This window comes from Dunckerocampus dactyliophorus, chromosome 21 (assembly GCF_027744805.1).
Source record: "Dunckerocampus dactyliophorus isolate RoL2022-P2 chromosome 21, RoL_Ddac_1.1, whole genome shotgun sequence".
NCBI classification, from domain to species: Eukaryota; Metazoa; Chordata; class Actinopteri; order Syngnathiformes; family Syngnathidae; genus Dunckerocampus; species Dunckerocampus dactyliophorus.
In genome coordinates, this window is record NC_072839.1 from 9,882,519 (window position 1) to 10,148,206 (window position 265,688).

Consider the following 265,688-nt stretch of genomic DNA (forward strand, 5'->3'; position numbering starts at 1 on the left):
CGCCTTCCCCTCCAACACACTCGATTACTGAGATAATGGGGAGAAAAATGAAACAGCAATGCACATGACAGAGAATCACGAAAAACCAAATACCCCCTTCCCCCCAAAACACACACACATATTAGGGGAGAGTTTACTCCATGTTCACACTGTAGCAATCACACACATGGCTGAGAGGAACAGCAACAAATTGGATTTGCCAAGGATGATGGTGTGATGAAAGATTGCGTCTTTATTTTTTTCCCCCCCTTCATCTACCGCCAGTGCTGTTAGAGCGCGGTGTGATTAAATAAAAACCTTGCCCAAGTTTCAATAAATGCATTATAACAATTGCATTTCCTTGACAAAGATTTAGGGACTGGTGTGATGCGATTGGATTAGTGGGGCACATTGAGCTTTTTTTGTCGTCGTTGTTGTTGCCTCAAGTTGAACGTACCACCTCTGCTTTAACACTCCAACATGTGGTTAGCGCTACACAACCACGACGGGACTCACAAAGAAAAAAAAACCCAGACATAGATGAGTTCACACATTTTTGTGTCAAGAAGGTGTAGTGTAGTGTGATTTAAGGTAAAACTGTCAGTCCTATCGTTGATTTAAAACACACACTGTCAGATTAAGCACACAAACTCGCGCGCACACACGCACAAGCACAGGTATGGCACAACACAACCCATGTATGATTCTGGCAGGTGGCGACAAGCCCCTTAATAACAGTCATATTTTCCCCGTCTTTGATCTACTCACACACACACACACACACACACACACACACAGCTATGTGTCAATCAGTGCAGATATTAATTTCTATTTAGACTTGAGATCCAATCAGAACGGAATTAAAAACAAAACTCCCTGTAGCAGAAAGGGAGGGTCAGCGGCAACCAAAACATATCCCACCCGGCATCAATCTTTCAACCTTTACGGCGGTCTACCATTCTAGTTACAAACAGTTACTGTCTTGCATGCCAGCATGCACTCATTTCCTGCCTATTAGACTGTAGTTATGACTGTTGGCTTCAATTCAGAATGTCACGGCAGCGCAGAGGTTCAGCGTTGTCATCCATAAGGTGCCTAAAGCAAGTCAGGGCCTCCCTGCATTGCAATTTTTAACATTTATTTTGGAATCGTTGACACTTTAGAGTCAGAAGCGGCACAAAGGAAACGCGGCGATGTGAAAGCAGATGCAGTGAATATGTCTTGCGATTGTTTCAACAGGTAAAAAAATAGGGCTGGTTGTATTTTTTTTAATCAGATTAATCAGTTTGCAATTCTATGTAATTTTCATCTCTTCATCAGGTCATTAAATTAGCATATATATTTTTATATTTAGTTATTTGTCCATTAATACATAAAATTATTATTCTTTTACATGCTATTTTTTTCTAATACAGAAGAGACTTTATTTCTATTATTATTGAATTTATTGAATTTATTATTAATTAATGATTTAATTAATTTTAAAATTACTATTCTCTTACATGCTATTTTTTTCTAATACAGAAGAGACTTTATTTCTATTATTATTGAATTTATTGAATTTCTTATTATTAATTATTTATTTAATTAATTTTAAAATTATTATTCTCTTACATGCAATTTTTTTCTAATACAGAAGAGACTTTATTTCTATTATTATTGAATTTATTGAATTTCTTATTATTATTTATTTAATTAATTTTAAAATTATTATTCTCTTACATGCTATTTTTTTCTAATACAGAAGAGACTTTATTTCTATTATTATTGAATTTATTGAATTTCTTATTAGTTATTAATTATTTAATTAATTTTAAAATTATTATTCTCTTACATGCTATTTTTTTTCTAATACAGAAGAGACTTTATTTCTATTATTATTGAATTTATTGAATTTGTTATTATTAATTAATTATTTCATTAATTTTAAAATTATTATTCTCTTACATGCTATTTTTTTCTAATACAGAAGAGACTTTATTTCTATTATTATTGAATTTATTGAATTTCTTCTTATTAATTAATTATTTAATTAATTTTAAAGTTATTTCTGCACCATTGAAATGTATCAAATTAATCAGTTATTTTAGGCATATAAACATACAGCGTCACCTCTGAGACGCTAATGTGAATTTGTTTCTTTGGTAGGGGTGTCACGAGACACTCGAGACAAGATTTTGACTTTACTTTTAAGAAAAGTGCAATGAAAACATTTATGACAAATCGCAATCTACCAAAATAATTTCTACTACGTTTCTGTCTTTTGCACTCTGTGTGTACACCAGCGGCCCCGCCTCCACCCACCGAGACAAAGAGGCTGTATGACTGACAAAAGGGCTCACGCTGTTCATGCCGTTGTTCTACGGAACAAGTGAGGAAAAGGCGAGGAAAGGAAAACAGACAGGCATGCACATGGCAATGTATGTATTGAGGCCGGCAAAATGATGGAGTTCATTTTCATTTATTGTGTGACTAATGAATGAATGTATGATCACCCCAGGCCTAGTGCCCATGAAACGAGAAATCTTGTCACTTTTTAATCTCGCGAGATCTTGTGACACCCCTACTATTATTTGATAGTTTTCTTGTATTATAATTATATTTTATTATTTATTATTAATAATTAATTTTTAATTAATATATTATGATTAAAATCTAAATTAAAATAAGTAAATTTTTAATAATTAAATAGGATTTTTGTGTGATTTTATTTGATTTATTTTCTATCCATACAGAGGAGGCATAGTTTGAATGTAGCAAAACATTTGACTCACACTTGAACGGTGTAATGGTGAGCAATGAGGGCTTGTGGTCAAAGAGCTCACAAAATGGAAGGTGAATAAATGCGTTGTGTATTTTCTGGGATTTCCGAGCACACTTGAATGCAGCAACTTATACTTCCTCATGAAGAGTTGCGAGTGAGTGATAAGAATATTCACTTGTTGTTTATTTGGACTGCAAACACACACAGCCTTCTGCTGGCTCCCAACAAAGGCGGTGGCCTCTTTTCTCTCTCCTCTCCCTTATTTTCCCTGCTTTGCTATGACATCTCATTTTTGTCCCGTCTCATACTTTTAAGAGCCTCTCTCGACGCACCGCTCTCCAAATTTAAATCATGGAATTGATCAGTCGGTCTCGCCACGCAATTGACAAAATCTTCTCGACGAGAAGCTGGGGTTCGGCGGAACCTGTCTGCCCTGACGGGACGTTCACTGCCGGTTACGTGATGGAGAGTTGGGGGAAATGCAGGATCATGTCCCTGAGGAGTCTTTCCACAGAATTCAGAAGATGGAGACAGCAGTCCAGTGTGCCCAGCAGCTGCCCGTCAGGATTGGTGGATCGATCGAGAGACCAGAGTGGACAAACAGAATAAACTCGCACTAACCCAAACAATCTAATCTGCATTTCGGCCTCCCCCTCAGGCCTTGGCCAAGGTCTTTGCTAGAACAACTCCTCCAGTGAGGCGCTCTGGATCCTCCAATCCTTCTTCACGGACACCTGTCGATTGTTGACTCTGTCTGGGGCTCGTTCACAACCGTCTCCATGGCAACTGCTGTGTTATTGCGATGACATCCTGCGGACCGAGGCACCAAGATTGTGCGACTTCTCCAGGCCTACACACACACGCATCCAAGGACACTCCTGCACATGCACGTATGCACACACACCCGCTTCATCCCCCCAGTGTGGACAGGCGGGGTCCGCGGCAGGTGGTGTGGCTTGCCACATAGATATATTAGCTACCGCCGTTATTTTTGACAGCCTTAGTTTAGTAAAGACACATTAAAATATGAGTGTTAGTGCCACATGTGTGTGTGTAGAGTGAACAGGTGTACCTAATGAAGTGCCCCGTGAGCGTATCTTACAGTTTTCGACTGACAAATGAAAAACACACCCTAACTAAACTGACAGGCCGCCCTCTTAACTTTCAAATCTAGAATCAAAATAGAGCGCATCTGAATGGCAAGAAAATGTTTTATTAATCCTTTCCCCGCCCCTCTTTTTTAATTTTTTTTAAATTTTTTTTGCAGTTTCAGACATCCTAGCAAAGTTTGCAGTTATTCCCGCCTTGCATGACTCTCCTTGGAGGAGAAGGGGGTAAGTCAAAAGGTTTTTCATTTATCTCAGACCCGAAGACGAAGCACAAACTCCCCTGAGAGACCCACGAGGGAACTAGCAACACCTTGCCCCAAATATCTGATCTTGGGAGGAGCAGAAAATAGCATACACGTATTTGTTTGCTTCCGTTGTTCCCCAGACGCCGCATTGTCATTGAACATTTTGCCGCTGTGCGTGAGGCGTATAAAAATACATTTTTATTGAGAAGGGGAGAGAGAGCGCACCCTGAGAACAAAGGATAATTGTATTGATTTGTCGAGCAGGCTGCACTGTTTGGTAACGTTTTTGAGCTCTGACAGTGCTTTGTTTGGCGGGGATTCACCATTTTGGAGCATTTAGATGCACCGTTACGCTTTTAAACTTTAGTTTGAGAGCGCAATGAGAAGTGCCGTTTCTCCTTTAACGGCTGTTTGTTCAACAATGCAACACCGTGATGCAGTATGCATCATTTGCCTCGTATCCGTTCAAATGAAACACTGTAACCATCGTTCCTATTTAGCGTCGTAACATTTGCAATAAAAAAAATAAAGGTTTTTATTGCAGTGTTTCACGCATGCATCGAAAGTGACAGCAGTTCATCAGAGTCACTAAGGAACCGGTAATGTCAGTTATGGCTGATGGCCATATTTCTTCATTTATAGGCCAGCTATACTCACTCTCTCTCTCTCTCTCTCTCACTTTTAATCTCTCTGTGGTTTCAAGCTATGCTAAATCACACACATTTGGGCATTGATAAATGCAACTGCTGAATTCTCTCAGTGTGCACACAGGAGAAATGGGCGGTGTAAGCGAGAAATAGGAGAAACTGGCATAGCATCGTGGCAAGTTGGCATTTGACCTGATGCATTTGAATGTGTCTTTAAAATACGACAACGTTGGAGACGCCCTAAAGCATGCGCACTGGAAACTGGAGCTGTGTCATTTACAAAGATAATCTTGGTTTTTAACAATATGCTCATGTAGAACTGCACTGCATTATAGTGAGATGTGTTTTTGCCACATGTATACCTTGATATAAATCACGGGGGTCCAAAGTGTGGCCCAGGGGCCATTTGCAGCTCACGGTTGTTTTTTTATTGGCCCGCAGCACACAACAAGAAAACTAAAAAAAAAAAAAAAAAGAAAACAACAAGAGCAAACGTGGAAACACCAGCAGTAATTTGACAAGAATAAAGCCAAAATATTAAGAGAAAAAAATAATGTAATTTTAGTAGCATAAAGTAGAAATATTACAGAAAGACGTTTTTTATTTAAAGTCATAATATTATGAAAAACAAAACAAAAAATAAAGTTGGAATTTATAGGAAAATTAGGTTGAGAAAACTGTTATAACATCACAAGAATGAAGTCCGCATGTTATGGGAATTAAGTCAGAATTACGAGAGGAAACAGAAGAAAGTTGAATCGTATTCTAACAAAAAAAAGCACAATTTTAGAAGTATAAACTTGAGGAAAATTAATGTCTCTAATTACTAGCTTAGAGTTGAAATACTAAAGAAAAATGCACAATATTTTGAGAAAAACAACAGAAAAATAAAGTCATAATATTATGAGAAGAAATGACATAATTTTAATATCATAAAGTTTAAGTGTTAAAGAAAGAAGTTTTTTATTTAAAGTCATAATATTATGAAAAACAAAACAACAAATAAAGTTGTAATTTATGGAAAATTAGGTTGAGAAAACTGTTATAACATCACAAGAATGAAGTCAGCATGTTATGGGAATTAAGTCAGAATTACGAGAGGAAAAAGAAGAAAGTTGAATCGTATTCTAACAAAAAAAAGCGCAATTTTACAAGTAACTCAGAATATAATGAGGAAAAGTAACATCTCAAATTAGTAGCTTAGAGTTGAAATATTAAAGAAAAATGCATAATATTTTGAGAAAAACTAAAGAAAAAGAAAGTCATAATATTATGAGGAAAAACAACAGCAAACATGGAAACACCAGCAGTAATTTTACAAGAATAAAGTCAAAATATTAAGAGAAAAAATGTCATTTCAGTAGCATAAAGTAGAAACATTAAAGAAAGACGTTTTTTATTTAAAGTCATAATATTATGGAAAAACAAACAAAACAACAAATAAAGTCGTCATTTTTGGAAAATTAGGTGAGGGAAAAAGTTTAATGGGCGTAATGTCGTATTACGAGAAGAAAATTTATGACGATGATTTGAGAAGAAAGCTAAAATATTTGAAAAAAAACAAAAAAAAAACAAAGTTCAGTCTAATAATACACTTTTTCACCTGAATCACAAAGCTGAGATGCAGTTTTTTCAACTTTCTTATAGTGCCATTACTATTTATTATGTTTATTATGGGAATATTATAACGTTAACACAGCCTAATTGTCCTAAAATTGCAACGTATCCTTTGTTTTGCTTGCATCTCATAATATCACGACTTTTTAAAAACAAATTACATATTTTAGTCATTAATATTTCAACTTTATGCTGCTTTTTTCCTAACATTATGACTTTATTCTCGTACTATCTTTATTCTCGTAAAAATTACCGCTCTTTTCTCCATTTTGGCTGTTTTTTTTTTCTTATTTCATTGCATTTTGGAATATTCTGAGGGCCGATTACAATCCTTTCTATACATGTCGAACCGTGATATTCCTTAATGTAACTTGCATGTTTGAAACAAATAAACCATACCACACCACCGTGAGCCCAAATCAAAAAGACGGTAAGAAATGAAAATGATAATGAGTCAAAAATCCTCTGCAGGTGGTTTTCAAAGAGGCTCCCACACAAACAAGCCTCGGGGGGACCACCTCTTGTGATTTTGGGTCACTATCAGAGGAAAAGAGTCTGCTATCAACACACAAACATTGAAAGATCAAAGGCAATGTGAGCTATATAATGGGTAGAAAATACAGTAGTAATAAAAGCTCTGCAGTCACCCGTACCTGCACGCCCACACATGCAAGGAATATAAAGATGCATTCAAGAGTAGTCTCCATTTCCTCGGCTTTCACCCACAGACAGGCACAAAGTTTCAATCTGGTGCCTTGGTCTCTTGGCTACAGGGCTTGTGGGATACCCCCGTTTCTTGGCAGCCATTTCTACCTCCAGCAGGAAAAACAGGCTTTTCTTTCAATGTGTCTGCATGGGCTTCGTTCTGACTCATTCTACATGCGAGTCTGTTGTGTTTTGGGAGGAGTGCGCTTCTGAAGCCTACATTGCATGTACATTTTCGCATTTTATGTGGGCTTCGGCTTGTTATATAGCGTGCTTGTGCATGCCGGTGCGTGAACGCATACTTGGTTTTATGAATTCTGAGTAAGTGTGTGTGTGGGGGGGGGGGGAACACAAAAAAAAAAACAGATTAATAAAGAGTGAGCCTCGGCACACATGAGGGAAAGTCAAAAAAGAGAAGTTTGTAGCTCACTTTTCAAGAGGTTTGGGGGTTTGGGGGGGGGTCTGAACTCACCCTCTTTTCACTTTTTGTGCAACAAAAGGATTTATGCAGGAGTTTCTCATTCTGGTATTTCATTTTTAATCAAAGTGAAAAGGAAATTTTAGTATTGTATGTGAATGTATAAATGACAGAATGGCGGAATAATAATAATATAAAAAAAACCCTTTCATTATATTTGGGCTAAACCGCCAGAGGGATGTAAAAGAAAGTTTTAACATTTTATATCATGTCACCCTCACACTCTCCTCAGATTGCACTGAGACGTCTCCTATATAAATTATTCACTATCAGTCTTTAAATATTGGCTGCTTTTAGGTATATAAGCGAGGGTAGCTAAAAATAGAAAAGCCTTGGCGTTCTGCAGTACAACTGGAATATCAGGAGGTATTGTATGTGATTTAATGCAATAGCTGCCTTTGACTGTCTTTTGGTGGCACCCTGCCATTATTTACATGATGTATCGAAAGGGTGGAGTCGCTGGACAGCCAAGATGTCCGTTTGTGAAAGATCTAGAGCAGGGCTCACTAACTAGCCACCCGCGATCCGAGTCCAGATCCATATACGGACCTGGACCTACAGTATAATCAATAAATGATTTAAGTACCGTGGAACCCTGGTTAGCGTCCGCCCTGTTTAGCGTTTTTTTTTCGGTTAACATACTGTTGTTTGTTGTCTCTGTCACGGGCTCGTTCGGGGATGTCTCCATGGCAACTGCTGTGTTATGGCTATGACGCCCTGCGAACTGAGGCTCCAAGATTGGGCACCTGTCTGGGGAACTTCTGCAGGCCTACACACTCATGCATCCAAGGACACACACATCCCTTCCCTCATCCAACGCCTTCGCCGCTATATCCACCCGGTGCTGGCGAGACAGGGACCACAGCCGGCAATGGGGCGTAAACAAAGAATAATAAGAGTGTAAAGGTGACTATAGGGGTGTTATTTCATGTCTACAGGGCTCTAATAATGGGAAAGGATGCATTTTGAAAGTCATAAACAGGTTTTTCTATGCTGTAACTACAAATATATTCCAGCCATCCATTTTCTATGCTGCTTGTCCTCACCAGGGTCGCAGAGGTATGCTGGAGCCAATCCCAGCTGATTTTGGGCGAGAGGCGGGGTATATTATTAATATTGAATCCTGCTTTGCAGAAATTCACTTATTGGGGTTGTAACCGCCATAAACAAGAGGTGACTGTAGATGTAAAGATTCATCATTAATATAATTAATTGACAGAATGATTAATAAATGTTTTAGTTAATAAGTTAATACATTCAATTAAATACTAGTAATATTTTATATAGTTGCATTTTGCTCCCGTACTGTGCCAAAAATGAACCCAACAGTCACCTTAAAACCGAGGTAAAGTAGTAAATCGTGATTACGGCCTACCGTTACACTCCCAACACAAACCACTACAAAACACATACAGTACTTCACAGGTGTGTACTACAACCTAGGTTCCCAAAGTACCTCCTGAATACCTCTGGGGAGGCCAATTGTAAATGGGGATACGTGAATAAAACTTAAAATCAATTAGCGCCTAGCGCTCTCAATTACGAGTGCACCTGAACGCCTCACGGTGCAATGGCGAACGAGCAGAAAGCAGGAAGGAGACCGCACACGATGTTGTACATTGCTGTGTGTGCATCATATGAACGAATAAGTAAGTTTGACGATTATTTTGTGGTTTAAGAGTGTTTAATCTCAAATATTTAAGTTCCAGTCCCCGCACGGTGCACCGGTGAAAACCTGTCACTGTGAGTTGGTTGTATGTATTGTTGTACTTCAGATACTGCTTTATCGTGATTGTGAAACGTTCCCCTTAATTATTATGCTAATTTAAACCCTAAGCCATCGTCAGTGGACAAAAAAAAAAGCGATGGTCAAATTCAAGCCATTCAAACGAAAGAATGCCAACATCAAACTGGAATAAAAGATGTGTAGGATGATTACTTATCTGTTTATCAGTGCTCATGTGGAACCTTATCAAAATATAGCCATGCAAAATACACCTTTTGACGCAGAATTACTTTAAAATGAATACCAATCAATTGTGTTCAATATTTCACGTTAATTGATGTGTGCAGGAGTGGGGGGGTATGCCACTGTAAAACGTTTCGGAACCACTGTACTAGAATATTGCTAAATGTTGGCTCAGCAACTACTCCGGGCCGTAAAATGACATCACTTCCTACTTGTTCTTTCAAAAAGAAATGCAGAACTGGATGAACAAATATGAGAAACACTTCAAAGCTGTTAAAGGAAGTCCAGCACAAGCCTGTGAATATACAACATGTAATGACTTCCTCTCTGTTGGAAACCATGTTCCTGCATGTTTGTATAAGAACATTTATTATTTTTGGTGCATGCGCGAAACCAGGTTCTGTGTGCAAATTTCATGGACTCAAGTTGTTTAACGACCGTCGCTAATATCCATGTGCTCCCCTCGCTCTTTGTCTTGTCTGCGGAGTCGACCTAATCGCGGCTGACAGTCAGCTTTGCTCTTTTCTTAGCGCTGTGTCGCTTGCAATCAGTGACAGTGAAGTCAGGCAGCAGGAAGGGCTTGTGTGAATTCAACACCGACACACACACACACACACACACGCACACACGCATGTGTATACACAGAAACTTGCACCCATGAGCTAATACAAAGCCTCTTGTGTGTACACACAAATGTATATTAAGTTCGCAAATGTACACACGGGCATGATAATAGGCACATGCACACGTTTGCAAACACGCACACTTGCTTTCAAAATAATGAAACCGGCTCAACTGGGGAGCCACTGGCCTCCTTGTATGTGGGTCAGGCCCATGCAAAGCGGTATTGATTTTTTTTGGCTGCGTGTCTGACCGCGCGCACCACGCTGAAAAAGTTTGACAGCAGCAAACATGGCAGCGAGCAGCGATATCTAACACGCGCTCATTCGCAGATGAGGTTCTGCGGCTCGCTCGCCTTTCCTTGTCAGCGCCCCGGCAATTGGCAGACAATGGACTTGTTTGATAAAGAGGAGGGCTGACATTCGAACGGGCAATTTGTGAGTGACAGGCCAGGAGAAAGGGATGAAGAGAATGAAGGGGGAGGCGGCCACCGCGGTAACGGAGGGGTCAGGAATTTGCCTCTTTAAAGAATGTAGCGTCACCCATATGTCCGTCTGCCCTAGTGCATGCTCGATGGAGTGGAAGGGCAGGGATGCGAGAGTGCTCTCTTCTTCCTCTCTCTCTATTTCCAGTCCAGTTTGCAGGCCTCTGTAGCCTACTGTGGTGCACAGCAAAAGCTTAATGCTCTTTTGCCTATTGGATTAAAGCACGGAGTGGACATTTAGGACAGCAGAGAGAGATGCTTTCAAAAGCAATGCCATCCATAGAGGAAGTCCTATCATCAATACTGTACAAGAACCAGACAGTACATCTGGCCGCGGTCAATTCTTGTTAAATTTTGTCCATAGTCGACTAATGGTCAAATGTTGTTGTTGCTGTTTAGCAACCTTTTGGAGAAACTCGTGATGTTGCAGTCCGAAAGTCTCTTACTGTGGGTGACATGGAGTCGTAACACGTCCATTTTATTCACCAAAGACCGCACAGTAGCTAGCATAACTCTCGGTATGGAGAGTTTGTGCGGTGTTAGCTTGAGCTTAGCTTGTATTCCTCCGTACCTCCCTTGCCGCTGTTTACGTTCCCGATGCCGTCTTCGAGCACTTCCGCCCGGCTGCGGGGTGTGAGTAGATTCCGGTACTCTGGAGAGCTCAAGGATGAGTCGAAGATCGGTGATGAAATCCACTGTCCAAAGCTCTTTACGGGTATAAGATGTTAAACCAAAGCTGCTCTGTAGAGACCCAATATTAGCAAAACAATAACTACAAAACTGCAAATCTGGAAGAGACGATGGGCTTTGCTGTCTGTACGCGCCAACGTCTTGCAGAAGTATAGGTCTTCTGTTCAACACCCACGTCATTTTCCATTCCTATTAACACAAATGAGGCTGATTTTGTATCAAAATAGTGTAGTTGTAACCAAAACATAGACATTCTATTGTTTCATTCTATTTGTATTCAAATTTAAAGAAAAATAAGCAGGAAACTGTTGTGAACGTGCATAATTCCACCAGTGTTCATTCAAATTTTTGAGAATCTACAATGTAAATAGTCATGAAATAAATAAAACGCATTGAATCAGAAGGTGTGGCCAAACTATTGGCCTATATTGTAATTATGAAAGTGACTATGAACACTACAAAGTATTGCAGTAGTCAGTTTACGAAATAAACTTAGGAAAACCGAAAAAAAAATCCCCCTCCGGAGTGAAGGCAGTGATATCAACGCGACATGAGCCGTTTTCAACTCTGTCTTGTCAAAATGCGCCGCGTCCTCCCCCCTCTGGCTGAAGGGAGTCTGTCTATGGAGGGGCGGTCGCTGTGTGGGACTGCCCAATTACAGAGCGTGACGCTTGAATACATAAGTAGTTACCCAATGCGGATTTTCCTTCATCATGGTTACGGATAATGATGAACTGTACTCGTTTCATGCTCGTACTCGGCAAAAATGCATTATCCGGTTCATCCCGAGATGTGACGTAGCTGAACGAGCTGAAAAGAGCATAATCGCCACCTTGTGGTGCGGAGGTGCACATAGACACAACGCATACAAACTAGAACTATGTGTGAACTTGTCAGACAAGCTCAACTTCTCCATTCACGTGCTTTGCAGTGACCTCTTATTAATCCCATTAAGAGCAAATGCGCTCCTCATATTTACTACAGTGTGACCGTTTGACCCTTGCCACTGGCTAACATCTCGTGTTGAAAATGGGCTCATTTGCAAAAATGGTGGAATTTTGGAGGTGAAGACCACTTAGAGTTAATGGCTGGCTCATTTGAATATATATGCAGTGTGCTCGGGGGGTGGGCGAGCACGGGGCAGCCAGTGATGGTGGGGTGGATTTGCAAGATCACCACGCTGATCAATGTGAATAGTTACCACTTTTCGTCCCCATGGCGTCATTAATTTGCCATTTGTTTCCCCGTGTAGGCTGTAGGCTTTTTCCTCAATTACAGTCGTTTATGGCTTCTGCAGTCACTTACCTTTAAGGTGTGTTGTACTGTAAATTAATTTGGAACTTTCTGTCTTACTTCCTTTTTCATTAGGCTAGTAATAGTCTGCTCATGTTCTCAACTAAGACAACCAGAGGGCAAGAAAGTGACCTCATGAAGGAAGGGGGGTGGCAGACAGAATCGCAAGAGTTCACAGTAATTTCCATTTAAGCCGCGAGAGAGAGAGAGAGAGAGAACATGATATGTGACAAACGATGCCACACTGGCATATTGTGTCAAGCTGGTACGTGTAGACTTGATTGCCCCTCGGTCGTGTCATCTGCTGGATATCTTATTTCGTGAAGTACATTTCAGATTTTATACCATGGTGATTTAATTACACGCAGTATATTCATTGTAAGAATGAATTGAAGCACATTAGAGCAGTATGGTGCCATCTTGTGTTTTATGCGATTGTCAGAACATGAATTTTGTAGTCTTTTTTTTTTTTTTTTTTTGAACGAAATATACTCATCTCGCTAAAACATCTAACCATCAGGTACACTTGCACATCTTAATGAGATCCAATCCCAAAAAAATCTGCCTCTCATACAGTAATCCCTCATTTATCGTGCCTAATTGGTTCCAGACCCTACCGGGATAAGTGAATTTCCTTGAAGTAGGATTCCTCATATATAAATGGAATCATAGAAAACCTGTTTTAAAACTTCTAAATACGTTTTTTTAAGATTAGAGCCCTGAAGACATGAACTAACGTCCCTATAGTCACCTTTACACTTGTATTACCCAATATAGTAGACATAATAAGAATGAATAAGCCATTTTAAGACATTAATAACACTTGTGTTTGTTTGTGTTGCTATAATACGAAGGTTCAGAGTTGAGTTTTAGCTTGCAAACCTGCAATAAAAGTCTGTTTCCATGGCGATCAAGTCTGGTGCTCATTGAATATTCCAGTAACATTACTGACCAGTGTAAATATATATCTTTCACAGCGATTTTGAATGGATCTTCTGAATGCCTTATATTTGTATTTTAGTTCATGTAGCCATTTTTATGGTTGAAAATGATTTAATTTAGGCAAAATGTAAAATTTGCTTCAGTATACATATTTTTGTTCCTATTAATAGGCCAAATTCAACTACGAAACAGCATAATTTATTCATTTAAAGACATTCAGAGTGAAAATCAAATCGCGAAGTGGCGAAGGACGACAGTACAGTCATGCTAAGTTTTGATTTTTATTGCAATGTTATACATCTACACTGCATTATAAGGAGTACATAAGCTCTGCTTATTCCTACTCCTTTTCGGACAGGCTGACTTGGAACCTCAGTTACTGTATGTCTTGGTTAGCATATTTTTCAATTTACCCTGGAAATTTAGGCAAAAAATTTGCCGTGGTTAATGTAAAATACGGTGCGCGTCTTGTCATGTTGTCCATCCACCGCGTGAGTCCAACTGAGTTCAAAACGTATTTTTATCACAAAACGTCACTGTTAGCAGCCTGTTACTGTTAGCAAGTAATCAGCTCCATCGCCCGTTTGTGGTTGGTTCTGTAGTTCTTTGCCAACTAACACAGCTACGCCACGACTCTCTGATTTTCTTATTGATCACGGCTGCAAAATAACCTACAGTGGAGCCAAAGAAAGTTGCAAGTGCCGGCATTTTGATACTACACTACTGAATTCAAGAAATAACTCATGGCAAAACACAAAATGGGTAAAAGTGATGTTAAATGTTCGTTCATCCCTTTCGTGTGTCATTTTGAATTGTTTTCTGCATATAAAACAAAAAAAAAAGTGTTTTGTGTTCACATTTTTGGGCATCCGGAATGGATTATTTGGATTTGCATTATTTCTTATGGGAAAAATAGATTTGGTTAGAGTACGTTCCTGTTTGAGTCGGACCATCTGGAAAGAATTAATGAGGCTAACCAATTCATGCAGCAAACTACAGTAACATATTCAAACAATACAAGACTCTCCTCACTATTGTTGTTTGTTTCCTTCAGCATATTTAGCCAGTCCTTCATTTTCACTCGTAATTTAGGCTAACAGCTCATTCAGCCTGTTTACAGACGGCCCCTTAGAGCTAAATTAATAGAAGAGGCTTTGGGGACTGCAGAGCAAAGTCATAAGCAAGACTACAATGTTCATTTGCGAGCTCGTCGGATAATTACCAATTTGCCACTCTCCAATCTTGTTTCATAATATACGTTCATGACTCAACGTCTATTGTGTTCTTGATGCCTGCGAGCGATGTGTGACTTTTATACAACAGAGGATGCCTCCTCGTGCTTCTGTCTTCCATATACAACTTCATACTGAGTTCTTAGACTTGCCCAACATGGGCCCAGACATGAGAAGGGTGCTGTGATCGCCTTGGGCTCTGACGGTGTTCTTTTTGGCTGCCAGTTTTGACTCAAAGAGTAGCGATGACAAAATACAGCCGAGGGAAAGTGATGAGTTAGACGTCTTTCTAAATCACTCTCTTAAAAAAAAACAAAACATACTGTATATCATGCTTTCCATTTTTGAATACGTTGCCCAGGAAGGGAAATATTAAAATACATATATTACATATGCCAACACCTCAGACAGGCTGACATTTAAAATAAATATCTGCACAAAAGGCACTTGATAAAATATGTAGAATATTAGGTAATTATTGGACCATTCATTTTATCACTTTTAATCATAATGTTTTACCTTGTTGCCTTTAATTAAAAAGTTGTCAAAAACAGCATTATTTTTATTCACTGGCCAAGAGAAATGATCACGCAAGTGACGTGCATTTTGAATACCGTCGTCATGCCAAATATGTTTGTTTTAAAGTGTGGGGCCTTCCCAACTTCCCAAAAAAGTGGAACATATTTTGTCCAGTTTTCCATTTTCATGGCTGAAAAATGTTTATAAATATGTTTTTCTTAATTTTTTTCAAGCTGCTGCACCTCACATGGCAGACACTGTCAGAAAAGGTGTCAGTGCCGTTGTCTGTTCCTCAAATAAATAGCCATATTAATGTACCACAGAAAGCTTATTATTGGCCCACTGTGTGTCTTTTCCAGTAGAAAACTACAATTACAAAATATAGCAGTGGGGCAAACAGGCTGTAATGACGGCAGCTCGAACTGCTACTGCTAATCATTTCTGTTGATGTGTAGTTATGTAAATGACATATAAAATAGATGGCAGTAGATTAGGTAAAAGAACTACAGTTCCCATGATGCTTAGAGCGCCAGAAGTCGTGAATTTCCGAAGTAGACATGTTTTGATAGGAGTCATATGCAGCAATCGTGTTTTGATCCAACAAATCTTAAATAAGTTTGATCGAATGTAGATTGACTACAGGTCCTGTGTGGACATTAACATCGCGGCTGCTGAAGTGTAATGGAAAAAAAATCTGCGTGGATCACTGCACTTTCTTATTTGTGTGTAAAAATGTTGCTAAGCTAGTACCTGTTGTGTCACTGTCTTAATTACACACAATCCAACAACGGCACAGTTAGCACATTCTGTACTTGACCTCACTTGTGTGCATTTCCAAATGTAGCCATATTGAAAGCAAACCGTACCAGTTAATTATAACTTAAGGGACTTCTGTTGTTGGCGTTGTTTCTTTGCCTCCATTAACCCTGAAATAAGACGAAGACATCCCAGGCAACAATCATGTGTGATTCACATACTGTACAGATCCTTTGTTTAAAAAGGTATTTGCTCGGCCCAGCCACATCACACTGCGTCAATGGGAACGTCTGCTCTTCGAGGGGACTGAGACATCATCGGCCAAGAAACCAATTAAGTGTCGATCAACATGCATCGACTGCATTCAAGTTGACGCCAGCCTTTTATGCGCTTTTAATCGACGGTTTGAACAAGACACGCTAAGTATACTTTATGCTGTTGATCTCTTGGCAAATCAACAAAGCGTGGGGATTATCAGGCTTATGGAGCAGCATTCTTAAGAGTTCACAACACTAAAGTAGGTTTGCATAACACAAATGTGTGTTTGTGTAACATAAAACCACTCATTTGAATGCTGCGTGTTGCTTGATTGGTTCATTCAAGTATCGGCAGAGCTGTAGATATTTAACTCATTAAACAATTTATTAAACCCTTTCATAGTCAAGACACGGTTTTGTTTGAAGCTACAGATGAGGTCAAAGTTGAGGTGTAGTCGGATGAAGGCACTAGGGTAGGTCCGATCCGATAATTAATATTGGTATCAGTCCGATATGGGCTAATTTACTGGATCAGATATTGGAAAAACTCATAGGAGCCCATACTTTGTTGTGACCAAGCCCACCTAACATATTGTGATGGTCGCGCATCGGCCAAGAGATGTTCAGAGGCGCTTCAACTGCTTGAAAGGAAGTTGCTTCTTATTTGGGCAGACAATAGTCAGGACGGATGACAGAATGATCTTGGCACTGACTAGGAATGAAAGGGGGTAGCTACAAAGAACACTAACCGTGGCCGTGGTGTCGGACAAAGATGAAAGAGATAAGCACGGACAGGTAAGCAGACACACACACACACACAGGGAAACTACTAACGCTACGGGAAACAACAACTTAGACCAACTTGCATAATATTAAACAGGTTATATTTACTACTATTTACAAAGCAGTCCAGCAAAGCATGCTGGGAAGCAGGAAGTGCTCCCGGTGATGCTGCAATATGCTAGCCGGTGGTGATGTTCTGATACTTTTTGTTTGGGGGAAAAAGTAGTTGCATCCAGGCCGTTTTTGTAAAATCAGTAATTGTAACACTCTCTCTTCCACCATTGGCTTAGCTTTAATACAATTCATCTTTAGATCCATTTAGATTTAGCTAGCTAGCTTCAGTTAGCTCTTTGTTTTATTTATTGTTGGCTATGAGTAACAACTGACACGTATCACCTTTTAGATTGGGGTAAATGGTGTAGAGATAGCGGGGGGAAAAAAGTATATGCTATGTCACTCACCATGCATTCTAATTAGCTGTTGGTGAGGTGCTACAGCAAGCCGGCTATCCCACACTGTGCCACATTGTAAAACGACCATCCAGACTCCTTATTGCAAGGTAATATGCCTTCTGTTGGATGTAAAACGTCATGTTTGGAAAACTGATTGAGGTGGTGTAAATGCCAAAAGGAAATGTACAAGAGTGAGGTGACGAAAGAGAGAAATAACAGCGTAACCTTGGTTACCTTCCGCATCATTGCCCGTGTTTTAATATGTCAGTGCACACACGGCAGTAAAGCCTGCGTTGAATCATTAACTGTAGGAAATAGATCATTAAAAGTTCAAAAGAGATCTAGGTTAAACTCACAGAGTGAACACTATACCCTTTAAAAAACTTAAAAGGCAAAAAAAAAGAAGCGAGAGGACATAGTCTATGAATAGTCCAATGAGCTCACTGCTACCCTAAGGGTCAGCGTTGCATGTCCGCGGACGACAAGCGGTGAGTTTGTCATTGAGGACATTTGCATTTCAAACATTTTCCCACATGTTTAGACGTGATGTGATGTGGGGGTGACTGTTCAACCAGGAGGTCAGGTGATCTACAGGAGGAGTCAAAACACTTGCAGCCTTTGTTTACAAAACAATATGTAAACATAAAAATGTTTGCAGTCAGTAAACAAGCTGTGACTTTCCTATTGCCAGTTTATTTCATAGCCTGTCAAAGGAATATCCAGTGTACAATGCAAATATACTCTCTATGGGCTGTAAGCTGCAATTTAATACCCATTTATAGCATTTAGGGCACAGCCATGGTGTTTCTATTATCACTATCCTTACTATTGAGTTGCATTTGATTGCAGCCTCATATTTAATTAATGGTTAGTGCTGACAAAAAAGGATTAGTTTCAGTGCACATCACCAAGGAGTCAGTCGCACGTGAGAGGCCTCCTGACGGTCACCGAGATGCTTCTTAGACCCCCCACGCCGCTCGCAACTTCTCTGAGATTATGCCCTAATGATGACCCAAGGCCCACTTTTAATCACCATTTGTCTTGCCCCCTTTAACATATCATTCCACTCCCCTGCACAGGTTTAATTCTTGCGGAGATATGACCGTTAACTGCCCTTCAGACACAATCTTTGAGGGCCAATTTATATTTCCTTTAATGGATGTCCTTGTATTTCTGCATTATGTTCTATCATGCAGCAGGAACTCAGCCCTGAAACTTTTTTGCCTTCGAATTTGACCAAAGCCCCGTTTCGACGCGTACTACTCAAGCCAACACATGGACTCAGCAAAGACTAAAAAAGTAACTGAGTGAAAAATAGCATACATTACAAAAAACTAACTGATAGATAAGCCAGACCCCCAGTAACTAAATAGCCTCAGTGATTCTCACTTATTTTCTGCCATCTCCCCCCCCCCGGTATATGTATTTTTTCATGCCCCCCCATGATTGGAAGTACCATTGAGAACCTTAAGCATTCATTATTATTATTATATTTTATATTTATTTCTATTGTCAGTATATTTAGCAATATATTTATTATTTATTTATTTGTACAAACCACTGTATGAGTTGCTGGCACCAGCATCGTTCAAGCATGAATAAAGACACGAACAGAAGTGTTATAATTAGAATCCCTGCCTCGCGTACCCTCCTAATTTGAGAAGCCAATGAAACAAAAATGCACAGCTGGGTAGGACAAGAGGGAAGGGAAGAAGCCGATTGGTTGGGCACAAAAGAGGGCGGTGCCAATGAGACCAGGCGGAACACATAACCAGAGTTGAAGCAAAGAAAAACATAGTTTACATTGTCAAATGTAGATATCTGAACTTTGCAAAGAATGATAGAAGTATTTTTAGTTAAGTATAAGAATAAATAGAACATATGTTGCATTTTACTGTCACTTTGGACTGAAAGTCCACCGAAATATCGGTTTTAATGGGTTTATGAGTTTGTTGCGGACTTGACTATTCTATTTAGCTGTGACTCACCTTGAGTCTGAATATCTGGCAGTGTCTCTGCATGTCACATCTGCATCTATTTAGGGAAAATCTTTATAATGAAAAAAAAAATCATATTTTTTTTTTTTTCCCTTTTAGCTATGAAGGACAAATCTCCTGTGTTTTCTTTTAACCTTGTGAACAAACTACAAAAAGTAGCGCAATCGATAGCGAGCCTCTGAAGATCCCGATTGTATTGTATTTTGGAATGAAGGGTGAAAAAAGGAGAATTGCAGCCAGATGAACAGCTGTATTGAAATAAACCATCATCTCCATATGCTGAGGGAAAACAATCTCTTCACATTATGGAGTCTGAAGATGGGTGGGGGGGGAAACACTTAATCAACTAACATTGATATTACTTCTGGCAATTAGGAGCATGCTGGTAATGATATGAGTTTTCAGCTGTAAATAATTATGCTGCCTGCGGGCCATACTTTAATTCTCGGCTGTATCTATAAACAATAATCAAACCAACAGCGTCAGGGTAAAAGTTGGAGATTTGCACTTGCAGAGTAGCGGTTTAAGAGCAGCTTATTGGAGCCCCATGGTGATGCAGCTCGTCGGGGTCACCTTCAGGTGCTCTTGCATATAACATACACTGAGCTATTGATCAGCAAAGTGGGGAAACGTATAGAATGCAGGGCTCACTGACTGCTTTGGCGATGTGAATGTTATAATTCAATACAACATCATTATGTATTTATTCTATAAAACAAACAGCCAATAATAAAGTAGGTCATTCATATCCAAAGACACTTTTTGATTCATGTTTGTGATCATAAATTAGTTCATGTACTGTATATGATATGCCACCCTTATGGCAATAGTCATCCAGGTCATGTTAATCTGCGGGGCTTGAATAGAGGCAACTGGACTGGCCTTTTTGGGAGAGCTGTTTCACTTTTAAACCAAAAGGCTTCGTCGGTTCTAAATTTGAAGTGTGAAGTCTCCCAATTGAAAAAAGTATTTGCCCCCTTCCTGATTCATTCTTTTTTCGCACAGATTTTGTTTGTCACAGTTAAATGTTTCAGATCATCAAACTAATTTAAATGTTAGTCAGTGACAACAAAGCTGAACACAAAATGCAGTTTGGAAATGAAACTCTTTATTATTAAGGGATGAAAAAAATCCAAACCTACATGGCCCTGTGTGGAAAAGTGATTGCCCCCTAAACCTAATAAGTGGTTGGGTCACCCTTAGCAGCAACAACTGCAATCAAGCGTTTGTGATAACTTGCAATGAGTCTCTTCCAGCGCTGTGGAGGAATTTTGGCCCACTCATCTTTGCAGAATTGTTGTAATTCAGCCACATTGGAGGGTTTTCCAGCATGAAGCGTCTTTTTAAGGTCATGCCACAGCATCTCAATAGGATTCAGGTCAGGACTTTGACTAGGCCACTCCAAAGTCTTCATTTTGTTTTTCTTCAGCCATTCAGAGGTGGACTTGCTGGTGTGTTTTGGATCATTGTCCTGCTGCAGCACCCAAGTTGGTTTCAGCTTGAGGTCACCAACAGATGGCCGGACATTTTCCTTCAGGACTTTTTGGTAGACAGCAGAATTCATGGTTCCATTTATCACAGCAAGTCTTCCAGGTCCCGAAGCAGCAAAACAGCCCCAGACCATCACACTACCACCACCATATTTTACTGTTGATATGATGTTCTTTTTGTGAAATGTGGCGTTACTTTTACGCCAGATGTAATGGGACACACACCTTCCAAAAAGTTCAACTTTTGTCTCGTCAGACCACAGAGTATTTTCCCAAAGGTCTTGGGGATCATCAAGATGTTTTCTGCCAAAATTGAGACGAGCCTTAATGTTCTTTTTGTTCAAGGATGGTTTTGGTCTTGGAACTCTACCATGCAGGCAGTTTTTGCCCACAGTCTTTCTTATGGTGAAGTCATGAACACTGACCTGAGGCAAGTGAGGCCTGCAGTTCTTTGGATGTTGTTGTGGGGTCTTTTGTGACCTCTTGGATGAATCATCGCTGTGCTCATCGGGCCATTTTGGTTGGCCGGCCACTCCTGGGAAGGTTCACCACTATTCCATGTTTTCGCCATTTGTGGATAATTGCTCTCACCGTGGTTTGCTAGAGTCCCAAAACTTTAGAATGGCTTATGACCTTTTCTACACTGATCTCAATTAACTACTTTCTGGGGGAGGGTAATCACTTTTTCACACAGGGTCGTGTAGGTTTGGATTTTTTTTTTTCTCCCTTAATAATAAAACATTTCACTTATAAACTGCATTTTGTGTGCAGTTGTGTTGTCATTGACTAATATTTAAATTTGTTTGATGATCTGAAACATTTAAGTGTGACAATCATGCAAAAAAAAAATAAATCAGGCAGGGGGAAAACACTTTTTCACTCCACTGTATGTTGTTTTTGAATTATACCATAACCTGTGTGTCTTGATGCGTATTGAATCGTCTATCACAAAGACATTTGCAACCCTAGAGGTAACTTGGTCCTGGAGAGTGCTGCTGACACTCTTGTGCACAACAGCAACCCTATTGTGACACCCCCACCAGAGACATAAATAGGGAGACTCCACACTTCAAATTGAGAACTGAAGAAGCCTTTCGTTGAAACGTCTTCAACAAACATGAAGAGTACCCATCCATCCGTTTTGTACACCGCCAATCCCAGCTGACTGCGGGTGAGACTCCGGGGTACACCTTGGACTGGTAGCCAGCCAATCGCAGGACAGGCTGCGAAATTCCAGAAACGACATGCATAGACTTTATCGCTTATGTAATATTAATTCTAAGATGCAGGAGACTGCATGCATAAAGTCACTTACTATGCAGTCCACAGCAACACTCGCATTTGCTGCACTCTGCTGCTGCAGTGTTGCTGCTGCACGACGAGGTTCATTGATGAAGAGAAAATACAAGAAAAATACGTGAGAATGCAAGAGTGATTCTTGACAGCAAACTTTTCCTCACTGTCAAGCAGCAAATGGCAGCCTCCTGATGTGTACGGACTAAGATGAAGAGCATAATTAAGGAAACATATGAAAGCCGACACCGAGTGTGAGATTAATTAGGTGCGTGTCAATAGCTCATCAATAGCCGATTAACTAATGACACATGGCCCAATGAGGGCTATTGATCTGCTCCTCGTCTGCCGCGTTAATAGGTTGTAGCCGACATTTCGAATGAAAGCTGACAGAAAGTGAAGGGGCTAGTGTGCACTAAACTGCAAAAATCACAAATGTAGTCAAAGCACATTGATGTAATGTGCTCTCGTGGGATGCCGGTGATTACTGTGACCACAACTGATCTTATTTGAGTTTGCCGGAATTCCCATCCTTTCAGTGATAATTAAAAATGACCCCAAAGGAGCTCGCCCCTCCCCAGAAATGAAAAAGGACTCAATCTAGATTAATGGCATTGGAATGGCCAACATCGTAAGTTAGCCACTCTATGATAATGATTGTAATGATAATAATGAACACTTGGATGAGGGATGAAGAATCCCTTGTCCTGGAGTTGGATCCCTATACAGGTTAATTAGGTAAGATAACATCATTAGCCACTCTCATGCCTGCACTGAGAATTAATTGGAGAAGATGGCGATTTAGGTCTATATTAAATCGCATAAACGATCAATGACAGCTTAGCCAAGACTTTGGAGGTCCAAATTGGTGCACATCTTATTTACGCTGCTTAATGACGAAAGAAACTGCAGTGTTTTGTGATAGAGGCATAACAATACAGTGGAACCTTGGTTAGCGTTATTAATCCGTTCCAGAAGGACCAAGTTCAACGGAAATGTACTCTACCCAAATGCAAATCCAATGAATCCGTTCCAGTCACTCAAAAAAATGAACACAAAACACTTTGTTTCTGGTTTTACATGCAGTACACAATTAAAAACTGTTTTCTTGATTGAAGACTTTGTGTTTTGCGATGAGTTATTTCTTGAAATCAGCAGCGTTTCTCACCTCATTTATCAAAATGCTGGCACTTGCCAACTTTCTTTGGCTCCACTGTGGGTTATTTTGCAGCTGTGACCGAAAGAAAAGCAGAGACTTTTGGCATAACTGTGTTAGTTTGCAAGAGTACTGATGTGTCGGTCCCGAAATTTGAAGTGAACTCTGAAATGAGCTCTTTGAAATGAACGACGTTGTTGGGAGCCAGTTGGACCCGATTAGTTTTTTCCTGGTCTTTTTTTCTGTTCAAGGCGAATGTCCTTGGTCAAGATGTGTGGCGGCGTCTCTGCCGGGGGAGGGGCGGGGTTAAACACACGCTGTGGTGCTCTCAGAGTCGATTTGTTCATGAGAAATTTGCATGAAGAGATTTGACCTATTTTGACTTAATTTGTCTTTAGAGATGGGTCTTTGTATTTTAGTTATAATATCAAATTGTATATAATTTTGTAGCTGCTCCTTGAGGTTTAAATAAATCCATTTAAACAATAAACATTTGATATCATGTATTTACAGTAGTAATACATTTTACACAATACGCATAATTTGATAATAAATTAATTCAAGACGACAAAAAAATCTGAGCAGATACCTGGGAGCCGAACCAAAAGAACCGGCTCTCTAAAATGAGCCGAAATTTCCATCACTACTACAGAGTCAACCGCTGGTGATGTCGGACAGGCAACGCAGCCTGGAGACAATGACTTCTGGCTCCAGTTTCCATGGTAACGTGTTGCTAGCAGGGACGTTTTGTGATAAATATATGCTACGAAGACAGCTGGAAAAAGACGCGCAGCATATTGTTCTGTTTGCATGCTAACATTTTAGCTGTTGTGCTCACGTCAAAATGCAAATGCATACATGGTGTGATGTAGGGACACTATAGGACTGTCTTGACATTTTCGGGACTTAGCGCTATCTTGCTCGATGCTAGCATGCTAACTGCCAGAATGTTAGCATTTTTGCTATTTTACTTATGTCAAAATACAAATACATCATGTCACGATGTATGTACAAATAAGTGTAGCAAACCGAGGAAAAATTGGCATACATTTTCAATGTAAACCGAAAAAACACACCAAATGTACGCAAACCGAGGTTACACCGCATTGAAAAAGATTACATACAGAATGCAAGTAATTAAATCATCTCCTTCCTGTTGTGTTGAAAGCGATTGTTCCATTGACACATGCCGTGTCGCTGCGTGGAAGCTCAACGATAGCTAACGAACATTTCCAACCTTTTCCCTAGAGTGCACGCTGGGTTCTCTCTATCCGCTTGAGAAATGCATTTTTCTGCAGCTTCCTCTTAATAATGTATAATCCAATAGTCATATACTACATAATGTATGTTGACAAAGCAGTGTGAGTCCTTCACCTTCACTTTGGGGGAGTGCATTGTCACCGCTGAAAGGTGATGAAGTGGCCATCTTTACCGGTAATGCCTCCCTCTGCGTGTCCCAGTGCAAACAACAGGGTGGAACGGCGGCAGTTTCGTTCTTATTAATAATGAAATGCATTGACAAGACAACAAACAGCGATGCCATCTGTGAGGCGAGGCTGTCATAAAGATGGAACTTTCTTTATCTTGGCAGTTAGAATTTTAACAATGTTTTAATGTACATGTAAACCAAAGACGATTATACTGATGCTATATTTTCACTTGCGCTTCTTGTTGCTGTGCGTGAAAGACAACACGAGGAGGGTTACATGAGACGTGAGACTGTGTTGATGACGTCCCCATGGCAACTGCTGTGGCGCTGACCATGAAGACGGGCCGTTTGGACGTCGAAAGGTAACGTCCCTAAATATTAATATTAGAAATGTGTTGTTCCAGCAAGTCAACTGCAGCAAGCTTGTGCACTGCCATGCTGTGTTTAAGTATGCATTGTGTTTGTAGTAAAGAAGAAAGCAAGTGTGCGCTGCCCTTTTCTGTCAGCTGTATGTTTAGAGACGGAGGGCTTGTTGTTTTGAAACACTGAAAACAAATACAATATTCTCTGGTGCCCTGTCCCTTGGTGACGATTGAATTACATCCTTTATCCGTGTTCGCGGAAAAAAAGAATGTAAAGCGAAGATTTTTAGCATCGCAGTGGCGTCTGCGGCGCAAACATAGACCCATGCTGTGTCACTCTGGGTTATGGCTTGATTGTGACAGAGGAGACGGTCAGTCTCAGGGAAGGTCAGCTCTTGTATCAAGCAGTTTGGGGTTTTTGGGATGTTATGGAAAACGGGCTTTTTAATGTCTTTATATAGTGGTACCTTGCTTTTCATTAATGGAGGTGTCACGAGACACACAAGACGAGACGATGCACGATATTGGGTCCACGAGGACGAGACAAGATTATATAATATTATAATAATACAGCTCACTTTCGCTAGTCTACTTGTATTTGTCTATTTACGTCAGGGATGCCCAGTTGTTCTTTGATAGTTATCATTAAAAAAAAAAACAATTTACAATAAAAATACATGATACATATATTTAAAGACAAATCTTTATGTTTTTATTAGTTATTAGTATTAAAATTTTAGCTTTTACTAGTTACAATATATGCCTTTTTGCTCTATTTTTCCACTTTTGCTAGGTTTTTGTTTATTTTGTTCCACAGATGGCCTCTGCATTACACTTTGGACACCCTTGTGTGTTTTGCCAGGAAGGGGAGTGTGTCCAAGCTCTGCCTTCTTGGTGATGTTGGTCAAGGGCTGGGTTGCATTGTGGAGGGCTTTTTTTTTTTTTTTTCCCCATGTGCGTTTTTGCATTTCAGCATAAGTACAATTGCAAAAATGCTAAGAGTTAGCATGTTAGCACCTAGCAAGATAACACCAAGTACCGACAGTGCCAGGACAGTTGTATAGTGTCCCTACATCATGCCATGTATGTGTTTCCAGAGCTAAAATGCTAACATGCTAACATAATTAATTCTCAGCACTATCATTTGGCATTCGGAAATATTGGACTTTATTCACAAGTGGGTACAAAAGGACAGAAAAGGCCAGAAGAGCTAAACTTACTAACTATACTGTAATTTCTAATATGCTTCTAATAGCCTCATCTGAATGTATCATGTGATTTATGTCATGTGATGAATAGACAGATACAGTACCTGTTTGTCCATTTGTTTAAAAATGTTTTTTAATCTTATTTTTAATGTTAGCCCTGATAAGGTGCACGGATATCCTGTGGCCCTTGCCTCGTTAACGTGCACGGACCGCACACCGGCTCGGATTTCACTGACTTATTACGCCACGCGTAATTTGAAACAATTACAAAAACACTGGCCCACTTGTTACAACACTCATTTTCCCTCCACATATACAAAGCACAGATTCAATAGCTTTACATGTTTTTCAATCACACCCAGCGGAGCACAAGTGTTCCGTTCAAGAAAAAAAAAAAAAAGTGTAGCATTTCATCCTAGCTCGCATGGTATGGGATAATCTTTCACATTTTGCCCGGGGTTTATTTTGCTAATTCAACAGAAACTTGTGCTGGCCATGTGAATTACCATTGGGGGGGGGATTGAAAAAAATAAAATGTCCTTGTAAATGAATAAACTAGTTGAAAAAATGTTATCTCTCATAATAAAAAGGTGCTCATTGTCCTGTACTTCCAGGATACATAAGACAGGCAGTATTATATGCGCCTTAATGATATTTTTTATTCAATTTCAGTTGCATGTCTGCAGTTCTCTTCTATTTGTGTCTTTGCGTGCATTTTTTTTTATTAGCAAGACTTTGCTGTGAAGCAGTGATGGACACCTTCGGGAGTGTGAGTACAGTTTCAGTGCTAACCTTCATAGTTGAACACACAGAGGTCAGGTCTTGTACCCCCATCTAGTTCTGCATGTGTATGCGTGCACGCGTGCGTGTGCGCGCGTGAAGGTGCTGGTGCATTGTGACCATTGACATTTAGCATTCCTCTGTGTTGCCTCTTGCTTCTCAATAGGGGATTGAAGGGTCCAGAGGCCAGCGCCTGGTTCTCAAGGGGAAAAACAAAAAGGCTCTTGAAAATCTCAAGGAGTTCCCATGATCCCAGGAAAGACCTTGATCCAGCTCCATTGCACAGATTAGGGCACATAAAAAGTACATATTTATTTTATCTTTCGGCCTGGATTTGACTGAGCGAATTGGCGCTGAGGTATGTAGTACATGACAGTAATGAGAATTTGTACAAGTTTGCAGCTGATTCTGTCTGGTGAGGTTCATGGCTGGTGAGGCACTGACTCCTTTGGAGTTTTATTTTTTCAATGTTAATACAGGTTGCTCATTAACTCCTTCAATAACAAAGATGTATTCATATGTTTTTATAAACCCCAACGCCCGATCCCAAAGACATATTTATATGTTTTTTTGCGCGAGATTTAAAAAAAAGGTGGTGATGCAACTGCACACTAATAGGTGTCACTTTTAGAGCAGTTTTATGCCATAAAAACGACCACAAGGTGGCAGAAGTGCATTTGATAAGAGCTCCGCATGGATCATTCGCATGTAAAAATACACTCGACAGCAAGGAGGAAGTGGTAGAGCATGGAGGAGTGTAGCTTGCAGACGCATTGTCGGGACAATTTAACGCACTCACACGTGCACACGTGTGCACACACATGCGCGCACACACAGTTTAATTCCAAATGTGAAAATTGTAAATAGTTCATGGTGTTATATTTGTAAATCAATTATTTTCATGTCAAAATTTTTTTTGTGTTGTTTATGTTGTGGTATAGATATTTAGATATTTGAGCTGTCACAAAAGAAAAGTATTTGTGTCAAAATTAAAGTTATGCTTGAAATGTATCTTTTCACAAAAAGCTGGTTTTCTCCCTTTTCTAATCGGCAACTGATATTTCCCTGACACTTACCTATGTTCGACTGCTGATTACTAAAGAACGGAAAAAGGGAGAAACAAACTTTTTTCTGATGAAAGACGAGAGTCTAATCTTTTTGTTTTTGGTAGGTTCCATGTTTATATCGACATAGAACACAATATTCTGTGTGCCTTGGAAAATCAGTCGTACTTTTTTTCTGTATATGAAGTACATGCATGCACCCTAGCCTTCTCCAGGAAAAGTTCTGCTACTTTGTTGTAAAAGTCTGATCACCTCCTGGTGAGCTTGGATCCGTCATCCTCCATCTTGGCCGTTAGATTCATTCAGCAGAGCATAAAAATATCTTTCATGCATTTGACATGCTGCTCTCCAGCTGGTGCTGCTGCTGTCAAACAAACGATGGCTTTTCCTGTCTATGGAAGGGCAGCAGTGACGAGCACCTTCCAGCTCACGCATGCCCCCGTCCCTTTCAGGATGAGACGAGTACCGCAGTGCCTCCGCATATGACATTTCTGTGTATTTTGTTGTCCGATTAGCAAGAATAATGACGTCACACTTACATTAAAGACATAACACAGGCTGTGGAAAGTCATTATACAGTATTATTGACATGCTGACAGACCTAAACTGGCAGGCACCAGGACCCAACTCAGACAGTAGTTGATAATAAGAAATAATAAGAAAATCTGTACAAAAATGATTGGTATCATACAGAAAATCCATTTACAATACGGTTCAGTGGACAAATATTTGTACGTCACTGCTTATTTCCTCCTCATTTCTACGTCAATCTTTTTTTTTTTTAACAGTGGAAAGTTTTCAAAGTCATTTTCCAAGGTTCCCCCTTCCCCTTCTCTTTCAGGAACATACATAATCTGTTAGCATCAGAGGAGCACACATGCATAAATAATTGACTAATTCACTTTAAGGGGGCCAGCGTAGATTAATTAAGCCTGAATACTAATTATGTTTTCTGTCTACACCAACTGACGCGGTTGTTGTGTTAATAAGGAACTGTTGGGTGGGTCACAATTACTGCGCACACATGAAAAGGATCACATTTTGAGGGTAAAATTGGCTGTATGCTAGATGCCTTGGATTAGCGGATTCATTTTCATTATTTGAAAATGGCTTTTTGAAAACAACGTGCCCTCAAATTGTGTCGCATATAGTCGCACACGCAAATAAGGGGTGGTTTTGTTTACTATATTATGGTCATAAAAGTGTTTTTATTTGTTTGGGATATATGCACGCACAATGTCTGAAAAGAATTTTGCAAATGACTAACTTTGTTCACTTCCTGTGTTTAAATTTGACCATTTTTATAAACGCAAGAGAAAATAATCAAGAATCGATCAGGGTGTCCAAAGTGCGGCCTGAGGGCCATTTACGGCCGGCAGCTGTTTTTTTTTTTTTTTTTTTTTTTTTTTTTTTTTTTTTTTGGGGCCCACACTAGATTCTAAAAATATAATTTTACAAAAAAACCCAGCAAAAATTTAGCAATAAGTAGGAATTTTACAAGAATAAAGTAAAAATACTACAAGAAAAAAGTTGCAATCTGATGAGGAAACATAATTTTACATTGTAATATTAAGAGGAAAAATAACATAATTTTTAGTAGCATAAATTTGAAATATTAAAGAAATACACAATATTAAACAAAATAAGAAATAAAGCTGCAATTTTTTGGAAAATGTTATGGGGAATAAAGTCATAATTGAAGTCGAAATAGTTGGAAAACCAAAAAAAACAGTAGAAATGAAAATAAAAAAACAGCTGTAATATTGAAAAAATAAAAGCAAAATTTTAGGAGAAAAAAGTTGGATTATAACGACAAAAAAGGTGCAGTTTTGCAAGCATTTCACTCAGTTGCATATCGTGAAATATTGAAAAAAAAATACGTAAAAAAATCTGAATAGTATGAGAAACAAACAAAACAAATGACGTAATTTCTGGAAAATTAGGTTGGGGAAAAAGTTATATTATGGGAATAAAGTCATCATAGTAACAGAAGAAAATGTACAAAGATTATTTAAGAAGAACCTTCAAGTATTTGGAAAATAATTAAAAAAAAAACAACCGCAAAAATGGGGGAAAAAAAATACCAAAGTTCATACTAATAATACACTTTTTCTACTATATCACAAAGCTGAGATGCATTTTTTTCTTGAAATATATATATAACTTCTTAGCATATCTACATGTGTTGCTTTACAAAATATGAACGTGGCCCCTTGCATCCTTTTATTTTTCAGCATGTGGCCCTCGCTGGAAAATGTTCGGACACCCCTGGAATAGACAAAAGAGTGTTAAAATAAAATAAATCAAATATATCGTAAAAAGAAAATGATACAATTAAATATTTTAACATTAAAAGTAACAAACTCATAGAAAATAAATAAAAATGAAAAATAGATTGAGAGATGGACAAAATAAATAAATACAGGAGTAAAGAAATGACAGAAACCTTGTCGAGTGTGTAAATAAATGCAGGATATCGATTAAGCAATAACAAATCAATCACATTATGCCACTATAAGGACCCTGCATGCTGAACAGAGGCAACATACACGAATCTGATATGTATATATATAATATATGTGTATATCCATATATGGACAAGGCATTTTTAAGTGAATTACATCCTCATGTAAGCCCTGTCATTTCTACAAGCACCCATGTCCTTGACTCATGCATGGGGTGGCTGTCTGCAAATGGTAGCTTGAGCTCTGTGAAGATGATTTTTTGTTGTCTATGCTCCCCTGGCAAGTAGCACACACTGGGACGGAGGAAGACAGCTCAAAGCCCGGGCCTTGTTTACAGCTGCGTGGGGAAGAAAACAGGCAGACGTAAATGAGGGTTGACGGTTTCATGAAGCACAATTGCTTGACGGCAGATTCAATGTGACTGGGCTGAACTGGGCGATGATCCGTACAGTATGCAAAATTCACTTTCTAGCTGGTCTGTGCCCACCAGCCCCCAGCAGCGAGCGGTCTTCCCCAAACCCTTCTAGCTATGCCTTTGAATGCAACAAGAACTGAACGAGGCATTGTTGTGCTCAATTCCTTTTGACAACAATTGCATTTACGGAGAAAGAAAGGGGCGAAAAAGTTGGTTTCGCCACCAGTTTCTTTCATCCTCCCGTGGTCACATTTTGTAAGCTCCAAATGAAATTGGGAAAGAGGTAGAATAAGACAAGGGAATGATGAATAATCTACTCAATATGCATGTTGCAATCGACCCAAATGTCTTGGCATAGGGTTCCAGAGCAGCACCACATATTTAACATGCCTTTTATATGCCAAATCTGAGCATGCGCGCCACGTTGTTGACGCTGCACATATCAGTATCTTTCTTTTTTTTTTTTTTGCTCCCCGAGGATTAAAATTGTTGTTTATCGTTTTGGAAATGCAACATCTGCACGTTCCATCCGGTTATGGCACATTAAACAACAGGCCTTGTACTTGCAAGGAGCATGCTGTCAATGTCAGTGGGATAAAGGAAAGCAGGATGAGAAGCAGACATTTTTTCTTAGCTCTCTCGAGGCTCACGTGGTGTCGCTTGGATTAGATTTTTACTGACAATGACCCAAAGCCTTCGGCCTGGGGTGCATGTACTGTACTCCTCATGTGGACTTTCCCATGTGTTTTCGAGGCGTTTTTTCCCCCCCACTTTAACTGGCAAAAATACATTCGTAGTCATCAGATGGCTTACTAACATTTGGAGGACAGTGAGCTCATTTACTGTACGTGTCACTGTGAGACACATGGAGGAGAACCAATAAACACACAAGCAACATGAATTGAAAAAATGTGAGTAAAATTAGTTGGCATATCAATCAATCCTTTATACGGCCTTTGGTCGATATGGATGCAGTAGAATCATGGGATTTCCCCCAAACAATCACACAAGACGGTCACGGAAACTGTTATAATTAAATATAAAGAAACGCATGTACAGTAATCACTCGTTTATGGCGATTAATTGGTTCCAGACCCGAGTGTGATAAGTGAATTTCCGCAAAGTAGGGTTCTTTATTTATAAATGGAGTATTTTCATAGTTAGAGCATAGAAAACAGTGTTCTAAATACAGTGTTTAATATTATTAGAGCCCTCTAGACATAAAATAACACCCCTACAGTCACCTTTACACTTGTATCACCCAATATAGTCGACATAATAAGAGAAAATAAGCCATGTAAGACATAAATAAATGTGTCCCGGTGCGAGACGAGCTGAGTGGGGGTGGGACAGGAAGTGACGCCAGGGGTTCAGAGTTGAGTTTTAGCTTGCATTTGGTTACAGCTGCAAGAGTAGCTTGTGTTAGGGTTCATGTGCCTTTTGTGAGATGCAGTGTTCCCTCATTTATTACGGGGGATAGGTTCCCAAAATAGCCCGCAATAAGTGAAACGGTGAATGGTCTTTCACTTGTATAACCAAGGCACTCAAAGCGCTTTGACACCGCTAGCACATTTACCTACTGATGTAGCAGCATCAGGAGCAATTGGGGGTTCAGAATCTTGCCCAAGGACACTTCGACATGATCACGGGACGACGGAGGATCGATTTCGCAACCTTCAGGTTGGGAGATGACCACCTGAGCCATACCATATCTAATTTGTTTACAATTATTATATACACTTTATACACAGGCACGAACATTTTCTCACATTTGTCTCTTGTTTAAACTCTTGTTTAAAGTGAGATTATTTTTGTAAAACCTGTTTACAACCTTCTAGATACAGTTTTTAATATTATTAGAGCCCATTACTAGAGGACAGGAAGTGACATGAGGGTTCAGAGACCGTGGAGGACTGTGGCGTGCAGAAGGTTACGCATTACACAAAGTAGGGCAATTTTAACACATGCGCACAAGCACGCACACACACATGCACACACAGTTCAGTTCCAAATGTGACGATTGTAAACAGTGTTATATTTGTAAAAACATTTTTATTTTGAGGTAAAACAACCCTTTTTTGTGTTGTTTATGCTACGGTGTAGTTGTTTCGATATTCGAGCTGTCACAAAAGCAAAAAATATTGGTGCCAAAGTGAAAGTTATGCTTGTGTCTTTTCACGAAAAGCTGTTTTTTTCTCCCGTTTTCCAGTCAGGAACTGATATTTTCCTGAAACTTACCTATGTTCTACTGATGATTACTAAAGAACGGAAAAAGATGGATACAAACTATTTTTCTGATGAAAGACGGGAATCTTTCTTTGGCAGGTTCCATGTTTATATAGCCATAGAACACAGTATTCTGTGTGCCTTGCAAAATCAGTCAAAATGATCTAAAATGGCCGGTACTGAAGGGGTTGTCTTTTGAAAAATGGCTGGGATTGAATGAGTTAAGAGGATTGGTCGTACCTTTTTTCAGTATATGAAGTAGATGCCCCCTAGCCTTCTCGAGGAAAAGTTCTGCTACTTTGTGTTAAAAGTCTGATCTCTTTAATAATACATTATACAAGATTTTGAATTTTTATTAAATAAAACATGAACATGAATTGTATCTTAGTTTATAACATGAATGACGATACATTTAGGAGGTGTTCATCCTAATAGTTTGCCTTTCTACTTTAAACACATCTGTGGTTGTAAACAAAATCGTTTGGTTTAGTTTAAGGTAAAACGTTATAGGGTTTTCCTTTTTGTCTTTTTGTTAAAGTGGTGCTTTTAGCCCCGAGGGTAACAATAACGATTTAAAGAGATAAGAGGTCTGTCCTCCTGTTGTTCTAATTTGATGATTAATTACAAGCAAAATATGTACCTGGGGAATAGCGTCTTTAGTGTCAATGACTAAACAAGGACAGAATTAGCTAAGTTTGGATATACTGTACCGTTTTTTTAATTTATTTTGCTTCCGATGAAGTTTGGGATTTTAATATCATGCAACAGATTACAATGAGCACTTCCATTTTCACCATTACATTGTTAACTGGTTTTGCGTGAGCTCTTGGTGATGTTGTGCAATTTTTTTTCCTGAGCAAAAATGACCTGATTCATTTTCCCATAATAGTTCCTTCTTAGCCAAACACCATCAGTCTTGCAGTGAAGGCGCATCTACTGTACGGGATGGGAATGGGAACCTAATAGAAAGCACATGAAGACCGCCAGTCTTGTACTCCCCCAGTCTTTGTACATGTAATTCAGAAAACTGATTGGTACCCAGTCGAAAGGAAAATGGTTTTTAAATAAGTTACAATTAGATAAGCATTAATCTCAGTGGTATAAATGAATGTCTCGCTGTAGGGCTTGTTGAATGTAAAAACAGATTTACAAAAACTCCTCTTACCAGATTGGTTTGGAAGTAGTACCCCCTGCCCCCCCCAATTTAATTGCACTGTCATTTAGAGTTGAAATAACCTCCCTAGCCATCCACTGTACCCCTTGATTTTCTCCTTTGAAATGAAATATTGTATACAAATACATGCCGTTCCTGGGTAGGAGCGCGGCTCATCACTGAAATCTGCATAAAATGATGCTTTGAGGCAGAAGAGCCCTTTTTATATATGGCGCATCCTTGTGTAAACATATCCATAACCGAAACAACAACAACTTATGGGATTTACCTCAGCGCTCGTATTGTTCCGGGCTCGGCAGAAATGAGAGAAATGTGGGACTGCTGAGTTTGTTCCACAGACTGCTGATTTCAAAGGGAACTTGCTTGAGACATTCCGTCTTGTTTCCATGTGACGCGAGTGTACAGTAGACCACCTACAGTTCTGGAAGAGCTGTGGATCCCACTCGCATGAATGCTGGGTGCTTGGATTATACCGCATAGGAATTATGGAGGTGTTATGCCCGTATGTGAATGTTTTTGTACTTCGACAAAATAGACGAAGACAGTTGATTCCGACTGTATAAAAAAAAAAAAGCAACATTCCATCGTTGTTAACGCCGTTATTGTTTTCCAGTAAAGGGTAATCTAATTCATTATAATTTCAAACATTACAATGAAACGTGTGGCATTATTATGCACTGATATTTATATGAACAATCATCATTCAGGAAGCTAAATTGTAGTCAACAAGAGTTGTGGTTACCTACAATTACAACTTAAATGATATTATTTGTTCCATCCATCCATTTTCTATGGCGCTTATCCTCACTATGGGGTATGCTGGTGCCTATCCCGAGAGGTGGGGTACAGGCACATAAAGACAAACAACCATTCACACTCACATTCATACCCATGGGCAATGAACCCAACATGACCATGTTTGGAATGCGGGAGGAAACCAAAGTACTCGGAGAAAACCCAAGCCCAAACGGACATTCAAACCCAGATCTTCCCGATTTCCTGACTGCGTAGCCAACATGTTAACCACTAGGCCACCGTTCGGCCCTACTTGTTCCATGAAATTGTATTGCATCAGATTTCAGCTTGTATGCGTTGCCATGTTAATGTAATCTGCCCAGGGCCTTCAAAATCAGGAGTGCAGGCCCATGTCACTTAAATACTATTGGCAATTGTGATTTTTTTTTTTTTTTTTTTTTTACCAATCAGATTTCAGATTCACATAACAGGGCCAGCAAGGCAGGCGTACAGTAAGATCAGTATTTTTCCATCCCCTGATTGGTTGGTGTCTAAAAGATGACTGGTAACTCGGTTACGAGCGCGCTTGAACGCATCATCAGATGAACAACGCAGCTGTTAATTGATCCTGTTCTGACACGGCGTTGTGCATTATCTGAACAAATAAGTGAGTTTATATACTTTATACGGTAAGTAAGCCTAGGAAAGTGTTTGTTCACCTCTTCCACTGGATGTCTTCGAGATTAGTGCTTACAAGTGAGTGGATAGTGTGGTGTATTTTCTTACATTTTTTGTGTTTTTGTCATGTCATTAGAGAAATATTGACTCTGAACTGCTTCAGGTTGAAGAGTTTGAAGCTGTTTAAAGATGACGTCTTCAAAGATTAATGGTTAAATGGGTTTCCTGCTTTACTAATAAGGGTATTCATCCTCAATTCTGTAATGCCACACATTAGTATATCGCATTTTTGTATATTATTGCTAGTTTGTATAATTGTGAGGTGTTTGTGGTGGTATGAAGAGGTGGATTGGGTCGCTTCAGTGTCCACTGAAGGCTCAGGTACCTAATGCAACCCCCACAACTGGTGTTGACAATTCCTTGTCGAGGAGTAGAATGCCATCCCGCAGCAGTGTGTGGCCGGCATGAGGCTGTTGTGACTGTATATTGTTCTTCCAGGCTTTACATTAATGTTCTAAAGGAGTGTCTTCACACAAGTCAACTGCAGAATAAGTTGTTTGGCGCAGACGGTAAAAATGTGCCTTATGTTTCGCACTTTCTCATTTCATTTGACAAAATAGCAGCTCTTAATGGACACTGTGCAGTCTCATGCTTGTGTGGATGCACGTGATTTTCCAGGAGTGTGTTCATAAAAATAAATAAATAAATAAATAAAACAGGAAACAAGGAGGATGTATTTTAATGTGACCTTCATTACACATTCATGTCAACTTTTCTTATCTATTTATGATGAAATTCTTTTCCACTCCTGTTGTTCAATTAGCGCTTGACCCCTTTAGCGGCGATGTAAATTAAATGACATTTCGGTGTCGTCCCATATTTAAAATACTGCGTTAGTTGCGGATCATAAATGATGATCTTCATTCTGCAGCTAATTTATTCATTTAACAATTTCCCTCCAGAAGTTACAGCAGAAGGCTCTGCAGCAACCTAAGCAGAAGAAATCCAAGTCGGCTGAATTTCTGATGGGTGAGTCCTGCTTGATGAGTTATTGCTCATAATTTGTGTAAGGATTAATTAACTAATTACAGACAAATGGCTTTGGGCTAAATTTTGCTCTTGCTTGTCAGGGCGCAATTTGTAATTATTTTAATCATTTCTTCTTCTCCTGTTCCCTCCCCCCACTCCTCTTCCTGCAAGATTTAATTTTAACCTAATTGTGTTTTAGTGTCATTCGAGGAGGATGCATGCGAACATTCTGGAGCAGACAGCTAACCAAATCTGGGTGTTTTGCTTTATTTTGCAACGAGGCAGTTTGACCCGACGCTTGCATCTCTCCTCTGTGTCACCGTGTGTAGCTGCATTTACGTTTCCGCTTATTTTGTCAGCGAGAGAAGGATGAGGTGGGCATAGAAAACCCAGCTTTCGACGGAGGAGGAAGCACCGAGTATTCCCTTCTTCCGGGCTGCCGAGAGAAATTCGAGGTGACAGGCCAGATAGCGCCCTTGCAGCTCACCAAAAAAAAAAAAAAATGGAGCTGCAAGCCCCTGCCAAAGAAAGAGGTGAAGCTTCATTTTTCATTAGCCTCAAATTTGTTGGCAGTAGATGTGTTCCTGATCTAACCTTTACTCCTGCTTTCTTTGCTTCCATTCAGGGGCCCCTCGGTCCCTGCATTCCAAAGCAAGCATGTCCTAACAAGCCTCTCCTATAACTTCTTCCTCCACTGGAGAACGCTACACTTGTGGGTGTTCTATCGCTATCTAGAAGCACCCTGGACACAATCAGCCTTGACTCCCACTCTCAGCTGCATGCCTTGTGGTGGGCTGGAGTCATAGGAGAGTGCATTTACATACACTACTATGATACCGAGCCCAGTCTGTGGCGCTGTACTCGCAACGCCCCCGAAACACGGCTTAGGGCCAATCAGGCATACAAATATGCCCCCTTATAATTCACTATGTCAGGGAGAACTCTTGAGGAATGGGATGGCAAATTAGGATGCGTTCAAGGTTGCGAGTGTGCCAGTTTTCTCAGGGATGAGTCACATGTCAGTTTCTTGATTTGATTTGTGTGGTTTATTTTGCTTTCACGCCGCATAGTAAGTAATTACAGTTGGTAATAACAGCGTTTAATGGTAAAGAGGTAGGTTTTGCAGTTTTTAAAATATCGTCTCAAAAGGCACAGAATGTGAGCAAAACTGAAGAAAAAGTCAGAGGCTAAACATACATAATATACAGAATAAGAATTTAGTGTATTAATATATAAAGGCTGATATTAGCAATACAACTATTGTAATGGTTGTTTTTTCATTATTTAAGTTTTTAATTTATTAATTGGACCTTAAGAAATAAAGAGGAAAAAACAAATTATGTTGTTTTTTACAAAGGCTGGCAAAAGATTACAAATTTGAATCAGATTAATCACAGTTTCCTAATTAATTAACCATGATTAATCACAATTTGCTATTATATCTGAAATATGCCCATTTTTCTGTATTACTGATGCCAATTACCTGGATTTAACATACTGTATCTTAATTAACAGCTGCAAATGAAATGAAAAAATTGAATCAGGCTAAAATATACGACACACTAATATACAGTAATTGTCTCTTTGCAATGTCTCTTGTATGTCTGCAATTTGTCTGAGCTAGGTTATCGGCATTAGCTTTAGCTTTAGACGAGATTTAGCTTTAGGGAGCGACATGGTGGTAGAGGCGTCTCCCAACCTGAAGGTTGCTGGTTCGATCCTCCGTCCTCCTTTAACCACGTCGAAGCATCCTTGAGTGACTCCTGATGCTGCGTCATCAGACGGTAAATGTGGTAACGGTGTCAAAGCGCTTTGAGAACCTAGGATGTGGAAAAGTGCTATCCAAGTGAAAGTCCATTTATCATTTTGATGTTTACACTTGCATTATTCAACACGTCCGAAAGGAGAAGGGAGATGAAAAGCTTATTTAAACGTGTTTCTTTCTCCATGTTTCACCAATTGCAGTCAGCTATGTCGCTCGTCTATGATGTCAGCAGTGGGTGACTCACAAAAATGTTCACACAAAACGTGTTTTTATAGTTTTACATGCATAAGACAATTCAAAAGCCGTATAAAGGATGAATGAAAGGGATGAATTAACATTTAAGGTCAATTTGACCTTTCAATGAAGCCCATACCTTTCCCGTCTTTTAACAAAACTTCTGGCCAATTTTCTTTAGGTCCATTTTGGCTTATTGAGGTGAGAAACACTGTTGAATTCAAGAAGTAACTCATGGCAAAACAGGAAGGTGGTGCTGAAGAGGAAGGTGTTGATCTGACTGGCACATCGTGTCTTTGGGAACAGTCAGGTCAAGAATCACGTCTTCAAGTTAAAATGTAACCTTAAATGTTCATTTATCCCTTTCATTCATCAATTCTTTGTATTTATATACATTTCAAGTTGTTTAATGCATGTACAACTATAATTGTAAAACTAAAAACATGCATTTTTGGCTTTCTGGAACAGATTAATTTGATTTACATTGTTTCTTATGGGAAAAATTGATTCGGTTAGCATTCATTTAATTTTTCGGACTCTCTGAAACGAATTAATGGCGCCAACCAAGATTCCACAGTAATAATAAATGAATTAACTGAGTATGAATGATAGACACTAGTTCCTCCACTTACCTTGTAACACCATTTTATTTTTAGAATCGATATGCTAAGTTTTAATGTTGTGCGAGCATACCGTTGTTTTATTAGGAATCAGAAAGAAATAATCCGGGTAAATATTTGCATGTCATTGAAGAGTCACATGGCTAATGTACTTTTCATTTTGGCCGTTTGTTGTGGTCTTCAACAGCACCTCTCCTGGTTCTCCAGTACATTTCATATGACAGCCCAAAACTTCTAAAACGGAGCCCCTTGCATGGAATGTCGAGTATAACATGATTTAATGCATATTTTTTTGCTCCAGCACCTGAGAAATACATGCAAAACTATTTAGATGGGAGTGAAATATTCAAGGGCCGTAATGAGAATGATTTGGGGTTAAGAAAGCTGCTCGGCGGGGTGCACCCTTAATAGAGCGTGCCCCCGAGCAGTCGGATTCCCATAAATTCTGTGCAGCAGACTTGATACCCATAGGTCAGTGATTGCTAATAAGAAGTCAATGAGACATGGGCCCAGGTTATTTTTCTTTTGGATCTACTTTTCCACACTTGCCCGCTCCTCTAGGCCGCTGACCTCCCAGTATTTAGACGGTATTGTCTTTGAAATTCCAGGTACTTTTGAGCTTGTCGACTTTCTCATTAGTCCCTTTTGAACACAGAAACATATGGCAGTCGTATTTAAGAGATTGCCTGCCGTGACCTTTTGCAGCATGCTAATTAGGCCCCAGAGCACTGCAGGCCGTGGAGGGGTGCACACACAAACCCTGCACACTCGCTCTTTTGCTCTCTCTCTCGCTCTCTCTCAGTTCTGCCTCTCTGCTCGGGTCTCATCCCGACTCTGCCTTATCAGGAAGCAGCCGTTGGCCCTGCACCTTCCACAGTCAAAATTAACATTTCGCTTCATGTGTTTCTAATAACCACTAACCTGAACCTGTACCGCCCCGCGATCGCCCGCCCCGCCACCACCAGCAAACCTCTCATTCTCCCACTTTTCACAGGAAATGAATGTGCGAGAAATTACTTTGACCCGGCGTCGGCGGAGAAGACGGACCCAAGGCTGAGCAGCGGCGCGTCCGGGGTCGACGGCAAAGATGAGCTTGAATTAAGTACGCCACTCGCCATCATAATAGTTCTCCTCGGTTCATTAAAGTGAGGTGAGAGAGATCACCATTGCTGACGACAGGTACGGTCTATGTAAATACACCAAATGATGGCGTCGCTAGATTGGCTCCCCCCACTTCACTGTCATTGATGAAGGTCACGTATCATTGGTCAGTTTTCCATTCCCTTCCCGTCCAACTCAATAGTTCGCAGCCCCCTCCTAAAGTAGGCCTATTAAAAGCAAGCTCCTGGGAGCCAAGTAATATGCATGTTATAATGAAACATGGCTATTAATGGAGAAGCCATTTCACCTGTATCTTTTTGGATATCACTGCCGTGTAATGTCAAAGGATTCACTAAAGCAAATCTCATCACATGATGACAGGCCGGCTAACAGGCATGTTAATGCGCCCACTTCATTACCCGGCCGCTTGCACTCCATTTTCACCCTCTCTTGTCCCAGTAGTTTGCATGTTAATATGTGCGATACATTTTTAAAGCATACTTTTGAAGGTAGTCTCATTTAGATTTTATACTAATTGTTTTGTTTTTTTCCCAGCCACATTAAATGCAACTGAAAATGGGCAAAGGAGGGCTGTGTCTTTGTATGAAGATGACACCTTCATCGACATACCCGGTATGTAATTGCCATCATTTTAGAATAAATACTTTAAAAGTGAGCATACACTAAGAGTACATTGGTTTGAAAATAATACAAATACGTACACTGCATTTGATACGCCTGCACATTTAATGCAATGGTTGCCTAAATCACACTTTTTTCATAGTTTAGCTGGTTCTACCACCTACAGACCGCTGCGACTTATGTATCCAAATATTAGGGGTGCAACGAAACCGAACATTCGCGGTTTGGTTTGATTCAACACTCGAGTGTCACGGTTCGATAGTTTTGATGCAAAACGTAAAATATTATGACTTTGTTCAATTGCATTTTGTTGAAGTTACCAACATTTGTTTTAACCCAGGGCCGCACGGTGGGGTAGTGGTTAGTATGTTGCCCACACAGTCAGGAGATCTGGGTTTGAATCTTCATGTGGGTATATCTGCATGGAGTTTGCATGTTCTCCCTGTGCGTGTGTGGCTTTTCATTCCAAAAACATGCATGTTAGGTTAATTGGAGGCTCAAAATTGCCCATAGGTGTGAATGTGAGTGTGAATGGTTGTTTGTCTATATGTGCCCTGCGATTGGCTGGCGACCAGTCCATGGTGTACCCCGTCTCTCGCCCAAAGTCTCCGTCTCCGGCATATCCCTGCAAGCCTAACGAGGAGTGCGTGGCATAGAAAATGAATGTGTTTCAACTCAAAAGTACAGTTTTCAAATGAAAGGTGTTTGGTGCAGCTGTGCCTATCTCACTTTCGACATTTTTACATAGTTACGACCATATAAAACAAAAACTGCACCTTGTAAAAATAATAGTAAAATAAATAATAAAAAATACAATAATTCACAATTCGATTCAGCACGCGAATAAAGATAATTACACATAAATACTGTAGTTCTGTTCATAGATTCATTCATATTTCAATCAAACTAGGTGGCGTTCATTATTTCCACAGTTCATGGACACATCCAGTTTGCTGTTAAAATTTACAATTATATAAAAAAATACAAATGACAATAAAGCCGAAGTCAAGGCAACGCATAAAAAAACATGAACCATCAGAAGAGGTTTTCAAGTAACAGCAATAATAATAAGTGGAAAAAACCACATTTCTGGAGCACACATGGGCAAACAATAGACTTCTTTTGCATATAACTAGCCGCTACAAACGCAATTTATTGGTCATATTGACTGACATGAACCAAGGAGTGAACATCACCGTTGTTCACAGCTGTAAGAGAGTGCTCTACTGTAGGCTAGCAACGCAGAGGATGAAGAATGCATTGGATTCATTGAAGTGGGTTGCGATTGGGAGCTTGGTGAACTTGCTTACCTGTAACTTGTTTGTTGGACTTGCTGGCCTGTTGTGTTAATTTAGCCTAATCAGCCTCCCGGGTATGCTACCGTGTAGCTGAATAACTGTGCATGTGTTACGTTAACATACCGGACACTAGCGGTGCAACAATACATACTGCATATCTGTATCGAACTGTTTGATAGAATGGTCTCAGTTCGATGAATGATTGATACTGTAACCCAGATGTAGATGTCAGCTGACATCAAAATCACCGCAGGAGGAAGCAATCAGCGCCTTCCGTTGTGCCTAGCGGCGTACTAACTTAATTCTGAGTTGAAAAAGATGTTGGTAATTTAAGTAGACGGTAAAAAATTAAGGAAAATGTATTTTTTGTACCGTCACACTCCAAGTATCGAATGGAATCGAACCGAACCGTAAGTTTTCGTTGCACCCCTACTGGACACCGGTTGAGCCTGTCATTCCGTGTGCTGAAAAACTTGCCTCTTCAGATTAAATGGCTGTTCTTGGTCTTGGAATTTGTGAAATAAATTTCAAAATAAATGTGTCTTAAACCTCGGAGCGACTTATAGTACATATAAGTCATATAATACAGATCATTAGAAAGTTTTTTTTAATGGCTTATGGGCAATTAGTTGCTTGATGGCGGCCATGTTTTTCAACCAAACGTCCTCAAATTTTCCACACACGTGTATGTCCGTCCCCCAAAGGTGTGTACCAAATTTTGTGATGATTCGGCTAAACACCATAAAGTTACAGTGGGGTGTTTTGCAGATGGGTGTTAGAAATTTCAAGTCAGTCGGGCATATGGGGTTTAATAACTGCGGTACCGTGTGGTATATTTGTCCGAAAAATAAAAGCACACACAACACAACAGGGGTGCGTGTTTCGACAAATGTTCACCTTTTTGTGTGCAACTGTTCAGGAGTAGAAGAGTTAGCTTCCCCAAACATATCATCAGGACCGCATTGACTATAAAAATAAACGTGCTCAATTTTGTTCGGCTTTTATTAGCAGGTTTTATATTAATGAAGGAGCAGAATATTAGAAACATCTCTCAGTGTGTCGCACTGCGGTTGTGCCGCTGTATTATGATGTCATGTTTCAAATCTATTTTGTGAATATTTGTCATAATGGCCCCGGTGATGATTGCGCTATCAGTGTTGACCAATGAGTGACGACCGGAAAGTCTCCAACGTTGAGTCGTCTTTGTATTCGTATATAAGACGTGCAGTCCAGAACAAAGCCCATGACCAGAGCTCACTGGTAGCGAGTGCTTTCCAAGCAGGGATTGCTCATTAGCACACTTTCATTGAAATACGTGGCAGAGCAGGGCCACATTGAGGTGCTTTAAGCTCAGCATTGTTCCGGATGAAGACACTCGCACCAGATCCTGTTGACATGACGCACGTCTACCTTGTAATTCCCGCACACAAGTGATGGGTTTAGGGCCGCTTCAACGCGGTAGAATTTAGTCGGGCTTGTATTATTTGCCTTTGTCTTGGATTTAGCTGTACCGCAGAGATTAGCAGCCCCGTCGCCATTGTTTGGAAATGTTCATGAAATCCCACAGCAAAAAAAAAAAAAAAAGTAAAGAGGATCTTGGATTAAGAGTTCCTGCATGCAATACAGACTAGGAAGCAGGCGAGGAAAGACTTCACCAAGCTACAATAGTCTACCAGACAATCACCTTACGTTGTTGTGTGGATGCCTCCCACCGGTGTATCGGCCACACGTCTTCAATGCAGCGGCACACGTGGACATTTTGACACTGCTTCTCTGGCTTTTGTTCCGCCACAAATATGTATTAATACAAGGGATAGTGGACAGTTTTTCAGGAAAAAGAAATCCTGGAAAATCCTTTTATTCCGATGTTTCTTTTCTAGCTAGACAAATTCTCTTACTGGAAAAACCCCCCCCACAGAACTGGCATCTTATATATCCTAGTTCTGTGTTATGCATTGATATCAGCTTGTACGTGAAAAGCATTAAATGGGCGATAACAGCTTTGGCGCTTGCACATATGGGACTGCACACGTCGCATATACTGTACACAGAGACGCTTAAAGAATAGATTCCGCTTTCTACCAACGAGGCGGCTGATGTTTTAGCTCCAATTTTAGGGTCTAATTCCTGGTTGGTAAAGAAAATGTGTTGTGGAGGTGTCGGGTAGCTGATGAGGATGAGGATTTTCAGGAACATGAAAGCAGGCTTGCATCATATAAGCACGTGATAACAACCTATACCGTATTTGTATGTTAGGTTAATTGAGCACTCGAAATGGCCTGGATGTTACCTGGGGTGGGCTCCAGCTCCCCCGCGTTATAGGATAACCGGTATAAAGAATAGGTTTTTGAGAATGAATATTTGTTTCTGGCAAACGCAAATGGGCATCCATCAGTACGTGTATGCATGTGATAATGTTTATGCGTGCCGATTTATTCATGTGTGTGAGTGCATGCCCACTGATGTTATCTCTCCAGGTGCAGTGGTCGCCTCCGGGGATGGGGAGGTGTTAGAGGTGAAGGCGGGTAATCCAGTGCTGCTCCACAGTGGTGGTGGTGGTGGTGGTGCCTCAGGCGCCGAGCCCTCCCAGGCCAGTACCACTACCAAAACAGAAGATGGGCCCGGTACTGGGCATGGAGGGGATGGAGTGAGGGGCGTAATGAGCAGAGAAAGCGCTGTAAAAAGTAATGCTGTTCTTTTCAATTTCATTTCATGCACAAAAAAAAGACAAATGATGTTATTTATAAATAAATAAATAGGAATTCTTCTTATTATACTGTATATACTGTAATACTACTACTAACAATTATTATTATAATAAAAGCTATATAATAAGAATGATTTTAAATGATTAAAAATGCGTAATTATATTTTTATAATTAAATGTATAATTATTTATTATGGTAATATCATAATATATACATTAAATATCATAGTAATAATTTAATTAATAATTGTAAACAATACTATAATTAATAATTAAAAAAATAATTACATAAATTTAAAAAAAAATCTTTTACTGATGTAAAACCAATTATTCCAATTATTCTGAGGTACTTTCATTTATATAGAACCTTTCACTGAGCATAATTCCATGTGTAGTCATAAAAATAAAGAAAAAGCAAACATATTCATACAAGTGTCCCGTACTTGCATGAATATGTCTGCTTCAAAGTCCAAACAGCCAGCGGAGGCTCGCTTAAAAGTCGCCATTTTCAGATGCTTTTATTAAAAAAAGTATTTTATGAAGAAATTGTTTTCGATTTAACAAAATAGATTCTTCCTCATTGGATGCAAAAATAAAATAAAAAAAAACTAAATATATATAAATACAAATAAAATATTGAAGTAATAAAATGTAATAAATATAATAATAATAATATAAGTAATAAAAATAATGTATAAAAATAAACAAAGATACATAAATATGATCAAATAAAATGTATAAAAAATAAGTTATGAAATAAATTATCTGAATTATAAAATCAATATATAGTCATAATGAAAAATATAAAAATTATAAAATAACATATAAAAATTATAAAATCGTTAAATAAACTATAGGAATTTTAAAAATAAAATATATAGATTATTAAATAATGCAAATTTGTGTACTGCTATGCCAAATAAGTAGCCTACAGGCTAATACGCGGCATGCTGCAATGGTCTACAAGGCGAGCTAATGTCACCACTTTGGGAAGACAAATTGTAATTTCCCCTGCATTGGAAATATTGTATTTTTATGTTTTTGAATCATATCCAGTAGTACTCAACCTCTCCACTGGTTGTTTATTTTTTATAATTTGTCTTTTTATTAATTGTATTCTGCATTTTACTTGTTGCATTTGTATTATTTTCATCAAACAATATGTTGTAAAAGGCATGCCCACGACCCTAGCGAGGACAAGTGGATAGAAAATGGACGGATGGATGGATGGATGCTGTAAGAGAATGATCTGATGCCTCGGTGGTCGTCGTCTTGTTGCAGCAAAGACAACTGAGGAGGTGGTCCCCCGCCATGCTCTGCTGCTGAGGGAGCGTGCGCGACCTGACATGATCACGCTTGGCAGCCTTTCACTGCAGCAGGTCAGCGCTACAAAGAGGAATATCTGTGTCATCCTCCCATATTCACCAGCACATCAGCCACGTCCATTATGTTGCATGCGTATGGGTGCAGCTCGAGCTAATGGACAAAGGATATGTGTGTGTGTGTATGTTTATATGTGTGCACATGTAACTTTTTCCCCTTACTTGTGTCTTTGGCCCACTTTTTTGCCTTTTTTCCCCCAGTGCAACTATTTTGATATTGCTACGTCTCATTCACGGAATGTCTCCTGAATGCACTCAAGTAAAAAGCTTTTAGAAAATCAAGCATTTAAGATGGTGAAAGAGGTTGCAGGATGGCTACAAAATTAGTTCCAGGTATTTTCTTTTGGATGTGTGCTAGCTTACTTTATAACCACTTGGACAAGAGGATGCAAATGTGAGCAACACTAGCGCAGCTACGTGCGCTACAGTGCGAACATTACTGTCATATTTTAACAGCAACGTCAGGCTAGGTTAGCCTATTCGCTGAAGAAAAGCAAAATGGTCAAACTTCCAGCTCCCGCGTTTTCAACTGACCGACGGATAGTTGGCAGAGCTCTGGGTTTTATTTTAAGATGTGTAGCGAAGCCTCTTTATTTTTTTTTTTAAGCTGTACTCTGAAGCGCTGGGAGTATAGTTGGGGTGGGTCTTAATTAATGTCTGTTGTTTCATTGATAGGTTTAACAATAACCATCTTATTTTCCTTCTAAAGCAAACTAGAGCATGACTTGCATTCCCATTGGTCACAGCATAAACGAGTCAATGCAAGAACGTGGCTTCTACTGTGAGGAAATGCAGATCAACATTTACATGCCTGTGTAAACAGATTGCAGAACTTATATCCACTGTATATTTAGTCATAATCTCCCTTGAAAGGAGAGTAGGAGTACGGTATTGTCGGAATAGAAAGGGAGTGTAATTGGCGAAAAATGGTCCAACAATGTCTCAGCGTCACTGCGAAGTCAAAGACGAAGTTGACTCATCCCTCCGTACTGGATAATCAGTGTTGTGATATTTATGCAGAGTTTCCACACCCACGACCCCATTCAAACTCCATGATCCACGAGAGATTTCACATCTATTTCAAAGAAAATAACTGTGCTTTTCTTCTCGAGCTATTCTTTCATGGGAAGCCTATACATGAAGTATTGTCACTGAGCTGTGTCAATGTGTCGTGTGGATGTGCTGACTGGGATGTAAACTCTCACTCTTGAAACGCAACATATCTTCAGGGTTTGGCCCGGTATCGATTCACTGCAGATTGCGCTGGAGTTTGTTTATTGTTGCTCTTCCGTTGTGCAATGACAGCATGCATGTACATTTACAGCAGGCTGCTGAGAAGACGCCGCGGAATTGGAGTCAATGGGCAAAGATGAAGAGGAGACTGATGGCGGTCTTCAGTGGGAATGTTGTAGTAAGTGATGATCTTCTCCAGGGGCAACGCTATAAAAATTAAACTACAAAAAAAAAAGTGAAAAAGTGTTCGACCCTTTCCTGATTTCTTACTTTTTTGCATGTTTGTCACTTAAATTTTTCTGATCATCAAACAAATTTAAATATTAGTCAATGACAACACAACTGCAACAACACAAAATGCAGGTTTTAAATTCAACTATTTTTATTAAGGGAGAAAAAAAATCCGGCCGGACATTCTCCTTCAGGATTTTTTGGTAGATGGCATTCATGGTTGCATTTATGACAGCAAGTCTTCCGGGTCCTGAAGCAGCAAAAACAGTCCCAGACCATCACACTACCACCACCATATTTTACTGTTGGTATGGTGTTCTTTTTCTGAAATGCAGCATTTTTACAAGAAGTTAAACTTTTGTCTTGTCATACCACAAAGTGTTCTTTTTGTTCAGCAGTGGTTTTGGTCTTGGAACTCTGCTATGCAGGCCGTTTTTGCCCAGTGTCTTTCTTATGGTGGAGTCATGAACAGACCTTAACTGAGGCAACTGAGGCCTGCAGTTCTTTGGATGTTGTTGTGGGGGTCTTTTGTGACCTCTTGGATGAGTCATTGCTGCGCTCTTGGGGTCATTTTGGTTGGCCAGCCACTCCTGGGTAGGTTCACCACTGTTCTGTTTTCGCCATTTGTGGATAATTGCTCTCACTGTGGTTTGCAGGAGTCCCAAAGCTTTAGAAATGCCTTTATAACCATTGACTAACATTAAAATATGTTTGAAGATCTGAAACATTTAAGTGTGACACACATGCAAGAAAATAAATCAGGAACATTTGTAGATTGTAGATCTTGTAGTAGCAGTACCAATTGGGGAAAAAAGTACATCGCAGAAAAATAACACAAAAACAGGACGAAGCCACACAATACAAAAATACAACTACGGGAGCTGCTGAAAAAACTAAGCAGAGCCTGCGCATGAACTCAAGACAGACAACAATAAGAAAACAGCCAATGAGCAGGGTGGCACAACAAGAGGAGAAGGTTGGGCTTGAAGCGAGCGTAGATGTTGCAACGATCTGGCGTGCAAGCATGGCTTAAGAAGGATGATTGGAATTACTCCCAGGTGCGTGTACGTGGCTCCGCCCTGGCAGGACCAGCAGCACACTGCAACAGAGAGCAGACAGGAGGCAGCAGAACATAACACAGGGAACTCTTCAATCATCTTTATTATGTCTGTGTGTGTGTATGGTGGGTTATGTGTTCATAGAACACATGCAGAATGATGAACAACTCTGTTTCTGTCTCATTTCTTCCTCTTCTTAAGCACTGTGCCCCTTGCGCTGATGAGATGTGTATTTCTGAGTGTCCATTATATTTTTTTACAGCTGCATAATAACCCACCATGACACCTGAACTTAGTTAAACAAAAAAGGTGACAAACACTAATGAACTGACGAAAGAACTCGTAGGAAAGTACGAAGATTGCATCTGTTCACTATTTAACGCACGTTGCAGGGGGAACGTTTTAAGGGAGACACATAACAAAGTGAGCCGGGCCAGTGTGTGTAATGATTGCACCTGCTTCTGAAGTTGACAATTATTTTCAAGTGAGCAAGCTTTACAGCTCTAATCGTCCACTTTTTAAAGTTAAGTTTGTAAGGGACGAGGATGAAACAGCGTCTGCGTGGCTCTTCCGTTCCCCCCCTTCCTCCATCCCTCTACTGTTCACCAACAAGGGTCTTCAATAAAGGTAAACGTGATGATAAATCTTAATTTATCCCTTTCATTCGTCATTTTTGCATGTAAAACTCTAATTATTCTCGATAAAAAAATGTTTTCGTGCATATTTCTGAGTGTGGATGGGATTACTGATATTATTTCAGATGTTGTACTGTAATTGTGTCTTGTCTGCTAGTGATGTGCAATACCACTGATTTGGTTTCCGATCCGATACTGGGTAAAATCAGGGTGGCTTTGGCGATATTGATCCGATACCAATACTGCAACTACACCTAATGTGTCTGGTAAATATTACTAAGTAGTGTATTTCAAACCATAGTATAAAGAATACGAGGAAACGTCAGAGTAATTTATTAATTTGCAGTATAGCCAAGCTGATATTCAACAACAGAAAAAACACAGGACAAAATCATGCAAAGTATGTGAACATGGTATTTTAAACAGTGAAAAAAGAAAATAATTAAAACAATAAAACCATTCAATTGAATGATGATTAAGAACTACTGTAAGAATGAAAACTTTATTCACAATTCACACACGGCTTCATTAGGTATCGACTTGAGATTGACTGACAGTGCAGTGTGACGCCGCGCTTACACATTACGCACTTACTCAGGCGCAAGAAAAAGTAGTTCTCACCAAACGTCTCATTTAGACGTGTTTCTGTTAATGATATACGTTCCCTCAAATGACTGAAGTATCAATATTTTCATTTGAGAGTCGATTTTAGAGCAGGAAGAGCTGGTAGCTGCATATCACTATTTCTGACAGTCAAGCCTGGCAGCGGTGGGTTGTGGTCTGGGGCTGCACGAGTGCAGCTGGCATTGCGGCGCTGCGGTTCATTGAAGGGAAACACAAATTCCAACATGTTCGGTGACATTCTGAAGCAGAGCATGATTCCCACTCCCTTGGGAAACCACGTGCTGTGCAGCAATCCCTCGTTTATTGCGGTTAATTGGTTCCAGACCCGACCGTGATCAGTGAATTTCTGCAAAGGATTCCTTCTTTATAAATCAAATCAGTTAGCGCATGGAAAACCTGCTTACAACCTTCGAAAGGTAACAGGTTTTAACATTATTAGAGCCCTCTAGATATGAAATAACACCCCTATAGTTACCTTTACACTCATATTACCCAATAAAGTAGACATAATAAGATAAAATAAGATATATTTTACATAAATAAGACAACACAGACTCATATGTTAGCATTGGGGGGAGTTCCTTGTTTTTATACTTCCAGTTCTGTACAGTACTTCCTGCAGTGGCTGTTGTCTAATCAATGGAGCATGACTGACACCTAGTGACCAGTGTAGAATATTACATATAATCACAAAGTATTTGTATTTTACTTCATTTAGCCATTTTTATGCTTGAAATGTGCTGAAACATGCATATTTTTGACTAATAATGGACCCTATTCGACCACCTATGGAAGTGTTTTCTTCCTGGTCGATCATTCATGTACAGTAGATATATTGTGTTTCATTGAGTCCGCTATATATTGTTAATGTTAATTGTTGTCCTTTGAACTGGTAGAACTCAATTGCATCACACTGAGAGGTGGTTGGCGTAGAATGTGCAGGTATATCTAACATTGCAATTGGTGATGGGTGAGTGCCCATAGTGTTTGATAAACTTGGATCATTTCTGAATTAGTGCTCTAAATTGTGTTCCTAAAAAAGAAAGAGACTCCTCATTAAATAGATGATGTTCATTATTGTTATAGTTAATATAGATTGTTGTGTTTAAAGGCCCCTCACCCACAGAGCCGTGAGGCAGCAAGAGAAGCAACTCGACGCAGACACAACACACTTCCCCGCTGGTGAGTCCAGCCCATTTCGTTTTCATATTTCTCCCCATACGTACATCTGATGGCACATCATCGCTACCCGCGTGAAAAGCATCCCCACTGACATTTGAGAAAGCATGTAATCATATAAGTCCTCCGCGCGCATTGCATTGTGGGTAGGATGGCTCGGGGCCATGAAAATCTGTCCATGTCATTGGGCTCGGAGGCGCATCAGTTCTCGCTGCGTCCACTTGAAGCCAGAGATCACACGTCACATCTCGCAAAGCGAGCACCCCCCCCCCCCCTCCCCCCCAAGGGCACGCGGCTCAGCATGTTTGGGTTTTTAAGTAATTATGGGCCAGCATGGCGGCTGACATGATAGAATCAAGAAACTACTGCGCCCATCAGGATCTTCTGTTGTGTTTGCCTGCTTTATGGGTGGGTGGTAGTTGGACACCAGCCCTGTCAGATGAATGTAGTTGGGAGTTTAGCGCTATGACCTCCTCTCGACAGCTTTGAACCCTGTAAATTCCTTCTGATATCAATGGTGGGTGGCTATTAGACACGGGAGACTTTGTATGCATCACCTAGGGCTACATCTGCCTGGAATTGAATGAGAAATTATTTCACGTTTGCTCTCGCTGTGCCCATGAAAGGAAAAAGAGGGGAGACATGGAGCTGACTTGTGGTTTTTGGAACAAATGTAATTCATTTGTCTCCACTGTTTCTGATTTAATGGAGGTTGAGTAATTGCATTAGGAGGCACATTGTGCCTTGTTGTGAACTGATGAAAGCACACGTAATACTTTTGATAGGCAAACAGAGACGGCGGGGAAAGGAAGAAAAGAAAGAGCCGGCGCCTGCCTTTGATGCCGAGCATTTATTTGCCGAATTATCCTTCTTTTTACTTGCATCTTATCCCCAGTCACAGGCAGGCCAGGGCCCCTGTGATATTGCTTTATTTTGAGGAATTAAGAGACGTAGCGAGAAGACAGAGGGAAGCAGCCGCTTATTACGTTACCTCTGATAAGATTGAAAGGCTGAGGAAGGGAGCGAAAGGAGGAGAGGAGAAGTGTTTTGTTCTGGTGTTATTAGATTGCGCTGCTGTTGGCGAGTCTAAAATGTAGCCTGCTAACAGGGTTAGCTTCTTGGGTGTCTTTGTGCTTGCTTCCTGCCTGGGCTCGAACCCCGCTAAATGAACGTTGAGCAGCGCGAGCCAATGAGCTAAAAGCCCGAGCTGTCAACTCGCTGTCCAGCGCGGCTCTTAAGGTGTCAGGGAGTGAGGTTTACCTCCCTGCCAACTGGCATCGGTTACACTTGCGTGTGTGTTTGTGTGTGTAGCAGCAGTACCGCCGACAGCCCGTCGCACCGAGCGCTGGGGGAAGGCCAGGAAGCGATCTCCAAATATGGACAGATGACAGAGCTCTCAGAATCCTCCTCGTCGGTGTCCCAATCTCTTTGGCAGGTAAAGCTATGGCGTTAGTTGTCTCTGCAAACATCTCTGCAGCTGACACCCCTACAGAAGGGTGCCAAAATGTTTTTCACACTGCAAATGCCGACATTTACGGTGCTACTTGCGGGGAAGATGGCTCCCGAATGTACAAGAATACAGTAGAACATCCAAAGCTACGCAATGGTTACAAACCTGGAAAATATAACTGAAAAGTCTAAAAAAAAAAACAAAAACAAAAAAAACAAATCTGTAAGGTCAGGAAAATCTTATGAGACCTTCATCTAAGCAGGCATCGTAGTATGTCTTGCTTTTTCTTTGGTCGTCCAAACCTGCTGAGCAAAAACCCGACAAGGCAGTCAAAATGTAAAGTTGAGGTGTTCAACCACAGACATATTATAAAAACATAACTGTTCAATCTTAAGTTCATGAAAACTAGTGGCAAATAAAATATGATAACATTCGTGATGATTGGACACCACATGATTTTTAGGTATCAGTGCAAAATTAACGGAATGTTTTATTATTTGGACTAATTAGCCTAGCTTCTTGCTTTGCTGCCGGTGCAGGAGGCGTTCAAGGCCCCACCCTAATTAATGTGCTTGATGGCGGGGGACGCACAAGGTAGCGATTGCGACTGGATTTCCGAAGAACAAATTTTACCCATGATTAATTTCATCATCACTCATTGTACCTCAATAATGGAACAATTACAACTATGGACTTTCCATTTCCCCCTCCAACTAACAATTTCAAAATATGCACAGAATAAAAGGTCCTTGTAAAGATCTCTGCATGTTTGGAGAACGTGTCATTTAGAAGTTAATCTGACCATACAGCATGCTAATGAAAATAGCATGTAGCTGAAATCTTAATGGCTAATGAAGGTGATGGTGAGTAGTTTTGCTTGATTTGTGTTTTATTATACAGAGGTTAACTTTTGTTTATACTTGTATGACAACACGTTATTTTCACTTTACATTGCAGTCAAACCTTCATTTTTGTATGCCTCAATTTTTCCGATGATTTGGGTTTTGTTGAAGAGTTTCGCTAAAATTTTCCCTTGTCCTGGTTTTTGTACAACATTGCGTGTAACCAACTAGTGCGTTTTCCCCGTGCCTTTATCGTTCTGCAAAATCAAGTGCCCGAACAAAACACCCTACACGTTGCTGGCTCACTGTCTCTGTATTTTTTTATTGCGTGTGACTGCTAAATAACCCTCCATGGGGCACGCAAGGATACATAGGAAGTTTGCATGAACAATAACTTTAACCCATTTGTCATTTATAATTATTTTGCATTTTTTCTGCATGTAAAAATATAATTATTCTTTATAAAATGTTTTTCCAAAATCAATTAATTAATAAATGCTGTTTCGCGGTTAACTATATGGCCTATTAGTAAAAAAAATATTGAGACACAAGTTATATGTGGTATTCTGGCCACTAGGCGTCAGTAATGACACAACACACTGACGTTACATCGCATCACCTTAACACTGCATGTAGTCAGCCATGGCATGTCCGACATGATAGAGTTAAAAAAGCGTTCTCCTTCTATTTGGAGTGGAAGTGGTACGTTTTTGGCTTCTTATTTTTTTCGACTGTATTTTTGGGTGTCTGGAATGATTTAATTGGATTAGAATTTAAAAAATTAATTGCCTCTGTTTTTAGACTTAGACAGACTTTATTGATCCACAAGGGAAATTGCTTGGTTATAGTAACTCAATTGCAGGAGAAAAAAAAAAACACTATTAAATAAAATGCAGTGCAATATGAATAAAATATAATAAAGTAAAAAGAATATAAGATAAACAATATGTCAAAATTTAAAAATAGTGTGTAAATATACAAGTAAATACAAGTACATTTACACTTTATTCGGGGGGGGGGGCAGACGGCACAGAGCAATAATGTTGTTAATTATCTTTTACAGACAGGTGAGGTATTGTAGAGCTGGAATGAATGAAGTCCTGTAGTGTTCACTGTGGGAACGGAACTGGAGGAGTCTGTTGGAGAATGAGCTCCGCTGTCCCTCTATTGTCCGATGAAATGGGTGGGTGGGGTTGTCCATGATGGAGAGCAGATTGTCCACTGTCCTCCTGTCTCTCACTGTTACAGACGCCTCCAACCAAGTGCCGATAACTTGTTCGCCTTTCTGGATCAGTTTGTCAAAAGTCAGTTTTTGTCAGTTGGATTTCCTTGGACCTTTTAGAATTAATTAATGATGAAAATCGCGAAAATCTATAAACCCAACACAAATTCCAAAGGAAGAACGTTTAAAAATCTTTTTTAAAAAAAAAACAACACAAAAATTATTCCAAAAACCGTTTACTTGTTAAATTTTGGAATGTAACCATTTTTTTGGAAAAATGTGCCCTCTAAAGCCACAAGGAGTTGCGAATTTGAACCACTCTTGTGCACGACGTCCACAATCTTACAAGCCTTCAAATCAGAAAGCGTCAAACGATTAACTTTGTGCATATGTTTTGCTTTGTCTTTGGCTTTTTGCGGCTTTTCAGCAATTTAAAATTCTCGGCAGCAACAGAATGCCAGTCAGTTCATGGTTCAATGGAAAAACAAGCCATTTTCATCATTTAAAAAAAACAAAACAAAACAAAACAAGAAGGCCAGGACAGGATGTGAAAACAGGAGATGCCCTGGGAAAGCAGGGCAGTTTGGTCACCCTATCCAATGGGGAAAAATTGCCTCGTTTTTCGTCTGACCTTTTTGGAACAAATTAATGACTAAAATTGAAGCTCCCTTGTATTTCGTATGGAAAAAAAATGCATTGAAATCATGGAATGGATTGTATTCAACCTTGGAGGTTCCAGCGTGTATTGGTTTTGAAATATTTAGCAATTGCCAAGATGGGGCTGGATTATTCCTTCAGAAACCATCAACTGATGTAATTGCGTGAAATCACGTGATGAATTGGACGCAGACAGGTATGTTCCCCCCCCATTTGGTAAGGCAAAGATGCCACACAACACAGAATGACCTCCCCTATAGAGAAATGCTTTGCAGCTTTGTGGTTCGAGTTATCTAAGTAGGAGGAAAAAGGAGATGAAAAGTAGGAGAGCGGAGTGAGAAGGAAGCTCTTCAGCAGCTGTGGGAGGAGTGCGCTGTTGTGTTGCATGCGGGGATGAGGCTGCCATGCCACCATGCTGGCTTAAAGATGTAATGAATCTTCAGTCAGGGGCTTTCCTTCCAGGGTGACAACTGGCTTTGAGGAAGGTTGTAAATGCAGGGGAGATTGTGGTATAATTCCTCAGACTGGCGTTTGTGCCCCCCAGTCACCATTCGATTATCTCCCAAATTGCTGTGTTTCACTGAGATAAAGATTTTTTATGGCTTGCTGACTTGAAACAACCAGCACAGGCAGAAGAGGGAGCGGGGAAGAGAGAAAGCAATGGCCAAACCTGCTACGCATAGTAATTTCCTTTGGTAAATGACAAAATCTTTGTTTAGGTGACATTTCCCGAAAATGACTGCGGCGAGATGAATCTGAAATATGAAATGCCGCATTTGGCATGCAAAACTATGAAAATGTATTTCTGTGCAAAATTCATGGAGGCATTTAATTTAGAACGTGTTTAATAACTATGGCAGCCTGCATCAGTAATCCTGCCCGGAGGTCCCAAAAAGATTGTCATATTTATTCTCTCCTTTCTTCACCCCCCCCCTCCTTCATTCCGAAGCCAAACATTTTTAAGGGTAAATGTTCATTGTTAATTAAGATTTACTAATTAAAATGAAAATAATTAACGAGAAAGCTTAATCTCTGAATATTAGCCCGTACTTAGAAAGAAAGGAAGTTTTTGTATGTGGCATTTCCTGTCTCCATTAAGAGTGCATTTTGTGCGATCAGTCAACGTGTGCAAAGCCTTGAGAAGATATGTCAGCGACAGGACGGCGGCTTGCCAGCCAAAGCATGGAGGATCCCTCTGTGGAGCCTTTGATCTCATCTGTAGGAGTGCTGTAATGTTACGCCACTTAAGGCACGACTCAGGCTCGGGGCGAACAAACCACCTCTGATATGGAAAAATTGGCCCACTTCACCTTTTGCCTTCACCTTGCTGTCTCGTGCAAACAATACCTCTTAAATACACACATGTGCAAATTGGAGTGCCGTGCTATTATATTTTTATTCCTTTGCTCCTTTATTCTCTTTCTCCCCATCCTCCTCCTGTGCACTCTTTTTCCGGTGTGGGGGTTTGGAGGCCTCCGTCACCTCCTCCCAAAACCTGAGATGTGCGGGCTAAACCGCTTTGCCACCAATTATACTAATTTCACTTCGGCCCAAATTGTTTTTTTGTTTGTGGTGATGGTGTTGTTTTGGTATGCAAAGACGGTCACAGGGAGCAGCTCGAGCAGTAATACATATTGGCGGAGCATGTCGAGAGTTTTGAATTTGGGAAACTAAAACAATGTTTGTGTCCAGTATCTCATACAAGTAAATACACCCCTCACATTTCAGCAGCCATTTTTATTATATCTCCTCAAAGGACAATACTACAGACTTTATCGTCTAAGTCGCGAGTATGTGTAACGAACTGGTGCAGCTGTGCAAGAAGTATGTGAGTAAACCACACCCCGAACATTAAAAGACGCGCTGGACGTTGAGTTGACAGTCCAGGCTTTTAGTGTGACGGCTAGTGCTCTCAGAGAGAAGAGCGGCAACGGTTAATCTGTGATTAATGGAGAATCCAATTAATGGACAACTATTTTGGTATTCGATTAATCATTTTGTGATTTAAAAATGTAAGTGTTTTCTGGTTTTAGCTTCTCAAATGTGAATATTTAACATTTCCTTTGTCGTCCATGAAAGAAAACCTACTATCTTTGTGTTTGTCACACACATCGGCTTTGTGTTTGGGGTGGGGGGGAAAGTGATTGACCTTTTTGCCTCTTTTTTTTGGTATGTTGCAGAGAAAACCACGAAACGCTTGTGTTTGGTTCTTATTGATTTGGTCTAGGTTCCCAAAGTGGGGTACGGCAATTGTCATCTGGGGTACGTGAATAAAAATGAGAACCAGTTGGCGCCTGACACTCACAATTACGAAGCAGGAAGAAGGAATGAGACACGACATGAAGTTCCTCATTGCTCTGTGTGAGTCATATGGATAAGTACGTTTCTTGAAGGTTTTAACTTATACTGGTGTTCCAATCCCACACGTGAAAACCTGTCAATGTATGTGCGTGTCAGGATGAGAGAATTGGGATTCCCCTGAAAATGAGATTTTATCGCTGCCTGTATGTATTTTTGTTTTTCGGATACTGCTTTATCATGTTTGTTCGACTTTCCCTTTCGATTCGGTATCAAATGAATATGCAGATTCAATCATAGCGATTGCAAGTGGACAAAAGTGAAGCTCAACTTCAACCCATTCAAAGGAAAGGATCCCCCGGCCGAAATAAAATATATGTAGGACCGATACTTAGTTACTTGACTCATCTCCAAGAGGAATCCAAATCTTATCTGTTTATCAGTGCTCATGTAAAGCTTTTATCAAAATTTGACCATGCACAATACAAATTGTTGAACCAGAATTACTTACTATACATTTAATTCACCAATTAATCATGTGTAATATTTCAATTTAATGTAAAAATGCTCTTTTTTTCTAGTGCGCAGCAGTAGGGGGTACATGGCTTCAAGTCAAATGTCTGAAGGGGTAAGGGACTGTAAAAAGTTTGGGAACCACTGGTTTAGGGCCTAACATCACGCGATTAATCGGAACAACAGGCTTCAGATTAATCGACTAAGAAAATAATCTTTAGTTGCAGCCCTTGACGGGCCTTTAGCCGACGGCTAGCGCTATCAACGCTCGGTTCGAGCCCAGGGAAGAACACAGGGCTGGCTGAACCAGAGGGGTTATATACTGTATGTTGTCCAAAGTATATGAGAGCACCATTGTTATCTAGCACTGCCCTTGATCCTCTTGGACATGGAATTCACCAGAGTTGCACAGATGGTTACTGGAATCAGTGGTGGAGCTGGTTACGCACCTTGCGTTTGGCTTCCACCTTCTTTTCTTCTGCTTGAGGATGCCTCACAAGTGCTCAGTGGGGTCATCACCTTCATCTTCAGCTTCCTCAGCAAGGCGTGGGGTGTTTGGGCTCATTTTTTGGGACAGTTTCCCTAGGGAGGGGTGTCATGCTCTGCTTCAGAATGCTGGAATTTGTCTTCCAAGCGCATGAACTGCACTCACGCAGCCCCAGACCTTAACTGTGGGTGGCAAGACACAATTATCTTGTTACTTGCGTTCCCAGTTATTTAAACAACAATGGCTCCACTCTAATATATATCAGCGTTGAATTTCTATCGTGTTGTCACATGAGAAGATATACTGTGGTGGTACCGGTAATGCTTGCTGAAACGTGAGGGGTGTACTCTGTTTTTTAAAAATAATGTCATTGATCCGAATGGGAAGGACACAAAGGGTGCATTTTGTGAAACAAAAGCTGGTTTCAACCACCCGCGCAGTGTTGGTATGATGTCACACTTGTTACGTAGCTGATGCAACACCCCCCATCCTGCCTAAACATGTTATGGTGGTAATACATGGGCTAAAGATGTGTGGCATAAAAATATCTGTGTGTGTGTGTGTTATGCTGTAGGTGCACCACAATACAACTCCCCAGCCTGTGGATGTGTGTGTGCGTTGTCTAAGGGCCACCAGAGACAAGCTTCCCAGGGGCCTCTACAGCATCAGCGTGGCCCTTCACAGCCGTCTTGGAGGCCCAGCTCTAGCCTGGAACAACACGAAAGCGCAACAAGAATGGATGGTATCCACTGACCCGGTTGAACACCAGGGCCACTCCTACGACATTGACCTGCACATCAACCAGAATGTGGCCATGGTGAGGCTATTTCAGAAACGTTTTTTAAGGGTATATTTTTAACATGATTCTAATCTTGATGCATGCCAGATATGATTGAGTGATTCCTAACCGCCGTGTTTTTTTAGCTGTGTGTAAACAGTGGAGCGTGTTTGGTTTGCAACTACGCATTGCGATTCACAGATAAGACTTGCATGGCTCAATGACAACGGAAAGATCTTCATTGGCAGGTAACAGTGACATGTTGCCTCCATTTCCTCTGTTGACACTAATATGTTTTTATTCAAGCAGGCAAAGACAGAATGGAGCGGGGCCCCCCCTTTATTTACATTATGCTCGGGGAAGTGTCTTTCCCTCAGATGTGCGTATGATGAAAAAGAGGCACAAATGCAAAACATGTGCTGCCTCTGCAACTCTGACACTGTATGAGAAACTTGCATTGATGGGAAATTCGGTGAAACGCCGCACGAGATGCAATCCTCGCAACAAGCCCGGCATTCTGCGCAGACGGCACACTACGCAATTTCTGAAATCCTCCCCCTATTTCTCAGTGTGAGGACGGCATATGAAAATATGCCACATACGCCAGCCTCCGGGTTTTTTGTTTTTTGTTGTTTCTTACCCCGGGAATCTTTGCATGAATAAAACAACAACTTTTCAACATGACATTTAACCCGCGCATGTAAATCAAACCCAAAATCAATTATTCATTCAAATAAGGGAAGTCATGTTTTATTGGAAGGAAAACGGAGTCCAAATGCAGTGAGAAATGGAAGTGTTTCTGCTGTCTGTAGGCACATTTGGAAAACAGTGGAGCAGAGGTTTTGCGGTACTGACTGAAGCTGGGCATACACGGTTTACTTACGTGCAGTCGGGAGGTATGTTTCTAACCGTTTTTTTAACATTTTCTTCAGTAAACGTAGCTTATTTTGCACATTTCCTGATCAAACGCAGGACTGAAACGTGAGATGCGTCTCCTCCCGGCTTAAGTGCACGAGCTGAGCCTACCGTCTGAGTGCGCTCCATTCAGTGCACTGAATTGGCTTTCGTGTGACATGATTATTCTTGCGAATGAGACCATAAAATACGGAGAAATGTCATAAACGGAGGCGCTGCAGTACTTCACCTCACCGTGAAGGGACGGGGGCGTGCGTGAGACGTCGCTGCCGTCCTTCCATAGAGAGGAAAAGCCAACTTACCGCTACTTTGTCAAGTCCGATTTTCGCCTTTGAGCTAAGTGCACGTTGACATAAAGGGGGGTCATGTTGTTCTACTTCCGCTGTAAAGTGAAGCGATCCCAGCCAGTGTATTTTACAAAAAAATGAGTACGTAATTATGATGGAGCGTTATGAGGAGTTCCCAAAAGACGATGACTGCTCAAAGCAACACTGTTATTATAAAAACTATACCCTAGTAGTCTTTTCGTGCATTAGCGCTCAACATTGCACAACTTTGAGATATTCACACATTAACCCTGGTCCTTACGAGGTTATGAGTTTAGCCTAAGTTGCCATGGTGACAGAGCTGCTTTAAAAGAGAGCTACCTTCTCTGAGTTAGGCTTTCAACTCAACACAGCTCGCTAGCCCACTAAACTCGTTTCGCCATATACCCCCTGAATTTGACCGCCAGAATGGAGGATTGTATATCCAAACTCAACCCAAGGTGATCAGATTTCTCTCATATGCAAATGAAAAGGTCCTCGTAAGACCACAACTGTTTTTCAGCTGATAAAACAATACTATATGTGACTAAGAAGTATTCGAAAACCAAATTATGTTTGTTTCTTGTTGTCCTCTCAATGAGCAACATGTATTAACAATAAACAAAAAAACCCTCCAAAATTGTAAGGACTTATTTGGGCAGCTTTCTTGACATATTACGTGAATTAACACAAATATTCCAAACCAAAACATCATCTGCTGGGTCGATTACATTGGTTGTTTTTGTATTTTGCCTTATTTACCAGCTCGGATTTCATGAAAAGCTTCTAAAATATACTAAACACTGTTGTCTCACACACACAGGAGGAGAGCAGAGCAGAGAGACAGCCTTTTCAATGCGTTTTCTCTTACATATTAGTCATTTCTGCATGCTTTTTGCTGTCCTTTCCACACTCGTCCGTGTCTTTGGTCTGTGTAGTGTTCACATTTGGCTTCAAATGATCTGAACGGCACCAGCGTGTGATTGTTGGGTGCACACCAGGCTTCACATCAACACACATTCACACTTGACCAGGTGTGAAGTCCCCCTAAACCTACTCTCATGTATCCAAGTTTCATTGATGGTATTGTTTCTTGAGAAGGTGTACTGCAATAAAAACGGTTGATTTTAGCCAGCTCTTTATCCATTTAGTGCAGGGATAGAAAAGGGCTCAGGGTGTGGAAAATCACGGTGTAATTCTGCAAGATCGGAGCCAGAAATTCATTGAATTGTCCTACGATCCGCTTCTAGTTCTCAGTCCTCATTTCTCATTCCCTACTGTATACTGCTGAATCAGGGATAAATTGCACAGTGCATGCCCGGCTTAAAGTGTTATATTTCTGGGGGAGGAGTGAACTCTTTAAATTGGTCTTTTTTGGTAAAGCAATTCATGCGATTGCATGGAATCCATACAGATTTAGGAGAAAAACATCTACGGTTGCTGCCAAATAAACGGAAATCAGTTTTGGATGGTCAATAGTGACAGCTGGATCTTTGTTTGGGTTTATCCTGTGATCTTCACACTGAAGTTGAAGGGTTTCTTCTCTCTATTATGCTATCCACACTAAAGGCCTCAGCTTCAGCTGGAGCATTCAGCTGATGTGGACACTGTCGGTGTATTTGTGGGCGTATTCACGGAGCTCCAGCATCCAGATGAGATTGTCTCTTGCTCCCATCAAACATAAAGAACGGGCTAGAAGCTGGCATGAAGTGAATGCAGACCTGGGATCTGATTCAGAAGTTAAACCTTTTTTTTTTTCTTTTTTTTTTTTTTTAAGTACAGCATGGTAAATGGCTCATGACACTCACCCCCGTTCCTCCTCATCTCCCCAAAAAGCTATTGACAAACTGTTGTTGTCGTTGCAGTTGAAGCGGTTGATCAGATTTGTCTGACTATCAGGGCTGGCTTGGTTGTTTTCTTTCTCCCGTCTGGCCCACACTATATGGCGTGCAATCTTCCCCAGCCTTCACTTAGAGGAAATGAGGAATTAGTGATAGTAGGAGGAAGCCAGGAGCTTATTTTTCTTTCCTCCCTCTCCCTCCGACTCTTTTTCATGCAGCCCTTCGCTTTGGGTTTTGAATTTAGAGAGAGTCACTTCAGCTGGCGAGTGGGAGCGAAAGAGTCAGGCCTGCTGTCTTTGTTGTTGTTTTATCCCTGACGCACTAAATAAGAAGCAGCACAGACGTTTTAGGGTGAAGAGGATTTCAGAATTTTTGGGATCCCCTTTCCTCTTCCGATGTGTTTGCATGGTCAGTGAGGAAGTATTGAAGCGGACTGCAGAGTGATAATCACATGATGGGAGGTTTTTTTGTGTGTGTTTCTATTAGCTGGTGGGAAATTACAACACAATAAGGCCACAATTCTCAAAAAATTTGCAGGAAAATCTTTGGTTTTTTTTGTTTTTTTTTGTAGAACCAAACCATTCCGAGCCATTTTCATTGGCATCATTCTGTTGCAATAGTGAATAACTTGCACATAAAGCAAGTGTAGCAATATGTTAACCACTGTTAACCTGTTAAACTCACATACTCCAGGGGGCGCGGCTGTGTTGTTGCTATGGTAATTGCTACACTTGGATCAATAAACACAGGAGACGAACATCAGCTAAAAGCTAAACCAAAACAATTTTAAGCACATATACTCGACAAATGTATCAATGTAACACTTTTGTTTTTGCTCCCATTTTTCATGAACTTTAAAAGATGTACAACTTTTTTTAATGTACACAAGAGGCCTGATCTGCAACACAGGTGCATTTTATTGATAGCCTTTTGAATGCACACGGATGCTGTGGATTGCTTTGGATTGGTTTACACCATTTGAGGTAAATGGTGGTTACACCAGATAATGACTGGTTTTTGGAAAAATGCAGTTAAACTGCATATTTTGGGGTGGCCTTTTCATTTTGGCCAATTTAAGTCACACCTGTGCAATAATCAGGCGTCTAATCAACATCTTGACATGCCACACCTGAGGTGGATGAATTATGAATGCTCACTAAAACAGATTTGGGAATGTTTTATTATTAAGGGGAAAAAAAATCCAAACCTACATGGCCCTGTGTGAAAAAGGGATTGAGATCTATCAGTCATTATCCACAAATGGCGAAAACATGGAACAGTGTTGAACCTTCCCAGGAGTGGGAATGAGCCCAAGAGTGCAGCGACGACTCATCCAAGAGGTCACAAAAGACCGCACAACAACATCCAAAGAACTGCAGGCCTCACTTGCCTCAGTTAAGGTCAGTGTTCATGACTCCACCAGAAGAAAGACACTGGGCAAAAACAGCCTGCATGGCAGAGTTCCAAGATGAAAACTGCTGCTGAACAAAAACAACATTAAGGCTCGTCTCAGTTTTGCCAGAAAACATCTTCATGATACACAAGACCTCTGTGGTTGGACGAGACAAAAGTTTAACTTTTTGGAAGGTGTGTGTCCCGTTACATCTGGCGTAAAAGTAACGCCGCATTTCAGAAAAAGAACATCACACCAACAGTAAAATAAGGTGGTGGTAGTGTGATGGTCTGGGGCTGTTTTTCAGCTACAGGACCTGTAAGACTTGCTGTGATAAATGGAACCATGAATTCTGCTGTCTACCAAAAAATCCTGAAGAAGAATGTCCGGCCATCTGTTCGTGACCTCAAGCTGAAACCAACTTGGGTTCTGCAGCAGGACAATGATCCAAAACACACCAGCAAGTCCACCTCTGATTGGCTGAAGAAACAAAATGAAGACTTTGGAGTGGCCTAGTCAAAGTCCTGACCTGAATCCTATTGAGATGCTGTGGCATGACCTTAAAAAGGTGCTTCATGCTGGAAAACCCTCCAATGTGGCTGAATTACAACAATTCTGCAAAGATGAGTGGGCCAAAATTCCTCCACAGCGCTGTAAGAGACTCATTGCAAGTTATCACAAACGTTTGATTGCAGTTGTTGCTGCTAAGGGTGGCCCAACCAGTTATTAGGTTTAGGGGGCAATCACTTTTCCACACAGGGCCTTGTAGGTTTGGATTTTTTTTCCATTAAAAATCAAAACTTTCATTTAAAAACTGCATTTTGTGTCCAGTTGTGTTGTCATTGACTCATATTTAAATTAGTTTGGTGATCTGACACATTTAAGTGTGACAACCATGCCAAAAAAATAAGAACTCAGGAAGGGGGCAAACACTTTTCCACACCACTGTGTGTTGAGTACAATGGATTCTCAGAAGAAACACAGCCTTTATGTAAAAATATATATTCAAAAAGCAGCCGACATGCATTATATAAACATTGCCTTGAAAACGTATTTCATACATGAAAAGAGTGATATAAAATATGATTTGAAGTCATAACCTAGTGTCCTACATCACAGTCATACCTTCTTTTTTTTTTTTTCTCTAGATTCACGCTAAAAGCAAATCAAATCTCTGTGCTTTCCATTCCGACTAATAAAGAGATTAAATATTTCCACCTGGTGATGGATGAAGTGGCCCACTCCTCACTGTCAGTTCATTTTTTACACAATTCTCCGGGTAAATAAGAATGCATGTGTTTGGCATGGAGGGCGATAAGCACTAACGCTATTTGCCTCATGCAAGATCGCCTTAATAATACCATCAGTCTGATTGATGGCTGCCTCCATGCGTGGCCAATTCAGTAACCGTCAGCTCGTCCTGTTCCTTACACTTTGCTTGGATGCTTTATCACTCTCGCATCTCACTTTTCTGGACGGGTGGGAATGACAGTTAAGGAGGTTCGCACCAAAAAAAAAAAAAAAACATGGAAATGAGTTAAAGAGGATTCAAGTCTAGGATGCACGAGATTAAATTGACCCCTGAGGGCTCCTTTTCCTGTTGTTACCTTCTGTCTGTCATTGGCTTTGTGGTTGAGAGCAAGTCTGTGCATGTTTACTTCATTAGTGCTGCATTAATAAATGTGCTGTGTCCATACAGTATGTGTGCTTACGTTGCGGGATGCACCTGCAGGCATCATCTGCATAAAATGAGGAGTTAGGTGGCGCCTGCTTTGTGTCTGCAGATCTTGCCTCCGACCTGCAAGCTTCTCCCCTCCATGGTCCTGGTGTTCCAACTGATTGCAGCACCTGGGCAGAGCAGCTACATGAAGTCAGTGCTGGCTTGGGGAGCGTTTCCGGTTTGTGGACCAAGGCTTGGCCTGGTCCAAGGCAGGTATGCTATATACAGTAGAGAATCTAACACAGTGGTTGTATCCATCCATCCATTTTCTATACCGCTTCATCCTCATTAGGGTCGCGGGGGCATGCTGGAGCCTATCCCAGCTGACACAAAATCAAAACAATTTGTTTTGTTTGGTCTCTACTTGCTTGCTCAGCAGACAGATAACAGGTTCTCAGGAAAGACTTAAAACAAATGTCCTAGCTCGATGCTAATTTACATTGAAAATCCCATGCACGTGCTAGCGATTAGCATTAGTGATTTAACATTCTGATTTTGAACACCTCCAAAAATGACAGTTAAGTAGACTAACAGCACACACCGCTTAAACAGCTGATATATGACAAGCACAAAGTATCTCCAGGTAAGAACTTTCTAAGGCTCAACAAGAGACGGCACGACACATTCAACATCATAATGGCAGTAGACTTTGCATACGTTGTTAGTCTTCTTCTATGACAAGGTAGCAACAGCGTTGTCCCGCTGCAATCCCCCTCAGAATTAAAACGCAAGATTGGGACCGCGACCCAGCAGTTGGCCGTCACTGTTTTGGTTTACCGTGTGCATAAACCACCAAAACATACGTCTATACTTTACTTGCACTGTTTTATTGAACCAGGTACAAAACTCCCCTGCTTAGAGGAGAGCCCAACTGTCAAGTGGACCAGTTTCGGAAAATCGAAGCCCTCATGTCCTCTGATCTGGATCACTGGCTGTGCAACATGTACTTTCAGGTAGGCTATTCAAAATGATGATGCTGGAATTCAAAAAATAAAAAATTGCTCTTATAAAGCCCTACTGGGGACGTGCGGTTTTGCGCGTCTGTAGCTTTAATGCAAATGAGCTGTGTTTGTCCCCAAAGCTCTATCGTGCACATTTCCTTCCTTTGTCTACCAACAAAAAAGATGCCATACAGTATATCAAACAAAAGGAAGGCGGGATGACACAAATGCTAGCAGCACCAGTATCGCTATGTGAGCTAAAACGCTCACATTACAGTCCCCTTTTTAACAGCCGCATCATGCGAAATGAAAAACACGATACATGATCAAACATAAAGCTCATCATCTGTAGCTGACTGAGGGGTTGTTGGCAGATGTGAGCGCCAAGCTTCATTTAAATATGTGTAGCGAAGCCTGCTTTTTTTTTTTTTTTTACAAAGCTGTCCTACGTGAAGTGGTCGGCCTCATCTCGTTAGAGGCTCAGGGGGATGGCGGTTTACGTCATGAAAACTCTTGAGCGCCTCTTCTGTCGAAAGTGGAGTATAACCAGGTGAAGGAGATGATGGATTGCGTTAACGCCACATACTGTAGTGTATTGTGCATTTTCTATTAGTAACAAGCATGGTCTTTATTGAATCAAACTGTTGTTATTTCATGCGGTGACATACTCATTGCGGCTGTTTGATCACTCTTACCTGTAGTGTAATTACACACACGGGGCTCTCCCACGAATAATGGCTGTAACTATCGTGCACCTGCAGAAAACAATAAAATCAGTATTTGAACTAAAAAATATTGACGCTTTTTTTTCCTATTCAAGATAAAGGCACGCCCAGCTGGAGCATCCAGGGCACCCGAGTGCTCCATCCCCCTGCAGACACCACCTTTAAACGCTTCTGTCATGCTCCAGCCTGTGGTCAGGCACAGCCAACCGCGATGTCAACACGATCCGCAGGCCAGCCATCCTCAGTCCCAGTTGAACCCGCTCCATGCCGGCACCGGTAGTGGAGCAGGAGAGCCCGCCGTGATTCACTCTCCCCAGGGCTCTCCCTTTCACCTGTCAGCTGACTCCACTTGTTCTTCGTCTCTGCCAGGTAGGGGTTCAATCAAATCTTCAGTCCCTCGCCCCCCCAATGGACTATGCCACAGTGGGTAGAAAATGTCACCCGAATGTCACTAGAAGAGGGATTGGAAGAATGGCAGCTTTCAGGGCTTTTCTCTACTGGTGCACGAGCGCTGGAGGGCAGGGATGGGTTAAGACAGTGGGCACAGCTTGGAAGGTGAAGTATGTTTTACCAGACTCTATGCCAAATAAATCAACAGAAGCATAGAAGAAGTAATCTAACCAAATATTTGAACAGCAGCTTATTACGGGTGAGGTGTCTAACCATAACACCTCTAAGTGCCTAAAGATCTGCTTGGTAGAAACGGGGAACTCCATATGAATGGCCACAAGTCATAGACCATTTGGATAAAGCTTCTTAAAATTTGAAGATATCTGTGTTACATGCACACAAACATGTCCCCCAGATCAGTTTTGAGCACGACCCAGAGGGGGTGCCACAAATACAACCCTGAATCAAATGGCTTTTGCCAACCCTACTCTACAGCTTCCAAATTTGAACATGTTTTCATTCAGTCAATTTTGTTGATTTTAAAGCAGATCCACCGCAGACTCTAGTAATCATTTCCATTTGAGGAGATAAACGTGGCAGTTTTATCCGGAACCGTATCACAATTGTACCCGTGAGTATTCTCATCCATCCAAGTCATTGTGCTCTCAGGGCGTTGAATTGATAGCAACTGCACTGTTTGTGTTGTCTAAGAAGACGCTTGGCCTCTCATCCGTTCATGCTCAAACACTAGATAGGACAGCTCTAGTCTGACCAGATAAGGACGGGTCTGATCTCCATGTACAACAATTAGGGGCGTTCCCATCAATCGGCCACCGATCAGCACATATCCAGAAAAAGAACTGAATTCATCGGACTTTCTCATCGGTGGAAGACACCAGGTTCCGCTGACTGTTCGCTCACTTGGATCCCCACTTCTACTACCTGGAAGGGAAGATTTTTTTTACCCAGCAGGGGGGTTGGGGGCCTACCCTGGCCAGCTGTGAGACATGGTCACTCCAGGATGTCCGAGGTCCGCCCCCAAGGCCTCCGTCAGGTTGCCTCCCATCTGAAGTAGAAGCCCGAGTCAACTGGTAGATTTGTCCACGGTTTTCCCTGACATTATCTGTCAGCTCTGATCCAACTTCTTAAAGCACGGCCTTCTTGGTCCTCACTTCAAACACTCATTCGGTATCGATCCCCGTGCTGTTAATCCAGCCTCACGCCTCATCTTTATTTAACAGTCCTCAAAAGTTTCCGCTTTAAACATCACACGGGCTTTTTAATTACAAATGAGTTGTGACAGGTCTGCTGGGTAGCACCCTGGCCCATTTTAAACGTGATGCCGACTGACAGCTCGGCGGTGTTCTCCCAGCGCTGCAACATGTGGAAGAAATTGGTCCTTTACATTTCACAGCTTGTCGCTTCCTCCGCCAACTGACCTGTGACCCCCCCACGGAGAGCCTAACGCCCACGAGGGAGGTGTCCCCAGCGAGCTGAGTGGCTTTCGAGGGAGCGAGAGAAGCGGTGGGGAGGGAGGGCGAGATTTATGTTCTGCCAACGCGGGGCTCGAGGTGCACGGTCCCCTCGGAGCACATGGCCTCCGTACAAACCCAGATGTCAGCACACACATCATCACCAAAGGTGAGGAGGTTGCTTTGGAAGTGAACCTGATCCGTAAGTGAAATAACGGATCAAAAGGTGTCCCAGCAAGCCCCTCACAGCCGCCGCTGCCTAAGCCGAAGTGACGTTTTTGCCTCTTTTGCATGCAGATCCGTTCATGTTGCATTATGTCTGGAGCACATGCTGCTGTTTATATGGAGGGATTACCATTGGGCGGACAGCTTTAACCGATCTCGAAAATGCAAATCCAACTCAATAGGGAAACGGGGAAGGAATTACTCCCCTCCCTCCCGCAGTTTTTATGTCAAGCATTCAGGTTTGAGACGTTTCCTTCCCATTTCGCCGGATGTTCCTCATCACTCGTTTGTCTCAGAACCGGGACGAGCACACGGAGGCCTCCTGGCGTGCGACGTAACGTAAAGCCGAGCATGACAGTCGGGCTGGAAGTTTGGCTTCCCGAGGCTAAAATTTAATTAATCCCCCTCGAAAAAAAAAAAAGTGTGAGGTGTCTGTTTGGGAACAAAACCTGACATCCCAATCGAAGAGAATAACTGACGTGTTTCAACCCCGAAAAAAAAAAAAAAAGAAAAAGTCATTGTGTAATGATATAGCTTATTTTTGGATGAAATGTCTCAGTTGACTCATCCAAGCGTGATGGAGAGTATTTGGCTTTTTAACTCGGAGATTGGCCGGAGGCACGTTGGGTTAAGTGACCTTTCCCGTTAAATGAATGATCCAGTTTCATCGGGTTTGTTTGAACCGACATGACTAATTAGATCAGCGTCTTGTTTCGTGATCGCCATTAGCGGATGGATCACCACGAGCATGCAGATTCTTCATTTCGCCGCCTCCGTGAAGACATCCGGCGCCCCCGAGCGGTTCTGCGGGATTTCAGGGGTTTTCCTTATCGAATGTCCGCTTCGAAGCGTCACCCCTTCAGTTTCAGGATGTGGTCTCCTCAGGGCCCCCCTCCCCCGGTCCCTGTTATCGTGGTTTTGAACCGGCAGCATGCGGTCCCAATCATCCCAACGCTGCATCCTCCTGATGGATTCAATATTGCGCTTCACCAGGCATGCGTGGTCAAACGCTTGCTGAAATGCGATACTGTAAAAATGCATTTTTAGAGTAGTCGGCGTGCAGCTTGTGTACATTTGCTATCCGCTGAAAAGAAGTCAGCACGCAGTCATTGTTGTCAAAATCAGGGATGTCCAGACATTTTCCACCGGGGGCCGCATGCTGAAAAATCATAGGATGCAGGATGTCAGGACATTTTGTTTATTAAAATTAAAAAAAAAAACAGCCCGCATCTCAGTTTTGTGTTATCAGTGACAAAGCGTATTATTAACATGAACCATTTCTCCTGACGTTACACTTTTTTTTGCTCATTTTTCATTTATTTTTACAAATATTTTTACTTTCTTCTTCTTCATGTGTTTATTTTCATCATATTTTGACTTTATTATTTTAATATAACTTTTACCCAACCTAATTTGCCTAAAATTGCAACTGTATTTTTTATTTGTTTCTCATAATATTTCAACGTTTTTTTTTAAATTACATATTTTAGTCGTTAATATTTTTTCTGTTAATATTCCGACTTTATTGTCCTAATACTTTGTCTTTTATTCTTGTGAAATGACTGCGCTTTTTTTTCTATTTTTGTTGTTTTTGTTTTAGTTATCTTGTTAAAGGAAAACTGGAATTTGGGGGGGGGGGACCATCTTGCCCACCATCCAAAATCCTTATGTGAAACATGAGCCCATATTTCTTTCCCCTTTTTGGTGCGTCCTAACGAGAGAAAACGAGCCGGCGTGAGCCAGCTAGCATTGCACGTCACGGGAGGCGCCTATTTGGACAAATAGCCCTCTAAAATAAAAGTTTTTATCGTTTTATATACAGTATGTGCTGTCATAATGCTGTTAACAGGCGCATTGATGATAACTCACAATAATAATAATAAGAATAATAATATATCACTCAAAACAATATCATATCACTCAGGTCAGTTTTTTAAGTGGAGCACTTGGTGTTCTGTCGTAGGGCTATGTGTATTATGCTATGTGTTAGCATGCTAACGTTAGCATTGCTAGCATGCTAACATGAGCTTACTGGCATTTTTAGCCATTTTCACTGCTAGACACAAACAGTATATAAACACTTAGCGCTATCATGCTATGTGTTCTCATGCTAACGTTAGCATTGCTAGCATGCTAACATCACCTTACTAGCATTTTTTTTGTGATTTTCACAAATATGAATTTAAGCCGACACTTAGCACTGTAATGCTAGGTGTTAGCACTGCCAGCATGTTAAAATTAACATGATATGATTTTAAGGAAAAGGACACTTATTTTAATATTTAAAAAAAAATTATATATATATATATTGTAATTTTGTTATTAATATTCATTTTGTCTATACTTTTTAAGCTTTGTTTTTCATTATTTTACTTTTATACTATTGCAAAATTATATTTACATTATCGTGTTTTTACATGTATGCTGTAAAAATAGCATACGTTACCATGAAAAAAAAAATTGCTTAATATAAATATATTTAAATAAGTACAAATTTGAATACATAAATATTTTTACAACAATATGAAAATTGTAATATTTAAAACATATTTTTACAATAATTCAGTAAACATTTACCGGTACGTTTACAATAAATAATAAAATAATACATTCAAGTAAAAACTAAATTAATATCACCAACAAAAACAACTTAATTTTTGTTTTGTTTTTTATTAAAAAGACCATCTTTGTATTTGTTGTCCGTATTGACAAAAAACCTTATGTTTTTCTTTTGTCAAATCCAATTTAAAATGACTATTTTTATGACTTATTAATAAAACATTAATGTAATAATAGAATAGATAGAATTCTGAAAAGCGGCCCTCTGAGGATAACCACAACTGTGATGTGGCCCACGGTGAAAACCAGTTTGACGCCCCTGCCCGACATCCTCTACTTGCTGGCCACGGCCAACAAAGTTCCCAAAAATTGCGGAGCCCACACGTTCGTGGGGATGGAAGTCCCACTTCAAGTCCATCCAAGTTTCATTGATGTCGTGTTGCCCCTTGAGAAGATATCATTAAAAAAAAATTGAGGGGTGTACTCACTTTTGTGATGCTCGATGTTCATTTTTGTGGATTAAAGTCCGTGTCCCGGCGCACAGACTCCAGGGTGAGTCGCCCAACTTCGGAGCAGTCGTCAGGCAATTTGGGGCCCAGGTGAGCAGCAACTGCCGGCTCAGCGGTCAGCGCGAACACGCTGATGGGGTCCCGGCGGTGTTGTGGCCCTCGGGCCACTTCTGTCTCCTTGGCCTGTTTGGCGAGTGAGGTGTGCAAGAAGGTAGCGCTCCTCCCACTGTGGGGGAAAACACAGAGAATCAGTGTAAAATGTTATTAATGGTGGTGCGCGCGTGCGCGCTTGCATTGGTCTTCACGCGTGCTCGTAGCACCGGGGGATCGTCGCCGGCCTTGAGTGCTCGAAGAGGCTGGAGCCGTGGCTCGGAGTTCACGGACGTAGCCCTGGAGCGCCGCACGATGCGCGATGTCGAGGCCTCGCGAAAAAGGCGAGCGAACGCGTCGGAATTCACGGCGGGCCAAACGGTTGGCGCTTGTGTTTGCTTTCGTCCTTGAATGCATAATGAGACATCGCCTGGTCCGCTTGTGCGCATTCATTGCCGACTTGCTGCTTAGACAGATCTATGGACCCATGGCGTCTTCATGTAATGCAGTACATTTCGGTATAACACATACGTACTGCAGTACTGCAGTACTGCAGTACTCTCTACTCCTGTTTTTCAGCAATTAGGGAACTAACTATAACAATATAAGTGAATGTGAAGTGTATTATTAGCATGAACTAAGTCTTTGCCCTTTTTTACCCATTTTTACTGTTGTTTTTTTGTCCTTTTCCAAATATTTCAGCTTTCTTCGTCATTCATTTTAAGATGAAAGTGAATTTTCCTAATAATTACTAAAATTATGACCCACATCATAAGTTATTCCCAAACCTCATTTTGCAAAAATTCCAATTTTATTTTGCTCTGTTTGCGTCTCATGATATTACAACTCCAAAAATGTTTTCTTCGTTTCATATTTCAACCCAAAAAACATAATTTTTCTCATAAGAGTTCCCGTTCTCGTAATTAGGACTTTTTTTTCTTGTAATATTTTGACTCTATTCTTGTAACGTTGTACGTTTTTCCGCGACCTAATTTGGCTAAAAAGGACTTAAAACTTTATTTGTTGATTTTTTTTGCATATTTCAGCTTCATGCGACTAAAATGGCGTCGTTTTTCCTCATAAAATGACGACTTTTTGTCAGTACGTTACAACTTTTACTCGTAATGTTTCGGCTTTATTCTTGTAATTACTGCTGATTTTTTCATTTTTGCAGGGGGGTTTTTTAGGTTTTTTTGTTAAATTCTATTTTTAGAATGTGCTACGTGTCACAAAATGTGTGTATTAAAGTAAATAGAGTTTCAGTAATTAAAAAAAAAAATAAAGAAAACATTAAAATGAGCACAAACAAAGGTAATTGCCTCCGCCAAGCCAGCGTTTTGTCGGTCTGTTTGTCTTCAAAATAACAAAAATTTTCAGGAATTGACGGAAATGGGATATTGGAAGAACTGGTTAAATTTTGGGGCTGATCCGGAAATTTTTTAAAGGATTCTTTGACATTGCGAGATAGGACCGTTTTGGCCATTTGTACATGTAACTTTACGAAAAAAAAAGTCAGAGCGCTTGTTCAGTATATTGCGCTATCATGCTAGGTGTTAGCATGCTAACATTTTTTGCTATTTTTATGGGTAGGCACATACAGTATACCGTTTCAACCCCACTATCATGCTAGGTGTTAACTTGCTAACATTAGCATGTTAGCATTACTAGCATGCTAACATTACCATAGTAGCATTTTTAGCCATTTTCACAGATGGACACTATTATGCTAGGTATTATACATGGTAACGTTAGCATTGCAAGCATGCTAACATGAGCTTACTAGCATTTTTTTTGTGATTTTTTTATGAATATAAATTTAAGCAGACACTTAGCACTGTAATGCTAGGTGTTAGCACTGCTAGCATGTTAACATTAACATGATATCATTTTTAGCCATTTTCATTGCTCGACACATACAGTATATAAACACTTAGCGTTTTTATGCTAGGTGTTAGCATGCTAACGTTAGCTTTGCTAGCATGCTAACATGAGCTTACTAGCATTTTTTTTGTGATTTTCATGAGTATGAATTTAAGCAGACACTTAGCACTGTAATGCTAGGTGTTAGCACTGCTAGCATGTTAACATTAACATGATATCATTTTTAGCCATTTTCACTGCTAGACACAAACAGTATATAAACACTTAGCACTATTATGCTATGTGTTAGCATGCTAACGTTAGCTTTGCTAGCATGCTAACATGAGCTTACTAGCATTTTTTGTGATTTTCATGAGTATGAATTTAAGCAGACACTTAGCACTGTAATGTTAGGTGTTAGCACTGCTAGCATGTTAACATTAACATATCATTTTTAGCCATTTTCATTGCTCGACATATACAGTATATAAACACTTAGCAGTATTATGCGGAACTCATGTCCCCCTCAGCAGAGAACCAGCATGACCAGGAAGCCAGACACCCACTAAAAATGACAATGTTGTAAATGAATCGCTGCTCTGTATTAAATATAAAAATCCACCTGGTGGTGCTTTATATTCCTCACCTCTCATGCAAAACCCCCAGCAGCATTACTCCGTGTTATCTCTTTTAATGTTGGAAATATTAAACTATAGTATGCGTGTCTTGTTTTTAAAAATTTGACTCATGTCTGATGCAAAATGTAGCTCAGTTATGTAATGACATGAAAGTGTCGTAATTAGCGCTAGCTAGTGTTGAGATGAAACCAGATTTCAGACCCCCTAAAAAATGGATCTCACCGCTCTCGTCCTGCCATTTAAAAACTATTTAGCTGTCAGGGAATTCTGATGGGTCGCCTATTTTTAGAGGTTTACGACTGATAGGAGGGGGGGTGGGGGGACGAGGGGGTGTTTGGTATGTATTATATCGATGTGACCGCTTCCACTGGGGCGCCGAGTTTCACATAGTGAGATTTTTGCATGTATAAAAGCTAAGGTTTACTTAATTACAACCTTCAGGCAATGCAGGAACCCCGTTTTAAAATTCTGTGAATGTTAATATGCTAAATAATGCAGATCTCTGACTCTTCAAGCATGAGACACACATCTGGCGGCTTACCATTTAAATTACAGGAAAAAGGGATGGGGGGGGGGGAGAGAACACTTCAAAAAGTAATTTTCCAAAGAAGAGACAAATGGGAAACATGTATTATTTCATTTATTTTTTATACCTTTTTATTGCATACATTAGAGTCTGCTAGATGACTGTGCACTTCAAATTTGTGCAATTTTAACTGTGTGCACTGCATCGTTGTTTGCTTCGGTGATCTCTGTAATTTTGTAAACCAATCAAGGTAGTGATAATCCAGAATGTAGAATATTGTTGTTATTGTCTTGTCTTGTCTTGTGTTTAACATGCACTAGCTTAATAGTTGCATTTAGGGAATCATAGCTTATTACCTTCGTCCGCCAAAGCGCAGTCTGTTAGCGTGTTAGCACTGATAGCACGCTAACATTAACATAGTAGCATTTTTTTTTTGCCATTTTCATTGCGAGTCACATACAGTATATAAACACTTACCACTATTATACTATGTGTTAGCGTGCTAGCACTGCTAGCACTGCTAACGTTAACATAGTAGCATTTTTTGACATTTTCATTGCTAGACACATACAGCGTATAAACACTTATCACTATTATTCTATGTGTTAGCACTGCTAATATTAACATAGTAGCATTTTTTCCATTTTCATTGCTAGACACATACAGCATATAAACACTTACCACTATTATTCTATGTGTTAGCACTGCTAATATTAACATAGTAGCATTTTTTCCATTTTCATTGCTAGTCACATACAGTATATAAACACTTACCACTATTATGCTATTTGTTAGCGTGCTAACGTTAGCGTGTTAGAACTGCTAGCACGCTAACATTAACATAGTAGCATTTTTTTTGCCATTTTTTATTGCTAGTCACATACAGTATATAAACACTTAGCGCTTTTATGTTATGTGTTAGCATGCTAATGTTAGCGTGTTAGCACTGCCAGCATGCTAACATTAACATAGTAGCATTTTTTGCCATTTTCATTGCTAGTCACATACAGAATATAAACACTTAGCACTATTATGCTCAGTGTTAGCATGCTAACATTAATATAGTAGCATTTTTTTGCCATTTTCATTGCTAGACATATACAGTATATAAACACTTAGCACTGTTATGCTATGTGTTACGTGCTAACGTTAGTGTGTTAGCACTGCTAGCATACTAACATTAACATAGTAGCATTTTCTGCCATTTTCATTGCTAGACACATACAGCATATAAACACTTAGCACTATTATTCTATGTGTTAGCACTGCTAACATTAACATAGCAGCATTTTTTGCCATTTTCATTGCTCGTTACATACAGTATATAAACACTTAGCACTATTATGCTATGTGTTAGTGTGGTAACGTTAGCATGTTAGCACTGCAAGCATGGCTAACATTAACATAGTAGCATTTTTTTTCCATTTTCATTGCTGGTCACATACAGTGGAAACACTTAGCACTATTATGCTATGTGTTAGTGTGCTAACGTTAGCGTGTTAGCACTGCTAGCATGCTAACACTAACATAGTAGCATTTTTACCCATTTTCATTGCTAGTCACATACAGTATATAAACACTTAGCGCTATTATGCTATGTGTTAGCATGCTAACGTTAGCATGTTAGCACTGATAGCATGCTAACATTAACAATATCCTTTTTAGCCATTTTCATTGCTAGTCACATGCAGTATATCAACACTTAGCACTATTATGCTATGTGTTAGTGTGCTAATGTTAGCATGTTAGCACTGCTAGCATGCTAACATTAACATAGTAGCATTTTTACCCATTTTCATTGCTAGTCACATTCAGTATATAAACGCTTAGCGCTATTATGCTATGTGTTAGCATGCTAACGTTAGCATGCTAGCACTGATAGCATGCTAACATTAACATAATATCCTTTTTAGCCATTTTCATTGCTAGTCACATACAGTATATCAACACTTAGCACTATTATGCTATGTGTTACCGTGCTAACGTTAGCGTGTTAGCACTGCTAGCACGCTAACATTAACATAGTAGCATTTTTACCCATTTTCGTAACTCGACATTCACATAAACACTTACCACGATTATGCTAGGTGTCAGCATGTTAACTTTGCTAGCCTGCTAACATTAGTAATCTAAATATATCGATAAAATAAATGTAGGACTAACATTTACAGTGTAAATCACAATATGGTTGGAACTATCAACTATTTTTTTTCCCCTCTCTCTCTCTTTTTAGGGAAGGGTTCTTCTCCACGAGCCATTTGTGGCAACGCCGGAGCAAAGAGTCATCCTCGCAGGGAGAAAGAGGAGCTTGGGCTTCACTGCAAGGTAGCAACACATGAACATGTATTAGACAAGAAGGTGTCAGTGAAGCTAAAGGTGTCCCAAGCATCAACGGTGTCCAAAGTGTGGCCCGGGGGCCATTTTGTGGCCACGGCTGTTTTTTATTGGCCCACGGCACATTGTAAAAATATACTAAACAAGAAAACTTAAAAAAAAAAAAAAAAAACAACAACAATGACAGCAAAAATGAAAAATCGGCAGTAATTTGACCAAAAAATACTTTCAAAATATTAAGAGGAAAAAAAGCTGCAATCTGACGAGAAAGGGTTGGATTTTTATGAGAAAATTTTCATTTTATGAGGAAAAAATTGTGTTTTTTGAAGTTGGAATATTATGGGACGCAATTCCGTGACGGAAAATTCACAAAAAGAAAAATAAAACATGAAAAACAACAGCAGAAATGGAAAAAAAAACTAAAAAAATTGTAATTTTAGGAGAATAAACTGTAATAAAATGTATTTTAGTCGCGTGAAGTGGAAATGTTCAAGAAAAAATTTTTGTTTATGAGAAACAAACGTTTTTAGAAGAATTAGGTTCGTTGGGGGGGTTATAACATGGGAATAAAGTCAGGACATCACAAAAAAGAACGTTTACGGGGATTATTTGAGACAAATGTGGAAATATTTGGAAAATTTGAGCCAAAACAACAGCAAAAGTTCGTACTAATAATACGTTTTTTCACCAAAATCACAAAAGTGAGATGCAGTGTTTTTTTTTTTTTTAATATATCAAACTTCTTAGCACATCTACGAGGCGTGTATGGAACGTTTTAAGCATCAGAAAAACGAAAAGGGATGAGGCATTTTTGACACTTTATTTTTCAACAAGCGCTGAACGAACGTCTGCTCATGTTGTCAACGGCAAAAGTGGCCTCTATAGACAGGTTGGCGGCCATTTTGAATTTGTGCCCGCACATGTTAACACGTTCACCAAAATTGAAAAATGCAGTGTTTAAAAATTTTAAAACATTAAATCAAAGAAGGTAATAAAATGATAAAAATATACGTAGCGGAGAAATATTTTTAAAAATTTATTTCCATCTTTGATTTTTTTTTCAAACACGATTTTAAAAGCAAGAAATAAAATGTTCGTGACCTGAGGAATGGGATCGAACAGGATACGTGAGGAGGTGCGAAGATCGTCGTAAGCTAACGACACCATCGCTCCTTTCTTATTGGATGGGCTTCTAATGTCTAATTAGTCGGCAATTAAGTGATATTTTAGATGTTTTATTCAGATCTTTTGGCTATTTTAGAATCTATTCACGGCATTGCAAAGTGGAAACACGTGTTTCGTTCGTGAGCCGGCTCCAAGTGCCGCTTTGTTCACAAACAGCCCACCTGTTACGTCCCACCTCTCTCGCGTTTTATCTGAGATTTGTCGAAAAGCAGTTTCACGCCGACGGGTATTTTGGAGCCTTCGAAGCCAGTTCGGACTTGCGTGACAAGCTAAAAGCAGATCAAATTCGGTTCAAATTCAGTTCAAATTCAGTTCCACTTTGCTCTTCCGGTCTGCGTCTTTTGTCTTTGTGGTTGTTGGCGACATTTAAGCACACGCTGCCTGGCCGCACCCCATGCAGGTCTTTAACCTCCCGCCGCTGACGCACAAGCGACCCCCGCAGCCCGCCCGTTAATCCGCGACGACCCGCTCTGTAAATCGGTTTTAGTTTGCCGCATCCTCTGAAGGCTCGAGCGTTTTCCGCTTCTCTCCCCCGTGCTCTTTAAAGCCACGCTACGTCTGTCAAACGTCGGCGGCGGCGGAACCCAGTTGTCTCATGATTAAGTGGAGTGATCTCCAGCTTGCCCCAGCCTGGAAGCACGAGGGATCAAATTTCAACCGTTCGACCTGCAGCGCAGGCCTAATTAAAATGAATTTTCTCCAGGCGACCACTTCGCCCCACAGGGCAGGAATCCGGCTATATACCAGATCTGCTTTTAAGGTATTGCATTAAATTTATTGCGGGGGGGACGCCGGAGAACATTGTGGTTCATATACCCGCGCTCTCTCCCTCGCTTTCTGCTTTCCTTCCACCTTTTTTATTGTGATCATCACTCTGGAATCCGAGCTTTCTTTGGCAAAGATTGCCCTATGAAAACGAATGGGGCTTTTATTGGGCCCCGCTCGTTTACTACTTCCTGGGTTTGTCTCAGGAGGGACGGAGGAGGAGGGCGACGGAGGAGAGGCGCAGGTTGAAAAGAAGGAACGGGAGAGCGTGGGGCTCATTAGCATACATCAGTGTGAGTATTTCGCAACTTCAAGCAGAAAGGCACTAAGCCCACCCAAGGGCGACGCAGGCAGGGGCTGACGGGGGGTGGGGGGGGGCGGGAAAGCGAGCCGTTAACGTGTTGGCGGCTTAACAAATAATATCTGCTCCCAAGTACCTTGGCGGAATATTTAAAGCCCCGCTTCCTAACTCCGTTTGACTGTTTATGACGGTGACGGTCGACGGCTTGTGTGTGATATCGGATGTTTAACACTGCACACCCCCCCCCCAAAAAAAAAAAAAAATAAATAAAAACAGACGGCGAGTGAGTGATGGCGTGCCGTATGCGATTTCGCCGCCGCGCTCGTCTCGTGTCAGCGCCGCTGCGTTTTGGAGACGCTCGGAAAAGCGCCACCGCTGTCACCGTCACCGCGTGCATCCCCCAAGATAAATTCCGGGGCCTGCTTCCTGCTTTGCTTACAAACGACGTCCGCGTGTGTTCTCCCCGATTCCTGTTCCTCACAGAAGGAGCCAATCAAGAAGACAAATAGCCGCGGTCCCAGCGTGAGCGGCAGGAGCAGAAGCGGCGGCGGCGGCAAACACACGATGCACAAACTCTCTGTGGAGGAGATGGAGGAGTACACCTTCTCCCTGCTGTAAGTCACATTGCCACTCATGATGAAATACACGGTATCTCACAGAACCGCAGCTTTACTTATTTAGACAATAAAGTCACTCAATGAACCACAGCTCCACTGCACTGGCAGCACTCGTGCATGGTAAATCTATATGCTTACACAAGATACTATAGGGGACACCAGGGGTGTCCAAAGTGCGGCCCGGGGGCCATTTGCAGTGCGCGGCTGTGATGCGTAGTCTAAAAATGTCATTTAACAAGAAAAAAAACAACAAAAAAAGAACAATACCAGCAGCAAAAAATGCAAAAGTCAAAATATTTATTTAAGAGAAGAGTTGGAATCTTGCAAGGGGAAAAAAAAAAGCCATAATTTTCAGGAAAAATGTCATTTTAGTCACATGAAGTTGAAATATTAAAGTATTAAATCATATTTATATTAAAGTATTGAATAATATTTATATTAAAGTATTAAATAATATTTTTTAAGTCAAAAACAATGAATAACGTTGTAATTTTTGGAAACTTAGGTCGGGGGAAAATTTGTAACATGGGAATAAAGTCAAAATATTAGATATTTGACATATTTGGAAAATGAAATGAAAAAATCAACAGCAAAAACGGGACAACAGCAGACATTTTACCAGCGTGAAGCCAAAATATTAAGAGAAAAAAAATATTTTTATAATGACAGAAAAGTTTCAATTTTAGGAGAGTGAACTTGTGAGAAAAAAATTTTGTCACAATGTTGAAATAAAGAAAAAAAAATTATCATTATGAGAAGAAAATTGACAAGAGGGAAGCTGGAATGAAATAGTTGGGAAATAATTTAAAAAACTGCAGAAATGGAAAAAAAACAGCTGTCGTTTTACAGGAATAAAGTCAAAATATGAAGAAAAAAAAGTCATAATTAAATGAAGAACAAAAGTCGCAGTTTTATAAGAATAAACTCACATTATTATGGAAAAAATGTAATTTTTAGTAGCATTTCACCCATATGACAATGCTGAAATGCAGTTTTTTCCTGGGCTAAATATACTGTAGCTTCTTAGCATATCTCTATGTGTTGGTTGACACGTTCATTTTTCAGAATGTGGTCCTCTGTGGAAAAAGTTAGGACACCCCCGATGTACACTGACTACGCTAAAGCAGTGGTTTGGCTGCAGGACCCCGCTATCACCTTATTGATGAGCGGCAGCCCAAATTAGCCCAAACATTTTTCAACTCAGATACAAAATAATTTCAACATAAATAAAATGCATTCAAGCAAATGTGCTAGCGCAATGCTAACTTACAGTGAAAATCCCACATACACGCTAGCAGTTAGCATCAGTGATTTTACGTGGTGATTTCAAACACCTCCAGATATGACAATTAAATAGATAACTAAGGTGCACATTCCATGAAAACAGCTGATATATAATAAGTCGGGGTGTTGATATCAGACCTCGGGCTGATATCAGCCTGCATCTCAAATCTCTAATATTGACACTCTGATACGGGCAATCAATTCTGACGATGCTGCCATCGTGCTAACAAAGTAGCAAGGAGTCGGACTGATGTCAGCCGTGTGGGAGTATTTTTTGGTTCAGGGTCTGGAAAAAGACGTTGCGGCTGAGTGCAAAACTTGTCATGCACAAATTCCCCGTGGTGGCACCTCAAACCTTGCTGTATTATGCCTCGCTGCCCCCGCATTGTCGATAAAACTACACCCCAGGTGCATAAAGAAGTAATTGGGCCGGTTTGTCTCATCAGTATCACTTGGTCGAGAGACAGGCGTGGCACATTCAAACCGACTTGGTCTTCTGTGATGGCGGCACATTTCGCATCGTACGACAGAACGTTGTGTTAATAAATGCAACCCCTCATGTTTCATTCAATGAACCACAGCTCCCCAATGTCGGCAGCACTCATGCAGCCCGGCCCAACTGCTCGACACTGCATGACTGTTGGCAAGACAGTTATCTTGCTACTAACTTGTGTTGCCAGCTGTTTACACAATAATGGCTGTGCCGTGGACTCATTTTCAGCGGCTACTACTAGTATACAGTAATTGGTTCCAGACCCGACCGCTCATATTTTCACAGTTAGAGCATAAAAAACCTGTTTATGACATCTTTTTTAACATTAGTAGAGCCCTCTAGACATGAAATAACACCCCTACAGTCACCTTTACACTCGTATTAGCGAGTATAGCAGACATAATAAAAGTAAATAAGCCATCTAAGGCATAAATAGGACTCATGCTTGTTTGTGTTCCCTCGAGGAGCTGAGTGGATGGATCGGAAGTGACGTTGGGGGTTCAGAGTTGAATTTTAGCTTGGAGTGAGTTACTACAGCAACAGTAGCCTGTGTTTTTATTAGGCTTCTTTGTGCAAACCTGCAATAAAAGCCTGTTGTTCCGGCGATTTGTGAGTCTCACAAAACATTGCTGACACCTAGTGACCAGTGCAGAATACTACATATAATTCAGCGTCTTTGAATGCATCTTCTGAATGCCCAATATTTGTATTTTAGTTCATTTAGCCATTTTTATGCTTCATTTAGACCAAAAATACTTAGAATTTTCTTCAATGTGCATATTTTTAGAGTAATAATAGGCTGTATTCAACCACAAACAGCATGATTTACTAATTAACATGTAACGTGATGGAGTGAAGACAGTTTGGGGGAGGCCATTTTCTTGATTAGAGTGCACCAAGCATCCAAAATCGTGTGGAAAGTCTTCCCAAAAGAGCGCAAGCTGCAAAATATGAACCACATTTTCTTCCATTTGCTGCGAACGACCAGGTGTCCCAATATTTTAGTCCATATTGTGAACTCCTTGTGCGAATATTGAAAAGTCCTGCAAGCACAACTCATAATTTTGGGGGGGGGGGGGTAAGCAAAAAGGAGACAATGCCCTTTTATTCCTTCATGAAATTTCAACTGTTTTGTATGCAAATGAATATGGACTCCATATTGCTCATGTGTTCAGCTTAAGTTTTTGGCTGCAATCATTTCTTTTCCCGGACCCCATTTTGGGATCAAAATGAAGTGACTGAAGTTTTTCCTTTTCATCATAGCTTTCGGCATTTGATTTTAATGAGAAAAAGGAGAATGCGCGGCAAACAAACAAGGAGCGGGCACCGCAGCATTTCAAACTGAGTTAAAAGCAACAAGGTGCAGAACTCGCCCACGGTGCATCAAAAACTGGCTGAAAGCGACGTTTCTTATTTCAAAGTACACACGCAGGTGTTTGTTGTATTTGAAAGCCAGCTAAATTAAGGGGAGGGGACAACCGAACACTACTGAAGACATGTTTCTTCATTGTTGGTGATTCGTAGCTGCTGGTCACATATTAAACAAGATCAGAGACGACTCGCTGACATCTTGTGAACACACCGAGGGAATTCAAATGATTAGCAGCGTGTCCCGCCAACAAATGTCGACTTTCTTGAGGCAGCGTGAACGCGGCGGCCAGGCCAGGCAAGGCTTGCACACACAAAAAGAGACACAATTAAATATTATCCACGATTACTTATTGTGCGGCTTTTTTTGTTTTTTTTAAAGCCGTGAGCAGTTGCAGACGTTTGCCTTTCGTTGCGTTCCGTGGATGCAGAGGGACGGAGGCCTGGCTCCATCCAAGTGTTGCTATTGATTTCATCTTCACAGGAGAAGGCGTTACACCATCTTTTTGAGCTAAAGGCTGTTTTATGACCTCACCTAATCAGAACATTAGAGAGACACAGTGCCGCTGTCGGCTTTCACGGGAGATATAAAAGACACCGCAAAGCTCAAAGTCATCGCCTCACGCATATCCCTCCCACTGTGATGTTTGACTTTGCCAAGGCTTCTCCACATTACCTGAGGACTAGGAGACATGCAGGAGGGAGGGATTGTTTATTTGTGTGTGTTCTTTTTACGATGCTTGCATAATAATGCCTCCATATTGGATGCTTCCATGCGTGGTAAAAATCCCATCAAATCAATAGATAGTTGCACCTGTACAGTACGAGCACACGTGACGCCCCTGCTGCGGTGATTGAGGGATATTACTGCCATCTATTGAGCCACGAGAGACTGAGCTCATTGAGGTTTTTCTAGGGTGTCCTAATAGTCATGCATTATTAAGCAAACATTCCCAAACTGTGCATGGGGGATTGATTGGGGATATTCAGATGAATCACACAATGCGTTCATTCCCAGTAACGCGCATCAGTGTGGCGTGCACCTTTAAGCGGAAAAGACTGTGATGTGTCTTAAGAGGCTCCGCGGGCTCCGTCTAAAGCAAACGCAAGAGTACATATTTGGGATGTTTTCTGGCTGCAGGTGCAACGTCAACACATGGAACAAGTCGGCTGTCTGTTGTGCGCGTGACAAGCGGCAGGTTGGTGGAATTAATCAGGCAAAGATGTCGGTCGTGCTGAAGTGTGTGTATCACACACAAAATCGGCAGCAGAGGAACATGCGCTTATTTTCGGTCGCAGTAAAGCACAATTCAAAACAACAACGAATGCTAGTAATTACTTTGGGAACTTTATCCGTCTGTTAAATCCATTTTTCTGAGAAAAAAATCTTAGAAAACATCCAGGCTGGCCTCGTTTCTAGAATGTACAGTAATCCCTCATTTATCACGGTCAATTTGTTCCAGACTCGACGAAGTAAGACTCCTATTTATAATTGGGATATTTTCATAGTTAGACTTTAGAAAACTGTTGACAACCTTCTACGTCGGGTTTTTAATATTATTAGAGCCCTCTCGACACAAAATAATACCCCCATAGTCACCTTTACACTTGTATTACCCAATATAGACATAATAAGAGAAAATAAGACAGATAAGACATAATATAGACACGTGTTAGCATTGGGAGAATTCCTTCTTCCATTCATCCATCCATCCTGGCCGATCCTGAGGCGTTCCCAGGCCAGTTAAGAGACATAGTCTCTCCAACGTGTCCTGGGTCTTTCCCGAGGCCTCAGACGCGCCCTGAACACCTCCCCATGGGGGCGTCCGGGAGGCATCCTGATCAGATGGCCAAGACACCTCATCTGGATCCTCTCAATGCGAAGGAGCAGTAGTATTACTCAGAGTTTCTCCCGGATAACAGTGCTTCTCACCTTATCTCTCAGGGAGAGCCCAGCCACCCTACAGACAAAAATAATTTCCGCCGCTTGTACCCGCGATCTTGTCCTGTCGGTCACTACCCAAAGCTCATGACTATACAAGTAGGTGAGGGGAGGAACGTAGATCGACAGATAAATTAAGAACTCTGCCTTTCGACTCAGCTCCCTCTTCACGACAACGGACCGATGCAGAGTTCGCATCACTGCAGACGCTTATTTGTATATTAGTTAATTCAACCAATATTATGCTTGAAAATGCTTAATTTGGGCAAAACATATGTAAAATTGGCTAAAATATGAATATTTTTGGACTAACAACAGGTGGTATTTAAACACAAAACAGTGATGGTTTATTCAGGAATATATTTTTAAAAAATCGTGATAGTGAACCTGCAAAATTTGAAGCAAAAAGTGGCTCGAGACAACTCTAGTACTTTTCTTTTTAAGGCCGTCAAATACGACGGTATCTAAACGCACGCGCATCACGGCAAGCCACACCTCTCCGTTATGAAGACAGACGGAGGCACAGTGTAGCGTTCTCGCAGAGTCCGATGCACTTTTCTAACTTTATTCAGACCTGAGCACATCAACAGCAGTGCAATTCCAGACACGTCTCTCCGTCCACCCTCGGAACGACACTTCCTCATTCTCACCACACACACGCGTGAGGTGCATTCACAGACAATCCAAACATCACAACTTTATTCTTCATCTTTATTATGAGCGTATGTGTGGTCTAAATAAACAGGAAGACCAATAAAAACAATGAGTGGATATTCTTATCACTAACACCCAAAGTAACTCACTCCTGATCCATCAGCAGTCTCGGTAAGAAAGTACAGACATTAAAGCATTCCCAGGTGTGAGACATAATCCCTCCAGCGTGTCCTAGGTCTACCCCGGGGCCTCCTCCCAGCTGGGCATGCCCGCAGCACCTCACCAGGTAGGCGTATGGACTCGATGCCATGCCACCTCAATAGCTCCTCTCAATGTGAAGGAGAAGCGGCTCTACTCTGATGACTGAGCTCCTCACCTCATCTCTTAGGGTGAGTCCAGGCACACTACTGTATGGAGGAAGCTCATTTGGGCTGCGTGTATCCACATTTTACAGCAACACTGGCTAATAATACTCAGCTGCTTGGCATAAATAACTTCCGCATCATATCGTGATGTCGCTGTCACACAACATTTGTGTGAAAACCGCGGTTGTAGGTGAGGAACCTGTTTTAATCAAAGTCATTCTCACATTGCAATTAGATCTAATTAGTCCAATTATCAAGATTCTAATTACATTGAAATATATCCCCATATTCTCATATCAATTATGTGACTTGTCCTGATCAGGAGAGAGAGGGAGCGAGAGAGCGAGACGGCGTCAGGACAGAGCTGGGAGGTAAAAGAGAGGCGCATCCCCAGCCTCAGGAGGCCGCACGACTTCACTTGCCTCCAGAGGTTCAATTCCAAAAGAGTCAGACGTGAAGAGATTTTGTTCCTGATGTAAAAAAAACTATCAAGTAGTCAGTGTACAAGCTTGTGTAACAGGATAAGAGCTACCGAGTTGCCTACAGTAAAGCACGGTGGTGGTAGTGTCACGGTCTGGGGCTGCATGAGTGCTGCCGGCATGGGGGAGCTGCGGTTCATTGTAGGGAAGCATGAATTCCCACATGTACCGTGCCATTCTGTACATGTGAGAATTTGAATACTGTATTTGTGGGCTAATAACATCATAACGCCACATTAAAATTGTCCCAAATATAATGGTGGGAATGCAGATAATTGCATTAAAATCAAGCATGCCCGCAGTATTAGCAGTGTTGCATTACTGTAGGTGCAAATGACACACACACACAGCTTGTTCTTGTTGTAGAGTCAAAGTGAACACCATGACCTAATTTCCCCCAGTTAGCTCGCCTCGTTGGGGACCAACGTTCCCCTCCGCAGCCTGTCGGCGCTCAGTGACGCCGCTTCTCGCAGTCTGCATGCGTCCTCCATCTGTTTACGTGTTCAAATGCAGTAGGAAAAGGGACGTTCTCGACACTTCGGGAATCCATCTGTTTTAGCTTCTTGTCACTAATTACGCAGGCAGAGCTCCCAACCTCACTGCCCCCCCCCCCCCCCCCCCCCCCTCAATACTTTTTAAGGCTACAAAAATGTCATTCTTCAAGACAAACTGAATATTTAAGGACAAATATTTGTGTTATTGCTCGTTATTAATATCAACATTTCAGCTTTTTCTTGTCACATTATGGGGGACACTGAAATACTTTAATGTATTTTTTTATATTTTGCTACAAAAACATCATTTTAAAAGACACGTTAAGTATTTAAAGAAAAAAAAGGTGTTATTAATTACTCATATCAATATTTCAGCCTTGTTTCATTCCATTATGGGTGGCATGGAAATACTTTCAGCAATGTTTTCTTTTTTATCTTGTAAAAAAACAAAAAAAAGTATATTTAAAGACAAATTAAATATTTAATTGTGTTATTATTAGTTATTAATGTCAACATTTCAGCTTTTTCTTGTTGTATTATGGGAAATACTGTTAGGGATTTTGAACATTTTCGTAAAAAGGCTCCAAAAACGTGGCAAAGATTTGTGTTATTAGTTATTAACATCAACATTTCAACTTTTTCCTCATTACATTGTGCCTTTTGTGATATTTTTTGCCTGCTTTTATAGCTCTTCAAGCTAATGGATGTGTGACAGCAGTACATTTGATTACTGATGTTGATGACAAGGTGACTGAATAACAGGAAATAATGTACTACAAGCCTTTACGGCCTGCATTTCCGCAACTTGAGGAGTTTTTTGGAGGTGCCCGCAGAGGCTAAACTTGAAACTGAAACCGCTGAATTACAACAGAATTTATACCTGGAGAACAGCAAAGTGTACAAGCGTGTTCAAGGGTCAAAGTGTGGGCCGTGTATGGAAAAACGTGCACGTTGGCAGGTCTGCACAGGATCTTGTGTGGAAGACATCACTCCCCTGTTGGGTTGGGGTCAGTCAATTCTGCTGCAAGGAGAGGTGGGTGGATGGCAACGGCGGTCACTTCTAGGTCGCTTTCCTGTGCCGAAGGGGCAGTGATGTTTATGAGAGGCCCCCGTGGCGTTAGGGATTTCTGTGTCGAGCCGTGCTGTCAGCTTAGCAGCAAAGCCCGACTGTGGGTCACTTCATATCTCACATCATCTCGCTTCCTCCTTTTACGGAAATGAGATCTGTCACGTTCCTGACAGGCGAAGGCCGCGAAGTGATTGGCTAATCTGCAGTGATGTGGCTGTCAGTCGGTGCTGACTGGGATCCCATTGGTGCTCTGGGTCACATGCACGAGCTTTCCCACACATGCAGAGAGGAGGGGTTTCATACATAGGACAAGTGACGGGAACGATATGTGTGAGTGTATGAGTGATTGCGTGTGATCTGTTCATGTGTGTGTGTTTAGGCCAGAGCTCTGCAATCACTCGTTCCTCAGTCTGACACAAACATCTTTGCAAAAGTCAACAAACTAGAGCTTAAAAGCAGGTTGGAATGGCTTTTAGCATGCAGGTGTGTACAGCACTGCAAATAAATACCTCTGACAGGCACTTTGGGTCATAAAACTGGCATATTAAGGATGCTATCCAAGTATAGACACGGTGTTCTGTTTGTGTTACATCGCCAGTTTGCACGAGTATTCAGGACACTTTTTAATCAGGGGCCATTCATATTTTTAGAAAATGTTTGTTAACATTTTTAAATACATTATCAATACTTTTTTATAATGTTATAATGATATTGTTTTGAAAATTTCTGAATATTTACTGGCGATACTAATAATTTTATGATATTATTAGTATTTATTTGTTTTAGTGTTTATTTAGTTTTTACTTTCAGATTTGAATGTCGGGCCAGATCAAATGCGGGAAAACATCAGGAAAATATCCGTTCCCAACAAGAAAAGGGAGAAAACCAGCTTTTAGTGAGAAGATACATTTCAAGCATAACTTTTTTTTTGCTTTTGTGACAGCTCAAATATCTAAACAACTGTCCCACAACATAAACAACAGAAATTACATTAAAATAACAATTTATTTACAAATAATTTGACCCTTAACTATTTACAATATTCCCATTTGGAACTAATCTGTGTGTGTGTGTGTGTGTGTGTGCGCATGTGTGTGCACGCGTGTGCGTTAAAACTTCCCGACAATGCGTAACCTTCTGCACTCCTCCATGCTCTTCCACTTCCTCCTTGCTGCCGAGTGTGTTAATACATGCAAATGATCCATGCCGAGCTCTTATCCAATGCACTTCTGCCACTTTGTGGTGATTTTTATGGCATAAAACTGCTCTAAAAGTGACACCTATTAGTGTGCGGTTGCATCATCACCTATTTTTGCCGTATAAATACGCCTCTGGTAATGAATGAGTTAATCAGTTTCTTATTGTTATTATTAAATTATTATTTAGGTTTGCATGGTGGACTGGATAAAATGCTCTCAAGGGCCATATATGGTCGATGAGCCATAGGTTGCCCACTCGTGTCAATGTAAACATACAGTTATAGTACTGTTTAGAAAAATGCCACAATAACAACCTCACAGAAAAATATATTGCTCTAGAATTTCAGAAACAACTGTAGTGTGTCCTTCCCTAATGAAGCGGCTGGTGTGTTCCTTATAGCTTCACTGTGGCTCACTCAATTTTCTACCGAGATCTCTCTAGTGACCATGTCCTGCAGTTTGGGAGACAAGGTCAGAAACCAGTTAAATACTGATGCGGTTCTCCGGAGGCCTCGATTCTGCAGCAGTCCTGGAAACGGATAATAATGCAATGCATATCGTAGCTAATTATAGATTGAAGTGGTAAAAAATACTGTGATTTATGCGAGTAGTTTGCGAGATTAGGTTGTTGTAGATGTTTCATTGACATGTCTTATGCCACAATCTAGGCAAAATTATTTTGCTTTTATTTCTAATTAGTTGGAATAATCACTGTTAGCTGTTACTGCAAAATATTTTGCGCCTCAAAGAGCGTTTTGTAATTAAATGAACCACAATAAGGTCATCATCAGAGTTTAAAATGTAAATTTTAATTGATAGATAAACCTTAATCACATTTTAACGTCTTATTTTTTTATTAGAAAAATGCTTGATGGCGTTATTATGACTTTTTTATGAATGAAAATGAAATATATCTGAAAATAATCTTTCATCTTTTAGTTGAAAGCTCGTGTTGACTTTCACTGTTACATATTTGCCCGTGCATGAGAACCTCCCGTTGTAAAAAGGAGCCGGTGACTATAAGTCAAACAAGGATTCCTAATTAAGTGTACCATATTTTTTCATTGCTTCTGATTATGCACTCCTTCCTGTCCCTGTCAGCGGCAAATAATTCCGATAATTCACCGGTGCATCGTTACACTGTTTTTTAATTACATGGTGATGTACAGCGGCTGAGTCACTCTTCCATAATTCACATTTTAGTACTGCAGACTATAATTCCTTGCGCGCTGTGGTCTATGAGGTACTCTTTGAGTAGTTCTGGTTAGTTCTATTATACAAGGTGGTGGTTATCATTAATAACTGGCAGAAGGAGCGATCACATGTCCATGTTTGGTCCCCGTGCTGGGCTCGTGCATGGGCAAGCGTGCTGTTGTGTTTGACTTTGTGGCTTATTTCAAGTTGTTCTGTTTGGTTATGTTATGCAAGGTGGTGATTAGTATTAATAACTGGCAGGAGGAACGATGTCGTTGATTGCAACACATCCAGGTCAGGTCCCCGCGCTGTGCTCCCGCGTGAGCAACCATGCTGTCGTCTTTGACTTTGTGGTTTATTGCATGAGTCTCTGGTTAGTTCTATTATGTAAGATGGTGATTCTTTTTAATAACTGGCAGCAGGAGCGATGACACGTCCAGGTTTGGTCCTCATGCTGGGCTCCTGCATGGGCAAGTGTTCCACTTTGTGGCTTATTTCCAGTTGTTCTGGTTAGATCTGTTATGCAAGGTGGTGATTATTCTCAATAACTGGTGTGAGGAGCGATCACATTGACGGCATGTCCATGTCTGGTTCCTTTCCTGGGCTCCTGCATTAGCAACCACACTGCCGTCTTTGAGTTTGCCGTTCATGTTATGAGTCGTGCCCTGCGATTGGCTGGTGACCAGTCCAGGGTGTACCCCGCCTCTCGCCCGAAGTCTGCATACCCTCGCAACCCCAGTGAGGATAAGCAGCACAGAAAATGGACGGATGGATGGGTTATGAGCGGTTCTGGTTGTTTCTGTCATGCGAGGTAGTGATTCATCTTAACTGGTGTGACGAGCAGTCAACAAATGCAGGTTCGGTCCTGGTGTGCTTCTGCATAGATAAGCGTACTATGGTGTTTAACGTTGTGGCTTATTTCAAGTTGTTCTGGTTAGGTATGTTATGCAAAGTGGCGAGTGGTATTCATAACTGGCAAGAGGTACGACGTCATTGAGTCACGTACAGGTTGGCGCTTGTGCTTGATCAAGCGTACTTTGGTCTCTGTGGGTTGTTTTTTTGGATGGACCGGGTTTGTGTGATGGAAGGTTGCGTTATTAAGTGGCAGGATGACAGATCACATTGATTAACCAACATGATGCAAGGTTGGATGCCGCTGCATGTGCTGATTAGCGAGCAATCATGCGGAGGCCAGCGCCCACACTGGTCAAACAAGCCAGACCTCGGGTGTCCAAACACAATATGATTTGTCGAGCGTGCACGCACCCTTAAATATCTTAAAAAGCATTCCACAAATGGCTGGCGAGACTGCCAAAGACAAATATCATCAAATCCTAAAACAGATGCATAATCAAGAAGATGAGATGTAAGCAAAGATAAGGTATCACCCATCCTATCTCTTTGACACCTTAGATAATCACGCTTCTGTAATCAGCGCAGCAGTCATGCATGTGGGCCACGAAGAGCACAATCACATTATCTGTCAATCTTTTAAGTCTATTTTCACACTCTCAATCTGTAGCTTTCTCCCTTTGCCCGACAGCAAGCCATTCCTCGACGATGTGTGAAAAGATGGCTGGTTTTAGTGGCATTTATAAACAATGCCAGTGGCCCAAATAAGAAAGTGACAGGAAATAACTTTAATCCTCAAAATGAAAGGATAAGTCCGATACTTTGAGTGGCCCTCCACTGGAGGGTTTAAGCCAGCGGGGCCGTTGCAGAAGGATTCGGAGGGTTACCTTCTGTGTTCTCAGCCCTGGAGACTTCTTCCCATTAATCTGCTATTTAAAATGAAACACCCTACTGTAATCCCCCCCTCACGCTGCCCATTCTCATTACCTATGCATTTAAAAACATTTAATTCTTGTTTGGACTGGCTTTTATTTCGCTATTTTTAAGAGGGAACCCCTCCAAGAGATGGTTCTTGCACAGATGATTGGCAGGTTATTTGCATACCTTTGCACCATCTGGCAAGGTTCGGAGAAACTGACGAGTCCGTTTTTGCAGTGGAAAAAATGGGAACACAAACATATCCAAAGTAAGCTAATTAGGGAACAGCTTTTGACCCAGATTTGACAGAATCCTTTAAAGTGCAATTAAAATGTAGTAATGTGTGCCAATGCATGGTTCATTTCAATTCTGGGCCTTTGCCACATGCTATCAGTCGTTCAAGGGACAAGCTGGAAGACTGGAATGGAACCACATTCAAATCCAAGTCTGCAGTCCCTGTATGTTTCTGCATTATGAATTAGTATTTGGAGGTGCTATAATGACATCGATTCAGTGGTGAGAAGAGATTTCACATCGAGTTACCAGCTTGCTTTGGAAAAGGCGCAAGGCCGCCGCTCAAGTGTCTAAAAATATTCTTCTTTCATCCACCATCAATATCTTCATTATATGAAGGATGTGCATCAGGTTCTGTTTGCTGTTTTCACTTAATGCCACTTGACAGGGGAGCATCTTGCCTGTGTCTGTGGCACACTCGTTTTTTGCCACAGTTGCACGATTCATTCAAAAGGTTGGAAGCTAGAATCAATGGAAAGAGGTAAAGACATCATTTTTTAGGTTATGTTTTCATTGGCATTCGTGAAAGGTGTTGTTGCCATCCTTGGGTACAGCAGTAGTGAGGGGAGTTTCATCTCTCTGAAGGGAACCGGTTCTTTTGGCTCGGCTCCCTGAAAAGAACCGGCTCTTTCACAGGCTGTCCACACGGAAACGTTTTCAGGTCAAAACGACAAAAGTATTTTCCACACGGAAATGGCGTTAGCATGTTGTGGTTAGCATGATGGCCACATAGTCGGAAGATCGGGAAGACCTGGGTTCGAATCTTGGGCATCTCTGTGTGGAGTTTGCATGTTCTTCCAGTGCATGAGTGGCTTTTTTCCGGGTACTCCGGGTTCCTCACGGCATTATAAAGCCATTTCTAAAGTTTTGGGACTCCAGCGAACCACAGTGAGAGGCATTATCCACAAATAGCGAAAACATGGAACAGTGGTGAACCTTCCCAGGAGTGTCAGGCCAACCAAAATTACCCCAAGAGCACAGCACAAAAGACCCCACAACAATATCGAAAGAACTGCAGTCCTCACTTGCCTCAGTTAAGGTGAGAGTTCATGACTTCACCATAAGAAAGACACTGGGCAAAAACGGCCTGCATGGCATGAAGTTCTAAGACCAAAACCACTGCTGATCAAAAAGAACATTAAGGCTTCTCTCAATTTTGCCAGAAAACATCTTGATGATCCCCAAGACCTTTGGGGAAAACACTCTGTGGTCTGACGACACAAAAGTTGAACTTTTTGGAAGGTGTGTCCCATTACAGCTGGCCTAAAAGTAATCATACAGTCAAATGTGGTGGTGGTAGTGTGATGGTCTGGGGCTGTTGTGCTGCTTCAGGACGTGGAAGACTTGCTGTGATAAATGAAACAATGAATTCTGCTGTCTACCAAAAAATCCTGAAGGAGAATGTCCGGCCATCTGTTGGTGATCTCAAGCTGAAACCAACTTGGGTTCTGCAGCAGGACAATGATCCAAAACACACCAGCAAGTCCACCTCTGAATGGCTGAAGAAAAACAAAATGAAGACTTTGGAGTGGCCTAGTCAAAGTCCTGACCTTAATCCTATTGAGATGCTGTGGCATGACCTTAAAAAGGCGCTTCATGCTGGAAAACCCTCCAATGTGGCTGAATTACAACAATTCTGCAAAGATGAGTGGGCCAAAATTCCTCCACAGCGCTGTAAGAGACTCATTGCAAGTTATCACAAACGCTTGATTGCAGTTGTTGCTGCTAAGGGTGGCCCAACCACTTATTAGGTTTAGGGGGCAATCACTTTTTCACACAGGGCCATGTAGGTTTTTTGTTTTTTTTCTCCATTAATAAGAAAAAGTTTCATTTAAAAAGTGCATTTTGTGTTCAGTTGTGTTGTCATTGACTAATATTTAATTTGTTTGATGATCTGAAACATTTAAGTGTGACAAACATGCAAAACAATAAGAAATCAGGAAGGGGGGCAAACACTTTTTTCACACCCCTGCATGCAATATGTGACTAAATACTTTGATAAGTAATGCAACTGACTGTAGTCGTGTTAATTAACACATTGCTGAGCACACACGCTACATCAGTGCAGTCGTCTGCCATTACTGTTTTGACCGTGACATTTTCTGTTGTCATTTTAGACTCCACATGGCTCTTGTCATGTAAATGAACCAAAACAACACCATGTTTATTAGTTTTTAAGCATCCATGCTATATTTGTGCACAAGTGTGGCATCACACGAGCAGATAGCAATCCCTTCCAGCAGTGTTCAGGATCCCTCAGCACCTCTGCCTCCTCTGTGCCGCCCTTTGTTGGTCTGCTCAGCTATTCCCTTTCATATACAGGGCACAGATGGAGCAGCAGAGGAGACAAACTCAAAATATGTCAGAGTGGGCGAGCATACTCGCTTCGCGTGACAAACTAAAACTGATGCACGGGCGCATATAGCATATAGGAGTATTCTATACTGTACGCTGTAATTTGTACATGGAAACACAACGAGCAATGCTTGACCTCTATCATCTGGCTGACATTAATTAAACCATTCTCAAAGTAGCCCAGCTATGGTTATAGTCAAAGATTTGATCATGAGACTTTAGGCCTTTGCCTGTGGATATCCCAGTGTCTCACTACGCTGTCCCAGAGCACGGTAGGAATTCACTTTGTAGTGTCTATCTAGGGAAAATGGTACAGTGCCTAAGGACAGAAAACAGAATCAATTGTGTTGCCCTACACCTCCACCCAATAAATTAGTCTAGACTTGCATCTCACATTACTTTAATGGACTCCAAGCAAGCGCAGTGCATTTCCTCCCACCTTGTATCCTTGCCTGAATATGCAGAGTTTGTCCGCGTACAGCAAAGCAGATTCTTTTTGTGGGCTTGGCATTCTCTCTGAGGTGTAGAATTGTTTCAAGTTCCTCCGTGGATGCGCACATGGGCTGAGGGATTCATTGAGAAAACACTTAGCCAGCAATTTTGGGCTGATAAATATTAATAGGGTTCCTGAAACAACAGCAAGCCAACATCTGTCATGAAAGTTGGCCACTGGTGAGTTGAGATTAAGTGCAGACTGTGGCTGTAATTTGTGGAAGAGCTGGATGCCTTTTTAAATGCATTTATAGAGGGTGACCATATTTTGGTTACTGAAAACCAGGACACTGAGAGAGTCCTTTTGTATGGATGGATAATACCTGCATAATGTTTTAAATAATGCTATCAATAACAAAATTCAAAAGGATAAATGTTCAGAAATGTTTAATAAACTGGCCTAAAAATATTTTCAGGAAAAATGTGCCTTCTAAAGCCCCAAGAAAGGGAACTATCTTCATATGTTTTGCTTTTTCTTTGGATTTTTCCGGCTTTTTGGCCACATTAATTCCAAAAAACACCCTCACGGGTGACGCCGTCGGACTACGATCACTCTGGTAAACAAACATAGAGGTGTATGAGGTAGAGGATGTTTGCAGTGATGGTAGCGGAGATTTGAGCGATGTGTCAATAGTTTTCGAGGAGAAAAGAAGGAAGAAACATTTGGAGGTGAAATAGAGAACTTGCAGAAGATGGACTTAAGCCTTAAGACATGGAGATGAAGGTTGCTGTGGCCTTCAAAACACAGAATGGTAAGTGTAAATGACATACTCTGTTCTGTGGCAATTGACGTAGTGGTCATTCTTGTCTTGTTTTTCCTGTGTTCCGGCCGGTATTCTTCTGCCGGCGGAATAGCATTCCTTTTAAAAATTGCGTTTATACTGTGCTTTCAAGCCAAAGATGTTCCTTCAAAGCAGTCATCAGTGAAATGAACACTGCAAAAAAAAATACTCCAGGCGGGCTTCCATCTGTCTCTCGTTCTCTGCACATGCTTCGTCCACTTTTGTCTCAAACCTTCCTCTTTTGGAAAAGAAAACAAACTTACAGCATCACTCGGATACTGTGAACATCCAGCAGCAACACAACATTTTGGCACGACTTACTATTCTGACAAAAAAATATACTGAACCAAGTTGACAATCTACCACAAGAAGCATTTGTTTACTCTGCTTTAGCTGAGAGGTGTCAACCCGATGACGTCACTTCCGAAATGAGCCTGAACTGTGAGAGCTAGCTCCTCCTGGGTGGCGCCATGAACTATAAATGATTGTGGCTAATTCACTGTTTGCTTTCAAAAATCTAACAACGTAGAACCTAATTGCAAACAATATATAACGTATTGAAGCAAAGTTGATGAATCATGTCAGGGACCCTTTAATGGCCCAATGAAAACCACAACATTTCCGTCACTTTCTGGAAAAAAAACCCCAAAAACGGCCAGATCAGAATGTGGAAAACAGAACGTTTAGTTACCCTATATGATAACATTCATCATTTTCTATTAAACTTATCCTGTTCAGGTTGATCTATACTGCCTGTTTGCAGTGGTCGAGAGTTGCATCAACATCTAAAAATCTGTAATTTCGGTGTCAGAATTAATGCAATTCTGAGCTGAAAATGAAGGGAAATACGGAAAAACGCAACTGCGACCACATTTGTCAAAGCATGGACTTCACCTGTGTTGCCCGTGCTATTATTTTTTCAGACAAATGCACCACACAGGGGTGCTGTTTTAAAACCAAAACTTGAAGCCCCATCGGCTTGAAATTTCTCACAGTTCAGTGCGTTCTTCGAAACACACACTGTTGCCGAGTCACCATATTCCAATCCCAGTTTTGTGTTATGTTTTTTTTTCCCCACTTGTGCCCTTTTAGGATGCAACTTAATATTGTCATGTGTTTTTTTTTTTTTTTTTTTTAAAGTGGGCCGGGTCCCTCTCAGCTGTCCGATCCAACCCACTTGGCCCTCCGCATGCTGCCGTCCGAGCTGGGCCTACCGTTGCCCCGGCAACAACAACATCAACAACAACAACAAATGCTCGGTAGATGGATGGGCTCTGTTTGGCAGCTCGGCCTCATTATGCTGCTGCTGACTTTGATGTGGTTTGTGAGGCTCTACCTGCATTACTGCAGCCAGTGGCTCTACCTGCAGGCCATAGCAGTTCCTGTCAACAAGTGAGTTGCCTTCCCTTTGATACCGCCATTCACACTCACACACACACACTGTAAGGATGGGGAGGGGATTGCACTGATAGGGAGACAACAGAGCTATAGATGATTTTGGAGCACATTGTGCTGTAACACACATGGATATTGCTGAAGCAGACCTATTGCATCTTTGTACTAAATTCCTATAAAAACTCTATACATGCAGATCATGTGTTTGGAATCCTCTGTTAACATTTTAACAAGTTTCGATTAATATTAGCAAAGCCTTGCTGGGGGAGTTTGTTGATTTTATCAGATATTTTTAATTCCCAAAAGGCTGTATTATTTGGAAAGAATTTATAGTGTCTTTATAGGGCGGTGTATGCAGAATTGCGATACCACAACATAACATTGTTAAATAACACCTGACTGGCACATGGTGCCGGTTTAATTCAGTACAATAAAATAGACTGTTAACATGCGTTAACGTGCATACCGGAAAGTTTTTATTACGTTAACGCTGCAAGACAGCGTTCGCATTTTTCAACATTTGCCTTAATTTGTCAGAAGATTTGGATTAATCTTAATAATTGCTAAATTCAGACATAGGCAGACGTTCATTTACCCGAATTTTTCATCTTGTTGTTGCATTAAGTTTAATAATGTGTGTATATAAGCAATTTGGTGTTGGTCTGAATTAGGAATGATCAGACTTGGACTCTATTAGTCCATTTGCATCCAACTTCTGACACCAAAACATGTCACTTTTTTTTTTACATTCTCCCTAATTTCTCATCTTATTGTTGCATTCGTCTTAATAACTACAAAATCTAAAAACAATGTGGTGTTGATCTGAATTAGGAATTGGACTTGGCAGAGGTCTGCACTTATTATATTTGGATCCAACTTCTGACACCAAAAAAGTACAACAGAAAATGTTGTCCCCAAAACTGCAGATTTTTAGTTGTTGCTCCAATCCTTTGAACACAACATAAAACAGTTAAATAATGTGTTGAAAATGCTTCTTTTTAAACTACACCAGACTGTTGTCTTACAGTAAATGTTGTATAGCGTCACATTTGGTCCAATCAATGATAATTTGTTAGGGGGGGGGGGTCTGTTTGGGTATATTGTTTTGAGTGAGGGTGAGTTCACATTGATGCCAACATTGCAGATTTTTACTTATTTTCTTAACACTATTAATAAAATGTTATGTTTTGTGCTTTAGAAAAATAGTATGTAGGCTTCACTTTTGTTAACTTGCAAGGTTGCAAGGTTTTTGGTTGTTTGGTTGTTGTTGTTTTTTAATTTTTCCTAATTTCTAATCTTATTGTTGCATTAATGTTAATAATTACAAAATTCAGACACAGACAGGAGCTATGTACCTATGAACAATTTGGTGGTGATCTAAATTATTTGCATCCCACTTCTGACACCAAAAAAGAAAAACATAAAATTATGAAGTGATTCTGAATTAGATCCTACTTGCACTCTATTCCATTTACATCCAACTTCTGACACCAAAATACACCACTAATTTTTACATTTTCCCTAATTTATCATCTTATTGTTGCATTAATCTTAATAATTACCAAATTCAGACACAGTACACAGGAGCTGTGTATCTATGAACAATTTGGTGTTGATCTGAATTATTTGCATCCCACTTCTGACACCATAAAGAAAAACATAAAATTATGAAGCAACCCTGAATTAAGAATGATCATACTTGCACTCTACTATTGAATTTACATCCAACTTCTGACACCAAAATACACCACTATTTTTTCCATTTTCCCTAATTTATCATCTTATTGTTGCATGAATCTTAATAATTACAAAATTCAGACATAGACAGGAGCTGTGTATCTATGAACAATTTGGTGTTGATCTGAATTATTTGCATCCCACTTCTGACACCAAAAAAGAAAAACATAAAATTATGAAGCAATTCTGAATTAAGAACGATCCTACTTGCACTCTACTATTCCATTTACATCCAACTTCTGACACCAAAATACACCACTATTTTTTACATTTTCCCTGATTTTTCATCTTAGTTGTGTATCTATGAACAATGCGGTTTTCATCTGAATTAGGATTTGGACTTTGTAGAGGTCTGCAATCTATATTTGCATCCAACTTCTGACACCAGAAAAGGAAAAGAGAAAATTTTGTCAACACAACACAAAACAACTCAATGATGTGTTCAAAATCCTTCTTTTCAAACTATGCCATTATATTTAATCATAAATATTGTAAGAGTCACACTTGGTCCAATCAGTGGTGCTTTTTTTGGTCGTTTAATGTATTGTTTTGATCCAAGCTAAGAGTTAAAATTGTAATATCACCTAGCACACTTTTCACACAACTTCTTTAGACCTTCAAAACTTTTCAGTCTTAAAAATCCCACAAATATAAAACATACCCCAAAGCATCCACATCAAAAAAGGCTTCAAAAGTTCAGATTCATGTCAAAAGAACCCATATACAAAATCAGTGAGTTTAAAATGCATAATTTATCATGTTTGGGACACCTTGACAATACAAATCCTGCTTTAAAACAATGATGCTGCTTAGTTTTGGCTTCAGAATAGGAATACGGCTTCTACAGAACAATATTGTAACAAAGGTGCAGTCTGCATTGGTGTGTTTTGCTTCACATGAAACACCAAAGCACGTTGTCAGCAAGATTAATGAACAGAATCAGGTACGCTTCGGACTTTTAGAGAGAGTCAGGTGGGACTTAATGAGCATAAAGAGGACTCACGACTGCTTTGCCCCCTCCTGACTGATGGGAAGATTAAGGAGCTCATGAGGCTTGCTGTAAATGTGGAGTCGAGCTTACAGAAGGGTGAACTCGATGCAGGTGCAAATGCTGATTTTACTGCCATTTCTTCCCTTAAATAACGATAGTCATACAACTAATTAAATGTGCACGCATTAGGCCCAAGTATTATGATACAGTGTGTGAATGGCTGACTCCAAAGCAGCATCACATCACCAACACATGCATATTGACACATGCACATAATAACCCCCCCCCCTTCGCCTCCCCAGATTCCAGTTCCACGCACACACGGTGGACCTCGTGTACCAGAGTTCTTTGCTCCACACCCGCGAGGAGCTGGCGATGGTGGTGCTGGGTCCCCTGACCTTGAACGCAGTAACGTTCCTGCTGGTTCTGATCAGATGGGGCTGTCAACAGATATTTGGCTCACTCCCTTCCTTCACGTCAAAGTTTATCATGGCTCAGGGAGTGTGGACAGTCCTGCACCCCCTGGCAGTCCTTGCAGTGGACGCCGTCCTCGGGGTAAGTCACTTAAAAATAACTTGGACACTTGTGCACTTTAAATAGGAGTTCACTTTATCTTGGCAAAGTGACTTTAGATTACAAAAAAAAAAAATGAGGAGGAGAGAGAGGATGAGAGAGGAAAAAAAATGCAAGGTTAGCTCGGTGTCTTTTTTTTTTTTTTTTTCCTGTCGCGGGGACATATTGTGTTTTGATTGTAACTTTTTTTTACACTTTTTTTGTACAAATACAAGATTGCCCTGTTGGTGATATTTAATTAGATCCAATATAAATCCCATTTTAAAGCATAATTCCTAATATGTGGATTGGAAAACAAACTGTAAAGTGGCGTACACCCCGATTAGTCGGAAATTTATGGCAAAATTTTGCCTCTTTTAGCGTACATTTCAATATGGCACCTGTTGTTAAAACACTGCGTGAGTCCAACTGTGTTCTTAATGTATTTTTTATCAGAAAACATTCTTGTTCCCAGCCTATTAGCTTGCGAACACAGTAATCCCTCAGCACTTTGCGCTTTCAGTTACGCGGCTTCAATCTATCACGGTTCTTCCAATGTACATTAATAAATCATGGTTGAATACAGCTTATTAGTCAAAAATATGCATATTTAAGCAAATTTCACTTTTTTTTCTTGCCTGAATTGCATTTTTAAGCATAAATGAACTAAAATATATCAAATACATTCACAAAAGGCATTCAAAGTATCCTACACTGGTCACTAGGTGTCAGTAATGTTCGGTAAGACACATAAGCAGCGGATTTGCGCTGAAACGCATTTTCACCCCTTGCCCCTTATCTTAGTCCTTTGGTTTAGCACATGAATCAAGTGGTGTCCCAATTCTCCTTAAATGAAGGGTAAGGGGTAAGTACTACGGGGTGTACAACCCTAGAAACCAAGTGTGGTCGGGGACCAGACTTGAAAGGTAGAGGAAAGCGGCGTGTACTCAGATACCATATATACCGGAAGAAGCATGTATCCATACATCCATCCATCATTTTCTATGCCGCTTGCAGCCTATCCCAGCTGACTTCGGGCGAGAGGCGGGCTACACCCTGGACTGGTCGCCAGCCAATCACAGGGCACATACAGTATATACAAACAACCATTCACACTCACATTCATACCTATGGACGCCAATTAACCTAACATGCATGTTTTTGGAAACCGGAGTACCCGGAGAGAGATGCCCAAGCGGAGATTCGAACCCAGCTCTTCCCGATCTCCTGACTGTGTGGCTAACATGCTAACCACTCAGCCACCGTGCCCACCCAGAAGCATATAAATGTAAGTAATTACTCACAGTAACTTCAGTCATATTTTATTAGATAATCAATCATTTTCTAATCTAATTTCTTATGTAATGCAGCACATTGTAGTCCCATCTATTTTTTTTTACCATTATTCTGTATTTGTTTTCAGCGCACTACTACTATATACTAGTATTACTATTACTATTGTATTTACAATGCGTTAATGAAGTCAGCCCTCTGCTACACCACACAGCACTCCAGGACCATTCAAAAGCTGCAGTCCCAGGATGGAAAAGTCACATGCAACGAAACGCCAGCCTGGACTTTCTTACAAAAGAGTCTTGAGAGAGAACATCAACGACAGGAGGCCAAAACAGGGACGGTTTTTAAGCCTTGAACTATCGGTTGATAAGGTTTATACATTTGTTGATGTTCATACGGTTTGTTATATTGTTATTTCTATTTCATATGTAGATTTGATACGATTTCTGTTGTTGCAGTGCTGGTTGTAAGCTGTTATTTTTTGGAAATAAATGTCACAGTTTGTAAAAATGTGTTTATTTTGACATCTTTGACATCACTTCCTGTAGGCCCCCCACAAACATTGACACCAGCACACACAAGCACAAGTCGTTTTTATGTTTTATTTGTTTTTAATTTGTTGTTGTCACTTGTCTTTGCAGCGTCTCACCTACAGCCCAGACAGACCAGTAGGGGACGCCGCCAAACTTTTCTGGCACTTCCGAAGAGTGGACCAGTCGGGGGCAGCCGGGGTGATTATCACCGTCTTCCTTTACGCTGTCATTTTCCTTCTGTCCATCACCATCGTCTGCATTTACCTGCTCAGGTGAGACTCCTTATATTACGCTAACTCCCATTTAAATGGCAACTTTTTGAGCTCCATCTTACACCTCCCCCGTGGCAGAGAGGCCAGAAATTGTGCGAGCAATGAAAGTCATGGCTATTTCTGAACCGAAGCAACCTGTAGGGACAGTCTGACAATGAAGATGAATACCCCTCCTGGAACACACTGCCCCTCACCAGCAGACTATACTTAAAACGTGCATTCCGAAATAACTCTGTCTTCCACCCCCGCAGCCTCATCCGGCGTGGAAAAGCAGAAATACCTTGTACCGGTCCGAATGTGTTTTGAAATAACGCCACCATTTAACCTGCTTAGGGTGAATGCATGATACAGCTGGCATCGCTGAACCTTCATGCATGCATGTTGTATGTAGTTTGAGGTTGAGGTGACCCGTGCTGACTCATTGTGCTGTTGATTTAGCAGCTAAGCTCGCCGTATGAAAATCAGAAAACGCGCCATGAAGTCATAAAATCTCGGACGATTTGAGGGAGATGTGTCGAAGTGGAAAATTCGAAGGTGGCTTTATAAATGACTGAGTCGTCGAACACAGCGCTCATTCAAGGTGCGTTCTCACAGCCTTGCATCTGGCCAAATTCCATTAACGGGCCCAAATGTAAGAAAAGCCTTATTGAATTAATCAGTTTGGGATTGGCGGCCAAGGAGAGGGTGCCATCTAATTTCAGTAAGCGGGACGCTTATCGGGCTGCGGCTAAATGGACAATATTAAAACAGCAGCCGGGAATAATGACTTCTGCCACTCAAGCGCCACGTGGGTTTGTATTGAATGTAGGCCACAAGGCTGAAGCAAGGCTGATAATTTTATGGGTTACGGTTTTCCTATTGGCTGCAAGGAAGGGGCTCTGACATGGAGCATGACCCATTTCGGGGGGAAAAAGAAGGCCTTGGGCTATATGTATAGATAGAATGGACCGTTATCCTTTTTAATTACATTTTAGGCAGCCTTTATTCACTGGTTGCAAATATGCTTATCAATGATTTACACCTCGATCCTTTGTCAACACCTCCAAACAGCATAGAGGGTCATGTGACATCGAAGGTGATGCTAGCACCAAATCATTACTTGGTTAAACGCTTTATATACCCAATGGGTTAATAGATTTGCAACAACTTGGATCAATAAATCATAGAACAGATTTTTTTTTAACAATGGACATTTTTGGGGGTGTTTTGGTATAAATTTGCCCCCCCCCCCCCCATCCACGATGAACATCATTTCCTCGACCAAAGCACAGCACAGAGGTTATGTTTTTGTTGATCTGTTTGTTTGTTTGTTTGTCTGTTTGTGTTCAAAAGTTCTGAATGGATTTGGACGAAATTTTCAGGAATTGTCGGAAGTGGGATATGGTAGAACTGATTAAATTTTGGGGGTGATCCGGCTCACCGTCTGGATGCAGCAGTGTTTTAAAGGATTCTTTAACATTGCGAGATAGGACCATTTTCGGCATTTGTGCATATAACGCCGCAAAAAAAATGGTCAGACCACTTGTTCGGGACTTTAGCCTTCCCAATACATTGCACTATCATGCTAGGTGTTAGCATGCTAGCATTAGCATGTTAGAATTGATAGCATGTTAGCATACTAGGATTTTTTTTTATTTTCATGGGTAGACACGTATGTAAACACCACTATCATGCTAGGTGTTAGCATGCTAGCATTAGCATGTTAGAATTGATAGCATTTTAGCATACTAGGATTTTTTTTCTATTTTCATGGGTAGACACATATGTAAACACCACTATCATGCTAGGTGTTAACATGTTAGCATTGCTAGCATGTTAATAGGAAAATAAGATGGAAAAGTAACATATAAAAGAGGGGGGAAAAAGTGTGCACAAGCCGTATTCAAACCCGTGACACAAAGTACGAAAGTTGAACCTATACATGCAAATATTTCTCGAAATAAACCTCCATTCTGGCTGATCGATACAATCTAGTAGCAAATATGGACCGTTCATGTCAAGCCGAAAGGCAAAAGGCCGAAAGGCAAAGCTCTCAATTTACCGGTTGTTCTACGTTCCTACACTCACCTATGGTCATGAGGTTTAGGTAGTGACCGAAAGGACAGGGTCGTGGGTCCAAGCAGCCGAAATGAATTTTCTCCGTAGGGTGTGGCTGGCCTCTCCCTTAGAGATAAGGTGAGAAGCACTGTCATCTGGGAGAGATTCGGAGTAGAACCACTACTAGGAGCCAGAAGAGGTGGCTTGGGCATCTGGTCAGGATGCTGGGGAGGTCTTCAGGGCACGTCCGACCGGTAGAAGGCTTCGGGGAAGACCCAGGACACATTGGAGAGAACATGTCTCCCAACTGTCTTGGGAACCCCTCGGGATCCGCCGGGAGGAGCTGGACGAAGTGTCCGGGGAGAGAAAAATCCGGGTCTCCCTGCTCAGACTGCTGCCCCCGCGACCTGATCTCGGATAAGCGGTAGAAGATGGATGGATAATGTTCATACACCACAACACCATGGAAAAACAGCGCAGCAAAACAACGAAGGACACTTCATTCAGTGTCTTCATGCAGACTGACTTGGTGTAGGAACGCAGGTAGACATTCTAGGAGCACTATTTTTATCTGCTACATTCATCGTGTGTGTCGCCTTGTGTTTTCATCTATTTCATGTCTTTAGGCAACACACCATGCACACTCACACAATTGGAGCAACTACATTCAACGACATGCTCCGCTATTCCCATTAATCTGCCGACCGTTGTACAAAGATAGTGAGCGTGTTTGTGGCCGTATTGAAATGCTCCCATTCCGAACATCGGGAGTGGTCACATGGTTACAACCCCGCAATAGCATAACATGCATGAGTAACAGACTCATTGAGAAATGCTGTATTCTATCAAATACCTGTTTGCATACAGCATAACAACCTGCTTTTAATGTAGCTACCGCACATCTTTACGCGTGTCTAGTTAAATATATTCCTAACACCAACAAATGTCTTTTCATTGACCCTTTATATTGAAGAGGAACGGGTGGATCACTCCCACATTTCAATAACGCAGGGCCAGTCCAACACCAAAGCCTGTGTTTTGAAGCTCAAAGATGCAAAGATATGGACGTCTTCTTTGCGAGAGACCGCATAAATGAATGAGAAGCGTGATTCAAGTGTAGCATGAAAATAGATGCATGCTGTTTGCAGTGTGTGAGGTCAAGATACTACAAACGTCTCCATCCCAAGAGGGACGGGGCATGATGCTGGGTTCAAAGCTGTGCACCACTTCCATGCATAAATCCCCGTTTCCTTGATGTTGGGCGTATTTGAGAGTTGATTACCCTCTGACAGACTACAATCTCTCTGGAAGGGCGGAAGGTCGGTTGGTTTTGATGGTCAGCCAATGCGTTTTTTTTGTATACAGACATGGTGATTCCTTTTTCAAGGTTGGCCGCATGCATCCATGTGTGGCTAAAAGAAACATAACACTTTGTGTTGTGGATCAATATGCCGTCTGCTTTGGCCGAGTCTTTCCATGTGACTCAGTGCGGGTTCTCCATACTGAACCAGGAAGATCTCAGGATTGGACTCCCACACATTAGCAGTTGCATCAAACAAACATGCACAGACGGAGTGCTGAAGTCAGTGTGAGAACAAAGTGCTTCCTACACACGGGCCAATGCATTTGATTCCGTTTGCACTTTGAATCATTTTCATTGTGTATCAGCCATTGCGTTGTGTGATCAATAGTTGTCTCCGTCGTTCCTAAAAAAAAAAAAGCAGCGGTGACAGTAAAATAACACAACATGCTACTATTGCATTCACAGCTCGCTCGGCTTGTTTTGTCTGGCTTAGGTATTTGACCCCACGTGACCCCCGAGAGAGCGGAGACAGTGATTCAGGCTGGCATCCCTCCTGCTTCCACTCCCACATCTTCGACTTCTTTTCCACTCCTTCTAGATTTCACAACGACGGCCGCATGCTGGACGTCTACCAGAGGCTCACAGCCAAGGAGGGGACTTACTTCCTACCTCAGGACCTGGAGCTGTCCAATCAGGAGCTCAGCTACATCGTCAAGAAGGCGGAGCAATGGAGGGGCTTTAACGGAGAGAGACGCAAGGTAGGCAAGTCTCTTCTTGTGGCTTCCCATCAAATCTTCTTCTTTTAACCCTTCCTTGATGAATTGGGCTAATGGTCACTTTTTATATCACATAACAAAGGAGGGTATTAGTCAATTAGAAAACAACCTACTGTCTATGTGGCGACTTTTACTTCTTATTTTATGGTGTGTGCACCTTGATTTGAACCATATTTAATACTATATTTACTCGTTTAATGTGGTGTGTTGTTTGGGTGTCTAATTTGCCTGTTTAGACTGCAGTCGCACTGGTGGCAATTATTCTGAGACTATTACATTACAAATGTAATCTAAATTGTGTCCCTTCAATCATGTGGGGTAAATCTACATGTGCTACATCTACAGACTGAAAAGTAACTCCCTATTTTAAAACACTTATATTTCAAATTCCATAAGGGCACCAGAATTCGCAACCAGCTTCTCAAAGCACCCAGGAAGCGTGCAGAATGGAAGACTAAACCTTATTTGTAAAGCATATTTGGAAAGTTTCCAAAATTTCAAGCAAAATTAAAAAAAAAAAAAAAAAAAGGGAAAAAAAAATACAATAAATAAAATTGACAAAAATTACTTTGGAAAAAATGAATTAAAATAGGGAATCGCTTTTCAGTCACCTTGTACATGAAAATGGCATTAGTGGCGCTCCCTATGGGTTGGACTAGAAATGCTTTGGGAAATTTGTAGATTTATCGGATTTCACTCAACAACAACTCGTTCAGTACCGGCCATTTTAGACGAGTTTGGCTGATTTTCAAGGCACACCGATTATTGTGTTCTTTGGCTATATAAACATGGAACCTACCAAAAAAGAGATTAGACTCCCGTCTTTCATTAGAAGAAAAAGTTTGTTTCTACCTTTTTCCGTTCTTTAGTAATCAGCAGTAGAACACAGGTAAGTTTCAGGAAAATATCAGTTCCCGACTAAAACAAGGAGGAAAAACCGCTATTATACCAGCTATACCAACATAAACAACACAAAAAAGGGGGTTGTTTTACATCAAAATGACAATTTATTCATTTAACACCTTGAACTATTTACAATTTTCACATTTGGAACTGAACCCTTTGTGTGCACCCGTGTGCGCGCATATGTGTGCGTGTGCGTGTGCGTGCGTTGAAATTTCCCTACAATGCGGAACCGTCTGCACGCCACACTCCTCCACGCTCTCTCACTTCCTCCTTCCTGTCATGTGTGATTCTTTGTTGAAATGATCCCTGCCGAGTTCTTACCCAACGCACTTCTGCCACCTCGTGGCCGTTTTCGTGGCTTAAAAGTGCTCTGAAATGTTAGTGCAGAGTTGCATCATCACCTCTTTTTCCTTCTGGCACAAAAAAACCGTGAGAGACGTATAAATACGTTGTTGGGCGTCCGGGATTATAAAGACATATCAATACGTCTTTGGTGTTGAAAGAGTTAAGAAACACACAGACAGTGCATATTAATCAGCATTTTCATGAAAATATGCAAAATTATAGCCAGTGGCTAATTTTAATATTTATTCCCTGATGGCAGGTTGATGTTAAGTTTGTGTTAAGAAAGAATCAAAAAATGAAAACAGGAATCAGACAGACAAACAATAAGCACAAAGTCATGAGTTCGGGGAGACGTACAGTAAAATGCTTGAGTGCTAAAGTGTACAGGTGTTAAAGTACTTCGATGCTAAAGTGCCCGCGACATGCTAGCATCCATTTAATGCAGATATCCTCCAAACTGTATAATAATCAGACAAATGGTCAATGACTTTTAGTAGTCGCAGAGTCCCGCCCGTGCCCCTGCAAAGACATTTAGCTTGATGGCAGCCATGTTTTTCCGTCAATCCTATTCAAATTCTGCACACATTTGATTGCATGTCACCACAAGGTGTGTACCAAATGTCACGGAGATGTGGGTAAACGTGCTAAAATGACAGTTGGACACATTTCCACCCTTTTGTGTGCAGCAGTTCAGAATTAGAAGAGTTGGCTTACCCCAACAAATAAAGTACAGAGTCTAAAATAATGCACAGACTCGGCTCATTTTATATGGTTACATTTTCTTTAGTTACATTTCAGAAAGCTGCAAACTCATCTCAGAGGTATTTCGCTTCATTCTAATTAGAAGAGGATAATTACCAAAACAGAAGCCCAACTAGGAAGCTGCCTGATTAGTCTGTGGAAACTATATTCCAAAGATATTTCAATAATAATATAAAAAAAAAAGTTTAAAGACTGCTCAATCAAAATGCCAACACCGGGCTGTGTCGTAACGTGCGCTGGACAACTCAATGTCACGAGTTTTCGTATTCCTCTTTGCATAAATGTCTGTCCCCATGAAATGAGGAGGGCGGCTCCCGCGTGTTTGACAGCCAGGCATACTGTAGGTCAACGGCGACGACACAGACGCGAGGACTGTATTAGCATCAGGCCGGCACTGCCGATGTCAAATCTTTGCACGGGGAGTGAAAATGTGACTTGTTGAGATAAGGGAAATAGAACGTGGCCATCAAACTGCAGGCCCCCTCTTTAATTTAGCCTGGTGGATTTGTAGCGCCACGCATCGCTCTGTGTTCTCCATCTTCATTAACTCCATTTGCTCTTTGCACATAGCCCTACAAAAAAAAAAAAAAAAATCTAATTTCGGCATTTTTTTTCCCCCCAGACTAGTGTCTAGTGTCAAACAAACGATGCACCATTTTGACTTGACGGGGGAAAATGCAGTTTTCTCCATTCCTATACTCTGTTTCCTCTAATTTACTAACCTTTTTCAATCCACACATTTAGTTCCCAATACAGATAAAGTAAATACAAGACACAACTACCACATACATTATACTAACACGTACTGTGTGTCATTTAACGGTGGGTTATTGCGCTTTTTCAAAATATATCTTTATTGCAGTCATTTTCCAACGTGCAATTATTTTTGTCACTTTTCCCCTTATTAACTATTCATCACGTATGGTGGGGGGAAAAAAAAAATATATAAATATAAAAATTCATGAAGGCAACCAAAGGAGCCGCCCGACAAGAGCTGAAACTAATATTTTGCAACTCTAATGATTTTTTGCATCCCTAATTAGATAGAATAGGGTTGATATGATTAGGTCAGGATGTAGTGTTTTTCATTAAAAATACATTTCAGAAACTGTATTCCAAATGTGCCCCTGCAATTAAATAATGAATCCGCCGCATTTCTTATTATGAACCCAATTAATATGAGAGGCAAGGGCGAAATTTTTAATAAGAGTAGGCCACAAGGCCTTCATTAGCTGGCTGAGAGAAAGGAGGGATGAGGGAACAGGGAAAACAGGGGACTGTGTCTAATTTTCTCATACTGAGATCATTTTTGAAAGGTATTGAACAGGATATGACGTTTTAAGCATGGGACAACCTAATGCCCCTTACACTTTAGTGTGGTAACAGGTGGGGTTTCGCTGTCAGATTCCGACAATTCCGATTTTTTCAAAAGCAACTCAGGATTCGTTAGATATAAATCCGATATGTACCCGATCTACTGCAATCTGAACGATGGTATACATCATGTACGTCATCGAAAGGTGGAGTTTACCGTGTGCGACTTGGGTAAAGGTACTCTCACCGATGTAGGCATCTGAAAATTATTTTTAAAAAGTGACACTGTATGTTCATCTAACATCGTTTAAAAATGTAATCAATGGATTTAATCAATACTAGGAAACGGTTTGGTCTCATCCTTATCAAAACGTATTATCACAAACCCTCCACATCACGGTATCCTGTTCAGTGTCTCTATTAAGACGGAGAACGCATCCCGACCCTCTCAGCGGCAAAAGGTACAAGGAGGCCACTTTACTTGCTAAGTTGCGGCACCGTTCTTTCGAATGGCTGCGCTTATCGGGAGCAATGATTCGTCAAGGCAAGCCATACCACCCTCTGTTCATCCTGATTTTGTATTACATTTTTAACGCATTTTTTTTTAAGTCATTGAGAATCTATTCTTAAGTATGTCAGCATTATTAATCATTTACAAAAAACAACGGGAATCTAGGAAACTTCACCTGCACTCTCCGGTATCACACCGGTTGAATTTTTGGCTAAAAACTTACTGGATCGTATCGTTCCAAATGAACCAAAACTGTTCTTGAATCGCATTGGCAACCACGAATTGTGATACAAATGGAAACGTTATTTCAAATGAATCGTTACACCCCTGTAAAATAACCTTTTCGTTTTTGATTGGCATGATGAGCTCAGTGGTGCGATAGGTTGAATTCCACCCAACAAGACAAAATGCCCCCCGCCCCCCCAAAAAAAATCTGCAATGCCTGCGCGCTAATGTTCTGAGTTATGGAGGGTTCTATCGAGCTACTCCTGCTTCAGTAATGAGCCCCATTAATTATGTAAAGGGAGTGATGCAGGCGGACCTTATTAATTGTCTCCTGTCACCCTCCCTTGGATCTCCGTAGCGAGAAGGGAGGTGTTAAATTCTGTAATACTTAAACAGGTACGCAAACTGTTTAGTCAGAGGCACCGCTATGACAATGACAGAGTAGAGCAGCAGCTTACCTGCTGCAAAGCTCGTTTGCTGCTAATTCATCCAAAAGCAAAGTTTCCCGGTGGTGCTGGTGGTGACATTGGGGTAATTGAAGGAGAGGCCAGATTAAAAAGAAAGCAGAAGGATGGCTAAGAGGTGGTTTGCGCGGTGGCCCCGGAGATGTTTTCGCAACCTGATTGCATCAACACTCCTCCGCGCCGTTTGTCTTCGTGTGTCTAGGTAATGGATTGCCTCGGCAGGCAAATTTGGGAACACCCAAGGTGCTTTGCAACAGGGAGGAATCCTGCAGTGCACATCGCAGCTGTTATGATAGCTCGACTGTGGCAGGTAAACTGTTAGGTCATTCATGGAGCTCAGTGACGGTGAGGGTAGAACTGGTTTTAAAAACTATATTCATCTCGTAACAAGATTTATTCACCGGGTGAAAATCGACACATACCGAACATTATGTCCGTGCACATAGGAGTGTGAATTGAATGCGATCCAATAGAGTTGCATTTGTAGCTGCTACTACTGATCAATGTTGATGGGTAGTTGTAAAATAGATAGCAGATTGCAGTAGATTAGTCTTATGTCTACGCTAAAAGAACTACATTACAATTTCCATGATGCTTAGAGTGCATTACCACGAAGTATCGAATCAGTCCAAAGTAGTCCGAAATACATTGTGTTTGGATCAGACAAATCTTAAGTAAGTTTGATCAAATGTAGAATGACTACAGCTTCTGCTTGGACATTAACACCGGTGCAAGTTTTGAACTCCACTGAGTGACGAGTGACCCCGGGAACATCAAGGTAGGGTGGATTGCAAGCTTTATAGTGTGCGTAAAGCATTTAAATGATCATTTATAGCATTCATAGTAGTTATGCCCGAGTTCACAGTATAGCTGCAATGATTAATCGATTAATTGATGATGAATCGATGATCCAGTTAATCGACAACTATTTTGGTCATCGATTAATCGTTTCATTTAAGAATGAACTGTAAATATCCTGGTTTCAGCTTCTCAATTGTGACAATTTTTGGATTTCCTTAGTCATCCATGAAAGCAGAGCTTTTATCTTTGGGTTTCAGGCAGAACAAGATAGATAGATCGGTTATTAAAATAATCGTTAGTTACAGCCCCAGTTCACAGTCTGATAGACTTCTGGATGACCTGTTCCGGCAAGACAGCCGGAACAGGTCACGTCACGTTTTGATCTCACCCCGAATGTTGCAGTTTGAATTGGTGCCGATTGAGTGTGTTTGTGTTTCTAATACGCTTGTATCATATTGACTGCTAGATTCCAAGATTAGGCAAGTTTGCTCATTTTAAGCGAGGTCATCATGCAACTATGTAGCAGCTTTTTCACTGCAATCCACCAAATGTTTACAAACAAAGATTAATACCGGGTTTCTTTTTCTTTCTTCGAAAAATATCTATTTTTTTGAATTGTTATTGTAAAAGACGGGTCGTTTTATACTGTATATTCGAGTCAATAGTGTTTGCTCTTTATAAGCGCTTGCATTTTTCATCACATCTGCTGTGGTCATCGTCCAGTGACGGGAGTCCAAAGCCACCTGAGACGCGAATGTTGACCTTAAGTAGCGGGGGAGGAAGCTGAAGGGGGGGTTAGTCAGACAGAGGGGGCGGCAGACCACGACGGAATACACAGGAACCGCTGTCACGTAACAATACAACCCACAGCTCCCGAAACAGGAACCCATAACAGCAGCGCAGGAACACCAAGGGAGACGAGAACCAGCTGAGTGCTTTTGGTGGCATAGGTCAAACCAGAGGGGCCAACCTGTGGTCAATGGTGTGTGTGTGTGTGTGTGTGTGTGTGTGTGTGTGCGCCCCTTGTGCACTGTGAGTGTGTGTTTGTATGCTCCACTGCATTGCAAGAATCCAATTGGGTGTTCATTTGAATGACATTGGTGCATGTGCACATGCAGTCTTACACGCATGCAAACCTTTTTGCGTGCCTGCATGTGCATGTCACATTAAAGCAGCTCCTTCTATTTCAGAGGATGTTTTTTTCTTTTCTTTTTTTTTTTTTTTTATTAGTGGACAGCGCTTTGGGCCCCGATGGCCCGAGGCGATAGCAGGCAGGCAAGGGCAGGAAGCACAGCATCCACACAGTCTGAGCATTAGGGAGCTCAATATGAGAAATGACTGCAAATGCTGCACGCGGCCACGTTCCTGAAAAGGTCACAGACTTTGCTGAGCACTAACGTGTGAAAGCAGCGGTCAACTCAAACTAACGCGCAAAAGATAAGAAGACGAAACACACATTGCACACAATTCTTCTTCTCCGAGTCGAATGTGCAAAATTTTATGGACATAAGTACAAAGCGCATTAGAGGTAACTGAGCACTGACTATACGTGACCGTTGGAGCTAGAATGCAAGGATTACTGTGGAGTAAATGTTGTCTCTATAATGGGGTCATTGGATGCTGGAATGCTTAACATAAATAATAATACCATGAAACAGGGGTGAAATCAACATGCAATCTGGGTATAAAATGCTCCATTCAAGAGAACGAGGATTCTACTTGTGGAGTCAGGAAAAGCAATTTCGGGGAGAAAAAATACATATTTAAATATTATGTATTATTTGTTTAGTAATTATAATGACTAAATCCATGGTTTTATTATGGCTGTCAATAATAACACATTAAAGGCAACTAAATTGCTGAGTCATTCCATTCCCTTTCAGATGAATGGTGATTAATCATGATTAATTCATTTGAAAACGGTGATTAATCTGGTTAAAAAATTACAATCATTTGACAGTAACACTGTTTATGTTATGTTATTACATAATTATTGTTATTATTCATATCTTGCCCAACCAAAATGTCCATTCAGCATATTGAAAATGTACCTCGAATGCTCGACGGCATGCGTATTGAGACGTGTTTTTTTTTTTGCTTACTTTTAACCCAACCTTGTAAGCTTTAAGTTGCATATTTCCTATTCCCGGGTCCCATTTTTATTGACTGCACCATTCTCTTTTTTCCGTGTCATTCGCTATTATTTTTAAAGCGCCGCTATGAATTCCCCAGACAGGCCAATAGTTTCCGCCGTAAGAGAGGAGAAAGTGTTCCAGTATGAACTTGTCGGTGTGAACGCTTTAATTACAGGGAGTGTCAACGCCATTGCTTAATGTGTCCCTCACAATTAATCCAGGGAGAGGATGTCATTATCTATGGGCAGGCTTTGGTGGGAGAGTGAAAACAAGGGAGGAGACAAGAGAGAGAGAGTAAAAGCCTGTGCAGTAATGGGGATCGCAAACAAGCAATAAGAGAATCGGTAGAAACCATATTGTGTTGAACAAACATGCATAGATGGACACTAACTCCTGAGGTTAAACTTGGCAGATTCTGATTCTTTGTGACGCTTTGGTGGTAGTCACTTGGTTTCCTCCTCGCCTGCCTTTAAAGACTTTGACCTTGGCTGCTTCCTGCGCCCCCGAGGGGATGAGGGAGGGACGGTTCTGGTGATGGTGACAGGTGTCGCGTCTTAACAGCGCCGCATGACATCCCGAGGAGACTTTTTTTTTTCCCCCCCTCCGCTCATAACCTTAAAGAGACAGCGGTGCATGTCCGCAATCCACATGTGAACGCGTCTCATCACTGATTCCCAGCTCGCATTTTGGTTATTGGCTCAGACGCTTATGACCTCTGAGCCTCCAAGGCCTGATTAGTTTGAAGCATGCTCCAAAGTCCAATGCGTGATATCAAAGGCAACTTTGGCATCAGTCGGCTGCATCTTAATGCAAAGATGACCTGGTGAACTGTTTAAATGTGCTCCATGCACTTTAAAAAGTGAGTGGTAAAATGAGTACCAATGTGGTATTAGTTTATACCTTATGGGGTAGCTTTAACTTTAAGTACAAGTTTCTGGGTACAGCCTTCCATTTGCTATAGTATAAGGTCTCAGTGGAATTATTTACCAGGATATTACCAGGAAAAAGTGGGAAAAAAAGTTGTAATGTTACAAGAAAACACACCAAAATATGAACGACTTCAGTGTTTGTGGAACATTAGTCCAAAGTCAAGTATACAGCACTCACGGTGTCATCTTACAAACAACACTAAACTCAGCACACAGCAACTTAACACTCAAAGGGATACCTGAGAAATATACAAACATGTATCAATGTGACTTTAAATTGAAAAAAAAAAAAACATTTTAAAGTTTTCCCGTAATGCATTTCATTTGAGCAAAGCATTTCACTGAGACAAACAGCATAGAAAACGGATGGATGGCGCTGCAATGCTGCCTCTGTCCACCAGAGGGGGCCAGAGGAGGCCAGAGCTCAGAGGGAGGCTGATGTCATTGCAGCGCCCCAATGAATGCGTTGCTCAGAGTGGTTTTTTCATGTTAAACTCGTATTGGCACATGTTTGTATATTTCTCAGCTATATCTTTTTAGTGTTAAGTTGATGTTTGGTGAGTTTAGTGTTCTTAGTATGATGACACCGTGAGTTAGACTTATATTTTTATACTGTTATATATAATGACCTCCTGTGATTTCCAATGGGTTGACAAGGTCGTCGTGAGTCAGTTCGTCAGTTCGTGATTGGCTCCTGCCAAAAAAAGAGCTACTGTTTCCTGACTGACTCGGGAGAGGCACAGTATTTAAACAATCAGCAGTAGTTGTGAGGTAAAGGAGATGTCGCGAGATTAGAATTTAGCCATAAATTAGCCACACCGCTGTATAAGCCACATGGTTCAAAGTCTATGAATTTACGGTAATTATCAAATTATTGTTTCAGTAATATTCTGACATATCCGCATAATATTATGACTTGCAAAATAACAACTTTATCCTTGTAACACTACGACTATGACATATTTTTCTCCTAAAATGACCAGTTATTTCTTGTAAAATTGTATTTTTTTTTTCTTCACTCTATCACAGTATTAATAAATCATGCTATTTTGTGGTTGAATACAGCCTATCAGTATAAAATACATATTTAAGTAAATTGTGCATAGTTTTTCCTTATATTCATCATTTTCAAGCATAAAAATGGCTAAATGAACTAAAATAGGCATTCACAAGACGCATTCAAACACTGTGTAATGATGAAGTAGTATTCTACACTGGTCAGTAAAGTTACTGTAATGTTCCATGAGGCACACAAACATCAGACTTGATCGCTGGAACAACAGTTTGTTATTGCAGGTTTGAATTATCTTACAACAGGCGTAATAATAGTAACATAATAATAATAATAACACAGGCTGCTATTGCGGCCGCAATCTTTGAAACCCCAACATCCATTTCTTGGCCACAGGTTTGCAATACACACGAGCACGAGGGTTATACATGTCATATTATCTATTATTGTTATACATAAGTGACGATAGGGTTCTTTTTCGTGTCGAGAGGGCTCTAATAATGTTAAAAAACGTATTTAGATGGTCGTCAACAGGTTTTCTATGCTCTAACTGCGAAAGTATTTGATTTATAAATAAGGAATCTTACTTTGCAGAATTTCACTTATCACGGTTGGCTCTGGAACCAGTTAATCGTGATAAAAGAGTTCGCTGTACTTTTATGACTATTCTGATAAAAACAACACCTTTTTTATTTCCCTGTGAGGGACTCTAATCGCTATGATAAAAATATATACAATATTTCTTTCATAATGTTTAATTTTTACTCAATTTAAAGTATTTTTCTTGTAATATTTTGTATTAGAATCAAATTATAATTTATACAAAATGACAACTTTTTTCTTATAATATTAGGATTTAATTCCTATAAATTGTTCTCTTAGTGTCATAAAAAAAAAAAAAATTATAGTCCATGATTTTTAGTTACTGTAATATTTAGCAAAATATAATCCCGTATTATTTTGACTTTTTCTCTCCAAATTGTGACTTTTCTTGTATGTATCACTCTCTATACAGGGTACTGGATGCTGTATCTAGGTTATTCTTCTCTGTGTTAATTTGATTAACTGAATATTTTGATACACAATTGTGTGTTTGGATTTTAGCAGCATGTGTCTGCTGTGAGAGAGCAGGTAAACTTAAGTATAAAAGGGAAAGTGATGTCCTGAGGGCCCGGTGTGAGTCAGACACGGTGTAAAAGTAAGTGATGGCCTTCCATGTGACTTGTTTACTGTAGGCTGGCAATAGGCTTTATTTCCCATAAAGGAGATTAGTAACAGTAAATTATGCATATCTTATTTTTTGGATTATCTCAGCCACTCAGCGATATTATCTCGCTGGATAATCTTCTTTTAAAAGTCGCACAGTTTATTCTGACTGTTTATAGCCATCGCTGCTTGTTTATCTTTTCTCGAAGTCAAATTTGGTTCGCGCTAGTTTATGATGGAGGACGTGTGCACTACTTTAGCTGTGATTATTCCAGTTGAGATGCTCACAGGCAGTGGTTTTGCTGCACAGGCACAGTAATGAGGCCGGCGAGGGTGTAGTGTTTGCTGTTTTGTGACTATTTGTGTGCATATGTGTGTGTTTCCAGCATGCAAATGTGAATGGGTGGCCTGTCTTGTCCAGTGGTGCGTTTAACAAGACATAGACCTTTGCTTCGGCCAAATCAGACAGTGTGCATCCATGCCATTTTCAAGCTGCTCCAATTATATCCGTCGACCATCCACATATTGGCCAGATTTAGAATAATAGCATATCTATTTCCATTCTAATGGCTGACATTGCTTGGCTTATCCATGCATGTGTGTCCATGCTCTTTTATGCCTTGTGCAGCCACACTTGTGTATTTCACCGTGTGTTTGTGTGCGGATGAGCATTTGTGCAGCGTGAACTTTGACATATGAGGCTTGTTCATGTGTGTTACAGAACACCGTGTGCACTTGTTATGTCAAAATTGTGAATGAGTCCAATTCATCTGTGTTGGCATGTTTTTGTATGCACGGTGTCTGTGAAGCTGCAGCATGTAGGCCTTGAACCTGGGTCAGCTCCATGGCGGTGGCGGGAGAGCATCCTGCTAGGGGACGAGGTTGCGGGGCGGGGGGGTTGACCCTCAATAGCTTAGATAGCCTCTGCACGGTGCGTACTCCTCTCACCCCTCCTCCCTTCTCCTGCCCATCTCCTCCCCCACCTCATCCTGCATGCTGCCTGGCCCTGAGTGCCCGCAGGCACTGGAGATGCACGCATGCTCACCGTGCGAGGCTTTGTTCATGAGCAGGGATGTGTGTGTGTGTGTGTGTGTGTGTGTGCGTGTTGTAGATGGGTGTTACTGTTTCTACGCGTGTGCAGCTGGGGTAATATCCGTGGACAAAAGAAGCAACCATTTCTCCTCTTTTCTCACAGTCCTGCAAGAACGTCAACGCCAGAATCATTTACTACTTCTGGTTGTCTCAAAAATACTGAAAGAACGACCCCTTATCACTAAACTCTCGGACATTTAATGTTTTAAAGTCTCAAGTCACATTTCAGCAACCATTTTTCTTGCAGTGTATCCTTTCAAGGCACAATACTGCAGTAATTAAACTTGGATGCAGCTTGAAAAAGCAGTATAGATGTACTATCCACTGAAAATGACACAACACAGCCATTAGTGTGTAAAGGTAGCATCCTCTGGGGCTGCATGAGCGCTGCTGACACTGGGGAGCTGTGGTTCATTGTGGGGATCATGAATTCCAACATGTACAGTGACATTCTGAAGCATTCCCTGAGCTTTTCATGTTCTCCCCAACAAAGTACATATGATAGCATATAATTGCCATTGCTGATAATTGAAATCTGCAAAATGTATTGTTTAACTCATTCAATCCAAGCCATTTTTCAAAAGACAACCCCTTCAGTAGCGGCCATTTTAAAGACCATTTTGACTGATCTTTCAAGGCACACAGAATATTGTGTTCTATGGCTAATTAAACATGTAGCCTACCGAAAGAAAGATTAGAAAAAGTGTGTTTGTTTCTACATTTTTCCGTTCTTTAGTAATCAGCAGTAGAACATAGGTAAGTTTCAGGAAAATATCAGTTCCTGACTAAAAAAGGGAGAACACCAACTTTTTGTGAAAAGATACATTTCAAGCATAACTTTCAGTTTGACGCAATTATTTTTTGCTTTTGTGACAGCTCAAATATCTAAACAACTATACCACAACATAAACAACACCAAAAATGGTTGTTTTACGTCAAAATATTTATCTATTTACAAATATAACACCATGAACTATTTACAGTTTTCGCACTTGGAACTGAACTGTGTACGAGTACACGTATGAGTGTGTGTACGTGTGCATGCGTTAAAACTTCCCAACAATTTGCAACCTTCAGATGCTAATACAAATTAAAGATAATAATAAAAACAATGCCATTCGATATGATGTAAATTGCTTGGAGATCTCGCAAGATCAATTTTACTTCAAGATTTGTCAGATCAACTCACGTAGATGTTCGGACTTGTCTGCACCTTTAATCACTGAGTGGTACTATTGACACTCATGGGATTCAGCTAATTGCACTAACTTTGAAGCAACCGCGATCACCGATTTAGTTTCTTAACACACTTCATACATAGAAGAGACCCGTGTTGACAGTGTAGTGACATGGTTGATATATTTAGCCAGTCTCGGTGCGTATATAAGTGTTTCTTGCGCCATGCATTTATTCGGTAATTAAATACAAACCATCAAGTATCCGCCGAACAGGCGCGCCGGAGAGAGCTCCACATCCGTACCGCCTTGCAATGCACGCCTGAAAGCTGTAAAAACCCCTCCACGATGCAACCCACCCCTTGACCAGCATAGCAAAGAAGGTAGAGCTTGGACTAACTTCTCCGTCACCACGCCTTCCTGGTGAAACATGCATGGGTGTCCAATGTATGGCGCAGGAGCCATATATGGACCGTGGGTCATTGCAGAAATAAAATAAACAATAAAATAAACAAAAACCCAGCAAAAGTGGATGTAACTAGAATGTAACTAGAGTGTTGATACCAATAACAAATAAAAACACAAAGATTTGTCTTTAAATATATGTATAATGTAAATATATGTATAATTTATTGTAAATTGTTGTTCTTTTAAATTATAATTATCAAAGGATAGCTGGACAGCCCTGACATAAATAAACAAAGACAAGTAGATAAGACAAAAACAGTGAGCTGTATTATTATTCTAATTGTCAAATATTATCATAACGGTGGTTGATTTGGTTGCCCAAAAAATGTTGACAATAATATCTTTGAGCGTCAATTTGTGGGATAATAAACATTTCAAAATGCACCAGCATTGTTTTGTTTGTGCAGTCCTATTTTTTCATTGTAATTGTGTTAACATTCATGTTAAAATATCATCTCGTCTCGTTCTCGTGGACCCAATCCCGTGCATCGTCTCGTCTCGTGAGTTGGGTGTCTTGTGACACCCGTATAAATTGCCGATGGAGGGGAGCGCTATATAAAATCTCACCTGGGGCACCACTTTGGGGAGGAAGTACGTGTTTTGGAAACCAATGGAGATACTTGTTAAAAACAAGGTATAACTCATTTATAATAATGAGTGGTTTGGTTTTAACATCACACACAGGAAAGGTGTCATCAGACCTTTTCTACTCTTGCGTCCTCCATCCTTATTTCGAGGACTGGTTCAAGCATCACCAATCGGTAATATTCATGCACTTTAACTGCAGTGCCAAAAAGTGGTACAGTGCAGTTATTTGACTTAAAAGCTTGAATGGACATGCAAAAAAGTGCGTATAGTGCCAGACGTTTCCAACCTCTCCAACTCCACCACGCTCCAATCTCCAGCCTTGCCTATTCCGTGGTCCCATAGCCACATCTTCGCCTTCCAATGTGCGAATGATACATAAATAACCAAGCCTGTCCGCCACCCAGGCAAATTCAAATGCACCTGTCAAAGTGATGAAGCACCCGCCCGCAGGGAAGCATTGTTTACATTTTCACTCCACTCTTTGCAAAAGTGAGATTCTAATTATTTTCTCCCACTGTAAATTAAAGCCAAGTGGGACAGAACCAGAAACCGAAGATATCTGGACTGGTGGTCTGTGTGAAGGAGAAACTTGCCGGTCTTCTTGACAAGAACGACGCTGAGAACGAAGCTTTGTGGCTTTTTGTCTGGTTGCGGGGATAGGGGACTTCCACCAACTGGAATACAATATTCAGTTCAACTTCATCCGCAAATTGGCATGAAAATTGAGAAACCTGAGATTGACTCAGCTTAAATTATTACTATTTGAAAGAAACACTCGATTTCATGTACGAGTCTTAATATCTGCTCCCCAAAACACTGCACGAGCCTCATTTTGTGCATTTACAAAAATGTTTTTTCTCATAACAATCAAGTCTAGACACTGTGTTTACATGCATGCCACTAAAAATTAGGGAAAATGTCAGCCAGTGATATTTGTCACTGTCATTTTGTGACACATTCTCATGAGATCCAGTGCAAAAAAACCCTGCAAAAAACAAGAGAATGCTTATGCTTGTACCTGCATCTCTCCAACTCACTGGTCTGTGTGAGTGACAGAAAGAAAAGCTCCGACTCACTTGGTGAGAAGTCGTGTATGAATCTCTAGACCTCGAAAACAAGATAGCCTTCAAAATACTGTCTTAATACTGTCTCAATACACAAGTTAAAGCAGAAAATATTACTTAAATTCCAAATCCTGCTCTGGGCAGGATTTATATTTACCGACACTTGAACGAAAATGATTGGCAGCTTTGTTTCTTCTTGTGTCCTGCAACAAAACACCTGTACCTCGACGTAACTACTTTAATTGTGCATTTACATGAGGCCTGCTTTAATATGGTGTGTGTAAAATCACATTTACCCTGAGAAAAACAGGCAGGCTCTCTTTGTGAACCATCCCTGCACACTTCCTGTGCTCCTGTCCCTGCTCGCCCATTCTCCATTTGCCGTAATGTCCACAAATCTTGAAATTTATGTCCCTGCTGGAAAACATGGTTTGCCATTTATAGTCCCGAGCCAAAAGACATAAGGTCTGTCTCTCATGATGCCAGTCAAGGGACTCTATCAGATTTCTAAATACAGACCCCGACAATAAATCCCAGCTTGATTGGCTTTGAATTGGGTTAGCTCACTTGAATGCTATCTGCTTAAACCACAGCTGGCCTGCCTGCTCTATGCAGGCATTGAACCTAAATCAGTCACTTAGTGCTATCAAATGGGACAATGGTGGAGTGGAAAAAGCACTCCAACTCTTGTTAGAAAGCAAGAAGCCAGGCGAGCTGCACAATGGAACAAAACCAGACCAGAAGAGGAGTAGTGTGGAGCCTCTAATGCTTCTTTCCAGTTGTTTTGTCTGAAGCGTGATGCGCCCTGAGAGCCATGGCACATTGCATGAAATGGCATCACCCAAACCCGATGCGCAAACACCTTTTCAGGCTTTTGTTGGGCCTTGTCAACTGGATTTCACATGCTAATTGGCATAGGACCGTAGCATGGCGAACGGCGGGGGGGGGGGGGGGGGTGGATCATACATGCACCACAAGGAGACAGCCAAGCAGGTGCCTTTATCCAAAATAACTTCCTGCCACATTGTGCTTCTATTAATATCGTGCAGCTTGGTATTTCATTCTTGGACTGGAACCGAAACAGGTTGAGGCTTTGTCCATCCATATTTGTGATGACAAACTTTCTATTTTTTCAACAGAACGCTGAAGTCAGTGTCAAGTCAGTTCTTGTGTGGACGACCCAAAATATGTTTGAAGCTCGTGCAGTGTCTCTCATTACAAGTAGTGAGGCAACAGGGCCGCTAAATGAAACCTCTCCTTCAGCTTGACACACACAAGCCTGTTGAATGAGCCTTTTAAGACGAAGAATAATTACGCCGCCAATTATGGGGTCACCTTGAATTCTCCAAACTGCTTGAAAAGCTTCCCTCTCGTGTCATTTAGAGAGTTTTACGGTGTTGCCGCTTTACATTCTCTCATAGCTTGAGCAAAAACGGTGCGTTCAGGACACATCGGAGCCTTCACCAGCACACGCTCGCGGAGTGGGAGCGAGAGCGTCCATGATCTTCACACATGGGTGACTTCGAGTTACATGACCTATATAACATGTTACACGCTCTGCTTGCTGCTTGTGTCTCACCCTAATAGGGAAGGGCAGAGCATTACAGGTGTGTGAGCTCCAAATACACACACACACACACACACACACACGTGCGATGAACACGTCTGCTTTGGGGTTGTGTATGCATGATTGCATACACAACCAGCGTGTTTACCTGCTGCTGATTGGGCCCCATAGGACTCACGCACTTGTCACAATTAGCATCACAGACAGCGAGCGCCAGCCGTGCTCATCTATGTTAAAATATTAAAAACAGTACTTAATGACAGTTTTCGCAACTCATTTTAAAGGTCACTTCGTAAGGTACACAAGAGCAATTTTGCATAATCTTTATGACATCTGTTTGTTGGTTTTGTTGGCTTTTCAACCGTTTTTCTTCCCAACACAACCGTGCTTTTTTTCATATTACACTATAAACAAGACCTCGGGCAACATATTATAAATAATTTTCTCCAAAAACTATAAATAAATAGACAGTAGAATGGACAAAATAATGACAAAACTCCCAAATAGATCAAAAATAGCTCTGCAGTTTTTGGGTTAATAAACAAAAGAATATGTTACAAATTATTTTCTCAAAAAAATATTTAAAAAAAAAAATAGACAATAGGTAGTACTTTGTCAGAATGCACAATATAATTACAAAATACTTGACGACACTACACTGCACGGAAGGATCACTGCGTGCTGCAATAGTGCTAGCCACGAGTATCCGCTTTTGTGATGGCCATTTAACGGCAAATGCAGATCTCGTGATTTTTCATGCAAATCGACCGATACTGACTCATGGTCGGTGGCCGATCGATTGGTGCAGTTAATCTTCTGACGCTTCCCGACTCATGCACAACGGCGATTCAAGTTCTTGTGACTTTGGAGGGCACTTTTTCCCCCAAATATTGGCTACGTTCCAAAGCGTAACTGATTTTGGAATTAATTTCATGGCGGGTTTTGAACAGTCTTCCTTTGGGATTTGTCTCTTTGGTTCCACAGGGGAACCTAATTTTTCTGTCATTACAGTAATCCCTCGTTTATCGTGGTTAATTGGTTCCAGACTCGACCGCGATATACGAGTCAATGTTAATAAATTGAATATTTTGGTAGCTAGAGCATACAAAACCTGTTTATGACTTTCTAAATGCGGGTTTTAACATTATCAGAGCCCTTTAGACATGAAATAACACCCCTATAGTCACTTTTAGACTTCTATTGTTCTTTGTTTACACCACATTGGTCAGGCTACAGTATCACTGCAGGGACATAACAGATGACCGGCGCTAGCATGGCAAGCTAGCGAGCTAACTATTCAAATTACTTAAAGTGTTTCAAATGGGGTGGGGAAGGACAAATGAGACAGAAATTTACCACTTCCAGACGGACGTTTATTGTGGTTAATGTTCTTTTTAATTTGTAGGATTCCTTATTTATGAGTGCAATATTTTTGTAGTTGGAGCATAGAAAACATGTTTCCAACCTTCTAAATACGGTTTTTAACATTATTAGAGCCCTCTAGACATGAACAAGTCGCCTTTACACTTGTATTACCCAATATAGCAGACATAATGCAATTAAATATGCCATTTAAGACATACAAAAGACTGGTGCTAGTGTGTGTTGCTGTCAGTGTGTTTGCTAGGGGAGCGGAGTGAGTGACAGACAGGAAGTGGCATCAGGGGTTCAGAGTTGAAGGCGATCTTGCCGCGACTAACGGCCTCAACAGTAGCCTGTGTTTTTATTCGTGATTATTGTGCCTGTTGGGAGATGATTCGAACCTGCATTCTGGTCTGGTGCTTGTGTATCTCGCTGAACATTAATGACACCTTGTGGCCAGTGTAGAATACTACATCAGTGTCTTGGAATGCGTCTTGTGAAAGCCTTATATTTGTAGTTTAGTTCATTTAGCCATTTTTGTGCTTGGAAATACTTAATTTAGGCAAACGTATGGAACGTTAGCTTAAATATGCACATGTTTCGGCTAATAACAGGACATATTCAACCACAAAACAGCATGAAAATGACTCTTTTTTTTTTTTTGGTAAATGCATAAAGATGGAACTGATGTATTCATGGAATAATACAACCATTTTAAACCAATTAAACGTATAAAAAATACACAATTAAACATTTTTTGTTGGAGTACACAGTAATATTACTCAGTTTGACTGACACATTCATTTTGTGTGTGTTTGTCAAGGTGGCGGTGTATGACTACATCTGGACGGCAGAGGACCCTCTGGCTGGTTCCGCCACGGCCATAGATGACCCACGTACCTCACCCCCTCCAGAGGGAGAGACCAGCACCCACGTGGCCGTTTACACGCTCTACGTAAGCGGGCTCAAGCAACGATACCGTCATTTCCTGCGACAACCAGACGGGGCCATCATTGAGGTACGGCTGCCGCGCAGCATGAAGTACACCTGCAGCGCCTCATAACATGATCAGTATGGAATGACGAAGGCTTCATAAAGGGTGGGAAGGTGGGCGGGATGCTGACTCCCAGCCACTCCCTCTTTTTCCGCCCTCTCCCGGTGGGGAGGGAGGGCGGCGCTTCGTCACTGAGCGCAATCCACAGACAACAGTACAGCGATGTGGCGTGAGGGGGTGAACAGCTACAAAACAACAACTAGAAGAACTAGAATCAAAAGGTTTTCCTTGGGCAAAAACAAATGTAAAATTGTGTTTCCTTCTCAAACATGAGAGAAAAGATTTGCCCTCAGAAACAAATCCTAAGTTCATTCAAAACACGTTGTAGTCACTGCTTACCAAATAGTGTTCCGTCCAGCACCGCATTACCTTATTGAGACAACAGTCTCAGCGTTAACACACATTGCACACGGGGAGGTGAATGACTTGCAACTTTTTGGTGCGAGGCGTTGCTTCATTAGCGCCTCCTGTGTTCCTCCATCATCCCTGGCGGTCCCCTGAGAGCGACCTGCGGCATCTCAACAAAATGAATATTTGGAAGTTTGACTTGTCAGATAAAATGAGGACTGAAGGAAGACGCTATCGGCGCTCACAATTAGCCGCGGTACGTCCTAATAGTCCTCTGTCGTTGTTTGACTGATGAGGAGCGTAAACATGCAACATGCGTCTCTCTGTGGTGTGCAGCCTGCAGAGCTGATCAGACATCTGGGCAAAGCACACACACACACACACACACACACACACGACGTACAGTACACCCACCGACATCAGCGAGCTGGTAAAGGCCACGTTAAGTGAAGGGATGCATGGGTCCCTTGGGTGCCGCTGTCTTCTCTTTGCATCTTCACCACAAGAGACGCTGATGGCATTTCACCCGCTGGTAGAAGGGGGGAGCGATAACACCAAAAAGAACGAACGCCTCTTTGCATATTCCGGAACTAATCCTCCCCTTACTATATGGAGACTGCGTTTTATGTTGATATGAGCATCCAGGAATCACCAAAGGGCATTCCCTGCACTCCAAGCTTATTTTTATTGGGTGTTTATACAATTGTGGCATTAAGATACATGCTCACTGTGTACAAATTGTCCTCCAGATGTACAGTGATAGCTCCTTGGAGATAAATAGCCATAAAAACATGAATACATAGAAGATGGAATAATACAAGGCAAAATGGCTTGATTGGTGAATCAGTGGCAGGCGGTGCACTTGGCACTTGGGCCTTCAGTGAGGCATCATTTTTCTCCGCACACCCTCTGAGGGCCAGTATTGTTTAAAACAATAATAATAATAATAATAATGATAATTGCCGGATGTCACCCTGACTGGAATTGGTCATTACCTGGAAATATCATTTTGAGTTGTGTTCGAAATGCTTACGGAGGCAAACCTGCTCAAAGTTATATAACTATTAAAGAAATGTTTGCAACAACAAAAAAAAAAACGCTTTGCTTGATGGCAGCCATGTTTTTCAACCAATCTCGCTCAAATTTTACACACTTGTGCCCGTCAGTCCCCTAAAGGTGTGTACCGAATTTCGTGGTGATTCAGATAAACACCCTTGAGTTACAGTGGCTCCTTTGTCGGGAAGGTGTTCGCTTGTGCAAGCAAATGCATCACACCGAGCACGATCGCGCAGCGAAATGGGTCATCAGTTCATGAAATGTTTCCGCGGGTTTCATTACATTGAGTAAAACGTAAAAACGTCCATTTTTCCATCCAAAAAGAGTCATTTTCATTCTTCAAAATGCACTTTTTCCCTCTCTTCAAATCTTTGGTAGGACTTGCCCTCCGAGCTCCACACTGATACAAATATTTAACCTCATTTAAATGCATAATAACGTGACTGCGCTCTCCTCCCAAGCTTAGTTAACAAGGCTAATCATGCTCTTTAAGAAGGCTGCTGAGGAAATATTGACGGATGGCTCATTTCCTTTAAAGTGCTCTGTTGTCACAGGCAGCGTCCTGGATGCCAATGCCCCAGAGGAGCAGCTCCTCCCTTAGACTAACATGACCAAGGCTCCGGGGGCCAGCGGCTTTGCATATTACTCACACTTTTTACAGCCCAAATTTGTCTAAACGAACACCTTAACAAGTAAAGTCCTGGAGCGATGGCCCTGAGCTGTAGACATTGTTAGACACTGTTTGGAAGGAACCCAACAGTCAGGTGTATCCTGTTTGGAGAGAAACAGTCGTGCAAAAACTCAACATTCTGCCTGTTTATCCAAGCGAGTTACTGAATGTGGTTTGAACCTGAAACAAGAATATTTGGGGTGAACTAATGCTACAAATAGTCCCAATAATGAGATATTCATTGACTTTCACTCAAAGAAGTTAATATTAATGGTGTATATAATATGCTCAGCCTGCATAAGGCCCAGGGCGCAGTGACCGGACTGGCGGATTCTTTTTTTTTCCTCTTTTGGAGTGGAATCACAACAATACAAAACATTGTTATCCGTACGCTAATAAAAAGACACTGAAGGTAAAGTGAGGTGTAGCTTTGCAAACACTCATTACCTATAAACAGATGTTCCCCAGCTGCCAGCTCACAAAATGCGCCGCTGACAACAACATTTAGGGCCGAAATGACGCAGGGAAGTGCATCTGTATAACGCGGGACCTTCAATGAAGGCCTCATAACCGCTCTGTCTGCAGAAACAAGATGGCTGATGAAGAAATTAATGCAGGCAAAGTCATTATCTCCCCTCCTAAAACCACAGTGGGTTTATGTCCCCCCGTGTCGTCTTTTTTCCTCGCGGGCTAGCGCTTAAGTGTCGACGGACAACTGTGCTCTCGTCTTTTCGCTCCATATGGGAGGCGGCGGCATATGCAAAAACTGGCTCGGCTTCTGTAAAACTTCCATTAAAGATGCACAACTAAGGCTCCGCCAGCTTGACTATTACCTCTCCCCGCAAATTATTTATGGCTCCCCCGAAAAAAAGAGCTGATGAGGAGTATCTCCAGCGACGTGGATAAATAAAAAGAAAAGGGAAAAAAAAACTTGAAATTTCTGCTGTGTTGCCTCTCTCGTTCTTTGAGAGAGGGTTTGCAGTTTATCCGCACGCTGCTGTTTTATTCTGCCGCTGCTTTGTTGCATGTCACGCTTTCTGAATTTCAAGTCTTCTGCTTTTGAATACACTCCACGGCCAAAAGTATAGGGACACCCGGCCGTAACGCTGTAGTCCAGACCGCCGGGAGGTTGGAATGGTCATAAAAAACCACGGCCGACAATCACGATCCACTTGTATAATGATCATTTCCCGTAGAGAACCAGGTTCCAGAGGATGACACGCCTCCTTTAAGGAGACTTTGGATGGACATTGGTGGAACTTCCAGGTACGCGAGAAAGCACTCGGCGATGAATTCAATGATTTTTCGGGTTATTCGCTTCGCCTTCTGACTGTTACTGTGTTAGCCACGTGGCTACATTAGCTGCCGTATGACGGATGACCACACCGTGAGCCTCGAAAACTCACCATACATCAGTTTTTACGTTTTTTAACGCGCTCACCCCCGTAAGATAGTTTCCGCGGCATGTGTTGGTCAAGACACTCCACTGCACGAAAGGATCGCCGCGGGCTGCAATCGTGCTAGCCACGGGTATCCGGTTTTGTGATCGGTATTTAACAGCATGTGCGACTCTCGTGATTTTTCACGGGAATCGACCGATACTGTTCCGGGGTTGATTAATCGGGGCAGTTAATCCCCTGACGCGTCAGAATTGAAGTGTTGTAAAATTGGAGACGTCACTGACGCGCAACGCCGATTCAAACTCCCAAGCTCAAGTATTATTGGCTACGCTCCAAAACTGAACTGATTTTGGAATTATTTTCATGGCGGTTTTTGAACAGTCTTCCTTTGGAATTATAACAGATAACAGATGACCGTCGCTAGACTATTCAGCTTACTTAAGAAAGTGTTTCAAATGGTGTGGGGAAGGAGGACAAATGAGACAAAAATGTACCACTTCCAGACGGAATCCGTCTCAACCATGGCATGGCTAGCTCAATAGCCTCGCAGTGTGTAAGGTAATGTCATCTAACCTCATGTGAAAAACAGGAAGATAGTGAGGGAGTGATATTCGAACCGCGATATAGCGAGGGATTACTGTAATTCGTTCCAAATGAAAACCGAAACGTACAAAAACCAAGGTGATCCTTCCTGTAGGAAATAGTGTAAATTGAATTAATTCGTCCCGGACACCTGAACACATCAACGAAACATCCAGTAAACATATTATTGTTGACACAGGCGTTTTTTTAGTGAAACTTTTCAACAAAAAACAAATCATGCGGAAACTGGGATCTTCCGGATCACCTGACTGTGTGGCCAACATGCTAACCACTAGGCCACAGTGCGGCTAAACGTTGAGTATCATTTGAGTATTTCGTTGCCAGGTCGAGTGTCCTGGTTTTCGGTAATCGAAATATGTTCACCCTACCTTATCTGGAAAAACTTTCTGCCCCCTGGAAGAGATGCAAGGGGCAAACGTCTCTCCTTGCTAGCTCAGCAGACAGATAACAGGTTCTCAGTAAAGACTACAGGTGAGTTCCATTTCGGAGCTTTTACTTGGAAACATTCTACATCTGAACATACAGAAATTAAGCATGCCAATTACGACTTACAATAAAATACAAATCACTTCTCTGTGACATTCAACACAAATGAAATGCATTTCAAGGAATGCATTAGCTCGGCGCTAAGTTACATTGGAAATCCCATAAATGTGCTAGCGATTAGCATTAGTGAGATACAACGCCGAACACCTCCGAATACGACCACTAACAGGAACAGGCAACAACTTTTTACAGCTCAACAAGAGACAAGAGCGGCACACCGGATGCAAAAAGCCCCCACCAGGTGAAAGGTCACTTCAAATTCACCCCAAAAGTGACAGTAAAGAATTCACAGAAAGGTAAACAGGACCCATTCATGAGCGACACCTCATGATCTTGCTTCCTTTTGTCTTGGTCCGTTTGGGGTCTTCGCCGGACCAATATCGACCTAATTTAACATGCAGGCGTTATGAAGGAGGTTAACCTTTTGGAAAAACACCTTGCAGCAGCATTAATTGACAAAACGCGTCCATTCTCCCCCCCCCGCCACTCTTTTGTAATTACTCAGCCCGCGCCGTTTTGATTGCCGCTTTGGAGCTGGAGGAGCCACGCTTCATTTGCCGTGAGGTCATCGTCAGCCCTCAGAAATATGAATCTGATTTAGAAAGGAAGGGCCGTGCGGGGGGGTGATACAAGACAGGAGAACGTCCTTGGCTATGTACTGTATGTTGCATGAAGAGATTAATGCCTCCCTGGCAGCCATATCTGCTTAGCAGGAGGACTTCTCCAAAGTACGCCGCATGTAATTATCTGGCAAGTTAGTGCAAGTCTCAGATAAAGAAACACTCGGCGGCACATTTTTCGAGTCGGCTGCTCAATCTCCTGCAATGTGCAACTCTAGAAAAGTGCCTGCCGACATTGTGGAAGGAAAGGGTTGAGAAATGACCTTCGCCAAACTTTGTGGAGGGATGGACCGAGCACGGACCCTCTCATTTTTATGAGGATGCATTAAAATTGATAATGCGTGAATGTTAAATGACAAAATTGAAGCATGTACAGGAGCTGGGTGTCCATATTAAAGCGGGACTTACAGTACATCCCAACGCGCACAAATTTTGGGGAAAAACTTGTTGGCGGTGGCCAGCTCAATTGGCTATTTTTAGACAATTTTTAATTCAGGCATTGGAGGTAAGTATGTCTGGCAAGAACTAAAAATAAAAACACACAATCGTAATCATCAACCAAGGAAAATGCGATTACATTTTGGTAAATCCATAAAATGCTGAGCCATGATTTTCAGTTGTTCTGATTTTTGTAGGCTAAGCTGTTTTTAGACGTCTTCTTAGTAGGCAAGTATCGCTGTCAAAAAAAAAATAATAATAATAATAATAAATGCAAAAAATAACAACGCAGAATGGATCATCAGCTGAGGAAATTTCTATTACATTTTTGTAAATTCACATAAAAATGCATACCCATGATTTTCAATACTTTTCACTTTTGTTAACATCATCAAACATAAGGTGTTTGTTTTGTTTTGTACACGTTTTCTTTAATCCATGCATATGTAGGAGGTAATAGAAATGCAAAAGATTTAAAAAAATAAAAAAAAAACCTGCAAAAAATGCAGAATGGACCATCAGTTCATTGGAAGACGCAGATCCATGATTTTCAATTGTTTGGACTTTTGTTAACATTGTAGGATACGGTGTTTTTAGACATTTCCTTTAATTCAGGCATGTTTAGGAGGTAAAGAAAAATGCAAAACATCCAAAATGCACCATCAACCAAGGAAAAAGAAAGTACATCATTGTATGGACCCATACAAGGATGCAAGATGTTTAATTTCCACTGGTTGTTTTGTGTTTTTAGACATTTCCTTTCATTCAGACATTCTGTATCTATGCAGGTGGTGGTGCCAATCCCAGTTAGGGTTTGTCTTGAGTGATTAGGCACATTCTAGTTAGCGCCACCATGGCGGTCATGGCGGTTTTCCTGTTAGTTGGCTGGTTTAGCGAAACGTATTTAAATGACTCAAATTTGGTATGTATCGGCAGACTCCTCCAGTCGGGTTCCCACAGTGAACGCTACAGGACTTCATTCATTCCACACGCTATTTGTAAATATGCAAATCTTATTTGTCTTATGTTGTTTTTACTTGATTATATTTTATTCATATCGCATTGCATTTTATTTCTTGCAATTGAGCAACTGTAACCAATCAATTTCCCTTGTGGATCAGTAAGTCTAAAAATGCAGATCCAGGCCTTAAAATTTGTTTCCACCACTAGCAAGACATTTTGGTAGGACTATTTCTTTATTTCCATGCTTTATTTTGGGAATATGTAATATTTTGCAGGGTTTGAACTGCACGTACAGTGTATCAAGTCAGCCAAACCACACTTGCGAGAGCGATTTTTAGACTGTACATGACAACACTACACAAGTGCCTGCAGGAGACTAATGGTACTTGTATTTTGAGATGCCCGATACGTCCTGTATGACTCCAGGCTTTCTGCTCGGTGCTCAAACTAGTTGCTCAATTCATGCATTCTATTTGAGTGCGAGAGAGAGCGACTCACTGATTGTGAGCTTTTTGCTGAAGGTGATTGGCGACCTGGACGGGTTCGACAACGTAACCAGGATGGCGCCCATCCCGGCTCAGGTGGCGGACCAGGAGGGAGCGGGCATCACCCACCACCAGCTCAGGAAGCGAAAGAAGCTCTTCGGACGTGAGTGCTGTTACGGTATTGAAATTCCCACGCGATGATAACACATTATAAGACACCATTGACTCATCTCAAATATGTGTCCCTCCTTACCCGTGCAAACATTTCCTTCCCGCTGTTTGTTCAACGAAATGTACACAGTTGTATTATGGGTGCTCTGTCCCCTCAGGGTGCCCCCGTGTCGAGCCAGTAGGAGGAAGCAGGTGCGACTCTGGTTTAGCACGAGACCTTAACCAATGAGAACCGAGCGGAGGACTAAGAGGTTTGACCCGAAACTGATAACAAGTCACCTTCACGACTGCCGTTTTTGCACGTATCCATATAACACAAACAATAATAATACGCGACAGAGGTAAAAGATGAAAAGTAGTTAACTCGTTAATGCAAGTCGTTGGAGGATGTAAAAGTTCCTCATCTCAAATTGAGTGCTAAAATACCAATATTGGCTTGTCGTTAGGCAGGATGATATCCCGGTCAGCTTGATTTGTATTGAATATGTGTCTGCGAGTCAGTGCTTAGCGGAATGAAGTAGCTCACAAATCAGACCGTAATGGCCACCTACTTACGCATATTGCTTCATTAAAGGTTGTGAGCTTATTAGCATGTGTCCTCGGTGTCGGGCACCGGGTGATGGGGGCGGGATCGGGGGGGGGGGGGCGGCTTTAAAGGTTTTATAGATAGCTAATGCTAAGCTTAATAACGTGTCATTTCTATTAATGAGGCGTCTCCTTTATGGGCAGGCGTTTACACAGCAACTGCTTGGCTGCTCTCAGCCACAAGGGGGCATAGTTGCATGGTAGCCGGGGATTGCTATGATATGCTGTGATGCTTTCACCTTATTTAAATGTCATTGAGAATCACAGACATCCCAGAGTTTCGTGTCTACACTAATTGCATTGTACGCTGATGATTGTATTATTATTTTTCGCCTTGTTTTAAGTGCACATAATAATGGCACCGTTCCAATTCAAACTGCAACCAAGACAAATATGTGCAGTTTTGTGTGTTTTGGGTTTTCTTTGGCTTTTTTTGGCAGATATAAGAGTGTATATTTAAAAAAAAAACCACCATTCTTTGAGAATATCAATTTGTTCTCCATTTCAGGCATATTCAAAGGAGTGATTTTACTTTATTTTAGTTGTGTTTAGCTTTATTTTGTTCAAATGTTGCTTCAAACGTTTCTTGTGTAATTAATAAAGGTAGAAATGACCTCATTCAATCCCAGCCATTTTTCTAAAGACAACCCCTTCAGCACCGTCCATTTTAGACGATTTTGACTCCATCTTTCAAGGCACGCAGAATATTCTGTTCTATGTCCGTATAAGCATGGAACCTAGCAAAACAAAGACTAGACTCCTGTCTTTCATGAGAAAAAAAAAGTTGGTTTCTACCTTTTTCCGTTCTTCAGCAATCAGCAGTAGAACATCGGTAAGTTTCAGGAAAATATCAGTTCCTGACTAAAAAAAAAAAAAAAAAAAAAAGGAGAAAATCAGATTTGCGAGCATAACTTTCACTTTGACACAATTTTTTTTTTTGCTTTTGTGACAGCTGAAATATCTAAACAACTACACCATAACATAAACAACACAAAAATTAGTTTTTTTACATCAAAATTTCATTTATTTACCAATATAACACCATGAACTATTTACAATTTTTACATTTGGAATTGAACTGTGTGTGTGTGTGTGTGTGTGCACGCTTGTGTGTGTCCCTGCAATGCGTAACCTTTCTGCGCGCTTCACTCCTCCACGCTCTCTCACTTCCTCCTCCCTGTCAAGTGTGATTCTTCCATTGAAATGACCCCGCCGAGCTCTTATCAAATGCAATTCTGCCACCTTGTGGCCGTTTTTGTGGCGTAAAAGTGCGCTGAAATGTCAGTGCATTAGTGCAGAATTGCATCATCACCTCTTTTTACCTCTGGCACAAAAAAAAAATGTTGGAATCAGGCGTTTGGGATTATAAAAACATAAATACGTCTTTGGTATTGAATGAGTTCATTAGAATAACTTCAGCCAGCGTCACACGACGACTTCCACTGTCATGTATTCATTACTGATAGCATTGTACAGGATGTGCTAGGTGGAGTAACACTGTTATGTGTCCATCTGCCTTCTGACACACGCCAGAGCCCAAAGAGCTTCATGCTCTCCAATTAGGGACCACTCCATTAACAGTGACAGTGCTACACCCCCCAATTCAATCAGTCCCATAAGGAACATGAAGCAGAGACGAGAGTCGGAGAGATGATACGATGCTCTTGTCTGTCGCTATATCTCATTTTTATGCCGATATAGGCCAATAATATCAGTCGACCGATACCGTTGGACTTTCTTGCGCTCATGTAAATGCAGTGAGTGGCGTCCAACCAAGGAAGCAGACAAACGGGAGGGGCTCCAGGTACTGCACTGGTTCAAATATTTGATTGCTGAGGACAAACAGCATTTCACCACAATTTAAATTTCAAAATGATGCCCGGGAGAAGAAAACATTACTGGGAGAAAGAGAGAGCGACATGCCGCTGGGTCTCAGCGCCGCGCATTTGCTGATTTATGTTGAAAGGGGGCGGGAAGCATTTTTGCAGAGCTTTCATAAGGGGAAGTGCAACTTTTTGAAGTGTGCGCGCACCTGCTTCAAGCCAAGCCAACCTGGGGATGCAGGCTGAGCACGAGGGGCTGAAATATATGAACTAAAGCACTTTGTCCAATTCTATATTTATGGGGGCCTCAGCTGGGGGTGCTCACAGTTTGGATTCAGAAGTGGGTCGGCGATTCTTCAGGCAAATTCCTTTGAATTCAAATTACTCAACTAAATGAAAGGGATTCAAACTGCACACACTTGGCTGCTTTGTGTTGATTTTCGTGTCATTTCAAGTCTTTCCTGGTTGACTAATAAATTCAGGTTGTTTCTGAGAAACCACCAGCTGCAGTCATTATCATTATTACAGCTAATTTCATGTAATAAATCTATAATTATGCATTGATGCTCCCTAGAGTCTTGTTTATTTTGCACTCTTATTATGAAGGGGCAAATTGTTAAAGTTAATCAAAGTTTTTTTTTAATTTATTTTTCGGATTTTCAGCCCAACAGCCCAAAAATGCATGGCTCTATATTAACATTAACTCATTCAATCCCAGCCGTTTTTCAAAAGACAATACCGGCCATTTGAGGCAATTTCGACTGATCTTTCAAGGCACACAGAATATTGTGTTCCATTGTGTTCTATGAAAAAAAATCATGCTGTTTTGCGGTTTAATGTGGCCTATTCGTCACAAAATGTGCATGTTTAAGCAAATTATACATATTTGTTGCCTAAATTAAGCATTTTTAAGAATAAAAATTGCCAAATGAACTATAATACAAACATAAGGCATTCAGAAGATGCATTTGAAGACGTTGCGATGCTATGTAGTATTCTACACTCGTCACTATGTCAGTAATGTTCCACTGATGAGACCATAAACATGTGTGAGGCTATATTATGTCTTATTTTCTCTTATTATATCTACTATATTAGGTTATATGAGTGTAAATGTGACTATAGGGGTGTTATTTCATGTCCAGAGGGCTCTAATAATGTTTTAAAAAACGCATTTAGAAGGCTTCCATGCTCTCGTTACGAAAATAGTTCATTTATCAGTAAGGAATCCTACTTGTGGACATTCATTGATCACAGTCGGGTCTGGAAGCAAGGATTACTGCACAACCGTTGTACCAACTAAAGAAATAAAGTAGTTTCTGCGGGGATTTGTGTGGAACCTTTTTCGACGAAACAGAAAAGAGCCTTTACCAAAGTGTTCCGGCACATTTGGAAGTCGAGTGTTGTCCCAAATGTTCGGTTCTTGAGTTATTCACCCATGAAGGGGCGTGTCTCAGTATGCGATGTTGAACCTGACGCAACAAGTGTAACAGCGGCTTTTGTATGCAGTGGTGCTAATATGCTAATTAGATATACATTCCAGACCCCTGTCAGGGTTTTTTTCTCCATCCGAGCTGTATTCTTCTCTGCTGACCCTGAACGTGATTTCCTGGTGCTTAAGCTGTGCAAAAACACAGGAAAAGACGGGGGTGCTGGCGCTGCAGGACGTCAACGTTACGCCATATTTCAGTGGCATCTGGATGGGTCGTGTGCCTCCCTGCACACATATTTATTTGTTTGCTTCCCTTCCACGGCGAAGTCAGGAAGGCAGATGTCCTGCTCACAGGAGAAATCATTTGCAGTGGGGGTTAAGAAAAAGCGAAAAGGGAGGCGGAGGGAAGAAAAAATGTATGAATATGCAAATCTAGTCACAGTGTGGAACCTTGTAATGAGTGGGAAATGTAGGCGCTAGCTTTCATTATGCAGAGGTCATTGCTTAATGCCAGGCAGCTGGGCCTAGCTTCCCTTCTCAGCCGCCCTCCCTCCCTTCCTCGCCACAACCTCCCTTGTCATCTCACAGCAACTTGAAGCAGCCTGGCACAAAGAAACCCGGGGCACACCTACACATGCATATGCACAGAGTGGGCACCCCACACCAAAACCACCTGCAGATGACGCTTGAGCTGTTAACGCTTCACTTTTAATGCTCACTTTAATACTCTTCCTAAATTGAGAACAAATAAATATGAGTTGTATTATTATATTTTTATTTGTATGTCATTTATTGTAGTTTTATTATCATTTTAAGCATTATTTTATTTATTTACTTTATTATAATTTTATTTTAATTGTAACAATAAAGGTATAATTTCATTTGAATTGAATAATTACATACAAATCTATGATTATTTTTTTACTAACTTTATAATTAAGCATTATTTTTATTTTGTTATGTATTTATTATTATTATTATTTTATGTATTATTTAAATGGAAATAATAATTGTAGAATTTACGAGAATTAAATAATGTAATTATCACATTTTTACTAACTTTTAAAAATGTTTTTCATTTTTATTTTGTTTATTTATTATTATTATAATTGTTATTATTATTATTATTATTATTAGAAATAATAGAATGTGACAATGATAATAAATATAGAATTTAATTATAATTGAATAATTAAATGCAACTTTTATGATTACATTTTTATTAACTTAATTTTTTGTCATTACTATTATAATAATAATAATAATAATAATAATAACAATAACAATAATAATAATCATTATTAGTATAATAATTAATAATAAGAATAAGAATAATAATTAATAATAATTGATTATTATTATTATTATTATTATTATTATTATTATTTAATTGGTATTATTAGTATTGGTCCATCCAGGGTGCTGTCAAGCTAATTATTTTATGCTGCCAAAGGGAAAATACCATCTTATTATTATAAATTCAATATAATTATTGTTTAATTACACATTGAGGCACCTTATAATTCCTTTCGTCAGCACAACATGTCCGCCACGTTTGTGTATGTGTGCACAGGGTCTCTTGTATTTCCTTCTAAGAGAGAAGTAGATCAAACTTTACCCAAGAGGAGCACTGCAGCAAAGTGGAGACTGTGGAGTACGAGTCCGGTGTTGTCGTGGCCTAGCTATCATGACAAGCTAACGTTAGCAGCTACCAGAAACAGTAGCAATGGGGTATGCACGCTAATAGCTTTTCATGATTAGAGTTTCAAACCATCCGCTATCGGTTGAACCTGTCTCCTGCTTTCTCGTGCACTCGTTCAAATCATCCCGGCTCTGAATGCTAAAAATGTAATGAACTTCACGCTTCATTGGCTCTGACATTGCTTAATTAATGGGTGCATTTAAAGTACATAAGGCCCCCGTAATTGATTTATATGCATGATTTGCACATACAGCTGTTGGCTCCTGTAGGAGGCTCATCACTCAAAAAGTGGCGGCGCTGGTGATGGTGTCGCAAGGTAGTGCGCAGAGGTCCTCGGGAGAAATTTAGGGAGGATCAAGGAAATTTGTCCTCGCCTGCTCATTTTTCGATCACGAGTCACCTTTTTTTGCAGCGTCAGCATCGCAGCCTTCATTGAGCGAGGCCTTCATGCGTCGTCCTGCATGCACTACACTTCTAATTAATGTTTTTCCATGTGAAGATCAGGAGGTCGCTGGCCCCTGACTATTACTTTTTTTTTTTTTTGGACAGGGCCTCTGAGGAGCCGGGATCAATCCCCCCACCTATAGAGAACAATCTAGCACGTTCCTTCCGCTGGCATATTGATTTTTCCATCAGCAGGCGTCATGTTGTGTGCAAGGTGTTTCACTTCGTATCCGAAACATGCGCAGACGAGCCTCGGATTGTCATTCGGCGTATTCTTGAGTCGTACAAAGGCTAATAAATGAGTTAGGGAGCAGCACACCGCATGTAAATTGCACTACTTATTTCTTTTAAAGACGGATTTACTCAAATTGTATTCATGCTGTTGTTTAGCAATAAAGAACATGCAGCCAATAAGGGAATGTTGGGCTCTGGAGAAAGATCCAAAGCCAGAATTTGTCAAAAGCCAATAATCATTGCGGTGTAGGGAGGGAGTACTATATCAGAGCGCCAAATCAATATCACATTACTTTGAGTATGAGAGTATATACAAGACTCATCAAATTGATTATTTTTGATGCTACAATGGCAGTTTCATTCACTGACGACTGTTCAATTACCACTGCTGCGTCGTGTTCGTGTGTGCGGACAGAAAGGGGAGGAAGAAAAATAGAAAGACGCCAAGACAAATGGCTGTTGATTTGACTAACTGCTGTAAAGCCGTGGCCGGGATGGAAGTGAGGGATCGCGTGTCACAGGCGAGCTCTGCTTAAAAGATGACGTGCTTCGCCTGACATTGAAATTTTCATGAATATATTTTCCGAGGGGGGTGCCGGCAAAACAGAATTTGTCATGAAGTTTGTCGCGGGCCGTAATGTCACGGCAACGATTAGTCAATTTCCTAATGGATTGTGTGTGGAAATGTTAAGCATTATGCCTCCCTGGCTTGCATGCAGACTCCAATGATTCTTTGTTTTGCAAAAATAAACCCAAAATAAGTACATTTTAATACTCATAGTATTACCCAAAAAATGTTTATAGTATAACAGATAATTAATCAAATAATGTACCATTTATTGTGAGTATCAAGTCATAAAATACTATTAAAAATAAATCATAAATACAAAAAATGTATCTGATGATATTTTCCCCTTGGAAAAAGTCAGAAATTCCCGGAGCTTTTCCTCCCGTCACTCAAACACCAGCAACCTGTCGAGATGCAGCCGTCAGATGTGCCTCACTTTAACAGCTTTAAAGTGTAAAAAGAAGTGAACTACTGTAAAACAATCAAAACATCTGGACTTAATTTAAAATATTATTTAAAATGTATAAATTTTACTTATATGCGATACGAGTAGAATCGTGGCGGTGTATAACGAAATATTTGGGGTTTATTACCGTAATGGTCCAAATATAAGACAATATTTTTCGGAAATTCCCAGGCGAGTCAGAGCTTCTCTTCCCGTCGCTCCCAAACAGCAGTAACCTGTAGAGATGCAGCTATCGCAAGTGCCCCAAGCTTAACAGTTTTAAAGTGTAAAAAGAAGATAACTACCGTAGAACGTGGGAAAAAAAAATATTCCGCCTTCACTTAAAATATGATGGAAAATATAAAATAAAGACAAAATATACATATATTGTACTTATATGCAATACAGGTGTAATCGTAGTAGTGTATGATGAAATATGTGGGGTTTATTACTGTATTGACCGAAATATAAAGCAGTTTTTTCCCTTTAAAAAAAATCTGAAATTCCCAGTTGAATCAGAGCTTTTCTTACCGTCACTCACAAATATATTTCAACATGGGGTTTATTACGGTATTGACCCAAATATAAGACAATATTTTTTTCCCTATGAGCTTTTCTTCCCATCACTCACAAACACCAGCAACCTGTAGAGATCCAGCTCACAGATGTGCCTCAGTTTAACAGTTTTAAAGTGTAAAAAGAAGTTAACTACTGTAAAATGTGAACAAAAAAAAACAATATATATTGTTAATCAAATAATGTACCATTTATTGTTAGTATCAAGTCATAAAATAATGTTAAAAAATAAATAATAAATACAAAAAAATGTATCTGATGATATTTTTCTCTTGGGAAAAAGTCAATATATTTGGAGCTTTTCTTCCCGTCACTCACAAACACCAGTAAGCTTGAGAGATGTGCCTCATTTGTGTAAAAAGAAGTTAAATACTGTAAAACGTAAAAAAAAAAAAAAGAAACATTTGGTCTGAACTAAAAATGTGATTTAAAATGCGTGATAAAAACAAAATATACATTTCAGAAACGTGTCAGAAATTCACAAGTTTTTCTTCTCGTCATTTCCAAACAAAGAGATGCAGCTCATCGTGTCATCGTTTATTATGTCGGCGGCTTTCCATCAAAAGGCGAGTCCGAGCTTTTCCTCCCATCACTCCCAGCAACCTGTTGCGATGCAGCAGGCGCGGCGGGTCGTGAGCGAGTTAGCAAACAACAGAGAAGTGCTCATTTGAAGTTAATGGTGATCAGTGAATCAATACAGTATTTGATGTGAACAATAATGCACGATTAACTATTTCAACAGTATAAATGGTGGCTCCAACTCTAAAGCGCCCCTTAAGGAGCATCATCAGTCCAACTGTTGCTTTATGAACAGCCGCCCCCTTAATAGCTCTAAGTCTTCAATATGGGGCCATCAGGAGAAACAAAGTGCGCTGGCTTCTTGGATGATTAAAAAGTCATTTTCTTAACTGTCCTCCCAGGATTTGTGAGTGTTTTGGAAAGAAAACATTAAATTGCTCCAATCAAGCATAAACGTCTCCTGCTTGTGGTATAATTTGTGCTGCTGTTCACATGGTGGGCGCTTATTTGTCATCCTTTTCCTTTGGCGCTTTTCCCAACCGCCTTGATCAACAATTAATAGTTGGAATTGCTTCCTCGTTACTTGTGGCTGTGCATGAGACAGATGCTGAAAAGAGAGTTTGCACACAGTTCCCCCCCCCCCCCCCCCCCCCCCCCCATAAAATAGTCTTTTCTGTAGCTCCTTGCTCTTCTTTCTCCCCCCACTCCGTTCGTTCCCCACGATGACCTTTAGTGCTCGTTTCTTCATTGTGGGGACAGGCCGCGGCCTGGCATCTGATAGAATCAATATTCTATTATGATAGTGCGTGGAGCGTGTGGGGCTTTACAACGCCACGGTAATAGTCTCGCTATTTCATCCCGTGGCAGCAATGGCCTGAGGGATCGGTTCCGGCTTCTCCGGGCTCTACGCTCCCAGCGTCGCCCCCTTTCCATTAAGTCCTCTCTGCCTACCAGGGGACAATCTGTGTGAGCGATGGATGGGGTCCAGCCCAGGTGCATTGTAGTGTATGTCAATAGAGGTTGCAGTGACTCTCTTTCTATCAGCGCACATATTTCACTATTAAATCCTCCAAAGCAAATAAAGGAATAGCTGGAATTTATTGGGTGATTGTCTTCGGTTTGGAATCAAACATCAATCCCGTATGTTAATTACTCTGGCCGTAGAGTGCATACGTAGTGTGAAGGTGATTTGTGTCGCAGATTTGCCTCATTTTAGGTGTAAAAAGAAGTTAACCGCTGTAAACCAAAACTTTGTAGCAGCGTTAGAGGTGTATTTTCCCGAATCATCCTAAATTGGATGACCTCTGGGGGCGTTGGACCGTCGAAGTTTCACCACAGAAACATTGACGTTATCATGATATTCATTTTTTTATATATTAAATGACATTATATAATGTGTTTGTTGAGTTATTTGTCTTAGATCCTGCGCTTGTTCTGCCTCATAGTGACACATACAAGCTCCATTTTTAAAAAATGAACTTGATAAAGTCTTACTGTGCTGCTATTAGCAATGATATATTCTCCGCTCCTACAAAAGTGAAACTTTCCATAGGAACAAACAAGTCCCATGCATGGAAGCAGACGTTTTCAGCCGCATTTCACGCAGAAATGTCACAAAATCGGGGCGTCATCCGACAACTGTTTGCCTGTGCGCCTTTCACACAGTTCTGTAACTGTGTTAGTGAGCCCCGGAATGCGGTCAATAATTGCGATAGTTGCATGACGACCTCTGGTGTCATCAGATCTCTTTTTGCATGCAGAACATGCGCTGTCCGTGATCCACGGGAGGCCCCGTTTTGCGCAAGGGGGCGCATCCATGGCAAATGCGCAAAGGACGCCGGTTACTGCTGTGAGGCAAAAATTCTGTCACTTAAAAGTATTTGTATTACTCCAAAACATATATCTAATTAAATTCCACATAAAATTCCACTTAAAGCCCCGATTTGGCCAATGGCAGCCCCGGGTGTGATGTACTATCTATTGAGCGACAACTGTTTTCAACACAACAGGGTAGGAGAAATGAGCACGGAGTGTGCACAGGAGTGCCCGGTCGACTTTCATGCAGGTGTCACTCACACAGAACTGCACCGCAGGGCAGTGTGAAAGAGGCTTTTATGACAGGAGTGCCACCTTGTGCTCTAAACCCCTGCATGCTAGGCAGCTGTTGGTACCAATGGGCCCCGTGTTGCACTGTACTAGTGTGGAGGGAGTGCTAAAGTGAAATGTTAAGCTATTAGAGATCATTGCACCTGGCAGACCTCCTATAAAAGATTAATACCATTGCCGCTGCCTTTCTCAAATAATTAACTTAGGTGAGTATTTTACACTGCCAAATGCAGTTAAGGCTTTCAAAATCCTCGCATTCAAATGTCACTTGGGTGTGGAGTTTTGATGGGAATTTTTTAATCTCGGGCAATAAACATTATGAGGTTACCAGGGCATGCAGGAAGAAGAAGAAAAAAAAAAAGACTGTTATGATATCATTCTGTGATTTTCATCAAAGCTGTGAATTCTTTGCATTGTAAAATGTCAACTTTTATTGTAAATTAATTAATGCATAATATTTAGTCACAGATGCCTTTAAAGCTGCAATTCACAAGTGGCGAGATTTAGCCACTGAGCTGTTAAACGTGTTTTCTGTATGATTCCGATCATTTGGAACATTTACTTCAGTAAAAATCGCTCAATTTGCACGTTTCCTGATTAAATACAGGGCAGATTGGCTGCCGTCCTTCTATAGAGAGGAAAAGTCATCACCAGACTTGTTTTTAATATCATTAAAATGCACAACAACAGTAGCGTCAGCCAGAGTTAGCAACAAGTGCAATAAAAAATGCGTGAAAATATTTGTTTTTATGCTCTGTTAAATGAATAAATGAATTTGACTGTCAAGATGGTGGATTACCGTAATTGTTGGTGTATAAGCTGCTACCTTTTTTTTAGACTTTGAACCCTGCGACTTATACAGCAGCGTGATCGTCTAAATACTGTGCCACTGGCTAATCAGTGAGCTCTTTCTTTAGCAGGAGCCAATCACGAGCTATCAGTGAACTCACAACTCACGAGCTTGTCAACCCATCGCTCACTATAACAGTCTGACTCACGGTGTCATCATACAAAGAACGCTAAACTCATCACACAGCAACTTACCAATACGAGTTTGAAATAAAACTATTTCAACGTTTTCCTATCATTTATTTGATCCAAGCAAAGCATTTGATTGGTGCCTGCCGTGGAGCTGCATTGATGTCAGCCTCCCTCTGGGCTCTGGTCTCCACTGGCTCCCTCTGGTGGACAGAGGCTGCATTGCTTGTTATGCTCTTAATGAACAATCTGTATTAACATTTAAAAAAAGCTCTCTGCACATCACTGGTGTTCACATTTGTGGTTCGGTACTCTGGTATGGGAAAAATAAATAAAAAATAGATATGTAGGTTATTTTTATCTTCTTAGATTTTATGAAAAGCTTCTGAAGTGTACTTTTTAGGAGTGTCGTCACAGAGGGAGACAGTAGAGCAGAGGCACAGCACTTCCAAACATTTCCTCCATACTAATATTTTTATTTCTGCACAGCGTTCACATTTGAGCGCGTGTGAACCGAACCGCACCAGTCTTCACTTGCAAGCGGACCAAACCCACCTGTCAGGTGGTGCTGGTCGGCCGTGCTCCTCACTTGATTGAGAGTGGAGGTGCGTGATGAAGCCCCGCTCATCCCCTATTCATCATGATGTAACCGTGAGCAACCTCATCTAAATTACCTTCGTCTGGCATCATTCCAGCACATGCTATAAATGAGGTAATCGTCCTTGACTATAAAATTTGCATTTTCCAGACTTAATTGCTATCATTACATTTTTTTGCGTGCTTCTATTAATTTAACAGAATGGGCTGGATCAGAGGCCTTTTTTATGGTTATAATTTGCAGTAAAAGAATGCATTTGCAAAATAGGAGTAGCATCAGGTCCACTTCCATTATCTGTTCCCATGTCATTTAACAAATAGTCAGGATGCATGTTTGTGTAGCGCTGTATAAAAAGCCGGCATATCTTTGTGTGGGTTAACTGAAGCTTGTGTCTTGATTCTATTTTTGCCACCCTTGCTCCCCCCGCCCCCGTGCACGGCCTGCCTCTTTTGTGTGAATATGTACACCGTGTCAGCTGCACTCAGCGGCGCTGTGGAGGAGAGCACGGCGGATGACATGGAACAACAGAGCCATCAACTCCCATTTATGCCTCCCGCCGTGACCTTGCCACAGACGTCGAGCGAGGTTCGGCGGCGCGCCGAGCCGAGTGATGCCGCAGAAACATTCTGCAAGCCGCTGCACTTCCTCGGCACTCTGCTGACCTTAAAAGTGTGTCCTCAATTTGGGGGAAGGCTGAAAATGTTCGTAGGCGTCCTTGTGTTGTGTTGCGTTGTGTTTGTTTGCACTGCCCTACTTCTTTTCACACAGAAGACGGTCTACAGCAGGGGTGTCCAAACCTTTTCCACCGAGGGCCACATATTGAAAAATGAAAGGATGCAATTGTGCCGCTTTGATATATATTGTAAAGCAACACATGTAGATATGCTAAGAACTTATATTCTGTATATTTCAAGACAAAAATGCTGTGATATACCTTAAATTCCGGTGTCATCTTTCAAAGAACACATTGCTAACACTAAATTCATCACACAGCAACTTAACACTCAAATGGTGGATATACGAATATACAAACATGTCCTAGTATGAGTTTAAAATAAAAAAAATTTAAAAACATGTTTAAGTTTTCCCTAAAGGCATTCATTAGGGCGCTGCAATGACGTCAGCTTCCCTCTGGGTTTTGGGCTCCGAGTCCTCTGACTCCCACTGGTAGACAGAAACAGCATTGCAGCGTGATTTTTTTTATGCTCTTCCAATGAATGTTTTTCTAAAACGAAATGCATTCTGGGAAAACCGAAATGAAAAAACGGCTGTAATTTTATGAGACTAAAGTCAAAATATTAAGAGAAAAACATCGTAATGTAACTGGAAAAAAAGTTGTAGTTTTATGAAAAATTAATTTGTAAATCATTTTTTCGCAAACCTGCAACTTTTTATCTGAGAAAACAACCAAAAAGTCATATTCTAATGAGAAAATAGTTGCAACTTTATGAAATATACATTTGTAAAAATAAAAAAAGCAAAATTACAACTTTTTGTCTCGTTAAAATACTGCTTTTTTTTCTATTAATATTTTTGACTTTATTCTCATTAAATTACAGTGTTTTTTTCGATTCCTGCTGATTTTTATTTTACAACTGTTTCAGTTTTCTTCTGATGATTATGACTTTATTCACATCATATTTTGACTTTATTCACGTAACATCACAACATTTCTTTATTAGTTGTTTTGCTTGTTTCTCATAATATAACTAAAAAAAACAACCTATTTTTTCTATACCATTTAAACTTTATGCAACTAAAATGACATTCTTCTCATAATATTACAACGTTGCCCTAAAACCACGACTTTTTCGCATTAGGTCACAACTTTTTGATCTCCATATTTTGACTTTATTCTTGTAAAATTTGTGCCGATTTTTCCATTTTTATGCGGTTCGGGCCAATAAAATAACAGCTATTGACCGCAAATGGCCCCCAGGCCTCACTTTGGACACCTCTGGTCCTGCAGTATCTCACAAAACTGAATACACTCCTCATGCTGTATATAAGGAGCCATTTTTATGACAGTAGTCCTATAATAAAAGTAATATATATTAGAATACTCATCTACAGCTTGTGTAGATGTTCTAAAAATGACAACACATTGCCATCATATCCAGTAAATAGCTAGCAACACAAGTCAGTCCTAAACGATTTTTGTCTTGTCTACAGTCAAGCATAGTGGTGGTAGTGTCACAGTCTGGGGCTGCATGAGTGCTGCTGGCGCTGGGGTGCTGTGGTTCATGAACAAAATGAATTCCCACAGGTATTGTGACGTTCTGGAGCAGAAACTGTAAAATTTCAACAGGATAATGAGCCCAAACGGCTCCGAAATGACAAGTGCTTTGCTAAGGGAGCAGACGGAGGTAGGTCTTCAGACATGAAGCCAATATACTGTACTTGTATACAAGCTGTACACTGACTACTCTACTGTAAGTTATATCCGATTTGTTTGTGTGGTATTGGAAAACAGCAGGAAATAAATAAAAAGACTACTGAGAGGGCTTCCAGAGGCTTCCTCGCTTCTCCAACCCTCATGCTGACTTCTGCTGACACTGACCAGGTGCTCGTCACAGCCGCTTTCCACGGAGCCTTCAAACAGGAAGCAGGTACGGACCGCCTGGTGCCCGACGTAGCAGCGATGAAGGCACAATGTTGTGACCGTGTCAGGCGGCATCAGCTCAAAAGCTCCTGCGCCGAGGTCTTTGCTTTCCGGGTCTTTGTTTCAAGCATCTGTGGTGTGACTCGCGTGTTGTGGCTCCGTTGCACACGTTGCGAGGGGGAAGCTGTCAGGTGTTTACGCAGCGAGAGAGTGCTGCTGACAGCGGCGTTTTGGCGAGGGTGTCCATGGAGGTGTGTGCAGGCCTGACTCACCTCCGTGCATCCTGAGTGCACACGCACAAATCACCCAGCCTTGTAAGCATTTGTGATGTATCGTGCCCGTTTTTGCATTTCCGTGGTAGCCGCACAGACTGTAAATAACGCCAGCGTTTATCTGTTTGTTTTCAAAATCACTTGGAAAGTTCTGAATGGATTTGGATGGAATTTTCAGTAGTTGGCAGGAATGGGATATGGAAGAACTGCTAACGTTTTGGGGGTGATCCGGATCACTCTCTGGATCCAGGAATGTTTTTAACCATTCTTTAACATTGTGAGATAGGACCATTTTCGGCATTTGTGCATAAAAGTCCACACAAACCACTTGTTCGGGACATTTAGCCTTCCCAGTACATTGCACTACCATGCTAAATGTTGGCATTGGCAACATGCTAACATTAACCTACTAGCATTTTTTTTGTGCTGTTTTCATGGGTTGACACATAATAAACACCACTATCATGTTAGGTGTTAGCATGCTAATGTTAGCATTGCTAGCCTGCTAATATTAGCATTGTAGCATTTTTAGCCGTTTTCATGGGTAGACACTTATATAAACGCTTAGCACTATCACGCTAGTTGTTAACATGCTAACATTAGCATGTTACTTCCTCTTGTATGCTAACATTTGCATAATAACATTTCTATCCATTTTCATAGGTAGACATTATTATGCTAGGTGTTAGCATACTAGTGTTAGCATTGCTAGCATGCTAACATGAGCATACTAGCATTTTTAGCAATTTTCATGAATATAAATTTAAGCAGACACTTAGTGCTATCATGCTAAGTGTTACATGCAAATGTTAGCATGTTATCATTGTTACCATTTTTTAAAGTCATTCAGACCCTTCCATGGTATGTTTTCATGGTCAAGGAATGTAAATTTGTTGATAAAATAAATGTAGGACTAATATTTATAGTGTAAATCACAATATGGAGGAACTATTGCGCTTGGCGGAGGTCTGCTCTCACCGAGTGCTTTTCTAGTTGTAGTAATTTATTTATTTTATTATGTATTTATATAATTTTTAGTTGATCAATTGTTTAGTGTGATTATTTTGTGACTTTTGTATTTATTTTATTTAGCTTTCTAATTCATTTATTAAGTTAATTGTATTATTTATTAATTATTTTTTCTTCTTCATTTATTTATTGAGTACATTATTTCGTGTCTATTTATTTTTTATGATTTATTTATTTTTATTGTTATTTAGGAAAGGATTTCTTCACCTAACCTGCACAGAGGGACAGGCCGCTGAAACATAAGCGTGTTGCGCAACACAGCAGCAACAGAACCAATGTTGTAGCAGTGGTTAGGAGCAAACTGCTGCAGTCAGCATTAATACTGATGAGTCAAGTGTAAAAAAAAAAAAAAACCACACACAAAAGAGTGCAGCAAGTGTAACACACGAGTTTCACACCGACATCTGCAACTAATATTTTAAAGCGCATGCAGAGGTAGATCATGCAGCTACTGCCATCTTGTGAATTCTTTTTTTTTCTGAGAAACGAAATGAAGAGGTTCTGTCCGTATACTGTATTAATAGGCTACTTCCTGTTTCGGAGAGCATGACGCACACTTGTCATGTTGTGTATCAAATGAAACAAATTCACGTTCGAGCAAAGGAGTCCCGCGTGCTTCCGTCGCAGGACTACCTTCGAAAACTAAACTTTAAAAAGACCAAGCAGACACGTTTGTGAGTTCCGTGCTTTGTTTGGACTTACTGGTGTTGAAAGCTGCAACTGAGTGCGAGCGCCGCGCTAATCCCCATCTATCAACACACTGAGCTGACTGCATTCAATCATACTACATCTGCTGTGATTGTATTTATAGTGTCGAGAGCGCGCTCCCCGCTTCATGTGCCGCCTTCATGTACCGCAAAACAAAAAAAGAAAGTGTACATTTGGAGAGTTGCATTAATGCCAAAATCAAGAGGTCGTTTAGCAACAGAGGGAGATTTTGTTGATGAAGCGCTGTACTTGGCATGCATCTGTTGTGCAAATTAACATTTAATAGCCACGCACATTTGAATATGTTCTTTTCACAACACAGTGTGGAGCACACAGACACACACACACACACACACACATGCACGCTGAGGGGGACGAGAGAGACGGCTCTGTGGCCGCGAGCGCTTTTGCCCACCGCTAGCAACATCCATTGTTACCACAAAAAAAAAAAAAAAAAATGCACCACCATGGCCATTTTTTGTATGTTGTTTCCTCTTGTAAACAACTTTTGCCTCAACTTGTTGTTGATAGCGTAACACTGCATGGACGAGGGAACATTTGGGCACACAAAAAAAATACATCTACAAAATATATACATATATAAATAAATATAATCATAAATGTCATATTTAAAATTTTAAAATGTATGCCAAAAATTGGCATATTTAGTTTTTATGTTGGTTTTTATTTGACTTTCAAAAACATTCTCAAGCTTTGCATAAATGTTATATTATTTTATGATATTATATTATTAATATTTTATATTAATTGTATTTTTGATGATTATTACGATGTGACATTGTTATTATTCACCTCACACAGTTTCGTTCAGTTTTTAAAAAAGTCCTAAACTGCTAATAAAAGTCATGATCTAAGTCATTTTATATGTTTTTTGGGGGGGATAAAAAGTAATTTTGTGAGAAAAAAAAAAAATCAAGAACAGTCAAGAAATAAAATGATGTTGTCTTGTTTAAAAGTAATAAACCAAAGTCATATTTTGTCGTTAAAAAGTACTATGAGTCATAATAATTGATTCAATTAGAAGGGATATAAAATACCATCCTTAAGCGGGGCGACCAAATGACAACACCTTCCTCTGTTCTCCATTAATTAGCAGATTGAAGGCAATTTCGTGTCCCGTATTAACCTTCCAAGCATTTTTCGGACCGTGGGAGGAAACAGCAGAGAGTGCTGTGCTCGTTCACCCTCAGGTGTGATTTCTAAGGTGACAACGTGTGGTCTGAACCACAACGTTTAGCACCTGGAGGCCGCCGATCCTCCCAGCCAGGATCAGGTGCTCTCCCTGGGGATGAGCGGCGCGGAAACCCTGATAGCTACCTTGACCCTGAATTAAACACTATCAGTCCACTGTGCGTGTGTTTGTGTGTGTGCGTCTGATTGAGACTGATGCGTGCCGATCGGTCGCCAGGCCGTGCTCAGCGGCGGCTCGGCAGTGTCAGGTGAAATTAGCGGCCGCCGATGAAGGACCATCAGAACCTGAGGGATTCATTAGGGACACACCCCCACTGCTCTCACACAAGCCTGCAGCCCATCACAGCACGCTGACAGCACTTCACACTTCCAGAGCCCTGCCACACCGTGCATGCAAAGACGCACAGTGGACATGCCAATCCTGTACGCAAAGCGACACTTTGTTAGGTACCGCAACTCCTACAATGTCCAATGGTGAGCTAGAAGGGGAAATATTGGAAAAAAAAACATTGCAGTTTGAATTTTGCAACTTCACTGTATTGCGTTTTTTTTTTTTAAACATTAATAAGCCTAGCCTAGCCTAAAAATGGCTAAATGAACTAAAACACAAATTTAAGGCATTCATGAGACGCATTCAAACACGTGATTCTATGTAGTATCCCACACTGGTCACTAGGTGTCAGTAACGTTGCTGTAATGTTTGGTGAGACACACAAGCACCAGACTCCATCGCCGGAACAACATGCTTTTATTGCAGGTTTGAATGATCTCCCAACAGGCATAATAATAATAATAACATAATAATCATCACAATAACACAGACTACTGTTGCGGCCGTGATCCATTTCAAGCTAAAACTCAACTCTGCGCCCTTAAGTGGCGAATTTTCTCTTATTATGTCGACTCTATTGGATAATACGAGTGTAAAGGTGACTATAGGGGTGCTATTTAATTGCTACAGGGCTCTGACGAGGTCGTAAACAAGTATGAAACGATTCTATTCAGAAATAAGGACTCCTACTTGCGGGAAATTCACTTATCGCGGTCAGTTCTGGAGGAAATTAGCTGTGATAAACAAGGGATTACTATAAATATATATGATTTTTAAAAAGAACTATAACAAAATGGTTATACCATGCTATAATCACACAACGAGACACATATGGAGGCAGGAGCTGATTGGCCGATTGGCTAATAAGGGATGGGGCGGGGCTGTCGGGAGCAGGCAACAATATGGCACCAAAAAACCCAACTAAAAATACAAACAAATATTGAGAACGTCAAAGAGAAAATGGCACCTGACAGATGGATGACTTCACCTGACAAACACGCGTGTGTTTATCACAAATGCGAACATGTCGTCGTCTGTTCGAAGAAGACGGCTCCATTTACTCTCCCGGGAGTCTGTTAATCCGATGTTTACCACTTTAGGAGCTTGTGGCAGCGCCGCTCATTAGAAATCAGAGACATTAGTTACGAGCAAAGGAACTCTATTTCACGCACGTCTCCCCGACTGACTAAATGAAGCTTTGCCAATCCTCGCGCCGGTTTTGTAATAGCCGCCGCTAATATTACAGGTCACAAGCGATCGCTCCCTCTGATGTCTGCCTGATCCAACACAGGCGGAGATTATCGCTGTTATTTACGCTTGTGTATCGCTCTGGCGTAAACACTCGTTTATGGAAATGGGATCGCTCGACGGTAATGCACTTTATAATGATTTATGCTAGAGTGATTTGTGGAAAATAAGGCGGCAGCATCCCCGGCGCATTTTTTTTTTACACGGAGAAACACTGAGGGAGAATTATTACTGATACTTGTGCAGTATGACATCATTAAAATCATATTACAGGTCATACCTGGGGAATTTATACTAGAGCTGTCTTTTTTTTAGAAAAAATGTTGGAATAAAACAAATAAAAATATTTTTTGTGTTATTTTTTAGAATTTATTTAATTTTGTTTTATTTTATTTATTTTTTGTATTTTATTTATAAATCTTATTGTACTTTTTTTTTTACATTATTCAAGAAAAACAGTATAAAGTCATAAATTGTCAAGTAAAAAAAATGCAATGTATTTTTTGAGGAAAAAAACATTTTTTTTGACAAAAGCTACCATAATCTTATGAGCATGAACTCATCTTTTTTAATGTGGATTTTATTTTAATTTTTTAAGTTATTCGTGATTTGTTTGGGGGGTTTTGTGGCAAAATGTTGCAGTCTTCACAAAAAAGAAGTCACATTTTTTGAAGGAAAAGCTACCGTATTTTTAAGCCCCCGTCTGACTACGCACTAAACAGCACGAGTCGAGCAGAACCAGCCGGAATGAAAAGGTTTCAAAATTCGTGCCACATTTTGGGAGAAGATTTGAAATTTGTAAGCTGGGCTCCTTTTTTCCTTGGCGGCACGACGTGATGTGACTTGGCGATGCTTTGATGTTGGGTGCCATTTCAGCGGGCTTCTTGGGTTTCACCACCTCTGCACTGTCCCCGCCGGCAGCCGCTGGTGGTGCTACCTTTGCTCCGTTTTTCCTTGGCGTATGAAGTGATGTGAATAAGGCGACGCTTCACGGAATGCTGTTGGAATACCGTAAGAAGGTTCGGACAGCCGTCACAGAGCAGTTTGAATCCCTTTCGAATGCCGTTCAATATTTTTCCACTGTGAATCCACCAAAAACATTCGGGCCGGCCACAAGAACGGTCCCTAATATTTGGAATGCAGTCAGAATATTTGGAATGCACTTCGAATATCCAGGAATGAGCAACAAATTGTCATTCCGGCGGCATTCTGGCTCATTCTGCCGTTAGTGACCTCGAGTGTGACTCGGGTATTACCAGCAATAACGCTATAAAAAGTTGCCACCTTTCAAGAATACATTTTTTATTAAACTTTCATTAAAAACAGTTGCATAAAGTGACATAAAAATCTCGTAAAAGTCGTAAGAAAAAAAGTTATTTATTAAATTACAAAAAAAATGTTGGAATATTGTGAAGATTTTGATTTTTTTTTTTTTTGAAATTTTAATAAAAAATAAAAAAAATAAATACATTGAATGAAAAAAGTTCTTTTTTAACAAGCAATTAAAAAAATAATAAAAACCAGAAAAAACTGACAAAAAAATTAAAATCTTGCAACAATAAAGTCATATTTTGCTCCACTAAAAACAGTCACAATCATCAACTAAATTGAATGACAAAAAGTTCTTTTTTTAACAAGCTATTAAAAAATAATAAAAACCAGAAAAATCTGACAAAAAAATTAAAATCTTGCAACAATAAAGTCATATTTTGCTCCACTAAAAACAGTCTCAATCATCCAAAAAAAGAGTCATATTTGAATGTCTAAAAAGTTCGAAACTCATCAGAAATCTTTTTAGAGGACAAGAAGTTGACCTTTTATATAATATATTTTATATAAGGGAAAACATTGACTACAAAGCACTTATTTTGGGGAAAAAACAAGAGCAAAATTCTGAGAAAAAGAGAAATTACGTCTTTTAAAAAGGCTATTTTTTTTGGTCAAATATATGACTTTTTCTAAACAACGCACAAAACACAAGACAATTCCAATAAAATTAACATTTTTTTCCTCAAGAAAATACTACTCAATTCTTGTAGCATTACAATTTTTTTTTACTTTATTATCAAACTTTGTGCACGAGCATTTTTGAAGGGGGGCGGGGGTTGCCAAGCCTAAATGTAAACTAAACATGTCCACCTAAAGATCGTACATGCGGTCACAGGTGCTCAGTGTATTATTAACCAGTTCAACAGAGGGATTACTATGATGACTGTGTGGTGTCGTGGTAGTGGGGTGGCTGGGGGGGTTGGAGGGCGTCCACTGGTGCCACAAACACAGCAAGGCAGACAGGCGTGCCTCCCATTGCTCACAGCTACTCGCTAAGGATTCCTGATAAGGCGAATTAGTCAAAACTTGGGAGCTGCCAGTCAGCGCCAATTAAACTTTAATCTTAGGCTGAAACAGGCACAAATAAATTAAACCCTCGTGAGCGGCAATGTGCGCTCTCCTGATAATAGGGGATTGGAGTCGTCTCGGAGCAAAAGCGCCACGTTACCCAGCTCCGCCATGCAGGGGGAGCGAACCGAAAAGAACTCTGCGAGTTGGCGAATTGTGTAGACACCAAAACATTCGCACACAAAGTGAAACACAATCAATTGCTTGGAGTGCAGATGCTGGACTGCAGGGGGGGGATTTGTTTTTGCTACCAAGGTTACGTTTTTTTAAAATATGCCCTCTCGTGTAAATGACCAGCATATACGTCAAATGAAATTAGCAACACAAACCAATTTCATTAAAAAAAAACAAAAAACTTTTACGTACAGGATTTTGCAAGAAAAAATGTTTATTATGTTATTTTTTTATTTTTTATTTATTTATGTTTTTTTAATTATTATGTTAAAAAAAAATTAAAAAAAATAAAAAGTAAAAAAAAAAAGTAAAAAAAAAAGAAAAAATGTTAATTAAAATGAGTCACAATCTTACAACAAAAAAGTGCGATAGCATCATAACGTGCTGATGCTATTACATAAGAAGTTATTGCACTCTTTAACTGGACACCGAATGGGGAAAAGTAGACATATTTTTTCATAAAAGACAAAAGATAAAATGCCCAAAAAAACGGCAAATTTTTTCCTCGAAATTCCTCGAATTTTTTTCCACTCGAGAATTTTTATTAAAAAAAATGTTTTTAACATTTTATTTATTTTTACATGTTCAAAATGAACACAATACATCACATTGTTGCAGACAGAGAAAAAGTGGAAATTTTGCACGATGAAGTGTGACCATCGTCCGCAATCCTCATGGGGAACACTTTGCTTTCTAACGAGAGAAAACGCGTTAGTATGAGCCAGCTAACTGTGCACGTCATGGGAGGTACCGATTTCAACTATGGAGCCCTCTGAAAAAAACCCTCTAACAACATTTTAGCGCTTATCTTGCTGCATTTTGATGATTTAAAACATTACCGAAACTTCTTTCCTAGGCGCATTGGTTTGACATAGCCCATAGGAGCTAACGCTAGCAGCGTAGAAACAGCGACGACACTTACAATGTCCGCTCTCATTGGGGTGGCTGTGTTTTCCAGTATAAGACTTGTGCTCCAGTCCTCTCGTAAAAAATGCTCTTGTTGAGTCTTCGTAGCAAAACTGAGAACCAGTAGTATCCACTCTTCTGTCTGTCTCATTGCAGTGGCTTGAGGCCTTGTGTTGCTCCGCCAGATTAATATAGTTTTTTGTGCTAGCTGCTACAATAACAATATCACTGTAGCGTGGTTTATATACAGGTCAGTTATGTAAATGGAACACTTTTGGTGTTTTTTGAGGGTTTTTTGTTCGGGCTTAGCGTCAAAATAGGTACCTCCCATGACGTGCATTGTTAGCTGGCTCATACTAACTCGTTTTCTCTCGCGAGAACGCACAGAAAAGGGAAAGAAATATGTGTTCGACGGGCAGAAAAATTGTACATTTATGCAATAAGGTGCTGCTCTGCTGCCCTCTAACTGTCATGTGTTGCAGCACACCTACCGACCCCTGGGAGGAGCTCATGCGCACCTGTTGGCAATCAGCGTCTGGACTATTTCATCCCTGTCTTGTTCCTCACCTGTTGCCAGATTGTCTTCCCGTGCACGCATGTTCTCTGCTCTTGCCTACCTCGCTCTGCCCTGCATTTTGTAAGTACTGGTATTTTCCTGCTTGCGGGGTTACGGCAGTGATTTTCTGTTGTACTTTGTATTTTTGCTCTGCTAGCTTGTCGTACTCTTCCCCCCCCAACATTTTGCCGTGTTTGTCAAATTCTGCTTGATTGCAAAATATGTTGAGGAGGTCGTCAGAGAAGTAAACAAGGAGGAGTGAACATCCTCCTGATGTCCGATGCTTTGTTGTTCATAGTTCATATTGTTGTTCCAGCTGGACTACCCAGCATGCCTTGCGGGCACTTGCAAATAACAGTTTTAAGTTACGTGTTTTGTTTAGTGCTCAGTTGTTGTTTATCCCCCACGTAGTAGTAGTAGTAGTTGATTTATATGATGCATTAACTTGCTGTGGATGTGTTTTGTTTTTCTTTTGTTGAGCGAGTACGTCGTTCTGTTTGACGCCACCTGTATAGAGACGGCCCCTCCGCCAAGTTTTTTAACCCAATCTGGCCCGTGAGTCAAAAAGTTTGCCCACCCTGTACTAAAACCTTCATTAGTACGGTGCAGGTGATGTTTAAAGTAACATAGTCATCATAGCAGTACGGTATATACTGTAAAAACATCAATCGTAGTACTGATGATGAGTGACGGACGTGGTGACAAATGTGCGATTATTGCTTGTGTCTGGGAGGTGAGTCTCTTCACATGAAGACCGGACCCTGTACGTTGTCCTTATTGCTTTTTTTGTTGACTGGTTGTCACCATGTGGTATTATGCAGCCAGGACAGAAACACACGCACATGTGTACTTTCCTACGTCACAAGCCTTTAATCTCAGTTCTCAAGTAAAGACGTACAAGTCCAAGTCACGTCTCAAGACAAGACAGAGGTCAAATCCGAAGTCGTAGGCTTGAAATGTTTGAATCCTTACAAGTCATAAGGACTGTTTAGTGTTTGCCAATTGGTGTCTACCCATGAAAACGGCTAAAAATGTTACTACGCTAACATTAACATGCTCACATTTGCATGCTAACAACCTAGCATGATAGTGGTAAATGTTTATATATGTATCTACCCATGAAAATAGCAAAAAAAAAAAAATAGTAGTATGCTAACATTAGCATGCAAAATTTAGCCTGCTAACACCTCGCATGATAGTGCAATTTACCGGGAATGCAAAATATCTCGAACAACCATTTTTTTTGTGGAGTTACATGCACAAATGCTAAAAATGGTCCTATCTTGCAACGTGAAAGAATCCTTTGCAAAATTTCTGCATCCAGACGGTGATCGGGGTCAACCCAAAAATGTTATCAGTTCTTCCATATCCCATTTCCGGCAAAATCCACTCCGAAGTTTTCAAGTTATTTTGAACACAGACAAACAAACAGATAAACGCCAGCTGCGCTTGGCGGAGGTAATAAGCCCTTTCAAGTAACCGGCCGATCGACTAAATTCTGGTGATTAAAAACATTACCAGGCCATTGATGTCCAAATTCTTTGCATACTCGCCAATCATCATTCTATGGTGCGTTATTCTATTTTCAGTCGTGCGCAGGCATTCATAACAAGTATCCATCAATATCCAAATGCCTTCATATGCGCCAAAAGGAAATACATTTTACATTGCAATGCTCCAAAATCTAGCTTGTACACTATAGAGAGAGAATATTTCATTAGTATTTTTAATGAATTAGCGCTCTTATCTCTCGTGGCTCGACCTGTGCTAGCCTGCTGTTTAATTTCAAAGTCATTTCCTTGCTATATGAGCGTGCCGTTTACGTGCTAATGTGGCGGGCCTCGTCAAGCAACGCCGTGATTCACGGAGGACTTGGAGGCCGCGTGCATCCCGATGTTTTGCAATTAAGCCCCAGAGAAAACAATAATATTAGCGCCAATGATGGAAATAATTGCCGGTGAAGCCAACAACGGTAATCACACATGGAGAAATACCTCTGTTTGACCGAATCATACACAATTATCATGCATGTGTATATAATATAATTAATTCTACGTCTGAGCCTCCTCGCCCCGAGGCCATCGGCATCGAATCACTTTTGTATGTATAATAGATCAGAGAGCAGTTCATGAATAAAACAAGCGTGTGCGGCACTGACTGTGAATGTTTGTCTATGGACGGCGCAATCAAAGTGAACATGTAATATTGGGATAATCCATACTTGATGAATTCAAGGGGCTGACTTGCCTTGGCTAAGTTCAGCTAATTTCCAGACACGGCTTGCCTCCGTAATTGAGTTTCCAATAACATTAGGATTATTTCAGCCCCGGCGTGATAATTGAATTCAAGGTATTTTTGTAATATTGTAGACGTGTGATTATTATCGCGCATTTGCATGGAGATACCGCTGCCTTCCCGAAACTCATCACTTTCCTGCATAACTGGATTTCTGATATTGTAGCATACATTTGGCTTCATAACAAATGACGGGATCCCCTGCGCGTAATAAGAGTCAATGAGCGCAGAAAAGTTCATTTCTATATTACCCAAAATACGACCTCGGGGGGGGGGAATTGAATTTAAAACATCGGTGTACTCGCGCGGCACGAAAAACTTTTAGCATAACAGTATGGGGGGTAAAACCATGAAACGCACTCGGTCAAGAACTGAGGTGTAGTACCTGGGCCTTCAGTGGGGGCCCGTTCCACCATGATCATGTCGCACGTATACGAACCATCAATAACCCTAGCGACCCGAGTGAGGATAAACGGCATAGAAAATGAATGAATGAATGATTTAGTTTTTTTCAGTTTGTATTTGTATGTCTTCTCGATTGTTTTGTGTCAATTTCGATCTTTCTAAGTGTTGTAAAGCAGACTTGGGTAGGAGTTGGGGTTGCTTTCCTTCCTTTTGTTGATTGAATAAAAAATAAATAAGTAAATAACATCAGCAAAACCCGTACCCACCGGACTCAGCCTGTCACGTTCACAGACGGTCAGAAATCACAAACTCTAACACTAAACATAACGGCCAGATTGCTATAATTCCATTGCTAACAACACAAGAAACCAGTTATCTTTGAATCAATAATCACCGATACGCCTGATTTACATTTTTGCCTGGAACTTTGAGCATTAGTGACTTGTACCTGCGATTTACGGTGCTCGTAAATTTGACGCTCGGCCAAAAACTACTGCCTCTATGATGAAAGGTTCAGACAAATGCAGACCTCTACACGACAACATCATCTGGAGCTGTTCAGAATCAGTATTTCTCTAGAGTTGTTCATTTCTCCTCCTCCATCGGTCATTTTGGGCGTAACCTGCCTTGTCGAACAGTTTTGCTCTGATCAACCAATCAGAGGATGGGAAAAATGCTGATGTTATTTCTGTGAAGCGAATCTGATTGGGTAAAAAAAATACCACAATTGCTAATAGTGTTGTATAGGCCCTCACTACTGATTCTGAAGGCCCTGGGCAGATTACATTGACTTGGCAACACATAGAAGCTGAAATCTGATTGGATAAAAATGATCTAACATGCACATTCACTACTGGAAGCAGTGAAAAGTATTGACAATTGCTGAGACATGGAGAAGGGGAAGCGTTAAATAAACTCTGCTTCTGCCTACTCCTTTTCGGACATGAATTGCGGTCCGTAATGTGACAAACAAACCCCTATCATGACCGTTACACAATGTAGTCGTATTACAAGAAGAACGCCAGCCTGTCTGCGGTCATATGATGTGAAAAGTGAACATTTCTACTGTTCAACTCATCAAATTCGCATCACTTCAGAGTTTGATCCTGCTAGCAAGAAGAAATGCTAGCAAGCTTAGACATGGTGGCCCCAATGCTCATCTGGTGCATAATGGAGGCTGTATAAGCAGCATCGCTAAATGCAATTTTCATTACCTCGCGCACCGAGATACAATAGACGCTCTCTGCATTATTCTTTTCAAAGACATTTCCTCCCAGCTCGAGGTGAACTCGCTGGCACCGTCTGTGCCCCTGCACAAAATGAATTTTTGACAAGTTGCGCATTCACGCATGCAAAAATGGGGAATTATTGGGCGTTAGCTTTAGCCTGCCCGTGCTAGCTGTCACATTTGGGCCACGACTGGGCAAGCCCATGAACGGAGGCGCCCAACACACACACACGCACACACACTCACACACACACACACGGGTGGCTGTGAATAGACGCTCTATCCATTGTCATGATTAGGAGTAGCCACAGGGCCTGCACAGTTGCACTAGCATGGCACCAGCCAAGACGTCATGCCAGACTTTCCACTGTTGTTTTGCATAAATGTTGAATCATGCCAGCGTCCTTTTTTAGTGTGTAACAACAGGCCGCATTGATATTGATTTAATGCTCACTAATATTTAAACTGCCCTGAGGGATCGATGCGCTTCGGCATGATTTAATATGGCCTACAAGTACACAAATACAGCAGCAAAACACAAAATCGATACTGCAAACAAAAAAAAGGATACAAATCATATTGTTTTAGTTCAAGAAAATATACCAAGGATGAACATTTCACTAAATTAACCCTCAAGACGTCCTTTTAAATATCCTACTAATATTTTTTTAAAATAAACACCTTGAACCGACCATCAATGGAGACACACACATCATTTCAATAGCAAGGCACTATTGCAACCTTAAAAGTTTGCTGCATGCTTTGAATGGGAAAAAGTAGTGCCATCTGGTGGACAAATTAAAAAAAAAGAAAGTTGCATGTATTCTCTCCCATAAATTAATTTAAAACATAATTTTTTAATTAATTACTTTTTATTATATGTAATTACAGTTTTTTTTTGCAGTTGAATTCCTTTATTTAGTGTTTTAATGCTGGATTTTACGTTTTTCGTGTGATCCGTGTGAGTGACGTGGGAGTTAATGTAGGTCTAATTTAGGCATAAAATGTGACTTGCACCAAAACTCGGAACTTTCGTGACAGTGTCGGAACGGAACGCGTATGTAACCAAAGTTACGTTAAGTTTTGTTTATCGGAAATTAATTAATTAAATAGAAATTATATGAATAATATTTTATAAAATTAAATTAGGACTCTAAATTGTCCATAGGTATCAATGTGAGTGTGATTGGTTGTTTGTCTATATGCGCCCTGCGATTGGCTGGCGACCAGTCCAGGGTATACCCCGCCTTTTGCCAGAAATTCAGCTGGGATAGGCTCCAGCATACCCCCGCGAACCTAATGAGGAGAAGCGGAGAAGTATAAAAAAAAACAGCGATTAGTGCGACACTTCCCATGCGAGCTCCCCGCACCATTACAGAGCAGTCCGGGCACCGTGGGGGGGGGGGACTGCCGCTTTTGAATATCCAACCACCAAGTTGAAATTAACAGCGATGGAGACGAATATCCAACGTGAAACTAACTTCACCACGGTAAACAACCACGGTGAGTGGACTAACACTTAACACGGGGTCTGGTCAACTTCCTGGCTAAAGCTAGCGCTAACGTCAGGTGGTGTGTCTTATGACAAAGCACACAGCCTTACATTAGCTTGATGTTTCAGTTGGCTAGCGTATACACAGTATCATTAGTTTGCTGCTTCAATGTTGGCATAAGATTGACGTAATTTATGGTTTTACTTACCTGACTGGTTGGAAGGAGTCCGGCATAGCGCCTCAAAGACAGGGCACCGAACGTAGGCATCGAAATAAAAATAAAAAAAAAAAGATTCCTGGGTTGTTAGCTCAGTTTGCCATCGCTGAGCATAGCTGGGCTGGACTGAACAGTGCCTCCTCTGGTTGCAGCCAAGTACTGCACTCTATTTAGCCTGAGACAATGAAGCTAATGTTCCGAATAAAGTGGCTGACAGAGTAATGATGAGGGATGATCATTAGTATAAAATACAATATACATTTCAAGGAAATCACGCATCTCTCGTTTTGTTTTCCAGGCGGATAAACGTCATTCCGGAAGGTGACGAGGAAGCGCGTGGGGCGGAAAGGCGAGCCAGACGTGAGTCGCAAAGAAAGGTTGCAACAACTTTTAACAAAACATGACACCCGAGTGAGGGCTGCGTCCTCATTTACATACGCTGACATTTTGCTGAGAATATTTCAACGTTAGGCTGAGCTGTAATGAACTCCTGCCAGGGAGCAGTCAAGGAATAATGTTTCCATAAAGGTAACCTGTCCACATCTCCTCATGGAGAAAGATGTGGAGGAGGAAAAGGCCTTTTTTTCTCTCCTTTCCGCAATGTTGGCTGCTTGATAACAAAGGAGCATTTTTCTTTCAACGGCCTTCATCCGTCTTTAGTGATTTAGTGAATTTTTCCAGCCTCTTTACAGGCTAATTGCACTCCGAGTCGTGTGAATTTGTTAGTGGTGACACCTTGCCTACCCAGTGGGAATGCATCTCATTACTGGACGGCGTGTCCAGGAACATCAGATATTATTAGCTGTCATTAATCTGCCACGTACGGGGAAAGGATGGGGAGGCGGCGGCAACAAAGAGACACATATGTTGGCTGCTCTGTGGCAAGGTCAAAAGTCAGAAAGGTTAAAAACCACCAATAGGGACGAGGAGAGGTAAAAACGATGACAATGACATTTGAATAATCGCCACATAATAGAAGAGCTCGATAAAATATGAATGCTGGTTTTGATGAAAATTGCCACTTGTCATAAAAATGTGATTATTAAACATGTAATGGGTGGTGAACGTCACTCCGCTGGCGTCCAGTTGGCAGCTCTAGCTTTTAGCTCGATGGCTAGTGCTGTTGGCTTTCATTCTGGGGACCCGGGTTTGACTTCAGTTAACAAAACTACGTGCCTTGTGATTGGCTGGCCACCAGTGGGGGGTTTTAGTCCACCTTTCGCAAAAAAAAAAAAAAAAATTCAGCTGTGGGAGGCTCCAACTCACCGCAAGAAAATGGATGTTTTTAAGTACGGGCTCAAAACTACATTTGCAATGAGCTGGAAATGTCACAGTCCCGTTTGGACTATTTTTTTTGTGCTCCGAGTGCAGGGGTGTCCAAAGTGCAGCCTGGGGGCCATTTGCAACCAGAGGCTGTTTTTTTTTTTTTTTTTTTTGATTGGCCCACAGCACATTTTTTAAAAAAATGTTTCGAAAATGGTTAAGTTAGAAGTAATTCTAAAAGAATTACGTGAAAATATTAAGAGGAAAAAGTTCCAATCGAACGAGGAAAAGTTGTCATTTTATGAGAATAACGTAATTTAAGGAAACGTAACGTCTTTTTAGTAGCATAAACTTGAAATAGTTAAGAAAAAAGATGTTATTGTTTTTTAAAGTCGTAATATTGTGCGACACACACAAATAAAGTTGTAATTTTTGCAAAATTAGGTTGCGAAAAAGTTCATAATAGAATGGAATAAAGTCAAAATATTAGCTGGAATAGAAAACTGGAATAGTGGGGGGAAAAACAACAGCAGAAAATGGAGAAACGGCTGTAATTTTACGAGGGTAAAGTCAAAATATTAAGCGAAAGTAAGATTCTGACAAGAAAAAAATAGCGTGACATTATGAGGAAAAATACCATCATTTTAGTTGGTTTTTTTTAAGCCATAATATGAAACAAAACAACGAATAAAGTTGTATTTTTGGGGAAGATTAGGTTGCAGAAAAAGTTACAATGTTACAAGAATAAAGTAAAAAAATATTACGGAAATTAGTAAAAAAAAAAAAAAAAAAAAAAGAAGAGACGAAAAGAAAATTTACAAGAAGAAAGTTGAAAAATAGTTGTGAATTCAACATTTTTTTAAAAAATGGAAAAAAAACAGCTGTAATTTTACAAGAATAAAGTAAAAAAATATTATGGAAATTAGTAAAAAAAAAAAAAAAAAGAAGAGACGAAAAAACAAGAAAAGAAAATTTACAAGAAGAAAGTTGAAAAATAGTTGTGAATTTAACATAAAAAAAAAATGGAAAAAAAAAACAGCTGTAATTTTACAAGAATAAAGTAAAAAAATATTATGGAAATTAGTAAAAAAAAAAAAAAAAAGAAGAGACAAAAAAACAAGAAAAGAAAATTTACAAGAAGAAAGTTGAAAAATAGTTGTGATTTGAACATTTAAAAAAAATGGAAATAACAGCAGAAATGGAAAAAAACAGCTGTAATTTTACAAGAATAAAGTAAAAATATTATGAGGAAAAAAGGTGTATTCTAACTCGTGATATTATGACGAAAAATGATGTTTTAGTAGCATAGAGTTTATTTTTTTGCAAATATGAGTAAAAATTTTATTTTTGGGAAAATGAGGTTGGGGAAACATTATAATATTATGGGAATAAACTCAAAATATTTCAGGAATAAAGTTATAATATTGGGAGAAGAAAATGCATGAAGGTTATATATGAAGAGAGTTGAAAAATAAAAAAAAATGGGGAAAAAAGAGCAAAGACTGAAGTTCATCCTAATAATACCCTTTTTCACTTGTATCGCAGTTTTTGTGTAACTTCTTAGCACATCTGCATGTGTTGCTTGACAAAATATCAAAGCGTCCCTTGCTATTATTCTTTTCCTTTTTCAAAAACATGCTGAGCATGATCTCAAACTGTTGTTGTGACTGTCGAAATTCAAATGAATCTTGACTTCAAGACAAAAAAACGTTTGCGGCATTAATACAGTAAAGAAAACCCCCACTAAATATGTTAGTGTGTATTTTTCTGTGTCAATAACGAGTGCTTGATGCAAGTCCACAGTACATTGAATGTTCTAGTAAATATACCAACTATTGGTGCGTTTCTGCCATCTTTCAAACTGTTTTGTTCTCAAATCCTGTTTGACTTAAAACGAGTATGACAACCCTAAAGACGATTTTCAGACAATCCATTCCCTTTCAATTCAACCTGATTGCCGACTGGTTTTGTACACGTATGTTTAATTTGATACAGCATCTTTGGCATTTTCCTTCGCTTGCACAGCCCCGCCTGGAGACTACTACACGCATACTAGATAGGATTACACCTTCTAAGCAGATTTGGTTGCGGAAGGGTTAACACAGATCCCCGTGCTTTGCTGAACAAACAGGACATCATTTGAAGACACAGGAACTAAGCGGGCCCTCATTAAGAGGAGAGAGGGGGTTTCTGTCCCGCTTTCTACGTTGCGGCCTCCTGCCGCGCCGCCTGGCTCTGTGAGCGACATTCTGCATGTGGCCTAATGACTAAAAGTTCCTCTATAAAAAGTATACAACACAGCTCCCTGCAAATTGAGTTTCCTCTTTGTGCCAATTGAGGGTGGTTTATGTAGGCTGCAGGGAGTTCCTTTGAACTCGCCTCCCCAAAAAAACGCCAAATTCCTGGGTCAACCCCCTCCAAGCCTCCCTTCCTTTCCTCTTCTTGAGAAAGCGGAGGATGATGGCTCAGACGCCCAAATTCATGCCACATTGCACAGAAACCAGACAGAAGTGAAAGGTAAAATCACTTATTAAGAATAAGATTAAGATGACATAAAGCAGGTGTTTCTCTTCTTCTTCATTGCTTAGAAATTTGTGTGTAAATCAGCTTTTACTGAATTCAAGTGTTGGCATAGGTAAGGTATCATACAGTGGTGCGCAAAAGTCTCAGTTTTCGCAACGCTGTAATGCTATACATTTTTTGGCATGTTTGTCACACTTAAATGTTTCAGATCATCAAACAAATTTAAATATTAGTCAATGACAACACAGCTGAACACAAAATGCAGTTTTTAAATGAAACGTTTTATTATTCAGGGAGCAAAAAATCCAAACCTACATGGCCCTGTGTGGAAAAAGTGAGATTAATTGAGAGCAATCAGTCTGGAAAAGGTTATAAAGTCATTTCTAAAGTTTTGGGACTCCAGCGAACCACAGTGAGAGCCATTATCCACAAATGGGGAAACATGGAACAGTTGTGAACCTTCCCAGGCCAACCAAAATGACCCCAAGAGTATAGCGACGATTCATCCAAGGGGTCACAAAAGACCCCACAACAACATCCAAAGAACTGCAGGCCTCACTTGCCTCAGTTAAGGTCAGTGTTCATGACTCCACCATAAGAAAGACACCGGGCAAAAACAGCCTGCATGGCAGAGTTCCAAAACCAAAACCACTGCTGAACAAAATGAAAATTAAGGCTCGTCTCAATTTTGCCAGAAAACATCTTGATGATCCCCAAGACCTTTGGGAAAATACTCTGTGGTCTGACGAAACAAAAGTTTTGGAAGGAGTGTGTCCCATTACATCTGGCGTAAAAGTAACGCCACATTTCAGAAAAAGAACATTATACAGTACCCACAGTAAAATATGGTGGTGGGAGTGTGATGGTCTGGAACTGTTTTGCTGCTTCAGAACCTGGAAGACTTGCTGTGATAAATGGAACCATGAATTCTGCTGTCTACCAAAAAGTCCTGAAGGAGAATGTCCGGCTATCTGTTGGTGACCTCAAGCTGAAACCAACTTGGGTTCTGCAGCAGGACAATGATCCAAAACACACCAGCAAGTCCACCTCTGAATGACTGAAGAAAAACAAAATGAAGACTTTGGAGTGGCCTAGTCAAAGTCCTGACCTGAATCCTATTGAGATGCTGTGGCATGACCTTAAAAAGACGCTTCATGCTGGAAAACCCTCCAATGTGGCTGAATTACAACAATTCTGCAAAGATGAGTGGGCCAAAATTCCTCCACAGCGCTGTAAGAGACTCATTGCAAGTTATCACAAACGCTTGATTGCAGTTGTTGCTGCTAAGGGTGGCCCAACCACTTATTAGGTTTAGGGGGCATTCACTCTTTCACACAGGGACATGTAGGTTTGGATAGTTTTCCTCCCTTAACAATAAAAAGTTTCATTTAAAAACTGCATTTTGTGTTCAGTTGTGTTCATGTTTATTTTTGGCACCGACCAGAGTACCAAATCACAAGGGTAAAAATCTATTTATTTTGACTTTAAACCTTACTAAAATCATCTTAGCAGGCTTGAAAAAGATGTTTGCTTTTATTTTTCCTAAGCTGCTGCGCCTTTCCAGAGGTCTTCTTATAACTGCTGCCTTAGAAGCATTCCTACGACTCGTACTTGCAGAGAAATACACACAATTACGGCAACAATGTGAATGGAAGTCAAATCACTGCCATTGCTAGTGCCTGTATTTCTTAATGACTGTCAAAATAAAGGCACAGACTATAATTGAATGTCAATGATTTTGCACAAAACTATCTTTAATAGTAGTACAACCAGAGTTACATATGTTGTGTTTTTACAGCCTGTATTTTAGTGTCTCCAAATATCACTTTTCTTCCAAATGCTCCTCACCATACATATTAAAAACAACAATCTGCCAACACTTTGCCGTCTTTTGTTCCCCACTATCTTTATTGCCAAAAGCCAATGTTGGCGGCATCCCATGTGGAAGCAACGGGGGCCTCGATGCCCACGACTCAGCCAAGTGGCACCAATTGTCTTCCGTGTCGGGGGGCAAGAAAGCCGGGCTCATTCGACACTCATCAAAACCCTCAAAAAGGTCTGAGTGTAAATCCCGACACTACTTCTTTTGCCTCCCTGGTTCCCCCCCTGCACACACCCTGCCCTCCTCGCAATTATCCACACACACTGCCATAAATCTAATGCGCTTTCATGATCTCTGCAAGTACATAAAACGTGTTTGGCGGATTTGCATACAAACATACTTATTCTAAATCCCCCTCAGAAGTTGTAAATGATTGTCTTCTCCTGAAATACATCTCCGCAAATTGTATTTGGGCATGTTTATGAATCCTATTACGGCGCGAGGTTTATCATATTTTGTGGACAGCGATGGCTTCTCAGCGTAGCTGTTAGGAAGAGGGAGAGCGGGGCCTTGGGCGATTGTCATTTGTTTTAGATAGGCACTGGATTCCCCTTCATTGCTCCGTGACAGCTTCACAGTACCAAGATGGATCTCTTAAGTCCCTGCATTAGGCCTAATTCAGTAACTGTCTACTGAGGCGACGAGGCTGCGGCCACACTTTTCAATGTGTTATTTACGACATACATGTATCATAGTCTTGGGACACACCACTTACATCCATAATTACACTTAAAATAACACAGTGTGCTTCCAACTGTGGGAACAATTTGAGGAGGGACATTTTCTGTTGAAGTGCACATGAGTTGCTGCATTTATCTACCTCTGCATGCGCTTTAAAGTGTCACTAGTCATCTGTCGGTGTGTTATTTCCAATGAATGCATCACCAGTGCTAACCCCGGCTGAGCAGTTTGCTCCCCACCGCTATTACAGCATTGGTTCTGTTGCTGCCGTGTTGTGCAGTGCACTTGTTGAATCAATTTTAGCAGACGTTGCGTGTGACTGCTGAAGTTGAGCTGGAATGTACGATGAATTTTGAAATATCCAAGAAATGGGTTGAAATTCACCGACGGGGGATTGAACCAGCAACCATTAGGTCCGGCAATGACCATTTTACAACCTGAGCCATGTCGCTGTGTACAGAATAAGCTGTGTCACGTGTGAAATTACAATCTGAGCATTTACGACATGTTCATTTCATGTTGGGCTGTTTTGAGATGTCACCAAAATATTCGCAGAAGCATCGACACATTATATTTATATTTATGATTTTTAATGCCTTTTACTGTTTTGTTATGCTAGTTTTGGTCTCCCTACCCATTTAAGAGTCTGACTCATGATGGTAGCAGACTAAAAGGCCTCCGAGTTCGAAAACTTGGCACATTTTGTTCTTCTTTTGGTTCATTTCTACACTGCCAACCAAGCTACAACTATGGCGGTCCTAAAAGGTCAAAAAGGCTTAGTAGTGTACCACCTTAAGCGGCTATCAAAAAGCATTCTATCGTTTCAGCCTCTCTTCCGCACGGAAACGGCTTTCCGGGTGACCTGAAGCAGTATTTTTATTTAAAACGGCTTCCAGAGTGACAAAATCCGTTGCCGTGTCGACAGGCAATACGGGAACGATGACGTCACCGACCCACCGCCGCCTCGTCGCCGTCACGTGACCAGAAGTGAGCTTTGATGACAACCCAATTTCATATCTGAATATTTTTGACAGACATGACTCACCTCAGTCGACATTCTCCTGATATTTTGTTATTCCGCTTCTCGTAAGCGAGAGACGACGGACTTATGCGCATCCGTTCTTTCTTCTTCTATGGTTGGAGTGTCACGTGGGTCCGTCTGCATGCCTGTTCACAGCGCCACACGTAGGTGCGCCTCGTGTATTACATCGTTTTCACTAAGTGATGCGTTCCCGTCTGGATGCAACTGTATACTAATCCGGCAGTGTGGACGCGATCCTAAGAACGTACGTGAGCGGACAGGGTCTCAGTCAGTGGTTCTCAGTTATTTTTCTGTCATGCCCCCCCTCTCGGGAACAGACATTTTTTTCACGCCCCCCTGATTTGAAATACTATCGAGAAGCTGTAGTATTTATCTGCACAAACCTGTATGAGTTGCTGGCACCAGCATCATTCAAACATGAATAAAGACACTAACAGACCCGCCAATCTTGAAGAAATACAAGTACAGGACAGTATATAGCATTGGTCACCTTTTTTAGACCAAGATCCCTGGTCTTGGCCGTGAAACTGCAACTATCTATGTATTTGGAGGTGCACGTCTATGGAGTGATATTTGTGGCATAACTTTGAGGTAGCAAAGGCAGACTTTGAACCCTATTGACGTGCAATAATTACTGTTGTGCGCACAAGCACATCGCTGCAGCGCTCTGTCACTCCCTCTCCCTCTCAAGCTCGACCTTTTTGGATCGGTGTGCAAGGCGAGCCAGTGTATTAGTGTACCTCCGGCCGGGTTTTGGGGACCGGGCTCCTTGCTGGGGCTTGCGGGGTTGCTGCCTGGACAGCGGCGAGGCGTACGGGCGTGTTCAGTGGACAAAATACGTGCCTGTTGGTCACTCGCCAGGAGGCGAGGGCACTGATATGCTAATAAATAAGTCTCAAAGATCGACTAGCTTCTGTGCCACCTACGGCATCCATGCCTCATGGATGAATGGACAAAAATTGCCAAATACACGACAGAATAATGTCAAACATCTTCTCAGAAGAGTTGACGTCACTAAAACTGCAACTCTGTGTTTTATGTCCACCCCAAAAAAAAAGACCTAATGAAGTGCTGCATAATAGAGCAGTCTTTAGTAAGGTTTTGTTAGCAGATGGCAATAATAAGGGCTCACTCTACCTGCTTGCAGCCATAAATCAAAGCCACTTCAACATTGTCACATATTTTCTGCTTGTTTCCTCTGGGGGGGTGGCACTGGGGTCTCATGCACTCATCAAGCATTAATTGGTGCTGAGTGGGGAAGGTCATAAACATTTCAAGAGTTATAAAACTTTCATTAAGTTCTCGCGATAGCGCGCGAGTGAGTGACCCTCTTGCTCTCTCCCTCGCTTTTTTTTTCCTTTTTTTTTGAAGAGGGGATAGATTGGGGAACAAGCGGCCTCTTTGTGGCGCAGGGAGCCTTTTTCAAACTGTCTCGGCCTCTTGACTCGTCCTAAGCCAGAGATCAGAGCTTGGAAAGTGGCAAAACAAAGGGCCGATTTAATGAGATTGTAAAACAGGCTGAGTGGAAAGGAGGGGGGTTACCAAATAGCCAGACTGCCAGCTTTGGTCCGTTTCAAAAGGTCTTTTCAGGATCTCCTCGAAGCTGTCTCAATATGAGGGGAAGGGGGGGGACAAAATCAAAGGGAACCAAATGCTCTGACAGCTTTTGACATGAGGAAGATGTGAATTTTTGTCTCTCCATCGCACAATGGAGTCACATTCCTCACATGGAATCTGTCTTCTCCATTTCGCATAAAATCGGTGTTTTTTTGAGCTACAGTGTGAAACCTTTCATCAACGGTTGCGATCATGTTTAATGGAACATTTTAACTGCCATACGAGTGTAAAAACAAGTTGTCTTGAAATGTAAAAAGCATCATTTAGGAACACTGATGACCAGTGAGTTTAAGTAACGTTTTCTTGAAGTAACATTTTTACACTTTCAACTGTCATAAAAAAGTGTCAAAATAAGGTCTAAAACGGTCTAAAAACACTCAAATTGTCTTAACCGTAACAAAGGCATGATGTGGATATGCTTCAACCATCAGTCCGTTCCATAATTTTACTCTACGTACTGATATGTTCAAGGCTGTCGGTGAAATTGCATATTCGGGAGTGGAAAAAGTAAAAATAGATTCCACCACTGTTAATGGATTATGATACTACACTTTTTTTCATAGTTTGGCTGAAAAAGTACTGTAAAATCCGGTATATAAGCCGCACCGGTGTATAAGCCGCAGGAGTACATACATGTCATAAAGTGATATATTGTGGCACGCACAAGTCCGTGAGGACCAGGCAGCTCTTTATTTGACAGGAGCCGGTCATGACTATGAATAAACTCACAACGAGCTTGTCAACACGTTGAAAATTGCAGGAGGTCATCACTCAGTAAAACAGTCTGACTCACGGTTTCATCTTACCGACATTAAACTCATCACACAGCGACTTAACACCCAAACGGTGTACATGTACCAATACGAGCTTTAAATAACAAACGGCAGCTATTTTAACATCCACCCGTAATGCATTGCTGCCAGAAGAGCAATTCACTGGAGGACAGGGAGGGAGCCAGAGGAGCTGATGTCATCGCAGCGCCCCAATTAATGCAATGCCTTTGGGAGAACTTTAAAATGTTGGGGTTTTTTTCATTTTAAACACATTTTGTATATTTCTGAGGTATGCTTTTGGAGTGTTAAGTTCCTGTGTGGTGAATTTAGTGTCGTTCTCACTAAGATCATGCCGTGAGTCAGACTGCTATGTTGTTATACTGTTATATTTCCAGTGAGTTGACAAGCTTGTTGTGAGTGCACTGATAGCTCGTGATTGGCTCCTGCCAAAGAAAGGGCTACCGTTTCCTCACTGACACAAGAGCGGCACAGTATTTAAACAACCAGTAGTAGTTCCTGAAGTAAAGGCGATGTCACAAAATGAGAATTTAGCCATAGATTAGCTACACCGCTGTATAAACTGCAGGGTTCCACCTTTTAAGAAAAAATTTGCGGCTTATACACCAGAATTTAGGGTATATAGAAAATATATAATATAGAAAAATGAAATAAAAAAGCAAAATATCCGCTCAGAATGAATGCTTGGATGCTCTGAGGTCTAGGAACACCTGGCGGGATAACATTTTGTAACTTTTGAGGTATTTATTTTGAAATTTGTGGTTGAAGTAGGGAGGGGAAGAGCCTGGAAAAGGTTGGAACTTCAGTCCACTTAGCAGAGGAATAACATGAGTGAAGAAGAAATGAGATGTGATCTCATCAGAATGCAGGAAAAACATCCAATTATGATAGTAGGAGGGCGGGGCTTCATGTCGTTCACCCATTCGTGCTATAAATAGCTGCGTCGCACATCACAAAGGAAACAAGGCTGCCATTCATGTCGCTGCCTTGCTCTGTCCAAGACATGCCAGCATCTGATTTATCTCCTTGCATCTGTCACGTATCTACACTCCCAAAAATCTCAGAGGAATTGGACCATTTAACCCCTCCTCTGTTGTCATTAGACGGCGGGCGGTTAGACGGGCTCGGTGGACGCGGCGGACGCAGGAAGGGGAGGGTGGGAGAAGAATGAAAACAAGTCAAAGTTGAGGAGATAACCATCAGGCTCCTAAAGCCATTATGTGGCCCCGCTCCAGTGTGGAGTGTCAGGAGTCACACCCAGGTCCAACTTAGCCTGGAGCTGTTGACCCCACGCTCTCCGCTGACATTTCCATTCAGATGAATGGCTCTTCGCTGCATGCTAGGAAGTGTCCAGTTTGACCCTTACCTGCCCCGAGATTCCCTCCATTATTAACCGGGCTGGAGCCCCGCTGTCTGTCCTGTATTCTTTCGCCTGCCCTTCTCTGGGTAATAACGGTGGACAAATGAAGGCAGACGCGACTAATGGTGCTGGTTTTTAATGACACTTGACTTTTTTGTGTGCGTGCTCTCATTGTGAAGCGGTGGGAGACGAGCAGGGAAATTGTAGCATACCATGTAGGCTGGCTGGTTTCATCAACATCTTCGATCACTCCCCCAACACCAAATCTCACAATACTTCTCGCAAAAACGCTGGGTTGCGTGTGGAATGAATGAAGTCCTGTAGCGTTCACTGTGGGAACGGAATTGGAGGAGTCTGCTGGAGAATGAGCTCCGCTGCTCCTCTATTGTCCAAAGGAGTGGGTGGGTGGGGTTGTCCATGATGGAGAGCAGTTTGTCCAGTGTCCTCCTGTCTCACACTGTTACAAACGCCTCCAAATGAGTGGCTTTCCGGATCAGTTTGTCCATCCGGTTTACAGCATGTCCTCGATCGGGCAACGGTTGAAGATGTCGAGAAGTTGCTGTTGGTGTGGCTGCCCTCTCTCTCCACTCCGCTTATTCTTCATAAAATGTTTTTTTGAACGTCTGGAACGGAATAATTGGATTTACATTATTTCCAATGGGAGAAATGGCTTCGGTTTTTGTTCGTTTCAGTTTTTTAATGAAAACCAAGGGATGACTGGGTGTAGCACTTGCATTGATTGCCACAGGTCCATTTGTGATGATTCTAAAAATGGTTTGTTCGGGACATATCAAATCAAAAGACATTATGTATTCAAATGAAAAACAACTGAAAAGCTGACCAATGTTGGCGCACAGGAAGGCGGGACTTAAACCGAAACACAGTTCACAGCAGAGTGGAGGACCGCATCCCGACTGACGTAATGAGATAACATGTCTAGCTAAAGAACGGACATTTAAAAGCTAAATTATCTTCGCTTTATTTGATCATGTAGAGGAAATGTGTGTCTTTCAAAGTAAAATACCAAAAGGACCTTCATAGGTGTACTGTAGTTAACCGGTGTAATTAGCAAGAACACAAGTAATCAGTCCAGGGAAGTGTGTCATTAAATAGCACCCCCTCCCTCCCCCCTGCCCCTCCGTGATTAATTTGCCGCTCTTAACGACAAAATGAACCTTCCCGATGTCCTTAATGACCCTGGTTAATCTTTGAAGGAAACGGAGGAGGAGGCAGCCAGCCAGTTAGAGATGCATGAGGAGACAGTGGAGTGTCTGGGCGAGGCCTGCTACGTTACCGGACAACTGGAATACTCCACAGTGGAGTGGTGCAGCAGCAATGCAAACACTCCACTATAATGTGTGTGTGTGTGTGTGTGGATAATCCCCTTTTAGCGCTATTAAAGAACAGACGAGCACATGGCAGCCAGCATCTGACACCAAGTAGAGCTGGTGAGGAGATTAGCGCAAAAAGAAAAGAGGCCCTATTATACGCCCTGTTGCATTATTAAACACACCTATTTTATTCAGTACATATTTGTCTTGGTAATTTTTCTTAAGCCATGATAAAGCAGAATTAACCACTTGAATTAATCATGGGAACTAATGCTTTGATAGCAGGCGTGGGCCCTCACATGCAGCCAGCTGCACGGGGCCGGGGCCCTCACTGCTTAACACCAGAAGTGCCAGGCATATGCTAGTTGGGAGGAGGAGGGCCCCATAGGGTGGCCTGGGTGGGCAGGGAGGAGGTCCCCGTGGAGCCCTTCACAATGAAACACAATATCCTCCTCCTCAGACGCGTGCAATGACTTAAACACTCCATTGTGTGAAATATGAATGAGCTTCCCCATTGTCCGGGCGCAAGACAGTGTTGTCGATTAGCCACATGATTAAGCAGACGACACGGTAGGGGCCGGCGAGGTAAATAAAGGCCGCCTTCTGTCATTTCCTCGTCCCCAAGGGTCCCCCTCGCAAAGTTACGTTGGTTAAAGCCGATTGACGGGGAAAAAGTGATAATGTATGAGCGTGAAAACAGCTGAGCGGAGGGGAGATTAGTCCACGAGGAAGTGGCTGCGACGGGAAAAAGAAACATTTTAAAAAGTGTGTTTTGATGAAGCGCGCGGGGTGATTCAGTCATGCCCCGTGTCAGGTGTTTATTATCACATTGTTTCATTTGCATATGAAAAAAGACACGTCCAGGCCCTCCTGCTTCCCTGCTTGGCGATTGGCTGACCGAGCATCTGTGCAACACTGTTACAAACCCCCCACCCCCTTTTTTCACCTTGTAAGTCGAGTGCATGAACCCAGTCACGGCTATTCACGCGAGGCCCCGGCGTGTCAAACGGTTATTACGGGCGGCGTTAGCCGAGAATACAAATAGAGGCAGAGAAGCTAATAAGGAAAGGGAATACGTTGATTTAATCACTTCTCCTAATGAATCCATTTGGAGCAATATGTCACACACGCAGCACCGCATGCTATAACCGACAAGCCACTTAAATATTTACGAGGGTTTCTAATATTTTGGCTTTCTTATTTAGCAAATATGAATAGAAATGTTGTCATTAATATTATCAGTTATATGTGGGCCGTAATGTTAAGTTAGCATTCGGAAAAGTTGAATTTTTGTGTACCGCCGACGACTATGTATTATTTATGGTAAGTCAATTCATTTGCTTCATCTTGAATTTCCTGTACCCTCTGAAAATTAAAAGATATATATTATAACTCAAGAAAAACAAATATTTACAATTTGCTTTTCCCATTTTTTTTAAATAAAAAAAGCACCACCAAACAAAACATTCATTTTAAAAGTACATTACACATTTTAATGATTACTGATGCTGACATGATATGTACAGTATGCCTTTTAAAAATTCCATGAAAATATAAATATTCTAATAAAAATTTATAAAAAAAAAAAATTCAATATTGTACTACTACTACTACTACAAAATAATAATAATAATAATAAATAATAATTGTATGAAATTAAAAATATGCCATATTTTAACATGCATTTTTTAATCTGTACAAATATTCAAATAAAATGTGTCTTAATCGCACATAAATATTCTTCTTCCAAAATGTGACGACGTATTGACATGAAAAATATGCCATATATTTACATTTATTTTTATTTCAATTTAACATGAACAATAATATTATAAATAATCGCAAATGAATAATAATAACGATAATGGATTTGAAATAAAAATGCCATATTTTAACATGATTTTAAATCAATACACATATTTAAATAATTAATTGCATATAATTATTCTTCTAAAATGTGATAATAATGCTAATACATGTATTGAAATAAAAAAGCCATATTTTTACATTTATTTGTATTTATTTCAATTTACTGAAATACTAAAAATACTATAAATAATACAAAATAAGTCAATAATAATACCCTACTAAAATAACAAATATTTTAACATTTATTTTTTTTTTAATCAATACAAAAATTGAAATGAAACGTGTCTTAATTGCACATAACGCTTCTTACAAAAATGTGATCATATAAAATCATCAAATTTCACAATTTAGGTTGAACCATTTGCGTCCCGTCACTGCGCACATGAAATCCTCATGTGGTTGAGGACGTGCCTTTTGGGGAGCTCCATCACTTCACTGTTAACTATGATTTCCCCCTCTTTAATGATACCGAGCAGCTAACCTTAGCCCAATCTCCTGCCAGCATCACCCCCCCCCCCCCCGCACCCCCTCCTACATCCCGATGCGGGACATTCAGGTAACTAATCTGCCTTTAAATATGTCTCGAAGGAAGCGCGGCTAATTAGTATCGGAATTTACTGCCTTCACTTTTATTGACTTGTCCTACTTCTCCGATAATTAACTAATGAGCAAAGTAATGAGCTATGTCGTTCAGTCGTGCTGTTCAATTAGAGTGCGGAATCAATTATTGAAAATAGTTTCTGATGCCGGCGTGCGCTGCGTGCATGAAGAGAGGAGGACGCCAGCGAAGTGTCAAGGCCCTTGACCGAAAAGTCAGGAGAACCAGTCTGGCAGAGTAATTAAGGTGGAATATAAGCACCTTACGAGCGACTTGTTGTTTTTTGCTCTCCTGTTACATGCTGTTGACTACATAAAAACAACAAATGCTATTATTAATTTGCAAGAAGCTGATGAAACACGAGTGGAGCTTACAGCGGCAGACGCCGTTGATACATAACAAGAAAGCTTTGCAAAGCAGAAATCCCGTCGGAGCCTTAAATGAGCTCTCACAGTAAACAAACGTGTCATTGAGGCATTTCGGAGCTTTACAAAAAAACACCGGGTTCATTATAGAAAATTAATTAGAGTAACGCACTCCCAAGTGTTTTGGCTGATAATGAACGCGATTTCGTCAGGCCCGTTTAGTCTGACTCTCTTTGATAATTATGTTTACGTCCAAATCAATGCCCCTTGTAATGAATTATGTTCGGATGCATCGTGTGCTTCCGCTTTAACACTGCGAGAAAGTTTTGGTTCTCTTGGAAAATCATTTTTTTCCCCCACATTCTTATCAGTAACGTCTTAGCTTCACAACCGAAATTGATGAACACATGTGACGAAAAGTTTGACTCTCTTTTGGCTCGGCTCACTAAAAGAGCCGGATCTTTCGGCTCCCAAACGGCTCCTCAGATTTTTTTTGTTGCTTCAATTGATTTATGACGAAAATAGGCTATTGTATGTATTTGTCGGTGTCCGACTGTTTACAGTAAAACAACACAACACAATAAAATGTAAATGAAAATCTGCAAAACTAAAAGAAAAAGCAGCATTCAGGTAAAATTTTGAGTGTTTAACTCATTCAGTCTCAGCCATTTGTCAAAAGACAGCCCCTTCAGTACCGACAATCCTGACTGATCTTTCAAGGCACACTGAATATTCTGTTCTATGGCTATATAAACATGGAACCTACCAAAAGAAAGATTAGACGCCCGTCCTTCATCAGAAAAAAAAAGTTTGTTTCTACCTTTTTCCGTTCTTTAGTAATCAGCAGTAGAACATTGGTAAGTTTCAGGGAAATATCAGTTCCTGACTACAAAAGGGAGAAAACCGGCTTTTTGTTCTTACACACTGGGATTTACATTTCCACATCAGCAACCACCAAAGTCCCTTCACTTTCATACCAAGATCAACCAGGTTGACCTTGTCCTTTGTCTTTAGCAAGTCTACCAAACCCCCCAAAAAATGCTTCCTTGTCTTGTAAAGCGCTACAAGAAAGAGAGCAAAATAAGGGAGGCACTTAGACGTGGTCGTGTTTTGGCGGAATCAATATTCTATTAATATTCACAAAGCCAGGGGTCTGAGGCTGGTGTACGCCATTCAGTGCTGAGCCGATGTGACAGGCTCCCAGAAAGACGCTAAAGCGAAGGACGTTAAATTCCCCATGACAGCAACCTTGGAGGCCGTCCCAGGCACGCGTGGCTAAATCACAGAAATCAACTCAAAACACCATAATGGCGTCGCGTCTCATCATTATGTTTAGTGCACACTTCCCCTCTGCTTGGAAGGGCTTTACCCTTCCTGGTCGCTCTCCACGGTCAACGTGTAAGCCCACTGTACTGCGCAGGAGGATTACACTCACAGCGCATTAACCCACAGCATTATACATCCTCGATGCAGGTGCACAACCTTGGCGGGCTCACAACATGCATGCATTTGTATGGGCGCAGTATATAATATACAGTATCTGCGCAGTATAGATCCAAGATGACACATTGCTTTGTAATCTCCCGCGTCGCATACAAAATGTCGAGCTATATGATTTGAGAGATGGAGATAACACGCCTCCCTGTCAACTGTATTTGTTCCTCTGATTACATCCGCAAAAAAAGAGGAAATAAAACAGATTATGACACCACGGAAAGCCTGAAGCAAGGCCCAATGTCTTCTATTCCCCCCTTTTTATTGAAGCCTTGGCCCAACCTTATCACCATTGCTCCCATTTGAATAGCATTACACACACGCTGGCCAAGAGAGATGGAGATGTCATAAAAAATTGTATTGATTTTTTTGTTTTTTTGCGCTCGTCCTCATGCGTTAATATCATCAAACAACTCCCGTTTTAAGTGTGGTCTTGTGTGTGTATATGCATACCCCCCCCCCCTCCCCCACTCCCTTCAATATGTCGTAACTGATTCGTATGACGTTATCTTTTCAGAGCAGCATGACTGATCCTTCTGCATCTTGTCAGGCTTGCCCGACAAAAACAAGAAGAAGAAAAAAATGTAAAAAAAAAAAAAAAACGGGCTGTTTGACATGCACAGTGATGCTGTGCCAGGACTTGACATGCAAACGTGAACAGCGGCTCCTCACACTGGCTGGCCACAACAAGCAGGGTGCTACTGTCCGCATGTCAGTGTCAATTTCGCTCGGAGGTTCATAAAGCATCTATCGATGTCTGGAATCCAACGCGTCGGCGTTTTATGGATTCTGGATTCCAATCCCAGGTAAACCTTAAAGGGATTCTCTAATGCAGTGGTGTGCCGTCAGGGCCTGCAAAGCCTTCTCTGCTGGCCTAAACACGATCCGAAGCACTGACCAATTTGTTTGATGTTTTTGTCCGATCAGATTTCAGCTGGCCCAGGGCCTTCAGAATCAGGAGTGCTGGTCTGTGTCACTGAAACATGATTACAATGGGGCTGTTTCTTGAACCAGTCAGATTTCATACTTGCTTCACAGGGCCAGCTAGCAGGCGTACAGCAAAGTCGGCCTTATTCCGCATGATTATCATGTTCCGCCGCAGTTGTGCTTTGAAATCAACTTTGCGATCATACAGATTTTGTGCGGGCGACATTTTGGCCCTGCAACAGATTTATATTTCTATTATTTGATCCATTATTCTACTGTACTTTTTCCCAGGTTAAAACCCCAGTTTGGAATCGGCTCTAAATAAAACATGCAGCATAATATTTACTTGCAGTAACAAATAACCAATTGCAGGAGTGCCTTTGCACCCCCTTTAACACCACTCAGCACAATGCCCTGACACAAAGAGGCACCAACAAGGAAGTCAGCACAAAAAAAAATCCACAAAAAAATCCGAGGGGGTCAGCATATGTCCAGTCAGTGTACGACACCTTGCAAGACAACTGTCCCGAGCAAGCAGATTGGCCCAGGCCTGCGTGGTGCAGTTGTGTGCACGTAATGCGTAACGCCGCGTGTGTGTAAATGTGTGTTTGCTCACGTCAAGTGCAATACCACGCAAGTGAAGAAGGGGCAGGATAGCAGGAGAGCTGCATGGGCACATTTGGGTGTTGCCCCCAGGGGGTGTACACTGGGTACCGTAAGTAGCAACGTGACAGGGCTCAGACGCATTCTATTTTTTCAGGGGAGGGGGGGAGACGGGCGGGGGGGGGACCTCAACACAATAGAAGTTCACGAAATGAAGTATGAAAGATGGTTCACAGATTTCTCTCCTAAAAGTGTCATGTTTAAGACTTTTTAGCTTGTTTGTTGACTTGATGTGACAGTTGTGCATGTGCATGCTGGATAGGTACAAGGGGATGTCAGAAAATGTGAAAAAGGAACAAAAAAACGATACAAAAAAGACAGTAGTGGAATGCTGTGTGACATACTGCCATTCAATGGCTTTAGACTACAGCCGAGTGCAGGGGTGGGCAAACTGTGGCTCACGGGCCACGTTTCTTAATCTGGCCCAACGGGTTTTAAACCTTTAACATCGCCATACAACATAACCTACCTACTGCACCATGTGGGCATACAAATAAACCTCTGCTCACAACACTCATGCCAAAATGACACCCATGTATTCCCGCCACAAGGTATGCTGGGTAGCCCGTGGTACTCCCTCTCCCAACATGTCGCATTTTTGCTCGATTGCAAAATATGTTGAGGAGGACGTCAGGCAAGCGAACACGGAGGGACGTTAACATATTCTTGGAATCCAATGTTTAATTGTTCATACTTGTTCAACACGTTTAGTTGTTGTTCACCGCCCACGTCGTCGTCGTAGCTGATTCATGTGATGCGCTAACTTGCTGTGGGTGTGTTGTGTCGTTGCTTCGTTGCGCCGCGAGTAAGCGTGTCTTCCCGTTTGGCGACCACCCATATATAGACGGCCTCCGGTCAAATTTTTTTTAACCCAATGCAATAAATAAATATAGACTATGTAACGTAATGACTTGTTCATTAAGAATTAGGAATGTCTGTTATCGGCTTTTTTGCCGATAACCAATACGCCGATATTGTCCAACTCTCAATTTCTGATTCTAATATCAACCAATGCCGATATGTTTCACATCACATACTGTATCTCCTGTCATGGAAGGACTGGACTGAACGGGACAGGAAGTATTATGATTATTATTATTATTTATTGTGTATATTTATCTACAAATTTGACATGACACATTTTTACGTGCCATGAGAGCGATGTCCGGCATCGGTGTGATTCGCTGTCTAGCCAGCGATATCGAGGCGGCCACGCCGGCGCTAAGGTGAAAGTCAAGCGGCTTGCGAGGAAGTGGAGATTCAAGTTTTCGTTACCTTCTGTTATCATGGGAAACGTGAATTCACTACCGAGCAAGATTCACGAGCTAGCAAGAATCTTCAAATTTGTGCTTCGCTGAATGGCTAAGAGCTAGCATCCCAGAGGCTAACGTGAGGAGCTAGCCTACTTCAGTACAGTCAGAGCAGCCAGGAACAAAAGCCTGTGAAAAGCGTAAAGGAGGTGGGCTTGGACTACATGTGAACTGTGGTGTCATCCTGGCTATGTGAACACTAAAATGCCCATCTATACAGCATTTTTTAATATCGTTTTTCATTATTGGGCAAACATTTGATACCGATGTCGACCGTAATCACATTTTTATGCAATATTGGGCCGATGTTGTCAGTGGGCCGATATTATCGGACATCTCCGATAAAAAATGAATAAATGATGCGGGATAAAGCATATCAGACACTATAGTTCTTCAGTATTCTGCTTCCACCTTATACAGTGGAATTTAGCTTTTTGTCAGACTATGGAAAAAAACTGTCTATAGTGTCGCAACTCTAAAATAACCACAATTCATTCTTAACAGAGACTGAGTCACCAACGTGTAGATGCTTTGCTTTGGCACTCAGTTCTTCACTGTAACCGAGATGGTACTACATCTGCCGAAAACAGGGACATACGAAAACCGAGGTTCCACTGTACCTTGTGTCTTAAATTGGCTTGTTTTTGTCGTTGGCTACTCGATTTTCCCTGAGGTCGTGTTGCGCATTCTCAAGGATCAGGTTGTTTGCTTTGTTGTGACGACAATAATAATAATAAGAAGAATAATAATAATTAGTATTAGAGTGATACAACAATCATTCAGCCAATGCCAGTGTCTTACTGAGTGTTCCACCTCCTGCACCAGTCGCTGATCCATCCAAAGTTAATCACTCCAAACAGTGTCACAATTAGTGCTGTGTGGAGACAAACATCCATCTCCGGGTCTATCTATCACTGTTTTTCTTTTTTTTTTTCCCCTGTGTGGTAATATTCCCCAATTAAAGCATTATTGTAGCCTACTTCATCAAGGGCTAAAGTAATCAAGATTAATCTCAGTGAGCTGACACGCGCTGTTTGCTAAGGAACACACAGAACAATCGCTCTGGGCAAGCATCATTAGGAAATGCAATAAAATTGGGCAAACTGATTATATTTCCAGAAGTGGGGAGCAAAATAAAAACACAATTTGGGGAGGGCTTGCAATTATTGCAGCGGCAGCAGCCATTAAGCCCAAGCAACATGTTGTGTATGAGTGTGTTTGTATATAAAGGTGGATATGTTTGCAGGAAAACCAAAAAAAGCTTTGTTGGATCCTCTTTTTTTTTTTTTACCCCCCCATTAATAGCCACTTGGATAAACAAATGTCACACCTCAAACAGATGCCGCTAAAAAATAATTAAATAAAATGAGCTCAATTAATTACGTAATGACTATCACTGTGACTGATAGCACCGTGTGTCGCATCTTTAGCGTAATGCAGGGTGGGCGTGGCATCTGGAAAGCGGAAGTTTAGCGAGAAAGTTTAACAAATGCAGTGAAACTTTTTTCCTGAATGTTTTTTTTTTTTTTTTTTTAACGTTTCCACCTTTTTATTGGGGCGGAAACTCACCGGTTCGTAGACTTTCATGGCTGTTGGGCAGGCGGAAGTGCAAGCGTAGTGCAAAACAATAGTATTCCTAGGTAATAGTGATCCAGATATACTTTGGCGCTTTGGCGCAGTCGCAGTTTGACTGAGCAGAAGTTGATTAGTCATGCCTGTAGTGTGAGGCGCAAGGATGATGTCATGAAAAGGTGTAAGAACGACAAAAGAGTCAAGAGTTTTTGTCAAAGAGTGATTAGTCATGCTGTACTGTCTGTCTGTCTCATGGTTGGTGAGGCACTGACTCCAATAACCCATTCAACACCAAAGACGTAGTTACACGTTTTTATAATCCCAAACACCCGATCCCAACAACGTATTTATACGTCTTTTACGTTTTTTTTATTTTGCAAGAGAAGCCAAAAGAGTGGATGACGCAACTTTCCACTACTGGATTTCACTTCAGAGCAATTTTAAGCCATAAAAACGGCCACAAGGTGGCAGAAGTGAATTTGATAAGAGCTTGGAAGAGGTCACGTGGATGGAAAAATCACACATGGCAGGAAGGAGGAGGAAGGAGGAGTGTAGCGTTCAGAAGGTTCCGCATTGTAGGGAAATTTTAAATCATGCGCGCACACGCGTGCACACACATAGTTCCTAATGTGAAAAATATAAACATTTCATGGTGTTATATTTGTAAATAAATTGTTATTTTGATGTGAAACAACCCCTTTTTTGTGTTGTTTATGTTGGTGTAGTTGTTTAGATATTTGATCCGTCACAAAAGCAAAAATGATTTTGAGTGACAGTTATGCTTGGAATGTATCTTTTTATGGTATCTTTTTACGTCTAAAATGGCCGGTACTGAAGGGGTTTTCTTTGGAAAAATGGCTGGGATCGAATGACTTAAAACAATAACAAGATACTTCTTAGTCCCATTCATTGATTTTATTCACTGAAAAACATTTGTGTTCTTATCTTTATTTGTACGTGAAGTACAACATTTTCCAGTAAATGTTACTGACGATACTTTGTTGTAAAAGTCTGATCACCTTCTGTTGAGCGTGGGTACACTGACCTGCTACTCTATATGGGAATACGGCACAATAACATGTTTGTGTTTATGTTACATGTATGTGTGTGTGAATAACTAACAAAATACACACAAAAGCACATATTAAATATGTTTTATTTTAGTAGTATTTGTTGTTGGATGATTCACACCTGCCACTCTGGATTTCTGCATAAATCCACACGGAGGATGCATGCTTGCCTACGTATGTGTGCCTGAACTCAATAGCTTTAGCCGCCTGTGCAATCTGTTTATGTCATTCATGGCCACTCAGTAGTGAACAATACTGTGAAACACACACTGTGATCTGCCGCTTAGCACTGAAACCGTTTTAAATGCTTATTAATCTTGCCTGGGGCCAAACTCTTCTTCTTTTTTTTTTTTTTTTATCCCCCACGCCCACCCCACCCCCGAACCCCTCGCCAAAATAGGATGAAATGAATGAAAACACATTGAAATATGAGAAATACCTTATCTTATCACCTCGTGGAGGTAATAATATTGCATGATTCTTTGTGGAACATTCCATGAATATATTTGGAATATTCCCTCGCCTGCGTGGATGCACGGCAGAATTCCGGCATCACAACAGTCTCCCAATCAACTCTGACATGGAGAGCTACATTCCATTCCTTTAGATTGGATGAAGGAAGAATAATGAAATGGTCTACTGGACTTTTCCCCCATCGCAACATGCATTACTGTTGCTGACAATAGATAGAGGCTACAATTGAACATATGTGATAACTCCTACAATGCATCCCACCCGGGTATTCTACTTGTGTACTTCCAAGCGAGCACCTGCAATTTGCATGCTATCTACAAAGTGCAAAATCAATGGAAAACATGCATGTTGCAAAATTATAATCAATATCCTAAACAAAAGAAGGTGACCTTTTTGATGCACCGTGCCCTTCTTGCTTCTGATTAACCTTAGCACCCCGTCACAGCCTGTAGACCTCATGAATTATAAATGCATTTTTATTATCACGATGCAGTTATTGAAGGACGTCGCATAATGCGTGGACTCGGTGCTGTCCGTTAAGTGTTGAAAACCCACGTTTGCAGACAAAAGGTACAGAAGATCTGAGTATACGCAGTTTAAGATTAAATACCTGTAATAGCGAGGAGCTGTCAAATGATTCAACATTTTAATCAGATTAATCGTTTTTTAAATTAATCATGATTAATCACCATTACCAACTATGTCTGAAATATGCCCATTTTTACTGTATTTAATGAACAGAAAGATAAATGACAGGACAGGCTTATGTATATTTGTATGTATTAACAGCCCCAAAGGAACTGAATATGTCAATCAAGCTAAAAGATAGCCCACAAGTCTCGAAATCTATTTGTCTAAAGAGGCAAGCATCAGGCAGAAGTGGTTGGAGTTGCTGACTACATTAACTACCGCCATTAACGCGTTATTTTTTGACAGCCCTCCAAAAAAGATGGACCGGTGGTCCTCGGAACACTTGAAATAAAACTGGAGTTTTGTGTTTACGGCCCAAAATGAAGTTTTTCATTTATGGCAGCATGTGCGTTACCACAAAATGAAACAAATAAGTATTTTTCTCCTTTATTTTGGATATTTCATCTTGCTTGGAGTTCTGTTTTCACCCGCAACTGGCCTGGCATGCTTTTTAAAGCATTTTCAGGAATTATATTGCAACTCTGTTCCTTTCCCGGAGGTGATGTCCATGAGATAAACATATTGTTTTCACCAAATGACGGAAAGAACAGCGAAACTCGCCGAGAAAATTGTGCGAAAATTCCAAACCAGAGTGTTGCCATTAGTGTGTGGAAGTTATAAAGACCCTATAGTTTGATTTTGTTGGCAGTTATTTAAGATAATTTAGTAAATATACCGTCTACTACTTGGCTTTATGAAAATGTTGGCAATAGAAGTGAATTATTTGCATTTGTTGGGTTTTTGTGGCAGGGAAATCACAGAATTAGCCTTAAAAATGAAGCCATGGCCAACACCGTATTAGCATCATTATCATCACTTGCACAAACATGTCACCTTAAAGTTATGCAGGATTACTTGTGTACTGCTTCCTGGTGTGAGTCAACATCGCTTTTTTTTTTTGCTCCAGCTCCTCCATGATGAATGTGTTATGAGTCCTGTCACTCTCTGATTTGCTTGGCCAAGGACAGAGGTTGCTTTTGTACTTTTATCTCCCAGCAGCTTATTGTGCGTATGTAGCCGCATCAAAACAGCAGTCATGTCTTGTTACCTGGCAACCGTCCCACTAGCCGGCTAAGGCTCCTGTTCCGGCACGGAGAGCCAGTTTTAATCACCTAGCGAATATCCAGCGCTGAAAACAGACAGGGCCTCAGCTTAATCTTGTTAGCACGACGAGGCCGTTTTCAGATATCATTGCTAATCAAATCATCCCAAAGGCTTTAAGCCTGTGGGTTATTGTTGGTGGTAGCAGTAATGTTGGATGCAGCTAATGTGTGTGTGTGGGGGGGGAGGGGGGGTGTTGAGGCTAGTGTCCATGTTTGTTTGCTGGATGCACGCATGTGTGCGTTCACTGCATTTCTCTGCAAAGGTGTTGCTCAAAGCTCATGCACCCCTCCCAGCCTAAACACCTATATACATTGTATATATAGCATATGCACACACACACGTCTTCTCAAAAACCTCATCTTTTGCTTCAATTTAAAAGGCTCCCCCACTTCTCCCAGTAGATAACCTGCATTTTTTTTTTTTTTTTTTTTTTTTTTTTTTTATAGCCCAGAGCCACTCGTCTGCACCCACAGAGACTCCCCAACCCAGGGCCCAAGAGAGCCCGCACAACAGAGAGAAAAGGAGAACAAAGACAACCTGCAAAGTCTTAAAAAGTTAAAACATGTACTTTGATAGCCTCGGCCTACCTATTGCGGCGGCGCTGATGCCACCCCAGGGAGGCTGACAGCACCGCAGAGAAAGAAGGAAGAGAGGGGAAGAAGTGGGCCACGCCAAACTCTTCTTTTTCGCATACAGTGCCTACACTACGCTTACATGTGCAAAGATGAGGGGTTCGTTGCTGTTTTTTTCCCGCGTACTTTGAGCATTAGCATATCTGTCACTGAACGCTGCACTGTGAGTGGAAGCCAGCACTACTCTACACTGATCCAAACCCTCATACAAGTAGTACTTCTGCGTACGTACTGTTACAGTGGAACCTCAATCATCAAAGGCTTCTGGAAGTAATGTACATAGTTTGGAATTTGACCAAAATTAGTGGAAAATATGCCTATAAAGTTGGAATAACTGCCTAGTAGGATGTCACATTTTAGCCAGTTGAGCCATTCATTGTGTGGGTACACTTGGCAACACGTATCCCAAATATAAAAGTAACTTTTTCCGCGTAGACAATCGAAGTAAATATTGCAAGTGTCGTTCTCATGTAAACTACACATCATTCTCAAGTCGGCTCTACTTGATTTTTAAGAACGATTTTTAAAAAACATCCTAAGTAACATTTATTAGCATATTGCTTTACCTCATAAAACTTCACTTAAAAATGTGTCGCTATTTTTACTCAGACTGTGCTTGCAAGCTATTTCACTTTTGTGTGTATTTTTGCTTTTGCTTTCAACCTCGCGGTGCAGGTGGTTTATGACCGTCTCTCATCTTGTGACGTCTCTTGTACGATCAACTGTGCCAGTCGATCGCTCGTTCTTTAGCACAAGTTTTAAGTGAGCTCACGAGTTGCTCAAAGAAATCGCAGGAGGTCATTTCTCAGTATAACAATCTGACGCACGGTGTCATTTTACAAAGAACACTAAAATCGTCGCACAGCAAATTAACACTCAATAATAATAATAATAATATAGGCTACAAGACAAGTACCAAATACAAGTTTAAAATAACAGTTATTTTAACTTTTACCCACAATGCATTGCTCCCAGCAGAGCAGGTCATTGGCCGACGGCAGCCATGAGTGCCCAGCAGCCATGCCTTGCGGGCCACCAGAGGGAGCGTGTGAGTGCCTCTAACTTCGCCATATGAACTTTTGTAGTAGATTTCACTTCTAGTCTCAAAATGTGATCTGCTGATCCTACTTAAGTAAATGTTACTGAAGTATCATTATTCTAATGTGCATAACAAAAACAATATACAACATTTACTACCTGATACTAAGTAAGCACATTAATATTCTTTAAATAAATGCATGAACTACGGTTTTCTCACATGGTTTACATGTATAACTAAATTAGCATTTACTGTGGGAAAAAAAAACATTTTTTCCAGTGTGCTTGCTACTAATATTAAATATTATTATTATTATTATTAGAAAATATATTTGAATTAGTCGTTCTCAGATGATATTGAATTATTAGTATTTTAGACTTATGTATTATATGTACACAGTATATCTGTCTATCTGTTACTATTTTTATAGGAATGGTGTGCAGCCAAGGCCAGCAAGGCCTTCTCTGCTGGCCTTAACGCTATTAGAAGCACTGGACTGTATTTACAACTTCAATTCTCGTGTTTGCTCCGTGAAATTGGATGAATTTATTCCCGGCAGTCTATTATCGTCATTTCATAACTCTCTTGGCTGCACTGCTTCCAGTACCTATGTGTGTATGTTGGATTTTTTTCGTCCAATCATATTTCAGCTTCTGTGTGTTGCCATATTAATGTCTTCTGCCCAGGGCCTTCAGAATCAGGAGTGCTGGCCCATGTCACTTTAGTACTTTTAGCTATGGAGCTTTTTGAAAAATTAAGTTGATTATTATGCCAATTGAGGCCCCACTGAAGGCCCAGGTACATGATACAATATTGCTATTGTATTGTTATTTTCTTCTATGGGAATTTTGCTTCATATCAAAACAAATCAGGTTAACCAGCAGACCTTAATGAATGTGTCTCTCACCGTTTGGATTGGAAAAGTATATTTTAGTGCTAGTAATAGTAAATTTGCCAAATATGTTCCATAAGTCTGTGCATCCAGCGAGTTTTTTCCCCCTCCAAAACCTGCCTTTATAGCAGATATATCACTTTACCTATAGAATGACTGGGTTGGGAAAATGTCCACGTCAAGGTTTTATTACATCAAACCTGATGATGCGTCCTAAAAGCCTGCTTGGTAAGTATTGGGCATGACCACAGGTTTGCCTCCTGCAATGTGCAAAGTAGCACAAGTGTGCACGACACATAAGCAGACACTCCAAACCCGCCTCCTCCGCCTCCTCCTCCTGCTCGTGTTATTAGATTTGCCGGCTAATTTTCTCTAAGGGTTCGGTGTAATTAATGGACCAGTTTAGAAAGGCCAGTGAGACCACAAGCCGCCGTCTCTGTGCCTCTTCCTGCAGTCACTCATGAAGGGCCCCTCCAAAGACCCCACTGGGCTCCTCGCACGCACAGGAGCCAGGGTCCTGTCAGTCACATGCCCACCCGGAGACTGAGCCCTGTCCATCAGGGAGGGAGGACTAAGCCTGGCTGTGACCGCATCCCCCTCCCCTGGAGTGATTTCGGGCCGTGCTCATTACTGCCCATTTACATTTCATCAGAGGGCTAGCTAGCCTTGTGCTGTTAGCACCACTAACTCATTAGCACTAAGGAGGGTAGGGAGTGTGAGGTGTGCAGTTAAGGCCCGAGGCGTCCACTATCTAAAATACACCAGAGGGAGGTTGCAGGAAAAGAGCACAGTGGCAAAGCTGCAAGACAGAAAGATTTAGAAGTGTTTCTCGTCTGAAAGGGGGGGGAAAAAAGGCTTTGTGCGGTGCTTTGATAATCCTGTGCTTTCCTCTTGTTGCTGTGTGACTAATTCTTATGCTAAATGGACTTTCACTATCTTCAAGGTACTCAAAACGCTTTGACACATTCACACGACTGATGACGCAGCATCAGGACCAGTTTGGGGGTTCAGTGCCTTGGCCGAGGATCGAACCAGCAACCTTCCGTTTGGAAAGCCCACCGCTCTACCACAGTCCAAGGTAGCCATCGAGGATGTGCATCAATCCCCATGTGCAGACCCCGGTGAGTGCGACAGTGTGAGAGGGGAGGAGTCAGAATTCCTCTTAACTTCCACAGGAAAAGACAGCAGAATGGAAATGGAGAGGCCGCGTCAAGCAATCCGAGAGCGAACACGGTATGCCTGCCCTCTTCTGGTCACCACCTCACCTTCCATGTAGTTTTCCCACAGGTGTGGTTGAGTGAGGTCGTTGACTCGTCAGGTGGAGGTGGCAAATAAATAAATAATGTATTCTTTTTTTTTTTTTAAATGAATGATTGCTCCACCCCTAGCACCAAGCAGACCTGCACACGCAAAAAGCAAGACGAATAGCACAACTGTATTATTGCCGCCTGTTATCACGCGGGAGCTTAATCATTCCAATTAAAATTGTTTGTGCGGCGCTTATTGTCCAATTCCCTTGTCAGAAAAATATAATTTCATATTAGGCACCTCATTTTCCACGTGAATATTAATCCAATATCACTCGAAATTACATTTTATAGATATTCAAAAATGTGATTAAACAATGCTGCGAGTTCCATTATTAATAAAGCGGGGAGTTGATGATGAGGGAAGTAAAAATGTTTGCTGCTGTTTCTTGACAGGCTGGGTTTCTTATCTCGTTAGAGGACGGGAATTGGCTGCAAATGAGTGAGTGCATATTGATAATATTCCGCATTTACTGGGGTGTTTTTATGTGTTTATTCCAGATTGTGGATATATTAGACTTCTTTTATGATGCATGCTTGGCTTGTGTGTGAGTGTGTGTGTGTGTGTGTGTTCTCCCGGGGCCCACCTCTGCCTTCAGGTGTTGCAGGGGGCAGGTGTGTAGCCAACAGGCAGCAGTGATGATGGCTAGTTATCACTAACTCTTGAGGTTAGAGGTTTAATCTTAGAAGTGCTAGTTAGTGGTGGGCAGGATTAGGGTCTTTATGTCAATAGTAGAATCATTTGAGCTGTTTTTATTGTTTGAGAGGGGGAAGTACATATAAAAAAAAATTGGTCCCACTGTGGCGCACACGTTTGAGGTTATTCGTAGGCCTCGGGCAACAATTCCAGCCAAGTATATGAATGGGAAATTGTGTCAACACGGGAGAAGATGTCCATCCGCATATGAATTAAGGCAAAATGATGGAACCTTGGTTTTTGTCATTAATCTGTTCCAAAAGCGAAGGTAAGTTGTGTTTTTCAAAGTTTTTGTTTATCAAAGTTCGACATTGAATTAAAAACAAAAAACAAACACAGATTCCACTAACATTCAGAAATACGCAGTGCTTTTGAACACCTCATCAGTGCGGCCGCACAGTGCTTAAGAGGAAGAAAGGAGTCTGATACAGAGTTTTTCATCATTCTGTGTTTGTTCTATGGGCCATCATCCCCACACTGACTACCAAGACATATTTTTAGCAATTTTTGTCAAAAATTGAACCCTATGAAAACTGGGGTGTGCAAAAACTATATAAAACAATGATAAATACTAGTGGGAGTACACGTTAACATTATCACCACAACACAATGGGATCCCGATCCATAACAACAGCTGCACAAAAATAATTTAACCCTCTGGGATCCTTTTAATTCACTACCCTTTGAGGTCCCGAAAAGACAAAAAAGTCCTCTCGCAAAACTACTCTAGTATTTTTTGTATTTTTTTGCTCAGGGCTATTTCAATGAACTTCAGCCCTCATCAAAAAAATACCAAATGTGTCATTATTTTGGATTATTTTCACCCTTAAATTGTCCATTTCAATCTGTTCAAATGTCTGTTTTTATTTAGAAATATGCACATGCAATGACTTAATTTTGACATAAGACATTTTAGGGGTGGATTGCGGTTTGAATTTTTAGATTTTTTTTTTTCATTTTAAAAAATTGGGGGAAAATGATTGCATATGGACTAACACAACCAAAGTTTTGAGCAAAAATTTACCCAGAAGGACAAATTCCCGCGGGATCAGAAAGTGACATTCAGTGCTATTTATGGAATTTATGACACACCTGGGCAACATAACACGCGTGTTTAACTACTTTTGCTCACGTGGAAAATGTGGTGGGCGCTCCGATCGATCGGCCACCAATCAGTATCGGCCGATTTCTGTGAAAAATCACGAGATCAGAAAATCCGGTCACCTGTGGCTGGCACTGTTGCAGCCCGCAGCGATCCTTTCGTGCACTGTAGTGTCTTGACCTACGAAACGTCTTTCGCGGCGTCGTCCTCCCGCTTTTCCCACGATAACAATCATGTCTGCCGTGTGGAACCTTACCAACGCATGCCACGGAAACTATCCTGCGGGGCTAGCGCGTTAAAAACGGCCTTTGAAGAACAAACAACTGATGGAGGATGGTGAGTTTTCGAGGCTCACGGTGTGATCATCAGTCAAACGGCATGTGGCTAACACTTGTGTTTGAGAGTCAGAAAGCTAAGCTAATAACCGGAAAAATAATTGATTTCATCGGCCGAAATGACCAGCCGTTCTCAGCAGTGGAAGACATCGAGTTCACAGAGTCTCTGTCACTTACCTGGAAGTTCCATCCAAAGTTGAATATAATATAATAATCCATGTGATCGGTATCGGACGATTTCAGTCCTGGATGATCGGAATCAGGAGCATTAAACCCCGATCAAAACACCCCTAATTCGAACAAAAGGTGCTATCTTTTAAGATGTGCGTCTGATCCCGATGTAAATACCTGGAAATAAAAGCTAAAATGCTGCTTTCTTGTTTCGTATTTATCTTTTGAGGTCAAACCCAAATGCTTTCAGTCTACAGCAAAAATGAAGGCATTGAACTCACTGTTCCAATACAATAAGGATGCTGTATATTTATAAAAATAGACTTGGCACCGAACTACGTCTAGAAATCACATCTGTAGTTTACATGTAATGTTTATATTTAAGGTGTATTATGTTCACAGCAATCATGAAACAAAACCATCCAACAAGTAGCTTTTTGTGCAAAAACAGCTTCATTGCAGAGCATCCTTAGCCGTGCTTAAAAGCAATGTCAGAGATTACAGTTAAATAAAGATTCAAATATGTTTTTTTTTCCTGACAACTCCATGTTTGATATCACTGAGTTGTCGTGCCAGAGAGTCCAAGCAGGCAGGTCGGTGTGTGTGTTGCTGTGCTTTTGATAGCCAGCCAGACTAAGTGTGTGTTATGTGTGTGTGCCAACGGCTGAGTGCATCCACCTGCTCTGCTGTTTATGGGGATGCATGTGTGTTTGCATGTGCACTGTGTTGTTAGTGACATGCCACCTTTATCGTGAGGACATTTGTCTTTGTGGCTGGAAAAATGCCAGAATGAGCTCCTTTCACCGTGTTCGACTGCGTGTGTGTGTGTGTGTGTGTGTGTGTGTGTTCCCTTGGGTTCTCAGGGTAAGCCTCATCAGACTGTGTGTATCTGGGGGCATGGCTGAAGGGTGGGCGTCCACATTGGGGGCGCTGGGACCAACAGGGGACAATCACTGCTGCCTCATAGCTGCGAGGAAGGAGACAGACAGACCCTGCATGCATGAAAAGATCTTAAAAAATAGCACACATTCCTATTATGTCCTCCTTGTTCCATTTCCTTAATCCCTCCTTCCTCTTTCCAAGACGAGATATCACCTTCCAGATTTGTGTGTCTTATTAGGAGTAGATTTTGTTTGGGAAAGGAATCTTCTGTCAACGCTTCCTCATCGGCCCAGTCACATGATCTGGGCCTCAAACACCACAAGGCGGGCCTTTTCCTGTCACCTGTTCCAGGTGGACAGCCTTAAACAGCATGGATGGACAGGATGGTTACCTCCGCCAAGGAGTTTGAGGATGTTGTGTGTGTATTCGTCTTTATTTGGATGCGTACAGGTGATTATATTTTTGGGATTGATTGCAATCATTATTTACAAACATGATTTTGTCCACCATGCTTCCAGTTTTTAAGCACCCCCCCCACATTATATATTTTTTTAATTGTATTTATTTATTTTATTTCAATATTTGGCACTTGTCATGAAATGAAAATGAAAAAAAATAAAGAAAAATACTGAAAGAACGTGAAAATAAAAATGAATAAAAAAAGAAATTTTAAAAATGATGAAAATAATACAAAATAAATAAATAAAAATGTTTGCCTGCATTATTTTATTATTATATTTTATTGAAATATTTGGCACTTGTCATGAAACAAAAGTGGAAAAAAATCAAGAAAGAAAAGGAAAATAACGGACAATGAAAATAAAATGATTTAAAAACAGTGAAAAATGAATGACAGTTAAGGTAATACAAAAAAATAAAAATGTCTTCCCACATTATATTTTATTTTATTTAAATATCTGTCACTTGTCATGACATGAAAATGAAAAAAATAAAGATAAAAACAAAGAAAATGAAATAAAAATAGATAATGGAAAACAAAGAAAATAATCAATGAAAGTCAAAGTAAACCAAAAATATTTCCCATTTTTAATTTTATTTCATTGGCAATTGTCATGGAATGAAAATGAAAATAACAAAAAAGTAAAATAAAAATCCTAAAAACATGAAAAGGAAAATAATGCAAATTAAAATAAATAAAATGCATTTAAGCGCCTCTTTTCAAGGCCCATTTGTAGACAACAAAATTATCTATTTAAAAAAAAAGGGAAATTGCAATAATAAAAAAAAAGGATTGTTTGATCACCATTTTAAAATCAAATCATCAAAACATATGGCACATAAGCTCTCCTCTGTTATGTCTACGACTTGCTATAAACCTCTGAGACGCTGTTTTTCCAGTGGGTCTCTGCGTCTCTTCAGGTCACTGATGTGTGTGAGTGATGGGAAGAAAAGCTCGCTTGGCATCACCCGTTGGTTTACATGTAAAAATCTCTAGACTCCAGGCTGCTCAAGTATGTTTATTGTGATTACACTGCATGCGGAACACAACAAGTGGTAATGTTCATGTCGTTCATGTACACAAAATATGATTGTAGTGCGCTGCAGTAGCTGTCACATGACTATGAGGGGTACGGGTGTTCATACCGTGACCTCATTTAATGACCTGCCTTCGGAGTGTATCCGTGGAGCTTTTGTTCGGAGCGGTCTGCTGTGTTCCTCGTTGCAAAGTGTTTCCAGCGTAACACAATTACATAGCGGGCGCTCGCTGACACACGGGACAGATTCAACCGCGCACTCGACAGTTATTCTTTTTCACGCCCTGCCACTGTCACAATGGAGTCTGAGCCGGGGTGACTTCACCTTAGATTGGATTACCTGCCCTCCACCCTGAAAATGGGACGAAAGAGTAGATTTCACCTTTGACCGCTGCATGGCTCCTCTTGACAGGTGTCGCACTCATTTGTCCAGTTTGGTGGAAACAGTTTAGAAGGCCCTTTTTGCGCACAAAACAAAGTCCCTTACCATGTGGCTGGTCAGGTGACCTCACAAATGTGCTTCTGGTTGAGAGGATTCCCACAAAAACTCCAAAGTCTTGTGGGGAATCAATGCAGAGTCAGTGGAGAACCCCTATTGTGCAAAATGTATGTTTTAATGATGTTCTAACTGGAGTATGTGTCTCTCGAGCAGGGGTCACCAACACGGGCACCGTGTCGCCCCTTCGGACCACATGAGTTGCCTGCCACTTACCAGTGAGCTACATCTATTTTTTTTATTTTTTGGTTGCTATTCTTGTTTAAATCAGACTTCCATGTAAACTGGAAATAACAATATATTTTAAAAAACACTTTAAAAATTATACAAAAGACTGTTTTAGGAGTGCTCATTCTTTTTTCTTCCTTTAAGTTAACGTGTGATTAAACGTCACTCCCAATTACGACGCTAGATGGGCACCTGAATGCACCACGGTAGCCACTCGGTAGCTGTCAACACAGACGGTGCGAGACCTTGTTTTTGATGTCCAACTAACAGCGTGCGTCTATAAACGTGAGTAACCTGTTTATTTCTTATTCGTTCTGTTGCACCGTGTTGTGATATAGTATTTGTTGTGAACCTTAAGCTGGTCGCTAACTGCTGAGCTAAGTTAGCCTCGTTAGCATTGCCACTAATGTCTATCAGCTTTGTTGATATTGTTAGCATGCTATTTCACTGTGCTTGGCGCACTGCTGATAGCTGAGATGTTATGTTGCCGTGCATTTCTGTTTATGTCGCTGGTAGCTTTAATGTACTTGTATAAGCATTGCAGTAGGCCACGTGCTTATGCTTCCATTACATTGTACTCACTTTATGCTTATGCTCACCAGCATTGTATTTGTATGTTTCACACACGCCCACCTGTACACAGCTACGCAGTGTGTCACGTGCTACTGCAAATAAATATTGCGCAAGAAGAAAGGCATAAATCTGTGTGTGGACATTCCCATCGTTAGATTGCATTCACCTGGACAAAATTGCTGTGTTGACCCGACACCCTTAAGTTATTATCGCTCAGTTTTAAACCCAACTACAGCCCTCATTACAAAGATGTTTAATATAAACTGACTCTGACCTAGTATAGTTCAGAGGTCAGTATTGTGCGCATGACCAAAACGCAGCGTTTGTGGAGATCGTACTGCACAAACATGGTGGAAACAAGATGACTGATCCCCAAAAAGATGGCAGAAAAAAGAAAGAAAGCATGCAGTATAATTTCCACCATCAATGGGCACAATGTGGAGCGACGTGTCACGCAAGCCACCATGCTAACTACCCACAGGAGCCCGCAAGTTTTTTTTCACGAGATCGGTTAAAAACTCCCCAAAACCAACCGAAGTCTCATTTAGAGCTATGCACTTCTTGAGTAAGAAAAATAAGGCCTTTCCAGATGAGGAGGTTGTTAAAGAAGCAATGATGCTAATTTCTATAACTGTACTTGATGACGAGAATGGAACCCAGGGTTTCCGCTACATGGAATTCATCGTGGCGGTGCGCCACTACAAAATAAAAGACGCCACATCTTAAAAAAATGTATATTGTGTGTATACTATATGTAGCCGGGCTGCCAGTGTATCCGCAGGTCCCGGCTATACTGCGTTGTGTTCTGGTGCACGATGAAGGGACACAGAGATGGCTTTGGAACAGGAGTTTATTCCTGCAGTATGGTGGAATCTGCAGTGTGGTGGAATATACAATGAGGACATGCACGTGAGCTCCTCAACAGCAACGGGCCTGTCAGCCAGCACAAACATGGACTCAAAATGTAAAGAAAGTAAAGTAAATAACAAAGGTCATGAAATGACATGAAATAAATACAATACATAACAATAATGGAATTCCATTAACTTAAATGCACATAACTGAAGCACAAGAAACGGAATAAAAGAAATAAATCATTCAATGTAAAACAATATACCTGCAGTGTGGTGGAATATACAATGAGGACATGCACGTGAGCTCCTCAACAGCAACGGGCCTATACAAGAACAAGGCACATTCAGCACAATGCACGCTCACGCACACCCCACCCCCAATAAGAGAGAAAAACGTGGCTGATAGCTAATTAGTTAGCTTGCTCTCCCACAGTCAAAAACACCCCCAAAACCACACTACACGACATATTATTAAAGAAACATAAATAAGTAACAACAGGGGTCCCATTAGGTTAATGTAAAGCAATATTTTAACCACTGAAATGTTATTACAAAACTTAGTTGCTCCCACACCAACGTACCTGTCAGCCAGCACAAACATGGACTGACTGACGACGTGAGCAACAGTATGACATCCCCTGAGCCTTCAAAATAAAAGCTCATACCATGGCAAAGGAAATACGAAAATAAAGTTACAGATGTTAAATTATAACTTAAGAAGAAACCAAAACAAATCACAAAGTAGGGATTTTGGAGAAATTAACCCATAAACAAAAACATTACAGAGATGATAATACATGTTTTTTTCCGCATCTGTTACATATATACAGTATTTGCTATGTAGATACATATACAGTATACCAAATTATTCACGAAAATATTGACCACAGTTAGTTTGAAAACAATTTAAAATATATAAAAATGCTTTACTGAGCTTTATTTTGATAAGCTCGCCCCGGAAGTGCCTGTCTGTCTTGCTGGCACTTGACCAGTGACCAGAAACCCGACACGTCTTGTGTTGACTTTCACTTTGTTTCTTATTATCAGGAGAACGAACAATAGCCTGTAAAATGTTTGGTCGTTTGGCAACTTGTCCCATGCTGAGCCGATCTATGCCAGGCTGTGTGATCGCTTACGTTTCAATCTCATTCCACTTTCTGCCATTTTTGTTTACATGTCTGGCTGGCGGCATCTAGTTAGCTCGGAGCTACTAGTGGCTGTTGTGTTTGTGGGATTCATCGATTATCATCACAACTTTTTTTAAAGTGTCACTTAAGAATCTTGCGCTCTTGTTATCATTATAATACTTATGGCTTGTCTTCAAAACACTACTTTGTTTGTTGAAATGGTGCGACAGAAACGTTGTGTGTACAGCTATATACAATGATGCTATCACAGGGGTCCGTATTTTCTCTTTCAGCAACTTTGCCATTAAATTAACAGTTTTGCAATGTTCTTGGTCTTGCAAGTCATACAAAAATTGCTATTTGTCATTTAAAAAAAATAGCAGACGCAGCAGCGGGATGACACAGCAGCAGCAGTTCGCCCTCCCATGTCGCCCACCACCACAGCTTCAAAAAATCCCACGGGAAACCCTGGAACCGATGTAATCTCCACTCTCCCTGGCGTTCAACTGTGGGCAACTACAATGGTAAGAAGAATGTCATGGATGTTTTACATGATTTATTATTTGTACAAACATACTGCAAAGTAATTCATGATTTGAGAAAAAATGTTAGCGGCTTGTAAAAATGGGACATTGTGATTTCCTATAACAGTTGTAGAAGTGATCATTTGAAAAACGCTTGCACTTAGAGAAAATATAGAATATTTATGTTTGTTTGTTGATATTTATCGTGAGAAATCATTAAAATGATCAGGGTCTTCCCATAGATGAATATCAACTCATACAATCCCAGCCATTTTTCAAAATTCGACCCCTTCAGTCCAGGCCATTTTAGACAATTTTGACTGACTTTTTCGAGGCACACAAAATATTGTGTTCTGTGGCTATATAAACATGGACCCTACCAAAAGAAAGATTAGACTCTCGTCTGTCATCAGAAAAAAAAAAAAAAGTTTGTTTCTGCCTTTTTTCGTTTGTTAGTTATCAGTAGAACTTAGGTAGGTTTCAGGAAAATATCAGTTGCCAACTAAAAATTGGGAGACACTCCTGAGCTCTTATCGAATGCACTCCTGCCTCCTTGTGGCCGTTTTATGGCTTAAAACCGCTTGAAAAGTGACCTCTTTTATCGTGCATCGTGCTTTTATTTGTGCCTCTTGTGCAAAAAAACTTAAAATACGTCTTTGGGATCGGGTGTTTGGGTTTATAAAAACGTATAAGTATGTCTGTGGTGTTGAATGAGCTAATTATTACATTGAAGTACACATCTAGTTAAAGGTAAATTGAGCAAACTGGTTATTCCTGAAGTGTGTACCTAACTGGTAGCCCTTGGCATGAATCAGTACCCAAAAAGGTTGGTGACCCCTGCCCTACAGGCTGTTTATGAGCACCAAAAAAAAAATCTATCACCTCACTTGTTTGCTCCACTTTGAAGAGAAGAGGCACTCAGGGTGAAGTTTTATGACATCATGAAGGCACAGCATCCTTCCTCATGGACATGATGACACCTCTGAGTCGCCCCTATAGCTAGATGAGGCATGCGCCTGCTTCACAGGGGACACAAAATAAACCAGGCTTCGCTACAGTTCTTAAAACGAAGCCTGGAGCTCTGCCAACTATGAGTCAGCCGCAGATGTGGGAGCTGTCGTAGCATTTTGTTTGTCTTAAGCAAATAGGCGAAGCTAGCAAGAAGCTTGCCTGTCTGGGAGAGGAGGAAGGGTGTATCTGTGTCAAAAGGTGTGTGTGTGTGTGTGTGTGTGTGTGTGTGTGTGTGCGGAGTAATGGGGATGCGGGTGATGAAAAAAACGGGATGTGTGTCATGTGCCATAACGCCGGCCACTCATCTGCTTTCGCCTGGTAAAGAGACAGACGGACAGATGGAGAGACGGAGGTGATGATCAAAAGGATTGCAGTCATCATGATGATGATGATGATGATGATGATGTCGATGTCGCTGGCTGGACGGACGCCGCCTCCATCCAGTTTGCTCTCATCAATGTTAATGCCTCCTTGACAGACGCTGCATGGCCAGCTAAGGACGGATGTCTTGCACTTACTCATTCCTGTCTACGCACGCACACACACACACACACACACACACGTTTTGACATCACACCAGTGATTGCAAAGCCAACACAATCCTAACTAAAATGGCACTTGGTGTTGTCTATTGCAGCAGTTGAGCTAAAAAGGAGTGCACTACTTGTTTGCGACCAGCAGAGGCGCTGTTGATGCAGTCTAAACAGCTGTGGTCAATCCTTATTGAAGGAGTTAAGCAACTAATTGTTAATTAGGAAAAGCACATTTCTTGAAAAACTCATCCCAAGCACATTTTCTTTTGTGTCCGTCAGTAACCGAATCCTGCGTTTTTTGGGAATGACAACACAGTATCACGCTTCACCCTTTTCACCTGATCCTCAGGTCCGTGTCAATAGAAGTGTGGTGTGGAAATCCCCGTCACAGATCTCTGCCATAGTGTCATGGATACCCTGCAAAGCCTCCACCTTATTGACATCTATACAAACGTCACGCAAATAACAGCTGATACGATGTGCTTATTTAGTGCGAGTGTATTTTCAGGGAATCATTTTTCAGTAGAATTTAAAATCTAGGAGTTGTATTTAAATAAACAACAATACTGCAATGCAACGACCAACTCAGCAATTTATCTCTTGACATTATGGTAAATATAAAGTTTGGTTTAAAAATGTGATTTTCAGCACATTTTTGGAGGATGTTGTGTTTTTTGCTCAGGGATGGTCAATGCCTGTAAAGACAGCCTAGGTTCCCAAAGTTGGGTACGCGTACCAACAGGGTTATGGATAAAAAATTAAAAACATTTAGAGCCTACCACTCACAATAAGGAGAATGGAGCAGAAAGGAGACACAACGCGAAGTTGGTAATTGCTCTGTGTGCGTCATATGAACAAATAAGTAAATTTGATGATTATTTTGTACATTAAGAGTGTTTAATTTTGAAAATATATATTGGTGTTTGAATCCCCGCACGACACAGCAGTGGAAACCTGTCACAGTGAGTGGGGATTGTCCCCAAAAATGAGGCTGTGTCGTTGGTTGTATGTATTTTTGTACTTCAGATACTGCTTTATGATGATTATATAAACTTTCCCCTTCAGTTTGGTATTAAATGACAATGCAGACTTAAACCATAAGCCGTCGTGAGTGGACAAAAAAGGTTATGCTCAAATTCAACCCATTCAAACAGAAGCTTGCCAACATTAAGCTGGGATAAAAGATATGTAGGATGATTTATAACTGCTCATTTGAAACTTTATCAAAATGTGACCATGCAAAATACACATTTTTCACCCGGAATTACTATAAAATAATTAACCAATTAATGATGTTCAATATTTCAAGTTAATAAAGATAAAGTGTATGTTGTTTTTCAGTGTGTAGGAGCAGGGGGCACATGGCTTCGGGTCAAATGTCTGCAGGGGTATGCGGCTGTAAAAGGTTTGGGAACCACCGGTTTACAGTCACGTAACTTTTTGGATTTGGTCTTAAACATATTTCATGAGTGCACGCACTGAAATTTATTGAAGCTGTAGTATTGTTTTGTTTTTTAGCTTTTTGGACTTTAATGGGATTTTTGTATGAAAAACTTCAAAAGCGCTTAAAAAAAATATATGAACACCACTTTGCCCTTCAAAATTATGGTAAAGGTAATATTTTTGATTGTGTTTTATGGAATATTTTTTTGGCTAAGTGACACTAGTAGCTAAGAGACAATTAACGTTTACTTCCGTGTGAAAACATTCTTTTTTTTTAAACATATTTCATCACCGGGACTCTTATATAAGTGAATGAAGCAAACTTGAAAAAATACAGTGGCACCTCGGTTAGCATCATCAATCCGTTACAGAAAGTCAGACTCAAAGCGAAACTTATGCTGACCGAATGTTTCCCATAAGTAATAATCCAAATCCGATTCATCCGTTCCAGACAACCAAAAATGTTTTGTTTTCCAATTATATTTTCACATGCAGAAAACAATTGAAATGCATATAAATGACAAATGGAAAGGATAAAGCAACATTTAACATGACATTTACCTTGATTGATGGATTGATTGTTTACAAAGACCACGATGAGGCAGCAAAACCAACACAGACACCAACTGGCTATTTCTTAAATTCAATATTTTCTCGCCTTCTTTCTCAAAATGTTGACACTTGCAACTTTCTTTGTCTCCATTGTGGGATTTTTTTCAGCTGTGTTAAGTGAGAAAAGAAAGAGACTTGTGGCGTAACTGCAAGCTAGCAAAGAACTATGGAGTCAATCACTGATGACATCATAGATGATCGACTTAGCTGGGGAACAATGGGGACTCCCGGTTTCCGTGCTAACAGGGACAATTTTTCATCCACTCACCATTTTAACTCTTGAAATTACAGTAAATACAACATTTTTGTGTAAAAATTGAGCATTTAGAACATTTTTTTGAGTATAGAGTACTTATTTTCTCAAGGTTGTGAGAAGATAGTTTTGTTTTCCCATTCAAGTTTCTAAGTGTCTTAACGTTTTTCATAAATGCACCTGACGAAACAGACAATTTCCAAACGAGCCTCACAGCGTCGGGCTATCTTGGATTCGCAACGCTGAACTCCTTTCAACGGGAGGTTTTGCGGGCCTGACAGACACTGTCAATGGAGCGTGCCGCCATCATGAAGTGATCTTCAGCATTTGCCATTCAGGGCTTTCAAGTGGGGAGCACAATATCACCACAGCTTGCTTTCACTCTTCAACAACAATAATGGCACTCCCGTTTAACCCCTTAATATATGTTAATCCAGGAATGTCAATGGGTTCTCTTAACACTCCTGCAGACGGGGGCCGAGGGGCCACTGAGGGAGGGAGTCGAGTAGACAAGACAAGAGCTTTTATATTTTATATGATTAAACAAAACGGTGCGTTGTTGCTTCTAGACAGAGAGGGCCAGTGTGTTTCATCCACCCACTCACTGCACTATCTCCTGTTTGTGTCACTTTAGAAACCTCCATTGGCCGAGCAGCCAGCGGAAGGGTTCAAAGAAAGGGTGGGGAGAGGAGAAAGTGATGAATATTTAGGGCCAATCTTAGCCTACCCCCGCAACACCACAGATCATGGCTTAGACGTCATAGCCGAAGGGGTCTCCATCTGTTTATACCGTTTGCCTTCTTGGTTAGTGTATGTATCGATGTATCTTTGTATGCATCTGTCAATATAGAGCTGCACTGCGGCTTTATTTACATGTTTCCGCACAGATACAAAAAGTCGTACCTGCAAAATGCATGCACCTCAACACATCCAGGCTATTTGTGTCCATGTCCAGGCTGCGCTTTCTCGTCTGGAGGCCCCAGTGGTGCCTCACTTTGACAGAGGCAGCCAACAGATCAGGAGTGAATCAGGACCCGGGGGCACGCCGGCTTCACTGATGGGGAAATGAGACATATTCAGTGAGACCGAATCGGCCTCGATCTGAGACCAAGCGCCTTCCACCAACACTGGGTTTGTCAGTTGTTGGACAATCATCAGTCTGCATGGAGACAACGTGAACAGTTTGTGCTGTAAAGTACAGTAGATGCCAGCTTTCCACTGACGTTACGGTCCAGGCCAACCAGCGAATGCTGAAAATTTGCAAGTCATTGATACCCTTGGTTATTTTTAACACACTGCTCGCTACAGACTTCAGGTGAATGAGATTTGTTTTGTGCAAAAAAAAATGGCCTATTTTTTATAGAACAAAATGATCTGTATACATTTTTTTGAAACCAAAAATCTTAAAATTTGTAGGATTGTGAATGCTGAATTGCAAATGTGTGAAAATTCACTGTAATTGAGACATGAGACAACATAGGAGGCTTAGCTGTCCTCAATATGGAATATTCCTAAACACCTGCTTTCTCTAACCAGTGTGGAGGTGGACTGATATCTTTGTGAAAAAGCATGGCACAGTTTTGAAGGAGACGACGCGCACACACACACACACACACGCACGCACACACACAGGGCTTACAGATTGAACTGGAAAGGGAATAGTTTGCTTTCAAAAGGAAAGTGGAGAGCGAGAGATGGGTGGTTATGGAGGACGTCTGATTGTACAGCTCGGTGCTACGTGTTTCACTGCCAAACCGAGCAGGGTGTGCAGTCTCCATCCAGCTACTTTTGGAGTTTTCTTGGCACTTGGTTATCTGAACAATAACAACCTGCATCCTTTGAGGTTCTTTTAAATATCTTTTTGGCAAATTGTGGTGTTTGCTTTCGAAGATCTTGTCAGTCTTGCATGGAATGAGGACACCGTAAATAGGGAATGCAGATACTGTAGTATTCTACTGTATAGCTATGAAGTGATGAGCATTTGTTGTGTATGTGAGGGTTGTCCAAATCGGGACTTTTCTCGCTCGATCCGACAACTTTCCAGACCTTCCTAGCAAAGGTAAAGAACGACTCCCTTTTTCTAGTCCTTTGGGTACATTAATGTGACATGAACGCAAGCTGTTGAACCCAACCCTTCAAAAAATGAAATCAATGAATAGCTTCATAAATAAATACAGTTTCTTAGTTGTGTGACACACCACAAGTCCTGATCAACCCTGAGAGGTGGATGGCCGAAACACATTATGACTCCAAAGTTGACTACTGTACAGTTCACATACAGTACAATCCCTTTTATATGAATGAGGGGGGTATTTCACTTGCTGCTTGTACACTAGGTTGGCAAGAGGATGGTTGGAATTTAGATATGTTTTCACAGAGCTATGATTTTCAGGTTGCGGACCTATCTGGACCCAAAAGGGAACAATCATTGTATGTTTATCTCAACCCCTAACTCTGATGTGGATCATCCGATCCTGGCCTCTAACCCTTACCATAACCCAACCCCTAACAACCTATTTTATTTTGGAAGTGCAGCAGTTCTCCCCAAGTGGAGGAGTCTGTTGTCTTAAAATTAGCATCAAAACTCCTCCTGTGATGTTTGCTAACTTTCCCAACCTTTGAGACACTTTTTTTCCAGCGTTGTCTCTACATTTGTCTTTTGCACCGGTGTGCAAACGCGCTGACGTGCTTGGAGAGATGTTTGGTGCCACCTGGGTGTGCATGGCTAATTTTTTACACCCCGAATAGAAGACGGGTCGAGCCCTCCCTCTGCTATTATTATTGGGGACTCTTTTTTTCTCCACATCAGTTTCTCCACTCTGTGAAAATGGCAGAGCATAACTTGTGGAGTTTGTTTCACTCGGTTGTTGGTCGGTTCCCAGCAAGCCAGGGGGCATGTGGTAAAATTGAAGGGCCTTCCTTGTGTTTCTCTGCTACCTCGCTGCTAGACACGGGTCATCTCAGGTCACCGCCACTCCACAACCAATCTGTGTCATCACCAGCAGATTCTCCTACTTTCCTGACAATGTGTTACATGGCCCACCCATCCCTTGCTTCTCCAAATTCCCTCTATTTCCATTCTCTTTCTTTTTGCAGGCAATCTCCAGTGCATTAGCCTTTTTCCTTCTTCCTGTTCTCATTATGCTACCCTTCCTCTCTCTCTCTCCCTCACTCTCCTCACATCAGAGAGTGGTGGATTTTGACATCTGCCTGCAGGAGCAATGACCCATGAAGTAATTAGAGGAGGAATCTCGCCTTCTCTTCCTCCTATGCCTCCCGCCCTCCATCTCCATCTTCCCTCTCTCTCTCTGTCCTTCCGAGTCGGAGATCATATAAAAAGCTATGGTTATGTTTACTTCTTGATCCATCTAATTTCTGTAACGAGGGCCAAGTCAGGCCTCATCTCCTTACCGTGCTTAAGCCAAGACGTTTGGTGTGAAAGAGAGAGAGAGAGGCGCCCCGGACCCCCTCGGGGTACTGTTGAGCTTCAACCAGATCGCCGGGCTGCTGAGACGAGACAGGGACCTAACAGGATTAACTCCAGCGGCACAGGTGGAGGATCCCTACTTCAAACACACACATACATACATGCCGGCATGCGAGCACAGTATTAGATGCACAATTTAATGCATCATCTAAAAAGTGCTGGTGTGTGTGTGTGTGTGTTTGTGCAAGAGTTCTGTGCATGCTGTGGAAGATAAATAAATGTGTGAGAGAACATGAAAATGAGCTGTCGGCCACATATATGAGGTCTTGTAGTAGCATAGAACTCAACCTTCCACTCCCCTTCAAGTGAACGTATCGCCCTGAATCACAAATCTGACATTCAATGGAACAAAGTGAAGTCCGAGGCAATTCTTGAGTAATGTTTTGCAAGTTGTTAGATCACCATGCGCTGTAATGGAAGCGTTTCGGTGTGATTGATCTCGCGGTGCAATGCATTGCATGTGCTCGTCAATTAACCAAAAATAAACGTCACATTACAGTTGGAAAAGCAAAAATTGCCATATGCTCGAAACAAAAAAAAATCTATTTGATTTTGGGGAAAAAAGTTTCATGTAAATTTTGCATAAAATCACAAGCCAATGAAGCTCAAGCAATATATTTTTTAATAATATACAATAATAATGAAAAACATCACCATAGACAGTCCTGCTTCATAGGAGGTCATTGTGATGATATATCGCTTAGTTGATATCAGTAGCTGATACAATACAGTATGTAAAGCAGTGTCTCAGTATGACTATTGTATCATTTACATACTTTATTTACATAACTCATTATTAATCACACTTAATCACAGATAGAAATACATTTTTATCTTTAATAAGTAGGGGTGCATATCTCTTTGTGGTAAACTATTTGATACGCAACTACGATAACTACATGTTTTATGAAAAGGGATATCAATTTTGGAAATATGGGCCATTATTTTATTAAAAAAATAATATACCTTTAGAAATCCCCCAGTTTTTGCATGATTAATGTAACCGCCGTTCGGTCCCACTTTGTTTTGACGTTCCTTGAACGCACCATGTAACTTTCTCCCACGCTGCACAGATAGACTACTATACTGTATTTTCCCCCTTTTTCTTCCACCTCATATTTAGTCCCAAATGCTGATGATATGTGGGACTGCATGAAGGTAAGATTTGATGACCTTATTTAGTGCTAATATGTACATTTGTGTGGTGAACTTTCTGAAAAACAAACTCCAGGCTCGTACTGGTGGATGGGGGCTCTGTATTCATTTTTTGCTTTTAATTTGATGATGATCCTGTCATAGTTTTACATCCATTGTCGTCTTCAGCTATGGTCACATTGATACAAGCCCCCAAATAGCTGTCCTCGGCTATGCCTGCCAGTAACATATATACAGTATGTATGTATATGTGTATATAAAGAAGTGGACCCAAGGGAAGAAACAGGGTATCAAGTGAAACAGCACTGGAAAACAAAAAAAAAAAGTACTAACAATAAATAAAATAATACATTTGCAAGAACTACAAAAAAGAGGTCAAGAAACAAATACAAAAACAACCAAGAGCATGCTTTAAATAAAGTACAGTGACAGCAGCGCGTATAATCCTGAAACAATGCACAGTTGAGCAGAATACAAGCGTAGGGAAAAGCGGATGAGATGATTGGCCAACACATGAGGGGGCGGGGCAAGCCAGCAAACCAGGTGAAACCAATGAGCACCACACATGTTTAGCGAACCAACTAGATAGAGTACATATCACATTGTTTATATTTACCTAAATGAGAGAGCTGGGAGGCTTCCCAGGAGAATGTATCAGTCAAGCCTGCAGTGTTGGTGATTTGTTGTATGCAAGCGTGGCACAGTATGCTCGTGTGCATGTGTGCTCGTGCACTCTGTCAGCGTTTTGATAGTCACGTCACACGCTGGGGATCGGTCTCATGGGAACTCCTGATTGCATCTCCGTGTACATGATTCCTAAATTTAATCCAGGCAAAGTGTTTTTAAATATGTCACAGAGTCAGAATTTTTTTTTTTTCAGCAGGTGCATGTACTATGAAAAAAAAGTTTACTGTTAGAGTAAAATATATGTAATACAACACAAATATTTTTTTATTCATTTAATAAAATTGTATATGTACTACTTAAGCCGATCAAGGAATCATCCTTGATTCCTTATTTGATAAATACTTGAATCTGACTGCATTTTTTTTTTTATGTGTTAACTAAGATATCAATTAAATGGAAAGTTTTATATAATAATTTTTTAAACTTAACTATAAACACAATTTTTTTAATGTAATTTGGGATGTTTAATTTTACATAATTTATAGTTCATCATACATTTGAGTTATTTTGGCTTTGTTGCTCCTTTTTTTGTATTTTATTTAATTTTTACAATATTATACTGATTGCACATGTTATCCGATTGTTCAGGAACAAAACTGTTTGCAGCGTTTGTATTTTACCTTGTCGAGGTCAGTTGCCTTTCTCCAAGGGAATCTCATTGATAACTGTTGAATAAAGTGATATTTAATATACAAAGTACCAACTAAAAGGGGTCAAGACTTATTTTCTTGCTCCTACATGATATTTATGTAGGGAGTATCAATGTCTAAAATCATGAAAATGATCCTGATGTCGTGTATTAATTGTTCTTTACCAGGGGAAGCACACCGTAACATAAGACCAGTTTGCTGCTGTGTCCTAATGGTGGGGGCGAGGTGACATAACTCTTGATTTATAAGGCTAGTTGAAATGCCATCGCTTGAAGGGTTTGTACCCGTAGTGCAGAAACGGAGGATCACTGACAGCTCGTTGGCAACGGCGTGGCGTGGTGAGACACAAACGCCTGGTGTGCCTGTCTTCTGAGCTGCGTCTTTTGTTGTCTTATCTGTTTTGTACGGTCTTGGCAACGTGAGACTTTCATACTTCCAACGACACCTCAACATCAGGTTCAATGCAGGAGAAAACTGGACTCTGAAATGTCAAATCTCTGCAGCTAAGACAAAAGATCAGGTGAGGTCATCCGTAAGCACTGTAGCTACATTTATGTGATACCTGTTTGTAAAGCATGTTTGCATGGCCAGAAGACATTCTGAAGACTAACTGCTGTAACACGAGCACTGACAAATAGACAGCAACACAATATAAGACACAGGCAGGTTAGACATGTGGGTGGGAACCAAAGCAGCATCATCACACACAGTCGGGGGAATTCCTGGGTGAAAACAAATCCCTGCACTGACAACACATGTTGCCAAAAAATGGGTTCAAAATAAACTGCACAAGGTGTACAATACTTATTTTATACAGTAGAATTGTGGCTTGTTGGTTGGATCTTGCAAGATAAATGACATTTGTGGCGCCCCCAATGTGTTGTGCTTGAAATACTGAGGAAGACTTAGCAAAGTTTCATGTCTAAATTGCTGAGAAATGCTACAAACTACTGCACAATCTTGCATTCTTAACTCATTCAATACCAAAGACCTAGTTATACGTTTTCATAAACCCAAAGGCCCGATCCCAACAATGTATTTATCTTTTGTTTCAAGTTTTTTTTGCACGAGGCAAAAAGAGGTGAAGGCATTCCACTTCAGAGCAATTTTAAGCCATAAAAACGGCCACAAGGTGGCAGAAGTGCATTTGATGAGAGCTCGCCAGAGATGGGAAAATCACAGATGACAGGAAGAAGGGAGTGAGTGAGTGTTGCGTGCGGAAGGTTACGCATTGTAGGGAAATTTAAAGGCATGAAAATGTACGCGCATGCGCGCGTGCATACACATGCACAGACACAGCTTAATCCTTCTTTTGGTAGGTTCCATGTTTGTATATCCATAGAACACAATATTATGTGTGCCTTGAAAGCTCAGTCAAAATCGTTTGAAATGGCCGCCACCGAAGGGGTTGTCTTTCAAAAAACGTCTGGGATTGAATGAGTTAAAATGCAAAGCACCCATGTAGGACAGTTGTATACAAACGCGAATAGGAAACCCAGTCCCAAGTCTTGTTGGAAGACGCAACCTGTGGGAACGGGCTGGTTTCCTGTAAAGCGTGACTCATGCAGTCTGCTGTTTTTGTGGTGAGGCTAAACGCTCTGATCCCAACATCAGTCACCATCAGACTGGAGTGGGCCGCCCGCTCCTATGATGTTGTAAAACCAAACGGTAGATACCTTCCTCGTTTGAAAAGCTTAACGTTTTAAAACGATTTGTCTTAGTGAGAACACTGTAAGTGGACAGGGAACAAAAACGCGTTAGCTAATTGTGGCAAATGTGTACCAGTTGCTTGCAAAATGAGTCAGCGCTGTGTGGGAGGTCACGTTACAGGAGTCACCTCTAGAGTATGTGAATCCTCCATGATTAATGCCTCGTACACAGGTAATGAAACATCTCTGGACAACAACACAACCAAGGACCTAACTTGGATCCAAATCATCTCATATCCAAACATCTCCCCCGTCCTTTAAACACACCAGCCCTGTTATCACCCGTGTTTCCTCTTTTTCCCCCTTCTTCTCACTCCTTCTTTCCCTCCCTTCTTTTTTTTTAAAGCATGAGAACGAAGCTGAGGCGATTAAGGGATCCTAGCCCGGGCTAATCACCCCGGACTGGAGCACTTCCGCTGCACTGATTACCAAGGAAACCATTAAGGAGAAGAAAGTGGCTGGATCTTTCATCCTAGTCGGCCAGGCTCAGGGGAGGTCAGAGAGGGGTGTGTTTGATAGGCCATTTACCCTTCCTGTTCTTATTATTCCAGCATTTCCTCTATCTGGACTCAACACGACGGACCCTGGGCCCGTCTTTGCCCTCCCAATGGGCTGTAATCATTGCCATACTGGTGTCCTGGTCCCACTGTTACATATACAGTGAGTGCAGGATCTTATACATGTACTTGCCTAAAAAAAACTCATCAAAAGAAGTAAAAAATACAGCTTTTTTTGCATGTTTTGCTGGCACAACACATTAAAAGTAGATGGGTGACATATGCACAGTCGCAGAGTAGCCCCCAGTGGCCTTAGACACCCCCCTTAATCCCGGTGCCACAATGACAGCGACAAGCCCTAAACAAACAGAGTGCCGCTCGCCCGCTTTCTTTCTCAGTATGCTCTCAGTCACTCCCTTTCATTGTCTTCTCCTGTTCATCCCTCCTCTGCCATTCCCACTAATGTCTCCACTGAGGCCCAGCTTGATAGATGACCCTTTGTGTTAGCCATTAGGGCCCCCAAGAGGGCCCTCGCCCTTTTCGAGTGGAATCTGGGTACAGTGGAGTGACAGAGTTAGAGTACCAGAGGTAGATGAAGATCATATGCATTCTGGTGCAAGGGGAACAGTTCATTGGGGTTCAAATGGAAAAATACAACATTTATTCCTCCCTTATTTCAAAAGTCTTTTAGAAAAATTTTACAAGAGGTTTCATGGGAATTGACTATGTAGTTGGCAGAGGTCAAAATGGAAGGAGTTAATGAAAGCGAGGACGATGATTGGGAATGGTTACCAAAAATGTCTTTTTGACTTCATTCTTCATTACTAAAGTCATCCAATCATATCTTCATAGACCTGGCTTAGTGAATTCTGGCACAAAAAAAGCCTTCCCTAAACTTCAGGTAGTCCTTGGGTTCCTTACGAGTCCCGTTCCTAGACTAGACTGTTGTGTAAGTCAAATTTTATGTAACTTGGATCTTATACTTCATTTGGCAGTGCGCACGTTAACATAAAATGAAATAGTCGTCCCTCGCCACATCGTCTTTTGAATTTCGTAGCTTCATTCTATCAGTTTTTCAAAAATATTAATATATCATGCTGTTTCTTGGTTGAATACGGTCCATTATTAGTCAAAAATATGTATATTTAAGCAAATTTTACCTAGTTTTGCCTAAACTAAGCATTTAAGCATACAAAGAGCTAAATGAACAAAAATACAAATAAAAGGCATTCAGAAGATGCATTTAAAAACGTGAAGCAGTGTAGTATTCTACGCTGGTCACTAGTTGAGTGATTGCGTGTGAGGCACACAAGCATCAGACTTGATCGCCAGAACAAGACGCTTTTACTGTACAACTGGTACACTAATGATAACATAATGATCACAATAAAAATCATCATAATAGTAACGCGGCCGTAATCGACTCCAAGCTAAAACTCAACTCTCCCTTCCTGTCCTCCACATGTCCGGAACACATTTATTGCAACACACACGAGCATGAGTCTTGTTTATGTTTTAGATGGCTTATTTTCTCTGATATTGTCTACTATATTGAGTAATCGGAGTATGAAGGTGACTATAGGGTTGTATTTCCTGTCAAGAGGGCTCTAATAATGTTAAAAAGTTTATTTAAAAAGTATATGTTCTTTTCCATAACTACACATATTATAATTATAAAGGGCGGAAATTCACTTATCACTTATTTAGACTTTAGGTTGTAAACAGGTTTTCTAGGCATATTTGATTTATAAATAAGGAATCCTACTTTTTAAAAATTCACTTATCACTGTCGGATCTGGAACCATTTAACCGTGATAAAAGAGGGATTTCTGTAACTCAGAACCTAGGACCACCTGTATGTGTCCTATTTACCTGTCTTCTACCTACCATATATTTATTTTTATTAACCTTTCCCCATAGTTTTCCAGCTAGGTCTCACTCATTCAATACCGTAAGTACTGTAGCTCCAGTGTCACTTGAATAAAATTACCACAAGAGGGGAATTCCTTGGACATGGTGGCAACCAACAAAGACTATTGGCTGTCATTATCCCTGTAAACCAACCTGCCCTGTATCACTGTAACTCCACAATCCACTGTAGATATGAATAAACCCCCAGAGAGTGTTTTTTGTACTGTATAGCAGCCTATTGTATCACTGCATTCCTTCAAAAACTTGTAAAAAATGCTAAAAGGCAACTGTGGACAAATTACCAAATTACACTGGAACCCCTCCAGGGAACACAATCTGGAATGAGAGGAAAGTGTTGGGAGTAAAAACACTGTGTCATGTTTCTGTAACCAAGACGGTGTAACAATAGCTCGCTTTTGTTCAATGAGAAGCCAAGAGACAGTTGCTGGACGGAGTGTCAAGAGGGGATGTTTGCTTGATGAGCTCATGCCAAAGTTGGATCTGCAAAAAGAACGACGTTTTGTTTCTCAAAGTAACCTTGTCTTGTCAAGAGCGTCAAGGTCGATTTTGGATTCAATTGAGTAGTTTTTGTTTTTTTTTAATTGATGCTCATTAGTCCCACAAAAAATATCACCAATTTGTTGACAAAAAGGAGGCTTAAACTCTCCTGGCAGTACCAAAAAAACAGCGCTGGTGGTCTTAGGCAGTCATCATTTTCTTACTTAATGATAATGGACACCATGTGAGGAAGTCCTGGTCTCGCAGAAGAAAAGCTGAATGGGGTAAAAAAAAAAAAAAAAAAAAAAAAGAATATTTATGTTTCCCGAAAGAGCTCACATCCGGAGATAATCTGCTGTATCCTTAGACAATCTTTAGTAGTTTATACACACCAGCTGACGTGTAATTAATGGCAGAAAAGCTGACATGATGACCCAAGGATGTTTGTCCTATCACACTACATTGTCTGTTCATTAGCACGAGCCAATCAAATCCTTTGTTCAATAGAGCCAACAGAGCTTAATGCGACTGGGAGGTAGTTGTAGCTTGTTTATGTTCCTCTTAATGATGGTTCTTAGTGACTTTAATCATTAGCCGATCTGGGCTGTAACTCCTCTGTTGAATACTGTACAACCACATGGAACCAGAGCACGTGTCCAGCATTCGTTGGCAAGCGACGTTCGCGTCAATCTAATATCCAAAACGAGGTAACGCGATCAGAGATCGTTGTTTTGTCTCAATGTATTTTCAGGGGCACAAACGGGACTTAGTGACTGATTTTCCATATGTCATCATTTTGACCCTTAAGTCCGTTTTTGTTGTATTGTTGTAAGGACACTTGTGCTGCATTTCACGTTTCCGGTTTAGTCTCTGGGGGTAGCGTGACGTGCACCTCCAAGAAAATCTGTCCAAGCTGACCATTTAAGGCTGAGATTGGTTGGCTTGTAGTACATTTCCTGTCTGTATACGCCTTGCTCAGAGGGTGTACAACCCACCTCCAAGATTGCCTTCTCCTCCGATTTTGGGTCGACTGACTACCCCGTTACGCATCAATTCCAGCTGCAATAACACTCCAAAAAAACATATTCACCTGCTGTTATACGTATTTTGGCCAGCCTTGGCCTTGTTCCTCAGATGATGATATATTAAATACACAATCACATTATCTTTCAATCAGTGCTTTCCTACATGGAACCCAGGAACCATCATGAACTGAAGGAAATGAAACTACCACCACACCCATGCGTCAATAACTTCATGTTCTGTTGTTAATAAGGTGTAAAAATATCAGATAATGTCATACCACCCTGAACTGGTCGCCAGCCAATCAAAGGGCACATATTGACAAACAACCGTTCACACTCACGTTCATACCTATGGGCAATTTAGAGTCTCCGGTTAACCTAAGATCTGGGTTCCAATCTCCGTTTGGACATGTCTGCGTGGAGCTTGCATGTTCTCCCATGCGTGCGTGGGTTTTCTCCGAGTTCTCCGGTTTCCTCCCACATTCCATCGACATGCATGTTAGGTTAGGTTACGTATAATGTCACACACATACAACCCAAAACGCTCTGTTGCTATAAAAGCTGGGGTGTCCACAGTGCGGCACAGCGGCCATTTGCGGCCTGTGGCTCTTTCATCTTTGGCCCGCTGCACATTGTAAAACTAACATGAAACCAAAAAATGGGAAGTAGAGCTTGAGGCGTAATTTTACAAGAAAAATATGTATCACATTTTTTTTTACACTGATTTTCAAACATTTTACATAACGTATTTTGCACAATAGTCACATTTCATTTTGAAATGTATTTCACAAAATTCAAGACCAAGAATAGACATTTAACCTTGCCTATAAGTCACAGGACCAGCCAACATTTAGCGATGATTCAGCAAAACGCCCTAAAGTTACAGTGGGTGTTTGGTAGAGCGCATTTTAAGGTGAAATTTTAAGTCAACCCCACTTATGGGGTCAATAAAAAGCCACCGTGTGGTGTATTTTCCAGACAAGTCATGGCACAGGCAACACAGTAGGGGTGCATGTGTTGACAAATGTTCACTCTTTGTGTGCAGTGGTTCAGGAATAGAAGACAAACAAATACTGTTCTGATCAACATTCACACGACTTGGATTATAAATGGCTATCAATGCAGGATGAGATGTGTGGGAATCTCTGCACATCCTTGTCATGCCGTCTCCAGTGTCTGTCATTTTTCACCTCAAACTGATGAAGGCGAGAGGTGGTGTGTGTGTGTGTGTGTGTGTGTGTGTGTGTGAGAAAAGCACACCTGGCAGAGGAGACCTATAACCCCCCCTCCGCCAAACGACCTCTCCACCTCCTATCTCTCCGCCCTCCATTCCACCTTCCTCCCTGCAGCCCGAGGGCAGAGATTGATCTGTGCGTCTGCTGGCGGTGATGTCACTGAGGTTTAAGAAGCTAACTTTGTTTATGTGCGAGCTCATGGGAAAGTTGAAATCCTGTATACAGCTTTGAAATGTGCTTAATTGAATTCTATTGTTATTTTGCGGAGGATGTCTTGTCTTCATTTATTTGAACAATGGGGGGAGAGGAATCCCAAAGAAGATGCTTTGTGGTTCTCCTAAAGCAGGGGTGCCCAAACTATTTCCAGGTTTCAAGGACCACTTTGATATTTTGTAAATATCAAAATAGATTATACTGTACAGTATATATTTCAAGAAAAAAACTGCATCTCAGCTTTGTGATATACAGTAGGTGAAAAAGCATATTCGTATGCCCTTTTTTCCCATTTTTGCTGTTTTTTTTTATTTTCTAAATATTTCTTCTTAAATAAACTTTGTAAATTTTCTCTTCGTAATATTATGACTTTGTCCCATAATATTTTGATTTTATTCCCATAATATTATAACTTTTTCCCAAACAAATTTTGCAAAAATTCTGACTTTTTGTTTTGATTCTCATATCACGAGTTAAAAAAAACAAACATCTTTCTACTTTAATATTTCAACACTATGCCACTAAAGTGACATTATTTTCCCCCATATTACGAGTTTATTCTCGTCAAATTTTGACCACGTTCAAATGCAACTTTTTTCTGTTAAATTCTCGTAAAATTGCAGCTGTTATTTTTCATTCTGCTGTGTTGTTTTACATTTTTCCAACTATTTCAACTTTCTTCGTAAATAATCTTCATAAATGTCCTTTTCATAATATTATGACTTTATTGCCATAATATTGTAACTTTGTGTCCAACGTAATTTTCCAAAAATGACAACTTTATTTAGTTTTGGTGCTCATTTTCTTATTTTTTTCTTTAATAGTTCACCTCTGTGCTACTAAAATGACATTTTTCTTGTGAAATTGCAACTCTTTTCTGGTTAGTTAATAGTTTGACATTAGTCTTGTAAAATCTGTAGTTTTTATTTCAACTTTCTTCGTGTAAAGTTTCTTCTCATAATTCTGACTTTATTCCCACTATTATTTATTTTGACTTTATTCACGTCACAAGTCCTTTTCTGCAACCTAATTATCCAAAAATGACAACTGTATTTGCTGTTTGTTCGTCATAGTATGTTGCCTTTAATATTTTAACTTTGTCACTGAAATAATTTTTCCTCAATATTACGATATTATTCATATAAAATTAGCAACTTTTTCTTGTAAGATTCGTTTTTTCTCATAATATTTTGGCTTTATTCTCGTAAAATTACTGCAGATTTGTCCTTTTCTGCTGTTTTTTTGTTTTTGAGTTGTTGTTTTTTTAGTTTTCTTGGTAATTTATATTTTTAGAAAGTGCCACGGGCCAAAAAATAACAACAAAAACCAGCCATGGGCCACAAAGGGGACCTCGGCCCCTACTTTAGGACTCCTTTCCCAAAGTGTAAGCAGACCAAAATGATGCAGCTTGATTTATATATATTTTTTATTTTTGCAGCACATGACGGTTTGTATGAGGAGACGTGTCTCTCACTCGTTCCTCAATCCAGATTTTAAAAGGCAAGACATTGTCCCATCAATTAGATAGCGCCGATGTCACGGGCCTCTCAGGGAATACTTTGAATCAAGATCAGAACGGTCCTGATGTCCTCGCTTCTTCCAGAGACGTGTCAGTAGGCTGAGTATCGGCGTTCCTGCGTCTGTGCTCATGCGGTGATTAACACTCCCTTCTCCGTGTCAGATAAAAGCATGACAAATGACACAGAGTAAGAAAAGGGCGTGTCTCTCGCCAGTTACCTGATCAATATCATGCAATTACACAGATTTATGTCGCTCAACATTCCAGGGCGAGTTCGCCACAGCCACCTGTGGAAATCTGATCTGTTTTCAACACTGGGAGAGGAGAAAACAGGAGGCGCGTAGAAGCCATCCCCACCTGATGTTATGCTATAAATACGTCAAACCAAGCGACTGGCATCTCAAAACACACTTGTCCATATGAGTGAAGTGAAACATTAGCTGCATGTTTTAAATCATTTTACATCCTGACGAGACCCAAAGTGCACTTAAAGAGGCCCTCTGTGGTGTCCTGTCATCACCAGCATGATCGCAAATAAGAACAGCATGTCATTTCTAACAGTATGGCTGGTATATAAGACAAGATAATTGGATTAACCACGCAGGAAGTGCTCCGATTTGGGGTCAAAACCGTATTTACCATACTGACCCGGAAATAAGATATTCGGATAAAATACTTTTTAAGAGGAAAACACTAATTTGTTTTGAATAATGCTTTAATATTGGTGAAACTGGTAGATTGCAATAAAAAAAAGGAAGTCCTATTTCTTAGCAGCTCGCCAGTTTTAGGCTGTTTGCGAATTTTTCAGTCAAAAATGCCCGCAAAAATTTTGCCCCAGTTCGCATACATTTCCTGGTTAGCGTACAATATAGCATGCGTCTTGTCGTGTTAGTCTAACTGTGTCCGTAACGTATCATTGTCTCAAAACGTCGCTGTTAGCATCGTGTTATCGGTACCGGAGGCCATTGTCCCCAGCTCCGTCACCGTCAGTTAGTGACTTCGTAGCTCTTTGCTAGCTTTTCTTATTGATCACGGCTGCAAAATAACCCACAACCGAGCCGAAGAAAGTTGCAAGTGCCAGAACCTTGATAAAGAAGGTGAAAAACACTACTGAAATCAAGAAATAACTCGTTCCAAAACACAAAAGTTGGTGTCTGTGTGGTTATCGCTGCCTCATAGCTGTCTTTGTCTTCAGTCAAGGTAACGTTACCTTAAATGTCACATCAAATGTTTATATTTGTATTTATATTTATGTTTATATTTTTTTATTTCGGCATTTAACTGTCTTTTGTTAACATTTGTTGGTTTTGCATTATTTCTAATTGGAAAACTAATCACACGAACCAACGTTCCACTGTATTTTAAAATGAGCATCATAAATCCTCTTCTGCTTGCGAACTACCTTTGAGACACTTTGCTGTTTGTGTGGTGGGTGCAACTCTCCAGAGCACAGGTATGTGTGAGTGACAGGAAGAAAATCTCTGACCTCACTCACCTGAGGAGAAGTCGTTTGACAGCGCCTGCCGCTTTGCATGAGTTAATGAGGGGAGGTTGCAGACTACAGTATGAGCGTTTCGTCAAGGGGACAAATGTCCATTCCCAGCCCTGATGTTCCCCACGGGCAGCAGGTCATGCGTTAATGATGATGGTCTTGTGTTTTAAGGCTTATTCACTGAAGCACTACCTTAACTGTATGTGGTAGCAGAGGTTCCTGTTCTGCTCCATGGCATCTGCAAGCTGTGAGGACACATATTTCCACTGCAGGACAGACTGTCGAGTACATTTACATTGTTTTTTCCTTTTTCGCACATTTTCTGCTTTCTCAACTTCAAGCCTTTTTGAAAATTTTGTAAAATGGGCCAAAAAAAACCCTCAATTAGGTATGTAATTGTATTTAATTCATTAATTTTCTATGCTGCTTGTCCTCGTTAGGGTCGCGGGGGTATGCTGGAAGGAATTGAGCTGCAGGCTCATTCTAAAGAAGAATACAGCAAATCATATTTAAAAATATGCAACCGACCCTGTATGTCATGGGGGCGTCAAGCACTGTCATAGGTTAGCCCCCCAGTATGCGGTATAACTCATATTGACTTAGATGTGAACATTGCCGTCGACAGTGCGAGAATTCAGTGGGAGCTTGGTGAACTTGCTTGCCGTTAAATTGCTTGTTAGACTTACTGGCTTTTTATGTTAATGTAGGCCAGTCAGTCTCCCAGGTATGTTATTTATGCTATTATATGGCTAAATAACTGTTAATGCGTTATGTCGTGGAGTACTGAGAAGACTCGTTTATTCAACCACAGTTAAATACAGCTCTAAACGATAACAATGGCGTGGAAGTACCATAACTTTCTTCTTCTTTGGAATTTAGACATCCTTCCATCTATGGGAATCAGGGACACACTTCACGCTGAAGAAATTTACCAAAACTGTTATACAACCTCAGGTCAAGTTGTCGTCTTCTTTAGTGCAGTTGGAGTTCACAGAAAGATGCAATCTTCAATTTAATTCCCACCTTTTGGGGGTCCCAAAACCCCCAAAACAAATGAAAATGTCCCCTGTTTATATCTATGTGTCCCAGTGTCAGTTCAATTTGGTCTTTTTTTTTTAAATCGAGTTCACAGACACCTTTTCAGCCTGTTGTTCTGTGTGCTGTTTTGTAGTTGAATAACTTGCCTTTCCACATTAAATGTCTGTTCTTGGGATTCAAATTTATGAATTTATTTTATAATTAAATGCAACTTACAGTCCATTGCGACTTGTATATGTTACTTTCCTCTTTATGACGCATTTTTTGACTGAAGAGACAATACTCAGGAGCAACATGTAGTCCAATAAATACTGTGATCTCTATTTAACATGCTAAAAGGGAACCTTTTGCAGGTTTGTTTTTGGGACTATTAGTGATATCATGTTATCTGTACCATACAACACGTAGAATAGTAAGTTTAGCTCAATGGCACTTTTAAATGCAGTTGAATCGGTGAAGAAAAATGCCATAATTTGATCAGATTTTAAGATAGTGATACCTTTTTTAACCCACTAAATCTGTGTTTTTGGCAGCATGAACTAAAAATTGACGTTGCTTTGCTGTGATTTACCTGGAAAGGCAGGTGTGCTTTGTAAATACAGTAGCTGCACTGATCAAGTTTGGCGGAAAATTAGGTTGGGGGTAAAAGTTATAATGTTACGAGAATAAAATTAACAATAAATATTATGGGAATAGAGTCATAATTATGAGAAGAAAATTTACAAGAAGAAAGAAACGGCCAAAATGAGAAGAACAGCTGTAATTTTACGAAAATAAAGTCAAAGTATTAAAAGAAAAAAGTCACAAGTTTATGACAATAAACTCATAAAATCATGAGGAAAAATAATGTCATTTTAGTAGCATAGAGCTGAAATTAAATTAAAAATTTTTGAAAGAAAATATATTTTTTAAAGTAGGAATATTATGAGGGAAAAAAAACAAAAGCTACATGTTTTGGAAAATTAGGTTGGGGAAAAAAATATAATATTATAGGAATAAAGTCAAAATATTTGAATAAAAATTACAAATGTTATTTAAGAAGAAATTTGTAATATTTGGGGAAAAAAAAACCCAGCAAAAATGGGGGGAAAAAATGAGCAAAGAGCGAAGATGATACTAATCAAAGGCTTTTTCACTTATATCACAAAACTGAGATGCAGTTTTACCTTCAAATGTACACAACTTCTTAGCATATGTACATATTGCTTTACAAATATCAAAGTGGCCCTTGCATCCTTTCATTTTTGGCGCTTTTTGTGTATCAGGTAATTTTTTTTCCACATTTAAATCTTTTGTTTCATCAAGGATATTTAGGATAAAGGTCTTGCAAATGGCAAATTCTTACCACTGCTGTACTAAAAGGCTTTGCGTATCTGTCATATTCAAACATTTCATCAGGCAACAATAGCATTAGTACGCAATGACACAGCTTAGGTCAAACCATTCCAGACTTGGTAACTGTATCTCCTATTTTTCCACCCCACAGAGCTCCTTAACTAGATTTACTGCAATGTGATACAGCGGCAAGACGTGAGTGCGGAGCGTGTAGCTGTGTGTGTGTGTGTGAATATAGTGACACATCAGTGTGTTTAGGTAGGAGATCAGATGTTTGCTCGGTCCATCTGTGGGCTGCTGGATGCTGGGATATGCTCGGCCCAAGGGGATGTTCTTGTGTGCTTAATGGAGTTGAGGAATGCCACCATAGACAAACATGCTGCAAGCCATACAATTGAAATCTACACTGTGCGTCCGACACAAAAGGGGAGTCAATGCAATGCCAAAAAAAAGAGAAGAAAAACATTGCATGTGGCTTGCTGTAGTAGCCTAGAGGTGTTTTTATGTAATACCCCAACAATGCTACAAGCTAGGAAGATCATGTAATGAGTCGGTGTCATAAAAAATGCATGCATTGATATTAATAATATTTTACAAATCTATCATTGCTCTAAAAGGACATTTCTATTTCTATTGAGTTGATAACACCATATTAAATCCCGCTTTTCAATAGTCAAACCTGGGTTTTTGTACACACCAGTTTTTATATGATTTGATCCCAATTGTTAACATTTTCTTCAGGAAAAATCACTGAATTTGCGCATTTCCTGATTCAGTACAGGGTGCAAGCTCAGCGTACCTTGGAGTTAGATCATGGCACCTGCCAGTTTCTGTTTGGCCGCATGTCACCGATAATTTGTTGCAGAAACCTTAATAGCACACCGTGACTTTCTACAGCTCATGTAATGTCTTTAATGTAAGTCTGGCATCATTGTTTTTGCCAATCGGACAATAAAATATATAAAAATGTCTTACAGGAGGTGCTTGCAGTACTCGCTTCATCCTGAAGGGGTGGGGGTGCGCGTGTGAGCTGGAAGGTTCTTGTCACGGCATCCTTCCATAGAGAGGAAAAGCCAGCTTCTTTTTGTGTTTGCACCAGCACCAGCTGTTTAGCAGAAATCAAATACACTAAACATATATATATGCTCTGCTGAATGAATGAATGAATTTGACTGCCAGAATGGAGTATTATAAATCCAGCTCACCAGAAGATGATCCAACTTTTTTACAACAAAGTATCAGAACTTTTCCTGGACAAGCATAGGGTGCATGTACTTCATATACAGATAAAAGATGAGAACAGAAATGCGCTTCAGTTAATACGAAACAAATGGGATTAAGAAGGATTTGAAAACAATTTGGAAACAATTTTAACCAAGTTGAATTATTCTTCGCTTTTTCTTTTTATCCTCTTCACTCATTCAATCCCAGCCACAAGTAATAACTCACCAAAAAGAAAGTTGCGACTGCCAGCACTTTGATAAAGAAGGCAAAAAACACTAGTGAGTTTGATCTCACCAGGATGGACGCATTCATTTTCACCAATATTTCACATTATTCCACCGATTAATTGGACTTACATTACTTCGTATGGGAAACATTTCCAGTGTGTTTATGAATTCCAGTTTTTGTCAAACCTTTTGGAACGAATTAATGAGTTTTTTCACAACAAAATATGGTCAAATTTTTATATTACATGTTGAGTTTTTTTTCTCCATTTACTACCATATTTTATTGATGCTAGTTAAAATTCTTTGTGAGATTTTTATTGTTTTTTTTTTTTTTAAATAAATTCAAATAATTTTTGGGGGGGGTCCCAAAACCCCCAAAATGAAAATGTCCCCTCTGCTGAGAATGGGCTCTAGGGTTCCAATGCAGTACAGGTATTTTAGTTGTTTAATGTAATTTATGTAGGTTGTTCTCCATGGGGCAGTTTGCAGTATCATGTTGCTTTACTTCCAATGTGGAACTTGCAACTATTCTCCATTTAAGCAGGTTTTTTGAGGCAAAAAATTGAATTATGGGGAAAAGTCGGAATGGTTGGAACGTGAAAGTGAATGGGTACCGTCCTGAATGAGCTGAACTTTTTGGTTTGAATCATTTGGGAAATGTAGTAGTAGTGTAGGGACTGTAGAAGGAATGCTTAACTCTTAAGGATGCAAAAGGCATCTAAAGCTGCATTGCAAACTGAACAAGAATGTGTTTGTCTGATATTTGGCGGGTCCTTTTCAACCTTCCAAGACCGCTGATAAGCTGATCCTTGACTTCAAACCATGCAGCCGTGCCTTTAATGTCCACTAAAAGGCTACACTTCTATGAACATCCGCCGTTCTATTTTCACGTTAGCCTAATGGAAACAAGGGAAAGCATATTAAGACATTTGTTGGTGTTAGATTAGCAAGACCTGCTGCAGAATACAAAAACGCGGTCAAAGCATCCAACAACAACTGGGAAGAAAAGGCTCTGAAGGCCTTTGCCAGCATAACCTCTTTTCTATCCTGCCCCTGTCATGGAAAAAAAATCAATCTGTGCACCCCGCCGACTGCTAGCTAATTGGTACTAGAGGCTTGTGAGTTGCCAAGGATGCTTACGGTAGCCTCATAACAGTTGGGCCCAAAAGTGTCAGCATGGGTTTCAGAGGTTCATTTTCTCCATGCTGAGTGCAGCCTGCTCCAGCTTTCTCAACCCTTTTTCCCCAGCCAAAAATCACCCAACGGTGCGTTAACTAGCAATAGGAGCGACATAATCTTGTCATATGGATCCATTTCAGGGGTTTTACACAAAGTTGTACGTAATTGGCTATATCTACTAAACTCCCCATTAATCTCCTGCTTTTGCTTTGGTGAGTCGGAAGGCTGGAGCATCCTGCCAACACTCATAACCTCAGCACAACTGATCATTTGTGGGATTGAGATCGAATGACTCCTGGTTGAAGTGCTGCATGCCATCCCACAGCGGTTGTGGCTGACTGTAAAACTGGCAGTATGTCTTGATTGTTTTCTTGTCTTTTCAGACTTTTTGGTGTATCTTTATAGTTGTGACGTTATTAGCCAACAAAAACACTCATCTATACCCCCATTGGGTGTCCTTATCATAGACCAGTACAAAATTCAAGGTCAGCATTTTTTGTATGGACGACATTTTAGTGTCCTATGCTAGGGCAAGAGATGCAGAAGCCTAAAAAAAAAAAAAAAAAATTTCAAATCTGCTACTGGAAAAGGTTGCATGTACTTTCAGGTCCCTCTAGAGAACACATTGATAGCAACTCACCTGAGCACAGGTCTTATTTATGTCTTAAATGGCTTATTTACTCTTAATATATCTACTATATTAGGTATTACGAGTGAAATGGTGACTATAGGGGTGTTATTTTATGTCAAGAGGGCTCTAATAGTGTTCCAAAACATATTTATTAAACAGGTTTTCCATGCTCTCACTAAGAATATATTCCATTAATAAATAAAGAGTTCTACGTCGCAGAACTTCACTCATCATGGTTGGGTTTGGAACCAATTAACTGCGATAAATGAGGGATTACTTTATATATGTAATATATATTTATTTATGTACCAAAATGAAAAAAAACAGGTATGTCCAAATATTTATTTATTTCATTTTACTTCAGAAAAACAACACCTTTTTGTGTTCTGGATAAAAAGGTGAAGAAAAATGGAGATGCATGCTTTTCCTTGCTAATCTGTGAGTACATTTTTTTGTTGATATTGGCATAAAAATGATCGTTATGTTTTTTTTCTCCCAACATTGCTACCAGCTCGCGAGCGAGACCTCATTAAACTGCACCGTGCTCGAAATTATTTCGCAGTTTTGCCTTTGAATTGTAAATATACAACTCGCACTAAAGCGCTCTTTTTGCGAGTCCTCCTTCATACTTAACCTAATATCACACCTCAGGAAGAATCACTTGGAGTCACGCAGCGTGCGTGCAGCAAAATAATAAGCAACCGCAGTTTATGCTTTCACTGACAGTCCGAAAGAAGCACGTGTTCATTAAGGGAAGAGCTGCTGCCAATATCTGTGTTTGTTGGTATCAGTCAGAAAAGCCATTATCAAGCATGTCTAGTCATTTTCAATGTGCACAAGTAAAGTGCGCAAAGTAGGTCAATAAATAAAGTCAAAAGTCGTGTGCAGCATGATATTTGTAACTGAAGTGGTAAGTCTATTGAATTAAAAGCGTGCCCACAAAAGTTTTCTCTCTGCTCAAGTCGGACGTGCATGGAAGTTGTGGTGTACAAAGGCTCATGCAGCAGTCGCCTTACTATGGCATTAAGGACGGGGTTTATTAGTCCCCCGATGGCTTAGCCTTGTCTGTGAATTCAAGGCAAAAAAAAAAAAAAAAAACTTGCTCTGAGGCAGCTTTTTAACTGGTGTTATGCTGCAAAGAAAATTGCCATTAGACAGTGGAACAAATAACCTCGAAATGTCATGGGTGTCTTCGCTGGGGACCTAAAACAACAACAAAGAATTAATCAAATTAAAAGGAGCCCCCTTGTTATGAGATTTTAATTTAATTTCCACAACCAAGCCCTTTATTTGGTGTTTGTTTTTCCCCAAAATGGGCAAGTCACACTTTAAGGGCTCAGTAACAGTTTTATATTAGCGAAGAATTATCAATCCTTTAAGCTAATTTGGATAAGTTGGGGAGCCATAAAGTGGGGTATTAAAATGGAGTCCCACCCGTTTCCACACTGTTTTTATGCCATTGGGAGCACTAAATCACTTTTGTTTTCCCTTGTTGATCATCTGACTTTGAATGCCTAATAAATCCTGCAAATTAATATAAATCCATGAATGCTGTGAGTGCGATCCTGCACCCATAAATACACCCAAATACTCAAAGCCGAACAAATTTAACACTAACATTTTAGAACAGCCATTGAATTAGCCTAACATGGCAAAGCTCGACTAAATTATATAATAAATAAATAAAAAATAACCATTGAAAAACAGCAAAACATGATATAATTCTTTATGTCAACACATGTTTTTTCTTTTAGTGTTTGTCCACCAGACGGCGCTACTATTTCCCATTCAAAGCATGCAGCAAAATATAGCATTTCTTGTTATTCTACTGAAATAAATATGTGTTGCGATTGATGTTGGATAACGGCGTGCATGTTAAAAGGTGTCTGAAAAAGAGTAGGAATTTAATCGCGGTTCACTTCCTGTGTTTAAAATGTAGCGCTCGGGGGGAAAAAGTTTTGTTCAAGTTTTACATCACAACAGTGAGGGTTTTGTGTTGTTTCTCGATCACAGGAGAGTCCATCGTGAATGGTTTGTTGGTTGCACTGCTGCATGTCTCACTTTCATCCCAAAGACAGTCCCAATAACATGTCTTTTTAAAACGTCCCCTCTCCTGTTCCTCATAGCCAAGCAGTTTAGGCAAGTGCCATATGCCCTGATTAAAGCTACCGGCAGGCCAAAGAGCACAGGGAGGCTGTTTTGTCATTAGCCCCTCACGAGGCTGAGGTGGAAACTCATTTAGCCCCATGCTGGACCTTCATTATGATAGACTTGTATCAGATGGCATCTCTGGCTGGGATCTCTGGCTCCTGGCTAACGGCTGGGGAGATGCTGCGGCCTCGGCCCCTCTCCAGCCTCAGCAGGGGAAGAAAATGAAGGAATAGTGGGTAGAAACGAGTAGAAAAGAGCAGCCTGTGGTATCTGGTAGGGGCGTAACGGTTTGCCGTAATCATGGTTTGGTTGTTACCTCAGTATTAAGGTTACAGTTTGTGTAATTGATGGTAGTGTATAATATGTATATTTACACTACACGTTGTAGTGCATTAAATGACAAAATACACTTACCGTATTATATGGACCTTCACGTGGAGGACGGAGGATCAAACCAGCAAGCTACAGGTTGGGAGACGACCGCTCTATCATGCTGCCACCTAATTATAGTATTATTTAGTTGAACGATTCTACTCACATACACATTTAGAAGGTTTACAACAGGTTTCTTACATGCACAGGGTGACCATATTTTCATTACCGAAAACCAGGACACTCACTGCCTGGCAGTGACATACTCGAATGATACGTTTCTTCAAAAATGCCGTATAATTCAAAACATTTAAAGTATACCTCCTCTGTACGGATGGAAAATTGTTATATTACAAAATATGATCTGTAACCACAGACGCACCATTTAGTTAGATTTTAGTACAGGAGAATTACTTCGGTAATGGTCTAACACAATAAGAAAGAATATCTTGTTAGAAACAAAAAAAAAAGGGTTTTGTACCTTAGATTCCCGACATTTAATCTTTTGTACATTCAGTTTTTGCAGTGCAGATTGCCCTAATGCCAGTCAATTTAATGACAATTAATTTAAATAATTATTTCAATTGATTTAATTATTTTTAAACGACTGACTTTTTATTATTAATAATTTTGTTAATTTAATAATTGAATTTATTGGTCTTGTTCTGTTGGCACGTTATTTTTTGTTATTTTAAGAAGCATATCTCAGATTTTAGCAAGACAAGTAAATTTGGTCTAGCACAATAAGAAAAATTGTTATTGTTGAATACATTTAAGTTTAATGGACCAATGAAAAAACAACACATTTTCATCACTTTAAAAAAAAAAAAACAGGACACAATGTGAAAACTGGACATGCCCTGGGAAAACAGGACGTTTGGTCACCATCTGGTAGCGCTGGGTAGCACAACTCGATGAGCTTGCATGGCTGGACAGGACCCCGGCACATTGCTTTTGTCTTATCCACTTGTCTTAGTGGAACCTCGGTTAGCGTCCGCCCCATGTAGCGTCTTTTTCAGTTAACAAGGAAAATTTACACCAAAATTTTCTGGTTAGCGTATAATAAAATGTGCGTCTTGTCCTGTTATTATTACACTGCGTGAGTCCAACTGTGTTCTTAATGTATTTTTATCACAAAACGTTCTTAGCTTCTAACAAAGAAGCTAGCTTGCTAAGTTACAAAATGGCAACCGGAACCGGAAGTCAGCTGTGTAACCCGTCTATGTTGCCTCTCAAAACGTTCTCTCTTTCTGTGGCTCCATCTTGTGTAATTGAGGGGAGAAACACCTGAACTGAAAACATAACTCATGGCAAAACAGGAAGGTGGTGTCCGTGTGGTGTCTCGCTGCCACATCGTGTCTTTGGGAGCAGTCACATGAAGAATCACATCATCAATGAAAGTAAAAGTAACCTTAAATGTTCATTTATCCCTTTCATTCATCAGATTTTTGGCTTTCTAGAGCAGATTACCGTAGTTAGATTTACATTATTTTTCATGGGAAAAATGGTCTGGTCTGTTTTAGTTGGAGTCGCAGCTTGTGGTAGAAATTAACTCATTCAATCTCAGCCATTTTTCAGAAGACTACCCCTTCAGTACCGGGCCATTTTAGACAATTTTGACTGATCTTTCAAGGCACACAGAGAATATTGTGTTCTATGTCCATATAAACATGGAACCTACCAAAAGAAAGATTAGACTCATCTTTCATCAGGAAAAAAAAGTAATCAGCAGGAGAACACAGGTACGTTTCAGGAAAATATCAGTTCCCGAATAAAATAGGGAGAAAACCAGCTTTTTGTTAAAAGATACATTTTAAGCATACCTTTAACTTTGACACAAATATTTGTTGCTTTTGTGGCAGCTCAAGTATCGAAACAATGAAACCACAACATAAACAACACAAAAATTGTTGTTTTACATCAAATTAACAATTTATGTACAAATATAACACCATGAACTATTTAGAATTTTCACATCTGGAACGAACTGTGTGCACATGTGCACGCGTTAAAATTTCCCTACGATACGTAACCTTCCACGTTCTTCCACTTCCTCCTTGCTGTCATGCATGTTTTTTTTGCCGTTGAAATTCACATGCCAAGCTTTTCTGCCACCTTGTGGCTGATTTCATGCCGTAAAACTGCTTTAAAAGTGCATTAGTGTGCAATTGCGTCATCACCTGTTTTTGCCTCTCGTGCTATAAAACGTATAAGATGTATAAAACATATAAATACGTCTTTGGTATTGAATAAGTTAATGATGCTAACCAAGGTTCCACTGTATTTCATCTGGAAAGCAGAGTGCTCCCATGCAAGAGACTTTAACCATGGGCATTTTTTTGAGGGCTGTCACTAGCCATGACATTCAGTGTGTTCCGTGTTGGTACAATTCTGTGCAACTGTACCATACCGAACGTTCCACACCAAAAACACTGTGCCTTAGTGTTGCATGAACAAGGGTTGTGGGGTGGGAAGTTGGACCGGAGGCCACTGGATGGTGTTTGATGGGGTTGAGGTCTGGCGTCTATGTAAAAAGGGGATCCGTTATGTTGTGTCTACAGTACTGAAGGATGTGGGTCTCACAGATCCTCATAGTGCCTGAGTGGCAGATGCTGCAGCAGACTGCAAGAGGAGACCACCACTGACACACTGCTGGCGGCGAGCGAAACCACCCCTCTTGTCTGGCTCCGTCTTCCCCTCTCTTTCTATCTATCTGCCCTTTCGGTCGCAGCTGCACCTCTCGCTTGTAAATGCACACACACAAAACAACAAGCTGGCTGCTGACACAAGCATGTACACGGCGCGTACACGGAACGCAAAAATGATCAGCTTGAAATATTCAAATGTCCCATCCGGTCCTGTAATAAAAAGTCAATGAACCACGAGCAGCCAATGTATTTCAATCACAAAGAGATTTGTCATTTTCACATCATGCGTGTTTTCTTCTCCTCCTCCTGACTGCAAAAAGATGCTTTGCCAATCAAACGCAACCTGAAGAGGTGACACTCTAATAGAATTTTCCATCTCGACACAAACCGATAAGGAAGAGCAAACACAACAAGAGCGGGCGTCGCACACATCCGAAGGAGGTGATTTGAAAAGGATGCCTCCTCTCGCCGAGCTCTTCCGTAAATATGCCGCCAAAGCAATGTGATGTATTATTATCATTACCTGAAAACATGCTAGCAGCCGAGGTAGCTCCCCAAAGGAGGATGTCTCGACGCCGCGTATCAGGCTGAGCTATTGGATTCGCTGACTTTTAACTGGGTTAACCCACTTCCTGCTGAATACTAACTCAATTTTAACGTGCTGCAGTTTTTTATTCGCCATATGTGTGCACCCCACGCGCACCCCCACCTCCTCCTTCACTTGCATTGCTCTCAATAGACTGGCAGAACCATTTCCTTGGGTTGAGTGTACGCAAAGTGTAAAATTAAAATGAAGTGCCATTACTGCTGTGGAAAAAAAGCAAAGAGACATGCAGGGGAGACTGGGAAACCCCTCAGCTCAACTGAATAATCCGTCGAGTTCATTTTATTTTGTTCTCACGCTATTTTATACACAACATGTCATCAAATAAGCAATACTCATGAAGATCCCTATAAATAGATAATTATCAATCATCAGTGATATGATAGAAAAGTAGCAGTCATTAAGGAAGTCTTACTTTTTTATGTGTTATTATTGAAGCATTAGGGCTGCAATAAAAACAATTAAAACACTACTATGTGAATAATACTGGAATATTAAGAGAAAAAAAGGAATTTGATGAGAATAAAGTCGTACTATTATTATGACACTCAAAATATTTGGAAAATATTTAAATAATTTAGTTTGATTGTGAAAAAATATAGCTGGGAATTTAATATTGTGAAGCAAAATGTAATTAAGTATGACTATTACCAGAATAAAACATAACAATGTTTAATAAAAATGCTAAAATAAAACCCAAATATTGTGAGAATAGTTGTAATTTTGCACAAAAAAAAAAATAAATATATATATATATAATATTATGAGCGTAAACATGTCATTTTACGATAATACATTTGTGAAATAAAATAAGGAAGAAAATGAGAATGAAGGGGAAATATTTGATTCGAGAATATACTGCGGGTGTCAAAAGATCTTGCGATATTAAAACGTGATTAGATTTCTCGTTCAGGAAAAAAAAACTTGTGGGCACCAGGCCTGCGACGAAAATAAATGAATTAATTCATCACACAATAAATGAAAATGAACCGGACCATTTTGCAGGCCTCTATATATTGCCGTGTGAATGCGTGTCTGTTTTCATTGTCTGTCGCCTCCGAACAGGCAGGAAGAGGTTCACAATGTGCAATGGTTTCAGCACCTTTGCACGTTTAAGCCGTTTTGTCAGTCATACAGTCTCTTTACCTCGATGGGTGGAGGCGGGGCCAGTAGCATACACACATAGTGCAGAAGTGTGGAAATTAAATTAGTAGATTGCAATATATTGCCATATATTTTTTCATTGTACTTTCCTTGAAAGTAATGTTAATGTCTCGTCTCGTGGACTACATAAGTGTCTCGCGACAACCCCAGAATATACCACTAATAATATCGTAATAATATAATATATAATGGAAGCATAACATATTTTGCTTGAAACATTTTATGAAATTTAGGAGAATAATATTACAAGAAAAAATTTCCAAATATTGTGAATATAGTTGTAATTTTACGAGAAGAAAGTTATAATATTGGGAGGAAAAATAATTGTATTTTTCCGTAAAAAAGTTGTATTGTTCAAAAAACAAAAAAAAGAGACTAAAACTGTAAAAGTTTGCAAGGGAAAAGTTGTACAAAGTTAGGAATTTTACAGCAGCAACATCATACTATTTCTAGAAAAATGTTACAAAATTTTTTGAAAAAAAGTGGAATTTTTAGATGATAAAGTTGGAATTTTGTGAGGCAAAAAAACTTGTATTAAAAGTTGTATTATTGTGAGTGATTTTTTCTTAATTTTTGACTTATGATAATATTGCAAAGTCATAATATTATAAAGTCATAATATTACAAGATGCGAAAACATGTTTATGTATTGTCTGATTATAAAGTTATAGTAGGATCAAAGTCATAATTTAATGATATTTTTAAGAGGAAATGTACATTTTAGAAGATTCGAATGCATGTATCTGGACCATGCAAGCACCTTTGAATCCCTTTTGAAAGCCACACTTGGCTTGTTTAAAAGAAAAAAACCACAACGGAGGGTCTTTTTTGTCTTCTAGGGTCCGTGTGACTGTCCTCTCAATGGGATAATGGCTTTCCTCAAGCAAAGGGAGGGCCAATGGCAGGGCCTAAACAAATCCAGATGAGAGAGTCAGGAAGCCCTTTCAGGACTTCATTAGCTCTCCTCTCTGTAAGAGAGCACCGGCAAGCTGGTACTGTTTAGCTGCTTTAACATCAGCGGACGCTCACACGACTTACCCCCGCAGACACGCTGATGTACACACGTGTGACACAAAGGCAGCGTATTATACACATTATACATGGCCACAATGCAGACAAAATACACTCACGCTGTCCTCGTGTAGCCCCTTATGGAGGAAACACTACCTAACAGTGGGGAATAATACACCTCTTACTGCTAAATAAAGGGCTTTAATAGAGGACCGTTGTTCTAACGCACTCAGTATTAACACACTTGTGTTACAAGTATTGTGTTGCAACTGTCCCTCCTTGCAAACAGCTGATCAGATGACTACCATGGTGTTAGACGTGTGGAGCTTTGATGACTAAGGATAGGCAGGCTAGAAAAAGGCTGAGCGGGAAGCCAATGGAAGAGGGAAGAGGTGTGTAAGTTGTATATATGTGTGTGTGTGCGTGTGCAGCTCTTGACACCCAAACTTGATTGTGAGACCATTTTTCTTCATGGGGACATTTCATTAAAAAAAAAAAAAAAAAAAAATACTGGGATGAGCTCCTCTGTTAGGCTATGGGTGTGTGGGTGTGTGTGCATGTGTGTGTATTGTGTGCAGGCTTCAAGCACCACCTAGTGCTCCATTGTGGCACCTCACCTGTGAAGTCAAGCATGAACACAGAATTTTGACACGAAATATAAAAAGTATTTCCATGTTTTAGGATTAGCCGGTTAATGACACAGCATGCTCATACCTGCCCGTGTGTGGATAGGCTAAAGAGAATGTTTTTGTGCAATATCAACATTTAGAAATGTAAATTACTCCCACATATAACACCGACATTCATTTTCTATGCTGGTTGTCTTCATTATAGGGTCATGGGCCACTGGAGCCTATCCCAGCCCAGTTGAATTCCCTCTAGAGGAGGGGTACATGCTGGACTGGTCGCCAGTCAAACGCAGGGCACATACAGTGGTGTGAAAAAAGTGTTTGTCCCCCTCCTGATTTCTTTTTTTTTTGCATGTTTGTCACACTTAAATGTTTCAGATCATCAAACAAATTAAAATATTAGTCACTGACAACACAACTGAACACAAAATGCAGTTTTTAAATGAAATGTTTTATGATTAAGGGAGAAAAACAATCCAAACCTACATGGCCCTGTGTGGAAAAAGTGATTGCTCCCCCTGTTAAAACTTAACTGAGATCAGTCTGGAAAACGTTATAAAGACATTTCTCAAGCTTTTGGACTTCAGCAAACCACAGTGAGAGCCACAATCCACAAAGGGCAAAAACATGTAACAGTGCTGAACCTTCCCAGGAGCGGCCGGCCAACCAAAATGACCCCAAGAGCACATCAACGACTCATCCAAGAGGTCACAAAAGACCCCACCACAACATCCAAAGAACTGCATGCCTCACTTGCCTCAGTTAAGGTCAGTGTTCATGACTCCACCATAAGAAAGACACTGGGCAAAAACAGCCTGCATGGCAGAGTTCCAAGACCAAAACTACTGTTGAACAAAAAGAACATTAAGGCTTGTCTCAATTTTGCCAGAAAACATCTTGATGATCCCCAAGACTTTTGGGAAAATACTCTGTGGTCTGACAAGACAAAAGTTCAACCTTTTGGAAGGTGTGTGTCCCATTACATTTGGCGTAAAAGTAACGCCGCATTTCAGAAAAAGAACATCATACCAACAGTAAAATATGGTGGTGGTAGTGTGATGGTCTGGGGCTGTTTTGCTCCTTCGGGACCTGGAAGACTTGCTGTGATGAATGGAACCATGAATTCTGCTGTCTACCAAAAAATCCTGAAGGAGAACGTCCGGCCATCTGTTGGTGACCTCAAGCTGAAACCAACTTGGGTTCTGCAGCAGGACAAAGATCCAAAACACACCAGCAAGTCCACCTCTGATTGGCTGAAGAAAAACAAAATGAGGACTTTGGAGTGGCCTAGTCAAAGTCCTGACCTGAATCCTATTGAGATGCTGTGGCATGACCTTAAAAAGGCGCTTCATGCTGGAAAACCCTCCAATGTGGCTGAATTACAACAATTCTGCAAAGATGAGTGGGCCAAAATTCCTCCACAGCGCTGTAAGAGACTCATTGCAAGTTATCACAAACGCTTGATTGCAGTTGTTGCTGCTAAGGGTGGCCCAACCACTTATTAGGTTTAGGGGGCAATCACTTTTTCACACAGGGCCATGGAGGTTTGGATTTTTTCTCCCTTTAATAATAGAAAATTTCATCTAAAAACTGCATTTTGTGTTCAGTTGTGTTGTCATTGACTTTTTTTTTTTTTTTAATGATCTGAAACATTTAATTGTGACAAACATGCAAAAAAAGAAACAAAAATCAGGAAGGGGGTAAACACGTTCACCAATGTATACTGTATACAAACAGTAATTCACACTCACATTAACACTTATGGACAATTATAAAGTCTCCAATTACATGCTGAACGTGCACGTTTTTAGGATGTGGGAGGAAGCCCCAGTACCCAAAGAAAACCTAAGCACGATTGCAGCAAAAAAAAAAAAAAAAAAAGCATGGAGTGTCCTCATTTTTGACTCTATAACTGAACCAATTTGCACAAAAGGGTCAAACTTGGCAAAACATGCACCTCAACTGTGTTGCATGTGTGATTATCTTAAATATTGTGAGACAAAAACATGCAATTCTACCCCAACAAAGTTGCACTATTTTAAGTAGAAAAAAAAATATCAAACTTTATTCTGGTAGTATTTCAACTTAAAATGAGTGCTTTATTGGGGTTGAGAAAAATGAGAAAAATAATGGTAATATTTAAACTTTATCCTCATATTGTTTTTTGTCTTACTTAAAATAGTCTGACTTTATTGGGCTACAATTAAAAGTTTTATTCTGACAAAATAAAATTATGTTATTATTAAATACTACTATTGCTACAAAAAAAAAGTGACCAGAGGATAATAAAGTCAAAATATTGCAAAAAAGTAGTAGCGGTAGTGTGAGGAAAACAAATCATAATTTTACAACAATAAAATTGTACTATTTGCAGGGAAAAATATGATAATAAAGTATGTACTTTATCGATTGTAGCTGTAATTGTGGACAGGAAGTTATAGTTTAGCAATTTCATGAGAATAATGTTGACTATTAAAAGAAAAACGTTTTAGAAGAGTAATGTTGTACTCTTGTGGAAAAAAAAATGTGATTTTTTTATTATGGTGACAAAACATCCGACTGCAACTTGAAGGTGTTTAGTTGAACAACCATGAAATTTGGTACAAACCTGTCGGAGACTGACAAGCGCAAGCATATACAATTTGAGCAAGATTGGTTCCAAAACATGGCTGCCATCAAGCAAAATGTAACTAATTGGCAATAAGTCATTGACCATTTGTCTAATGATGATCCAACTTTGAGGATGTCTGTATTGCATGTATGCCAGCATGTCTTCCACCACAAATGTCATTTCCAGTGGAAAAAAAAATGGACACCCCTGCTTTGCGGTCTATAATGTCCCAGTCCATCCTGCACTCACGCAGCCACCAGATAACAATTACGGCACACATGGCTAAGCAAACTTGGCTCATTTCAATGTGCCCTTGAAGACAACGTACTGTCAACACACATCCATCTCAGTTAGCTTCCTCCAAGTTAGCGCCACAGCCCCATCAAGCCCTTCCAAACAGGCTGGTGACAGTGATGTGAGGCTGTCGCGCTGCATCAAGGTAATTCAGTCTGAGCCCCCACTGCCCCGACGCCGCCCCTCATCTCCCCGCCTGCACCCCCACCCTTGTCAGTCGAGCGCGCCATGACCCTCGGGCCTTGGGATTCGGCTCCCCAGACCTGTTTATTTTTATCACAACAATGAAAATTAGCATGATGTTGAACGCCTATGCACGCCTGCGAGGCTGTTTGTGTGTGTGTGTGTGTGTGTGTGTGTGTGTGGGCTGGAGTGACAGTGTCACCTTCTTATCATGGGGCCACTACGGAGTAGACAGGGAGATTTAGCACAGAGATTGAGGGGGCTCGGTGGTTACTACTGTGCACCATGACAGGTATCACCCATACACGGATTATCAAAACAAAGATTCTGTTAAAAAAAAAATGTCAGAATGACTGAAGTGTCCCGTGGCGGTTCCGCAAAAAACGTCAAAATTACCGATCGTGCTGGCGCACCGTATCTCATTTGGTTTTAATGTCAAACTGATTTCACTCTCATTGAGAAAGTGTACGGGAAAAAGTTTGCTCACATTTGATTTTGATGGAAAGTCCCCAAAATAGAATTTGAATTTGATCTCCTGAAACCTATTCTATCACTGATATTCACACTTGTGCAACAGTGTTGCCAAAAATCCAGCCTTGATGCAGGAGTTTTTAGTTTGAAAGTGCTTTTAGTATGCCCCACTAAGTGCGATAGCTATTCATCACGTGTTGGTCAGTTCAAATGCTTGTGGGTTGAACTGTTGTCCGTTTTGCTAAAATTGGTTTTGTTGAGCTTCCAGGTGAAGTTCTTCTGGTTACGTGGGTGTACTGTATAGCATGTGTATATTGATGCGGTTACCATAGCAACACAGACACTTTTGGAAAGTGTCCCTTTTGTTGCTGTGTTCAATCAGCGTTCAGTCATCATAAAAACATATAGGGACATATAATTATATATACAGAAACTATATCAGCGATAACAATAGTGATGATTGGACCCCGTGTGATTTTATGATATCAGTACATAATACCTGACCGCGATAAGTGAATTTCCGCGAAGTAGGATTAAATATTAATAACTTTTTCAAATGGAGTGGGTAAGAAGGAGAAAGAAGCCAAAAACGTACCACTTCCACACGCAATGAGAGGGGAACCTTTTTCTCACTCGGTCTCAGCCACGGCATGTCTGCTCGCCTTTGCTGGCTCAGCAGTCAGTCTCCATGCAGTGTGCAAGGTAAGCTAATCTAACCTCCTATTTCATAACATTACTGATGCCTAGTGACCAGAATACGACATATGACTTGCCTTTCAGTATTTTTGGACTAATAATAGGCCATAGTCAACCATGAAACATCCAATTATTTTCTATGCCGCTTATCCGTGATATAGCGAGGGACGACTGTACAGTGTATAGCCTAGCTTCTTGCTTTGTAGCTGGTGTGTGTTTCACGCAAAACAGAAGGCGTTCAAGGTGCTTCCCACACTAATTAATGCGTGTGACAGCGGCGAACATGAAAGAAAAACATTATCCAAGATTCATTTTATTAGCACTATACCTTAATCATGAAATTTCCATTCACCGATGACCAACAATTTCACAATATACTGTTAGATATTATTATTATTATTACACCTATAGATTCAGTCTCATAGCTCAGTGCATCTTCACTCTAAACGCTTCTCATAGAAGGCCTTCTTGACACACACACACTCACATAGCACAATCAGAGAACACATAAATATGGCTGATGGAAAAATACTGGAAGAGGCAGACACACAAGAGATGCCTTGTTCTCACAACTCTTCCACAAGCTTAACTTTCACTTTCACACATACTTAACTTTCCACATGGGCGCGACAACGGCTTTATATGCTCTGTACACCCATTATTCTGGGCGCCTCTTCCATCTTCCTCATTGATGTTAGAGTCCAGCGCAGTCATCAAATATATTAATACCAATAACCAAATAAATCACATTTTTTTTAATACAATATTGAAACCTTTCAAATTGTGTGGTCAGTGACTACTTCCCTGACAGCTATGCGGTCCCAAGAGCCAGGAAGAAAGGCCAAAGAGAAGGAATAGCTTTTCCAGCACTTGGACTTGAAGGTCCTTGTGAAGATCTCTGCAGGTTCGGCGAACATGTCATACCTGTCCGTCCAAAAAAATGAAAGAAAACCATAAGTCTTATGATATTTATATTTGTTTCTTTGAATTTTGGGGCATATATGTGTTGAACTCCAGAGCGTATGACTTTTGGGACGTCAGACTTTGGAGGAGGTTCCATTGTATCTCCTTAGATCAGTGGTTCTCAATTATTTTCTGTCATTTTCTCACGACCCCCTGATTTGAAATACTACTGATACTCTTGAGAACCTGTAGTATTTATTATTTATCTGGACAGACCACTGTGTGAGTTGCTGGTACCAGCATTGTTCCAACATGAATAAAGACACTAGCTGACCTGCAAACCTTGAAGAAATTTAATGAGTTTAGTCCCGCCCCCTGCTTCTGGACGGTCCCACCTTTTGAGAAGCACGGTATCGGGAATAAAACCTCATCACTATTTATCGTAAATCCTATCAATTCACAACTAACGCAGTCAGTCGTGGGGTTTCTCCCACTCCTCTCTCCTGTAAGTCAACACAGTGCACCTTCGCCACTCCACGCTGAAAGGCAGCAACGGCAGCTCGCTTGACGATCCATTCAAACGTGATTGTGACTGAATTAATAGACGTTGACGTTTGTGTTTGTTCCAATGTGGTGAACAGCCTAGTGTTCCCTGCCAATGAGCCCATAGATGACACTAATACCTTGTAATCAAAGGAAATGCGTACGGCTCCACAACCATTACATTCGTTTTCTGACTTCACTCTTGTTTGTTTGAGTGTAATGCAGATCAGTTCTGGGTTTATTTTCTGCCCTCAAAGCTGCGTTGGGTTTTTTTGTTGTTGTTGTTTGTTTGATTTGCGGTAGAAATAAAAATCTTCCTGGTAAAATTACATCCACATGGCAACCCCTTCAAGCTCTTCGCCATGATGACAAAACAAGGCTAGGAACAAGTGATGGGTTGTTTTCCAGGACACAACGTTCTTATTTTAGGGTATGAATTACAAAAATGAAGGCTGTATACGGAATTATTAGGATCATGCTGAGTCACTCATTTTGCTTTGCTTTTGCCGCCAAACAGGTGAATCTTGTAAGATATACCTTGATGACATAAAATGAGTTATTGGCTTAATATAGCCTTCGCTTGATATGTATCCATTTTTACACATAAACTCCAAAGTCTAAAGAGTTGCATGGCGCTCCCACATAAAGGTTCCCAGGGTTCTCTTTATGTCAGGATGTGGTTGACATGGCATGTAAGGATGGAGATGCATCATCTCCTATCCATCATGGAGCAACTTTTCTTCCTTTTTCCCCCCCTCTTCTTTAATGCTTGTGAAGACAGTTCACCCTGAGGAAAGAGGCGGCTACATTTTCACCTCTTCCCAAAGCAGAGGGGAGGGAGGAATTAACCAGTTGAAAGGTTATGTGGTAAGTCAACATTAGCTTTTTGGCTGAGCTTCAATGATTGGGACCTGTAATTATACAACGTAGTTAGCTTGTCGGCGGAATCGTTGTCTCTTGTTACCCCATCGAATGACGTGAAATAACCTTTGCCATTCAGACACAAGACTGTTTTGCTTGCCTTTTTCTGCAATGATGGAAAAATGACCATCTCCTATGAATGCAACAACACAAATATCCCTTTGTTTCTTTAGAATTGTGACAGTTTAGCATTAAATCACAAATCAATGACCCGAGGGTAGTCTTAAAAGTATGCATCCTAAATAAAGCAATAGTAGAAGCTTCAAGATAATATAAACTATTATGAATGTTAGTGGATTCATGCTTGGATATACTGAAAAAAACAGCCTTTGAGATCTCGTAATCCCAAAGAAAACTCCCCAATTGACTCTAATCTGCAAAAAAATTCACCTACAGTAAAAACTTCTTTGTTGCGGTTAATTGGCCATAAGTGAATTTCCCCAAAGTAAGATTGCTTGTATATAAATCTAATATTTTCATAGTTAGCGCATAGAAACTATGTTTATAACATTCTAAAAACATAATTAGAGCCATCTAGACATAAACTAACACCCCTATAGTCACCTTTACACTCGCATTGTCCAAAATAGTAGACATAAAAAGAGAAAATAAGCCATTTAAGACATAAATAAGACATAATAAACACTCACACATTAGCTTTGGGAGAGTTCTTTTTGCTTCCTGTTTTGTACTGTACTTCCTGCAGTGGCTATTGTCCCATCAAGGTAACCGGACTAACACTGATGGTGTCGAATACTACATACTGTATCAACGTTTTTGAATGCGTCTTCTGAATGTCTTATATTTGTGTTTACTTCATTTAGCCATTTTTATGCTTGGAAATGCTTAACTTAGACAAAAAAATATAAAATGTGCTTAAATATGCATATTTTTTTACTAATAACAGGCTGTATTCAACCACAAAACGGCGCAAATTTATGAATTCATATATTTTTGAAAAACCTTGATGAAGTGAAGGTGTGAAATTCAAAGCGCAAAGTGGTGAGGGATTACTGATTTTTTTTAATATTCTAAATTGTTGTCTAAAAGTTTTTTGCTTAAGAAAACTACAGTATTATCTCCTGCTGTACATAAAATCGTGAAAATTTGGCAAAATGGTATTTTTCCTGACAAATACACCACATGAGGTTGGACTGACTGATTTTGAATTTCTCAAATGCGCTCCATAAAACATCCGCGGTATCTTTTAAGGTGTTTCGCCTAATCACCCTGGAATTTGGCACACGCCTTTAGGGTACTGAAAGACACGTCTGTAAAAACTGAGCAAGACTGGTTGAAAAACATGGCCGCCATCAAGCTAAATTGCTGGGTCACGGGTGGTGCTTAGCAACGAATTGTCCATAAGTCATTGACCATTTGCCTCATGATCATAAAACGTTGAGGATATCTATAATACATGTTTGTTAGCATGTCTTCCAAAACATTTTGAACACAATCCATTTACTAAAAAACTCATTTACAGTGAGACAGTTGATATGCCTCACTATACATACATTGAACCGCTAGTGCTGCATCACTTTTCCTCCCCCCCCGTGTCAAACATAGCTCATTAGATTTCATTTTTCCGTACCACTTGTCCCAGTAAATAAAGTTGATGCACTCTTTTTTTTTTTCCCCTCTGAGTCCCCCCCCCTCTCTCTCTCTCACTCACACACACACACACACACACAAAAAATGCAGTATTCCGAGGTAATTGAAAATGTGATCCATGAAGTGCAATTTAACTCAAAGCCTACGCATGTTGGCGCTTCCGCTTGCTCGTAACAGGTCAAAGAATGAAATTAATTTTTAAAAAGGTGCCCCATGAAATTGCGCCCATGATAGATGGGGTGTAAAAAAAGACAAGCAATATTTTAATACAGTTATGTATGGCTTCATATTTTTCAGCCCCTTTTGACAAGGATGGAGTGTTTTTTTTTTGTTGGACTGATAAACTTAAACTAAATGAAGTCAGTGTGCAGTCGCATTTAAACGCATTTCACGGTCATTATTCCCTCTAGAAAAATGCATTATTGGCACAGTAACCTGCGCAATGTAATGAGATCAATATAATAGCAGTATCAGCAATTTGTCCTTTAGAAATGTCATGAAGCAGAGTTTTGAGAATTGACTACATTTCCTTCATCACCTATGATGAAATTTATTGTTTTCCAATTATTTTTAATGACATGCAAGAATCTATTGCTGAATGTTCTGAACTCCTCTTTCCATGCTAGTGTTGGATAGGGGCAGAATGCCTAGGGGAGTTACCATAGATGTCTATTACCTTTCTATGTTGTCATTCTTCTACACTATTTGAGGCTGAATCAACTGTGCCTCTGCTGTTTTGCAGCCAAGTAGTGCCCTCCACACCCATTTAATCGCTTATCATATTCATCCCTAGCATTGCTTTGACGTATTTCAATGCTTATATCGTTGCTAGGTGTGCATTACAGAGCGGTACCTTGGTTTTCATTGTTAATTCATTCCAAACGGTTTGACAAAAACAAAACATACAAAAAGTGAGGCAATTTTTCCCTTTGGAAATATTGTTAATCCAATTAATGGGCTCCAAACATCCAAAAATATTGACAAAAAAGACATTTTATAGGGAGTAATTATAGAAAACAATGTGAAATAGTATCGAACAGTAAAAGCTTGTTGTTCCGGCGATCAAGTCTGGTGCTTGTCTCACCCAACAATTACTGACACCCAGTGACCAGAGTAGAATACTACATTCACAGTTTGAATGCGTCTTCTTAATGCCTTGTATTTGTTTGTTTGTTTTAGTTCGGATTGCAACAACGCATCATCAGTAGGGTAAAACTAACCTGTCTCACGACGATCTAAACCAGGGGTGGGCAAACTCTTTGACTCATGGGCCACATTGAGTTAAGAAAACCGACTGGGGGGCCAGACTACAGTATATATTTGATACATGCACAGTAGTTCTAGTTAAAGCTGACAATTCCACTTCAAACATCAGACCACATCAAATCAGGAAATGTTATTTTACAGTGTATTTTTTACCGAGTAAGACACCCGTAATGTACATGAATAAAGGATGTGTGATATGCAATGCGAACTACGAACGATAAAACATGTACTATTAAAGAGTATGTGAACGTCCCTCCTTTTTTACGTCCCAGAAAGTGCAGTGGGTAGTTAAAGTTGTGTGTCACTTGTGTTCGTTTGGCACCATGGGTGAGGTAGTTGTCCGGATGGCTGCATGTGGAAAGCTACTTTGACTCTTGCATGTTAAAACTTTAAATTAAATACTTCGGAAGCAACCGGCGGGCCGGAATCAAACGTTCAGCGGGCCGGATGTGGCCCCCGGGCCGTAGTTTGCCCACCCCTGATCTAAACCCAGCTCGCATTCCTTATTAGTGGGTGAACAATCCAACCCCTGGTGAATTCTGCCTCACAATGATAGGAAGAGCCGACATCGAACGTCGAGCGACGTTGCTGTGAACGCTTGGCCGCCACAAGCCAGTTATCCTTGTGCTAACTTTTCTGACGCGTCCTGCTTGAAACCCAAAAAGTCAGAAGGATTTAGCCATTTTTATGCTTGAAAATGCTTAATTTCGGCAAAACATATGTAATATTGGATTATTTTTTGACCAATGGGCTGTTTTCAACCCTTAAACAACCTACTGTATTAATTAATATCTGTTTGAAATTGAAAATGTGACGTGGCGAGGGACGACTGTAGTTTGTTCCGTGCAATACTGTACGAAAACCAACATTTGACAGAGGTTTTCTGCTGTTGTTGCTGTTGAATGAAAACCATGTATCTCCACATCAGTGTTGATCCTTTAATCAGAACCTGCAAAATTTCGAGATACGTGCTTTCATGGTTATATTTATGCAAAATATTACAATGTTGCTTACACGCTTAACATTTCACAATGTTTTGCACACAGATTGAATTAGAAAATTAAAAAATGCATTAGAATGTATATTGATCCAGATAGAAATAGTCTGAGAAACACCTTCAGTTACAGCAAAAGTCGCTGGCAAGCCACCAAAAATCAATTGTTCAAAAGAGGCCCAGTAAGTGGGCATGACATATGAAATTTGGAATCCTTGGAATTCAATGTAGCAGCTTTTCGGGGCAAAGCAAGCACAGCAAAACCTCTCAAAGCCCCCAAACATACTGGCGCCTCTAGGCTTTAGAGATGGAATGAGGACATCATGGAGCAAGGTGAAGGAACTTTGCGATCCTAAAGGGGCAGCTGCGCTCGCTTCGGTCTGAGTCCTCTGACCTACTTCCACCTTAAATCCTCATCCTGTACCCTCACTCAAGATTAATGGTGTGAAACCAAACCTGCTGGCACACTGGATGTAAGGGCTTATTAAACGTAGAAACATTGTGTGGCCAAATAAGTATGGCAGGTCCGTGCGGACAGTCCTTGTGGTGACCACATCTCTCTGCAAGAAGCATAGAGAAGCTGGAGCTCATATTTCACTCAGCTGAGTTCTCGCTCTTTCGCCATTTCTTCCTCGCTCTGCCTTGTTGCCTCGAGGGGGGGAAAAGGCAAAAAATCTCGAGGCCTGAAACTATGTGAGAAGAGTCGGTCGGACAGAAGTTCAAGATGTCATCGGGGAGATGTTGTGTTTCGACACGAAACCTTGTTTGTGCTCATCAGCAAACCTGTCAGGAGGCCGTTTGATGTTGTATTTGGGCGACGGCCCCGGGCACCGTGTTTGTGTTAGCTTTCATATGGATTAGCTTCATATAACTTGCCTGAGATCAGTACAAGACAGCGGGGTGTCAAACTCATACCGCAAGAGAAAAGTGCCCTTGCAGGATTTGAATTTACGACAAGGTCCGAGAGAAATCCTTCAACATAACGACTCCGAATCATCCCCGCCATAGCTTCACCTGCATAATTGATAGACTCCTTCTGATTTGAGTTAATGAGGCTCAGAGCTTAAGCCCTATCCACCAGGTCCTAATTACAAATATGTAATATGCCCCTTCTGCTTCAATTAGCATGAGAACAGAAGGTTAGGACTCATTCAATATTCATGTGGACGGAGAACTTCAAGGTTAAGGAGACTGGTCATTTTCTTTAATTGTCCTTGATGAGAGCCACTAACTACATGGCTTTGGGAAGTGTTCCATCAAGTTTTAGCAATGGAAAAACGACTGCGTCCTTTCATCTATCAGCTCACATATTTTCCTTGGAAATACCTGAGCCGAGCAGGTGTGTGACGTAAGGAGCTAAGCTGTCAGTAAGCTTGCCCAGAGATGCTTTGTGATTGACAAACCCCCCTGGAGGCGATAGGTCTCAGGGTGCTTCATGGGAAAGCTCTCGGCAGACTTGCAAAGACCTCTCTTCCGTGTGTGTGTGATGAAGGCTCAGGTGAAACGGGGATCGAATAGAAGCGCGTGCGTGTGGAAGGGAGTGCTGTTTTGCACAAAATGGAACACCTTCTGTTGCCTTGTGTGTTGCGTTTTAAAAGCGAAAGTACCTTAAATACTGTAAGTGTTGACAGCAAACAGCACTGCAACCCTGAGAGATACCAAAGAAAGACATGGTGTATCAGCGGTTCTCTGCTTCTCTCCAGGTAGGAGTGATGGGAAGAAAAGCTCCGACTAGCTTGAGGAGAAGTCATTTGGTGCAACCTTCAGGTTTTCTTGCATTGCATATAAGACTACCTGTATTTTTTAATCTTATATTCGATTTATATACAGCAGTGACGTGCGAATTGTGAATTATGTTATAAATGTATTTTTATTTATGAGGCCAAATGTTTTTGTTAGCTATTCTAAGCTATTTTTATGCTCTGCTGGATAAATGACGGAATATGACTGCCAAGATTGAGGATTACGTATCCAAGCTCAAAAACAGAAGGTGATTAGACTTTTACAACAAACAGGGCTTTTCCTGGAGGAGGCGAGGGTGTGCACTTCATATTGTTTGGCGACATCTCCACTTTTTCCCGTAGAAATCTCTCGACCTGTCTTTTTCAGACCAAATCTTACATTTGGGTCTCGATACATCCAACGAAATTTGATCATTGGGTTGCACAATGTCATTGTCACACAATGAGTAGACATATAACTATTGTAATTCTATTTTGGCAAATGTAGAGAGTCCAAATGTCCGGTAGTTTCATTAAGGGTTCCGATTGTAGTTGAGAAGTGAACCAAAATGCGATGGTCAAATCAACGTTGTTTCAATGTCCTGTGCCGACTGGGTATAAGTCTGCCCGCTAGGGGCCGGGAGGAGCATAAGGACGGCATTGGATCAATCTGATGGGACGTTTAGAAATGGAAATATGGAATAAAAATATCAATTTTTCTTTTTTTCTTACACTCTTTACAGTGTAATGGTTGTCTCTCAGTCATTCTTACTCTACTGTTTTTGTCATTACAACTACGACCGAAGATCACCGACTTTTGCAGTCAAGAAAACTGGCTTGGTCGGTATTTTTGTCATGCTTTTATTTTAGGCATTTCCTTTCTGGTTCCCTTTTCTTTGTGTTTATTTCGGGTAGCTTGGTGTGAGGTTCTAAGCAGCGTGGACGCGATCGGCATCGGGAAGATGCAAGATTGTTCCCACAGTTCTGTGCCAATACACCAGTGTTTACACGTTTTCTCTTTCAGTATCGACTGGTGCTTTTTGTTGAGTTTTTTGCCACTGTTTTCCATTATTCTCTAGTATGGACTTGTGCCTGCAGGCGAATGAAATGTTTGTACCTCGCGTCTCTGCGTCACAGTTCACTACAGGGCTAGCATAATACAAATGTTGCTAATGCTAAACAGATCATTTCCAGTGCATGTATTGTTTTTTTTGTTCTTAGCAGCTGCTTACCAAATGCTGTTTATCACCATTGATTTATATTTACCAAAGTCGCTGCAACTGAAATGACACTCCACAACAGTAGGGAATACAAAGCAGAATTCCTTACTCGGCTTTAATGGAATTGAAGTTGTAAATGTGGTCTTGCTTGCCTCCACCACAATGACCATTGACTGGGGTTTTGACGGAGGACTGCGCTGGCATTGTGTCAGCGGTAAAGCCCACAGAGCAGGGCCTGGGACTCAGAGACTGGGCTGGGAGCCCATAGCCTGGAGGCTGTAGGCCCGGCACTGCACCCGCTGGCCTAGACCATCCCAGCACAGCCCGGCCCAGCCTTGCTCAGCCCCCCTCCTCCCTCCCTGTGGCCTCCCTGCACCTTCGCCAGCTGCGCTTTTCTGGCTCCAGCTGCTAGGTGTATATGATCGTATGATGTCCACCCCCTCCATGCTTCCTTTTTTTCCTCCAAATTCTGCTTTTCCCTTGTTTGCCCATTCTCTTCTTTTCTGATTTGTCCTCTCACTGTGCGCCTGCCTCTTCATCTCTTTTTTTATCCACCCTGCCGCTCCCTTGCCAGACACAGGGGTTGTAATAGTGCCCAGCAATTACGGAGTTGGCATGCGCTGCATTGTTTACTCACAGTACTATTCCTACTGGACTTTATTAAAACACCATCTGCCGTCAACTCTGGAATGGTAGCGAGGTAGCGGAGGAGGAGATGGAAGCGGGAGAGAAAAGATTTGGCTGTGGAATCACAGGAAAATGGTTGGACTCATGTAGAGGGTGCGAGCTGCCGCCGTGGTCTCCTGTCGCAGGACCATCAGCGGTACAGTAGGCAGAGGACACTGAATGACGAAAGTCTGATAAGTGAACATCACAAGTTTGTTTTTTGGAACAAATCAGGTGCTAAATAGCCTGCGGGATATCACCACTATGGCCGCACCTGTTTGTCAACACTCATAACCTCCCCTCCTCCTTCCACGCTGGGTAATAACACTGTGGTGCCCCCCTACCATGCAATGAAATTCAGATGCTTATTTCATTAGCTGTAATTTGTTAGGGGACGTGTCATTTTTGCGGGAGAGCAGCAATTGATTGGATAACCCATGGAGGGGACGCAGGCTGTACTCTGCAAGGTGGATCAATTAGGCCGACATCGCAGCGGTCTGGCTTCCACTCCTCTGACACATTATGTGTGACAGGAAACGCAGGAGTTTGAAAGAAAAATCTTTATTCATTTCAATGTTCTTGTTGACTTTCCCAACATTGCCTCTTCTTAGATCGTCACAGAGTTCCTCGGACTTTGCTATTGTTCTAAGTTTGGTCCATCCATTGAGTGCTGTCATAGTAACGCTTTTGTGCTGCCAAAGAGAAACTATCAGCTGCAGTCAATGAAGTTAAGAGCTGGTATCGGAAGTATCAATACCATCACTAGTTCTAGAACAGTGATTCTCAACAGACGGGTCATGATCCACTGGCCCTCTTTTGGTGGGTCACGGGTCTTAATCTTGCAGCTTTATTCTGAACGGGATTTTTTATGCAGCGGGGGTGGGGGGGGGCGTCTATTAATGCTCCTAAAGGTGGCGACATTGCTCTGTGGTACAATTTGAAACCTGCCGTCATAGAAGACCAACAATGTTGTTTAGTAATCTGCCATTAAGATGGTGATTGTGTCAGTCTTGGCTCTTGTTGAGCCTTAATTGAAATGGCTAGCATGAATATGGGACTTTCTAAGTAAATTAGCCTGGAGCTAGAGCATTTGTTTCAACACATTTCGTTCACGTTGAGTCTTTGAGAGCCTGTTGTCTGCTGGACCACCAAGCGGAGAAGAATAGAAAGCCTTTTAGAGAAATTATTCATCGTAATTTGGAGTTTGTGGTATTTATAAAACTTAAAACAATTATTATTATTATTATTATTATTATTATTATTATTATTATTATTATTATTATTATTAATAACAATTATTTTGCAGTACCTCTAATTTGAACTGGACTGTATTTTCATTAAATACAACATATTTAAAAATCCAAATATCCAAACATCCAAAAAAATCTAAAAGATTTTTAAAACTTTCTAAAATAATTGAAGGAGATTAAATTTTAAAAATAATAAAATTACTGACATCCATACGCATGATTAGATACTGCCAAATATGTTTGGGTAATTGGAAAGAAAAATGTGCCACTAAACTAGATATACAGTAAATGCTGCTTATCATATATACAGTATATTTTATTTTTAGTTTTTGGTCATATAGTGGTATTATAGAGGGTCATTTTGTGTGTGTGTGTGTGTTCTACCACACAAGCTGACCCTCTGCTGCCAGCCCTCAGCTGGCGATGTTGTCAGGGTATGAGGTCATAGGTCATAGCAAAGGTCATTATGGCCTTCTATCTTCTGTCACCATCATCTCCCCAGACGCTGACACCCCACTGTCAACAAACAGACATGAGCTGATCAAATAGAAGATTATTGCCATTTAAGACTCAGTACTTTGCATTAGCACACACACACACACACACACACACACACACGTGCAACAACAGGTGTAGAATATGGACGTTTGCAATTATGCAGTATGCAGCACTTTACGCTGGATCCTCTTTCACTTCCTGTTACCCTGCATGTGACGCACACTTTGCGTAGTGCACAGCGCACTTCTCTTTAATGAGAGTAAAATCACTGTTTTAAAACGGCACATACTGTTTTATAGGTCACATCAGGGCTGCGTTCAAAGGCAAACATCCACCAACGCAACAGGACAGGATGGAATTCACCGCTCGCAGTTCCTCCTCAGGTTTATTTAACTTCCTCTGTTACTGGCTTCATTTGTTATTACGCCGTCACGGATATGTCGCGTGATGTTGGAAGATAAACAAGCAAGAGCATGTGTGCACACGTTGTTAATTTGTAGTATGAACTGTGAGGGGAAAAAAATGTACATTTTGATGTAATCTATACCCCTAGCAACGTTTACCGGTGTCTAAAAATGAGTACTTCTATGGTATCGTTTTTCATAACGGTGTCAAAAATCAGCATTATCATAACTGCCAGCACATTATGAGGATGGATTCTACCAACTGTACTGATCTTCACTGTTAATATGTCCTGTAAATCCACCCGTGTAAGCCCGCTCCCAATGGGAAAGTTTATAAGCACCCGAGGTTGTGTCCATTCATTCTTTTTCAAAGCACAGAGTCAGCGTTTTTTTTTTTTTTTTTTTTTCATGCCTAAAGGATAACGGAGGTGCACTTTTTGTTGGACTTTCATCGAACGCCATAAAGTGTTAGACGCCATTATGGTTGAAAAACGATGGCTATCTCACAGAAAATACAAGAATTCCATTATCCGCACAGCACAGGCATGACAGGATGCTACTGGGCAAAAGTGTTGGGACCCCGGATAGAAGAAAATGAGTGGGTTGTCCTCATCCCGAGCCTGCTGGTCTGTAGGAATGCTACCAACACGGCAGTCAATCAAGTTTTAATGTACGCGTGGTATCAGTTGAGTTTTGGTGTACGTCTGATCTTATACATAAATTATCCCGAAATGAACTCCTGAGTCACTCACACTGTGCACAGAACGTATGAAGGTCATAAAATACTAAAAACATTCAAGTAGACATTACAATACGATCTTTATCCGTAATAGTGTGGCTGCGTGTGTGCCTCACGTAGCGTATTATTCCGCTGTAACTAGTTCTGGAGCGAGTCTCGTGTTTCAGTACCAAAATTAAGTTTTTAATTAATTTATGGGAGCGTAAAACGAGGACCACCTGAATACGGCAATGCAAGGACCTGACACTGGCTTGGTATTCTGTCACACCAGATACTGGCATTGAATTATTTGATTGCGGATTGCTATGGTGCTGTGTGAAAGTGCACACAGTTGAGGTAATAGCCCTCAGTGTGCAAAGAGACCGATGGGTAAATGTCGGATATACCGATACGGTGCTGATGCAGCAATTGTACCTGATCTCTGACCCAAAAGACGTCACAAGCTCTGCTCAAATTCAACCTCGAGGTCCTTGACGGGGTTAAGGTTGGGGCGTTGGGTCTGATTGATGAATTCGCTAACATTAATTGTATTTGCCAGCCAGTTTCCATTGGTATTTGGCAAATTCTGCACACTTTGGTTCCAAATTCATTATCTGCCCAGTGGCGTCCTTATGAAAACCTTTGTGGGAGCTCTGCCCTTTACTCAAATCTTATTAAATTTGTCACATTTCTAGTCAACGGGTTGCTGAAGGTGATCAATGTCATACGCGTGCATGGAATCCTTGACACTGGGAATATTTCCAGTATTTCCAGCTTGTTATTGTGGAGAAATTCTTCATTTATTCATGTCTTTTTAGGCTTTTTTTTTTTTCTGAATATACCGTATGTCTTAAAGAGTTAAAAGTTGCGTCCCAAGACATTTGTCTGGAGCATGACAAGGGCGGTCCTGCTTGGCGTCTCTATCAGTGATGGAGAGGCCAGCTGAGGATCAAGCCTAGTGGTCCGCGACATGTTCCAGCACCCCTCTCCTCCCTCCGACCCGCTCGGCCCTGCCTCCTACAAGCACCCTTTGTGCGGGCTCAATGGGTCTGGATGCACCCCTTTAACTTTGATTTCCATTCCCCATTGTCCGCCCATCGACTGGGAGGGCGACTCCATCTGTGCCTGCCTTGCGTGGTGCCATTCTTTTAAAAGGCATATGCTCCACATGTAGGGGCACTAAACTTGCGAAAGAATGGACGGGAGGAATAATAATATACAAGACGGGCCCCTCACTTTCATGGAAGGGGAGAGAGAAATGTTCTATTCATCAATTTATTGTATGGCCTTTAAAACTCAGCAGCCTTTTTATGTATATTCAAGAGCGCAGAAGGGATTACACAAAAGCCCCCGCTGAACTGATGGCGTTTTAAATTGCGGTCAAGCTGCTCCACTCGCCTCCTGAACCGAAATGTGCGCGAGCGTTTTACACCAAGGCCAGCTTGCCACAATGGGAAGCCCCGCGGAACGATTGATAACTGTTAGCCGGGGTCAGTTTTGACTTGGAAATGTGCAATATGCTGTGTGTGTGTGTGTGTGTGTGTGTGTGTGTGTGTGTGTGTGTGTGTGCTCCCCCTTGCTTCAGATCTTATCTCCACATGTGATAACACCACTTAAGATCTCATACAGTAACACACATTAAGTCATTTCCCTCTCCAAACAAACTTTTAGGGAAAACATAAAAAAGGGAAATTTGGTACTAGATTATTAAGTCGCTGTTGTTCCTTTAAGATTCCTATCTTCCAGGCGGATTTTGAGTCTTCCTTTTTTTTTCTTTTTTTTTTTTTTATTCTAAAGTCCAATTTAGTTGGAGGGTGGGAAGCTCACAGCTTTATTCCAATTCACTCACTCATTCATGGCTTCTTTCTCCGTGTCCCTCAACCTTACCCTAATCTCTCTTTATCCCGATACGACGCCAACGCTCGCCCCGACTCCTCTATCGATTACAAGCCTGTCGTACAAAACGACCTAATGGAGGGTCGGCTTTAATGTGAAGGAGGGGGCTTCTACTTTTCTCTGCTCCCTCCTGCTGGGCTCCACCTTGTCCCTCTTAGCCCGTTTCCCATTGCAGGAAAAATCAACATTGCAGCCGTATCGCCCCGCCCCCTTTACAAGGCCCACCACCGGCTGCATGTGCGAGGGTATTTAGTGGGGGTCTGAAAGCTGAAAAGAGAAGTGGCTGGTTCAAATGTTTGAGAGGGGTGTGACGGGGGGGTGTAAGGAACAGAAGGAGCCCTCTCAGGAGGGGTGCTGAGGCCCCGGCTCGTTTTATAGACTCCCCTCAAAGAACGTGATTACAGATCATTATCCAATTGAAGCAGATTGATGGGCTGGGGTCAAAGTAATATAGCTCATAGTAGCTCGGCGAAAGGGGAGGGGTGTAGAAGTGTGTGTGGAAGCGGGGGGAGGCAGGGTGAAGATGGTATAATGACTGGATTGTCACCACAGAATGGTGGGAGGGGGTGGGGGGGTGACGAAGACCTAAAGTTGTGGAAGAAAAGACTTGGAGGAGGAGGGATTTTTATTTTGGCGCTTGAAGAGAACCGATGGAGGGGAGAGATGTTGCAATGGCCTGTCACGCCACAGGGCAGGAAGAGCGGCTTGGCTTTGCTGCACGACGTCTTCCGAGAAACGACAGGGCACTGAGATCATTCAAATTTAGGGAATGATAGTTTTAAAAAGCTGCTGTTTTTATATTATTATTTGCATTGAATATTTCTTTGCATACAACACAACTAAATGTGATCCAGTAAAAGACCTGTATTACATTATAATCAAATAATAAGAAATAATATACCCAGTAATTATAAATTAATACATTTAGATAAATATATACACAGTGGTGTAAAAAAGTGTTTGCCGCCTTCCTGACGTCTTCTTTACTTGCATGTTTGTCACACTTTCAGGTCATCAAACAAATTTTAAATATTAGTCAATGACAACACAACTGAACACAAAAGGCAGTTTTTAAATAAAACCTTTTATTATTAAGGGAGGAAAAAAAATCCAAACCTACATGGCCCTGTGTGAAAAAGTGATTGTCCCGCCCTGTTAAAATATAACTTAATTGAGATCTATCAGTGTGGAAAAGGTTATAAAGGCATTTCTAAAGTTTTGGGACTCCAGCAAACCACAGTGAGAGCCATTATCCACAAATTGCGAAAATATGGACCAGTGATGAACCTTCCCAGGAGTGACCGGCCAACTCATCCAAGAGGTCACAAAGACCCCACAACAACATCCAAAGAACTGCAGGCCTCACTTGCCTCAGTTAAGGTCAGTGTTCATGACTCCACCGTAAGAAAGACACTGGGCAAAAACAGCCTGCATGGCAGAGTTCCAAGACCAAAACCACTGCTGAACAAAAAGAACATTAAGGCTTAGCTCAATTTTGCCAGAAAACATCTTGATGATCCCCAAGACTTTTGGGAAAATACTCTGTGGTCTGACGAGACAAAGGTTCAACGTTTTGGAAGGTGTGTGTCCCATTACATCTGGCGTAAAAGTAACGCCGCATTTCAGAAAAAGAACATCATACCAACAGTAAAATATGGTGGTGGTAGTGTGATGGTCTGGAACTGTTTTGCTGCTTCAGCACCTGGAAGACTTGCTGTGATAAATGGAACCATGAATTCTGCTGTCTACCAAAAAATCCTGAAGGAGAACGTCCAGCCATCTGTTGGTGACCTCAAGCTGAAACCAACTTGGGTTCTGCAGCAGGACAATGATCCAAAACACACCAGCAAGTCCACCTCTGAATGGCTGAAGAAAAACAAAATGAAGACTTTGGAGTGGCCTAGTCAAAGTCCTGACCTGAATCCTATTGAGATGCTGTGGCATGACCTTAAAAAGGAGCTTCATGCTGGAAAACCCTCCAATGTGGCTGAATTACAACAATTCTGCAAAGATGAGTGGGCCAAAATTCCTCCACAGTGCTGTAAGAGACTCATTGCAAGTTATCACAAACGCTTGATTGCAGTTGTTGCTGCTAAGGGTGGCCCAACCACTTATTAGGTTTAGGGGGCAATCACTTTTCCACACAGGGTCATGTAGGTTTGGATTTTTTTCTCCCTTAATAATAAAAAAAATCATTTAAAAACTGCATTTTGTGTTCAGTTGTGTTGTCATTGACTAATATTTAAATATGTTTGATGATCTATAAGTTTTAAGTGTGACAAACATGCAAAAACTAAATCAGGAAGGGGGCAAACATTTTTTCACACCACTGTATATTGCTGTTATATTTACTGTGTTTTCTGTTGTTTTATTCATGGTTTTGGCCATCAGAGATACAGTAATCCCTTACTTTATCACGTGATAAGTGAATTTTCGTATTCTTTATTTATAAATGGAATATTTTCGTAGTTAGAACACAGAAAACCTGTTTACAACCTTCTAAATGCGGTTTTTAACAATATTAGAGGACTCTAGACATGAAATAACACCTATATACTCACCTATACATGTGTATTACCCAATAGTGTAATAGACATAAGAAAAGAAAACAAGACAGAAATGAGACATAACACAAGTTAGCATTGGCACAATCACATGATCACTGAGTACTTGGTGGGGTGGCTATTGTCAATGTTCCTGTAATTACTGACACCTTGTGACCAGTGAAGTATACTACAGTACATAACAGCACAACGCAGTACAACAGTAACGGAAACCATAAAAATGTATAACCACCTCATGGTTCGATTGTTATCATTTTCATTTTGGAATGTTTTACATTCAAAGAAGAAGTCAGTTGTATGATTCATCTTTGACAACAACAAAAATAAGCAAGCCCGTTTGCATGCAGTACAAATTTTCTGTCATGTTTAGCCTAAGAAATACATTTAGCAAGAAAGATTAAGTGTCTTTTACTTCATACAATATTAATATATATAATGTATAAATCTAATATTAAATAAATAGTAATACATTCATAAATACATCAAATTAAAATACAGTATATATGGAAATATTTAAAAAAATACTAAAAATTCAAATAAAATAATTTTCAAACATTGACACTGATTTAGTGTAATCCTATACTGTATACTTTTTTGCTACTGCTATTTACTGTATATAAATAATCCTGTCATATTTATTGTGTTATTGGTTGTCATGGAATTCGACCATTAGAGATATATCAGTTCCTCAATGTTTGTCACTAAGCACAGTGAGAGACACTTGGGAGTATGTTGAACCTATCATTCCGCAAAATAAGGTGAGCTAAATAATCAAAGCAGAAATATATTTCATATTTCAACACAGAATAATAGGTGTGTGAAGGCACTGTAGTGTATCACGTCCAACAGATGACAGGGTGTATATGATTGCACTTATTGTGTAGTTTATACGTCATTCTTCAGATGTTTCATCAAACAAATGTGACTTTATGGGATGAAACGCACGCGAGTTCATGCACATTGAGGATGGCGGCAGCGTGCCATCAGCTGGTATGTCACCATCTATGAATCTGATGCATTCATTATTAGAAATGGTTTGTTTGCAAGATTCTGGCACTACATGAATACAAAAGAGAGCTTATGGGCCATGATCATGGCACTGAATGGCCCTTTTTGAGTCTGTAGATGTCCATTGATTTTTGAGTTAAGGATCCTAACGGTTGAAGGCAACATCAGTAAGCTCCAGATCGAAAGAGGCATCCCGTTATTTTGCAAAGAGTTGATTTTATATTTATTATCTTTCAACAAACCACACTTCCTCTACTTCCTCTATATCCTAACATGCATGAGTGTTTTTTCCAAGACATCAGACAAGCATACAAAGAGCTGTCGGCATTAACGCGCATGCTTCCTCTGTTTTATAGCCAGGACTTGCACTGAAAAGACTGACCCATGTTCTCAGAATGCCGTTTTTTGCCTATGTATTACCATTAAAACACTCCAGTTTGGATATTTTCAGTGTTTTATTTTTTTTACACAGGCAGATGGGTGCAAAACGGGATTTAAACAGCAGTCAATCATCAATCTTTGTAGGTCAAACCATTATTGCAAATTCTTGTGGATTACGTCTGTTGCTCTTTCATTAAACCGCACCGCTGCTGTTTAACAAAAAGTTCTTGATAATGACCTCCTTTTCTGACATTCAAACAGCACTGCCAAGCACCCGAAAAGTCCTGCAAATTAAGTGTGCTCAAAAGCATCATGAATGCCAAGGTTGAACCGGATCACGGCAACAGGCGCTGCGAAAAAAAAAAAAAAAACAGGAATATTTCATTTTTGATCGGACCGTACCTCACGGTGCTTAAATAAAGTTAGAAACATATCAGAGCGCTAAGTAAGTCAATTAAAGCATTGCGTAAACAAGCCATCTTTGAAGACTCGCTGGGCGACCTGCATGCTAAAAACCCAGTTACAGGCGAGAGAAGACGCCCCGACTCCCTCTACGTTACACTTAGTCAGATAATTGGAAATGCGAGGGCATTAACTCCAATGGGATTAAGAAGGGGGAATTAAATATGTTAATCCCCAAAATAGGTAAATAGCCTCGGTGATACAATAACCAATTTCTAGGGTTTTCCTCCCCTGAGGAAATGTCTGCCTTTGAACGCACACACACCGGCATGCATACATATAGACATACACACACACACACAAGTACATGCACACGCCATAATAAAACTCTTCCTTTAGAATAATGCTTAGTTTTGATTGATACATTCATTGATTCAGTCATTTTTTAAGGCTTAATAAATGAGATAAGGGCACCCATAGTTATGAATGAATCCATGTTGTGCTATGAGGACCACACTGACCAGAATATAAGATGACCCTTCATATTCATATTAATTTTAAATATTCCATACAATATATTTGTCCCGAAGAACATCAAATGTCAGCTCCATCCATCCGTTTTCGATGCCGCCTATCCTCACTAGGGTCGCGGGTATGCTGGGGCCTTTTGGGCGAGAGGCGGGGTACAATTTTGAGTCGGCAATTTAGAGTATGCGAAAAAAAATTTAAATTTGCGATCTTAAAATAAATAATTGCCTTACTTAATGTTAATTATCCACAACAATTATGGACAAATATTAAATATTAGTTATTTTTAAATATTACATATGAATATTTTTTCCATTTTAAAGAAGTCAGTCTATCAAAACTACTTCACCCTGAAATATTCACATAAAACTTTAACCCTTGAAAGGACAGTATATCCTTTTTTGTAACATACACACCATTATCCAAAGTCAATATTGACTAACTAATAGTTGTTGTTATTATTATTACATAATAAAATAATTATAGAACCAAGGCACCCTAGCACAAAACAGTATAGAAATTTGCTGCATGCTTTGAATGGGGAAAAAGGAGCGCCATCTGGTGGACAAATATGAAAAAACTAATAATTTGCGCTCTTAACATCAATAATTGCATTAGTTTATGTTAAGATAATCAATGAATAGGACTTTTTCCTTCATTAGGATCAAATGTGTCACTAATTGTGTTGCTTTGACATTTGAGGGTAATTGACAACACAATTGACTCCACGCTGCATAAAAAGCTGAATGAATCAATCACCGCTGAAGCAGCATCTACAGGTCACTGATGTGTGTGAGTGACAGGAAGAAAAGCTAGCATGGCAGGACGTGCAACTGTGCACCTGTTGTTTTGCATGTAGAAATCTTTTTCAGCCTTTTTTCTCTTCGTGCCAGTGCGTTATTATGAGTTAAAGTGAACACAGTGTGTGTCTTTTGCACATGGGAGGCAAACCAAGAGTCCCGTGCGCCGAAGGCAAGTTCTCCAAGGTCATGCCTGTGGTGCGGCGAGGCCCTCTGGCTGACTCTTGAACCTGCTCTCTCAGGTCTGACTCTTTTTTGTTGCAGAGATCATTACCCCTCCTCCCCGCGAGACCGCTTTGTCGCCATGTGTTCAATCGCTTTGTAATTATAGCACGGTCCTGGATGCCTGCGTGTCACGGTTTAGGGACTCGGAGCGGAGTGTGTACGTGTAGCATGATGGAGCAGGGATATTAAAGTTCGCAAAAATAATTTGAAATGGAAAAGAGAGGGGCATCGCCTTTGGAGACTGCACTTGAAACAAACGAATTAAAAAGTGCAAACATCACCGAGCAAGACTTCCAGGGAATCAGGTGTGGGCAAAAATCAACTTCTGACTTCAAAGAACAATTTTATACACAATTACAGGAGTACTATTTTTTGTTTGGATTTTGCACCCAAGGCCAATTGATCACCTTTGGGACGTTATTTTATGTTTCTGTGTATCTTGGAGGGGCAGAGTAGCGTGTGGAAAAGAAAACATTCAAAGTCAATCATTGAAGAATGCAAGAGCATAATGCACCACAGTCAAATTCAATAAAGCCATTATTCCTGGCTTAGCCATATAGCCAAAGTATTTTTCCACAATATTCCTTTCTTCCTCTCGTTATTCCACATTGTGGCTACAGGGCACGGAGGGATGGCACGGATACCCTCGTTCCGTTTAATCCACTTCTTCACGTGTGATGGATGCCACTCTGCAACGTCCACAAACCTCCGAGTATGACTTGTGACACGTCCTCCGTTAGGCGTATTACACAAAGTGTAACAGCACGTAAAGCAATGGGGAGTTTTTGCTGCCATGCACCGGGAAGAGAATGAAGAATAAGTTTCTTATCTAGGAGGAACCCACACACACAGTCCAAGCTGCACTTATCAGTCATTAGACATTTAAATGCTTACCCAGAGAGAAATTAGATTTCAGGAGCAGTTAAGGAGATAAACCTCGAGGAGGAGTCTCTTCAAAAGGGGCCGAGTACGACACATTCAAGAGGATTTTGAGAATCGCGGTGGTAATCAGGGCTTCTATACATCTTAATGCTGCGCTTAATTATGAGGATGCACTGTTGTAAATACTTTAACTACAAGATGAGGGAAAAATATGACGAAAGTGGTGTCAGTATGTTGCAGTACACCAGCGTAATCTGCAACAATAATGAACATTGTTGAATTTACTAGTATGTTCAATGCACAGCATATGGATGCTGAATATTAAAGACAAGACATCAAAGGTGGGTATGATAGCGATTAAGTACACACAATTTAACTTATTTAACCCTTTATTCCCGGCCATTTTAGATCACTGATCTTTCAAGGCACACAGAATATTGTGTTCTACGGCTGTATAAACATGGAACCTACCAAAAGAAAGATTAGACTCCCGTCTTTCATCAGGAAAAAAAAGTTAGTTTCTACCTTTTTCCGTTCTTTAGTAATCAGCAGTAGAACATAGGTAAGTTTCAGGAAAATATCGGTTCCCAACTAGAAAAGGGAGAAAAACAGCTTTTTCTGAAAAGATACATTTCAAGCATGACTTTCACTTTGACACAAATATTTTTTGCTTTTGTGACAGCTCAAATATCTAAACAACTATACCAACATAACACCAAATATAACACCATGAACTATTTACATTTTTCACATTTGGAACTGAACTACTGTATGTGTGTGCACGCATGAGCATGTGCATGTGTTAAAAGTTCCCTACAATGCACGCTACACTCCTCCACGCTCTCCCACTTCCTCCTTCCTGTCATGTGTGATTTTTTTTTAAAATATTTTTTCGTCCGCATGATTTCTGCTGAGCTCTTTTTTTCCTCTCGCGCAAAAAAACTTAAAATACGTGTAAATACATTGTTGGGATCTGGTGTTTGGGATTATAAACACGTATAACGTCTTTGGTACTGAATGAGTAAAGCGCTTTAGTTCAAAATGGCCTTGTCAAGTACTAAAATACACTCACTGAACACTTTATGAGGTACACCAGAATACTATGACAAAGAAGTCTCCCAATGCTAACGTGTGAATCTATGTTATGTCTTGTTTATGTCTATTATGTCTTATGTTCACTTATTCTGTCCACTATATTGGGTAATACAAGTGTAAATGTGACTATGGATGTGTTATTTCATGTTTTAAGGGCTCTAATAAAGTTTAAAAAATGTATTTAGTAGGTCATAAACACGTTTTCTATGCTCTAACTACAGAAGTATTCTATTTATAAATAAGGAATCCAACTTCGCCGAAATTCACTAAAATTCGCAATTGGATCGGGAACCAATTGACCGTGCGATAAAGGAGAGATTACTGTGTTGTCATCATTTTTCTCTCGTGATATTATAACCTTTTTCCCATAACATCACGACTTTATCGGAACATTACGACTTATTTGTTGTCACGTTGCAACTTTATTGTCTTAACATCTCAACTTTCTCGTATAACCTCTACATTATTCTGAGAAGAATATGAGTTCATTTTAAAAACTTTATTGTCCAAAAATTCCAACTTTATAGTCTTGTGACATTACAACTTAAAAATATAACTTCATTCTCGTAAAATGACAACCTTATTCACTTAAAATTACGTTTGTCCTCGTGCCACGTCAACTTTTGTTTCTCGTAACAGAATCAGACTCGAGCTGTCCTATCTAGTCAGTCAAGAGCTCTCCTACTTAGTGTTTGAGCATGAACTGATTAAGCCTACTCAGATGAGAGGCGAAACGTCTTCGAGGGTTCAGATGCCGTGAGAATGCACTGACGTGAATAAATGACAATATCCACATGCGTATGACTAATTTTAGATTTCAGTGTTTTTCCATCATATTCCAAATTTGTTCTGATACTTCCACTTATGGAATTCTCGATGGCATCCTTGTAAGTGCATGACTTCATGATCATTCAGTGAGGCCCTGTACACCTTTTGTACGTCGGCGTGGCGTAAACAATACATTTAATGGATTGCGGAAGACGACAGGCTCAGTGGAAGAAATTGCACAGCATCACCCAAACTTTTATGGGGTTCACAAAACAGCATCCCACCCAATAGAAGTGGGCGAGGGGGGATTAATTTAGGGAAATGAACGCAGGGTAAATAAAGGCTGTCTGCTTGCGGTCCGAACAGGAAACGCTATGCGGGGGACCGCTGGGTTGAGGACGGAGGGTCTGGTAAGAGGGAGGAAATAACTGAACAATTATGACCTCATTTAATAGTCTTTGCTCTCTCTCTCTGCTCTCAGGCGGTGATCACAAAGGAATGCCCAGTTGAGAAACCGCAAGTCACCGCGGAACATGGGAGCATTTGGCCTAAGTGTTTCCTGTTACAATAAAAATGTATGTCAAGTATGTGAACCGAGGTTCCTGTGTGCTTTCAGTCGCACAGTATTTTAGTACGGCATCCTTCGCGGCAAAATTCCGTCCAATCAGAGCCAAGTTACAGACTTATTAAGGCGTACATGTGGCTAAAAACACCAGGCCCGTGATAAAGACTTTGGGAAGTGGTTGCAAAGTGACAGCCAGGGGCACAAATGTGCTAATTTTATTCATTTACCTCCCTCTCTGGATAATTGTTTGTGTCAACCAGCAACGGCTTGATAAAGGATTTCACGCCACTGAAAACAGTTACACGGCTACTTTGGGAGGTGATCGTCAACGATGATTATATTTATCACCTGCTTTCATATCCACAGTGTGGTGTAAATTGATTCCTTCGCTTAGGATCACCGTCAGAGGGAGCAAGGTGCGAGGAGTTCTGCACTCAAACCTAGATTCTACTAAGAGATGTTCAAATTTTAGGGCGACTGTACAATTTATGTGCGGAATTTTTATGAATTGTGATAATATAAGACGAGTTGTCCTCTATTCAGGGTCTAGGGCAGTGCTCACCAACCTTTTTGCGGGCAAGATCCCTGGTCTCGGGCGTGAACTCGGGCAAGATCTGTTGGTCGTTGTCCGGGATGGGGAGAGCACTGATGTGATCGTGCATTTTATTTTCATTAATATTTCCGTGTTCCACTGGCAAAGTCTCTAAGATTGACTGGTCGATCGCGATTGACGGGTTGGCGACCCCTGGTCTCACGACTCGGACCACGTCCACACAAATACGCGCATTTTTCGATGCGTTTTGGCAATGTAAATGTTTGTCCTCAAAACAAAACACAGCTTTTGGAAAACGTGGAAAACTGAGCTTTTTGGTTTGTTACAGAAGAAATGTGTGACGTCATCTCATGTTTTCAAGTTTATTGACAAGAGAACATACAGTTAGTGATGATATTGCGTGCTGGTTCAATTTTGTGCAGCGGAAAATGTGCATGTGTGCGCCTTATAACACGGTTGGGTGATTTTTAAAAAAACAGTCATGATGTTCCATGATCTCTGTGTGTGTAAGTGTGCAATGATTTTAAAGATAGTCATTGTACAGCACTATATTGATGAACATTTGCGTTATAATGCTCGACCAAGTTAGCTGTGGTAGCTTTTTCAGGCTTCTGATTGGCCAGAAATTGCAGCCAATGGATGTGTTTTTAGGTGGAAGTTTAATCATTCATACGAACCAACAGGCAAATTCTGTTCCATGTTTATATAGCCATAGAACACAATATTCTGTGTGCCTTGAAAGATCACTCGAAATCATCGAAAATGTCCGGTACGGAAGAGGTTGTCTTTTGAAAAATGGCTCAGATTGAATGAGCTAAAAAAATATATATATATATATTCGGTTACAGCGCATACAGCAGTATTTTTCCATCAGTGTACATGTTGCACCACTGTGATTGTGCTATGTGAGTGTCAAGAAGGCCTTCTATGAGAAGATATTAGAGTGAAAATGCTACATATAGTGTTTACCACAACATTAGGTACAACTGAACAATGCCATCCACTACATGAGTGTGATATTTATTTAGTTTTTAGTGCTGTTTATTCCTGTGACGACCTCGTGTTGCTGAATCATCTGCAGTTGAAACTGCGCATCATTAGCGGGTTTTTCAATACAGCTGTCATACTGGGTCCCATGAGCAGGTGTACCTAATGTTGTGGCCTGCTAAGGGTATAATTGGATTTACCACATTTGGATTGGAAAAAGAGCAAATAAGGCGAGGAAAAAAGACAGTTGACTGTGTGTTTTTTAAATGCCTTTAAAACACCACTCTGCGAGCTTTAAATTCCACCTTTTACCTCAATAAGTGACACCCCTCCCACCCCCTTAAAAGAGTGGCCTGGAAAGCATCTTCAAAAACGCTCTGCCTCCTCTCTGGGAAGTCGGCTTTCATTGGACTCTTTGTGTTACATCCGCCCCCCTCCTCCTTTATCAAAAGAAGGGAAATAAGTCGAGGAGTAGTTCTAATAATACTCCGTATTTGGAGCTGCTTTTCAGTGCACTCACTGCATGTGTGTGTGTGCGTGTACATCTGTGTACTCTAAGCTTGACTGGGCAAATGCACTGGATGGACAGGCTCTTTCATTTCCATAACTTTGCCGCAACGTCGGGCCTGACGGACAACACTGCTGCACTTACTCAGAAGGCCGAGCTCATTTAACGATATCTACTCATACAAGCGTTTTTCTCACACGCAAAAATGCACCTTTCCACGGCAATGTTATTAGATCTAAATGTATATCTGGTGCTACATAAGCCCAAATTGTTATAGCCAATCGGAAGCCTGAAGAAAGTCACTTCTGGAAAAGGTGCAATAATGGTGACGTGAGAAAAATGGGGGAAAAGGGTCAAATCAAATAAATATACGTATATCATTTTAAAATATTAAATAAAAAAATGAAAAAGTATCACATAAAATAATATAAAATAATAAATTTAAATTTAAAAGGATATGTTTGAAAATTTAATAGAATTACAAAATAAAATATTTCAAAAATAAACATGATCAAGTATCATATAAAATAATACAAAGAATGACATATTTTACCCCAAATATTTTGTCATTGCCATCATGATATTTATTGTTGATTTTCACACCTAATGTGGAAATTTACAGTATGCTGAATA

At 40.7% G+C, this 265,688-nt stretch overlaps 1 protein-coding gene and 1 long non-coding RNA gene across 11 annotated transcripts; both read left to right on the forward strand.

The window, feature by feature from the left end:
* The first annotated feature begins 8,976 nt into the window (after positions 1–8,976).
* ofcc1 (orofacial cleft 1 candidate 1) lies at positions 8,977–135,312 on the forward strand. 10 transcript variants are annotated; one of them, XM_054766169.1, is made up of 24 exons: positions 8,977–9,193; positions 25,166–25,269; positions 36,977–37,043; positions 37,403–37,576; positions 40,657–40,764; positions 41,319–41,396; positions 45,181–45,387; positions 46,692–46,789; positions 48,117–48,203; positions 51,685–51,755; positions 53,064–53,187; positions 59,796–60,038; positions 66,238–66,386; positions 67,012–67,126; positions 67,935–68,208; positions 78,342–78,433; positions 81,177–81,307; positions 98,685–98,936; positions 101,970–102,222; positions 104,157–104,320; positions 108,259–108,418; positions 127,186–127,380; positions 134,582–134,723; positions 134,875–135,312. In XM_054766169.1, exons 4-24 carry the CDS (start codon positions 37,546–37,548, stop codon positions 134,943–134,945), a joined length of 3,045 nt encoding a protein of 1,014 aa, XP_054622144.1. In that variant the 5' UTR covers positions 8,977–9,193; positions 25,166–25,269; positions 36,977–37,043; positions 37,403–37,545; the 3' UTR covers positions 134,946–135,312. The 10 variants fall into 10 exon arrangements, with proteins under 10 accessions (XP_054622144.1, XP_054622147.1, XP_054622146.1 ...); XM_054766172.1 differs by having other exon boundaries at positions 134,582–134,708; XM_054766171.1 differs by having other exon boundaries at positions 48,120–48,203.
* A 22,402-nt stretch (positions 135,313–157,714) lies between these two features.
* Positions 157,715–192,420, forward strand: LOC129173951 (uncharacterized). Its single transcript, XR_008567332.1, has 3 exons — positions 157,715–158,242; positions 164,098–164,159; positions 191,932–192,420. It is a non-coding gene; the product is annotated as an uncharacterized LOC129173951 (long non-coding RNA).
* The last annotated feature ends 73,268 nt before the right edge of the window (positions 192,421–265,688 follow it).

Coding starts and splice junctions, on each gene's coding strand:
- ofcc1 (XM_054766169.1), top strand. CDS start 37,546: ATGGAGCTGCAAGCCCCTGCCAAAGAAAGAG. Junction 104,321..108,258: donor GTCTGCATTTACCTGCTCAG/GTGAGACTCCTT, acceptor CACTCCTTCTAG/ATTTCACAACGACGGCCGCA. Junction 127,381..134,581: donor CAGACGGGGCCATCATTGAG/GTACGGCTGCCG, acceptor TTTTTGCTGAAG/GTGATTGGCGACCTGGACGG.